The sequence below is a fragment of the Lytechinus pictus genome, chromosome 14 (assembly GCF_037042905.1).
Source record: "Lytechinus pictus isolate F3 Inbred chromosome 14, Lp3.0, whole genome shotgun sequence".
NCBI lineage: Eukaryota > Metazoa > Echinodermata > Echinoidea > Temnopleuroida > Toxopneustidae > Lytechinus > Lytechinus pictus.
The window spans coordinates 14,719,913-15,008,270 of record NC_087258.1 but is presented as its reverse complement, the minus strand read 5'-3'; the positions used below and the strand labels follow the sequence as shown (position 1 = coordinate 15,008,270).

The following is a 288,358-nucleotide window of genomic DNA, read 5'->3' as shown; positions in this document are numbered from 1 at the left end:
CGGAAATTATAAAAGGTTAGAAGTAGAGGATCGTAAAGTTTGTGTCGCTGGGGTTGTTTATGAATCAAAGATTGATTGTAACTAGGAGAAAATTAAACTGACAATATGAAAGAGCAGAAGGAGGATTTTGAAGACTTTGCGTTCCGTCAGGGACAACCAGTGTCCAAGAGAGTTTTCAAGATAGGAGTGATGTGACTGCGCTAGCTATATATAAAGTTACGATGCTTGCAGCGGCATTAATTGTAACTCCTGCAGTTTTCCAATTTGAGAATCTGGTAGGTTGTATAGCAGGTCATTACCAAAATCAATTCGCGAAGAAATAAGTGAAAGTATACCAGTTTTTCTGTTTCTGAGCGAGTGAGATATTTTCTAATAAACCCAATGTTGCGCAATTGATAGCGAACTGGGGCCCGTTTCATAAAGGACTTGCAACTGATGTAACTTTGCCATTACGGCAACTACCATGGAAACCTTGATTATGATTGGCTGCTGAGTCCTGTTGTCATGGTAGTTGTCATTATGGCAAAGTTAGAACAGTTGCAAGTCCTTTATGAATCGGGCCCCTGGTCTACAATGCTTGTAATCTGATTTGACATGGACTTATATGGGAGTCAAAAGCAACACCAAGATTGCGACATGATTTCGACAGGGGAATGTTGTTGCCTGAGATGGAAATGGAACGAATGTCTAATTGGTTGAGTTGAGAATTTGAGGCAAAGAGCAAAAACTCACACTTACTATGCTTCAAAAGGAATGAGTTTGACTTCAACCAAGAGTCAATGTCCATTAATGCACTTTCACAGATTATGAACGTTTTTGTGGCACTAGTTTGATTTGGTAAAACTGAAGAAAAAAAAACCGTCTGAATATGATAATGAACAGAATAATGTTGAAAAACCTCTTCTTGCAACCCTGTTAAATGAATACAGGGAGAACAAAGTGGGGCCTCTAACAGAGCCCTGGGTGACACCGCAGACCAATTACTTAGAAGAGAAGGTAACGCCGTCGAGAATGACCGACTGTGAATGGAAGCAATACGATTTCAGCCATTGAAGAGCCTTGCCTTGAAAACTAACCAATAATCAGAGTATTTTAGAAGTGAAATGTGGTCTACGGTGTCAAATGCGGCCGACAGATATAATTATTCATTTCCAAGGCAAGATTTACAAAAACATGAATATAAAGAAATCGAACACCATGCAGCCAGTGCCTCAATTTCACCTAAGTGGACACATTATAAGGCTAAACCCTTATCAGAAAAATTTACGTCATGTGCTGACGCTGGTAATGGCGTAATACATGGTGTGTACGGCTGGTTTACCCCACCCCCCCCCCCCTACCCCGTCGCATAAGAATGTCCGGTTCCCTCAGTCATGTATCAAAATATCAATGAATGATCACTTCAAGTTTCCACCAGTCCAAGTAACACCTATGCATTAACTTTCGCTATGTGAAACTTTCTTGGATAACTAAGGACATCCCGCGTATCGGAGTAGATCTTCTTCGGGAGTCCATTTCCGTTTGCAAGCTTCATGATCGCACGTTGTTCGCGTTCGTTGCTGACGTACAGGTCGCCATTGAAGAATTGGACGTCGGTGATCTTGTAGGGGGATGAAAGATCGACCAATTCGATCGCTGGTGGGTTGCCGGGACTGACTGCTCGCGTGCCGTTGATGTGCATACTGACGACCTTACCATTGCCGGGATCGCTGACCACGATACGCTCACCTATAGAAAGACAACATTAAGAGGGAGAAAGACTGTTAACGGAACGAGAAATGGTGTAAACTACATGACCTAATATATTCTAGGAGATCACTGGGCCGTCCGCCAGTTTGTTCCAGCTGGTGCCAGTTCGCGCCAACGCAAAGCGACTGTGTTGCCTAGTGTCGCTAAAAAGTGCCTAGTGGCGTGCAGTGGCTCAAACTGCATCCCAGCAGGCGCGAGGTGGCTCGTAACGGCGCCGAAAATGGAGTGGCGCGACGAAATTTTCAAACACTTCGCATTGGTGCGAACTGGCGACGGCCCAGTGGACTCCTAGCATTAAAAAGTGAACTGTTTTCTAGAAGACATTTACGACACCTGAGAGGAACAGATAAACGCCACCACACACTTTATGATTGGCATGCGACCCGATTTTGGAATAGTAAAATTTGATGCGAATATTTAGACATGAAATCTTACTGTCAGAGTTCTAAATCATTATATGAATACTTATGTTCAGATCTGTGACAATAATACCATCCTTATTAGAACAAAATTGAATTTAATATAATATAGTCGTAATATCATAGTTACAATTGGATACGATTTGAAACCAATCGGGGATTTAGGCCTACTCCAAAATAAAGGCCTGCACGTAATTAGTTCCCGGTACTACAATACTGCAAGAATCTTCAGGATTGAAGGAGGTGGTTAGTGTAGCTTGAAGAAGAAGAGAGTTCAAGTTCATTTCTGTTTCAAGTCGCAGCCGATGATGACGTCATGCTATTGGAATTGGATTTGTTCTTATGCCTAATACAAACGGAGGCTAGACTGGAATTTCGATTTTAATATTCATACGACTATTCGGAACTATGATTGTGAATATTTTATAGGTTGGAATGTTCATATCAAATGGTATTACATATAATTGAAAATGGGGTAGCAACTGATTGTGAAGTGTGCGCCGAGCTTAAGGGTACGGAAAGAAGTCGTAAACGGATCGGGCGATCAGGGAGTAGAGAAGGTGATTAGTTACATTTTCGGTTCCATGACATTTCCTCCGGCGACAATTGCTCCGCTCTAAATTCAACATACACAAATCGAATGACAACACATCTTAGACGCAGGAGAAATGTCGTGTCGCCTCATTTTCATACCTTGCACATCGACGGCTATTGCTTCGATTTCACCGAGATCGCTGTCATGATGGAGAGGGATCAAATCTTTACCAGAGAGCGATGATCGCCACACCCCAGCGAACTGAGTAAAGTACAGATATCTGGAGAGGGGGGAAGGTGAAGAGTTCGTCAGCTTTGTATTTCAGTTCGGTTTCGGTCCCTTTTCAAAGTAATCAACAGAACAATGAACATATACATGTATTTTTAGGATGATCGAGGAGAACATTATTCGTTGAGAATCAAAGGGTTAGGAATTTCTCCCGATCTAGGTAGAGTATTCTGTTTCGAATTTATTACGGACTTCAGTCCCTTCATTTTGGTCGGAGTTTTGCTCGATCTTGCTCCTGCCGCTGTCAAAATTAAAGATTTTCCAGTATTCATGGTTAGTGGTGTAATGAGTTGAAACAATGAGTGGCCAAACATGGCGTATGGGGTAAAAAGCTGCGAGCGAGCGAGCAAAAGTTTAGATCTTTTTAATGAAAAGAAAATAATTTCATGAATTTGGAATAGAGTTTGACATGTAATATCCAGAGAAAATTATACCATATTCCATCATTTTGATTTCCCTTCTTTCTTTTTTCTCTGTTTTTTCATGGTCGAGAAACTTTTCTTGTACTCCCAAGCCCCCGCCCCCCGGCCTCCTAGTCCCCATCTGTACTCAAGTGGTTATACAATGAATTGTTTTGATAATATTGTGTAAATGTACGTTTAAAAGTGTTGCTTACCCGTTCTCAGCATCAACATAAATGGCCCCTGGTTTGCTCAGTTGTTTGTGAACACGTGTCTCTCTTACTGTTGCGCCATTAAGGTTGAAGCTACTGATCAGCTCACCGCCTTTGTAAGCCACGTAAATCTCCTGATTGATTTCATCGATTGAAAGCGACGTTGGTTCTGGAAGGAAATTACCGAATTGGATGAAGTCATTAGGTTTGTAATCCCCTTTTGGTCGCAATTAGGACCCCAGTCATGATTTCGTTAAAATGAGATAAAAATAAGAGTGTTACGCCATTATAAAAAAAAAATAGTAAAAAAAAAAAATCAAAAACACACCTAACAATAAATGCAATCAATAAATCAATCTGCGACGTGACACTTATACCTCTTTTCTCTTTAATTTTATTAAATTTTTTATAATATACACAAATATCTCTACCCTGAAAAGTTGAACCATGTTAACCATTTTGGGAGCATGATACCAAAGATATTTGTAATTTCATAGAATAAGATACAAAAGAGAAAGTGGGCTTGTGGAAAGATCATGAGCACCCCACTCATTAGGAGAAATTAGCTTGTTCGCTATTATTATTAAGACCAGGAATATTTGAAAATTACTTTTTTTTCCGGAAAAAAAATGCTGACAATAAAGGATGAAAAAATCTTCATAAAGAAAAAAAGATTTAAAAAATGCAACGAAGAAACAATAAATAAATAAATAAATAAATAAACAAATAAATGAATAACTCAATCAATCAATCAATTAACTAAGAAATTCACCGAATCGCTAATGGGGTAGAACAACTTATTATGAAATGTGTCAATGGTACTTATTAATACATGTATATCATTACGGATTCACCTTTTGTTGCTTTAAAAAAAAATCAAGTTGAGAATGTTAACACAGTTTATTTAGTCCAAACACCCATCGATATACCGACTTGTTTATAATCTTTACATGTACAGTTAAGTGTCGGATTTCCATTGGGGAGTTTTAGCACCGTGACGCAGAACGGAATCAAGATCAAAGAGAAACCAAGAAGTCTTTGTCGAAAATTGTTGGTGAATCAAAAGAGCTATTTCGTCCAGGGGCCCGTTTCATAAAGGACTTGCAACTGTTGCAAATTTGCCATTATGGCAACTACCATGGAAAAATTGATTCTGATTGGCTGCTGAGCTATGTTACCATGGCAGTTGCCATTATGGCAAAGTTACAAAAGTTGCAAGTCCTTTATGAAATGGACCCCTAGGCCCCGTCTTACAAAGAGTTATGATTGATCAAATCAATCGCAACTATGGACGGCCAGCAACGTCAACATCTAACATGCATGCATGTTTGTTCAACATATTTTCTATGATGTGTATTCATACATTCATCGTTCTCTTGAAGATTCAGTGTGATTCTCTCTGTTTACTAAGGAGATTGCGCAAATTTCCTGTAGAAAAAATGACGACACTGATGGATTTCCATAAAGTTATAATTGATTGGATCGATCGTAACTCTTTGTAAGACGGGCCCTGGTCTCTTGACAACGACATATTTGCAAGTTCTCGTCAGCTCCGAGACTTAGGACGAGACAAAGACCTCCCATCTGTTATTTGTCATTAATCAGGCATTTTCAATCATTTTACTTGTAAAAAATGAAGTGCTAATTTAGCACTTACAGTGCTTGTATAGTGACTGCACTACGAGTGGTGATTTTCTAGTTTAAATTTGAACTAGAAAATCAGCACTCGTAATGCAGTCACTATACAAGCACTGTAAGTGCTAAATTAGCACTTCATTTTTTACAGTGTACTGTGTTCCTGAATCTGTTCTGCGTCGTGATGCGAAAACTACCTATTGACACTATAGATGCGCCGGTGCTAACTTAAACACCTTTCATATGACTTGACGCAGAATTTCAAACAGATCTAAAAAATCTCTCTAGATCGAAAAGACGGTGGGGGCGATGAGGACAGTAAAACATCTATGAATATTAATTTGCACATGCTTAGTATTAACTTTATGCGAAATGAGCATGCGCAGATCATTATTTCGTTATTTGAGTTTACTGCCCTCTTTGTCTTCCATCGTATTTTCGGAAAGGTGTTGAATTAAACACCTTGTTCATACCTGTGTGAGATTTACTCGACACCTGTCTGACACCAGACCCGTCGGCGTTAGATTCGTAGATGTGACCGTCGTGTTTCTTGGCATAGTAAAGCTTCTGGTTCGCTTCGCTGAAGAGCACATCCCAAACCTCGATGTCCTCACGTACCAATGAACTGAAGCGATATCGACCCATCGTGGCAGCCAAGATCTCCTTATGGCCCGTGTCAGCGATGAATATCATATCAACACTCGGCGTTGGCGTTGTTGCTGTAACATCGATATGGCAGGGATAAATATTACAACTTCTATATATACTCTAATATTTTTTTTACAATGATTACTGGTGCTGAAAGATAATTTTTTCCAAGGATGATTAATATTTCAATTAATGTAATCTACTATGTTAAACGATATCGGTTGTTATTGTAATGTGGAAATCAAATCAAATAAAATCACATGTTTTTGCGTTGCATAAGGGGTGTTACAACCGATAATGTCGCAGCGACGCATAATGTCGCAATTGCGACATTATGCGTTGATTGTGACATTATGCGTTGGATGATTTTGGCATAATGTCACAGTCAATTAACGCATAATGTCGTAGCTTAAATTACTAACGCATAACGTCGCAAGTCTTTACGCATAATGTCGCATCTCTAATCGATATAAAATATGTTTTCACTCAGTAATTTGTCCAAGTTCTGTCATCTGAACGTTTTAGTAAGTGTGTTTGGTGGGACAGGCGCGAAAGCAGGGGGGGGGGCATTATTGAATTCATTATGATGAAAAGTGGTCACTTTTTAAAGAATTAATATTTTATCGTTGTTCATGACCGTGCATTTTAGAAAGAAATTATATTTCTTATTGTAACTCGGAATGTACCTTATTACAATAATTTTATAAGCGATAGGCCCTATACCAATTCCCCCGTGGAAGAGGGGAGCACATGCTAAATTAAGAACACGTTGGTAATAGCGTGAGGGGCAGAATTAATGTCCATCCCCGGAAAAAGTGAAAACCTTTCTTTCTTACTGTAGAGTATCACGAAATTCAATAAAATGTGCACGAAATCATTGAATATCACTTAAGATTCGTTTTCACACCCCCTCCTCACAGAATAAAATATGCGTATGTATATAAAAGAAAATAACCGGGCATTATAATGTTTTACATGCATTGATAACCTATTTTCGTTTCTCTTCCAAATAACGAGAGCCCCCGAGCAGTGGCGGCACCATGATTTTAAAACTGGTGGGCGCTGGATCCAACTTGTGGGACCCTGCTGGAGTCCAGGGGCAGAGCACGCATACATACCTGTTTCTTATACAGTATATACAGCGGAATTTCGCAAAAAGGGGGTGGGGCGCAGAATGTTTTCCCGATCGGCCGCCGCAAGCCATTTCTTGCTGTTGGTTTATAAGGGGAGCAGTCCCAACTAAAGACTGACGTCTTAAGTACACTTAATTAGCTTTATTCTTACAAACAAGATAGGCTATCTCACATTGCCTAAATAGATAATGAGAGCGCGAAGCGCGAGCTCAACTTTTTGGATATTTGATGCATTTAGACCAAAGCAATGAACATTCTGAGCAGTTTCTGGCAGTATAAGATATGCGAGCGAGAAACGCGCGCTAAATTTTTAAAATATTGATGGCACATTCCGAGTAACTAACAATACAAAATATAATTTCTTTATTAAAATGTCATGAACAACAAAGAAATTTAATTAAATTTGGATTTAATTTTCAGTTAGATGACATTACTCTCTTGTAAAATAAGTTAAATTGCACGTATAGCGATATGCACAGATGATTGGTGGTATGCGTATACTTGCGTTTCACTAGTCCACACATTAAATTTTTCAAAGTCCACCCCCTTCTCCTGACAATGAATTCGATACTAACCCCCTCCCCTGCATCCGCACCTGCCCCACCAAACACGCTATTAAAAAACGTTCAGATGGCAGAGCTTGCACAAATCAATCAGTGAAAAAATATTTTATGTCTTATATTTAACTCGAGTCCTAAAGCGAATACCGCTGCGACATTCTGCGTTAAGATTTGCGACGTTATGCGTTAGATGACAAGCTACGACATTATGCGTTGACTGCGACATTGTGCGTTGGACGCTCATGGCATAATGTCGCAATCTGCGACATTATGCGTTGGTGCGACATTATCGGTTGTAACAAGGGGCATGCACCTAATTATGTAGTACAGACAATAAAAACAAAACATGTTTTTAAAAGAAGAAATATAAACCCCTCAAAAAGTTTGGAAATCATAAGAATCATATATATATTATGTATATCATAATTATGTACAATTGTGAAACGGAAATCAATAAATCAAATAAAATAAAATCATTGAATAAAAAAAGAATAGAAAATAAAATATCTAACTTGTTGTAGATGTACAATTTATCTCCGTTGTCATGAGAACCAAAACAGTGAATATCGCACAAGAAAATAGGGCGCAAAAGGATGCCATGGTGCTGGTTTTGAACAAAGATTGAATAGAGAACTCCACTCGACCTGATCAATAAAAATGCTATTAATGAACATGTCGTTACTTTGAGGTGCCTTTTATAAGATTTCTAATAAGACTGTACAGCTATCATTTTATTGTTAACAAGTATCCAGCCTCGACGGTCAGAGAAGTGTCACATTCATTTTCGCAGCATAGTGCACAGCCCTTTCTTTTCCTTCCTAGTATTTACTACGCTGAATCCAAGCACGTACACACAGAGAAGGCCAAGGTTATATTGGACCGTGTGGATTATCCGTGGCAGGTGGAACGTTCTTTCTCCTTCCCGCGCAGTAAAATAATATTGTTCTAGAGATCGTCTGTTCATTATTCGTAAGAAGGTCGCCTGCTAGTTTCTTGGCTTCCATAAATTAAAAGTTGAATTGAGATCGCATTCACTATTCAAATATTATTTGGCATCTTAATGTTTTACTTTGGCACGTTTATTACAAAGTACAAAGTGAATCATTGGCCTATGACATAAAGTTGTCAACAAGACTTTTATGAACACGGGGATATTGTGACTTTACTACATTCTACCTTCATTACCCTAGACATTAAGCTTGCTATAATATCAAATGAACAGTTTCTATCAGCCAATGACAATGAATTATTTCGGTAGATTGAAATTGTTATTGCAATTAAAAACGGACCAAATATGTTTAAGATGTCATGTCAACGGGGTTGGGCGGCGCCAGGGTTTTTCCTTGAAGGGAGTGCAGGAAAATCCGCCCCTGCATAGAAAAAAAAATGAAAATTTCCCAAACCGCTCGATTGCTACGCTGACTCGCGGACTAAATAAAAGCTTAAACATATTTTTCATCAATCAGAAATCCCTTCAAAATGTTTTGTTCAACATGAATACACAGGTACTTCAGAAAGAAACGTTATAAGTTGTTGAAAATATTTGATTGCACCCAAATGCCAATTTTGTTATAAGTTGCCTCATTTGGCATTACCCCCCCCCCTTCACCCCAAACGAAAATACGTTCCGCCGCCTCGGTCATGCCTGTCAGTTGAAAATCCATTTTTTTTTTATTCTTGCAGGACAAAATTTTATTTCATGTAACAAAATAAATAAGTGGGAATATGTCATCAACTTGCTCACCGAAATAATGCAAGACTTTAAAATGTCATAACCTGTTTATTCTATGTCCGATTTTGATGAAAATAATGTTCAGTATTTTGATCGTCTGATTTTGTTTTATCTGTTCAAATCATTATCATCGTAAGCCTCGTGTGTCTCTAATTGTTACACCTCTGTTAATACAATTTTTCAAGTAGCATAATAATGCATCAGCAACTGAAATTCACAGAAATTAATCTAATCTATTTTATTTTCCATTTGCTGTTGTATATACACAAATAAAACAATGCTAAGAAAACTTAAAGGACAAATCTTTATAATCAATTTAGACGGAGTTTCAAGACATGACGGATTATAATGTAGTGAGAGTGGATCGGAGTGGATTTAGACTGAAGGGTATGAGTTGATTGTTTCCTTTTCTCTTGATTTTTCGCCTAGGCATGCAGGAAGGGGCAATCAGTCACCTACGTATGCGTCTGCTTCCAGGGGGCATTGGCAAAATATATACGTAATATTGGGGAGAGCGGAAACGTGTGACTCTACTTTAAAAATGCATTGTCATCATGCCAAGTTATTGTAAATATTGTGATTTTTGATGATTTCTAATATAAACTGTCCTTCATGCACTTGCACAGTAGATATAATTATTTTGGCTATTGTCCAGGGCTGTCGCGCTTTCAAACTTTGCTTTTGTGACAACCCTAGCAACCATCTTATTTATTGTGTAAGAGAAAATACCACTTACATTGTATATTTATGTATGAAACATTTGATGACTTACATGCAAAGATTTTTGGTCAGTATCTTAATGTTATATTTTAGATATGTATTTTTTTTTGTCTAGATTTTGTTTATGAAAAATGTTACAAAAACCACTAAATGCAATATGAAAATGAAAAAAATGCAAATACAAGCGCATCATAGATACGTTTAATAAAGACTTACAATACTAATGATGGTGATGATGATAATCATTATCACCATCATCATCATCACCACCTACATTATCCTAATCATCATGTTCATCATCATCATCATCATCACCCTCATTATCACCATTATCATCATCACTACCATCACCACCACTACCACCACCCATCATCATCATCATTGTCATCAACATCATCATCATTACCATCATTACCAACACCATCACCACCACCACCATGATCATCACCATCATAATAATCATCATCACCATCATCTATATATTCGTAAATTTAAATATGAAAATCAGTCGCATATTAGCTTAGCCACTCAAAAAAAATCAAGACAACAATCAAATCAATTAGCTTGAATCACTTGTATTAAAATATATTCTCAACGATCATCATATAATTACAATTTATCATACTCTGCAAAAAAACAAGAGATTAAAAAGTTGTTATACTTTCCCCAACAATATCGTACATGCCTTCTTTACAGCTTCCCACCTTTTCTTAAAAAAATGAAGACATATCTACATGAACATGTACATAGGGGTCATATGCTCATGCAGCCCGTTTGATGGAACAAACTTCCAAATTCGCTGAAAACAATACATTCAGTTGACAAAATAAAAACGGCCCTTAAAACCTTCCTATTCAAATTGTACCTCAACTTAACTTAGTGAACTCACGAACTCATCTTCTTCTTTCCTTTACCTTTCCGAAGCGCATAGAGACATGTTTATTAGGTGTTATGCGCTATACAAAAAACTGACCATTAAAGTATTACATGTATTATCATTATCATTGTTATACAGGAAATGCCATAGCAACTAGGTATGGAGAAATCTGAGCTATCTTCAGTAACACTGAGATCAATTTAAATCACTAGCAAATCTACATTAGTAACATAAAATCTGAATTCAAAAGGTGTGAATTTACATGTATATGAATATGACTCTCTGACTGATTAGAATCATCTGTGAAGATATGTTTTAATTTCTGATCAGAGATTCTTACTTTTCACTAGATTTCAAACTAACAATAATTAAAATGTTATGAATTCTGGCATTTCATGTGCATGGTAATTTGATGGTCACAACAGACAGAGTTTCGATGCCAAGTTTCCTCTTTATAATGCGCTATTAGTGAACATCTTGAAAGAGTTGTGGTCAAGAAAGTCAAGTTTATCCATGAAATATTATATCTCCACTTTAATATCACTTTATTTAAGAAAAACAAATTAAGATCACAAAATCACCACATTTGAAAAACCTTTCGAAGAACTGAATGCTGGTTTCTATAAACATCACAAAGGCAAATTGGAAGATCTGAGTATAATTAACGACATACATGTACAGCATAAAATATGTACTAGAGTACTGCAATTATCGAATTTCAGGAAAACATGCTTCTCCAATTTTATTTTATATATTTTTACAAATGTAATGTAACATAACATTGACCAAATATTACACACTACATGAAAAAAATGAACATAACCAGACTCCAAAGAAAAAAACTACATATAAAATATTGCTTCACCACTGAAAGTACTACAAACAGATGAAATAAATCTATATAGATGCAACATGTTGTGAACTGTTGTAAATTACAAGGAAATAAAACATACATATATCTTTTTACGCTTTGTGTCTTTGAGACGCTAATGATGGTTACAGTTGAGTACATCATACAACTTTATATCAGCAGTGGTGGGGTGGGGACTGGGCGAGGAAAATGAATTCCAAAGACAATAAAGACTATTTGACCATGGGGAGGGGGACTATTAAAACCAAATGACAATTGGGCTGGATTTTAAGGGCAGATGATACTAATAAGTGAAATGGGGCAACCTACATTGGTTCTCAAAACTTCTATATCAATCAGCCCCATTCATTACTGCATGTTAATGATTCAAAAGCTCAAGTACTTAATAAATATAACATAATATACATTTACAAACTTCTATAGACAAAATATATATAGAAAAAATTAGCAAGATAACTCATTCCTTTATCCCTTAAGAATAAAAAAAAATCAAAATCTTTCCAACATAATATATATCTCCCTAAATACTCCCTTTCACTCACCTAAAGGCATCCTTAAGGTATATTTTGCTTCATATTAATGAAATGTAATAATGGTGTAATTCGTACAGTGAATGGTCCTTGCTGGATGCTGAAAGCGAAACTGTTTCAATATATGGAAAATAATAATGCATTCAGCACCCATATTTTCATTTGGGCTCGAGTGGTCTGAGCATATGAAATAAATTGGATGGTCTGATATCTACAGAAGCTTTAAAGTGCCATGGACTTGTAGAGATGATAAGCTAATTTATCTCGCCAAGCCGACTTCTGAAAAGTTCTATCTCACTGGGCGAAATAACATGTCTTGCCAAGTTGACATGCACCTTTTAGAACATGTAGGCCTATGTCATCTTTACAAGTCAATGGCTCTTTAAAGCTTCCATAGATATAAGAAATAAATTATTAACCTAAGCCAAACCAGGGCTACATAACACAAAGTTTTGCAATGAATTGCAAATATGAAAGAACCGCACTGAATGGCTCCCGGTCAGTATTTCAAACAAAGTGCGCATGCAACAATAATCCTGATTGGTCATTGGTATTTAGTGATTGGTTGCAAACCTTTATGTAACAGAGCCCAGGTGTGACGTGCGACTAAAGCTTATGGGATTTTCAAAGTAAGGTGAACAGAAATATCAACAAATTGGGAAGTTTTAATCTTAAATTGCACTAAATGAACAATGTATGTGATTGTATTAAACATGTATAGATCACTGATTAAATACAGAAATCTGCTGAGTTTTTCATATAGCTGTGAATAAGTTGCAAATTACTTTACACATGACTGATGGGTGACAGGATATTTGCTCCTGCAACATTTGTTCTGGTGGGTGTTTCATAAAACTGGTCCTAAGTTAAAAGCAACTATAAGAACGACTGGTGATCCATATTGAATTGGCAATGGTTTAGTCTGTAAGAAAGGTTCACCAGTCGTTCTTAAAGTCAAAGGGGAGGTTAGAAGTCAAAGTTGCTTGTCTAGCTTAGCTTTAAGCTGACCAGGCTCCCTTTGGGGATGACAACCCTAGACCCTAGCTTGCATCTGTATGGGCTGTGAAGGGGGAAACCCTGTTTCAGTCCCAGGAACAAGTGGCTTCATCCCCTGGCTATATTTGGTTTGGGTTGACTGCCCATTCCATGTAATTACTATTGTCACATTATTTAATTATGGTTTATTATGTGGCAGTCATGGACCACTTTTCATCAGTTTATGATGGCAACATCAGGCCAAAAGAACAATCTAAAAAAAAAAAGTCGCTCTTAACTTACGAACAGCTGATTAGAGTTAGAAGTGTAATCGATTTTTTGGTTCAGAACAATGTAAAGAAAAGGATTAGGGTTACTTAGTTTTTAAAGGAGAATGAAACTCTTGGAGCAAGTTAGCTTTTGTGAAAGCAGAAAAATCAAAGAATAAGAACAACAAAAGTTTGAGTAAAATAGGACTAGCAATAGAAGAGTTATGAGCATTTGAATGTCGAGATCACTAATGCTATGGAGATCCTCCCATTGGCAACGCAACCAAGATCTATGATATCACAGATGAACAACTCTCCCCTTTTGGACACTGAAAATATACCCCAAAACATCTCTTTTTGCTCATTCTAATCATATGACAAACGATTCATCAATGATATAATGTTGTGAAACCTCTGTACTTGTCCTCTCATAAAGAGAACACCTCACCTTGTGATAGATTCTATAAAAGTGAGAATATAAGTGAAATAAGTACTTAAGCAATGAGGGAGTTGTACGTGTGTGACATCACAGATCTTGGTCGCATTGCCAACAGGAGGATCTACATGGCATTAGTGATCTCAATATTCAAATGCTCATAACTTTCTTATTATTCATTCAATCTTCCTCAAACTTTCAACAATATGTTTCTTTGATTTTTCTCTTTGATATGGATTCAGCTGGTTTCAAGGGTTTCATTCTCCTTTAAAGTTAGGTTTTATGTTTGGCTTAAGGACGTTCCACAGTTAAAGTGAAATCCATGTCATTTTACCCAAACTTTGCACATAGATACTTTAGAACCTTAATATTCGAAATATGCAAAAATTAACATAGGTCCATGTGCTTGATTTTTTGCTATAGAGCTTTAAAGTTCACTCAAATTGATGTTCTTAAGAATTGCGCATTCAAAATAATTTGGCATTTTTAGACCGCCCAAGATTACTACATTTGAGTTTAAACCTCTATTACTCAGTCAAAATACATGAAAAAGTAATCAAATTTCGCAAGAGAGTTAATAATTGTATTATTAGAATGGAGAATCTATGTATAGTGCTATTTGTTTGCAATTTTAAATTTAACAGCACTGTCAGTTCTTAAAAATGGCGTAAAATATAACAAAATCCCAATCTAAAAAATGTGAGATTTCAATAACAAACTACAAACGTACAATAAATGCTGCACTTAATTCAAAATCCATGTCATTTTCACCAAAATTTGCAGAGTTGTAGAGGAAGGTATACCTAAGATGTACAAACATTAAAAAATAGGGGTTCATGTGCTTGTTTTTAAATTATCTACATTTTTATTAGAGCAAATGTGCTTTTTAATACACCAAAAATGCGCCGAATGATTTGTGTCTGTGTGAAGAAAAAATCAAACCCACTCTACCATTTATTCAAACTCGGGGTAATATTAGTGATTCTTGCCAGCACTGCAGAGTAAAGTATTTTGAAATTGTAGAGATTTTTTTTTTAATGGTCCATGGAATAATTCCATTTTTAGCTTCATGAAATAACGCATCGGATCTGCAGTTAAAGTGCAGAAGATGAGAAAAATCAGCTCATACCCGCAGCTAATTAATCACCTGTTCATACATTGTGACATCAGCGCGCAGAGTGTAAACTATGCGCAGATCATAATGCGCACAAACATAACTGTGGAACGTCCTTAATGTGCAGATTTTCCATCGGAGCAATTGCCGTGGGAGCAAATGTCATGGAACCAACTGGAGACCATTTCTTGTGCTCAATAATATATCCCCTAAGAAGCTGACTTAAAACCTAAAAACATGGGCCAGTCATACATAAAGTCATGCGTAACTTGACAAACAGTTTTATAAATCACAAATCTGTTTCACATTCCTTAAATATACTATATGCACATTTATATTACGGTAATCAATACCAGTTCCTTTTAATGGATTTTGAGATCAATCTATTATATGCCTTCAAAATTGGCATCAGAATTTTTGGAAACTCGCAATCCTAGAAACAGTATTATATAAGACCTTCTGTACAATAAATAAATACTTTTCGACATCTTCTCCCAGAAAGCAGTACGAGAAATCATTCATTTTCACCAATCATATTTGTCAACACAGAGCAACCAATGGCTCATGTATAAAGTGTTAAAAATGAACCTTTTCGGCCAGAATACACAAAGATGGGTTAACTTTAATGAATATGTATATTTTAAGGTATCATACATCACTGTGCTTGGTATAATACAAGCATGTACATGAAATCGACCAATTGGCTATGGACATCAAATGTTTCCTACATGAAGTATGTGGAAACTATCTAATTATGCAGTCAGCAAGTTAAAAGGTCCACTAATGAAGTAAGCCTTTGACAAGAGGTGCCAAATTTATAATTACTTTTGATGTTTTTTTAGCCACATTTCATTCAAACTCTAAAATACCAGAGTTATCCAGAAAATTTCATCTTTCTTAAGCATTTTTTTTTCTAATTTGACATTCAATAAATAGTACATAAAATGTCTGCGTCTCGATGCTTGTCTGTGCTCCTGGGAATAAAAATAAACTCTTGCAAATTGAGTTTGGCTATATTTTTTTAATCGCAAGTATATGTTCATTCTTGGACCTTTCAAACAGTAAATATATGTGCTGAGCCAAAAGCAATTACATCCTGGTATAGATGACAGGGTGCTGCGTAACAAGTAACTGATGCCATGGAATCTTTTTAATCCATGAAATAGAAGCTAGTCCACCCTTTTTATTACATATCTAAGGCCCTCTGTGTAAAGATGAATCTCCTTTTGCCATTTTTAAATCTCCTTTCGCCATTTTTAATTTGGGAAATCTGGGTAAATATGCGCTGATTAATGATTCTTAACAAAATATATTGGCACAATAAAACATACATCAAGAATTCAAACAGCAACATTGAGATACTGATGTATAATTCATGACGAGTCTTTCTCTATCAGTTCTAAGAAATTCAAAATTTGATATAAACATGGGATAATATTAACCCACATTTGAAAATCATGGACTTGGTGTTACATGTACAAGAAAAAGCAATCTGGAAAACATGAAGATCTTAACAAAACAGACAGAGGCAAGGGCGTCTTTGCAGATGAATTATCATTTGGCCTACGAGTGGGTTAAGCCACAGCGGTCTTAAACAATCTGAAATGGCTGCACAGTAATCTTTTAAGCCCTAACAATCTGCTTATAGAGGCTCAGGTACAACTGGCAATGTTGCAGCATTGCCTTACATCACAACAAAGCGATATTTACATCCTGGATCAACGTCTGAAATCACATTCCAAAAAATGCGACAGAGCCTTCTGTTATTGCTATGTTAGCGCTAATACCTTGGTCACATTTGCTCTACGGCCGACGTACGGCGAGTCGAAAACAGCCGTTTTAACATTTTTATGTACGAGCTATACATATAGGTGATTTGTATAAAAATGAATAAAACGGCTGTTTTCGACTCGCCGTACGTCGGCCGTAGAGCAAATGCAGCCGGTGCTGGCTGTTTAGCATTCTAAGAATGAGCCCACCTGCAACCAGACCAAGTGGATACGTATCTCTTTGCATGCCATTATATTTTCTGGGTTACCTTTATACTGCATACTAGCATTCCTCAGCAAATCTCTTCTTGGTTGATATCTCTGTAGGACTTGGTTTCCCAGAAGGATTTAACAGTCACACCAAAGAAACTGACTCCAAATCGACCACTGTTATGCCATTGGTAATAATGCAATATATTTGGTGGGCCTGGGGCAGGTTTCGCTGTGTGACCGAGGCATGACGCTCTGTGTGTGTGTGTGAGATACAGATCATTTTGTTGCTTGTTGAACTTGTGACCCAGCAACCTTCAGGATATCCCCACCTGTTATCAAGTAAGAATAGAAAGCATGATAGTCAAATCTGCTTTATTAGCACCTGTATAGAATTAGAAAGTCCTTCTGTCCATATCATCATTTGGAAAGAAAAAGGGCCCCATGGCCGATATTATCAAAAAAATATTGTTATTCATTTTTTACATTTTTTGATAGAGTACTGAAAGCCCTTTCTAGTGATAATTTCAAAATGACCCAAATTCCCCATATTTTGATAGAAATTCACAATCATTGCAAACTCTTCACATTCCGGTGTGCAAAGTGCAATTTACTTTACTTCAAAGCCCGAGCCAAGGTCATATCCCATGCTTTATAAACAGAAATTGCCCAGTTCACACAGGGAGATGAGGGGGTGGATTCTACAAATTCAAGTCATTTTTACGTAGGGCTCATTTGCTGAATCCTGACACTGAATAAAATATCAGCTGAAGTAGACCTGCCTCGTGAAAGTTAATCATTCAGGATCTCATCTTCAACTGGTTAAAAGGGTTTACTTCCACTTGGTCTACACGCAGTTGGTCTACATTTCAGATAGCCTAATACCACATGGGCTTAACCCATTTGGTGATATTCTGGTAGCCATGGTTTAGTAAACCTGGATTTACTTAAACCACACTTTTTATGGAGTGCCAGTTGTCAACTCATTAACCAATTAGAAATCATTCTTATCCTGCTACAAAAAGTTGTCAAAAGTCATGAAAGAGAAAGAATGGGAAAACATAAAAATATAATGAATTCTAATGAATTGATTGGTACATTCTAATTGCCACAAAGAAGGAAGGAGAATTATGAAGCCAGCATTCCATAGAAGTGCGGTTTCAAATTCTAGTTTAGACTAGGGTTGAACCTAGGTTTAAATATCAAAATACTATCTATTTGTTTCAATTGATTGATTGGTGGGGATTTTTTACCTGATTGCTAAGAAAGCATGAATGCTTGTAAGCAAGCAACCGGAGGACCGACGGCTTAAGGCCTTCTCCGAAGGACCTGGTAATGAAGATTAATGCCTTACCAAAGGGCACTAGCGCTCCAAGTGGGAATCGAACCCGGATCACCGGAATACGAATCCCCGCTCTACCAACTGAGCTATCGCGCCTACAGTCAAACCTGCTTTAGTAGCACCTGTATAGAAAGTCCTTCTGTCCATATCGTCCATATCAAGTCAATATGGTCTACTTGTCATTTAGTCTACACTGCACTTGATCTCATACCCGCTTAGTCCAATTGCCATTTAGTCTGATGCCAAGTTGGTCTCATTTCCACTTCATCCACTCTACTTAATATTTTGCACTTCGTCACATGAGAATATGATTCATAAACATTTCATCTAATCATATAAGATTTATACTTCGGTCACATTTGCTCTACGGCGGCCGTACGGCGAGTCGAAAACAGCCATTTTATTCATTTTTATACAAACCACCTATATGTAGCTCGTCCATAAAATGTTAAAACGGCTGTTTTCGACTCGCCGTACGGCCGCCGTAGAGCAACTGTGACCAAGGTATAAGTGGTGTTCAGCAAAGTGGATATTAGATGAAATGGGTATTGATTCACTGGAAACGATTAATCAGACCTAATGATTAATAAAAAAAACTGGTAATAGACTAGGATTAGACCAAGTGGGATGAGACCAAATGGAAAGTAGACAATTCTGGGCCCCGTCTTACAAAGAGTTGCGATTGACCCGATCAACCTTAGCTATGGATGGCCAGCGACATCAACATCTAATGAAATGTATGTTAGTTCAAAATATTTTCTAGATATGATGTACATTCATTAATTCATTGTTTTCCCGACAATTTGGTGTGTTCGCCTTTGATTACAAAGGACATTTTGCAAATTTCCTGTAGAAAAAATTATGACAGGGTGACACTGATGAATTTCCATAGAGTTACGATTTATTGGATCAATCGTACTGCTTTGTAAGATAGGGCCCTGGTGTTCACCAAGTAGTATTTTAGAATTTAAAATATGCCTCTACATTAGTCTTACCTACATCGCTGGTTACTTTCTCAAAGTTACTAAGTGCTTGGTTGGAGTTTCTGTTCAGGTACTCTTCCTCAGCAGGAGTCAACTAAACAGACAAATTCATAATAAAATCTAAGTGTTACACCAAAGTATGCAATAAATGAGGGAGACGGGCAATTTCACCCTCATGACAGCCCAAATCGCCCTTAAAATTCATTTCAAGAATCGCCCCAAGATCTGCCACAAACATTACTCAAGAATTTTGAGGAAAATCAATATTCTGCATATAGCAGAATGATACTGCTCAATGCGTAGAGTAAAAAAAAAAAAAGATAAGAGAGATAGCCCCCAAAATTCAACAAATGACCTGATGTGATGAAAATATAGCCCCTAAAAATAACCCCCAAAAATAGAAAGTGACCAATGGCAATATACAACATTGTCCACACTTTGAACAGATGAAACATGTTCCTGACCGACCCTTGTTCTCCAGGGGGTTGTTTCACAAAGACCCAAGTGTGATTTAGTCGCACTTCAATTCCCAGATGAGAGCAGTATAAAAGGGATCACCACACTGGTCAAACCATGCGAAGAGGGCGTGCTATACTGCGTATAAATAAGATATAACATACCATGTGCACTTTGACGTTTCAAGTGAGGTGTCCCAACTGCAAAAGTGAATTTCACATAAACTTGAATGCACTTTATTGCATTATTTAAAGGACAAGTCCACCCCAAAAATTCAACAAGCATAACACTGAAAATTTCATAAAAATCGGATATGAAATAAGAAAGTTATGACATTTTAAAGTTTCGCTTGATTTCACAAAACAGTTATATGCGCATCCTGGTCAGTATGCAAATGAAGAGAGTGATGACGTCATCCACTCACAATTTCTTTTGTATTTCATTATATGAAATACTCTAATTTTCTCCTTATTTCCTAAGAAACAAAAAATGAAATATTTTATAATTTAAATGATAAAAAAACAAAAGAAATAGTGAGTGATGGACATCATTGACTCTCTCATTTGCATGTCACTGAGTTGTGCATATAACTGTTTTGTGAAAAATAAGCAAAACTTTAAAATGTCATAACTTTCTTGTTTTACATCCGATTTTGTTGAAATTTTCAGGGTCATGATTGTTTTATTTCTCTCTTTTGATTCAAATAAACATTTTTCTGGGATGGACTTGACCTTTAAGAAAGTTTTATCATTAGTTGTATTACCTTTTCTCCAAGCTTCTTTACTGCTGTGAGGATCTCCACTGCTTGTTGTGTGTAATCAGGGGTTGAAATTCTACCGACTTTTTCATCCTCTTTAAGCTAAAGGTCAAACATTTTGGAAAAAGTAAATGTGAATAAAAATACTTGTAAAATTATAACATCTTAATGTACTGAAAACATGATTCAGATTCAGATTTTTTTCCAACAGAAATGACATAGATATTGATACAAATCATTTTCATACATTTATAACAAATATTTACGATACAAATCATTGTCATTATAATTACATTCAACAACACCAATGATAATTAACACATAAAGATATATACAAAATACGGTGCATTTTGTAGACAAATTATAATACATAATTTAAATAGAAAAAAGGTATCTCTGGAAATGGGAGATTCACTAAAAACTACCCAATTATCAATTTTTGCCCCTCCTCAGTTTTCAAGTAACCTTGAATTTTCTGTAATAACCCCATTGTTGCCACCTGGCTCCAACGCAAAATCAATGTTATTGTCTTTCAGACATCTTTCACATGAGCTGAAGAAGCTCATGTGAATCGGATGTGAAACTGTTTTCCGTTTCAATAAAAGTAAGCCCAGATGAATTGATTTACTTTCTTTTCGTACTTTGAATTTCTTCCTGGATGAATCAAAATGTACAGAACTATATTTATAGAACTATATTTATAGAACTATATGATTTTTTCAAGAAAATCCATACTTTTTAATTTTTTCTTTAAAAAATGTAAAAAATACCCCAAAATTGGTCTGGTTGGCAGTTCTGTTTCTGTGTGTGCCTTTGTGACCGACTTACCTGTGCTAATCTCTGCCTGAGGTTTCCTGGCTGTTTCTTGGCGAATAATCTAATGATCTCAGGTGTCTTGAAGGCCTCACTGATGGCTGCTTGGATAGCCTACAAAACAATAAAAATATCATTAAAATTTCACAAGATTTCTTTATCAATGGTACATACATATCAAAACAAGGCATAAGCGATGTTGTGTCTCACCCACTTGTGAAAATGACCAAAAATATCGCGATTTGCAAGGCCAGCAACAGAATTGTATCAAAAGTTCATAGTGAAATAACTGGGATGGAATAATATTTGTCATAAGAGTCTTGCATGTAAACTTTAATGTTGACCTCAAAATGCCTTTGACCTTGTGACATCCGAACACAATAACATGCAGGTCTCCTAAGTACAGCTACAACCCAAGTTTGATTTGAAAGTGAATTACCGTTGCGGAGTTATGTGTCATAAGACAGTTTTGCATGTAAACTTTAATGTTGACCTAAAAATGACATTTTACCTTACCATGTGACCTGCGACTAAAACATATCATGCAGGTCTCCCAAGTACATCTACAACCCAAGTTTGGGTGAAAAGTGACTTTCGGTTGCAGAGTTATGTTTCATAAGAGTCTCAGTCTTGCATGCAAACTTTAACATTGACCTGAAAATGACCTTTGACCTTTACACCTGACCTCTTACTGCAGTATAACATGCAGGCCCCCTAAGTACATCTACCATCCAAGTTTGGTTAAAAAGTGACTTACTTTTGCGGAGGGACAGACGGACGACATTTGGATCTCTAGGTCTCGCCTTCAAGTAGGCGAGACAATAAAGTGGATGAGCATGCCACCCCCCCTCCCCCACAAAAAGAAAAGAAAAGAAAAAGAGCTGACTTTTAGAGAGGAAAGAAATGCATCTTATTGTTTTGTGTTGTATCATCTAAGCCAGGGAAGTGAAAAGCAAACTGAATCAGCGTGACCTACAGCTACAGGTCTCTTCTCTCGATGACTGCACAAATTGCAGTAGGATTGCTACACCAGGGCCGAGGGCCCTGTTGCATGAAAGAATACCATTATGGTAACTTTGCCATGCAATGGTAACTTGCATGGAATCCTTGATTTTGATAGGCTATTGATCAGCGTTACCATGGTAGTTACCGTTGGATGAAAAAGTTACCATTATAGTTACTTTTATTATGGGGCCCAGGGTTTCCACTTATCTTATACGAATAGTGCAATGAAGGAGGGGGAATACATGGAGGGTTCAATTTTCTCCCCCGAAAAACTCAAAGGAACTAGTCTGCTGGGCAAACCCTTTACTCGAGTTAAGGGTCTAAATGTGCAGCCTACTCATGCCTTGTGTACTGAAGGCTCTTTTTTGTATGTGCTAGTCTTTGCGTGGAGGCACACTTGTTGATCAAAGTTCCAATCAGGGTCTGTGCCTGCAGACTACAAAGGAGTCCTGGAAATCTCCATTTCACTGCAGCTTATCCAATGTGGCAGATTTAGGCAGTAGGTTGTGAAAGGTAGCCCCCAATTAAACAAATTACCTGATGCAATGGGTTCATAAGATGCTGAAGTGGTGACTCTTCACTGCACAGGACCTCCATTTAATATCCTATCTGAGGGATCATAGACACAAACTTCATGGGAGGGGGCTTTATTTGGAATGGGGCAATTGCCCAGTAGGTTTTGGTTTATCTCTCTGAATATTATGAAACATTAAACTGTTGGAATTGTTCCAAGATGGTATGAACATGCAGTAGTCATGTCATGGATGTGTTACTCTTTACTTTCATATATTACCTTCTATTTAATATATATATATATATATTTTTTTTTTTTGCATTTATGGGTACGCATTAACCCATGAATAGCTCATTTAACATTTTCTCAGAGCCCTTGTAGGCAGAGATTGTACATGTATTCATGCATGATCGACCTTGGACTTGGGGGAGTTCAAACCTGTACATAATATTAATAATGTCAGTATGTGCAGTGATGGGGAGGCGGTATCCGAGTACTGATCCCAGGGGGGGGGGGGGGGGCCAGTCAAATATATTGCTGTACACACGCATGACCAGGTAATTTCCAAACACCCCCTAAACAAGTTTTTCTCTGTGTGCAAAATAACCCCCTAAACAAGTTTTTCGCGGGGTTTATTTACACATTTTGGCCCCTAAACAAGTTATCGCCAAAATATGACCTCAGGGAAAAAGCTTGGGAAAAAAAACATACCCTAAACACGTTTGGCTAGTCTTTAAACAAAAAAAAGCTTTGGGGGAAAAAACATTGACCATAGACCAGTCTTTCAAAACCACCCTTTTTCTTGAAAATCTGTTTTTTTGATACCCTTAACAAGTCCACGCGCGGACCGCGTCCAAAACTGAAAAAACACCCCTTTAAACGTGTTTTTTTGGTCATGTGTGTGTACAGCAATATATTTGACTGCCCCCCCCCCCCCTGGGATCAGTACTCGCCTACAATGTACTTCTCCATCAATCTAATTTCCCTTATTGAGCCATAGACAGCAAGACAATACAGACATGCACTCGTGTATGATTTACGTGTATGATTTACACTTGTACTTGGGGGAGTTCTATTCTGCATGGCGATACTGGGAGTGATAAGGATATCAAGAACAGGAAATGTCCTGTTCTCAAACAATGCAGAATTCCCATTAAAAGTTAATCTCTTATCTGGCCATTGACACTGCTTACAATGCAAACAATACAAGTGTCCTTGTACTTGAAGGAATTCCAATCTACACATTGTCATTACTGGCAGTGATAAAGGGGGGGGGGGTTCAGGAAGACTCGGGATAAAGGTAGATAAAAAAACAGGAAATTCCCAGGCCTCATGACATTACGCATAGCAGGGCCCCGTCTTACAAAGAGTTATGATTGTAACTATGGACGGTTAGCAACGTCAACATCTATTATGCATGTTTGATCAAAATATTCTCTAGCTATGATGTATATTCATGCATTCATTGCTTTCTTGACAATTCACTGCGCTTCTCTTTGCATACAGAGGACATTGTGCAAGTTTTTCGTAGAAAAAATTATGTCACTAATGGATTTCCATAGAGTTACGGTTGATCGGATCGATCGTAACTCTTTGTTAGACGGGGCCCAGGTGTTCATGGGTCTGACTTCTTAGATTATGACTGCATTGATTATTGTGTATGATCAATGGTAAAATAAACCCTCTGATCAATCACTAGGTTTCATGTAACTGGGCCCAGAAGAGCAATTTAACAAACGTTGTACAAGGACCCTCTAACATATACATGAAAATTCAATGAATCTTCACATGAAAAGTAATGATTTTCCATTTTTGATTTACACAGCGTTTCCACTCTTCCCAAAATTTAGGAAATTTTGACTCTTTCCAGAAAAGGTCCGGGAAATGAAAATATTCCAGGAAATCCAAAAATTACAATTAACAACAATTAATCGTAGCAACTTTTAATATTCATGTTATATTTAAAGAATTGCTTACCTCGATACGTAGCTCACATTTCATAATTTTGTTCCTACTTTTAAAGAGGGCGTGAACAAAAAATTCCTTGATTTTGGTCACTTGGAGTTGGACCAAATTTAGGCTCACTGTATTATTGCCAGATTTTTGTTAGAAATCAAACGTGAAAATTCCAGAAAATGTCTCTTCGGTCTATTCAGTTTCAGGAATTTTGTTTTGGATCTGAGGAAACACTGGAATTACCAGTAAACAGAAAATCACTATCCCTCCTGAATGGCAAAACTAAAATGGGAAGTGTTGAGATATTAATATTTACCAGTTGCATAGAGTTGAGGTCATCTACCAAGCTCATATTGCCGCTTCCTAATTTCTCTAATGATTTACTGAATTCTTCAAGCTGTTCCATAGTCTCTTGCTTGGTTTCTTCATACTCATCTTCATCCAGATCATCCCTTTAAAAAAAAAAACAGAAGTACAAAAGTAAAATTATTCAGTTTGTGCATCATGTTAAAGCAGATACAAACCAATAGCGCCATCTCGAGTCCTTAACTACTCATACCTGGTGGGTGTTTCATAAAGCTGTTCGTATAAGAGCGACTTTAAGAACGACTGGTGATCCTTTCTTGTGGTAAATGGAATATTCATTGGCGATGGTTTAGCACATAAGAAAGGATCACCAGTCGTTCTTAAAGTCGCTCTTAACTTACGAACAGCTTTATGAAACGGCCCCCTGACCAGTTTCCTGACCCATAATGCTATTGTAGTCTAGTAATATAGACCCACTTGAATGATAACATACTAATTAACTACTCAATACATTTATACCGCAATAATTATGTTACCATAAGTAGCATTAAATTACTTTTCCTCTCAAAACATTTTAGTTTCTCTACACAAATACATTTATGGGTCAATTTATTCTCTGCAGTATGAGTAGAAATCTAAAAACGTATATTTTAAGAGTACGTATTTATAACACACAGTCAATGAGAGACCACACACAGTTCACTCCCCCTTTAATATCTATTAATGTCTGTGCTTTCTAAGGGATCTTGGTTATTATTACCATAGCTTTAGCCTAACAGCACACAAGTATTTCAAGGAATTGATTCCTGCCAGGCACCCATTTACATGTACCTCACCTGGGTCGAGTGCAGCGGAAAGTGGACAAATTCATTGCTGAAGGAAATTACCCCATGGCTGGGGTTTGAACCCGCAACCCTCTGTTTCAAAGTTCCGAGACTAATCCAGTTGGACATAATGCTCCAAAATGAATATCAAAATTTGTAGTGGTACTGGTGAATTTCTCAAAGATCACATCAGGCTCTGAAGTCTTTCATATCTTTTTAAATTCATGATCTAATTCATTTTTCTAAACAATAAACAAAAAGTTGAATAAAACTTTAACAGACTAACAGGAAAAAAGATTACTAGGTCAGTTCAGGCGATACAAAAATCATTATTGGGCAATATTGTATTACCTCCCACAAAAAAGTAATAAAATTTATTCATTTTAAAAATGTGTAGTTTCTGTACTTATCTAGATATCCCTGTCAATGTATGTAGAGCTCTGCCCATCTCTCTATCTCTTGCAGTAATGAATATGACTAATTTTTTAAAAATTATTTGGCAACTTTTTCAAAGAGTATAAATTCATTACAATTAGTATAATAACATGTAACACATAAAAAGTATGACTCTACTTAAGTCACACTTAATAGCACCATCCCGCACAAGATAACTGAACTGACCAATGCAGTGATGCAAATGCAACCCGAAATGTATGCGATTTAAGTCAGATAATTTTTGTGAAATGCCCCCCTCTCCCAACAAAATATTAATGTAAATAATTTTGAAGACATACTTAGATTCTTCCAGATCACCAAGCTGTAGCACCAGCCTATCCAACTGCTCTTCCAAATTCTGTTTCAATGCCTCCGTCTCAGAGCGCCCTCTAGAAGCCATTCTCCTGGCAATTACTAGTGATACAGTTTACTCCCACGATGAACCAAGTTCTCCAACTGCTCAGAGTCCGAGTCAAAGCTTCCTGGAGGACGTCAGTGGAAGAAAATAAAGACGTGTACCATTTACACGAACACAGGCCTCATTATTATCTATTCCCCTAACAGTTTGATATTATATGTAAAAAGAAAATAAAGACGTGTACCATTTACACGAACACAGGCCTCATTATTATCTATTCCCCTAACAGTTTGATATTATATGTAAAAAAAAAGAAGTTTATTGATCAGTAAGTGCCTCAGTCTCAGAAGATGGTTCGTGTGCGCTACACTACACTGACTAGATGATCGAGTCCATAATAATTGAAAAAATCAGTTATCGTAAAATCAGATTCAGTTGAACCATAACTTGTGGCTGCTGTCAGCCCATCGTTAGCATTAAATCTGACATACTTGCGTTAAAATAGAAAAACTGTAGATCTACTAGTCTTTGTTTCTTTCTAAATGAATACAAAAAATAAGGCTTAAGGTAAGCCTAGGCTAGCCCTAAACTTAAAGGACAAGTCCACCCCAACAAAAAGTTGATAAAAAGAGAAAAATCCAACAAGCATAACACTGAAAATTTCATCAAAATCGGAAGTAAAATAAGAAAGTTCTGATATTTTCAAGTTTTGCTTAATTTCACAAAACAGTTATATGAACATCCTGGCTGGTATGCAAATGAGGAGACTATGACGTCATCCACTCACTATTTCTTTTGTATTTTATTATATGAAATATTCTAACTTTCTTCTCATTGTCAAGTGATACAACGATTAATTCCTCTCTGAACATGTGGAATTAACATTGTTTAATACTATATGGTTCAGTCAAGTTGGTCCTTATTGGCAAATCTATAAAAAATGAAATATTGTAATTTTTCAAACAATAAAAAACAAAAGAAATAGTGAGTGATGGACATGATCAACTGACTCACCTAATCACTGTTTTGTGAAAAATAAGCGAAACTTTAAAATGTCATAACTTTCTTATTTTACATCCGATTTTGATGAAATTTTCAGCACTATGCTAGTTTGATTTTTCTTTATTTATTCAAGTCAGCATTTTCCTGGGGTGGACTTGACCTTTAAAGTTAATCTAGAGAGTCATTGATCGGGCTTGGCCTTGACTGAGCATGAGGCTTTAGTTTTGAGCATGATGCCTGGCCAAGGGCAAGACTTCAAACTCTGAGTCTTGCCTGGGGCAAAGACTCTGTTACTTAATATAGTGGAGACTCGCGGGCGTAATTTTGTGATAATTTTAAAAATAAAATTGAAAACACCTTCAAGCACGGCCAGGGCAAGGCCAAGGCAAGCAAGCCCCACTTGTTCACTGCTACCATCCTGCCTGTGTGGGGAATCTAAATGTAGATGTAGGCCTAGATCTATTGAGTATAATAGTAGTAGGCCTACAAGTACAACACACATTTTAAAAATTCATTAAAATGTCTTTTTTGTATTAAAAAATACTAATTTCCATACAGTTGCAATCTATTTTTCATTAGTAATGTGGGATCATTTTTGTATTCACTGGTGCGCTCAAAAACTTGAGTTTTGGGCATATCTTTGTGCAGGCCTACTGTTGGTGGAAAGTAAAATTTCAAGAAAACTTTCATTTTTCAATCTCTATTTTCAATTCAGAAAAAATAATTACAAGACTTCAATTCACTTAACTCCTTATTAAATTTTATTTGCAATGGAAACTGGCAGTGTCAAAAATTCAAGCATTTGTTATATCATAACCTTGCTCATTGAATGAGTGGCAAGTCCAGTGCTTCCACTTTTCAATACGAAACTTCCTAGAATTTAGACTAGAATTCTAGATCTAGATCTACTCTGAAAGTGAAAGTTCCTGGAATTTTACAAAATATCCCGGAAATTTTACAGATGTTGCATGTTGTCCAGTCTCCCTTAAGGTGTTATACTTTTCTTCTATACACAAAAATGATGATTTGATGGATAGGGCCCTCTGCCGTTATGAGCCAAACATTTTGAGGGGGCGAAAACCAAAATACGACGTATCAAGCAAAAGAATTGCGAGCGAGCGAGTAGACAGGAATAACCGTCGTTTCTGTGGATTTATTCAACAATTTCTGACATTTTACTATAGTATCATCCCCATTTATTGGTGAGTGAGCCAACGCAGTTCAGCGGAACAACCAAAATACAGAGACTGAAGTCTGAAGCTTTTGGTCTAGCGAGCGAGCAACAATTTTGAAATTTTCATTACAATTTAAATTAAACAAAGTCAAAGATCCAATTTTGAGATAGATTTTTGACATAGTTTATTAAGAAAATAATATAATTCCTGGAAATTACAACTTTCTGGAATTCACTTCCCGAAATGATCTTGGAAAATAGCAAAACTTCCCGGATATTCCTGGAATTCGGGAAGAGTGGAAGCGCTGGGCGGGCAAGTCCGACATTGAAATGAGCTGAGTGGGATCAGCGCAGCCGGCAACAGGGTGAGGCAGGGACACCGCCCCGTCCGTTCCTTCGCCTTGTCGGTGCCTCGTTGAGTGTTCTCCCGCTCCCGCGCCCATTCGCTATAAACGAAGTCTGAGAAACATTGAAGGCCTTGCCCTGCCCTGAAGTAGGGCCTCGCCAAGGCACAAGTATTTTGTAAAACGTATCACTTTTGGTGTCAAACACATTCAATCAAGTTCAATTATTGTATCTACCATCCTTAGGGGGTTAAAATCCTTGTATATTTACCTTGAAATTGACAGTTTCCGCAGTTAGCTCGATGCACTGCACTTAAATTATGGTGTCTCTGAGTATTCAAATAAGATCACGTACAGTATATTCCTTAGATTGTCCAAAATTCCTTGAATTGATGTTTTGAGCCACTGAGTATCTATTTTGTGTATGTGACACAACAATTTTGAGGGGCCAAACTTGTAGGGGGCAAATTTCGATTAATTAGTGAGCAAGCGAAAATTTTGACATATTCCTCATTTATGAAAGGCTAATTTTGTGACAGATTTTGAGAATACATTAATAAAATAACATTCGATTTCACGTTTCTCTTTTTCTTCCCTTCCCCCTTTTTTTCTTGGTGATGGATCCGATCAAGCTTTTGCCCGGGGGGGGGGGGGGAGAGAATCACATTTTCCCAACTATCCCCCAAATATATTCACGCTCCTTTGGAAGCGCAGCAGCATAGAGACGTTATTCATTATGTGTTATGCGCTATACAAGAACTGACTATTATTATTGTCATTATTAACTACTGAGTATAGGCGTTCAAAAAGCAACATGAGCAAAGAGCTGCGACCGGGGACCGGATACATACAAAGTACTTTTCACCCAAAAAAAGTAATGCCAGCTGAAATTTATGGATTCATGCATTTTATCTGAATCAGTCTTTTACATTCTCAGCATTTTTTGTAATGAACCAAATAATCAATGAGAGAGCGGAGTGCAAGCTTAAGATAGGACTACTGCACGACCTGGAGAAGGAATTTTAAAGAATGTTTGCAACTGCAGAGACTCAGACGTGTGTGTGAATTTGAGTTTTTTCAGACGCACTAGCGTACCTACGGGGGGGGGGGGCAGGGGGGGGGGCACTCTGCCCCCCCTGACGAGCCACAACCCATACAAAATACATATCACTGCCCCCCCCCTGACGAACTTGAAAGACCTTTTATGCCCCCTGACGAGCTTGAAGACCTTTATTGCCTCCTGACGAGCTTGAAGACCTTTTTTTTTTTTTTTTTTTTTTGCTTGTCAATTTTTTTTCTGGTACAATAACCTTTATTTTGGATTGAAGACCTTTTTTTTTTTTTTTTTTTTTTTGCTTGTCAATTTTTTTGGCGGCCGATTTTGCCCCCCCTGTGGAAAATCCTAGGTACGCCACTGGTCAGACGTGTATCAATCAGATATGAAGATGATATATTCTCGTCAATCAAATAATGCGAGCACAGTTACAAAGCTGGAGCTGGGTCCATTGCTATAATGCCTCAGTCACATTTTCCCTACGGCGGCCGTATGGCGAGTCGAAAACAGCCGTTTTAACATTTTTTTTTTTATACCGGCTACATTATACATCTACTTTAGGTAGTTTGAATAAAATGTTTTCGACTCACCGTCACGGCCGTCGTAGGGGAAATGTAACCAGTGGCGTAGCTAGGACTTTGTCTTGCTTTTTCCGGGGGGGGGGGGGGCAACTTTTTTTTCTGTGCGTGTCACAAGGGCCAATCCGACTTTCGGGGTGGGCCCGAAATTATCTTCACCTATATATTTTCCCGATCGGTCACTTCTTAGCTTTATTCTTTTAAAACAACATAATATGAAACAATATTATAAGCCCTATATAAAAAGTGCAAGCGCGACATGTGAGCGATTTTTTTTTTTTATAAACTTTCATGTATTTCGTCCTGAAAATTTAACATTCTGGGCAATGTCTGTGATCCTGAATAAGATGCGTGTAACTAGATAATTACTGCGAACGCCAAGCGCGAGCAGAAATTTTTAATAAATGTTCTGGCATGATCGAAAAGGGACCTGTTAAGGACTGTTTAATTATAGTTACACACGAAGAAGGTACATATTACAATTATGGGAGCGCGAAGCGCAAGCTAAACATTTTTGACATTCCGACCTTAAAAAAATGGTAATTCTAAGCACTTTTTGTAATGTGAAATTGGATAGGTGTGTAACTAAACAATTGATGCGAGTGGAAGAACTTGAGATTTTCGACCTAAAAACGGGACAGTCTATTGAACTATTCATATTTTGTTAATCATGAATGGGATATGGTTAATTGGGTATCATTTATAATGCGAGCGTGAAGCGCGAACAGAAAATTATTGATAAAAGTTCTGATCTGATACTGGATAATTCAAACACATTTTAAATAAAGAACATAATGCAGCAACATACATGTATGTATATATATAGTAACATAAAAGATTTGGGTTTTTTTTGCAAGTCTTCCCCTCACATTATTTTATTCACTCGTCTTCTCCTCAGTTATTTTCCTCTTCTTTTTTTCTTCTGTCTTTCCCCTTCTTTTTCTTTTCTTCTTTCTCCCTTCTTTTTTTTCTGCTAATTTTTTTTTCAGGGGGGGGGGGGGGCACACCAAATCTCAGTCTCAGGGGGGAGGGCCCCCAGGCCCCCCCCCCCCGTAGCTACGCCACTGAATGTGCCAGAAATTATCCATAAAGACATATCTCTATGAGGTAAACCAATCATTGCATGTATGGCGATTTTTTTTTAATGTGCTTTTTTTTTTCTGGTGTCAGAAAATTAATTCCTTAGAATCCCCCCAAACAAGGAAATCTCAGTAACTGATGAATTCAATCAGATAATTCGAGGGCAAAGCGCAGGCTGGATTTTTTTGAAATTCTGACCTGAACGTGAAAATCAAAAACTTAATTATATTATTTAGGATGGGTATCCGATCAAACAATTAATGCGAGCAAGAAGCGCGAGCTGATTTTTTTTCTATAAATTATTTCAGACATGAAAATTGGACGTTATAAGCTTTTTTTTTTGCAACCATGAACAAGATCTTTGATGTGTATATGCGAGCGCAAAGCGCGAGCTGAAATCCTTAATATTCTGACCTGAAAAAAAAAAGATATGATATTCCGACCTGAAAACTGGATATTCATTCGTTTAAAAAAAAAAGAACAAGATGATTATGAATATTCAGTATCTCAATTACCAATTACTGCTAGCGCGAAGCGCGAGCTGAATTTTATACCTAGGTGTAAACCCCAACTGCATTCTCAATCATAGCACAAGCTTATTCTTGGTTTAATTTTGACCAGAAAACTGGATATGAATTTGGTAAAGTCCTTGATCGAAAGTGATGGACATTCTAAGCTTTCTGAGCACTCTTTATAATCATGAACAATATAGGCCTATAGGGCCTAAATGCGATCGCGAAGCGTGAGCTGAAATTATTGATATACAAGTTGAGGGACTTGAAGGACTATCACCGGGGACTATCACGATGTTTTTTCGATGGCTTTATTGTAATGGATTCGCTGTGACGTAAACTATACTGACCTACACTTAATATCCAAATTCGAGCGAGCAAAGCGAGCGAGCCTTAATTGAAAAAGTTGCATTAGTCGTTTAAAATCATGAATTGCAAAGGATGACAAGTGTTAATTATCAATAACTTAAACTTTAGAAGGAAAGAAAAAGAAATATATAAAAAGCATAAAAGGATTAAATAGTTGAGATTTGTTCAATGAAAACTCATTTGCTCACTGGTTAATGGTGAGACAAGAATGAAAAAAGAAAAGAAAAAGAATCATGATCGATTCATCGGGAAGGGTGCCATATGGAATTATCATATAGGCCATCACAGGCCACAATATAGAATTACAAAAACGTGGAAATAGCAAAATGATTTATTTGAAAAGGAAAGATTTTGAATAATGTTTAAGATTAGGCCTATATTGAGAGATGATACAACATTCCAACAACATTGAAATATTATTTTATTACATCAATTGTTATGTTAATTAATGTGATTTAAAGTCCCCTATGAATGGATAAAATCGTAAAGATGAGTGTTTCATTAACGGAATTGATTGCAGTAACTAATCATACACTAAAGAACACGACAGACCTAAATACTTTTGTACAAAGTGTTCCCCGCTTCCATGAAGATACCATGGTATGCCCCCCCCCATATTCACGTAAGTGTATTCAAAGGATGTTTTGATTCGTTTATGATCAGAGTTAAGATCATAATTATTCGGATTTTTTTAGAATGCAAAATTAAAATTAGGCAAATTTCAAGCACTTTTGCTTCCTTTAAACATGATTCCACACGTAATATTAAAAATTTGATGATTTAAAAAAATGTGTGTGTGGGGGGGGGGGGGTGGGGTATCCCCCGGGATTCACGTCAGCGGGTTGTGATTTGATGAATAGTCTCTGTAAAATTAAACATTGTATAAAATAGATGTGCATCAAACTGTTTTAATTAATCAAGATTTAAAAAGTCATAACTTTCTGATTTCAAATCCGATTTCTACTTAAATGAAATTTCAACATTTCACTTGTTTTCAAATCAATATTTTTGTTAGTTGGAAAAGTGAACTTACCTTACAAGCTTTTTCCCCGTTTATCCGCATCAAGAACTGGTATACTTGTGTACGGGGAAGGGGGTCGTGGAGTGGGGGGGGGGGGGTTAATTAGGGGAGTCCCCGGATTTTTTTAAAGAGATGGTCACCCCCTGAAATCATGAAGAATATAAATCATTTGGGTATGTTAAAACCAGGAGTGGACCCAGGATTTTCCAAAAAGGGGGGCACATTTTCTCGAGGAAAATTGGACAAGCAAAAAAAAAAAATGTTCTCAGCCAAAATCTGAGGTCATTTCGTCTGCGAAAAATATTGACAAGAAAAAAAAAACTTCCTTACAATTTTAATGTGTTTTTTATTCTTATATCGATATAAGGGTACTTTTGGTGCGATAGTTTATAAGGGGTCCGGGCCCCATGCATGCCCCCCTAGGTTCTAGCTATTTAGTTTAGCCAGAAGATACTCAAGGCCCTCACCACTGAACTTGAAATACCATTTTCAGTATTTCCAGTTCAGTGGCCCTCACCTACCACTGATCAGTGCCCTCACCCCGTTTTCAGACCAATAATAATAATAATAATTTACGGCTGAATACAAAGCTAACATGCGAATACGTTGAAGGAATTTTGATCTGCGATTTTATTTTAATTCTAAATAATGAACTTGACTGCGTAAAACAACCGAAAAATCTTAGTTCTTTGAACATTATTCAACATATTTGTAATCTGAGTGTGGCGAGTGCCCTGTAATTAAGAAATCGGCTGTTTTGAGTATTCGTTTTTGATGAAATCTGACGTTTGAAAGGGACCGTTATTCCCGTCGCAAGGGACGCCGCGCACGGATCGGATTTTCTAGCGGCAAAGAAGTACCGGTATCGAAAGCTCAACTCGAAATCGCCCACAGCTCTGGCCGAGGCCAGCCAGTGAGTGCTGGATAGCGTTACAGAATGGCAAGTGCAAAGAAGATGCATTGGTCAGATTGGAAAGATTTGTATTTGAAGCATTCAAACTATGTTAACCCACCGGGTGAGAGGAGAGATGAGATAGACTCCAATCCAACTGTTCCCTACTGTCTTCAGCTGCAAGCTGTGGAAGGAATTCATTTGGTAAGAATCTAAGATTAATTTAAGAAAATGAGTTGACAAATGTCAAAAGTAACGTAAAGTCTCACTCACACAACATGCGAGGTTAGTCTAAACTCTAAAGTCTAAAGAAGTAAAAAAGTTAAAATTTTTCAAATGTCTGACCTCTCTCATTCTCTGGCTCTGCTGGCTGGAGCCTTGAGGTCTTCGTGATGATATTTTTTAATATTTTGACATATACTTTAAATCACGAAGCCTTGAGTTGAAACCTTCCCCAAATTTATTACTATTACAGGCTAAGCCTAAGGCCTAAGCGTAGACTTGAGTAGTCTTGAGGACGCAATGATGATGACTTAAAATAATGAAATATACTTCTTCATCATTGACGTCTTGGCACTCTTCCCTTAGTCGCAGAAGAGAATGGCCAAAAGAAAGATGGATTTCCCTTGCCTTGGAAATCCATCTTATGAAACAAAAATCACTTGAATTTTATGAATTTTTACACCTTTATACGGCTATGCCTAATGCGTAGGAAGGTTTTAAAAATTATAATATAAAAACGTGAAAAATTAAGGTTTCTTACCTAACTGATGCCGAGTAGACCCCTCGATCCACATGTAAACAACGAAAGTACAATAGCGTCGACCCTTGAGCCGCTTGTGTATGACGTACTTCCGGCTAGCGATGCCGTTCTGATGAATAATTTATAGAAAAAAAAAATTATTTTTCGCAAATGTTAAAATTTATCACGTAATTATAAATAATAATTATAAATATAATACTAATAATTATTTATAATCACGTAATCAGGGTTGGCACGTTTTAAACGGTGTGTTTTAAAACATGTTTTAAAACGCGTTTTAAAACACCCGTTTTTTTTACAAAAAAAACATGTTTTAAAACACCGCATAGGCTTGTGTGTTGTAAATTCATGGATGTGATTTTAGATTAATTTTTTTAATACTTTTATTTTTGAAGTGGTGTATTATTTTCTTCTAACTAATTAAAACTGTTACTCAACACCACTCTTTTCTCCTCTTTCTCTTTCCCCCTTTCTTCTCCCTTTCCCCATTGCTTTGTCATGTTCTTTTCCTCCCTGTTCAATTGTGCACATCATTCCATATGAAGAATATGCTCATTTTAACAAATAGAGTCTATATCTGAGTGTTGTGCTCACTTTATGGACAGGGAAAGAAACACTATTTAAAATAAGCTCAAATACATGTAGACTACATGTAATAGTAGTACTTGAATGAAATGGAAGTGTTGCACAAGCATACACAAACAAAATCGACTGTAAAACTGACATTGTACTCTTGTGGTACACACGAAAGCAGGTGAAACTTTGCGCTTCATAAAGATGAAGAAAAATAATTTAAAGAGAATATTAAAGATAGTCAGCTAGCAAACCTTAACCCTAACAATCCAAGGGGACCTTAACTGGGCGATTTAAGACCAAGATATACTGGGGGGGGGGGGTCAATTTGACCCCCCCCAGATCTCGGCCGCTGATTGCACGATCGCCGCAAAAATTTGCATGCACGTAGAGCCAGATGTAAACTACAAGACTGTATAGTAAATTTTTCTAAAAATTGATTGTTTATATATTTTTTTTAATTAATTATGCAAATATTGCAAATATGAAATTTGCCCTAAATTTGTTTTTTATGTATGTTTTTGCCTTTAACTCAATTTATGTAGCTAGTAGAATGCTAATTTTTGGTGAGAGTATCAATTATTACATTTCTAACAAATATCTAAAAAAAAAATTGAAAAATATAATTAATTTCTTATATATTTTTATTGTTTTTGGAACTCTTATGTATTTCTATGTTTTTTCAAACCTTTGTTTTTTCAAAACTTTGTTTTGTATTGTTTTTTCCAATGAACTTAGTTTGGGACCCTTTTGCGATCATAAATAGCATAAAATAAATCCATCTAATGAAACAAAAGTAAAAATAATCATATATTTATGATTTTTGGTTGAAAAACATGATTGGCATTGGCTTTGTTAACGGAATCACATTTTGGAGCAATTTTGGGTCTGACATGCACCTACAACATGTTGCGTAATTTCGAAACTGCGTACCCGGGCGAATTTGGTCTCAAAAGATGCACAAGACTTGTAAGCAAAAAGTCAGCGAGCGGCGCAGTCAAAACATTTCGCGCGACAGCATAGTGATGAATTTGTCGAGGGGGGGGGAGGTCAAATTGGCCCCCCCGCCCATTTTAATAAGGGTTAATGACTCCCTCAAAAGTTTCTGTGATAAATCCATAAACACGACAGGGTCACATCATAATCATTCAAGACTATTTTGGGGATGCATGTATGGGTATGCGGTTATGATATTACACAACAAGTGCATGTCAGACCGAGAATTGCTCAAAAACGTGATTCATGTGTAAAGCCAATTGTGAATTCTTGCCAAAATTTGTATCCGATTCATTATTTGTACATTTTGTTAATGATTGGAAAATTATTGCCAATAATTTCCATTAAAAAAACAATTGAAAAAAGTATTGAAAAAAAAAAATTGTAGGTACATGTACATAAGAAATAACAAAAAAAAAACAGTATAAAAACAAATTTTAAAAACATTTTATACTGATTATTTTCCTAATATTCATTTGATCAAAACTCTTCAATTAAAAAAAAACAAGGCAAACGCCAAGCATTGTCTCGCCTGCATATTGCAGTCATGAAGAGACTGCATTTCAAAACTATGCTATATGACTTAGATGGACCTCTGTTACGAGTTTGGCGATCCCACCTCGAAGCTATAGAAAGTTATTGTGTGTACAACACAGCACAGTGCCAGTCATTGAAAGTTCATTGACCTTTGACCTTAATCAAATTCAACTCACATTTGAACTTGACCTGCACCTTCAAAAGATGGACCTCTTGTATGAATTTGACAATCCTACCTCGAAGGTATAGAAAGTTATTGTGTGTACAGCACAGTGCCAGTCATGGAAAGTTCATTGACCTTTGACTTTATTTAAATTGGGCTAACATTTGAACTTGACCTGCACCTTCAAGAGATGGACCTCTGTTATGAATTTGGCGATCTCACCTCGAAGCTATAGAAAGTTATTGGGTGTACAACACAATTGTTGACGACGACGCCGGAAATAGTGATACCTATGTCTCGCTCCGCTATGCAGACGAGACAAAAAGCAGTTCAAGGGCTATATTTCTAGATTTAACCGAAATAAAGCATATTGAAGCCCCATAGATCATGTCATTTTCTTCCATTGTGCAAATTCTTCTCCCCTCCTCCCTAGATTGACAAGACTCAAAATACCCGGAGACTACATGTATACATGTATGTACGTGTATGAGGAATAAACTTATAAAATGTCAACTTACTTATGTGTTCTTTTTTTTTTAGGCATTCAATTTCCATTGTTTAGAAATTTGGGGCAAAATATGAACTTTTAAAATAAAAATTCAGTATAAAAAATTGTAGTCATCTCTTACTTACCCCAAAAATGCATTTAAAACATAAATCAGACTATAAAGTTTAATTGATTTATGGAAAATTGCATCATTCGATGAAAAAAAACGTTTTAAAACGATTTAAAACGTTTTAAAACAATAAAAAACGTTTTATTTTTTTTTTTTTATAAAAAACGTTTTTTATGACGTAATAAATTTTAGTATTTGTGAAATAATCATTTTTATCTAGTTATAATTATTTATAATCAAGTTTCAAATTTTATTGTTAAATAATTTTTATCTATAAAATTGTTTTTCAAGACGGCATTTTGTAATATCGCTTATCGAAGCTACGTCATAACGAAGTGGTTCAAGGGTCAAGCCTATTGTATTCGTGGTGTTTATGAATGGATCGAGGGATCTACATGTACACGAGAATGGTCTGGTGAGAAACCTCTCATTTTTCATATTTATACCAACATTTTTTTGCACCTTCATACGCATTAGGCGTATGAAGGTATATAGATAAATAAAATGCAACAAATTTATGTGATTTGTAGGTTTAACGATGGATTTCCTAGGGAAATCCATCCGTGTTTATATGTCTCGCTTAGCCTGTATGGGGAAGGGTTTCAAGGCTTTGTGATGCACTAAGTACTGTAAGTACATGTATGTCAAAATATAAAAAAATATCATCACAAAGTCCTCAAGGCTAGAGCCAGCAGGATCGAGTGCGTGTAATTGGCCAAGGCTGTTGACCATAGACATATTTTTTTCAATAAATTTATCCAATAAAATGTTGAGTTTAATCGTTCACATCACCATTTCAAGGCACATGAACTGATGAACATGAATGATAGATATGCACTTTGGGGGGGGATTTAATACCAAAACTAAAGTCGAGCTTTTAGTGTACTGTATGATCGGGTGTCCTAACTTCGCGCACTTTTCAAAAATATTCATCAGGCTTAAATTTGTTCACAAAATATTCATAATATATACAAAACCAAGTCAAGAAATAGTTACCACATTGACGGCAAGATCGTAAACTATAAAATCATGGACGAAAATGTAAAGTAGGTCAAGGGGATTCGCCGGTATCGCGATCTCAAAATTCTATTCCGATCGGCGAATGCGCGCTGTGCTGGAAAAGCGTTCAGAAAAAGTGTGACCTAACTTCGCGGACCAAAGTTTTTGTGGACATTTAAACAAAAGCTCAAGCTCAAAAAGTGAAATATTTATATCAGATTGATGGCAAAATGCTATAGAATCGGTTAGTACCACATTTAACTCACATTTTTGATGATTTCTGCTTGCAAAATGGTGATATCGTGATGCTTGTTGAGAATATCAGATTTCTTCAAAACGGGCGCTAACGGTGACAAATTTGCCGATCTTTTGCCAATATTTTCATGAATACTGAACTCATCCTAAAGAAACTTACACCAAAGGGTAATTTTAGGTCGCTTTTCACGTTGATGATGTCAGATTTTAAGGATATTGGCTAGTTTTTTAGATAATGACCGTCCGCGAAGTATGGGCACGCGCGAAGTTTGGACTCACTGCCATACAAATATTTTTCAAATCTAACTAAGGCACTGTTGCTGAAAAGTTTAATTAGATCTACACTACAGTATTTCCATCCAATGATAATTTTATTGATTGGCTGATGAGGTTGAGCCATGGGACATATATACAGGTGAGGTGAATGGGTACCTGGCAGGAATTTATTCCTTGAAATGCCGAGCGCCGGAGCAGTGCGTAAAAGCTGCTTGAGCTACAGCCAGGGTAATAATATCCAAGTCCTTTGGAAGCGCATAGAGACGTTATTCATTATGTGTTATGCGCTATACAAAAACTTGACTATTATGAAGTATACATGCACCATACATGTATGTAGCTTAATATCATAGGCAAAAAAAGAAAAGAAAAGAAAATATTATACAGTTATTGCCTACCTAGAGTTTGAATATAACATTTCCTCTCCCCGACAGAGTTATATTTTTCCCAAGGGATTATACTTTGCCCGAAGCGCGCAGCGCTGAGGGAAAATATTATCCCGAGGGGAAAATATAGCGTCGGAGGGGAGTTGAAATGTTATTTATTAAAACGATAGACCAGGCAATATCTGTTATATTATATAGTATATGTGGATTCGCCATCAGAAATTGCAGGCATCATCTGGCTCAAACCCGAAATTCTTGCTACAGCTCTGATCCATCTACGTCATAATAGATTAAAAAAAAAAAAATACATCAAACGCGTTCTTCATGCAATCGACGCGTTAGCATTAGCGCGTACATCAAATAAACTACCTTGTTACGCAACTTGTATGCAGCGAGTGACGTCACCTTAGTGAATATAACGCCGCAATTGAAAATACAACGCAGTATATTCCCTGAGGTGACGTCAAAACCTAGAATATAACAAATGCGATCCTCGCAGCTATGGTCACGTGATGGTGTATTGACCTATCACTGATTCGAATCTACATAACGGTTAACCTATGTAATATACACTATTGTTATAGTATTTCTTTTTATTTTATCTACATGTATTTATTCATTTTTTTTTTTTTTTGGGGGGGAGGGGCCTACTTTTCACAACCTAAGGCCTGAATCTGAAACATACATGTAATATGTACATGTATGGATTTTCCAGGGCTTTTTCATTATCCAGGGCTCTTTTTGAGCATTTTGGGGATGAAATCTCACTGAACTCTGTGTCATACAGATCAACATTTTTGTATGATGATCAATACAATCATACAAAAAATCTTTCATACAGAAAGTATGAATAGTATGAAAGATGAAATGGCCCCCTGGAGGCCGCTTCATGAAAGTTGTCAGCACTGACAAGTTGTCTTTCTCCAACAGTTACCATAGTAATAGTCAGAGGCCAGTGCCTCTCAGCCAATCAAAACCAAGGATTTCACTAAAATTGTCAGCACTGACAATTTAGTCAGTGCTGACAACTTTCATGAAACACCCACCAGGTGTATGCACTCATTTCAGTGGGATTCATGTTATACTTTGCCGCCATCTCTTGACCAGACTATGCCAGTTTCTTGATGTGTACTTGCAAGAGTAGAAGAATCTCAACATGAAGATTTCTAATCACTCTTAACTAGGTCATAAGGAAACAAAAATGTTTTGTTAAATTGTTACATTCATGAATGCAATTTTTCAAAAATTTAGGCCAGTTGTTCAGATACATGTTGGTAAACTAAACAGTAAAATTACACACACACAAACAATTATATGAAATATTTGAAGCTGCAAAGACTGTGGCTTCTGTGGCTACATGTATATTTTTTTTACTTTGACTACTCCAGCTTTAAAATGTAACACTAGGTGGTTTCAGACCTCCTCGAAGTTCGTCAGTTCCAGGTATTTTCTGATCGGGAAATTTACCCCGATCAGAAAATATTAGGTAATATTGGCAATGTGAAAACAAATTACGCGTAATCTCCCCGAAAGAAAATACCCACTAAATAGTAGGTACATAGTCAAAATTATGAGAATTTTCGCGAGGATTTTTCCAAGGTCGTAGGTATTTTGGCAATGTGAAAGCAATTTACAGAACTTATAGCCCAGCGTGTAGTTGGGCGCGGGCGCCTTGGGTGGCTGCTGAGCTAGTGATTTTGAATCTCGCGCCTCGATTGCTTATCAGACCATACTGCTCGTAACTTCAGGAACTTATCTCAAAGGGTATGTTTCGGGCGGTGTGAATGCAGGAATAATTAATGGGTATTTTTTTAGCCTAAAAAAGTTCTTGTAATTTAACAGGGATTCTTGTGATCGAGGCGATTTGAAACCACCTACTTTGGTGTTCTATTTTTGTGGGTATGAAAAAAGAAGAAGGGTTGGTCAGTTAATTACAGTTTTCTTTGGCCTAACCAATAGAGACCTGTGGGCTGTGGTGGTATTCTGGAACACCATCATAAATTGTCATAAATTTTGTCATTTCTCTCCAGAATGTGACACTGCTATGATTGTCACAAATCTGTATTATGAACATTGTCTTTACCCTGTCATATCTGTCTAAGTTCCCTTCTATCTCTTCGAAGGCAAGCCAATCAAAATGACCGTTAGTTCTGAGTCGGAGCCCTTCTTACCAAAAGGAAGGCCCGGCGGCACTTGGGGCGTATTCTCAATACAGTAGCTGGCATCGCACGACTGCTTTTATATTGATGCGCTTGATTAGAAAGGGAGATTATCAGATAGGGAGCTGATAAGGATCTTTTGCTTGTATGTATATTGGGATTAAGCACATTTAAACTAAAACCGCATATTTACATGTATGTGCGCGCTTGAGAAGAGACAAAATTTATGACAATGTTATGACAAAATTTATGACGCCCACCAGAATACCAATTTCATCTCTGAGAAAAGAAAAAATATAGAGAAAAGACAATGTTCAGAATACTGCCCTGGTCACAATTATTATATTTCATGTCCCACTTTTACACCTTGTATTAATTGACACGCTATTTCAACACAATTCCCATAATTTATGAACAAAAATAGTATTGGATTCTGATGTATTCTCAGTTTGATTCAGTAACTAAAAAAGTTGTGTATTTTATAAAACAAACAATGGTGCCATACCTGTAAAGGTAGTATCCAACACTTTTTATCCTAATCCTACCTTTTTTATTTTGCATTGTATTGTTTATTGATTTAAAAATTCACCTGTGACTCCATTATCTTTATGATTATGATGAACATAATAAACATTGTATATAGAATAAAATAAAAGGCACACACAAGTAAAAAAAAAAGCCTACATGTAGATTTAAATATTTGTTAAAATTAAGCGTCCAACCACCTACTCTTAATGTTTTTTGTACCAAATGAGAAAAGTAAAATGAATTTTGTCTGACCTCATCTATTTTCTGTCTTTAATTTTTCAAGTTGCAATTGCTGAACTTACACTTCATGTAGAAACCACTAAATTTTACTCATAAAAATTGTGACATTTCTTTCAGTAATCAGGGGATGCACTAGATTGAACATGAAAAAAATTATACAATATAACAAAACAAAAAAAAATAGAAAAACAAAATATACTGCATGAGAGTAGTTCTCCCAGTTTCTTATAAAACAACAATATGATAATTTTAATAGCTTCTTGTTGGTGAGGCATGGCTCTCTCCTTGGAATACATACATGTAGCTTTATATATCAATATCATTCTTAATTCATCCACTCTACCAGCCCTCTGGCGCCCTATCAATCGAAGCAAGAGCTTTGGCCTGAGTGAAAGCAATCAAACCACAGACCATCTATGTCGCCGTCGCTCTGTTGATTATGACAAAAGCAATTGTGCGCTTCTTTGCCTCCCTCAGAATGCGGACAAGACCGATGTCAAGTTGCATCTCTCTAGCCTTCATTGTTCAAGGATGTTTTCTTGCATTCAATGTGTTCTTTATTCACCTCTGTGCCCATGCATGTGACATAATTTGCATAGATGCGGTCTCAGTTTGCTATGACAATGCAACTGCAAGTGTTCTATCCTCTCTACATACATGTACATGTAGCGCTATATTTTCTGTACTTGGGAGAGATTTTGTTGACATTTTTGGCAGAGTTTATTTCATGACACTTAATTTGAACAAATCTTCTGGTGGAAATAACTTGGATTGATTACTTTTGCTTGTTCTTGTGTCAATTTCAATCTCTGTGTGGATCCTTTAAAGTTTGTATTCCTTCAATGTTAAGGATAGGATTTGTGATCGAAAATCTCTTTGTTTTGTATTCACTTTGATGCTCATCTTGTGGTTTGTTGGAGATGTCTCGGTTAGATTGCATATTATTGGGTTTCATTTCACCTCATCTGTTTATGAAATTGTGTATAAGACTCAATATGAGTCCATGGATTTGAAGTATGTTGCATTAGTTTTTCTTTTCTCTACATCTAAACTACAGTTTTTACAATCGGTCATTGCAGTGGGTTTTTTTTACAGGCTTTCATTAGAAAATTAAAATCTCAACGATATGCAGTCCTGCTGTACTGAATACACGAACAGACTGACTGAGGGCTGAAATATTTCAGTAATATGAACAATCTTGAAATTGTCATCTTTATATTATTGTGGTATAATGCTTCATTTTTTTCTTACTTTCTTTACAATATTTTCTAGCTACAGGTGTTTTTTATGGATTACCATGATTGATACATGTATTCTTTGTTTACAGAACTTCCAAGATGCTTCTGAGGACCGTTTCATAAAGCTGCTCCTAATTAAAGTTAAGAGTGACTTTAAGAACGACTGGTGATCCTTTCTTGTAGTAAATCAGGTATTCACCATTAAATGTTCATTGGTGATTATTCAGAACGTGAAAAAGGTTCACCAGTCGTTCTTTAAGTTGCGTTTTGAAACGCCCACAGTCAACATTCATTTCCATTTTCACTGATCCCGTGTACTGAAGTTGACTTTAAAAGTTTGAGGGCAGAAGAATTTCTTTCAATATTGCTTTTTTATTTGGGAAATCCGTCCGTGGCCCAGGCAGAGAAGGCTCAGATACATGAAGAATGAAACGGTTTTGGGGAAATTCTCTGCTACTGTACAGTATTGCTCATTGTCAATAGTCTCATAGACCCCATTCTCACTATACTGTCCTAAAACTACATGTAGTTAAGTGGAAACTAATAATGTGTAATGAGAACCGTCGAAGCCGTCTTGGAAGCGATCTTCCAAACTGGTTCAGAAAACCACCTTGCGATGTAGTTTTGAAGATTGCTTTGCCTCGTTGAACTGATTTTAGCTTACATAGTGAGGACACAACCGTTATTCGGGAAGCGACCTTCGCATATATCGAGCGCGCTACTCCACACACTATATGTGGAATTCCTACGCTGCGGTTTCAAATTTCGCATGAAACATGTCACCCCACTGAGAGTGTTCCCATAGCCACAAGACCGCTTTAATACGTGAATTGGTTTTGAAAACCACTTTCGGGTGATCAAATGGGAACGCTAGCAAGGCGATCTTCCAAAAGTGGTTTCCTGAACCGATTTCCAGTAAACTAGTCTTAGAAAGTATAATGAGAACGGTGTCATACACACATGACTTAAAGTCCCTATTAAATTTTTTTTTTTTAATGGCAGTGCTCTCTGCTCTTTGCACCTTCCAAACACTTTGATTCAAAATGTAATTGAGGGTTATAAATTTGGATAATGATTTTCCACCATTAAAGATGTCATTTCCTTCCTTTGCAGTCAGCTTTGTGTGTTACTTTTAGGCATGTTTGCTGTCGCCATGCAATCCAGCTAGAGCTTAGTACTGCCTGTTTGAACTTGAAAATATTTTGTTTGATTTGCTTGATATTCAAGCATCCCTGTGTACACAGGAAACCTCGGATCTCAGGGAAGAAATATTCAGCTTGTCACTAATTATTACATGTACATGTACATGTAGATTCCAGTTTGAAACTGTGAATGTCTGATGCAAGGAGTTTTGGAGTTGGCATCAGCATCACTTGGTCTATTTTTCTAATGTTTGATTGGTATCGGATTTATCAAAATACTGCAATTGGTTTTCACTTTCAATTTACTATGATTTTGAGGATCTAAGTGCTTCACTAGATCTGTTGCAGAATAATCACAAACTTTCTCTTTTTTCCTTGTCCCATTTTGATCTCTTTTCATTATTTTGATCTTTGCATTATAAGCATCAATTTGATTGGTAAGAATGGCATTGAATTTGCTATATGTACTTGGATTCTTTTTACTATTCACATTTGTTGATTTCTACTCATCAAATTCAATTTTTGTACTGTATGTGCTGCAGCAATGGATAAGGTTCAGAGAGGTTTTTCAATTGTGCATTGGATAATTTTATTCCTTTTAGATGACCAAGGATTGTTATTAACCTGGATTTTTTCGACCTGGTGTGCTTTTTTGAAATGAGGAAATATCTGCCATGGGTGACCCCAGTTGGTGTCAAATTTGCCAGAAGAAAGGGTGACTGATGGAGTATCAAAAGTTTTTTGGAGATTGTATGGGTTCATTTTGAATCATTAATTGATGATGTTTTCTGTTTGAAATGAAACAGCTCATTATAAAAACCCTAGAGACCTCTACAATATCCTAAGCGATGTGATATGCAGCTCTATTGTTATTGCCAAATAATGTAGAGACAGTATACCCAGTTGTTGTGTGTCCGGACAGGTTGTGTGTCCGGACAATCAATTTTAGAAAGTCATTTGGAAAAATTTACAAGGGAAGTTTTATCAATTTTTAGTACAAAATGTCAGGAAATATTATAGAGAACAAAATAGAAGATGATTACAATTATTGATTTCGTATTTTTAGTGTAATCCAAAGACAAAAAAGAAGGCTTCAAAAATATAAAGTGTCCGGACACCCGACCCCCCATCCTATGCTTTAAATCTTGCTTGCAGACTTTGAAGAAATCTTAATCTGTTTGGTTGACATCTTGGAATTTCTCCTCTTTTTTTTGACATAGTGAGTGGCAAATTGAGACTTCTCTTTTTTCAATTTTGTTTTTATTTTGTTGATGATATGTTTGTCTGTGCATCTTTTCAAAATGGGTTCCAACAAGATTTCTGACAAAACCAGAAAAGTATGAAATCTTTGATTTGAAAAATCTCTGTTACACTTGTCACTATAATTATCAAATTGAATTTACATTGAACTTTCCAAGTCAAAGTTTTTGGCATACTTTAATCAGTGGTTTTGGATAGTTTTACATAAGAAGTAGGCCTAATATTTATATCAGTCCCAATTTCCAATTGGAAATTTTAATTGTTGCCAATTAAGATACTTTAAAACACAAGTAATTATTTTACATGCATGATATGACATCTGTGACAGTAAAGAATGTTTTTCTTGTATTCTAGTTCCGAAAAAATGTAAATGATGCAAAAGGATTTCGCTTACAGTGTATAAAAGACTACCACAGTTATATATATGTAATACATATCATATAAAGTGCCACCTACCTTTCTGTATAACATCCATTTGAAAATTTTTAAGAAAAATAGAGAAATAATTTGGAGGCAAATGAATCTTTTGCATCAACATTCCTCTACACTGTTGCTGTACTAGGATAATCAACTCACTTCGTCATGTGGAAGGCCATAAGAGAATGTTTGGTAAAATTTCTGGTGCTTTAATTGTATGACATCCTTGATATGATGAAGCATTTCCTTTTCTACCAGTGGCACAACTCTTATTGATTTTGGTTGTGCGTGGCATGGCCAAGTTCTCAATAACTTCATTTGTAAACAAGTCCTGCCATTGCATTTTGGTTACCATGACAACCAGGGAAACAGCAAGAAGATGCGTGTTCCGAGCATTTTTCCCCAATGAGGCGTGTAATGCAGGGAATCTGTTTTTCCTTTGGAGAGCGGGGGCGCATCGTGGTCTGGTATTGATCGGCGGTACAAGATAACCCTGAGGGAGTAATCAAACTGCTATCACTTGAGCTAGAGAGTCCGAATGACTTTCGTAAAGCTTGTTTTATTGTCATCTTTCTGAAAAGAGAGTGGAATTTTCCCTCGTTTTTCTCAAATGATTTTCTCTTTCTCATCTTTTGCTTTGAAGATTGGGATATTCGCTCCTGGATTTTGTTGTAAGGAAAATACACTTTGTACAAGTTTTGTATTAACTTCAATCTAAATAAATCATCAAGGATCTGTTAAAGGTGATCTACACTTACCCTTTTCCTGCTTCTTGTGTTTCTTCAACTGTCAACTCTGGAGAGGAGGCTGTCGGAACTGGATGGAGGCCAGAGACTTTCATAGACTGAAAATAAATTGTTGCTTACTTTTATAGTCTAAAGAAAGGCAGTAGTAGACAAGAGATATCTTCTATGATCTACATGTACATCAGTCTGGTCTACATGTACACAGTTTAAATGTAGGAAATGCAGTGAGGTTGTTTGGTACTACATGTAAGTCTGATCTACATACCTTTGAACATGTGGGATAACGAACAGTCTGGATTTTCATTTGTCTGCAATGCACATTACATGTACTTGATGTACATGATGATAGATTAGCTTTAGAAACACACATCAGATTCCAAGACTACAGGAATATTGATTAGAGTGCATATCAGGATTTTTCATTAGTTCGCTTCTGAAGTCCTCAGTTCATGAAATTCCTTCAGGCATAGTAGAGAAGCCTTTTTGTTGCGTTGATATGGTCGGAGAAGGAGCCAAGAGTTTTATTACATTTATGTTTTTCAATATTACAGTGTCGGTAGTACTCATTGGGTGCTTTTACACTTGCCCAATCACCAAAAATACATGTACAGGCACCTTTTATTTGGCCAGTATGAACGCAAAGTAATATTTCCAGTATAAAATACGCACAAATTGATTGCTGCTTTTCAAAATTATTAGAAATTTTGTCAAGATTTGTTTAAGGACATGGCAAACTTGGAAGTATTTGAGGTGTGAAAGAAAATTAATTAATAGAACTTGTGATAGAAAGTAGGAAGAATGCGTAACACTCTAAAGTGAGTCTTGTTGTAGGCAAATACATCTAAGTAGAACTTTATGTGGTTCAGAGAGAGTGTGAATGCACTTATATATTGAGGTCCGACCAAGTTCCATAGATATTTTTGTTATTTGGCAAGTGTGAAATGTCAGTGTATGCCTGTCGACAACATTTGCATTTTTTTTTTTACACGTGTTCGTTAATGGTTTTCCCAGACTTCTTGTGCATGCACTGAACAGCTGGTTTAGTATGCATTTAGAGATATTTATAGATGTCAATAAACTTTATGGGTACAGTATCTTGCCTAAAATGCCACCTTGCCATTAGTTTTATTGCTTGAAGTGAAGAGTACTGCATTGTACATGTAGATGTAGGCCACGTCTCAAGAAACTAAAAGGATCTGCCTCTTGCAGTCAGTCTTGTGTTCAGTTTCTGGCTTTAAGAGAAATAATTTGTGCTAACAGATCTAATTTTAAGATGTTCTTGATGTAATTTCGAGAATGTTTTGTCTTTGCATTGAATATAGAGCTGGAAAGTACATTAATTGGTATCTGAACTTTTGGTTCTTGCCAAAGTTCTGTTTCTCCTCTTTTGCAAGTTTGTTTTGATAGTTTGCACTTCGTAGGATGAGGGATATATCATATCTATGTTGTGCGATTATAGACCTCTTGTGAGGTTGTGAACTCCATTGAAATGAGACCTTGCTACCATTGTCTTTAGGAGTGGGTCATCTGTTCATATCTACTGAAGATCAGGCCAAAGTGCTCAGTCTCTTTGAGTAATGTCTTTACCCCCGCTATGTGAACAATGAAAGATCATGAAAGTGAAGAAGAATCTTTACACGAGACTGGAATCCATCCAGGTCAGACCACAAAGCACAAGGAATCTTCAACATGGACACCCAGTACTCTGATTCCCTCACAACCTCCGCAGTTACTGCTCACACCAGAATCCACCCTTGCCTTGTGGCAAACTACCCCAAATGTCTGGATCGACAAGAGCAAGACGATTACCCAATCGAGCCACCGTTATCCGCAGCGTGCAACAAGTTTCAGTCAATTTTCAAGCCTTCCGCGTCACTTCCGTCTGTCCGAAGCAGCGCCCCACACCCAGTACCAGCAGACTTGGGATGAGATAGAAAGTATTAAGCAGGAGCTGTGTGTAAAGCGGGTGATTCCTGCGGATTATCGTAGAACAGCTGTTCGTTACCATGGTGATGAGACGGTGGACCGTAAGAACTGGGTCCCATTTATCATCTTGGTTCATTCAGTGGATAATGTAGCCCACGATGTCGAAGCTCAGGTACAAAGTTTTTTTAAACTGGAACAGACCTCCAGGGAGGTCAGTCACAGTGCTGTTCCTGCTAGAATCCCATGTGCTTTATCGTTAGTCTTCATACATAATTCCTTTTCTTTTATCACCTTAAGAAATTCCTTTTCTTTTATCATTTTAAGAAATAGTGAAATTTCGAAGAAAAATCAATTGATCTGTGTTGAAAAACATGAATGTTTCAAAATACGTTTACATGGAATTATGTTCACTGTAGAAATATTTTAGAATGATGATAAAGAGAATCAAAAGTCCTAATACATGATGTACAGGGGCCGATTGCACAAAAGGGTCTTTCCAAGGACCGTCTTTCGTGTCGCCCATCTTTTATGATGCGCTGTAAGCGGGGTGTTTCTGAAATTTATGATAAACAAATAAAATTTGTAAGCTTGCTTTTAAATCAAATTTTATACAATTTCATGAGATATCACATCATTTTGTAAACAAAAATATTCTGTTTATTTTAACGGACAAATAAAATATATTTGCAGATAATTTATTTGAAATGCGTTTCACATGGCGTATCATAAAAGATGGGCGACACGAAAGACGGTCCTTGGAAAGACCCTTTCGTGCAATCGGCCCCAGGTACTTGTAAATTCTACAGATCATAATACATTAAAGACTCTACATGTTAAATCCTGGTGGGAGGTTCATAAAGCTGTTTGTAACTTACGAGCTACACTGTACTTTACGATCGGCTGGTGACCCTTCCTTAAAGGTCAAGTCCACCCCACAAAAATGTTAATTTGAATAAATAGACAAAAATCAAACCAGCAAAATGCTGAAAATTTCATCAAAATCGGATGTAAAATAAGAAAGTTATGACATTTTAAAGTTTTGCTTATTTTTCACAAAACAGTGATATGCACAACTCAAATGAGACAGTCGATGATGTCCCTCACTCACTATTTCTTTTGTTTTTTATTGTTTGAATTATACAATATTTCATTTTTTATAGATTTGACAATAAGGACCAATTTGACTGAATCATATAGTATAAAACAATGCTCATTCCACATGTTCAGGGAGGAAGTAATCGTTGTTTCACTTGACAAGGAGGAGAAAAATAGGATATTCCCTATTTTATACAATAAAATACAAAAGAAATAGTGAGTGGATGACGTCATCAGTCTCCTCATTTGCATACCCAACAGGATGTGCATATAACTGTTTTGTGAAATTGAGCAAAACTTTAAAATGTCTTAACTTTCTTATTTTACATCCAATTATGATGAAATTTTCAGTGTTATGTTTGTTGGATTTTTCTCTTTTTATTTAAATCAACTTTTTGTTGGGGTGGACTTGTCCTTTAAACACCTTATCAACACCTTTGGAAATCTGGTAGCACAAGAATGAATCCCCAGTTGTTTGTAAAATCGATCGTAGCTTAAAAACAGATTTTTATGAAACATCCACCAGGATTTTTTGAGTTTGTAAAGACTTGAGCTATACTCACACATGTAGCACTTAACTTAGTAAGTACTGTATATATTTTACTTTAACAAAGCTCATTTATGGACAAATAATAAGATATTTATTATCAGATTGTTCCAATTCCATTATGAAAGTTGATCTTGACCGCAGTGCATGCCAGGAGATGGGCAGTAATTGCTAGATTCAAGGCTGTTTCATGCAGCTCTGGTTTTGTCACAAAATTGTAGGTTAATTGGATATAGATCGAGAATCAGATACAAATAGAGGGTACTCCACAAGCACTATAAAAAGAAAAATGACAGATAAATTAGAAAATGAAACAAGTGGGATGATTTTAAGCTACAATGTACAGTGTGATGAGAATATTTTCTTTTGAATATGATGTACATGTTCAGCACGTACTGTTTAATGAACCTTGTAGTACTTTAAACAACCATGCATAATTCATTGAAGATTAAATATAAAAATGAAACTGTGTACAATGTAGTTTAAAATTTAATACTACATTACACTACAAATCGGATGCATCCGAGAATAAATCAATGAATGGTACGCCAGGCTGCTTAATGTGACATGAGAGTTGGAATTTTTTTTTACATTTTTAAACACTTGTTTTAATTTTTGAATTCTTAAACACTTGTTTTCATTTTTGAATTTTTAAACTCTTGTTTACTGTAAGGTTCAAAGAGTAAATATGTAATTGTATAAAACTGCGTATACTTAAATTAATTCTGGATTGAAAACTTGTACAGGTACATATTTATTGTTTTAATGAATTCATCAAAATAATCATCATTTCTTTTCTCTGGTTTGTTTACTTTTTAACAGGAAAAAGCCAAGAAGCAGACCCAATACCAGCTACGGTTCAGTCTTTTTGACGTCACTTTCAAACGGTTCTTTGGTCGAACCCTAGTTGGACCAAAGAAGGTTTGCAAACAAAGCGCAAGCCATGCTCCAAGACTGCAGTACAATTTAGTGAGTATCTAAACATTATTTGAAAAAAGTAAACCCTTCCCATGTGCTCAAAGATCGTCATCTTTTTAGCCCCAGACCTCCTCATTTAATTTTTAAAGAACAATTTCGATTCTCAGGGATGACAATATCCAGACCAAACTAAAATAACACTGTATTTTTCTTTTTAGTTTACTTCTCGAGAATGAGATGAATGCAATATTCCAAGATATAACCTTTGTTCGCAGCTTATGTACAATCACTTTGTGTCAAAGGTCTTTCAAAATAGAAGACGAAAACCTTACCAGAGAGAATGCTACATGTATATCATCAAAGGTAAAACTCAATGTCACACAAAGAATCAACCTATCAAAAAATTACTAGTGGCCACTACCGGTAATCATTTGTAATTGATTGTGAGATGATATTCCAATGCAATTCAATCTGTGAAGCCTTTTCAAAAAGTTTTATACAGGCTTTAGATTACATGGAGTTAAATCATGTGATTAAATAGAGTGTTATTTACTCAATCTCTTTCCTCATCTAAAATGTATGTAATGGACTTGTATTTAAATGCAATCAACTAATGAAAAAAGGTTACCGGTAATTTAATGCAATAATGGAGATTAACATGCTCTTCGACATGCATGTGGTCATTTTCATCAAGCTAAATGAATTCAACCAAAGTCAAGTTGATGGCCGTTTCCATGACAACATACAACAAAGCAAGTCCAAAGATCCCATTGATAAATGTGTCAACAAATGAGGGGAAACAGCACGTTTGCATTATATTTTGATGATGTACAGTGTATATTTGTGCTACAGCACGGATGAAGGTGTACATGTGTAAAGGCATTTTTATTGATCTAGTAATGAATATGGGTGTGCATTTATGCAGCTTAATGGAGAAATAAAACAAATTTCTTGAGTGCAGCAAACTTTGCACAGTATATGTATATTTTTTTTATCTTAGAGGTTGTACATGCACACACACACACACATAATTTGATTGTTTAAAAGAGTGCTTTATTCTGGAATCCTGTAAAAAATAAGTTGTATTTATTATTGCATAGTACATGTAGTAGCAGCAGCAGCAGCAAAATGGAGCAGCAGTAGTATATTTAGGAGTGCAGATGGGGGGGGGGGGGCACTAGCCAGTCAACAGTGTAAAGAAAATGTTATTTATGAACCAGAATCAGAATAAATTTGTATTGTTTGTATTATTAACCCTGCACATTATGATATCATTCCCCCGGGGTATTATTTTTATGGGGGTGTGCCTCACTAAACTCTGAAATGGGGTCTATTAAAGGAACTGACTATAAGGGTAAAGTACGGGTCTTGGGAACTAGATATACATGTATACCGCGGTGTGTGAAAAACAGGGTCTACGGAATGGAATTGCGGCACTGTAGGTGCGGTGCACCATAGCGCTGTGAATGCGCTAGCCATGCATGGACCGGCTACTTGTTAGGCCTTTTTGTAGGGAGTTGCGAAGCAATATGTGCATCTCTTGCAGGTGGTGCTCGCGCTTGACAACTTTGGCAGGGCTGGGGAACTGAGATGTATCATAACGCGTCTTGCGAGCAGGGCTGTGCGGCTTCTGAACTGAACTTTTGTCATTCGGAGTATCTAGAGAACTGAAAATCAGGTCTGAAAACAGGGGGTCATCAGAGCGGCACATATCCCTACCACCAATATATGTGAGTCCCCCCCCCCTGGATCATGCCCTTCTGAATCTTATTTTTGGGTGGTAATTTGATTCTGTAGTACACGTACATAGATAGAATAATCTATTTTAAGAATGCTGACAATTTTGGGAGTTTGCAGCATTTAAAATCATGAGTGCAATTCTCAGTAGTGTGAGTGTTATGTAGTATAATTTATCATGGTTCTGAACTTGCTCTTAACCATTTTTGGACTTTTTCCCAGGGAGTTGAGAAAATGCATGCATTTTTTTTTTTTTTTTGCGGGCATGCAAGGATCCGATGACTGGGATACGTCTTTCAAATGTACATGATGTACATATTAAAGCGCTCTGTAAAGTATATAAAATGGAATACATGTATCATTGACTTTTGTTCTATTTTTTTTCCAGCCTGTTTACTTTCACACGTCATTAGCTGACCCTAACATTGTTTTGATTGTTGAGATCATTGCACTCATCAACGATGCTAAGACAGGCCCTCGTCAGATGTCATGTGGCTGGTGTGTGCTCAGGCTGTTCCAACAAGGTATCTGTTGTAATCATGGTGATACATTATTGCACCTATTTTGGTTCTGTGTCATTTACTCTCGGACAATTGCTCCACTCTAAATTCCACTCACTAATCAAATGGCCAACTTCAACCCTTGGTTTAACACTTTACCCGACCTAAATTATCTAACATCAAACCCTATTGCACTCCTTACCCTACATCTTAAACGGAATTAAGCCCGGAGCGATTTTCACAAGAGCAAATGCTGTGTCACCCTTATTTTAGTACAGCATGTTTCTGTTTTTGTTCCAAATGTTTGAATTGTCATCTCAATGAAAAATTGTTCTTGAATGCCATGGGCTTTAATAATTGCAACATTTTAACTTGTGGGCCATTGATGATATCTCATGCGTTCAATAAATTGTACTCGGGCCTGAATATCTGAATGCCTTACTACTTATGAGTCTTACCTGAAGACCTTTCTGTTCCCCACTCTAACATCATTGCAAGAATGACATAATATTGTAGCACTAGCTAGTGCAGTAGGATTTAAACTGAATGATGATTCTAAGCACTGTTTGAAGACATTGAAATTTGTGAAACATTTCCTGTTTTTGAGCAAGAGTCAACAGAGGCGTATAACGATGCTATGCAAGAACTTCATCATTGGGTGGAAACGGATGCAAGTGCTGCATTGGGATTTGAACCCAAGCCCTTATGGTTCAAATTACAATATCCAGAGAGTTACCCACTGATCCACATCTCATGCTCTTCTTTCCATCATTGTAATGCACAACACCAGTGCAACAAACAAGCCTACATGTATTTGATGTCATATTGATGATATTTCTTTCAGCATACAGTTGTATTGATTATTGGATGTAATTTCCAATTGCTTGGAGCCAAAATGCATCTGTCTGCATTTTAAAATCATTTCCACATACACTTCCTCACCTGATACTGTTGTTAAAACATTTAACTTGTACATGTAGGTCTAATGATTAAAAAAATAAAATTGATATTTACAGGCTTTTTTTTCTTTTTTTTTAAAATTCATGATAGTAATACAGTCAGTTTGCACTTGTTACTTTGCACAATGAAATTTTGTTTCTTTTACACATTTTCTGTGCTTCTATGTAGAAATTAGCTTTTTCATTTTAACATGGTTTGTAATAATAAGTCATATATTAATATTTCATTCAATGTACGTGTATTTTGATTGACCTACTGTATGAACTTTGAATAGCATGTCACAATAGATACATGGTGCCTTAAATCAAAATAGGACATATCTTTTTTTATTGTTGACCCATACAATTTATTCAAACATTTGATCTCTTTTAATAGGTGATATGCCAGACACGTCTCAAGCAACACCGGCCCCTGTGAGGAGGGTGGATGTCTACCATGGTTCCCCTAGAGCTCTTCTATACCTAGAAGATGATGATATTGAAGGTAAGAACCGAATATATGTCGCAATCAAATGATAGAAGATAAAACCTTTTAATATTTATCTGTAATCTTGTAGAATGTTCGAAGTTTGTGGTTATTTCCTGTATTTTGAGGATGCAGAGAAGAGAATCATCAAATGTTCAAAGGATAAAATTATATTAAGTAGATTCTCCATCAGAAGTCTTTCGTAAAATACTCATCAATAATGATTACTCTGGCTTTAGCAGACAAGCTGTTATAATATGCCCTGTGTCTAAAAGGCACCTACATGTAACAAGCAATACAAATCCTATAGTATATCATAATTAAATTCGTTGAGAAAAATGAAAAAAAAATGACTTGAGCAAGATGGTAGCGTATAGGCGGTTGCTTCGTAGTACCACCACATTTTGCTTACGTTTCGCATAACAGCATCATACTTGTAAAAGCAAAGACAATTTGGCTGCAGCCTTGGCCTAGATGATCAAATTTCCACCTTGTGTTCCAATCAGGTAACCCAAACATCACCTTCGTGTCCGACTGCCAGCTGTGTTTTACCATCAAGACCCACCGCTACCTGGAGAAGATCTTCCATCTACTACCAGAGAACATCCTAGCTCTAGGAACTGACATCATTCCTGGTGTGACCATTGTGGATGCTAACTCGGGTAAGGATGTGCAGACTTGCCAATTAGTAGGATTTTTCAAAGGGAAAGTGACACTAAAGAGGATTTTATCCCCAAGAAATGGGATTTTTGAAACTTGGAAGAATTATTTTTTTATTTAATGTTTTTTTTTATTTCCCTCCAATAGGGCATATATTTGCATAAACATTTTAACAATGATATAAATAACACAATACAAAGCATATCATACATGTACACACATATTGTAATTTTGAACAAAGTATAGGCCTACAGGGCGTTTCAAACAAAAGGCAACCGATCCCTAGAGTGGCCATGCCCTACACCCATTTGTTCTGCCGCCGACACATGCAACAGCAAAAACAAATGTGAAAAAGACCATACCTACTTTTGAGAAAATTAAACAATATGTAAGAAAATGTTACAAAAATGAGAGGCAAATTAGTATTATGGAAAACAAAACACATAAATTTGATAAAAAATTGGTAAATTTCGAAAGAATACTTGTCATTTTGTAATAAGATTTCCGGACCTTAATATGTATTTCTGTTTAATGTAAACATATTTTCATGATGAATATACAGTGTGTTTCAGGTGAGAGGTGATCAATTATTGCTGGAGGGGCCGTGTTTGGTGCTCATTTGTTTTTGCTGAAACGTGTAAGAATGATGATTTTTGGTATGTTTTTCAAAATATTTAAGAAAAATTTGATTTTAGGCTAGAAAATAGGACAAAATGAAATACATGTAAAGAACAGGATTTTTTCCCATCTTAGATTACATGTAGCAGCTCTGGCTTTGTAATCATGAGTGAGTTTTTTTGTGTGTGGTCTGATTGTGTGGTTTGGCTTTTTGGTAACCGGCCTGCCTACTTTGGATCATGTTGGAATTGAAGGAGGAATAAATTAAAAAATAACTGCTAAGAAATTGGAAATCAGCAGCTGTCAGAACTCTTTTTTTTTTAAATGTTGCTCAAAATTGGAAAAGGTTTTGAGCTAACAATGTTGAAGTTCTCTTGAACAAAGAATGAGCTTTCAAAATCACTTGGGGTTATGACTTTTGCTTGTTATCCGGCTTCTGCCCAAACTTATGAATTAAATCCATCTGAGGGCAAAGGTAAAAATCGAAGTCACTTTATCCAGTAATAGTGGTGTTACTTGCTGGTCCAGGTGGGTGTTTCATAAAGCTGTTCGTAAGATACGAATGGCTTTGCGCACGACTGGTAACCCTTTCTCCCCGGGGGGGCCAGTCAAATATATTGCTGTACACACGCGTTTAAAGGGGTGTTTTTTCAGTTTTGGACGCGGTCCGCGCGTGGACTCGTTAAGGGTATCAAAAACACCGATTTTAAAGAAAAGGGGTGGTCTTGAAAAACTGGTCAATGGTCAATCGCGGGGTCAAACGTATTTGGGTATGTTTTTTCCCCAAAGCTTTTTTTTTTAAGACTAGCCAAATGTGTTTAGGGTATGTGTTTTTTTTTCCAAGCTTTTTCCCCGAGGTCATATTTTGGCGACAACTTGTTTAGGGGCCAAAATGTGTAAATAAGGCCCGCGAAAAACTTGTTTAGGGGGTTATTTTGCACACAGAGAAAAACTCGTTTAGGGGGTGTTTGGAAATTCCTTGGTCACGCGTGTGTACAGCAATATATTTGACTGGCCCCCCCGGGCCTTTCTCATGCCAAGTGATATATCCCTATATATTTTTTATTTTTATTTTTTAATCTTTTTCCCCTCCACAGGGATTTTATTGGCAATAAAAAATCAATAGGTACAGAGCACAATGAATAATACAATCACTGATATAAACAATGAACTGACAAGTATAACAAAATAATTTTACATGTTGAAGTCAAACAATAAAAAGATTTTTCAACCGAAACCATCTTTTGTCAAATCTGCGTTGTTTGAAATTAACTTGGGCAATGTATTTCTCATTTTGATAATAATTGATTATTGAGGATTTAATGATACTGAAAAGAGGGATTGTATTGTTTATTTTACAATCATACACAGTTTTTCTTACTATAATAAAAATACAATTAAGTGCACAATTGTTTTTTCCAATAAATCCGAGTATTTTATTTTCATCTGAAAAGGGTAGAGTCTCACTGGTTTTGGTCCTAATCCTAATCCTATATAATTGAGTCAGGACCCAAATCATGTTCCAGACGTTCGTAAAGTTGTGCGGTAACTTTACAAACAGCTTTTTGAAACGCCCACCTACATGTAGACATGAATAGATCAATTTGATATATCACCGTTAGTAAAATTCCAATAACATAAATAATATTAATTTGTCTGTAAAGGCCAAGTAGTCTGTCCAAATCAATGATTATAGTCATGTTTGGATAGACCATAGGGTGATGATTCAATTATTTTAATTCCAAGAAAGGATATACCTTATTTTGAATAGAATATCATACAAATTTGTTGGGTTTCATTAAAACCAAGAAGCCTTTTCTGCTCAGATTGATTTTTTGTGCTAATTTCAAATGTATTCTTATTTTTTGTTGATCTTGTTTCCCTTTATTGTGTTATTTTTTGCTAATTTCAAATGTATTATTTTTTTGTTCTTGTTTCCATTTATCTTGATATTTTTGCTTATTTCAAATGTATTCTTATTTCTTTTATCTTGTTTCTCTTTATCTTGATATTGTTGCTAATTTCAAATGTATTCTTATTTTTTGTTGATCTTGTTTCCATTTATCTTGATATTTTTGCTTATTTTAATGTATTTTTATTTTTTGTTAATCATGTTTCCATTTATCTTGATATTTTTGCTAATTTCAAATGTATTCTTATTTTTTGATGACTTGTTTCCCTTTATCTTGATATTTTATGAAGGAGGGGACAGTTTGAGAAAACCAAAGCCATTGAAGAAAGTATCCTGCTCCATTGACAAGGTTCAAGTCACGCTCCATCCTAACGTAGAGAAGTTTGAGGATGAACTTTGTAAACTCATCAACTCTGATAGGACTCTACGGGTAAGATCTTTCAAACATGTAATGGTGCTTGCATTTAACTCCACAAGCAATTAATTTGGAGCCATTTTGATATTTGTTTTGCATCTTATCAGGGCTGTGGTTTTTATCTCATCCAGCCTGTAGAGCCAGATGAGCTTGTGCTGTTGCATGGTGTTTGTTGCCTGTCGTCCGTCATCTGTCCAAAATTAAAGAATTCCTTTTTCTTTGTCATTTCATGTCTGATTTCAATCCTGTTTGCTTTATATGATACAAAACTTCAGACAGAATTTTGAAACTCACTAAATATGTTAATTCATGTCTTTGTTTCAAAATTCACAAAAAAATGCTTCTTCTTTATTTGTTGACCGATTTTGATTTTGTTTTGTTCATCTGGTATAGATACAGGAAGTTTGTTAAACTTTTACACAGAATTGTGAAAATTTGACTAGAAAATTACCTGAATTAATTCATGCAAAGTTTATCCAAATATCCCCAAAATGCTTCTTCTCCTTTGTTTGTTGATCAAATTTGCACATACATGATAGCACGAGTGTGAACTTTTTTTTATATATGGTTAGCTACATTATTATTAATGTTGTCAATTGCTCAGAAAAAGCGTATGACAGTAATCATGCTTTTTACATCTCCTTTGTTTTTTTTATTTTTTATTTATTTATTTTTATTTTTTATTTTTTTATTTCAAATCAAGTACTTTTTTTTTATTTTTTTTTATTTGTATGTTCTCATTTACATCGTCACTGTATATTGAACAAAAATAAAAAACAACAGCATGATATACATTATAATTCAACATAAAAATTGACAACATTATATAAATATAGCAAGAAAAATGTTTAGATACATGTTCAATAGTAAGCAAACATAATGCCTAAATTGACTTTTCAATCTCCTTTGTTATTCAACTCATATTTTTATCCCAATAACATTTAACACATGTTGTTTTCCCATAACATCAACCTGGTATTTCTATTCATACACATATAGGAAGAAGTCACATCTGATAAAGGGGTCGTTCAAGTGGCTGAGAGGAGATTACATGTTGGTATCCACAATGGCTGGGGGTACGTTGACTCCCCTCAGATTATGATGCTGGATGCTGATACGCTGAACAGAGGGGGCTCCAGGGGGAGTAAGAGAATGGGAAAGAAGGGCATCTCTGGCTCCAGGTAAGAAATACATGTACAACCTGTATATACTGTGTGATAAAGACTAGGAGCTGCATAACTGTATTATGATGATGATGATGCAGCTGATGATGATAATGATGGTGGTGATGATAATGATGGTGATGGAAATGATGAGGATGATAATGATGATGGTGATGATGATGATGATGATGCAAGATTTGTTGGGCAGAGTGGCTCCAGGGGAGTAAGAGAATGGGGAAGAGGGGCATCTCTGATTTGCTTTTGAGAAATACAAAATGATGACGACCAGGAATGGAAGAAGAATAATGGATGACAATGACGACAATAATGATAATAATGCAAATGATAATGACAACAATATGGTGATTACATAATAAGTGCATCTCATTCTCATTTTGTATTTTCACTACCAGGGAGAGTCTACAAGGCACGTCTGTATTGCATGTAAAGGGTAGTATCAAACTATCGGAGGTGGTCAAGGATCCTCTCTTTAGCTTAGTCTTTATGATGGAATACATCGTCACGATACCTAACTCTATGAGTGACAAGAAGGTAGGTTACCTTCAGTCAATCATGTGGTGATGGTGGTTTATTTTCAATTGGTCAAATGCCAATTTGTCCATTTACCAACTTGTCTACTATCATTTGGTCTACCATCAGTTCGTCAATTATCCACATGGTCTTATTGCAATTTCGTCCACTCACCATTTCGTCTAATAACCAGTTAGGTCCAATAGGTCCATTTGGTCTATAAATAGGACTTAGTGTTAATTGGGCGAAATGAATGAAAATATAATGGATATTAGACCAACTGGTTATGAGACGAGATTAGACAAAGTGATGATTGATGGACGGAATGGCCTTAGACTAGGTCAGCAAGAGAGTTGCATTAATTGTCAGATTTAACAAGAAAATGTCATTGTATATATTTTATCTTCCTTTATTTTAACCAAACCATGAGAAGATTTATGTGTATTCATTTGTGTAGTTTGTGAGTTTTGGCTCTATACAATATTTTTATGCACAGCACTTAAATCCACACCAAATATATGAGCAGAAAGAGAAGATATGTGCTTTTATCTTGCCCATCATCACTTTTGCTGATTTGAAAATATCAGCAACAATAGTTCATTTCTTGAAGACAACAGTGTTTGAAGTTTAAAAATCGTGATTAGCCCATGCAAATTTGCATTTTTCAAAACATAATGCATGTTAAACTTAAAATTCATTTTAGCTGTTAACTTTCTTAGTCTAAATAAAATATCAGGCCAGGTGCATATCCAGCATCAGATCCTACAAAGCATTTCATTGGCCCAATTGTTTGGGGACAATAGTGACTCTAATATGCTTGTGCATACATTTCTTTGTCATACCTGATACTGGATATGCTAGTACTGGCAGTACACTGAAAATGCTGGTGTTTCAAATAGAAAAAAATTAAGTCCACTTCAAACACATCTCCTTTTTTGAATACATACATGTACTGGCCATAAATTTATACATTTATTTATGCATGTTCATAAGTTTCATTGGCATATATTTGTATTGCAGCTGAATTCAAGCATGAATCGTCACCAAACCCGTAACATCGCAGTCCGCTGGGCTGCATGGTGCCCCAAGTTCCAGGACTCCTTGTCTGAGGTCAACCTGACGTTCACCGGGGGTCCGGTACCAAACCCAGATGGGATCCTGTTCTATAAGTGCGATGATCCGTCTAGCGATGAGATGAACAAGATGGTGGCTGGAAAACTCAAATTTGTCTTCAAGATTAAGGTAAGTGAGAAATAATTTTTTAGGTGCTTTTTCTTTTATTTGCTCAACAAATATTAATGCGGTAAATACAGTAGGCATTATACATTGACCTCATTGCACCGCCATCTTAGAGGCTGAAGCCATTGCCTTGCATGCGTATGTGATCTGCAGCTGGCGCATCTCTGACAACTTAGTTTATACGTAATCCCATATCCTCTGACGGAGGGCGCTATGAGATTATGATGTCATATGCACAGGTCTGTTATTATTATTGTGCTGTATGCACGATATTGAATTTCCAAGTATTCTTGAATACATGTATTGCTTTTGGCAGATCTTGGTGCAACCCCAAAGAAGATGGTAGCCCCAAACCTTTCCTCTTAGGGGCGATTGTGACCCTCATGTATTGCCTTCTTCAAAAATGTCTTGATCTAAAGACATGTGTTATTAAAGACAGTGGTTGTGTGTCATATGTCTTGGTTCCTGGATGGTAATGTCTTGGTCTGTTGTCTCAAAGGAAACTTTCTTACCTGAATATCTTGGAGGCCAAGACATTGAAGAAGAATACTCCTTCAGCAGCTCCAAAGATAACCAGAGATGAAAACCTGGGACCTGTTGCATAAAACTTTGCCATAGAAAACTTTCAAATTTTTGCCAGAGTTTTTTAATGTGTATTAAAGTTTCAATGGCATGATTTTGTTTGCCAGAGTTTTTGCTTATTTGCCAGTTTTTTTGTTTTTTTTTTGGCAAAAGTTTTATGAAACGGGTCCCTGATGTATAAGTGTGAGGTGCCACAATGACGTTATTTTAATTTAAAAAAAAATATATTCATTGAAAGTAATGTTGTAACCCGCAAGTGAAAACCCGAACCGTACCGTCCCGTATAATCCAATAATTTGCAAGCGGGACCCGCTGACCCGTCGGGTTTTAACCCGCAAGTCAATTTATCTTTGAAAAATGAAAAATGTTATTTCTGCAATCCCCACACTATACAGGCTCAAATCAGGAAAATATATGCCAACTACTAACCTAGCCTAGAGTGAATTTACTTACAATTTGCAAATTCGCCTTTTATTCCGGAGAGAAAATGTTTTTTTTTGTGACTTTGTACCACGAAATGGGTCCGCTCTGATCTCGAAATTGAAAGCATTACGCAATTAACTCCTCTGATTGGAGCCGCAGCTCAGCGCGCGCTAGCTAGCCCAGGCTGCCCAGCAAAGATCGGCAATATTGTTTTTCAGTCAAGGTCGGTCGACACGGCGACTCACAACAATCATAATTACAATATTCAATTCTATGGGACCTCGTCTGTAAAGTAATCAAGTTGAAATAAATACCAGGATAATGATACAGTCAATTTTTTCTTCTTGTATATCTCCATATTATTTCCTTCTGTTTTTGTATTTCTTCCAATTCTTTGTAAACTAATACAAACGTTTACGAGGGCGCCCATGAACTTACGTAAACAGCTTGTGTTACTAGTGCTTAGCTAGCTTAGCTAGGCTTTTATTTATTTTTTATCTCTCTCGATCGATCGGTCAAGAGAGAGGTATTTGCAAGAAACTTGCAATCCATTGCAATCAAATTTTACATCTTCAGAAATCTTAAAGACTATCAATCAATTGTATATCGGAAAAATTAAGAGATCTGGGCATTCAGGGTGCGGGGGCTTCAGTTTTCATCAGAAAATGTATGAAATAACGAAAAGGAGGGTTAGTTAGCCACTAGACTAGACCAGCTTAGCATGTCTTTAAAAAAATTACAAAAAAAGGCAGCTAACACTCTGACCTGACGGCACGCTCTATCAGGTCATGACCTAATTTGGTAATCCAATAAGCAAACAACTGTCTCACTGCCGTGCACCGCAAATCCCTCAAGCTCAAACAGCGAGCGTTGCCGTGGAAACGGGCTCGACTCGCCCCACTCCAAGTCATAAAGCAATCCTTTCTCTACCACGTGGCCTATCACTCGCTCCTTGCCAGACATGATTACGCAATGTATTCTGGCTTCTGTCTACATTCTCCGAACACATCCCCTCCCCTCTCTCTCTCTCCCCCTCTCCCAGTCGTAAAACATTCCTTTCTCTGACTGCGCTGCACTGGCGCTCCTTTGAAAGAGCAACTCGATGTATTATGTCGAACTGTCTCAGTCCTGTTCACTGTTCACAAGACAAAAATACGCCGGCATTTTTTAAAAGGAAATATCTACGTCTCTAAAAGAATCCGCCACGTAAGAAGCACATGATCCTTACTCAATTTTCATTGTTAATGTTTTTATTATGCGTCGTTACTTCTCCCTTTTTTTCGTATGACGGTCTGCGGGTTTGAGAATGAACTCGGCCCGGCCCGCAACCCGCGAACGGGGGCATACCGGCAGGTTAACCCGTACCGCAACGGGTGCGGGTTACAACATTAATTGAAAGTGAGTGTGCACCATGCAAGTAACTGCAAAGAGTTCAATTTTGATGAGTTGATCTTAATGCTTTACTTCAATCTGTCAGTGTTGGGTGTTTTGAGACGAGCGATTGTGCGCCTCATGTCTCATCATGGTTATGGCAAATTCTTACCACAAGTGTCTACGGGGGTATTGCAAGAAAATATTTGCAATCAATAATTGCAAATTTCAGGTGGAAATTTACAATTGATACGTAGATCAATTTTAACCATTGTAAATCAATTTATATTTGTTGATGCAAGAAGCAGACCGTCAATCAATTGCAAATGTGCAATGAAATACATGAATTTCAATTGATTTGGGGACTTGAAAGTGACTTGCGATCAATTGCAAGTTTCTTGCAACACCCCATATACATGTATGTCTGGGGGGGATGTTTCACAAAGATTTATGTATGACTTAGAGTCGCACTTAAATGCCTAGTTGCGTGTGTTATGAAAGGCATGACTGCATTGGTCAGATCATGCCTAGAGGAGGCGCACTGCTGTGAATCGATCAGTAAGATTGCGCGTGGCATATCATGTACGCTTCAGCACTTTCCTGCGACTCTGTCATACTTAAATCTTTGTGAAACACTCCCCCCCCCCATCTCTCTCTGGGAGTTATTGTCTCTGTCTCATCCAAGGCTGTCTGGAATCCAACACTGACACTTATGATGGTAACAATAGTATTTCACAGATTTATATATTTAAAAAAATCTCAATTACAGAAAGAAGAGTCACGGCGCCCTCTTAGTCCACAGTCTACATCAGTGCCGTCGGAGGCTCCCAGGTTACATAGGCCATCGGTAAGTTCACAGTTCAGTACACCCCATGCCAAGCGGTGACACGACATTGCTCCTGCGACAATAGCTCCAGGCTTAATTTCGTCTATTAGATGTAGGGTTAGGATAGGGTTGCAATAGGGTTTTATGTTAGGTTTAGGTTAGGGTAACATGTAGTATTACACCCAGGGTAGAAGTTGCTGATTCGATTAGTGCGTGGAATTTATAGTGGAGCAATTGTCGCCAGAGCTAATGTCATGGAACCATGCCATGTATTATTGCATTACCATTTCAGTTAATGTACTTGACTCAAACTGGTCTGCTTCCTCACAAATTTCCATACTTATCCCTGAGACTTTTTTTTGGGGGGGGGTGGAGGGAGGATGAATGAATAATTCAGGGGTGATTCTTGCTCTCTGATTTTTGACAGAAGTAGATTTTCATTTGCCTTATAAAGTATAAGAAAAAAATAGAAATTATATATATGTGTATATAGAATAGTACATTTTGTTATTGGTTTTAATTCATTTCAAATTTAATGTAAATGAAATTATTTCACTTTATGACCCAAGAATTCTCCAAAAGCAATTGCATTTAATTACATTTCTACCAACAATTATGTCATAATGATATACATGTACAATGTTATTATGGATAGTTTTGTGTACATGTATATTGTATTAATTTTTGCTGTGCCAGCCCATTTTAAAAAATAAAGGAGTGCTGAGAAAGCATTAAAACAAAATAAACATAAATGTATAGGTGAAAAAATGAACACAAATAAAGCGATAACGTATTTGCTTTTCATTATATTTCCCATGCACTGCTTATACATTTTTCCCTTCTTAATATTTTTGTCCTCCATAGTTGGATACCGAGGTAATGTATCACATGATAAACAAATGTTATTAGCACTGTTTTAATCAACTCTCACTGTAGCATACTATATGTAGTGTGTATACATGTTTGATATGTGAAAGTGACCAGGGTCCCGTCTTACAAAGAGTTGTGATTGATCCGATCAACCACAACTATGGAAAGATAGCAGCGTCAACATCTCAAATACATATTTATTCAAAATATTGTCTAGATATGCATGTAATGTATGTTCATACATTCATCGTTTTCTTGAAAATTATTAAGTGGACTTCTCTTTGCTTACAAAGGACATTGTGCAAATTTCCTGTACAAAAAATTATGCAATTGATGGATTTTAGTATCATTGAGGTTGATTGGATCAATTGTAACTCTCGTAAGACGGGGCTCTCATCTAGTTTTTCATTTGGGGTCCATTTCATAAAGAGCATACAATCATGGAAACTACCTTCTCATGGGTCAGCAGCCAATTGCTGGTGGGCTGATAAAACCTTGTATCTCAAAATTAATAAAATTTGAGGTCAGCTTATAAAAGGCGGTATTTTAAAATTATAGCAATGGTGGCAGTCTCATATTGCCTGAAAACAGTCTCCTGATACCCGTGAAGAACTCTTTTGAGGCAAAAGAAAGTTGCTACCCATGTTATACACCTAACTCTAAAATCTAGCTGATTCTGAGCTGTCATCAAAATATTTATCAGCCCACTAGCGCAATATCCATGTTTCCATGGTAGCTGCTATAACTTTAAACATCCATGTTTTCAAAGTTATAATTGGTAGTCTTAATAATGAAGTGGGTCCCTAGACCCTGTTTCTTGAATCTTGTTATCATTGCTCGGCCGAGAGGCAATTCATCGAGATTAGAAATGCACTATTTGTCAGTGATAAGAAGTTTTCTGAAATGGGGCCCAGATTTTCTGTGAAACCAGGCACTTGGTTTTGGGAATGAATCAAAATTAATGAAAATCTAGACATCACTTCCTTTGTAAAGGCACTCATAACTTTATACAAAAAGCTTTATGAAACTCCCACCATATTCAGGAAGAATGAATGAATCTATAATTTAGTGCTCACTTTTTATCATTAATTAAAAATATCTTTAAAACCAAAATATTCCCACTGATAAATGGCTGGTTTGATACTTTATCTATGTATAAATTGTGCAATCGATGTAAGCACTCTCCCTTTAAACTCATCTTGTTCTTCTATAAAACAGGTATAACCACCTCTCTCTCTCTCTTTCTTTTTCCCTCTCTGTTATACAGTGCGTATCAAAAAAAAGTTTACACTTTGAAAAGCCCTGGGAATTAAAATATATACAACATGTGGATAATTTTTTCACATATAATCTTGGGTTTGGGTCTCATCTACATGTATCTAATGAAATTAAAAGTTTTGACAGAATGTTACATTTGAGTAAGCACTGTCCATTTTTGTAAAGCTCGCAGAAATCTGTTTGCGTAGAAATGCTCATTTTCACGCTGTGTAAAGGGGAAAGGGCGAAATCAAACTTACCCTGCGAAACATTTCTCATCCATTTCCCTTGCACTTTTAGTCAATTGAAATAAAACGGATACATTCAAGCATTTTGTAACAATTTTGCCACTCAAATTGAAATTTCAACACTTAGTAAGCACAACCTTTACCCTTTTTTTGTGCCAGCTGGATCTGAGGACATAACTGAATCTGAACAAAAGTTTATATCAGACATCTCCAGCATTTTTTCACTAAGTTTGTATCATTCAAAGTGGGTTTACATTTCATTTTTTCATATAATACTTGTTTCTCCACACTTTTCCCAAGCTTGACAATGATTAACAAAATGAAAATGAAGCCTTAGCCATTTCATGTAAATCACAGCTCAGTGTAAAGCAAATATCGTCACGATGGCCTCGGTGTGCGGGGGAGTGGGGTGGGGCGCAATGCACTCTTCGAAGTGTTTTGGGCAAGGAAACAGCTTAAAAAGATATCATCAAATCAATTTTACTAGCTAAATTCCATGTGTTCTTCATGATTAAGGTCTACTTTTATTCACATAACTATTTCAAAGTTCTGCGCAAATCATTTTTCACTAACTTTTCAAAAGTAAGTGGTGCTCGCTCAAGCGGAAATATTTTTCGACAGTTATATCGTCATTTGATTAAATGGATCTGTTACAACGTTAAAATGTGGAAAAATCTTCAGGATATTACAAATATATAATTTTACAGGATTTTTTCTAAGTGTAAACTTTTTTTTTATACGCACTGTATATGTTGTTTAATAATAGCATCTCTCTAAGTTGTGTGGTACCTACAATATCTCTTCTCTAAGTGCCATGTCAACTGACTGGTGGTGATGTAGATCTCTTGTGTTTTATAATGGAATTAATATCTGTCTAAATTTTTCCCACTGAAACATTTTCAGTGTTGTTTCTTGTTCATAGTTGATGTTTGCAGCAAATTGAAGGTCGTCATGCCTCCTCTTGTAATTTATTTGTCTTTGCTATCATTCTGGGATGCATATGTGTTAACTGATAATATGTGATTTAAATAACCACTGAATAATATCGTGATTAAGTGTCTTTACCTTCAATGATATCAATCCCATGGAGTTTATTTAACCATGTTTCTAATTTTCTGCTGGAAGTAAGAAGGACTTATGTCATACTCTGCACTGCACAAGGAGCTAATATCAAGTTATTCCCCTTTTCATATTAAATTTTATTCTATTTTCTTTGCATTGCAACAGTAGATTTTTTTTCTTTTATTGTCCAAAGTGAAATTACATGTACATGGTTATTAAGGAAGAAATAATGACAGCAGTGCACTGCACACTCTGCAGGTTGGGTACGGGCATTATTTTATTTATTTTGATTTCTTTTAGTTAGATATAAGAGATTCAGCAGTATTTTGTACCTTTTTTATAAAAATATGTATAATAATACTACAAGATTCAGTGACAATGAAGATACATGTATGATCACAAAGGTGAGGCAGTGTTTCCTTCACAATAATACTGTGGAATTTTAATCAAATGGGGAGGGGGTCAAGAGTTATCAAATGCTGTTTAATAATTTTGCATATTTGCTGTAGTCTCAACTGTTTGTTTATGGTAACTCCCTTAGGAACTCGACAGGACATCGTTTTGCTGGTAAACACCGAGCTGGTATACAGGTGTATAACCAATTACCTACATGTATTGGATACCCATTTAGAAAAAAAATATTTATCACTTAAAATCATGGATTACTAGAAAATGGTAATTACAATTATTATTATAATCACCATCATCATAATGGTGATATCCCTCTATCAATAGACCTTGGTACACAGTGTCTCAAAGCACTTTGCAGATATACATGTATGCTACATTGATATATATATGACTGAAATGTGAAGCGCAGTGACTTTGCTACTTGTACATATGCCAAATATGTTTGTCTGTGTGTTTGTTTCTAAAGGACTTGAGACCCAACTCCAGAGGGCAGTATCCGTCCATGCAATCGCTGCCGTCCCAGACGAGTGGAACAGAAGCCTCTATGATGAATGAACTACCCCCATCGGTAATGGGTAAACCGCCCATACCAAGGTCGCCCAGGTATGTTAACCCCTTACATGCCAACCAATGTCTGATCAAAAATTAAATTGAACTTTGAAGAAGTAAAGAATTGAATTGATACATCGTCGGCAGTCATCAGAACCGTTGTATCACACATACGACGGTGCAAACCCATTTTAGATGAAAATCGACTTCAAAGTTTACTATGATTTTCACACTTGGTTCCCCAGCCTTACAACATATTCATTGCTAGAAAAATACATGGTTGGAAAGACCAGTTGCTTGACATTGGTGTCTTTATTTTTACACAAAACCAAGGATGAGAGGAAATATCGCAAAAGAGCTACATGCTTGTAATTTCGGTTTCAGCGGTTTAGATTTCCCCTTTGCAGAAACGCGAAAAGGGATACAACAACCCTGACCAAGATTTCAAATTTTCCTGACAAATTAGGGAAGGTCATTTTACTTGAAAGTAAACAATTTATCAAACTAGGTGGTTTCTCTTCATGTATGTAGGAAGAGTTTTTAAATAACATATTCTGTGCCCTCACAACCTGTTTATAACTTATTTCTGACCAATGGTTTCAAAACAAATGATATAAGTTTGTTCGCCACATCATCATTGTGGCTGAAGCTCTAATAGCGCTCATGCTAACATTCAGCCTATTAACCATGTCTGAAATCTTACTACAGATTTGATGTAAAGCTCAGATAAATATATGAATGATGATTGCATTATAGTCATTGCATTTCTCAATTTTGAAATTCACCTTGCCATTTGCAGAGCTGCCAAGTAGTACTCATTTTCCGTATTCAGTGCTGAAAAACCAGAAGAATACTGCTGGTTTCATGCAAAATACTGATTTCTAAAGTTCCAGTTTTATTTGTTGTCCCATGGTACATGTATTTCTTTGAAAGTTCTGATTTCCTTACCAAAATACCAATTTTCAGCTTTTATAATACTGAAATATTCTTGTTCAGGTTGGCAGTTCTGCATTTGATGTCCTAACTACTCTTTTTCTGCTTGTGCACACATACGGAATAAAATCCTCAAATTTGCTTATTTTTCTTCCTGTACATGTACATGTATAAAAAGTTTGATTTTGAAGAAACTCTGCGTCTTTGTTATCATTATTATTCAAACTTTTTTTTTCATACATTTAGGTTGCCAGTTGGAGCCAGCCATTCCAATTTCAACCATCTCCAGCCGCACTCCACTGCCCCAGACCGAGGCCCAGGGACCCAGCAGTACCTCATGCCTCAGATGTATGCCACCGGTCCCTCCACCCAGCCCTACATGGGTCCCCCTGGTATGAGGGGGCAGTACCCACCCATCCAGGCCCAGCCCATGACGGCGAGGGCGCCCTTTGAGATCATGCACATGGAGGTGCGTTCTTTTAGAATTTACTATTAGTGAAAGGGGTACTCAAGGCTGTGAATCATTATCTAAATCAGAGTAAAATTCACCGAGCAAAATGTTGAAATTTTAATCAAAATCTGATTACAAATAACAAAGTTATTGATTTCAATTTAAGTAATATTTCGAGAAAACAGTTTTATGCACACCATCATGAATATAAAAAAAAAAAATAAGTTGCAGCAATGAATACCTTATGCATTAAATCAGTTGTCAATCTAATTTTCATCATCCTCAGTGACAGGTCCCAGCAGGTGAGCCAACAGATGAAATTTGATATTCACCTCTATACAATTCTAGTCACATGATACCAGTTGACCAATCAATAATCATTATCTATATAGACCATGCAATATAACAAAATATAACCTCTTCTATGTTATGTAATATTGATAGGCCCTGATCGGTAAGCCAATACATGTAGATAAGATTCCATTCACCCCTGTACAGTTCTAATGATAATAATAATGATAATACTCAATTTTTAATTTGCGCAAATTACAGTTCAGACTCTTAGCATTCTAGTTACATGTACATATTATCAGTTGACCAATCAATAATTAGTATAGATCATGCAATATAACAAAATGTAACCTCTTTGTTGTGTTATAATATTGATAGGCCCAGGCTGGTGAGCCAGCTGATGAGATTCCATTCACTCCTGTACACGCACCTGTCATCACGACTGGTCCAGTGCAGCAAGGGTAAGTCTTGGATCTTAAATAAAACACCAAATTTTTGCTCCTAAATTAGTGAGAAGCAAGTGTGGCCTAACAATGTCACATATTAAGTAAGATGTAACTATTATCATATCGTACCTTCGGGGCCATTTTATGAAGCTGTTTGTAAGTTACGTATAACTTTACACACGACTGGTGACCCTTTATTGTGGGAAATGACGTACACCAAACATCATAGGTGTTGATTCAACTCACAAGAAAGGATCACCGGTCGTTCATAAAGTTGCTCATTACTTACAAACAGCTTCATGAAACAACCTCTCCTGTGCTCTATATTGTAACGTGCATCCTCAGTCTCCTGACTAATTACGGCTTCCGGATTTTACACAATGAATATCTAAAGAGAGAATGATCTTGATGTTATGCATTGATGACGGGCTTCATGCTTTTGCCTTAATCTTTGATGTAAAAATGGTTAAACCACGATTAACCCTTCCTTAGATGTTGATTTGTAATAAATTCAAAACAGATTTGGATGTTGCTACGCAATGTCGGAGACCTTCTTTCTTTAATGACTAGTGGGAAGTTGGAGGTGGTGTTTGTGGCCTTTAGGTATGCTCTTACAAAAATAAAATAAGAAATAAAATCATGGGGTTGTGATTTTCTTCATACAATCTATACAAAAAAAAAGAATGTTCAAATTTGTAATAATTTTGAATATGTGTTTTATCCCGTTTGGTTTATCAATGAAAAAATGTCTTTCTTCTTTAGGGGGTCAGGTCTAACCCGCGCAGCCTACGCCAGACTCTTTCAGGCAGGCTTCCAAGAGATCACGGACAGACGAGGGGAAGCTCCGGAGGTTGTGGATCCCAATGACCACACCCGTCTTAATCCACAACGGGAGATTAACGATCCTCTGCAGAGCAATGAGATTGTTATTCAATTTCTAGCCATGTCTAGGTTAGTAGAGTGAATAGTTATTGACTCTCTTGGTTTGTGTGTACTTTATGACTAGGTAGACAATGCAAGGGCTTCTTTCAAATATGGGCTTTGATTTTTCGTTGTATATTTTGTATTTTGTGATGATACAGAATCCTGTCCTTTGAGGTGAACCAGAAGTCCATGCCGAAGACTGTCTTCTTCACATTCCAGTTCTACAGGTATCCACCGGTTACAACGGAAAGGTATATTGAACTTCAATTGTTTTATAATCATGGAAATATTTTGTAGTTGTTACACAACAAAAAGCTGTAACCCTCCCCCTCCAAAATACTGTAACTTTCAAATGGGAATAAACAGAATGTGTCAAGAGTGGAAGTTAAGCAACCAAAAGCTGTAACTCCTATTTTCAAAATACCAGATTGTTTAATTAAACAGTTTTTAATAATGTAATTTGAGACGGATGTTCCTGTGCACATTGACTAACGTCAGTTTTAATTTTTTTTTTTTGACCTTTCAAATCATGCATGAGTGAGCGTGTGTTATATGCGAAGTTGTTAATTTTGTCATTTCTTGCCGGATTACGAGATAGAAGTGTGCTCTTAATCATGCTTTGAATGAAAGGATGATTATATCATTTTATAAATTTTTTACTTAGTTCATCATTCATTCAAGGCAGTATTTCATTGGGCGATGTGTGTACTCTGTGAAACAGAGACCAAATTTCCTTGTTTTCCCCTTTTTCCATTTATTCTTATTTTTCATTATCTAAAAAAATTCCTTGTTTTTCTTATTTTTCCTATTATCTGCACAAGAAAATATGTGAAGGAACTTTGAGTTTGGGTGGTCTCTTATAGGATCAAACATGTGCTGACAAAAGAATACTTGGGGGGGGGTATGTTTCACAAAGATTGAAGTGTGACTTAGAGTCACTTTAATTTCAATCGCGTAAAGTATATAAAGCATCATTGCATTGGTGAGGTCATGTGCACGGACGCACACTCCCATTTGATTATCAATCAGATTACGCATTGAATAATAAGTGCGTGTTGGTGTTTAATCCATGGCGTACTGTTACGCCTCCATGTTAATACATATATATATTTTCATTGTTTTTAGATTATTACTTGGTGAAATCGAAGGGAAGTTGTCGGCTGATCCCCAGAGCCTGCCTTTCATCTTGAAGAGGTTGAAGAAAGATGGGGAAGAACCAGATGATGGACCTCCAGGGTGGATGGTAAGAAGGAGAGGAGGAGGATAGTGATGATGATGATGATGATGGTTATGGAATGGGAAAATTGCTGCTGTTGGCTGTGGTTGTGGTGTTGGTGATGATAGTGGCGAATGTTGTGGTGATGGTTTTGATGCTTTTGTTGTTGTTATTGATGATGGGTTTATGACAATGATAATGATAGGAAATATAATTGGGATGATGTTGATTCTGATGGTGATATTTATAATGATGATAATGATGGTTTCGTTGATGATGATATTATGGTGATAATAATGATGATGATTATTCTGATATGGATATTAATGAAAAAGACGATGAATGATGGTGATGATTATGATAATGATGCTGATGTTGATGATGGTGGTGATAAAAATGATGATGGTAATAAGGAATTTAAAAAAATATTCTGTTTTGAAATGATTATCATTTTGATGTAAAAAAAAATGGTGATGACAACTATTACATCCATTCTCTCTTTCTTCCATAATCCACGTCAGGTCCGGTACAACGTCGATCCGTCTTTCTTGAAGCCCGGGGAAGCAAGACTTTTTCTCCATTACCTTGAGAAACAGACATTCCACATAGATGTTTGGGATGGTGACTCTCTTCTTCTCCTTGGATCATTGGCTGTTGATCTCAAGGTAATAATAATAAATAATAATGAACTTTTTTTTGTAGTACATATTAAAATGAATAAAGTCTCATTGCACTCAGAAGTAAAAAGAAAATTGGAAAATGAAATATGACAATACCTGAGGTAAGTTATCATTTACATGTAGTGTGATGGTTAGAGCATTGGACTCTTAATAAGGTTGTGAGTTTGAATCCCCACTCTGCCATTGTCTCCACTTTGATAAAAAGGCCCGAGAGTAATATCTGTCGTCTATAAGGTCAGCCACTGTGACTGATTAACCTAGACATAAAATTTTTCCTAGGTAATTGGTTATATACCAGCTTGGTGTTGACCAGTAAAACGCTGTCCTGCGAGTTCCTACAAGAGTTAAAGAACAGAAATGATAAACATTTTGCCTTGCTTTGTGGTTTCAGTCCTCATTCTCATTTGTACATGTATCTTATTATTTTCTAGCATCTTCTTCGTGGTGGCAGAGAAGCGGTCCAAGTGACTCATGAAGTGGATATCTTGACAACAGAGCATAGTGATGAAGACTACGTACTCACTGGGGATATTGTAAGTATTCATTCTTTTATATCAATAGTCATGACACCATTTGCAGAAGTTTTGAAGATCGTGGTTCAAAATTGAATGCTGTATTTTTTTGTAGTTTACTCCCATATCACTATTCAATTGCTTTTATCATAATTATCAAAACATTTGATCGGCAAGTTTTATGCTGATGCAGTTTTGGTTAGGCTTTGGATGTGAATTTTGCTGTATTTTTTATTCATTTTAGGGCTTGAATTTTTTCTCGTTTCTGTGGAATTCTGTAAATTCCTTGTTTTTTTCTTAATACTATGAAGACTGATTTTAGATGATTAATGAACTTCAGTGATATTCAACTGCTCGTCTATTAGATTATATTTAAAAAGAAAATGATCTCTGATATTTCAATATTTTGTAACTTGTCATCATTTTTGTTTGCTCGCAATCCACTATCAGATCTAGATTTATTTTACACATGAAACAATTTCTTTTCTTAATAATCAAGTATCATTTCACTTCTCTCTTTTTTTTAAAAATATGAACAGCAACGAGGGGGAAGCATCCGACCTGTGGGATCAAGGAACGTCACCAGAGGGCGCCTTCACCTACGACTCGCTAACGTAGGTCAGGAGGTCGATGCGAAGGTCATCAAGGCCACGACCTTGCCTCTACAGGATACAAAGGTCATCGTGCAGGAGGACGGAAGTGGGGCGTTCCTTGGGGGCAGTCTTCATGCAGGCACTAAGCAGACAAGTGAGTTGTTCTGGCTGGAGAAGGAAATTATTCACAGTTGTCTGTGTATTTCTAGGCCCCGTCTTACAAAGAGTTATGATTGATCCGATCAATCACAACTATGGACGGCCAGCAACGTCGACATGTATTATGCATGTTTCTTCAAAATATTTTCTAGCTGTGATGTATATTCATGCATTCATTGTTTTCTTGAAAATTCACTGCGCTTCTCTTTGCATACAAAGGACATTGTGACAATTTTCCACACAAAAAAAATTATGACACTGATGGATTTCCATAGAGTAACGATTGATGGGATCAATTGTAAGTCTTTGTAAGACGGGGCCCAGGAGTTTGGTACTGTAGTAGGCATATTCATTTCAAACCCGTTAAGTCAAACTTGTATATAAAGGGGCTGGCAACTTTCACACATTGAGCATGCAACTTTTGTATTTGGCCCTTTTCTGCTCAAATGATTTGTTTGAGTTTGTATTTCTATTCATCTCACTCATCTGTAGTCTGCAGTAATATTTAGGAGTCTTACCCAATTGATAGAGATAGTGCAGTGATTTGATGTGGAGTTATCTAAAGCTGTGTGCGATTTGGAGTTATCTAAAGCTGTGTGTGCTATGAACGCCTAGCTTAGCCGGGTAATATAGGAGCGCCTTGAGCACCTAACAAGGTGGATATGTGCGCAATATAAATACCCTACATGTATATTATTATTATTATCAAATTTGTTTTGTGTTTTAAAATCATTTAAGTCACATTAAATTGATATGTAAAATAGTTGATAAAAAATATAATTGGTCCTTTTCTACTAAAATAATTTGTTTGAGTTTGTATTTCTATTTATCTCACTCATCTGTAGTCTGCAGTAATAATTAGGGGTCTTTTCCAATTGATAGTCAGAGATAGTGCAGTGATTTTATATGGGGTTAACAGATTTGTTTTGTGTTTTAAAATTATTCAAGTCATATTAAATTGATATATAAAATATCTGATTGAAAATTCTATGTACTATGATTGAAGCTTCATCAATGTATAGAATTGTCTAAATAAATTCTAGATATGGCACTTTTCCATTTCTGCCTATTATAAGTAGATGGAAACTTTTTTTAGTTTTTGATATTCAATGTTATTTTTCAATATTGAAAATAAAGATGAAATCAATTGCAACTACATTTCTTCAATATGAAAGTGCATTAATTTAGATATGAAAACATCAATTTGTATTATATGATAAATGAATATCATTTTAACAGATGCAAGCCTAGCTAGCCTGAAGCAGAAGCGTAGTTACCTAGCATCTCACATGGCGGAAGCAGACCAGGAACTAGCGACGGCGCTCTTCTCTCGTCGTGACAAGACTACGGTAGCCTTGAAGGAATCTAATAGGGAAGGAGACCACATGAAGCAACGTAAGCTTGCTCGTATGGAGGCTCTACGACAGGCCCATGGAAGAGAGAATAATGGACTAACTAATACCTTAGTGGTGCGTATTTAAGATGTAATTTCCTAATACTGTTTAAGATTGTTCCCAGACGTACATGTAATAATTGCATCTGATTGTTACACGTATGTAAAAATAGACTTACACACAAATGATGATGTCACGTGTGTACTTGTCATAACTACTTAGTGCTCTGGTTAACCGCTGTCAGGAAATGCTGAGTTATAGTTGAAATAAAAGATTTGCAACGCATAATTAAAATGAAGTCCTATGAAATGTTAATTATTTTATGAATCTCTTGTCAAAACATATGTCATCATTTGTATTGCATAATGTACCTATATGTGAAGTTTTTATCGATGGGCTGTTGTGTATTTGTTCAATTTCATTTAATTCACTTGTTGCTTCATCTATCATTCTTTTTATTTTCCAGATGAAAAAGGAAGAAAAGACTCAGAGGATAAGAGATTTGAAGACAATAGAGTTATACAGGTAAGAATATTTGAGGAGATGTCCAAGAGGTGATTTTACATTATTATTTGCAGTAGGTCGCATACAGGTTTTTTTGTTGGTCTTTTTAGTTGCTTTGTATGTTATCGTGATATAAAGAGTTTGGGTTTTTAATAGTGTTAGTGTGGGAAAAATTGTAATTCATATAAGAATTATTTTAGAAGAAAATGTTTGTCCTTTCAATTATTGACATGCAAAAAATGGCTTGATTGCATCTTTGATACACATGTATACCTGTACATGTAAGTCAATGATTTACATGTACATGTATGTTCTATATACTGCAATCGGCACTTACAGATATGATTCTTAATCTGTTCATATTTTGATTTCTGTATCATTCCATATTGTATGACTACATAAGATTTTAGAGACTTCTACAGAGAATTTCAAAAGCAGTAAAAAAGAGTAACCAACTTTTACTGTATGTCCAACCCCTATTTTCACAGTCTTGTTATTTCTTCACACTCATTTTACTGCGTTTTTGATATAAATGCTTTAGTAAATTTAGCGAAACTTTAAATTGACATTAAATGTCAGTATTATGTTTGCATGGTTTCTCAAATCAACTTGTCAGATGGACATAGCTTTTGAACTTACCTCCTTATTGTTGTGGTTGTTGTTACTACATGTAAATACTCCAGCTACAGCTACGAAACTGATTTCATCATCATTTTTGTTATTATTCATATCTCCTCTCCAGGGAAAGATCGAAGAAGGAAGGGATCATGAACATGTTACAGTCCGTCATCACAACGGAACACACCATCAACCCGGCCTTCGGTAGAGCAGAATTCTTCGAGTTTGTTCTGAAGAACCCGTACAATGCTGCTCATACCATCTCTATACAGTGGGAACACTCAAATCTTAGGTGAGTTGAAAGCCTATTTTAAGTTATGGAAAATCTTCCAAAAGTGCCTTTTTTTATGTAACTTTGCAGTTTTTGGATATGCTATTATTTTCATTAGATTCTGAGAGAATTCTTACCGTTTTTCCTTATCAATTTTAGTAATTTCATCATATCAACTTTATTTAATATTGTTTATTTAGTTATTTTCATTATATTCTTATTTTATTGATTGATTAATGATTGATTTAGCCATTTGTTTATTTTTATTTTTTTTTCAATTTGTGATTGAGTGATTGATTGATTTATTTATTTTCATTTATTTATTAATGCATGCTCACAATATCATAATATATAAAAGAACAACACAGAAGTAAATTATAAACATACTAAGATGCTGCAACATAAACTTAATTTTTGATTGGCTGTGAAACTCCATTACACTAATTCTATATAAATTTGATGTCACGCTGGGTTTTTTTTCTTCTCATAAATCATCCAGTTGTCAAGTAGGTCTTTATATCCCTAGGCTAGGGGCAGTGATATATATTTGTTTTTCATGGCTCCATGACATTTGGCAATTGCTCCGTATGGAAATGTACAAATAAAGCCAAATACAAGACAGAGCTTTAAATTTTCCTTTAATCTGTATCCAAATCTTCACATGATTCTGAACTAAAGACCCTATCACAAATACATACCTTACCCAGACCTGCCAACCAGTACGTTTTTGACGTATTTAGTACGTTTTTGCACCCAAAATACGGCAGTACGTTTTTTTCTTTAAAAAATACATTTTTGCAAAAAAAAATTGTAATTTATTGAGGAAAATCATCTCTATACATGTATGTCTCTATTTCAGAAAACTTTAATACACAAATATGGTTATTAGATCAATGTAACTTTGGGTAACTTTTTTTTTTCAATCATTTTGTTAAAACCAGGGTGAGATATACACCACATGTACATATACACATGTTTAAATTTTTTTGTCATCTGCAAGAGCAGTGCGCACTTTAGCTTGCATGCAGCTTGAGCGCCGCGATGAGCGAGTGCGCCACGCATTTTATTATGAAATACACTTTTTTGGGGAAAAATACATTTTTTTTAATCACAGAATACAATTTTTCATCCTCAAAGGTTGGCAGGTCTGCTTACCTTGTATCATCAGAGGGGCAGCTCTTGTAAGACAAACTGTCTTGTTAGCCTTTTCGTATCATGACCTGCTTCAGTAGAAATATGAAATATCCACTGTTATTGCTTCATCTCTTCAGTGTGGTTACGAACCCTAACGAGTGGCGTCACTTCAAGACATTCTATGAGATATACAACACTCCGGTAGAAGAGGGTCTGTTTGATATCAGTCAGGGAGGATCTTCGACGGGGAAGGGTGACGTCCCGGGAGTCAAGGTGTTCCTTAGACCAAAGGAGGAGGTCAATATACCTTTCAAGTTTCAGACTTTCGAGGCTGATGAGTCCATCACTTCAAACGTGAGTTTGGGGTTTAATAGTAGGGAAGATGGAGGGCGATATTGAATTGAATTTATTTATTACCAAATATCACTGTCAGGTACAATTACAAGGAATGGTACATCACATATAAACAAAACATTTGGTAATTGGAGCTAACATAATAGCAAGATACTATTAAATTGAGGTTACCCCCACGTTACATCCTCACAATGTAACGTGGTTAGCTCCACGTTACATTGTGAGGATGCATTAAGTGGCGAATGATAATGTTGATGATGATTATGATATTGATGATGATGATGGTTAGATGATGATGTTTTTGATGTTGGTGGTGAGGATGCGATGATGAGGTTGAGATGGTGATGGTAATGGTGATGATGATGAGATTGATGGTGATGATGATGGTTAGATGATGATGTTGTTGATGTTGGTGGTGAGGATGCGATGATGAGGTGGTGATGGTGATGATGATGAGATTGATGGTGATGATGATGATGATGATGATGATGATGATGATGGTGATGATGATGATGATGATAATGATGGTGATGATGATGATGATGATGAGGTTGAGATGGTGATGATGATGGTGATGATGATGAGATTGATGGTGATGATGATGATGATGATGAGATTGATGATGAGATTGATGGTGATGATGGTGATGATGATGATGATGTTGGTGATGATGATGAGATTGATGGTGATGATGATGATGAGATGATGGTGATGATGATGAGATTGATGATGATGATGATGGTGATGATGATGATGATGATATTGAGGATGATGATGGTGATGGTGATGATGATGATGATGATGAGATTGATGATGATGATGATGGTGATGATGGTGATGATGATGATGATGAGATTGATGGTGATGATGATGGTGATGGTGATGATGATGATGGTGATGATGATGGTGGTGATGATGAGATTGATGGTGATGATGATGATATATATATTCTTATAGTGGTGGTGATTGTGGCGATGATGATGATGGTGATGATTTTGATGATTACAATGATGATGACATTGATTTTTATGATAATGGTGGTATTGATAGTGATGTTATGGTAATAGGAGTTGAGCTGTCTCGAGATACTGTGATGATGATGATGATGCTATAATGAATCTTGATGACGACAATGATGATGTTTATACTAATAAAGATACTCAGCAGTGAAGGATGCCAATTTCATTAAGAGTGATTGGGCAATGTTGATGAAAGTCACTTTATTGGAATTGTCTACTTTCATTTGGTCTATTGGCATTCCATCCATCAACATTTGGTCTAACAACCATTTGGTCCAATCATCAGTTCGTCTAATCACCATTTCGTCTATGACCATTTCGTCTCATAACCAGTTGGTCTAATGTCCATTTCCTTTTCATATATTTTGCACAATTAACACTTCCAATTAGACCAAATGGTATATAGACTAAGTTGCTATTAGACCATCTGGATATTAGACAAAATGGTGATTGGATGAAATAGCAATTAGACCATGTGGATAGTGGATGAACTGATGGTAGACCAAATGATAGTAGACGAGTTGGCAATTGGACAAATTGGCATTAGACAAATTAGAAATAATCAGAAAGAAAGTATCACATTATGTTTTTGCCTTCTCACAGACACCATACGTTGGTCCGAGATCTCAGTTCCAGCTACGAGGGAAGGATAACAAAATAAACTCATCTATGGAATCACAGCTCATTAAAGTAAGTGATTGTTAACCCGGGCCTCGTCTTACAAATAGTTACGATTGATCCAATCAATCACAACTATGGAAAGCCAGCAACATCAACATAAAAAATGTTTTTTTATGATGTATATTCATATATTCATATTTTTCTTGAAAATTCAGTGTGCTTCTCTTTGTTTACAAAAGACATTGTGCATATTTCCTGAAGAAAAAATTGTGAACTTGATGGATTTCCATTTACTTGAGGTTGATCGGATCAATCATGATTTTTTGTAAGAAGGGGCTCTGGTGTTTCCTTCATAAGCACTTGAATCACATCCAAGATGGATGTGTAGGAGATTGACGTTAAAGCAAGACTCCACTGACTTTTCCCCAGACTCCATCCTAGGTTTGATTCAATATTTCCTCTTTTTTTGGCCACGTCGAGAAAAGAAGTCCAAAAGTATAAGTACGTTCAATATCAATGATTCTTTAATTTATTTGGTGATTTTCCATTGGCACGAAATTCATTTTTATGTGTATAACAATGAAACTTTTTTTCTTGGCGTTGCCAGAATATGATCCCAACTCATATGCCCATATTTATGTAATTGGTCTAACATCAACTGAAATTTCAAAAAAATAAAATGTTGTAAGTCCAGAAAGAAGGTAGTATTTTGCCTTTTCATGGTAGTTTAAAAGCAAATCAAAATATTTTTATGTTAATTTGGATAATAATCCGCATTTTATTGATAGAAGGATGTAAAATGTGAATTTCAAGCAAGTTTTGGCAAAGGATTTTTATCCTGATGGTTATGCATAAAACATCTGTTTTCGAAAAACAGATCAAAATTATTCATACTGAAAGTAATGACTCAGGCCTACTTAATGATATTACACTCTTCAATTTCAGTATCATATTCAAATATTTGTCTTAATGGTTATTTCTTTCAGGTGTACTTCAAAACTCAAGACAATAAGTCTATAGCCGTGCTATCCCTCAACGTAGACCCCCAACCTCACGTCATCGATCAAACATTCAGACTACAGCAGCCGGAACATTCCTTTCTCAGGAAGTCTATCCGTCTTCCAATGTTTAACCCAACCTCAGGTATTTTTGTTTATCCAATTGCCAATTTGGGATTTACATTGTCTTAGTGATGTCGATTTCCAAACAGCAATATTTTCTTCTTTGTATTATCCTTGTCCAATTTCGTCTTGTATATTCAGTGAAAAACTATGTATCGTTTTGTCATATGGCTCTGCATTGATGTATGGAATAAGAATGAAGCTCTAAAAATGCGGGTAAAAAACATTTAATGTTTCCAGTTCAAGGTAGGATCACTTAGTTAAATGAATGTATTCTGAAATTCTGTGTACGAAGAAATATGTTAATATAGGATGTAAAATAGAATACAATACAGATCAAACAAAATCAAACTACAAAAGAAGAAATGCTAGAATTAAATGGGTGAAATTGATAGAGACAGTGATTTTCCGTGTCAAAAAATGATATTTTCCGTTTCTGAAAATCTGTAATTCTGTTTCAACTTGATCTAAAAATTGAAATTCCGTTTTGTCACTGAAAATGTACATGTACACAGCAAAAACCTGAATTCTGTTTTGCAAAGGTGAATTCCATGAACTTTTACATGAAAAGTATGAGAACCAAACGGAATTTCCGTTTTATTTATCGGTAAAACAGAAAATTACTGTCCCTAAATTGATTAAGCATTTGAAGGCACTGGAACACTTAATAATATTTAATTAGGCTCAGTTACAGTAAAGTTGTGAACACTTGCAAAACATACATTCTCCAATCAATTTGACTGTTGCTTGCAAATTTTGCTCAAATATCTGACCACTAACCAATTACAAGTGTTGGTACATATTTCATTGGTGAGCAAAACTTTGTGTTACTGAGCACAGATATGCTGGAAATTATTTTATTCATGCACATATGAAAACCAATGTCCTTAACACAGAATGTTTTCTGTTCAGACAGATTTTTTTCTGATAAATTTATTTCATGTTTACATTATGTTATGTTTATTTCCTGTTTACATTACACTAGCCTGAATTCCTAACAATGACAGTAATATGTTGCGTTCTATTTTCCCCTTTCTCTTGTAATACATGTAGGTGCTACATCTGTAACCAGTATCTACGTAAAATGCAGTGATTCAAATGTTATATGTGATACCAAAAATACGGTAAGTTTCGGAAGTCCAAGTTCTTGCATGTATGTGAATGATAATAAATATGAATTCAAAGGCACCAGATCCATTTTAATCTAAATGCTTTAGGTGAAAAGAGAGAAACAAAACAACATCATTTTATACATATGCAAAGTTGTACAAATAAATCTTCAGATTTACTTTAATCTGGATCTGTCTCGGGAGGGAATTCCAGAGTTAGGTCCCAGCATGAACAAAAGCTCTTTCCCCCCATTTAGTATTGCAATTTGATTATGTTAAATATTAGTTACGTTGTATAACTTTTGAACCATGTACCCAAGCATTGATTTTGAAATTATTTCTGAAAGACCAACTTCATGAAGCATCATGCCAACTCCTAATGATCAAGAACTTCTCAAGTTACAGATTTATCGTGAAAAAGTTATGTTAGGGGCTGATACCCCCCCCCCCTTCCCCTCCCTCCCTCGGTTACATAAAGTTACATGTAAACCTGTAGATGGTTTGTTTGCTTCAAATTCTGTCAATGATCACTTTAAAACGGGTAACGATGCATGTTTTGATTTTTGTTTTTACGTTTTTCCCAACATAGCGTCCGGGAGAACCCTATGAAATCTTCATGAAAGCAGCTTGTGGTGCTTCGCCTTCTATCAGAAAGTTCTATCTTCTAATCTACTCGTAAGTAAACATGCTTTGTGTTCGGTCGCTCATAATTGCTATTAGAAGAATATTTGCGCACCCTTGAATTTATGGTGCTGCAACGAACAATCCTAATCTTCAGTCCCCTAAATCATATACCCAATGCTACATGTCATATCTGTTGTCCACAAATTGATGGTACTCAATATTGCTCAGTTTTATTGCTTCACTATAGATCTTGTGCATGTGACGTCATAATATAAAAGCGCCCTCCCTCAGAGGATATAGGAATACGCATAAACAGAGTTGTCAGCAATGCGCCAGCTGCAGATCACCATCACATGCAAGGCAATGGCTTCAGCCTCTAAGATGGCGGCACCATGATGTCAATGCATAAGGTCTATACACAGTATAACCCATGTAAATAAATGTAATAAATCTATCCAATATTTTGATCTTATCATTTTAGGAGCCAGTACTTGGCAAGACCTCTGCAGACGTGGGAGTTCTACATCCACACTCTACAGCGGGTAGATGTGACGTGTGTAGAAGGACAGACGGCACATATTACACTGGTGCTAAAGGGTGCTAGCTCTACAAGACATGTGCAGTGCTTTACCTCACATCCTGATGAAATTAAGGTATGTCGTGGGAGAGAGGACTTATACAGTCCGACCTCTCTTATCCGGACATGTTGGGACCATCACCAATCCAGATAAGGGATTTATCCGGATCTGGGAGACCCCATATTAAATACACGCAGCTGCCTCCCCAATGATAGCTACACGTAATCTTTTGTAGTGGGCGTACACAGACAGTATTTCACTGCTGTAAGTGCAAATTATAGGCGTTTTTTAAAGGAAATGAAATCGTTTGGTTGCCAAAACTCTTGGATAATTTACCTGCTGAAATGATTGAGGAATACATAGAGCATACACGTACCTCGAAAGAAAGAGAATGACTCGATGAAACTAAGTTTGAAAATTGGTTTATCGCAAAGTCAGCCATTATTATACTGAATGTAGGCTCAAACATGATAGATGGCGCTGTCCGTAATGCGAGACGAGGCCTGATTGAGACGTGTTGTTTTTTTCCCCCTGAAATGAAAAAAAAGGATCTGTAAATGAGTGCGCTGTGCCTAGATTTACTGGAAAATTATCCTGTCTAAGTTCTTTCGGTGATTTGGATAAGATATTTTTATAAAAGATAATGTGGTTGTAGATAGACTATGTTGGAAAATGTATGTAATCAAAGTGAGTTTGCGTAGGAATTTTGACTGAAAAAAAAAATTCTTGGCAAGTGTGTGTCCGGATAATAGAAAGATCCGGATAAGGGGAGGCCGGATAAGAGAGGTCGGACTGTACCAGCTTTTGAAATGGGGAAAATAAGTACATACATTTACAAAAGGAGTTAGTGAGGGCATTCAAATTTATTTTAATTTCATAATTTATATCACTTTTATGTATTTCCACTTTAGGTTGCCCCTGGTGATCCTTTCATGCTGCTCTCGAACTCGGTCCATGAACTCAACCTGGGAGTGCGCCCTCGTGTGAAAGGAAACAAGTTCATGTTCATCAATGTTGTTGGTATCCTTTCCAATGGGGCGTTGACCTTTGGAAGAAAGAAAAATAGTCAATTATTATTTAAAAAATATATTTTCCTTGTTTGCTTTGATTTATCATGTGGATGCTTGGAGTTAATGACATGATTTTGTTTGTTCCAGGGTATAAAGTTGTTTGAAATAGTAATGTGTTCATCATCCTTGAGAATTTACATGTATTGCCATTGTTTATGGTTCTTGTTGGCTGAAAATGATTTATTTGTTTAATGAAAGTGTCTATGAAACAATGTTTGATCATGTTTTGAAAGCACTAGTAACATTTCCAACTTTCTGATGAAAGGAGGTGCTGAGTGATCTAGGTGCCAGACTACACACCTTTATTTATTATTTTTTTTACGTGAAATCCTTTTGCCCAAAAACATTCTCATTCTGTTTTTTACTGCAGTAATGATGAAGCTATCATGCAAACTCACCTTGAAAATCATTTTCGATTTCTTTACTATGCAAGAGCTTGTAACACCGACCGGGGCGTCTCGGACTTCGGTTGGGACTAAGCCACCCTTGGCCACTTTTCAGATTTTGTTTCAGAGGGGAATATCATGCATGGTCTGGGGTATGATTCCCAGCAAGGCACTTATGCCCTCAAGCAGTACAAGGAACTTCATCTACATAGTTCTTACATTGTACTGCAAATAAACTTTAATGAAATACCTACGTATAGTCGACAATGATAAAGAGTTAATTGATTGTCTGGCAGTCTCAGACCAAGGTGTGGTTCCCTGCCTGAAATCCCATGCATTCCTGAGTCTTCTCTTACAAAGAGCTATGATTGATCCAATCAACCTCAACTATGGAAATCCAACAATGGCACGATTTTCCAACAAGATATTGATACAATGTCCCTTTGTAAATAAAGGGCAACGCACTGAATTATCAAGACAACGATGCGCATATGAATATATATCATATTCAGAAAACTTTTTTTTTTTTGAGTGAGCTTGACCTTTAAACAGTGCCTCTTACACAATCTGTTGCAGATTCAGAAGAATTGTCTGCCATTTGCTCTAAGCTAACAGCAATCCGTTCCAGGAGCATATCCTGCTTCTTGAGCAAATCATTGCGCCGAGAGTCAAGGATCACCAGCTGTTGTGATGCACTTAGATTGGGGAGTTTTGATATTTCCTGTGGTAGCAGTTGGCGTGTTGATGACTCAATTTGATTTTATTCATATATACACATTCAAAAAAGTGGAGTGGGCTTGACCTTTAAACAATGCCTTTAATTTACACAAATCTATTGCAGATTCAGAAGAATTGTCTGCCATTTGCTCTAAGCTAACAGCAATCCGTTCCAGGAGCATATCCTGCTTCTTGAGCAAATCATTGCGCCGAGAGTCAAGGATCACCAGCTGTTGTGATGCACTTAGATTGGGGAGTTTTGATATTTCCTGTGGTAGCAGTTGGCGTGTTGATGACTCAATTTTATTCTATTCATATATACACATTATTGTCAACATTACATAACATTTGCATTGGTATATCATTCATATATATATATACATGAGTGGATCATCATAAGTTTTAAGAGCTTGAGAGCGATGTCCAAAAAAGAAAAGTGCATACATAAATTTTACCATGGCTAAAAGATTACAATCAATGATGTGAACATCAAATTAAAGGAGAGCTAGAGAGAAAGAGTGAGGGATGATGAGAAACAGAGGCAAAGAGAGAGAGAGAACTGAATAAAGAGAGAAACATGAAGAGACGACTAACAATATATAAAGTACAAGACATCATGTTCTGAAGATGAAGACTCGGCTTGGGGCTTGTTAATTGTTTTTGGCTTGTTGATGGCTTGGGGCTTATTGATTGTAGTGGGCTTGTTGTCGTCTTCATTTTGCTTGGTGTTTGGTGGTTTGAGGTCATGCTCCAAAGAATGTTGAAAGCTGAGCTCTCCTCTGGGCTTGTTGTTTTCTTCATTTGGCTTGGTGTTTGCATTTGGTTTGATGTCATGCCCCAAAGAATGTTGAAAGCTGAGCTGTCTTCTGGGCTTGTTGTCATCTTCATTTTGCTTGGTGTTTGCATTTGGTTTGATGTCATGCCCCAAAGAATGTTGAAAGCTGAGCTGTCCTCCTCTGTGCTCTGAAAGGGTAGATTTACAAAATAACAATTTGGTGTAATGCCCTCGGCTGTCTTACCTCCATTATACCATCATCTGATGATGTTCGTCCTTCGCTAGGGAAGACGACCACAACTTCGAAAATTCTTGTGGGTTCGAAGATGGCTAAATAAACCAATCTTCGCCCGAAAAAGCCTGTTGCAGTGTAGGCAAGCAAAACGCAGCAGTGGGGCAGGCACAGCGATGGTGCTTGCTTTGTCTTTTCGAATTTGGCGTTTTTGTTCTTGCTTGTCCACACGTCTTGACTCGTAGTCTGACACACCAGCCCTAACCATGGTGCGCCAGGCAGAACGGTCCTCAGCTAGTTCCTCCCAGGTGTCAGGATTTATGCCACAGCGCTTCAGGGAATCATCTATGCGCAGCAACAATGTCAACTTTTTTGACATTGAACTATAAGACATTTTTTTTTCTTTTTTAAATTGATCCTTGAATGTGAAATTGAGTTATCCAAGGCCACCAAGTATCATGAAAGTTTATATCTTGTTTAACTGGCCTCAGTGCCCTACTTTTACCCTTGTTAATTGATAAACGGGCCATAACTACAACCATTCCCTATTAAGCCCTCTTTCCCAATTGTTGTTTTTTTATTATTTTTTTTTACAATAGAGGTGGGCTATAAATGGGTGATACATGTACATGTACAATTCAAAACCAAGTTGTGCATACCTCATTTGCAGCAGATTGTTAACCTGATCAATATGACACTACTTTTAAGAAAATCAGTTGAATAATTGGACAGTGTGCCCCCCAAAAAAATAAATTTGAGGGGGAATGGCCTAAAAGTGCTGAGTCATCATCGGTTGATAACAGAAAAAGTCGTAATTTTCTAATTTGAACGCATGTCGAGCTGATTCTGGTGTCTATTTCTATGTTTACTAGCTTGATAAAAATCCATTGGCTTTGTCAAAAATGCTTCGAATATTCTAACGAGAATTGCATTACTTTGAACAAAAATAAGTCATCTCACTTACTTGAGATGAGCTAAATCCGGCCTCCTTAGGGCTCAGTACCCCATCCTTTGCCTCTTGGGCTACGGCCTCCAGGACCATTTCATGAAGTGTGTCCACTGCATGTTCTTCTCCTCCTACATAATGATGAGAAAATAATATATACATGTACACATATATGGTATAAAAACACAACTTGTTGGGCTTGTTGTCATCTTCATTTTGCTTGGTGTTTGCATTTGGTTTGATGTCATGCCCCAAAGAATGTTGAAAGCTGAATTGTCCTCCTCTGTGCTCTGAAAGGGTAGAATTACAAAATATCAATTTGGTGTAATGCCCTCGGCTGTCTTACCTCCATTATGCCATCATCTGATGCTGTTTATCCTTCGCTAGCGAAGACGACCACAACTTCTAAAATTCCTGTGGGTTCGAAGATGGCTAAATAAACCAATCTTCGCCCGAAAAAGTATGTTGCAGTGTAGGCAAGCAAAACGCAGCAGTGGGGCAGGCACAGCGATAGTGCTTGCTCTGTCTTTCCGACACTGGCGTTTTTGTTCTTGCTTGTCCACATGTCTTGACTCGTAGCCCGACACACCAGCCCTAAGTCATCTTATTTCCTTGGGATGAGCTAAATCCGGCCTCCTTAGGGCCCAGTACCCCATCCTTTGCCTCTCGGGCTATGGCCTCCAGGACCATTTTATGAAGTGGGTCCACCGCATGTTCTTCTCCTCCTACATAATAATAAGAAAATAATAGATACACTCGGTGAAACATTGTGACAGAACTTCTGCCTTATTTGGCAAACTGAAAATCCATAGTCACAGCAAGCATATATTTACCCGTTTTCATTCTTACAGCTTTATAACGCAGTGCTGCCATTTTCAAAGTACTCCATTTTCTCTGTATTTTGCTAGAGGGTCGTATGAACCCATGCAGGCGAAGGAGCTCCGCCGCCTTCTCCAAGGTTTTTTGACGAAGTTCTTGAACCTGAAAATTCTGTTGTCACAACAAGCATATATTTACCTGTTTTCATTCTTGCAGCTTTATAACGCAGTGCTGCCATTTTCAACATACTCCATTTTCTCTGTATTTTGCTAGAGGATCGTATGAACCAATGCATGCGGAGGAGCTCCGCCGCCTTCTCCAAGGTTTTTTGACAAAGTTCTTGAACCTGAAAACAGTGTTAACTTTTCCAATATAAGTTTGTTGTGTGGTTCATTTAATCATCAGTTTTATGCAAATGTTGCACATTTAAAGTTCGGTTCTAAATGAGAGTGGCTCTTGACTGCATCTGAAATGTACGTCTCCTTCATTGTCAGATCAATATCTAATGATCTTTTGAATATCCATGCACAAATTAGAGAAAGATGATCTGTTCAAACATTCAAGTTGTCAAAGATTTTATCGTTTGGAAACAAAGTACGATAGCAAGGTTTTGTCCTCATGTTATGCAGGTATTGCATCATATTCGGTCTTTCGGGACTGTCAGACGCCGGAACTCTTGGCTAGCACTGTCAGCGTTGTGCGGCTAATAGCAGCCGGAGAGTATCAGAGCAATCATTGCTCAAATTGATGACGATAACAATTAGCGTAAGAGATCTATATGATACTTTTATACTTAGGAATTGCATCAGAACGTGAGATGTACCTAATATCCATCATATCTAGCATGGAAAATTTGCATACCTTATACCAAAATGTGTCTTTATTCCGTCTGATTTTGAAGCAGCTTGGATGAATACGAAGCAGGAAACCTTTTTGCTAAAACTTTTCGCGGGCCTGGAAAAAGTAAAAACTTTTGCCAAGATTACGTCATCGGGCTCCTTCATTACTATTCAGTTTACGTCATGATGGTTAAATCGCATCATAACTTGACATAGCTTAAAACCAAAATACATACAATATTTTTATGCAACAGAATTTATGTCAACAACATAAAGCTGTGTATGATTTTATGTCATGATCGAGATTTATTTCATCATGACATAAATTTGTATGCAACAGGACCCTGGTGCATTATGTCATACTGATTATGGAGGGTGGGGTGCGGGATGATGTCGCAGTTTATTCCTTAACACTACTCACTTGTGTTCAGACATAGAGTACCATGTCTTGGTTAGATCTTGGTTGGTGTCTGTGATATGCAGGGCGCCGTACATCACAAAGTCATTCGAGCTTCAGCTACCGGTAGGAGGAGGCAAAGGATCAAATAAGGTTAGAGGGGTTTTCATGGGGATGATGATGATGGTGATGATGATGGTGGTGATGATGATGATGATGATGATGGATGATGATGATGATGGTGATGATGATGATGTGGGGGAGGTGGGGGATGTGCAAGATTATGATGATAAGATTAGCAGGAAAAGGATGATGGTAGGTGATGGGGGTGGTGATGATGATCATGAAGATGATGGTGGTGTTGGTGATGATGATGTTGATGATGATGATGATGGTGATGATGATGATGATGATGATGATGGTGATGATGATGGTGTTGGTGGTGATGATGATGATGGTGGTGATGATGATGATGATTTTGGTGATGGTGATGGTGATGATGATGATGGTGGTGATGATGGTGATGATGATTATGATGGATGATCATGAGGATGGTGGTGGTTGTGGTGGTAGTGGTGGTTATGATGATGATGATGATGAGTGATGAGTGATGATGATGATGGTGGTTATGATGATGATTTTGGTGATGGTTATGGTGGTGATGATGATAGTGATGATGGTGTTGTTGGTATTGATGGTGGTGGCAGTGGTAATGCATGCGGTGCAAGTGCCAATGGATTTGGGTTGTGATGATGCAGACAGTAGTGGGGTTGACAATGATGATGGCGAGGAGGATGACAATGATGATGATGTTGTTGATGAGGAAGGGAGTGATTGTGGTGATGTTGATGCTGCTTTTGCGGATGGTGGTGGTAGTGGTGATTTTGATATAGATGATTTTTAGACGTGTTACACATCATATGTGTCTGTTCAGAGAAAACTAAGAACTTGTATCTAAGCAATGGATACTGTCTTGCTTTAAAACGAAATGATATAAATCTGACGTATCCAACCCTCCCACTTCTTTCCGACCTACAGCGTATCAGCTACACCAACCGTTATCCCCAGAGGAGAGTCTTTTTCATCAGATGCAATAGAGATGACTTACTCCAGTTCAAGGAAACACGAATAGAGGTACATCTGAATACACTGTTCAATCTAGTATATTAGGGTGGATGATACAAAATTTATGCAATAACTAAGGCCTTTTTAAAGTTATTATTTACTGTACAATGTTTCATTTTTACTCAAATAATTTTTACACATTTTGGTAATTTACTAGTTTATGTTAATTGTTGTCTTTTTATTTACTCTTGTTTTTTATCATGTTTATCACATACAAACATCCTATAGAAATATTATAATAACAATAATATTAATGATGATAATAGTAATAGATGGGATTTGTAATGTCCAAAATCTATTTTGCAAAGTGCCAAGGCGAACTGAATAATTATTGTAATCAATGAAAAATATGTGAATAAGTGTTTATTTGATAATTTATAATATATCAACAGAACCTAGTTTTGAGTTACAATTATTTAGGTTTGAAATAATTCAAAGTTTTTTTCTTTTTTTTGTCTACAGATTGGTGGAGGAGATGCCTACCCGCTTGGACTTCGCTTTGCACCTTGCCATCAACCTGGTACAGCAGAGATCCTCATCTTCATTAATAATGAGGATGACAAGAATGAAGAGACATTCCAGGTCACTGCTATTTATTCATGACACTCTTGTCGACCTCTGACCTCTGCTGAACTTTGACCTTAGCCTACCTGCTTAGACTTCGTTTTGCACCTTGTCAGCAACGTGGTACTGCGGAGAAGCTCATCTTCATCAGCAATGAGGATGATAAGAATGAAGAGACTTTGCAGGTCACTGCTATTTATTCATGACACCCTGTCATCCTCTGACCTCTGCTGAACTTTGACCTTAGCCTACCTGCTTGGACTTCATTTTGCACCTTGTCAAGTAACATGGTACTGCAGATATGCTCATCATCTTCATCAACAATGAGGATTTATTCATGACACCCTGTCATCCTCTGACCTCTGCTGAACTTTGACCTTTGCCTACCTGCTTGGACTTTTGCTCTAACTTTGCCATCAACCTGGCACCGCAAAGATCCTGATCTTCATCAACAATGAGGATGACCAGAATGAAGAGACTTCGCAGGTCGCTGCTATCTTGTTGACCTCTGACCTCTGTTGAACTTTGACCTTAGCCTACCTGCTTGGACTTCGTTTTGCACCTTGTCAGTAACGTGGTACTGCGGAGATGCTCATCATCTTCATCAACAATGAGGATGACAAGAATCAAGAGACATTCCAGGATCATGGCCTCCACCTACCACCCCCCCCCTTGTCCATTAGTTGATAGGCCAGGTGCTATCCCATAGCATTGTGTATTGCATTCCCTGCTAATTTATCATTTTTGTGCACCTAAAAGAAAATAAAAATATTACTACTTTACCAAATTCAAATCACCTTGATTTTTACTGGCCTACGTCATTCTGGTCTGCTTCTTTTCAGGTACTTTTTTTTAATACTTCAAATGCATTTATTATATGCAGTATGAAATTACATTATACAACTAACATTATCACCTTGTGAATACAATGTACATGTACCAAAAATAAAAGTATTTATAATCATTCCACATTTTGATTGCACATTTGAGAAAAGGCTCAAGTATACTCTAGCACATGTTCAGTGTATGCCAGCTAAGTAAATTTTATGATTAATAGTAACTCATTAGAAAGCTTGAAATTTTCCTTCCATGGCATGAAATATTCTGATCAGGGGAGATCAGCTTCAATATGTATTCTGGTCTCAAAAAATGAAACAGTTTTGATACATGATTTCATTCAATTCAAGATTTGTATGTACTCTACAACCTGTACATGACTTTTTGACATTGTTATGATATCAATGTTTCTAACAATAAAAAAATTATCATCACTGAATATAATGCAGTACATTGCATGCAGAAAGGTTTGAAAGGGAAAATGCAATAAAAATATTTCCTCTTCAAATTATTTTATTTTGAAGTATTGTTATCACAACGAAAACAAAGGTCAACATTCCAATGCGTTGTGCACTGGTTGTTTCTGATGCTACCTTGATACTGGCAAAGACCAAAGGCTCTGTTGTAATTGTTGCTATTGTCACGGAAATGAGGAAGTATGATACATTGATGGTTTGTTAATAAGAGTAAATGCCATTTTAAAAGTGACGTCACATTGTGTGAATGTGGGAATAAAATGAAAAGAAAACATTGATCATGTTCACTAGACTGTGTCTGTGTCTGTTTTGTTCTATTTGAAATGATTTTGTAAATGATGATTTAATTAAAACTCTTCTGCATTTTCACAATTTTCTCTATATATAATGACAAATGACAAAGAATGAATTATATGTAAAGACACTAGCGTACCTAAGGGGGGGGGGGGCAGGGGGGTAGACTGCCCACCTGACGAGTCACAACTCATGCAGGGGACGTATCCCTGCCCCCCCCCCCTGACGAGTCACAACTGATACAGGGGACGTGCCCCCCTTTTTTCTTTTTTCTGGTATATAAATATCCTCCAAAAAATTTGCCCCCTTCTGGGAAATCCTAGGTACGCCAGTGTGTAAAGAGCAATAAAAAGTGGCCCAGAAAAAGAATAAAAAATGTCGATCGATCGTTCAATCAATTGATAGAGAGAGAGAAAGAAATGGTAGAAATAGAGAGGGAGGGAGAGAAAGGGATTGAACAAAAAACATGCAGATAGACTGGCAAAAGTGTCCTCTCTGTTTGTAAATAAATTTCCTTTCCTAATATTCTTTAGCTGTCCTCTGCGCTCATATATTCTTCTCCTCCTCCCCCACCTCCTCCTGCTCCTCCTTTTCCTTCTCCTTCTCCCTTTTCTTCTTATTTAAATAATTATTTCCTTTGGGGGATTCTCCTGTAAATCTCAATTGTGGGGAGCTAGTGCATCTGCAGGAGTCAGCCTCAAATTACACATTTTCGCAACTACTACACAGACGCTTCCTGGAACCTTGAGAATCCATTGTCAAAAGTCCTTCATGACGAAGGAGTCCTTGTCGAAAATCGGTGAATCAAAACAGCAGTGTCGTCCTGGACTAATTACATATTTAAAAATTTCGACAAAGACCTCTCTAAGCTGTTCAATGTGATTTGACGGGCATTTTCTATGGATTTACTGTGTTGTAAAATTCGTCACCTTTGAAATTTCGAAAACTCGCTAATGTTTTCTAAACAGGGTAGAGGCCTGCTATATGAGCATGTATCATTGGCTTGTGATTCTTTACGTTTACAAAGGGATGTTGTGTACATTTCATTAAATAATTATGACATTGATGGATATCCACATGGCCTGGATTTTCAATATGACAGTCAATGCTCTCGCGCCGTACATGTACCAGACTCATTACTTTAGCTAGCAACGTGGAATATTATCATTCAGACTCAAGAGCAACATAACATTGATACAAAACACATTCGGTACCAAAAGCGAACAAAGATTTATGTTGAATAGAATGTTTGCTCAGTGCACCACATGCAATGCGATTTGACTGAGAGCGCATTTGAGAGAAAAGGCGGGCATTCGGGAACAAAGGACCGCGGGATTGTTTCTTTTTTTTTTTTTTTTTTTTTTTTGGGGGGGGTCTCTAATTTTTGTTAAAGGATTGCAATGCACATACGAGTATGATTCTAGTTCCTGTCTAAGTAATGTGATTTCTCCCCTCCCCCAGTAAATTGCAAATTCGTCGACTGCCAACTCGTCCACTCACCGCATGGTCTACTTTCATTTAGTCTAATGCCATTCCGTCCATCAACTTTTCGTCTCAGAACCATTTGGTCCAATAACCTTTTGGTCCAATCATCACTTCGTCTAATCACCAGTTCGTCTATGACCTTTCTTCTCATAACCAGTTGATCTAACCCTAATCCATTTCATTTTCGTTCATTTTGCACAAATCACACTTAGTCCAATTAGGCCAAATGGCATATGGACTAAATGGCTCTTGGACCAACTGGTTATTAGACGAAATGGTGAGTGGATGAATTGGCAATTAGACCACATGGATAATGGACGAACTGATAGTAAACCAAAATGATAGACGAGTTGGCAATTGGACGAATTGGCATTAGACGAATTTGAAATAACCCCTCCCCTTTGCCCCCCCCTCTCTTTCTCTCTCTCTCTCTCTGAGCGTGTTCAATGTTCCTCTCCCGTCTCCATCTCACCTCTCTTTGTTTCTGTCTTGATCCCCGCACTGGTGATCTCTCTTTCCTCCGACCCCCCCCCCCCCCCGACCCCTCCCTCCATCTCTCTCATGTTATCCCTCTTTAGCTCTCGGTATTGTAATAAATACATCGCTTACATAGCCGCATGACATTATGAACAAGTTGATTTAATTTGCCCTGTCTTGTCCATGGAGTGGAATCTCGATTCGAACACAGGGAAACGCGCATCAATTTTACACTCAAAAAGTGAGTCAAGTTTGCTGGTTACTGATTTACGAATTTTATTATCCGATGCATTTCAAAGTAAAATGGTTGAGGCACATAAAACATTTAATAAAATTGTTAGGCATCGAACGTGCTGGATTGTGAGGTACATGGCACCTTTACATGTAGCCTGGACGTATGTAACATGGAAAATAGGATGATAAAATGAAGCCCTGTCAAGGCTGAAAATAATTACGATATGAAGTGCAGATGAGGTAAAGTAACACAGACAAACCTAAGATATGACAATGAAATTTATGACATTTTCAAGTTTTGCATTATTTTATGATCAGTGATACAATTCTACGCATTTCTTCATTCAGGAATATTGATTGATTGATTGATTGATTTTATTTGTCAGGTAACTATGAACAAGTACAAGAAAATATGAACAGAAGTGTATACCTTGACAGGATTGCCCATGAAAGCCGAGATGGCTTATGCAATGAACAAAGATGATAATCACCTCAACACTTGTTCTTTTGTATTTTACTATAATGAAATTATATTGTCCAATTTTATCCACCAAGAATAAACGAAACTAGTGATTTCATGTGTAAGATCATGGAGCTCTATGGTAAAATAATAAGTATATACTGCAACTTATTTTGTTACGAGGGATCGAGGCACATCATACACACATCTATGTAAATATGAAATAATGTTTAATGTATAAATGACATAAGAAAAGTACAAATGGGGACATGGCATCATTAGCCCACCTTCTACATATTCGAGGCGGCATGCATTGTACAAAAAAAAAACACTACAAGGGGTATTGTTTTTGCCAAGTATTACTAAACTTTTAAATTCAATTACTTTTTTACTTCAATTTTATGAAATTTTCAGCGTTTTGTTCTGAATTTTACTGAATTTATTTCGATATAGTCATTTCAGTCTGGAGTACACCTTTAAAAAGTTATAATCGATTAGGCGTATTGATTGCATCTCATCTGCATACCTATCTTACGCCCTCGATCTCTCCCCACTATCTCTCCCTCTCTCTCTCTTTCTGTCCCTAAACTCTCTTTCCTTCTGCGGAGTAACTTTAAATAATAATATTTTAAAAAAATGGGGGGGGGGGTGTTCACTGTAAAAAATAGAAAATAAAATTTTAACCAGCACACTACAAAAACTCCGGTGTTGATTTAACACCAGCCCGGAATCTGTATGTCCACACCAGAGAAGTATTGAAACAACACCAGTTTGGAATCAAACCGATGCTGTTTTGATACCAATTGGTGGTGTATAAACACATATCTGGTGTTAGACTAATACCAAAACCGGTGTTGTTTAACACTTCTCTGATGTGGACATATATAGATTCCGGGCTGGTGTTAAATCAACACCAGAGTTTTTGCAGTGCACGGGGGTAATTATGTGTCCAACCAAAACCGGGGCAGTATTTTACCCAATGCGGGAATTATATTGTCCAGTAAGATTTAAAAAAAAATATGCAGCGAATTACTTTAGAATGTGCAAAATTTTCATTCCACTAGATAAATAAAAATGCCCAATGTTAGTTGGACACATAATTACCCTCATGGAGCATTTTTACACAATATTTTTTTAGAGTGGCGTTTGCCTGGGCTCAACTTCCAGTCGAACCCCCCCCCCCCCAAAAAAAAAAAAAAAAGAAGAGGCAAATGCAAATGAACCAACCACAAATCCGTAATTAACGTCAACAAATTCATGCGTGTTTCAGCGTCAGCATATCAGGGAACAGTTTCGCAATCACTACGCAGGCGTTTTCTGGAACGTTGAGAATCTATTGTAAAAATCCCCGGCATGGCAAAGCAGCCATAGTCGAAAATCGGTGAATCAAAAACAGCAGCGTCGTCCTTGACTCTTGACAAACGATTAATTTGCAATTTTTCGTCAGCTTCGAAGCTTAATTAAGACAATCTACCGGTTCACTAAATTTTCGACAAAGACCTCTAAGCTGTCGATTGTGATTTGACGAGCATTTTCAAAACATTTACTATACATATTTTGTAGAATCCGTCCCAGTTGAAATTGCGAAGACTCGCTATTATGTCAAGTTCCACGGTCCGGGCCATGAGGCGGGCTGAGGCCCGGTTAGTAAAACTTGTTAAAATAACATTAAAAATGCAATTAACAGTCTAATAAAACTACTGAAATCATGCGATCTGATTGGCTGATAGTGAACTTGTCATAGAGCTTGTGCACTTGCTATAATTTTTTTTTATAAAACGGGGCCCATGCATGCGCGATTTGAATTTACCCTTTTACTGAAAAATGACCACCCCCCCCCCTTGGTTTATTAAGCTTATTGTTATCGGAAATGTGTATTCTGTTTTGATTATTTCTGCAATTCCTAAGGATTATTATTTTAATCGTTATTGATTAGAAAAAGATTGTTCTCTCACTTGTCTTTCAATAAGCAGTGCCTTTTCAAAAGTATTATTATCTTGCCCTTCTGGTCCGAATACGAAATGACACCATCATTTTTCACTACCTCGGTTTCCATTATAACTTGTCAACAACTGAGCCCAATGAGGTTATAGGCATCATGAATACAATAGATTCGCTGAGAGAGCGACCGGATAGCGACCCACAACACGTATATTAATATCGAAATCCATTATCAAAGAGCGGGCAAAAAATAATGATAATAAATGGGGGTTGAGTTGCGGAGCTGGAATCACACGACAAAGGGCACTAAGATGGAATTGTTATAAACGGAACGACACGCGTTCGAATTACAATTGAAAGCCGGGCGCCATGCGATAGGGATTTGAAGTGACAGAATCATTAACGTTTCCATCTAAGCTAGTTTAATTCTTTAACGCTCTTGTTGCAACTGTCCTTGTTTTCGTCGTCGTCTAGATTTATTTCGTTGTTGAACCACAACCAAGAAAATGTACCAGGAAGTGGTCGTTTTATATTACGCTTAGGAATACTTCCTTCGCCCCAATGCAAGTCGATGATGAGCTTTGGGTTTTCACGGCACTGTGAGGTTTTTTTTTAATAACCATCGAATACAGCTAGCTAGCAGACGGCTACAGGCGACGAACAAAAGGCGCGCGGTCTCATATTTTCATCTTGGCGGACGCCTGGAGGGGCTGAACGTGTTTCTGACGAGCCTCCAAGAACATTTTGACTTATTCAATTCCATGAGAAGGACTCCATGCCGGAACATCACTCGTAAGTAAGCTCTTCTAATTTTCTTTTTATTCTGTAGTGTAAAGTCATGATATTGAAATGTATTCGTTATGGAGGTTCATAATCTGTAATCCATGTTTTTAGTGGGGGAAATGTGCAGTGTTCCATATATTTATTGATTAGAATTTCGCTGTTATATGACCTCAAATTACTATATGTTTTTGTTCATAAAAAAAAATAGGTGATGTGCTTTCATGTAGATGCACCTGACAATGGGATATTTTGTAAATTCATTTCAAATTCATGATTGTACCATTACTATCAGACTATATGCTGTAATTATTGAATTACCGGTAGACGCTATTATGTTTTTCTTTTCTTTCTATACGAGAATGCATGCATGCATGCAGGCAAATTCTTGCAATAAAGTTTCTGAATTTGTGATTTTCAATTGTTTTAAATTACGCCTATTTGAAATTGATTTCCTTATTTTCAATATGTAGCTAAATGCTACCCAAACCCAGCAAAGTTATTGATCCATAAAATATGAACCAGGAAAATGATTCACATTCCAGTGATCATGGTGACAGGCAAATAATAAATTAATAGTTTAATAAAAAAAAAAATTACGTTCCCAAATTCTATTGATGCTATTTTGACAGGAGGGGATCATCTTTTAATCACATTGATTATGAATGGTTTGAAACATAACTTGTTCCGTTGACGACATAAATTTCATATTTCAAACACGACTTTTGAACGTAGGCACTTTATTCGTCATAGTTGGAATTAGAAAACTTTGCACTGCACTCGTGGACACTCTTTCCCAAATTATGTCGTATTTTAATTCACGATGGGCCTTAAACAATATAACGAGAAAAAGGTAATTTTATTTTGTGGCAAATCCACAGCCTATACTTTATATAGGCCTATCTTTTCGTAGTATAAAGTCTTTTTCAAATGCTGTAGTCCCATCTCATCGCTTCAAAAGCATGGTAAATTTAATCTGAACAAAATCAATTTATCTTATTCGTCCTTGGCAGCTGTCGAGTCTATTGAGTTATATGGTAATTTCATAGTTCATCGTGCGCAAAATAGTGTATTCGCATTATGCCTGTATACACCATCATGCATTTTATGAGTAAATGAGATGTATACCTCGTGTGGAAGATCGAGTTATGATATTAAACTTCTTTCCCCTTTTTCAATAACCCCACCTTCTTCTAGCTCCTGACCCCCCCCCCCATCCCATCTTTCCAAACACTTTTCTTTGTAGGGTGTCACGGGATTGCCTATAGCCGATAAGTTTCCATTCTTGGTTATGATTATTAATACTAATGATAATAATTACGATACTGATAATCAAAATAATAATGATAACTTTTTTTATTCGGAGAGAGTTAGGGGTTGAAAAGGGTCGGGGAACTTTAAAGAGATTGTTTGGTTGGCTATAATGTTTGATGTTGGCCCTCTATGGTGTTCCAAGTGGCAACTACTAGCCATTAATGATGTATCTTTTGTTTTTGTATAGCATGTTATAATAATGCATGCAGTAAATATTTAAAGCGCACCATCTTTCAGAAAGATTCTACCCTTGGTGCAAGGAAAAGACATGACGTCACGAAAAGTGATATAATTCTTTTAAAAAAGACATTCAATGACAACAATCTAATATATACAGTACAGACATATTGTATATCACCCATTTTTATCTATTGTGGTTTTCACTCGGCCGTAAATAAATAATCATGATTCATCGTCTCATCGATATATTCTGCGTCATAAAATGTGACCTCGATTTCCTTTTACACTAAATCAATAAACAGATATTGTCAAACGTGTAGATTATGATTATAGGGAAATATGTATGTTGAGCAATATCACTGATTCAATTCACACTTGATCTCATTTTTTTTTTTGGATTGGAGGGGAGAGACTCAAACTTGATTGGAATATGTGAAGCCCCCCCCCCCACACTCACACAAGAACTAAGTTTCAGTTTTTGTTTGCGAGAGAATTGAACGATCTAGCGAGAAAATATTTTCATAAGAGAAAACCTTAGCATTCTGTACACGTTATGCAATCGGATAAACGTGTAATGTGATTTTTGATGGACCTCCTCCGAAGAAAAGAATCTATTGCATGTTTCCGATTCAGTGTACCAGTCGAGCGAGAAAACTGGATATTTTCAAATGAAATTAGTATTGTGACATAGGTAGGCCTACACTTATTTTCAATTTATAAAATGCACGACGGAATAAAATAATAGACAGAGCTTGTGAGCATTCTCCTAGTTAAGCAACAAGTCTTAAACCGAAATTTTAGAGAGGTGTTTTTAGTTTTCGGGGAGATGGGCAAGCTTTTTGCATTTCTGCTCACCACCCCCCCCCCCTCTCTCTCTCTCACTCTCATATATTTTGTTGATGCGTACTGAATGCAAGTCTAGCATTGGTTTCGCGTTTTAATAGTATATTGTAAGACGATTAAAATGATCATTGGTCAGAATAGTTAATCTCTTGGTATGTGTCCGGTCGCAACTAGAATGTTGGTAATTAATAACCGATAATTTCGGTGATTTTGATATTTTTGTTTTTAAATCAAGAATGTCAGATATATGATTACTCCGTTTTTCATGGGGACGTGCGCCCCTCCCCTTCGCCTGGCAGATCCTCGCCCCCCTTAATTCAAACTCATGGATGCGGGAAGAAACTGAACAGACTTGTAAATGTAATATAGTCCCAGGTCCTGGTGTATTACGTTCACACTGTTAAACACTGTATTAAACTCAGCGTGAAATCATATTCACATTATCAAATTCGAGCATGTTTTTTGTTAAGGGTGCGAATTCCAATTGCAAATTTTGAGTAAAAAAATCAAATGGTACGATGAGGTTACATCACTGCATGCTGTCGTGTGAATAAAACTACACACTAGAAAAATTCGACTGCTTTGAAATCATGACGTACAGATGGGGGTTGGGAGCCTCCCCCCGAAAGTTTCTCAACATAGAAAAAAATAGAAAAATAAAAGAAAAGGAAAAAGGGCGACATAACTTTATTTGAATGTTATGTCATAATCTTTACCAAGATTCGATGACTGTAATAAAAAAGGTCGGAAACTGATTGATTGATTGATTGACTGACTGACTGACTGACTGACTGACTGACTGACTGACTGACTGACTGACTAACTAACCAACTGACTAAAGGCCACTGCATACCTTGCGACTGCATGGTCGACGATCCAATTTTGGAACAAGTCTCATTTTCCTTATTTTCTGAAAATGTGAATGCAATTAACTTTTAGAATACTAATACCGAAATCTTATATGATCGCAACCCTATATTCTGGAGTAAATTTCAAATTCGTTTAAAATCGTTGGCTGTCGCACGATTGCTGTGACATCATTGCGATTAGATATTTGATTCACACTTATTCTATCAAGAATGGTAGTATTGCCATGAATCTGATTGGGTGTAATTTATGATTATCTAGAAATTTGCAGACTTAATTATTCCATCTAGAGATTCGGCACAAATGACACGACGCTTTAGTCCAAATGAATCGGGTCTCAGACCAATCGCAAGGTGTGCGATGGCCTTGATTGACTAACTGAATAAATGAATAATGTATTATGATGAATGAATGATAGGCCAAATGAACGAATGAATTTATACAGGTGAAGGGATACCAAAGGGGAGCAGTCCCCATGAGTGCAACCAACGTCATGGAAAACATTTTAAATGTGAATTAAAAGAGGGTATGGTACGCTGAAAGGTCGCGATATTGTTAAAAACCTTTTTGTGAGTCATGTAAGAGTAAACAATTATTATATTCTACAATACCCTTTATTTGAAATCATCCAGTTTGATCCGTTGATGTATGCAGTCTTTATGCACAGACCTTTGGTGTTCCCAATTCCCATAGTGCATAATGCAGAGTCTGAAGTAGTGAGACTAGATTTGTGGCTGCCTTGACAAAGACAGAGAATGTCTCGTCTTCACTTTAGGACATGCTATAGTTGATAAAAAAGTGTCAAATTTGAGTCTGTGCTTGAAGACTATTATAGATGGGCATAGTAACGTAGTCTGTTTTGGATTATTGAATATATCACGATCATCATTATCATTGACAGTTATTCATTTTTTCTCCCACCCTCTTCCTTTCATACGTTTACATGTCGCAGTCATACCAATGAAAATGAGTCCAAACAGATCGATGATATGTCATTGCAAATAACGTAACAATTTTGATCAATCTGGTTTCGATATTGTTGATGTGACTGTTGCAAACATGATGGATGAAGAATGCATCGAATCATGGCTTGACTGATGCAGTCCCACCAACGACCCGACTACGTAAAAAAACCATATATATCATTGGATCATGGCCGCACGCAGATTTTTTTTTGCCCAGGGGAGAAGGATCGACGCATAAATACTTTCGAAGAGAAATTCAAAAGCGAGGGGGCGAAGAGCCCGAGTTTGTCCATGGGGCTATTTTTTATTTTCTAAAGTGGAATTGAAAGATTTCGTGAACATTTTGGGTGAATTTTTGACAATTTTCAGTTAAAAATTGTTAGTAGGCCCTATTCACATTTCTGGGGGTGGGGTAATAACTGCTCCCCCTTCCTAACCGCTGCGTATGGTCATGCATTGGATAGGACATTCTATTTGGTCCGTCTTGAGTCGGTTTCGCTGGTATAACTGGGACGTTAAAAGGCGGTTCCATGACATTTTCTCCGGCGACAAACACTCCGATAGGAAATATGCTCGTTAAGCCAAACATAAATTCTAACCTCCAAAACTAAATGAACACTAATTCTTATCGTTACATTATTCTGAACCAAAGACTCTGTTACAATCCTAACTCTAACCCTATATTCCGTTTGAGATATTAAGACCGGAGCAAATTAATGTCACAGGAGCAACTATCGTGTCACTGAAAAAAGAAGTGCCTATATTACTTCATAGTGCACATAAGGGGCATAACCAGAGGTTTTTTTTCGTTTCTATAGGGGAGGGGAGGGGGGGGGGTGAGGGGGCAAGCCAAATAGGTTCACAATTAACCCAGACACCTCTAGCCTACTTTCTTCATTCTTCTTCCCCCTTCTTCCCTGCTTTTTATAAAAAAATCCAAATATTTGAATATCATAGGGGTGTGTCTTGTAACGCCACCCTGCATGTGTACATTAAAAACTGGTAATTCATTGAACAATTGTTATAACCATTCATTATTATTACTGTTATTATTATTTACTACTACAACTACTACTACTACTACTACTACTACTACTACTACTACTACTACTACTACTACTACTACTATACTACTACTACTACTACTACTACTACTACTACTACTACTACTACTACTACTACTACTACTACTATACTACTACTACTACTACTACTACTACTACTACTACTACTACTACTACTACTACTACATGTACTACTACTACTGTATTACTTGCTTAGCGACACCTAAGCCTGTATGAGTGACGAAAAGCGATCTGAATCACTTTGACCCACAGGTCTCTCCTCCCGATCAGTGTGCAATTTACGATCAATTATGTTCATTACTATTTATTTATTTATTTATTTATTATTCATTCATTCATTAATTTATTCATTCATTTATTTATCGATTTATTTGTTTGTATATTCATTCATTTATTCAGTCAGTCATTCTTGTTTTAAACTTATTAACTGATCAATTAATTAATTATCTATATTTTAATTATTTATCAATTTTATATTATATCTATTTATTCATTTATTTATCTTTACATAGCTATTTGTTCATTTGTCTTTTTACTTATTTATCTATCTATTCATCTAATATTCATTGATTCATTCTTTAATTCAGATGAGTACATAAAAGCCTGTTCTATTCGAATACATTCAAACTAATGCATCGACACGAGAAATGGTGTACTTTTGCATTATACTCTATCGACTGGAATTTGGTTTCATTTGAATTACATAAATCATCGTGGACAGAGATGGAGGGTGGCTGTTTGATTATCTCCATCTATTTAATTATAAAATAATCACAGGTGCAACAAAGATCATGCAGTTAAATCAAATTTATAGTCCACTGTCATACTACTGTACTAAAGAGAAGAATTTAGTACTATCCACGAACTGGCGTATATGACAACAGATAATCCTATTAATCAACTAAACATCCCCCTCAGTTTTCATTTCATTATTTTGATATGGAAGGAGGTCGCAGTCTCGTTAATTATAGAAACGTGCTTTTAATTTGACACGACTCGACGCACACAGAGATCAACATAATTGTTAATTCATAAGTCATTCCGGTTTATTGTCGGGGCAAAGGATGGAAGCCCGGAGCCCGGCCCGGAGTGCTTTTAATTTCGTATTTGAGCTTGGTCGTGAAGTCGCGCTATAGTCATGAACCATGATAATTAATTTGATTAATGATATACTGGCGATCTATGTATTGCGGGTACAGGCCTATTCATGATTTGATAAGCCAATATCCTTATAGACATTGGACATGGATAAGCATTCGATTTAGGTGCGTTTTGGTTTTGCGATAGGATTAAAAAAATATCAATGTTATTTATGAAAATGTGATGACCAATCGTTTATAAATTTTGCGTTTTTAGACGCCACATAATGTTGTTCATCGTATGATGTGGAATTGAGGGATTAACTGTGTATCTCAAATTCCGAAATCAAATACATGTAGGCCCAAACGTTCGGTTTCTTTCTCTGCCATAGGTCTTTAAAGATATCTTACCCCCCTCATCATTCTTGTATCATAATAATATGTAATTATGCAAATTTCAAGAAGAATTACTTAAATTTTATGTTTCATTCTGGAAATTACAAATTAAATTTGTTGTATTTTTCATTTCGTGTAGAACATAAGAAACTTAAGGAAGAAAGGAAACACAAAAAGTTGAAAAATGATTCATCAAAATTGGGAGTAGCCGAACCGCCGAACCGAACGGTAGTTCGCCGAACATGGCACTTCCGAACCGAACAGAACCGAACCGAACACTAAGACTCGGTTCGGAAGTTCGGCAAAAAAAAAAAAAAACGGCTTTCAGCTAATAAATTTATAAGTTTACACCCTTTCTAATCATTATATTTGCGCATTCTCTATTTAATCTTCTTTGCAATTGTATTATGGAAGTATGCGCTTATTTTGCGGTTACTAGATTTTGTTTTCATTTTCATGTTGACATTGTGGTTTTTACGGCCCTGATTAAGAAAGGAGATCCGATGAATGATGTTGCGCGAGCTTGCGCTATAATCATTTTACTGGCTTTCATCATCTCTCGCTCTGTGGCCGAATCGCCGAAGCATGGTAAAGAAAACCAAAACTGTATGTGTCACATGTGTTCATTGGTTAAATCTAATTATCTAAAATATTGTTGTTTTTAGGTGGCGAACAAGATTCTTGTTTGAAAATCTTCAAAGTATTTTGAATGAACGAGCTCAATAAACTGAAAGTGAAAGATGAAGTACCATTAATATTACGAATTACGATACGATGTGATTAAGATCGTAACTCGTGTATTGTTGCGGCGGAGAATAAAGATCTGATTGAGGTGATTGACATTATTATTGAGGTGTCGGCTCGCTACTGTCTAGTTTTCATGATTTTAGAGAGAAGTAAAGAGTTTTGAAAACGAGAGATCCAGTGAAAGTGGGAAATAAAGTGAGTGACTGTTAGAGATGGAAAGGAGAGACGCAAAACAAATAATATAGAAATGAGATGAGGTGAAGTTATCTTTTTTATTATTAACAATCAGATGAAAATAAAAATCAAACACTCATGAATGATTACGGTAAAGCATATAGCAAGATCCCCTTCCCCTCGTTGACAAGTTGAATGAAGATAAAGCCATGCGGAAACATTCATCTCTTGGGGGAAAATGACCCCCAATCTTTACTCTTTTTTTCCTTTCTTATCAACTTCTCAAATTAACCATAAACAATGCGATGATCACTCTACTCCCCCTGTCCCATTGCAGTCGTAAAACTTTGCATCCCACTTGGTCTGTATGTTCATGGTCGAATGAAATCTGACCAATGAAATCATAGAAATCTCGGGAATTGCTCTTCAATCAGTGAGCTGAGTTTCGCGAGCAGACAAAGCACGTGGCTGCATGTACCGATACGACAATCAGCGACATGCGATTGGTGGTTTAGTTCACCCATCGAGCCAATTAGCGAAAGGCGCATTACATAAGCACGCTTTCTTCGACACGCCCCTGGCCCTACTATGCCTACAGTTCAGTGCACTGGCGCTGGCATGGCCGCCTCGTATGTGATGCCAATCACGTTTGGCCGGACTGTACTAGTATATATAAATATTCATGAGCTCAGAGTCCCGCTACAAGGCCGGGGACTGCATGCGCTGGAGTGCGAGCGTAGTTAATTTGGCAAGTATCCAAAGTGTGGTCCAGGTATGGACGACTAGGAAGAGTCGCCATTTTAGAACTGTGAGTTACCCAATAAATATGTCATCAGATAATCAAATTCGAGATAACAGTTGATTCGTTGAGCGCTATAACTTTCATAGTCTCATGTCAACAAGATAGAGATAAAATGGTTTGATGTGACAGAGGTACACGCGAGCACATGCAGTCAATCAAGTACAAATTGTCTACCGGTACGCTACGTATACCTGAATGAACTATAGCTTTATCAGTCTATCATTACCGAACCCCGAACCGAACCAATGTTCGGCAAATTTCTGCCGAACCTTGCCGAACCGAACCGAACCCGAACATGTACTCTATATGCAAAATGTCAACGATTGGATCACATTAATTTCAAACATTTAATGTTAAAGTACTCCATACAAACACATGCCTCTATAAAGATTCGTGTCATTTTTTCCCGAATGATGTCATAAAAGCTAAGAAGATGGTGCGCGGTAGCGTTCTCACGCATAAGAAGAATTCTCTGAGCAATCGCCATCACGAATCGGAAGCTCCCTCATATAATAAGCCTGCATATCTTTCATAACTTTTCATCTCTGTTGTATGTTCACAGAAAATTCTGTCATCACTCTACGTTGGCAACAATATGTGACTTAACACCAAAAGCCAAGCTGTCACTTTCTCAAGTAGAACCACCGGTTTCATTCGTACCACCTCCGAAAATACAATCAACCATCGAATCGACACCAAGGGACATGTCAAGTGACCACTCACCTTGCTGTTTCCCTGTCGCTGATTGGCTAGACTATACATTCAGCGTACTGAGCATGCGCATCGGCGGATACAAAGAACTCGGGGACGAGTCGCCGCAACACCGCACGCTCAACATCCGTTTCCACGACGACGACCGTGAGTGGGTGGAACGGTATCTTCGGCCGGTGGTCCAGGAGCAGTTGCCATTCTTCAACGCGGTCACGTACGGCGACAAGACGTTGCACCGGGACGCCTTCGTCTTCGATCACTTCAAAGACGACCTCGAAGTGAGCTTCAAGACCGTGTTCGTCGTGAGCAAGTCATCTCTGGACGATGCCGACTTCGTATCCATGGTGCGGCAATCGTTTCATCACACCAACCGCGTCAAAATGAAGAAGGTACTTCTGCTTTTCATTGACCCTCCTGAAGTATTGGCCCTTCCGTACGGCGTCAAGTATTACGTGGACAAACATATGCCGTACCTGGTTTGGCAAGAGAGTGGAAGGAAAAGGGAATATTTTTGGAAAAAGTTTGTCAAGTGCATATCGATAAATAAGAGATTGGTGTCTCCTCTCCCTGAGAGGTGCTACCTTCATTCCCCATGGCGCCAGTAGGTCAAGCCCGAAGACTGAGAGAATAACCTTTCCCATTATGGACCCGAGACAATCAGGACAATGGCCCGTATTCTGGAGTCCACACTCTTGAAACAAATTAGTCAAATTGACTAGATCAGAAGTCAGATCAGCTGGATGTAAGTGATATGTCTATTCACATTTCTGACGTATTATAGTATACAAATATACAATGACACTCGAGGATCTGGCTAAAACTATTCGCATCGAAGGAACATCACATAGTACTATTCTCCCGAGGGCCATCGGCCCGAGGGAGAATAGTACTAACTTTGTGAAGTTCCTGAGTGCGAATAGTTTTAGCCTGTTCCGAGAATGGGTCATTGTATATTTGTTTTATATCCCTTCCACTCATACCATTTTACAGTGAAACGATTTTTAATAAGTCGATATAGAACAATCGTTGAGAAAATAATAAGTCTTGCCGTATGGATCGTCTGTTCAGCGAGCGCACCTGGTTAGTGCAGCTCGCCGAAAGTTTCCCGTGGCATGCAGTAGAGAGTACCGTTGGGCTGAGCAGCGCTCTGCTCGCATCGCGTCGCACAGCTCGCGAATCGAGTAGGGGGCGGGGTCAAAAAACGTATAGTTCACCTTTTCCCTAGGGAAAAAATGGACTATGCGTGACGTCAGCAAGGAAAATGAACTATTTCATGGCAAACGTTTTTCGTAGTAAAACTATTCTTTTTCTCCTTGTGTACACTCTCAATACAACAATCTTAAGTAAGGGATATAATAAGAAATAACTATGTTGTAGTAAAATACGACTATGTAGAAAATAGTCAAATATGACTAGAATAACAGTTGCACAGAGCTGACCCGATTAATAGTCATTTTGACTGATTTGTTTTGAGATTTCAGTCAAATTTAGTCCTTGACCCAGCTGCATGTGCTAAAGTTACCATGGTTACAAGATGCCGAAATGTCAAATTTATGTGTTTTTTCTTTCGTTCACTCCATGGTGAGAAAAATGTAACTATATTCTAAGACAATTATTATGACAATAATTATGAATGATTAAGGTGTCAAGCGAACACTGGCAAACCGAACCTTTAAGTTTGTGCTTATACCTTTAAAGAGATTTGTTTGGAAAATGTAAAGCAGGTAAGGGCGGTGGATTGATTTTGAAAGTGGGGGGGGGGGGGGGGCGCTGGACATGCATAAAATCACAATTCGATTGTCCTCTTAACATTTTTACACGTTTGCTGAATGAGTGGGGTTAGGTCCTCCTGCGACCGACCCCCCATGTTCCGCGGCCCCTGTATAGTTAATCCACCACTAATTAAGACCATGCAGAGTTTAAAATAACCCAAATTCACAATACGAGCCTATAATGTTCCGTTGTTTCCTCTTTGAGCGATTCAATAGTCAGTTAGTTGGGCTTATTTGATTTTCGAGAATGGAAAAAAATGAAGAATACTCAGTTCCAAGTTCACTAAACAACATTCGAGAATGGATATAGGCCTATTGCGTCGCTCTTCATTTTAATATGTATAATGTAATATGCCATCCACAAAAACCGCGCGTTTTTTTTTAATAGATTAGTTTGCCTATCTTGCCAAAATACTGTGCACATTTCATGTCTAAAATTAACATTGTCGGATTTATCCTTTTTAATGGGATTTAGACGAGCACATTAAAATAAATAGTGAAAAGTTATATTTTTATAACTGTTCATAAATTCAGTCATTATTTAATGTTACCACTATTTTTAAGACAAGACATTATGCAGATAAGTAAATGTAAATCATTTTTGATGGCGCAGAATAATGACCACATTTGGCAAATGTGCAATTTTGAAGTGATATACGTTAAAATTACAGTATTTTAACATGCAATCTATTTTATTTGAAAAAAAATACAGATGTCAGGGTGAGGGGAGGAAATTCAAATATTAATGAAAGATGTCATTTTTATTAATAAATATTCTAGTTGAAGAAGGAGAGGAAGAAGAAGTGAGAGTTATGCGGAAGAGAAGAGGAAGATAACAAAATTTTCATCGGGGTGAACTTCCCCTTAAAGGAAATTGTGTCAGTATAGTGGATACAAAATTATCACTGCCTGCACGTTGTATTTGAGCATCATTTTCATGAGTTGATTTTTATGGAAGACCATGTAAATGTCTTTAATGCTACTTCGTTAATTTGCTATGCACTGTGCTCATGTGGTATAATACCAATGAAACAGTTTCTGTTTCAAAGCAAAATCATGCAGAACTATATGTATTCATTCACCTTGTATCTATTAATGTAGATCAATGCGACTTTGTATTCTAATGAAAAATAAACTTGAATGCTTTTTAACATTGTATTTCATTGCATTTTTATTCAGGTATGTAAAGGGAGGCAATATAATTTCAATAATTCATTTTTTATGTGGAATTTTGATGACGTAAACGATTGGATGCATTTCCACTCAATGAAAACAGATCTTCTCGGCTCGATCCATTTCGGGTCTACTATCAGATGGTCTAATTATAATTCTCATTTGGAACAACACCATCCCACCATCAGTTGCACTAATATATACCTGAACACTCATTATTGACCCGTATTCAGAAGTCAGGGGAGTGTTTCATCAACATTTACATCCGACAAGTTGTCAGATCTGACATCTTTCTCTGATGTTGATTGGCTGAGAGGTACTGTTACTATGGTAACTGTCGGATAAAATGGGACTTGTCGGATAAAACGTCCGACAAGTCCTTTCATGAAACGCCCCCCCAGGTTTACTTAGACCGTGGTCTAACTCTGTGCAAAAACTATGGAAAGCCAAATTTGTCAAAATTGTCCTTATTTCTTATGTTTACTGTGCTCTTTCTTAACTTAAAGGGATGGTCCAGGCTGGAAATATTTATATCTCAACAAATAGAGTAAATTTCAAAAAGCAAAATGCTGAAAATTTGATCAAAATCGGATGACAAATAGCAAAGTTATTGAACTTAAAAATTTGCATTACTCCGTCTTATTCATTAGGTGGACTGATGATGTCATATTCCCACTTATTCTTTTGTATTTTATTATATTATGATATTAGGTTTATTCAAATTGTTTCTACCAAGAACTAAAACAATTGGATTGACAACTGATTAAGTGCATTGGTTATTTATTGCCGCAACTTGTTTCATCATAATGTAGACACATCACTTACCATTTACACATGTATGAAAAAATGAAACATTTATGATTTCATGTAATAACATAAGAAAAAGGAAAGTGGGGATGTGACATCATCAGCCCACCTAATGAATATTCATGACGACGTGCATATCATACTGTTTTCACAAAATATTGATGAACTTTAATATTCAATAACTTTGTTATTGGTTATCCTATTTTGATGAAATTTTCAGCATTTTGCTTTGTAAATGTTACTCTAATTAGATATAAATATTTTCAGCCCGGACCATCCCTTTAATTGTGAATGGTGAAGAAAGCTATCTTATTCTATCTTCCGAAACACTTAGGAATGATTTGAGCGATAAATGAACTGATACATTGAAGTTCTATACTGTTAGATATTTATGCAAATATTGGCTATCCATAATTAGACCACAACTTTAAACCAGAGTTTAAATTAAACCCGGCTTCAGAATAGGGGCCAATAGGTATTACTGAGCCCATGTGTTCTGATTTCCACTTATTATTTTTGCACTTTTGTCAAATGAAATCTGGTCCATAGACAGTTCATCTAATTAAAATGAATTCATAGATTTATTTATTTTCCGTCTATAAAAAGTGCAAACAAACATTACAAAGTCGAATAAACTCCTCAAAAAGTTAGGAAATCTGACTTTGATCGTTAATTCCTCCTCAGTTTTAGTAAATATCAATGTGTAATTAATATCAATGAATAGACCCTGCATGATATGATAATGGTTCACATGGAGGTGCAGTGCCTTGAAATGTGGGGCAAGGTCAAAATTCAAAAGTAGCAAAATGACACAATATTGAAAGTGACTGTTCTTTTTTCCGTGGTGATTAGTGAGATTCTCAGCGGTTTCTTTTGTTTTCATGCACCTTAACATCAACATTAACATGGAATCAAACACACCTCTGCACAAGCAAACACATACAAACAAACAAGCATGCATGGGCATTTCAAACCATGTTATCTCACATAACCATCACTACATAAACCACAACAAAACATCAGAAATGAAGAAGCAGGGGCTTGATTTGAATGGATTTTCATCTCTATTGACACAGACAAAAGAATCATGTTCTTTATTGACCTTCATGACCATTTCTGCTTTTGCAGCTTTTCAATTCAGACCTCATCCAACACGTTTGAATCCTGCTCTTTTCGTGATGGCATGATCATAACAAACATGGTATCATTTTAAAGACAATTAAATGATCTTTTGAACGATATCAAATATGCATTGTGTAAAATTGGGAGTTGGGAGAAATTAATGGCCAAACTCAGATTTCCAAACTTTTTTTGCTCGTTTTGCAGCTTTTCAATTCAGACCTCATCCAACACTTTTGAACCCTGCTCTTTCCGTGATGGCACGATCATAACAAGCGTGGTATCATTTTTAAGAGAATTAAATGATCTTAATTGAATGATGTCAAATATGCATTGTGTAAAATTGGGAGAAGGGAGAAATTAATGGCCAAACTCAGATTTCCAAACTTTTTATGAGGGTTTATTTACAAAATTTTTAATAAAAAATTTGGCAGAAATGTGACCAAAATTACGTAAATTCTTAAATGAAAAACTTTGTTTATTTCTTTGTCTTTGTTTGTGTTTTTTATACAAAATATCACCTTCTTTTGTAAAGAAACTCTTTTTGTTCGTTTGTTTTTGGCTTTTTTGCTTGTCAAACCCCTGTAAAAAATTATTCCTAGGGCCCTAAATAGTAGAATTTTTTAACCCCCGTTACATAATTATTATTTACAATGTTAAAGGGATGTTTAAATCAAGTGGGTATTAAAAGACGAAATGGTAATCTGACTAAATGGCGATTAAACCATATTGATAGTAGAAAAATTCATGTGGCAGACAAAATCTGGATTGAGTCAACGCAACGAAGGGAGAGAAAGAGTTGGTTCTCAAGGGGTTCCCAATCGATGATCAGCGGTTCACCAGTTTGCCACAGAGCTCTAGTCGTGTTGGTCAACAACTGCATATTCAGCCAAATTTGAGAACATGAAAAACGGAGATTTGTCCAATAGTGTTTTGTGGCACACGGATTGTTATCATGAATCCAAACTTACTGTTGAATTAGAACAAGCAGAAGGGGGGAGAGAGAGAGAGGGAGGAGGAGGGGGGGGGGGGACTGGTAGGAGGATGTTGGAGGGAGGGGGAGAGAGATTGGGAGAGCGGGGATGAAGGGAGTAGAGAGAAAGAGAGTGAGAGAGGGGAGATGTAGTGAGAATATATGTGTGTGTGTGTGAGAGAGAGAAAGAAAGGGGGGAGGGAGAGAGAAAGAAAGGGGGAAGGAGAGAGATAACTAAATAACTGAAACGAGAGAGCAGAGCGAGATAATCGAATAATCGTGTACAGCTTACCTCAGGAACATTAATACTGGCGTATTGTAGTTTTTTTTCGGGGGGGGGGGGGGTGCATGGGCTGTATATCCCAAAATTTTGCACCAAACCTTCAGATTGTAGTTTTCTGTATAATCATGCATCATAGGATTCAATAAATTAATTATAGTTTATTTTTACCTGCTAACGTGAACATCAGGTAACAATTACTTGATTTTAATCACCCATGGCATTTCCTCAAAATACTATCAAGAGGTGGCGCTATGATGAAAAGGAACCGCCGACGAGACTAAATATGTTTATCTCAACCCCTCAAAAAAAGTTTGGAAATCTGAGTTTGGCAATTAATTTCTCCTAACTCCCAATTTTACACAATGCATATTTGATATCATTCAAAAGATCATTTAATTCTCTTTAAAACGATACCATGCTTGTTATGATCATGCCATCAAGTAAAGGGCAGGATTCAAAAGTGTTCGATGAGGCCTGAATTGAAAAGCTGCAAAACGAGCAGAAATAGCCATGAAGGTCAATAAAGAACATGATTCTTTTGTCTGTGTCAATAGAGATGAAAATCCATTCAAATCAAGCCCCTGCTTCCTCATTTTTGATGTTTTGTTGTGGTTTATGTAGTGATGGTTATGTGAGATAACATGGTTTGAGTCGTGGTTTGAAATGCATGTTTGTTTGTTTTGTGTTTGCTTGTGCAGAGGTGTGTGTTGACACGGAAAAAAGAACAGTGACTTTCAATATTGTGTCATTTTGCAACTTTTGAATTTTGACCTTGCCCCACATTTAAAGGCACTGCACCTCCATGTGAACCATAATCATATGATATAGGGTATCATTTTTAAGAGAACTAACTGATCTATTCATTGGTATCAATCACACATTAATATTCACTAAAACCGAGGAAGAATAATCAATTAAAATCAAATTTCCAATTTTTTTTTGAGGAGTTCATAATTAGCTAACTGCTCGAGGTACAAAAAAAAAAAAACACCGACGTTGTCGGCTAGAAGTAAAAAAAACAAAAACATAAATTATATAAAGGGGTACTCCGGGCTGAAAATAATATGATTTGAAAAAATAAAGAAAAATCATACAAACAAAACACTCAACAATTTGATCAAAATTGGACGAGGAATAACAATGTTATGGCATTATTTTGAAAAATGTGAACACATTGAAAACAAGTAGTAGGAACATAAATACTTTAGGATCTACATGATGATTTGAGGTAAACTCTTTTATGTATATCCTGAGACAAATCATGCCGGAAATCATAAATTTATCACCCTGACAAATTGCCATTATTCGACAGTTTATAGTAAGTCAGACACATGGGCTTGTTAACCAATCACAGCCAAGGAAAGTTGTCTGATCTGCCACTGTCTGACGAATGATGATGAAATGTCGTGCCACTGAGAATCAATTATGGGGGGGGGGGGGGGTATGTGACTCAAAGTTGACGAATGGTTGACGAATGTGGGTGTGACAGAGGCTCGTCAAAAATCTGCCATATCATTGGCCAGAGCGTGTTTTTATGTGGCCTACTTCAAATACTTGCATATTAATATTATTCTATTCGTTTATTAGTTTAGCGATTTAGAACAACAGTTACTTTAATATCTATATTAATTCATATTCATTTTATATAAATCTAGTTTCCAAACAGCAAAAATAAAGACGTAACGACCCTTTACAAATTTCCATTCAACACAGAATTTGTATAAAGGAGACCTTAAAACTGTAACAAACTAGATTGAGACTAGTGTAAACGCAGTGTTACATGATATGTACGACGGCTTTATGCAGGCTTGCAGCATTATGTAAAACTATGGAGGTACGACACGGTTGTGGTCGCCTGTAAGTGAACTTCACTATTTTAGAGCATGGATTACATAAGTTTGATTTGATTTTGAGCAGTTTTTTCATCGACAGGAACATCAACTTCATTTGCAATAAAGTTGTCTTCCACTGAGTTGATTTCTTTGATTTTCCAGACGCCATAAAAGGCATAAACGATGCCTTCGAACGCGGTCGAATTTTTCTTGGGCGGGATCGCAACGTGCGGAGCGGGTCTGTTTACCAACCCGCTAGAAGTGGTCAAAACACGCATGCAGTTGCAGGGTGAATTGAAGGCTCGCGGGACGTACCACCGCCATTATCGGAACGTTTTCCATGCATTTTATACGATTGCTCGTGTAGATGGACTGCTATCTCTGCAGAAAGGACTCGTCCCTGCTCTCTGGTATCAACTTTTTATGAATGGAGCAAGGTTAGGGACATACCAATGCCTTGTAAATATGGGGCTAACAAAGAATTCGAAAGGGGAGTTGAGCTATCCGAGAGCTGTGGCTGCCGGGGCGTTTGCCGGATGTTGTGGAGCTTTTGTTGGTAGTCCTTTTTATCTTGTAAGTTGCGGAGGTAAAATAATTAATGATAATGTAATAAAGATAAGGGAAGAGGAAGGTCAAATATTTTGGAAAGAATCAGCCATAACTCATTATATAATTACGTATTGGATCATTAGTAAATAAGATGCTACTTTTTATTTTGCTTTAAAAAGGTTTTGTTTCCTATTCGTCATTAATCTTAGATCTACATGTATGTACTGGTACGTTCAAATTCAAATCAAAGGTAAGTCATTTGATTGATAGCAAATTTGTTGGTTTGTATTCAACTTTCTTGCCATGCCACATTATGCTTCATTTGCATTTGAACATGAGTTTCTTGCAACACAGTTAGAATCTGAGTGTGACTTAGAACTTTGATAAAAAACTTCATTTATGTTGCATTTCTTTAATAGTTTATTTCCCGAAACTGATCTACGTGTAGTAGTACTAGTACTGTGAAAATGCATCATAAATGGTCGTTTGTTTTTGATAGGTAAAAACACATCTTCAAGCTCAGTCTCATGAGGCCATTGCAGTCGGCCATCAGCATACCCACCACGGCATGACACATGGACTGCGTCTTATATACACCGATCGAGGGTTCTTTGGGTTATGGAGGGGCGTGTCAGCAGCCATCGCTAGGGTGACAGTAGGATCAGCGGCCCAGCTCTCGACGTTCAGTGCAACCAAAGAATTGGTTAGAGATAGCAAGGTAAATTGACAGGAATCCCTACAATACAGTTTGAAAAATATTATGTTTTTGGAGAGCCATATTTTCATAGGAATTGAAATCGGATGATAATAATCTTGAACCAAAACACTGTTAGGAAAAAAAAAATCATTTTTATTTTTTACCTATCCCATAACTTATATTCTTATTGACTCAAATTAAATCATTTATTTTCTTTCTGTAAAAAGACATTGAAATTTAAAATAACATATATTGTCATTAAAGGTTTAGGGAAGTCATAAAAAGCATCTGGCTTGTCCGAGATGGCATTAAACCAGATAGATAACAATGTAAGCTACAGATATTTGTGATTTATGTCTCATCCCGTTTTGAAGATTAATAAACTGCCTTATGAAATTGCTGTATAAATGAAACACTTGACAATATACGATGCTATGTGTTTCGGCAGTTGAACACCTACTCTTGGTACAGTATGTATAATGAGAGTTCAATTGCTATTTTTCTTTTTCAGTTTTTCCGAGATGGCAGCATCCTCATACCGATCACCTCCAGTATGATCAGTGGTGTTGTCGTCGTGTGTTGCATGACGCCTTTCGATGTGATAAGCACCCGTCTGTACAACCAAGGATTGGATGGGAATGGGCGTGGCCTTTACTACCGAGGATTCCTGGACTGTTTCTGGAAGGTGTTGATGAAAGAAGGACCATTGGGTTTTTACAAGGGCTGGTCTGCATCGTGGTTTAGGCTAGCGCCTCACACAGTTCTTAGTCTAGTCTTTTGGGACCAGACTAGAATGTTGTACCAGCATTTTCAGGAGTCATTGGAGAGCTGATGAATAAGGTTCGATTTAGATTAGAGACATCATATAGTTCAAAGTCAAGGTTTAATTATGCTGGAAGCAGTTCACACAAAGCTTGGGATGTATGACTGATTTTCACAAGTTGCTGTATTGGTCATTATGTGTAGTTGTTCATTTTTAATCCATCTTACAATCGATCACAAATACTGTGTGACAGGGCGTAAAGGAGAACATTTCACCAAAAGCTATAACCAATGTTAAAGACCCTATCAACCAATAAATATCACTTTTTTGAATTTGTCTTTAATTTGATTTTAGCTGTTGGTCAAATCACCCCTACTGCCCCATGTTATAAAGAGTTGTGAAGGATTAAAATCAGTTTCAAATGTTGAAAGGAAAGCAAGGAATGCTCTAATTTGGGAGCCAAAATGCTTATGTAGTACCTGGTCATTGTGGCATGCATGCATAATCCAAACCAGCATACATGGAAGTATTACATATTGATGCAAGAGTTTGAGCCCCGGCTCAAGTCTTGGACGATTGGTCAAGTTGGATTTGGAGCATAATATTTAACATACATGTACATATTCTGTTGGTAAATTGCCAATTCGTCCACTGCCTACTCGTCCACTTACCACATGGATATGGTTTACCACCTTCATTTAGTCTAATGCCACTCCATCCATCAAGACTGTGTCTAACAACCATTTGGTCCAATAGCTATTTGGCCCAATCGTCACTTCGTCTAATCACCATTTCGCCAATTACCATTTCGTCTATTACCGTTTCGTCTAATAACCAGTTGGTCTAATACCCATTTTTTCATTTTGCACAATGAACACTTTAGTTTAATTAGACCAAATAGTATTTGGACTAAATGGCTATTGGACCAACAGGTCATTTGATGGAATGGCATTAGACTAAGGTGAAGATACATGTACTTACATTTGTTGGACTCATTGTTTGGTTGACAAATAAGATTAACCAGAATAGCAAATTGAGGTTTTGGGTGAATTTCCTTGGGACCAGGATAAATATTATCCAGGTATGAAAAGGATCTGCTGGCTGTTTGGTAAAAGATTTAATGGTAGTTATACTTTACAAAGTGCAATAAACGTGATTAATCAACTTCCAAGAGTGTTCTCCAATCTGAATGGGGTCTTGTGATATCCATTATAGCATTGAATATTATTTTACTTAACCAGCAGAATGCAGACCCTACATTTCATATGTTGCATTTGTTATGGACATCTACCACATTATCAAGTGTGTATGATAGGGTGACCTAAAGCTACGCACTGTATTTACAGATGATAAGAACTATGGCAATCATAATATTTGAACGGGTTGTCTTACCCTAATTTGAAGACTATTTCGGGGGCTAATTTACCCAGCCCCCGTGTAATTTATTTCCCCTGGCCTGAATACACTTGCTAATGAGCAATATTTTCCAAACAATGCATCATGTTTATGTTCAAAGCCAAAACTACATCTTGGTTGATATAATTGTGTTCATTCATTTCATCACTTAATCTCAATGAAGTCTTTTATTATAATTTGAATTTGGTGCTTTTATGGATATAGTTATTTATCAAATGTTCACGTACAGTACCTGTAACTTTAGGTTTTAGTTTCCTGCTTGGGATCATGTCTATGTAGCCCTGTGTTATATTGAAATACTAGTATACCCTTAAGGCTTATATTCAATTAGTTACCTATTCTGATTCAGGTCAAATGTTATACTTGTGACATAATAAAGTAGTGAAGACAAAAAAAAGAAGATTATATATTAATAATGAAAACAAAAATATTGTTGGTACGTACAAGAAGTTTTGGGAAGATGAATATTGGAGATGAAGCATTTTTAACTTGAGAATAGTTTTTATCTTCAAAATCTGGAAATAAGCACTGAGAAGGAGCATGTTGAATCATAAAACAAATGCACAAGATAAAGTTTATCTTTCTGAGGGCTATTTCAAAATTCTGCCGACATGCACAAAACTACACGTAAATAATTGGTTTTGAAATTTTGATGTATTGTACATCACTTGTGATCATGGACATGTATGTTTGTTCTTGCCAGTATGAGAAATATAATTGTTTTGTACGTTTTACATTATATTGTTGTTTACATAATTGGAATGGTATTATATTGCTTTGGGAACTTACTGGTGTGCATACTATTTTATAAGAGGAAGAGTAGTATCTGTTTCTTGCAGGTGTTGAAAAAACCCGATAGTAATCATGATAATAATCCACTTTTATATAGTGCTTAATAAATCGGAACGATGTTTCTAGGCGCTTTACAGATATATTATTACCCCGGTCATCGGATCCTGGCATGCCCACATACAACTAATGTTTTTTCTCCACTCCCTGGGGAGCATTTTAACAAGAGTTCCAAGACTCAGTTGCTAGGCATACTACACAAGCTTCCACATCCTACGGGATACCCATTTAACACCTGGGTGGAGAGTGGCAGAGTGTGGATTGATGCCTTGCCAAAGGACGCTAGGCCATGGTGGGATTCGAAACCACGACCCTCTGATCACAAGGCGAGAGTAGGAACCGCTGCCCCACAACTCTTCCTGTTGAGGCACGATCTGATACGTCTCTGTTGAATAATAGTGATAAAGATATGTCATTGTCTAAATACCTTCATTTGAATTGGCCGAGGGCATGTTTCTGTAAATTATTGAAATCTATGCCTTGAAAAGTACCAAAAACTTGCATGTACCGAGATAGCAAACTGTCCTTATCATTTTGATGAGGGGGGGGGGGGTGTCAAAGTGCCTAAAAATGATGGCATGAAGGGTTTTTTTAATACAGCACAGTTCTCTCTCTTTACTTTCTTTTTAAAATTTCTCTTCTCTCTTTTTTAAAAATTTTTGCTCCCATTTATAGATTACTTGAAAAAACATAGGGAGAGAGTCGCCCCTGCCCCCCCCCCCACTCCCCGTGATGCTATCCGAGGCATACAAGACATACTGTTTATATTAAGTTCTGGCTTTGAGTGTATCATGTGATATTCTAAATTATTTTGTGCGAACAAATTGAATTTCCATTTGTACCCTATTGCAATTGGACAATAAAAATATCTGAATCTGATTAGTAAATTTTAGTGACATACATGTACATCAAACTAATCACAATTCAATCCAACTCAAAGTTCAGTTATCACTTGTGATCAGTTAAAGCATGTCCTATTGTTTGGCACGAAATTCGGGTAATAATGTCACTCGGATCATTCTCTCAGGAAGCCAGTGCCAAAGAACATTGATATTTTCCAGAATGACAGTTATTGTGACTTTTAGGGGCTTCGAATTATATACATGTACATACATGCATTTCATCTCGTCACGTTGCGTCAGGCGACTGCAGTGTGCAATGTTATTTTTTTAAGTGTAAAGATTTGAACTCTTGTTTGCTGGAGTTGAATTTATTTGTATAAGGAACTAATTGACTTTGCATGGTAACTGCAGTACATGAACAGTGGTGGATCTACGGGGGGGGGGGGGGGCGGGGTTCGGTTTGGGAGTTTACCCCCCTCCCGTGCTGCGAAGTAAAAAAAAAAGTAATGTACAAAAAGTAATATACATTTTGGAACCAACACCAAATTACCTTCATTTTATAGTGATTTTTTTTGCTTGTAAAATTGTTAATCAGTCCAACCCCCTCCTTGGAAAAAAGCTAGATCCACCCGTGATGAATATAGATTACTCGTCTCATTTGTATTACATATATGTTGCAGATTTTTTAATGTAACACTAGAAATTCAATAATTGCATGCATTGCATCTTCCTCGAAAAGTACTTGTATACATATGGGGGTGGGGTCGGATGACTAAGGACCCTCCCCCCAAAAAAAAAGAAACAACAAACAAACTTTTCACTACCAAGAATAAAATTTAAAAAAGAAAGAAATGGAAAGGGAAATAGAGAATCATTATACTATTTTTATGAATATTATATCAAAATCTATCAAATAATAGTTTGCTTGCTCGCTTCGCTCACTGGCATCTTTTTAGAGCTTTTGTTCCAACTGCCATATCTGGCCCCTCAAAACTTTTGGCTCATCACACGGCTACTAGTTGGTACGCATGTATATTTCTTATTTTAAGTAGAATCGTTGTTGGCAAATGATTATATTAGATGAAAATGCAACTGGTGTGTTTAACTCATAGAAATACATTTTTAAGCAATGTACTGTCAGGAGGTTAGGAGATCTCGCGAAATCTTCGTGGATTTAAAAAAATTTATTCCATCCAATGAACTTAAGCACATTGCGAGTTTATTCAGGAATGTATCTGTTTCTGATATCTGAAATTTTATTATTTTGTCTGTTTGAATAATTTTGTATTCAAACCAGATAAAGGTATTGTACTGCAAGTAATTTTGTGCTAGAAATAATGTTTTCATTGGTAACATATTTTAAACAATTTTTTTAAATAAATTCGGCTTTGGCCTGCCAAACGATATAGGAGCCTAATTATTGAATAAAGCAATACACGTTATACGATGTTAGATTGTATATAAATTAAAATGTAAATGTTGGTACAGAGAATACTTATATCGGTCCTGTGGAATATATAATTATAAATATAATATTGTGAAAAGTTTTCTTTATATATCGTGATGTATTTTATGAGGTATGTTAATTTTAAGGAATGAGCATTGTGAGATGGGTGGGGGGGGGGGGGCGAAGAGAGAGAGAGAGAAACTTGAGATTGGAAGAATGATGCGATAGGGATAAGAAGGGATGGAGGGGGGGGGGGCTTGAAGATCTAGAAGGATAAAAAATGAGTTGCAAAGACATGCGAAAAGAAGGATAGATATAATGAAATACGGGGCGTTGTGTAGAAATAGTGATAATTGGAGGAGTGAAAAAGGTAGAGCGGGGAGTTGAAAAAAAATCCCCCTTTTGAGAAGAGTACTATCGTAAACCCCAAATATAACAGCATGTGCATGGGATCAAGGGTGGCGGAAAGAAATTCTGGATTTTTTTTTTTTTTTTTTTTTGGGGGGGGACAAAAAGGACATTTATATTCTTACCATCAGATTTAGAATACGGCTCAAAATAGCTGTGTGTTTCTTGGTATATAGGTTAAGGGATGGTCCAGGCTGGACATATTTATATCTCCATAAATATAGTAAAATTCACAAAGCAAAATGCTGAAAATTTGATCAAACTCGGACAACAAATAACGAAGTTATTGAATTTTAAAGATTTGCATTATTATATGATGTCATAACCCCACTTGTTCTTTTGTATTTTATTATATAAAATTAGGTTTATTAAAATTGTTCTGCTAAGAACTAAAACAATCGGATTGACAACTGATTAAGTGCATTAGTTATTTATTGCCGCAACTTATTCATCATAAATCATAATGGAGACACATCATTTACACATGTATGAAAAACTGAAACATTTATTATTTCATGTAATAACATAAGAAAATGAAAAATGGGGATGTGACATCATCAGCCCACCAAATGAATATTCATGACGATGTGCATATAACTCTTCACAAAATATTGATAAAATTTAAAATTCAATAACTTTGTTATTTGTTTTGATGAAATTTTCGGCATTTTGCTTTGTGAATTTTACTCTATTTAATTAGATATAAATATTTTCAGCCTGGACAATCCCTTTAAGCAGAACACTTTAAAAGGATATTCTGATTATTTTATAGAAAATATATAGGCCTACATGTTAACTACATATTCCGCGTGAGAGCGTAGCGAGCAGTGGATTTTATTTTTTTTTTAAATAATGTTGAAGTAGAAAAACTTGGTGTGTGGTCCAATCTGACGCTAATTACAATTCAGAATCTTTTGTAGTGAGCTAAAAAATATATAAATGCTTCTTGAAATTATTTTGTTTGTTGAAGAAAATGAGATCGTCGGAAATCCCCCCTCCAACTTTTAAATAGCTTAAAGGGAACACATACATAAGGTCATGTAACAATGGAAAGGGTGAAGAGGGGGCATCAGTATTGCCTCACTGAAGGTTCTATTAGGTTAGGGGGCCAAATGCCCTAATAAAGCATAACCGTGATAACATTGGGAAAATGCAAGTTTAAAGGGTATTTCAACGCAACAACATTGCGTAAAATTTACAAATGATATGGAATCATTTTACCCAGCAAGCATACATTTTCCCAAAAATTGGGTAAACTGTTTTTACAGGGGCCGCGGAAACCGTGTACAAAAACGTAAAAATGACCATAGGATTGTGATTTTTTGCATGGTCAGCCCCTCCCAACTTTTGGCTCAGCCCCCCACACTTTGAAATCCGTTACGCGGCCCCTGTTTTAGAGTGTTCTAGCCTGTTCGACAAGTAGGTCCATGGCTAGGAGGACTTTATTTGCATTCTTTTATCTTAGGGGGCGGGGTCATGACAATACACGGCACCGTCGGCACGTTGTCACGTTTTGCTGTAAATCATTGCTAGCTGCTCTAAGCTCTTAGTCTATAATGTCCTCTAACTAACTGTCATCAGAGCATCGAAATGGTGAGAAGCGAATTAAGAAAGAATCTGGTAGACTAACAATGATATATTGGATTTCATAGATACATTCTACAACTTCTGAATCAGTCAAAGTTCAAATTGAATGTTGTATACAGATGGGTCAATGTATCAAAGGGAAATAAAGAGTGACAGCGGACTCTGATCAGCTGTTTGCTTTGTGCTAGTGTATAGGAAGGCATACATGTATTGTGACCGGTACAGGAATATATTTCAACATCATCGTGTACCTGTAGGTAGCCTATTTATTATTTTGTTTTATATGAGTTTGCAGATTACCCACATTATAATAATAATATAAATGCATTTATGTATAGCGCAAAAACTGTCTCTATATATTCTATTTTGCTGCAAGAGCTCCCTGATGATGTACATACTGTTAGAATAGATAGGTTTTTAATCTGATTTGAAATTATGTAAAGTTGTCGAGTTCCTATATGTCAAGGGGAAGTTTGTTCCATTTAGTCGTGGGGCTGATATGAGAAATCTCCTAGTGTAGGTTTAGTCTTGTGTGAGGCCAGAGGGTACTTGCAGTGTGAGTGTATCTTGTGTGCTACGAAAGTGATGGTCATGAGATCCGCATTTTGATTTTTAAGAGATCTGAGCTATACAGTAACCTGGGGCCTGAACATTGAGAACTATGTGATTCTTTACCGGACAGGTAACCAGTGTAAATCTGGTTGTGTCATTTGGAAATGGTATGATTTCATTTAGGGCTAATCTTTAGTACGCAGTCGAATGAAGTTTACAGTGCAAATTAGTCCTCTATAATCCCGTCGATCAGGATTTTCACTTTGTGTTATAACTCCTAATTCCCTGGTTATAGGTTCGATGTGCCGGAATTCGCGAATGGTTGCTCTACTGACGGGTTGGTTCTTTTATATCAAGTATATTCTGAAGCAATAATCGGCAAAATGAAGGAACAATAATATTGCCAGTGGTACAAAGAATGCAAAATGTATATTGTTTGAAAATTACCACACAACCCATGAACCCAGCTTTAGTTTATCATGTTGTCTTTAACTTAGGCCTACTCACCAAATCATATTTTTGCCTCTCAGCCAATCAAATCCAAGGAAAGTTGTCTAATCTGACAACTTGTTAGATGACTTGTTAGATAGCAGAAAATATTTAATATTCAGACCCTAAAACTGATAGTTTTACAAATCACTTTAACAGAATAAATTTGTAAATCAAACAAAATAATGAAAGTTCGATTTCCGAGCTGAAATATGATTTTGTATATTGACTTAGAAACTTTGATATTTTTAGCTCCTGATTGAGCAAGATATGTAAATAACCTAATAGGCAATGCGAGCGCGAAGCGCGAGCGAAAATGTTACATATAGTGACATGTTTTCTTTCCAATACCTCCCCTCATCTTATTTTTTCACTCGTCTTACTCCTCTCATTTTCTTCTTCATTTTTTTTCTTCTTTTTTCTCCTATCTTTTCCCTTCTTTTTTTCTTTCTTTCCCCTTTTTCTTTATTTTTGCTCCGGCAAAAGGTGTGGCCCGGGCCCCTCGGGCCCCCTGGATCCGCCTATGGCATGACTCGGACTCGGACTGACTGGAATCGGACACATCACTGGCTAAAACCCTCATGCATGAAAACCTCGATCTTTACAAGAAATTATTATACACACCTAGAACCATGTTTGGATACATACGACCTAAGCTGGATTTATCATAACCTATACGCTTAAGAAAATTATGCTTCATATTCGATTAAGGATCGAATATAAACGTCTCGTATTAACATTCAAAATATGTATACATCAGGAGCTGTGGAACGGTTTTTTGAAAGTGGAGGGGCTGAGCCGAAAGTGGGGAAGGGGGGGGGGGTGCTGACCATGCGAAAATCATAATATGATGGTAAGTTTTACGTTTATGTATACGGCTTTGGGAAAAAAATGCGGGGGCTGAAGCCCCCGCAGCCCCCCGTTTCCGCGGCCCCAGTACATGGTGTTGCCCCTGTTATCTTCAAGAACTTGTCCAAATTCATAAAAGCAAACGTAATCTCCGTTCTGGTTCACAAAGTCTTCTCTCTGAAATTACTGTCAAGACCAAATCATATGGGGATCGGGCTTTCCAGAAACCTGCATCGGCACAATGGAATTCTCTACCCCCAAAGAAATATTATTTTTATTATAAAAAAATTCGGTTATGTCATATTCTATTAAATACCCACCTCTTTCCGAATGTTCAATTAAGGTACAATGTTAAATATTCTATGATTGTGATAATGCATATGTACTTTTACTTAATTCTTTGTCTACGAACCACATTTCCCGCTTTTCCACACGCATAGAGACCTATACGTTGTATGCGTCTTTTAGCTTAACCAAAGCCCTTTGCTGAAAACCTTGCACTTAACTGAAACCCCATGACTACATTAAACAAACTGCTTAGTAAAACCTAATGTATAAACAAACATTATGCGTAACAAAAACCTCATGCTAAAAACCTGTTGCTTCAAAACCTTATGCTAAAAAATCCTATGATAAACATAACTTTATGCGTTAAAAAAAACACATGGCTTAAAAACCTTATACTTGACCAAAGCCTTATGCTAAAAAACCTTATACTTGACCAAAAACCTATGCTAGAAACATTATTATTGACCAAAACATTGGACAAAAATCTTAAACTTGACCATAAACTAATACTCAAAAAGCTTTTACTTAACCAAAATCAATAAAGCTAAAAAGCGCCTTATGCTTGACAAAACCTTAAACTTAACCAAAATCTTAAGCTAAAAATACCTTATGCTTTAAAACCTTATACTTAACCATAACCTTATGCTAAAAATACCTTATTCTTAAAAACCTTACACCTAAACAAAACCTTATGCTTAAAAAACCTTATGCTTAACCAAAACCCTTAGCTAAAAACCTTACCCTTGACAAAAAATTGTCTAAAACCTTATGCTTGACGAAAACCTTATGCTGAACAACCTTATACTTTACAAGACCTTACGCTTAAAAACCTTGGGCGGTATTCTGAAAGCTCAATCAGCAGTCAATTAGCGCTCAATTAGCATTTTGGTATTCTGAAAAGTCACGAGCACTTTTCAAAAATCAATTTGTAAATCACACAAAATAATTAAAGTTCGATTTCCGAGATGAAATATGTTTTGTATATTGACTTCCAAACTTGATATTTAAACTCCATATTGAACAAGATATGAAAATCACATAACAGGCAATGCAAGCGCGAAGCGCTAGCGAAAATTTTATATAGTGACATGAACGATACTTTTCATTTGTCCAATTCTTCCCCTCATCTTATTTTATTCTCTCGTCTTCTTCCTTTTCGTTTTTCTCCTCTTTCTTCCCTCCTTTTTCTTTTTTGTTCTTTCCCTTTTTTTGCTCGGCAAATAGGGGGGGGGGGGGGGGGCGGGCCCCTCGGCCTCCCCCCACCTGGACCCGCCTATGTACCGGTACCCAATCACCTAATGCATGGGTTGTGTGAAGGAAATTACGACATGACTTGGATGATTTGAACCCACGACTCCCTTTTTCAAATTCCGGAATTTAATCCACGAGGCCACATCGTCTTGAATCTTGATTCTTAGATTATAAATACAGTTTTAGGTTCCTAGACAGAGTTATAAATAAAATCGTCTGAACTTGATTATTTGGTTTCAAGGTTTAGAAATAGGCCAAAAAGAGATGATAGACATTTAACCAACTCTTGTGTCATTATGTCATTATTGTATAATGTATAACCCCCTTTTATTGTATCGAGTTAAATGTATGAAACTCGGAAACGTAAAGAAAACATTGTTTATAATATCTTTATCAACAGATCTGATACTGCCAGTGGGAACCTTGGAAGAATGAAGGACGAATCCACAGACAGTTGACAGAGTGATCTAAACAGCCTGACATGCCTGTCGATGTGATTGAGTTTGGCCTTGGGGGCGCTGCAGCTGCCTGTGCAGTTCTTTTCACAAACCCTTTAGAAGTCGTCAAGACTAGGTTCCAACTGCAGGGAGAGTTGAAGGCATGGGGAACCTACCAGCGTCACTACAGGAATGTCTTCCATGCCTTCTACACCATCGGTCGGTATGATGGTCTCCTGGCCTTACAGGCTGGGTTGCCTCCAGCTATCATCTATCAAATCTTGCAAAATGGGACTCGCCTTGGCACTTACCAGATATTTACAGACATGGGACTAACGAAGAACAAGACGGGGCAGGCGAGTTTACCCAAGACGATGTTGGCCGCAGGAGTTGCGGGTTATTTGGGAGCTTTTGTCAGCAGTCCAATGTATCTTGTGAGTACATATTTATTTTACGGGAAGTCATAATGACCCACCATAATTCAGCTTATCATTTCGTATAAGAAAATATTTTTGTCTTATACAAGATGAAGCTTTCTCTGTGACTCTGTGCATTCCATTCACTGACCATGCAGTATAGGCCTTTCAGGGGACCGTTTCATAAAGGACTTTCAACTGCTGTAACTTTGCCATAATGGGAACTACCATGGTAACAGGGCTCAGCAGCCAATCAAAATCAAGGTTTTCATGGTAGTTGCCATAATGGCAAAGTTACAACAGTTGCAAGTCCTTTATAAAACGGGCCCCCTGGTGATGGCCTACTGAGTAGCAGACACTAGCATTATTTCCAATCCCAAAATTTATGCTAATGGAAAAGTGGTTTCTTACACTTTACGTGATATGAACTAAGATCATATCAATCTAATATACATTTTCCCTCCAATTCTTGGTGAATTAGTCACAATGTGCATTCCAGTTATGACATTTTTTTCAAGGTGAAGATAAAATAAATTTGGACCAGGGATCGGCTTATCTTGTCATCTTATTCGGAATGATACTGATGGGAGGGTCTATTGGTTTTGATATTCTGAAAAAAGAACATATTCAAATTTGGGATTAACTAGCAAGTCGCACCCGTGATTAAAAAAAATATATATACAGAGAGCCGTGTTGATTTCAGCACATACTGTCAAAGATCTCTTATTTGATTCCTGATACGTAAGCTTCTGTCTCCTCAGTAATGAGCCCAGATGCCCCTACTGATATTGCACGTTCATTGTAATCATCATCATCATCATGATCATAATCATGATTATCGTCATCCTCGTCATCATGATTATCACCATCATTATTAATTGATTATCATCATAATCATGATCATCGTCATCATCTTAACCATCATCAACATCATTATCATCATCTTCATCATTGAAACCGCCGTTCTCAAGGTCCTCGTCTTCATTTTCATAAAAAAACATCAACACCATAACCATCTTTATGAGTATAATCACCATCAGTATTGCCCACCATTGTGATAACAAATTGTCCAAAGTATCACAACCCTTTCAGTATTTACCAATATCATTTTCAGTGTCAAAAGCAATTTATCTCCAGGGGCCCGTAATACAAAACTTAGCAATGATCGTGAAACATTTTTCTACGATTGTTTCCATTTTCCGTTGACTACAATGTACGATCAATCGTAAAATCACGCATACGATCAATCGCTAACCTTTGTATTACGGGACCCTGCATGATGCCAGAATGTCGGGCTTGCGCGTTTGCGCATTTTGTGCTTCTTGAGCACGGAACGGTGTCATATTTTTAAATTTATACACAGAGTTCAGTATAGTTTTAAATGTATATCAAATCATACAGATAAAGACTCAAATGCAATCCCAGTCTCACGAAGTCATAGCCGTAGGTCACCAGCACACTCACAGTGGTTGGCTGCAAGGCTTGAAGAAGATCTACGTAGAGGGCAGCGTCAAGGGTTTATGGAGAGGTGTCAGTGCGCAGACCATGAGGAACGGAATCGGTTCAGCAGCACAACTTCCCGCCTTTTCTCACACCAAAGATTTCATCACAAAGACAGAGGTATTCCTTTCTTGGTCATATTTGACTCTGATTGTTGTAACGTTGTAAAAAGTATAGGCCAACATGAACTCAGTCATGTGCTCTTACATAATTCATTTTGTTTGCCACCATGGAAGCATAGGCTAGTTGAAAGGGGGAAAGTCCAAAGAGCACACGTGCATTTTAAACTTAAGGACTGACACCCTAGAAACTTAGTAATCCAGGAAGAAGGCTAATTGTCCAAAGGGTGATCATCCAGATTATTGGGTTGGTTGTCTTCCATGGTCGCTTCATCCACCATAAGAAACACTTCTTCTTCTTCCTCCGCTGATCCCGGAGATCTACTATTAAATCCTCGTTTTGCATATAGTAAGGATTTGTAGAAATCGGATCATCATCTTCTTTATCATGTTTGAAATCGGCAGTAAAACGCTTTCATCAGTTTATTCAAACATCTGTTTTTTTTTTCTTTTCACTTACAGATGTTTCGCCCTGGAAGCTATTTTATCCCGATCATCTCCAGCATGGTGGCTGGTGCCGCCAACGTCGTTGTCATGACGCCATTAGACGTCATCAGTACCCGGATGTACAATCAAGGCATAGACGAAAGAGGGAAAGGGCTCTATTACCGAGGCATATGGGACTGTGCATCAAAGGTGTGGAGGAAAGAGGGTCTAATAGGATTCTACAAGGGATGGTCTGCCTCCTGGTTTCGTCTGGCACCCCAAACTGTTCTTAGTCTTTCATTCTGGGATTTAGGACGAAAACTCTACTATCGAAATGTCAACAAAAACTGAGTTAATTATAAAAAAGAAACGTGCGTCATTGATACGAAATGATTTTCCTGTGAAACATTCCAATGGCATAACTCAATATACAAGATCTGTTCGAATATAGAAACCAATTGACAAAGAAAACAAAACGTCTCTTATAGTGATTTCTTGATTTTACGGGAAGCAGGCAATGTTGATGATCTTTGTCAGCATTGACTAGTATAATCCTGATTCTTGAATCCTGAAAACTAGCAATGTCCCGTTGTCAATATCTTCAAAAGTGAATCCTCGATTTAATAGTGAGTTTTCGCAACTGCTATGCAGATGCTTTCTGGAACGTAGAGAATCTATTTTTAAAAGCCCTTCATGACAAAGCAGCCTTTGTCGAAAATCGGGGAATCAAAGCCGCAGTATCGTCCGTGACTCTGGACACACGACATATTTGCAATTTTTCGTCAGCTCCGAAACTTAGGGCCTTTTCACACGTGAATCTTGAATCATCATTGTAATGATGATTGCAGGCGTTCGTGATTCTAATCATGTTCTAGTTTGGTTTCACACGTGCTAAAAATTCGTCATTAGCCTTATTTTTCACTGGAATCATCATTCAAATTACGATTTCTTTTTACCGCATGAAAGGGCGGTTTGACGATCTGCTGTTCTGGTTCACCTACTTTCGACAAAGACCTCTCAGCTGTTCATTGTCATCTGACCTGCAGGTTCAATACATTTGCTATGTTCTAGATTTCGTCCCCGTTGCAATTGTGAAATCTCACTAATAACAGATCTAGAACGCATGTTTCGTGTCGATAATTTTTTCGACCATCGTGCAACGCTTTTTAACCATTGATTGTGAAACAGTTCAGCACCATCCTGAAGACTTGTACATGGGATTAATCCCTTTCTTTTACGCCGATCGACTGTCAGAATGAGATAGCTAGTCAGAGTGACGAAATCAGTCATCTCAACCGCGTCAACAGATAGATCTACAACCTGGATAAACAACCTGAATCAGGATCTAAATGGTCTTCCGAGAGGAAGCAAACTATGGTGACATTTTTATGATGCGTTCCGAAATGCGCCTGATCCTCATTTGCATCCAACTGCCAACGGCTGTATCACATTGACGCCATCTTGTGGCAATGAAGAAATGGCGTCGCCAAGAGGGGCCCAGCACAACAAGTGGCCGTTTGATGGATAAATCTGAAACTCCTTTTCGTTTACTCTTTTATGATATTATCAAGTTGAATTTATCAGGGCAATATATTACATGTGTGCTGATTTTTTTCCTTTTTTGTGTGTATGTGTTATGAACAACCTATTGAACTGAACCCGGGTTTGTTTCAAACTCTGATTGTGGTTTAACTAAAAAAAAAAAAAAAAACTACGGAAAGCCAAAGGTGACACAAAATATAGTATCGAAATTCAAATTTTCACAACTTATCATACTTCTTTAATACACTTGAATCATTCATAACTGGTCTAGGAAAGATAACTATAGTATTTTTCTTCACCATAAAATCATGAGGAAAGTATTTAAAATCGTAAACATGAAAAAAGATGGCGTCGCCAATGAAAAACATTCAATGAATACATGAATTGAAAAAGATAATGTATACATTTTTGTCTTTCCATAAATTAGATCATGGCCTATATACGGTTCACTGGATGTAATCGCCCCCTCTATGTATTTTGTGTTTCAATAAAATAAAATTCTTTTTGATCATTAAAAGTAGTTCATGACCTTGTCAATGCTGAAAAAATAACCGCTTATGTCGCAGTCCACTACAGAATGTAATAATCGACGACGATGTCGATGATGGTGTTAGTGATAAAGGTGATGGTGATGGTCATCGATTTAAATGTAAAAAAAGGAAAGTAAGGAAGAACAGTGGATGTAAATTATGTTTTGAACCACAATGTAATGACTGGCCCCCGCCTCAAAGTGTGTGTGCCTGTGTGTGCATGTGTGTGTTTGTTGAGTATGAGCAGTTATGTGTGCGTGCAAGCCGGGGGGGGGGGGGGGTGTCGTCATCTCTCTCTCTCTCCCTGTCTTCATGGTTTGACAGTTTGTGCATTCCAAAGAATTTTCATTTGTTTAATAGTTATTCGACCTCAATGATTGTATATATCGTTTGATATACTCCAAGCTTTAGATAGTACCACAATGATCATGGTGTACTGCGAGCCAAGATTTGGGGTGGAGGGTGTATGTTAACAAGAATGTTATTGATATTCAGGTTTTATTTTTAATTGAGTGTAACCAAACAATCTCATTGCCCCCCTCTCTTGATCATTTGAAAAGTGGAAACATTAGAAGTCAAAAATAAATAATAAAAAACCACTGAAAAGACCCTGGATTTCCAAGTTCTTATGAGTGAAGCAATTGGCCTATCCACACAGAGACACACCTCACTCACACACATAAATATATAGATTAAATAAATATATGTATATACATTTATATTTGCTAAATAAAACAAGTAAAGCAAAACGAACATTCTATAATTTGCTTTATTTGTTATTATTTAGCAAATAGATACTGAAGAAGGCTTTTGCGACACATGCCAGTACTCTGCTTTATTCCTGACCATCATTTGCTCTTCACATATAATATACATTATACAAAGATGGTCAAAGCGATCGGTACAAATAACCACACCTTTCTCCCCCCCCCCCCTCTCTCTCTCTCTCTCTCTCTCTCACACACACACACACACACAGACACCTTTTTCTTCACCTTCTTCCCTCTTTCTAATTCCTCTTTCTTTTCATTCATGCCATCTCTCCCTTCATGTGCTCCCTTTCTCTCTCTCATACCCCCTCTCCTTTAGAAATCGGGTAGTCTCGATGCCCTCTCTGTCACGTTGTCCAACTATTCAAATCTCCTTTTTATTCTATTATAAAAAAAGAAAAAAAAATAAAGTTTGTTTGTTAAAGAAATTAGAAAGTCAAAAAGGGGCCTAAGCTTTCGATCCTAGCAGAATCTTCGTCGGAGGCAAAAAAAAATAATAGATGGCTCAACGATAACTACATACTACAATTAATAACTGCCAATCTATATTTCACAAACTTTCAATTTCAAACTAACGTTTGTTACTAAGTTGATGAAGATCTGTACGGTAGCTTTAAGTTGCCATCGACCTGTCGGGGTGGCGAGATACGTTTTCTCGCCAAGTCGACTTGTAAAATGTAAATGAAATGTTGATTTGTGACGTCATGTACGAGTAGCTACCCCATAGTTATCTTATATAAAATGGATAAACTTTATTTTTGAAATGGTTCATGATGACTTTTTTTTTCTTTCAGGAGCGGGTCTGAAATAATTTGTCTTTTGACATAATGAAGGTACAATAAAAAAACATTTTCAAGTTTTTAATAAAATGGCATTTCATTCATTTTTTGTACTATATGATATAATGGGGAAGCTGCTCGCATAAGACGTCAACAAATAATAATAATGATAACAAATCTACAAACTTTTTAAATGTTGATCAATTTTCCTCGAAACATTCACCAATAGTTTATATTTTTTCCTAATTTAAAAATAAACTTCATGTCAGCGTGAACTTCTTTCTTTGAAGCTCACGTTTAACGCGTAACCGCAATAATATATAAACAAATGATTTTAATTGTTAGCTCTACCCGATGACAAACTTTGTCCAAGACTTCATTCAGAAAAAAATTACTGTACGCTGATGATCAGGGCCCCGTCTTACAAAGAGTTGCGATTGATTCAATCAATCGCAACTATGGAAAGCCAGCAAAGTCAACATCTAAAATGCATGTTTATTTAAAAAAGTAGATATGAATGTATATTCATAATTTATTGATTTCTTGACAATTTGGCGTGTTCTCCTTTGTTTACAAAGGACATTTTGCAAATTTCCTTTAGAAAAGATTATGATACTGATGGATTTCAATAGAGTTACGATTGATTGGGTCAATCGCAACTCTTTGTAAGACGGAGCCCGGGTCTTTCGCCTTGATTTCTCGCATTCTGGTAATCTGATTTACACTTTATATTACCTTCAGGCTACGCCTACAAAAAAAAAAAAAAATTCTGGTACGATTTTATAATGGTGCGACTGGTACTAAAGTCTGTCAGTTTTATTGACTAAAACAAACAAGTGAGTTTCGAACGAGGGACCTGTTGCTTGGTAATTTATGACACCCTCATTTTTCCAGCCGAAGCTTCTTGCAATCTCATAAGTTTTTACCATTATCAATCGCTCAGTTACTGAGTTAGCACTACTCTATCCTTCCAACTCAATATCTTGCCACAAGATGAGACTATTATTGTAGGCCCATGATGCAAACTAAACGGTTCAACCACTCGCCACCGAGACGCCATCTCAGATCTATATCCATTCGGTCGCTTCGCTGTTTCCAAAATGAGATCACGTCGGCCTGCAAAGATTCATAGCGTTCGATGGTATATAAATTTAGAAAGAAAGAAACGAACAAACGAAAACAAAGAAGAAATCCATCCTGCGTCAAAAACCTCTTTAGGCCTTAGTAAATGGTCGAACAGATATTGGATGTACAAACTAGTAATTCGTTTCGACTCTGTTGTTATAACGCCTGTAATAGTTGACAGAAACATCACACCGAATATGAACATCAAGTTTTAGCATCTCTAAAGAATAGATGAGGTATATGTAATCATGAACGCCTGTTCTCATATCACAACGTCTTTGCTTGGTTACGACGTAATTGAGACATATGCCTCTCCCCTAGGTAACGGTAGTAGCCATTTTGCATCATATTCCAGAAAGAAAGACTCAGGATGGTTTGTGGCGCGAACCGGAACCAGGAGGCGGACCAACCCTTGTAGAACCCTACTGGACCCTCCCTTCGCCAGATCTTCAAAGCACAGTCCCAGAAGCCCCGGTAATACACCCCCTTTCCCGCTCCCTTGTCCACTCCTTGGTTGTACAGGCGGATACTTATGACGTCAAAGGGTGTCACAAAGACTACGATGGCGGCGCTCGCCACCATGCTCGAGGTGATGGGGATGTAGCGACTGCTAGGCACAAAGATCTTTAAAAGAAAATATGGTAAACGGTGAATTATTAAGTATATTGCATAACAAAAAAGTAAGAACAAAGCTCAACAACCACAAAACAAGATCATTCGGCATGTTAGGAAGCGGGGGATTATTATCCTTATCGGGTTAGTTTTCCTGTGATATATTTGTTGTCGTAGTCATCCTAGGTATACATTTTCCCGCATGGAAGTCAATGCTCATAGTCTAGTCACTTTCTGAAGCCTGGTCTTCGTCAGTCTAGACCAGTAGCTACAGGTCCAGACTGATTAGGAGTAGTTGCCCAGAAAATATTTCAATGAGGATTGTTCAGGGGTATAGCTGTCATTAATGAGTCCTTTAGATGGTAAAACAATCCTACATGTAGTTTGGAGTAGATGTCCCCAGTCCGTGATTGATGTCCCACTCATTCGTAAAGACTGAATCAAAACAATTCCTCTATAGCTAAAAAAAAATAAGCAGTTATTGATCCTACCTCTTTTTCAGTGATAAAATCACTCGTTAAAGCAAAAGCTGTCAGCTGCGATGCCGAACCTATAACATTTCGTACAGTCTGAGCGTGGACCCCTCTCCATAAGCCCTTGACGCCGCCCTCTACGTAGATCTTCTTCAAGCCTTGCAGCCAACCACTGTGAGTGTGCTGGTGACCTACTGCAATGACTTCATTAGACTGGGATTGAAGATGTGTCTTAATCTGGTTGGACAAAATATTTTTGTTTTAATACTGCACGTACTACAAAGACGATTTATGTAGCATTTTCATGATTTTGTAATTCAGGTTGGGAAGAATTGTGATTTGCATTCGATGCAGTTGCTCTGGCATCGAATCTTTGACCCGGAAAGATAAAGGTTTACTCGATTGTGTATATGGTATAAAACATCCTGGTATAAAAAATGTATAAATGTGTACTATTTAATCAGGTCTCACTAATAACCATTCCCTGATCTAAGGATTTAAGTCATCTACTTTTTCATGCATTCCTTTATTATGTTACTATGTTCTTACTTTAATCATTTATTCTCGGACCCAGAACAGCTTCCCACCAAATTTGGACTGTGGACGTTTTCCATCAGGCGCCACTGAGACAGTATAAAAACAAGTTAAAATGTAAAAACAACTAATCATTTTTTTTCTTTAAATAACGTCCATGCTTCAAGTGTCTTGCATTTTGCATGTTTAGGAAAAAGGGTTATCCTCAATATGCCATGCATTTTCAGTTTTATCTTGCTACAAAGGTCCTTAATCGTCTGTAAATTTATTTGACAATTGTCTTACTTCTCGTGTTTTTAATACTCATTACAGGCCTACATACAATATAATATAAATCTTGTCAAAGTATCTTGATACCTTCGGAGCCTTACATTCCATTTTGTCAGTGGTTTCCTCCAAAGAAATCAAATTCAACGACTTCAGAAGCAATTATGACGGCAACTGTTCGGGAACCCCTTGCTTCATGAAACATTTCTCTTATTCAAACTGCTTAATACTACAGCCACACCAACGAAACCGACTCCACGACGACCGTCATTGGAAAACGATAGGTCATTGGAAATAATGTAATAGCATCGGTCGGTCTGGAGTCGGTTTCGTTGGTGTAACTGTAGCCTAACTCACAAGGAACAAAGGACTGCTGATCAGTGCCCCTACATAACCACCGACTCCTGCTGCACAGATTGTCCTTGGAAGACTCGTTTCACCGGCCTTATTCCTCGTTAGCCCCATATCCACTAAAATCTGGTAGGTTCCGAGTCTTGTGCCATTCTGAATCGCAGTATACACAAGAGCTGGGGCCAACCCAGCTTGCAGGGCAAGGAGACCGTCATATCGACCGATGGTGTAGAAGGCATGGAAGACATTCCTGTAGTGACGTTGATAGGTTCCCCACGCCTTCAACTCTCCCTGCAGTTGGAACCTAGTCTTGACTACTTCTAACGGGTTTGTGAAAAGAACTGCACAGGCAGCTGCAGTGCCCCCGAGACAAAACTCCACCACATCAATAGGCATTCTTGTCTTTATAGGGGTTGGACCTTACAAGCGACTAGTAAGATCTTGAAAACAGGCAGCAGATAGAATATATAATTTTTTAAGTTTCATAACTTCAATCACAAGCAATGTAAAAAGAGCTCAAGCATGGTGTTGAATAACACTTAAGGGTGCAAACTGCATGTTTATCTTTTATAAAGGAGGGTTTTTTTTTCTGAAGGTCAATGCTCTTGCAAAACGTATTTTTAGTAGATATAGGCCGTCATTCCTTGACTTTGAACTTTCCGGTATCATTGAATTATGCTTATGTCATGCAGTCATGTGTGCCAGGAAAGATTTTGTTCTTTCTTCTTGTATATACGACCAACACAATGAAGGACATTTCAACACTTACGGACCTAAAATCAAAGAGACCTGGGGGCCGTTTCATAAAGCTGTTCTTAAGTTAAGAGCGACTTTAAGAACGACTGGTGAACCCTTATACGCGCTAAGCAATCGCCAATTCAATACCATTTACCACAAGAAAGGATCACCAGTCGTTCTTAAAGTCGCTCTTAACTTACGAACAGCTTTATGAAACACCCGCCTGTATTATTATATTATGATAGCCCTACACACTTAAAATGTTGGGTAACATACTGTCCACTGTTTTGGGTAATGTATATTGGTATATTCTGGGCAATTATTATCCAATTGAGCAAATTTATTATACCAATTATTAGTTTTTATTTCCCAGTTTGGTCAGATTTTAACCAACAGTTGTGTGGACAAGGGTTGGTTAAAAGTTAGGCATTTTTGCCCAACTATTTTGAGAGTGTAAGTTCACCTTCAAGCAGTAATTGACATTGATTTGTTTGTTATAGCATTAAGGAAATCATATAACCTTCACTCTGACGATACAGTGTTTATTTTGGATATAGTCCAAACCATCCATGCTCTTTGACATAGTTTTGATATACAATGCTGCAGAGAGATCCATTTCCCGACCCCGGTCAAATTTCACTTTCCCCAAATTGTTGAATAAATGAGCAAATAAATAAACGTATGGAATTAATAATGAATAAATAGATAAATAAATAAATAAAAAGGTTAATCAAATATTCTTATGAGGAATGAATGACGAATGAATGAAATAAAAATAAACAGATAAAGAAATACATAAATATAAAAAATAAACAAATAAAACTGAATAAGAAAATAAACAAGTAAAACAGATTAATAATTAAATGAATAAAATAATCAGGTCAGGGAGGAAAAAACAATAACACATCAAAGGAAAAACAAAAGAGAAAAATAAAGTTAGAAACGAAACACTGAAATCTTTCGATATTCTAGCCCGTGTGGTAGTCTTGGGCAAGGGGGCAAGGGGCCAGTCTTACTCCCCCTTCCCAACTTTTGATCGGCGGGCAAAATAAGCAAAATTGAGAGAGAGACAATCTAGTTGAGTTCACTTTACTTTACTCTACCTACCAGTACCATCTGAAATGAAAGTAAATCGTCCTTCACGCAACTAAACAACAACAAGAATTTTTGTGCTCGGTCGCTACGCTCGCATATATAAAATAGCTAAACTATATTGGAGAAAAAAAAGGCTTATTGTTTCACTGGTAAAAATATCAAATAGGCCTATTATTGCTCGGTTGCACCCCCCCCCCCTCCAAACCAGTCAGTCCCAAGAATTTCTCTTCCTGTAACTTATATTTGGAATATACAAAAAATGCCTAAAATTTCACTGCTGAAATACATGATTTTTCTCTTCAGTACCCTTTTTATAGCCATTTAATGCACCCAAACTACCAAGCTTAAATGATGAAAACAGCATTTTCTTGCTTGGTCGCTACATTCCTTCGCATGCCGTGATTGTGGTTCAAAAGCACTGAAGTTTCACTGACAAAAGCTACAAAAATAATGAAAATAGCAAGTAATGAAGAGGCAAAACAGCAAACAAACAAAAATGCAAAAAATGATACCAACAAGCGTCTTCCTTTCCGCCCTTTCACACGGTAAAACAAATCGTAATTTGAATGATGATTTTTTTTTCATAACCATTTCATCTACATGTACCTATAATCACCCATCGGGCTCTGATGGGCGTTATAGATGTAGATGAGGGCAAAGGTCCGTAGTCACGATTTCTAACGGGGGTTCTGCATTATAAAAAGTTGGACCTTTTATAGTTTTGGATCAAGCTGTCTTTCCAATATTAGGGCCAGAAATATTTTCATCCACATTTTCCCCGATCGGCAGCTAAAATCTTATTAAAGACTTAAGTGTTTTTTTAAGTACATCCTAACTTTTATTTTGGATAATGTATCTCATAAAAGATAAACAATGCCAACACGAGCTCGAATATTTTGATATGTCATGTATTCAGACCTGAAAACTGAACAGTCTGAGAATTTATTCGGAATCATGATCAAGATGCGTATAACTAAACAAGAAGATTCTATGACTGGAGTCCCAACAGGCAACAAATTTATTCAAGCAGCTGTTCATTTCTAAAGAAGCACAAAAGAAAGAACGGCAATATTTTAAGGACCTTTTTGATGTCCGCCTTCGAAGCCGCCAGTTTCAATGAAGAAATCCGAGGGGTGAAATTTTACGAATATTCATTTGTATCAATGTTTCATGTTTCATATTAATAAACAAACTGAAATTTGAATGCATGACAAAACATCAATAACCAATCACTATTACGACGAGATATTTGCCCATATTATATCAATTAACCTTTAATTAGTGAAAAAAGAAAGAATTTGACCTTTACTGAAACCAGATTTTAACACTTTTCCGATCGTTTGCGGCGAATGAAAATTTCAAATGTGGTCGGTGGAATTTGTTATTCATTACTGTATATGCCAGATGACTGCCCGCACATGCCCAGTCGAGCAAATTTGAGTCATATTTCAGGACATATTGCATAGTTTATTTTGCATGCCTCCGAATTATGTACTACACATATAACCAGACCAAGATGCGGCGAAAAAGTAATTATCATCACAAAAGCATATTTCCCTTTTTGTATGACCTATAGCTGCGGAGTCATGCGGGAATTATTTGTCTACACAATTGCAAGAGATGTTGAGCAAAGTGCATGCCTGACATACTTTCTGCTGGCGGTTTTTAACCTTGTTCAAAGAGATTTTATTTGCTGTTACTCCATCTCATTTGAAACCTCCTTGCTCTGACAGAGAGTAGTAGGTCCATGGTTTAACACATATGACTATTACGAAGAGGGTGATTGTTTTACTATAAATGTTGCCAACGCGAAGCGTGAGCTGATTTTATTTTATTTATTATTATTATTATTATTATTTTTTTTTTTTTTGGGGGGGGCGATTTGGATCTAAAACGGGACATTTAAAGCACCTTCTAAAATCATGACCACGATGATGTAACTAAACATCAATGGAAAGCACGTTTGATATACAATGTTTAGACCCTCTGACCAGAAAATGGGACAGATCAAGGACTATTTGATGGAATTCCCGAATCATGAACAGGGTGCGTGTCTGACTGGAACCAAAAAAATCATACTCGAATAGCGAACAGAATAATTTGTACATATATTATTTTGAGGAAAGTCTTAGAAATTTGATAGCGTAATTATACCCTATTCATTCAAAAATTTTAGGCTAATATTAGAGGACCCAGTGAAAGGTTATATTCGAAACATAATCTATAATAACACAAGAGAAGCTTACAATAATAATAATATAGGGTATTTATATTGCGCACATATCCACCTTGTTAGGTGCTCAAGGCGCTCCTATATTACCCGGCTAAGCTAGGCGTTCATAGCGCACACAGCTTTTTAAGGAATTACTTCCTACCGGTACCCATTCACCTCACCTGGGTTGATCGAGTGCAGCACAGTGTGGATCAGTTTCTTGCTGAAGGAAATTACGCCATGGCTGGGATTCGAACCCACGACCCTCTGTTTCAAAGTCCGAAGACTTATCCACTGGGCCACAACGCTCCACATATGAAAACCATTCTCATGATGTACAGTCACACCTACTAAACCGATCAAAGCTATCGACGTTTTTAAGTTATATCACATGACATTATCATCGGTCAGTTTAGAGTCGGTTTGTTGGTGTGACTTATATTATAAGTTCACGAGAGGAAGCTTTGATCGTGAAAAGTAAGACTAACTTTTAAATCCAACTATATCTGTCATCACCTTTCTCAGATAGGATTTTATTTAATACAGGTCTTGCCAGCGTCGGATTACAATAAATTAAAGGAGAATGAAACCCTTGAAACCAGCTGAATCCATATCAAAGAGAAAAATCAAAGAAACATATTGTTGAAAGTTTGATGAAGATTGAATGAATAATAAGAAAGTTATGAGCATTTGAATGTCGAGATCACTAATGCCATGTAGATCCTCCCATTGGCAATGCGACCAAGATCTGTGATGTCATACACGTACAACTCCCTCATTACTTTAGTACTTTTTCACTTATATTCTCACTTTTATAGAGTCTACCACAAGGTGAGGTGTTCTCTTTATGAGAGGACAAGTACAGAGGTTTCACAACATTATATCATTGATAAATCGTTTGTCATATGATGAGAATGAGCAAAAAGAGATGTTTTGGGGTATATTTTCAGTGTCCAAAAGGGGAGAGTTGTTCATCTGTGACATCATAGATCTTGGTCGCATTGCCAACTGGGAGGATCTCCATAGCACGTGATCTCGACATTCAAATGCTCATAACTCTTCTATTGCTAGTCCTATTTTACTCAAACTTTTGTTGATCTTATTCTTTGATTTTTCTGCTTTCACATAAGTTAACTTGCTCCAAGAGTTTCATTCTCCTTTAACAATCCATATAATAGTAGGACCATTGTCGTGCACTGGGCCAAATCACGAGCACACAAATGGGCGGGAAAGTTTGAATAGCTGAGTGAGGCAGGCGAGAGTAAATTATTTTTAGACAGGACTGCATGCATGCACGGCACGTACAACAACAACAGCAACATCAGCATATTAATGCTGCGAGAATTAGTGACATGTGCTCTCCAAAAACAAGACATTCGACTGGTTTTACCTTCCTGATATTACTGCGTATGAGAAAGGGAAAGGATCAGAATCTTCAGAAAGCTGATATCAGGAAACATAGTTTGGTGGTAGCCAGGTAATTTATATAATTATCTTAATGTAAGGTGTTAAAAAATTGAAATGAAGAAACCACTTAAAATAGGTTGAAAGAAATGCACGTGTGTCGACGCATAGCACCAATGAATACATACTCATGTGTACTATATAGCATAAATACGGACCTATTGGCGTTTGCCAAAATCGATTAAAAGTATAGGGGTGATTCCCCCGGGGGGGGCACTCGACCAAAAAAGTGGTAGGGGTGTGCCGCGGGCGAGGCAAAAAACGGGGGCCTTGGAGCGGGCTTATTGTAAAAAGGAGGGTCCTCGGAACGGGCTTCGGAACTACAAATGTTTGTGAAAACGGGGGTCCTCGGAACGGATCTCCGTATCTCTGTGAGTGCGTATACATCCCTATGGAACGGGCAATCGTGCATGACGTAGCTAGCGCGGCCTCCGCCGGGTGCGCTCGCGCTTAGGCGATGGGCGAAAAGCGCTCTACGGCCGCTTTTCACCCAAATTGCAGCTCCTTATAGCAGATCAATGCGACCGGAACAGCGTAACGAAAAATATGTGAAGCTTTGGAACGGATTCCTTTCTTCTTTTTTCTCGATATAGTCCAGGATAGGCCCCATAGACAAGGGGTCGAACCTTGTTTTTTTAGATATACAATGTTTTTTTATGGTTTCTTGTCAATTCGAGGGTGCTGATTCCGAATCTGAATGATGCCACTCTTGTAACCTTGAGCATTTTCCGCAAATTGGCATAATCCAATATGGCCGCCAAAATATGCAAATTACCCATGAAAATCATAAAATTGCCAACACATTAGCTATAAAATGCATGTAGTTGTTGTGCAGAAGTGAAATACCAATTGGAAAAGCGATATTTGACAAAATATTTATTTTATTGATATTCAAAATGGCCGCCATAACCCCTGTATACTTTATTATGTAGAATATGAATGGGGAAAATATTTTTTCAAACAAGAGCACTATTATTGCATGTGATTGTGACCTGCGAGTGGACTACTGTCTGAAAACATGACTATTAACAAAACTATGTCATTTGTATACTATCTAATGTGATAAATGCTGTATTATGATATTCAAAATGGCTGTCATAGACCCCTTATACTGTGTACAATATATAAAAGGGGACAAATAATTTTCACAACCTTTGAATTTGTTTGACTTTAAAATGCCAATAACTGCGAAATATTGGTGTAACACTGTCTGACAACAAGGATTTCTAACGAAACATATCACTTCCCTTGCAATTTCGGTAATTATGCTGCATGTTGACATTCAAAATGGCTGCCATAGGCCCTATCTGTATTATGAACAAAGCGAATGAAGAAACTAATTTTCACAAGAGTAAAAACAATAAAATGAATGTAATTGTAATCTATACGAGTGAAATATTGTCTAAACACATGATTTCTGGCGAAACATATCATTTCATTTTTCATGCATGAGATAAATGCTGTATTGTAAAATTCAAAATGGCCCCTATGGGCCCTTACACTCTTACAGTATTATCTACAATGTAAATGGGGACAAATACTTTTGAAAGAATTAGGATTTGCCTGACTATGAAATCCATATAATTATGTTGTATAAGGAAAATATTGTTTGAAAACGTGATTTTTTTAATGAAATATAACATTTCCTCTCCCATAGGTGATAAATACTGTATTTTGACTTTCAAAACGGCCGCACAAGCCCCTACAAATTCTGTAACATGCGTATAGGGAAACTAATCATCACCAGAATGAGAACCAAAAACGCACGTAACTATGTGATGTATAGGTAAAATTTGGTCTTGAACATGATTTCTGACTAAATACATCACATAATGGTTGAGAAGGTAATAAAGGCCTTACTTTGAAATTCAAAATTGCTGCCATAGCCCAAAGTAATATGTACATTGTAACTGGGGACAGATAATTTTGACAAAATTTTTACTATGAAAATGGCTTAATTTTGATGTAAGTGTTAAGTATTGTCTAAACCCAATGATCTCTAACGAAATATATCATAGCCTTTGTCATAAAGGTGATGAATGCAGCCTTTTAAAAATGAAAAATGGCCGCCTTAGTCCCTTATCTTAATATGTAAAATTTGAATGGGGAAAGATAATTTCCACAAAGAAACATATTGCAGCCATTTTGAAATTTAAATATAGCATTTATCACCTAAATAACATAAGAAATGATCTATTTGGTTACAAAATCATATTTTCAGACGATATTTCACTCATACATGCAACACCATTTAGTCAAGCAAAGCCAAATTCTGTTAAAATTATATGTTCCCATTCACAAAGTACATAATAGACCTACTGTTAGGGCCTGTAGCGGCCATTTTGACTTTCAAAATACATTATTTATCACCTACCTGGCAGAATGAATGATATATCTTGTTAGGAATTATGTTTTCAGACAATATTTTACTCTTAAATCACAATTATATGCATGTTATGGTGCTGACTCATGTGAAAATTGGTTTCCCAGATCGATTGTACATAATACAGTCAATGTCTTTCGGCGGCCATTTTGAAAGTCAAAATACAATATTTAACACAAATATGAAACCCGAATAATATATTTCGTTGCAAATTACATTTGAAGACAGTATTCCACTAATTTACCACAAAAAATACGTTTTAGTGCTCACCTTGTGATTGTTTTTGTCCTCTCTCACATCGTAGATCATAATTTTAGGGCCTTTGGCGGTCATATTAAATATCAAAATACAGGGTTTATCACATACATGGCATGTTAAATAATAAATTTCGTTAACAAAAATGTTTTTAGTCAGTATTCCACTCGTTTATCTCAACAAAATGCATTTTATTGCTCACTCTTGTGATTTTTTTGTGTCACCATTCACATTGTACATAATAGTGTTAGGGCTTTTGAAGGCCATTTTGAATATCAAAATACAGGATTTATCACATAACTGACATAACAAATGATATATATCGTTAGCAATCATGTTTACAGACATTGATTCACTCATAGATCATAATTACTTGCATTTCAGTGCTCAATTTTGTAAAAATTAATTTTCCCCATTCATATTGTACAGGGGTCTATGATGGCGGCCATTTTGATATCAAGAAAATAAATATTTTGACAAAAATCATTTTTTCAGATATTATTTCACTCCGGCAGCACAATTGCATGTACTTTAAAGCCAATGTGTGGACAATTTTATGATTTTCATGGGTAATTTGAATATTTTGGCGGCCATATTGGATTTTGCCGATTTGCAGAAAATGCTCAAGGTTACACGAGTGGCATCATTCAGATTCGGAATCAGCACCCTCGAATTGACAAGAAACCATAAAAAAACATTGTATATATAAAAAAACAAGGTTCGACCCCTTCTATCCTGGACTAATAAGAAGGAAATGCTATGCCTTGGAGCGGCTTTCTTTGTTCTTTTTCTCAAAAAGACAAAAATGCTATGCCTTGGAACGGAAATTTGAGTGTAAAAATGGGGGTCCCCTCCGCGGCACATACCCACTATACATTATATACTGAGTGCCCCCCCCGGGTGATTCCATACGTGTCGTACGGGACATTTAGAGAACATTTGACAGTTTTTTGACAAGAAAAACAAAAAATATTCCAGTAACTAAAGGTGATCATCAAGTACTACCAGAGTGTTAGAAAAACCAAGACTTAACATGACTTGAATTCACATCCTGTATAATACAGATTTAAAATAGTAATGTGTCGTACGGACGCAGAAAAAGTGGCTTTTTAAAAACCTCAAGTTTGTACTCTAAAGTCTGTGAGTTGGACAGATAATTTTCATAGAAACTGAACTCAAATTGATATTCAATTACCCAAGAACAAACACATCTATGAAAGAAAGCAAAATAAACATTCATGAATAAATAAAGCAAATTACAATTTTCGAGAACATTGTGGCGTACGGGACACTCAAAATGTGTCGTACGGGACATCTCTAAATTGAAGCCAAACTTACTTACTTAAAGTCTCTTTGACTTCTTCAATCACTTTATTTGGCTGATGATAATGATAATCCTATCAAACTAAAGACATTCATTATGTTCGAAACCGCTATTGGCTGAATATTTCTGTCAGTATATCATAAACAAAATAGTGTGTCGTACAGGGGCCTGTTGCATGACGAGATGAGCGATACGTAGGAACGTCCTAGGACCATTCTTCCGAGATAGGAAGATTGGCGACAAATCAGCGCTTTCCGTTTCACGAAGGCAATTTTGTCTTCGAAGTCCGCGACATCGTTTGATATCGATAGTATCGGAAAAATGTTTAGTCTTCATCGTCACCTGAACCTTTTATTTCTGAATGACGACTTTACATAAAATCCGATATTTCAATAAAAGGAGATCAAATAATGTTTTATTTATTACTGATAGTAGAATTGATGTATGGAGCTTACTTTATGAGGTTAAAAGAGAAAAAACTTTAAAGATTCACAAACATAACTAAATAAAATCGAAATTTTCATTATTTCCCTTATTTAGAACACGGTGTCTTTTTAGAGACACCTTTTATTGATATTTCAACGAAAGAGACCCTTGTCCGACATAAAAATTGATTTAACTAAGTAATTTCGACATTTATGAGTTCAATATTCTGTATTTTTATAGAATACTTGTATATAATGATAATTTTGCAAATTATGCGTTAATATGTAATTTGTTGAGGTAAATATAGGGTTTGAATGGAGTAAACAAAATCAACAGTGTCTGATTGTATGAGACTAAAAAGGAAAATATGAGAGGCTGCGTGTGAAAAATCTAATTTATTTATTTTATTTGTCAGATATAACGCAATAAATACAAATGTGAGTGTTTAGAGTATAAACATACCTCAGTTGCATGATGAGTTTAACAGAAGAAAATGAAAATATAAAAAATTGCTGCAAACATGTCCAAGTGGATAAAGCAGTACTTTGCAATAATAATTAAAACATAGAAAAAGGTGTGAATCAATCCGCAATGGAAAAATACTTTTACAGAAATAATGCTAAATGTGACAACGATCATAAACGCTGGTCATATTTAAAGATGATCACTTAATTTATGGAAGTTTATATAAGAATATAAGGTTTAAGAAATAACATAAAAGATTTAAAATGCGCCTCTTCGTATGGACTTTCCATAATCTTTTCTTTAATGAACTTATCTTCATGTGTAATGATTGTGATGGATTCGTAAGCTATAGGCTTAATCTGTATCTTAAATTCAATATTAGCTGCAGGTTTTTTGTTTTGTTTCACTGTTTCAAATCCAACAATTAATTTTCATTGATTAAAATAAATCTCAGCAAAAAAAAATAATTATAATGAAAATAAAATAAAAATAAATAAATGAGTTAGCATGTTTAACATCTTAGTTTTGTTTGTCTTGGTTTTTTTTTGCTGAATGTTATTGAACACGTTTTTTACCTTACATAATTTCTTTTAAAGAAATTTGTTGTTTATCTTTAATGAGAAAGCATGACTGGGGTCGGCTAAAGAGATATAGTGCCGCCCATTTCAAGTATTTCAAGTTTATTTTTTTAATAGAAAAGGGGTGGGGATAAGACGGAGGGAGAATAGAAGAAAACATATTATTTAAAAAAAATATTTGGCCCTATACATTACCCCCGGGAATAATACATGTACGCCTCCGCGCACCCCGGAGAAGTTAAAACGACATCCGTTTTTGGTCGTCCTGCCGTGCAAAAAGACGACCTGAAATTGATGACAACTAATAGCTCCCATATAAAACATAACTTGGCACCATCCCAGATAAAATGCATCAGAGTGCAACAAAAAAAAATGTTTAGAGGTGATATGTCAGTGTGGCTTGCCGTAAATGCATTTTCTCTCAATGCCGACGGTGGCGGGCGGTGTGCAAAGAAGATCATGCCTACGTAGGACATGTCTGGAGGTGTCTTTCCAAGGACCATTCTTCGTATCGCCCAAATCGGCTTTGTGAAACAGTTGAGCGATATCTCGTTCTTACGTAGAATGGTTCTACGAAAGACCCTTTCATGCAACAGGCCCCAGGACACTTCTGTGTTGTACGGGACACTTCTGTGTCGTACGGGACACTTGTGTGTTGTACATGCACTTGCGTGTTGTACTGGGCAGCCTGAATAAAACAATGAACTTTTTATCAATCAGACGGGGAGCATTGCCCCTAAATTCTTCCTTATTATGCAAAGTCTTTTAATTAGTAGTCATTCAGGACAATATAATTAAGTAACCTCAATATATACAATCGGGAGAAATATGTTATCATTTTTTTTTCATGATGGGAAATGTACAAGGGTTCACAGCATTTTTATGAGCTGAAAAACGTGAGGTTTTGTGTGAAGTTATATCTTAGTGAATTAATTGATGATTTCCAATACACCATTTAAACAATGAATGAATGAAACTGTTTGTGTAAATTATGGGGCTAAATGTTATAATTTTTCATATAAAATGTATATATACATGATATATGTCACAAATGTCACTTATAATTCTACAAAAAAATTTTTCTAAAGAAATGCGGTTCTACTTTTTCAAACCTTTCTGCATTTCATGAAACCATATGGTGTGTCTTATTTTCCATATTTTTTTTTTACAACTTGAAAAAAGTAAGGAGTTTCAATACTGTATATAAAAAAATTAGTGATCATCAAGGGAAGTCCAAATAGTTGATTGATATGTAATTTTTTTTTTACATCTTATAATAATTCCATGCAAGAGGAAGTCATCTTCCAGGCTAGGGTGAATCAATTATAAAGGTTTTCTTTTCATGCTCAGTGACAAAGAAATTAACCCGCTCTGACCAGTGAAAATCACCAGTTTAGCTGAAGGGATTCTCAAAAGAATACACCTACATGACATCAATTAAAATGGTTAGAATCACCTATTTCATGTTCTATGGAGATAAAAAAGTATTTTTTTCAGTTCACTTTATGTCAAATCAATTACTTGAATTAAAATAGGCCTACTATTTACAGTTTCTGAATCAAAATCCTGCAATTAAATGCATTATATATTGTGTGTCGTACGGGACAACGTTTAATAGGCAATTATTGAAAAATGAAGGGCTGTGATTAGATCCTTATGGGATAAATCGATCACCCATGGGTCAAAGAAAGAGAAACTGATATTGTGAAATTGCATCATCAAAAATAAAATTGTAGGACAAACTTTTGCATCTTTATGTGTCGTACGGGACATTGCCAAAATAGGTTCGGAAAAATCAGGGCTGCCCCTATTATGGATCATGAAAATGTTGTAGATATCATTTGGAACCATCAATGATACATTATTCCATTGACCTGCAATATTTTCAATCTTCTCGTGCTTTGCCAATAATTGTTTCAGGCAGTGTTTGTACTTGACTGTTTAATTAGCAAAATTATTGAAAATTGAAAATTCCATTATTCTTCCCCAAAAAAACTATATCTGATTTCACTTTTGGTTAAAACTCATAATTTTCATAAAATTTAGGTATCATAGTAAAATATTACACTACTTATGACTTATTGAAAGCATGTTGAAATTTATGATATTTTTGAAGTTCTAGTGTGGAATCGCCCATTGGCGTTTGCCAAAATCAATTAAAAGTATAAGGGCAGTTAAATGCAAACTATATGCAAGTTAGAGTGAATATAAACACTCGTTCCTCGTTCATATGATGAGTGCTCCAGCGTACATAGAAAATCCTAGTTGGCGTCCGAAATGGCTGCCGTAGGATAAAAATCCACAATTCATCTATTTATTACTTAAGTGGCTTTTATTTAGTTTCCATTCAATGTTTTAAAGGGATGGTCCGGGTCAAAAATATTAGATGATTAGAGTACAATTCACAGAGCAAAATGCTGCAATTTCATCAAAATCGGATAACAAATAACGAAGTTAATGAATTTTAAAGTTTATCAATATTTTGTGAAAAATAGTTATATGCACATCTCTCCACTTTGGAGATTCCTGGAGTACAGATGGAATATAAATGTATGTAATCACAAATTCGATATCAGGAGATTTCGAGAGACATAGAGCGGGAGGTATTGATTTTTAGAAGAAAAAGAGAGATAGTAGGAGTAAACCGTCATTAATATTCATTAGGTGGGCTGTTGATGTCACAACCCCACTTTCCTTTTTCTTATATTACATGAAATCATAAATGTTTCATTATTTCATGCATTGTGTAAATGATGTGTCTCCATTATTATGAAATAAATTGCGGCAAACTAATGCACTTAATCAGTGTCAATCCAACTGTTTTAGTTCTTGGTGGACAAATTTTGAATAAACCTAATTTCATATAATAAAATACAAAAGAACAAGTGGGGATACGTTTCAAAAATTACATCAACCCATTTTTATTAGCCATTTTGAAATCAATTTTTGGAAGCCATCTTGGATTTTTAGACGTACCAGACCACTGGCTGCCCTTGTAACTTTTCCTAGTGTATTTTAACCCTTGAAACCAATGGTTTAGACACGGAAATCATATCTCCCAGGCGGATATGAAATGAATAATGTTTATTTATAGTATCAACAGCCATTTTAAACGCCATTTTTGTAGCCATGCATGGGCATCTTGGATTTATGGACCACTGATTGTTGAGGATTTGGGGTTTCAGTTTGGTACCTACGAGCCTGGAACAAGGAACTGGAGACCGTTATTTTGTTCATTGACATATATATAAGAGAAACGGTACATGACTTATATGACCGTTTGGCTTAATTTGTTTCCTGTTTTTTCCATCAGGGCAAGAATGAACCTTGTGTCGACAAAAAATTCTAAACTTAATCAGCCCAATGCGTGTATACCCTGAGCCACAATAATTGGAAGTGGGATGAACAATGTAGACCTACGTCCGAGTACACATCACACCATCCATGCAGTCTAGTCAGCGAAGAATTAACAGAGCAGCAGATGATGATCAGGAGACGATGAAGGGTCAGGTGGATAGCAGAATGTTGCTTGGAAGCCCGCTTGGAATGCATCCAGTGGTTATCTTCTGGTGAGAGAGGTCTCATGCGTACGGGTCCGCGGTTTACCTTGAGAAGGAATAAGACAATGTAAGATGTGGACGTTGGATTTCATCCTACGATGATTAGATAGTTCACCCGATGCAGTCTCATCATGGTGAGGGATGATCAAGGATCCAGTAGTTGGTGTCGGTCCACGAGTCTGAGTCAGTCCGAGGAACTAAAACGCAGGAATATTCCAGAGGATGTTAAAGGTTTTTGCAATCAGAGTGCATTTTTAAGGCCTTCTGTACGACAAATTGTACCCTGTTTTTAAGTGATATGAAATACATGAATTTGAATTTTTTTTAACAAGAATTATGTGTAAGTTATTAGACACTAAGCTGCAAGGCAATACTGAAATACATGTTTACTTCTCAAACGACCATATCTGGCATTTTAGGGCAAAAATTACTGTCTCGTTTTGTTTAGTTTTTCTCATATTTCATGACCGCGTATATCGCATGTATCATTAGCTATCATAAGACATTGTTTTACCAATCAGAATTGATTATTGAAATGCGATTGTTTAAAAAAAAGCTCATAATGCAGAAGCTGCAGGTAACTAATTATTGTGACTTTTAGCTCAATATTGGATATTTTGCTATGTCCTCTTCGGATTCGGTAGTTTTACGAGTAGTTATATACACTACTTATGATATTTATGTCTCTATGAACACTTTTACATAATATTTAATGTAACAAACTGAGAATTAATGATAAAAAACAAAACTTTTTTCAAGTGAGAAATATGAGACGCGCAGTATATACTGATTGTAAAACAACCCTTAAAGTAGGATTCAATGGAACAAAACTGATCAACCAAATCAGTTCATCTTCCTTTCATGAATGCGGCAACATTATACTCTTGAGGATCTGTGTCTATATGTGACTGGGGCTTTAAGTAACCCCAATCACATATAAATCACAACATAATGTACATTCCTTAGTGTTGTGCCCAGTGGCGTACCGTGGGTCACGGCATTGGGGGGGGGGCACCAGCAAAAATTATGAGTCACTTATAGAGCGCGCGCAGTTGCTAGGTATACTGACATAATAGGGACATTTAAAGGACAGTGTCATTAAACGGATATGTATCTCACTGATCACATAATGCGAGCGCAAACGGACATTTTAAGGACTATATTTTAGGAATGCATTAAGAGTATACATATCTCACCATAGTCATTTAATGCGAGTACAAAGCGCTTGCTGATATTGTTAGAATAATATACATCTAAACACATGAAGCACTTGTAGTCATTGTAATCATGATTAACATACGCATCTCACTAATCAAATATTGCGAGCGCGAAGCGCGAGCTGAAAATTTAGGAAAGTCAGACCTGAAGAGGGATATTTCAAGGCTTGTTTGTAGGAATTCACGTAGATCATACGTAGTTCACTAACCAAATGATGCGAGCGCGAAGCGCGAGCTGAAATTTTTGTATATATTGACCCAAAAGAGGGATAAGGACTATTTATTTTTTTAAAGGATTCCATTAAGAGTACAGATATCTCACCATAGTCATCTAATGCGAGTGCCAAGCGAATGCTGATTTTATTAGAATTACATCTAAACACATGAATCACTTTTTGTAGTCATTGTTATCATGATTATCATACGCATCGCAGAAATCAAATATTGCGAGCGCGAAGCGCGAGCTGAAAATTTAGGAAATTCAGACCTGAAGAGGGGCATTCTAAGGCCTGCTTTTAGGAACTCACGAAGACCATGCGTATTTCACTAACCAAATGATGCGAGCGCGAAGCGCAAGCTGAAATTTTTTACATTCAGATCAGAAAAAGGGACATTTTAAGGACTGATTTGAGAAAATTCATGAAGAACAGACATATCTCACCAATCCACGAATGCGAACGTAAGTACGGACAGGAAATGGTTTATATTAAGACCTTAAAATCGGGCAATCACTTTAAGTAGTCATGAAAAAAAAGTATATGTCACTACATAAAACAATAATAATTCGAAGTCTAAGAAAATATATTTGGTGTATATTGACTTGAAAACGGGAGGTTTTAGTACAAGAAGATTATATATATTGTTAAACAGACAATGCGAGCACCAGGAACAATGAAGACTAGGCCCTGTGCAAATTATGTTTCATAAAGTTATAATTTATTTATGTAATATAACATAAGATAATCATAATATAATATAACATTATAATTAACAATAATTTCTTCTTTCCCATTACCTTTCTTTCCCTTTCTCCCTCTTTTTCTCCTTTTCCCCGTTTTTTTTTTTTTTTTTGCCAGCCGATTGGGGGGGGGGGGGGGGCACGTGCCCCCCCCCATGCCCCCCCGTAGTTACGCCACTGGTTGTGCCGTTTTAACATTTTTTTTTTTTGGGGGGGGGAGGGGTGGGGGCGGATTAAGGTCTTCATTTACCATGCATTTTGACATTGGTGGTCCACAAAATGCAAAAGTATATAGCACATTTAACATATCTATGGCCCATATACCTACCCCCTCTCAGATGGGCAATTCCATAAAATATGTACGTCCGACCACCTACATGTGGGAACTTCATGAAATTTTCTGTCTCTGATTTCTTGTTCTTTTGATAGTCTGTATTGTTCTCAAAGGACCATGACTTGGTCAGTTTATGAAGTGAAGTATGACTTAAGAAAAATGGGGGTCGGACGTACAAAAAGGTTGATTATTTTATGGAATTGCCCAGATGTAAATTCATATTATAAAAAAAGAATACTCTGTAATAAGGCAAACAATTTTACAGGCCCATTTATTGAATGGGTTACATTTTGGACATTCATTTCTGGAAAGTAAGGAACAATGTATTGTATTATTGAATCCTGTTTTTATGAATGGAAAATAACAATCCTGAAAGTCCAGTTTGCCTAATTCCTGATTTGACCGTTAAAGGTTTATGTGATATGATTTGAAGGGCAAGTCCACCCCAACAAAAGAAGATTTTAATGATCAAACAGTTAATATAACATTTTTTTATCAAATAAAATTAGAAAATTATCAGTTTGAGAGAGACAAGGGGGATTATATGTAAATTAATGATAGAGTCGATAATGTCACAACTATTTCTTTTGTATTTTTCTATAGATAAAACATAGATATTTCATTTTTTGCAGATTTGGCAGTTTAGAAAGCATTTTCATTGAATAAGAATAAGTATATTGCAACAAGGATAATCCCATACATTCAAGGAAGAATCAAAACCTTGTTCCACATCATGAATTATGAAGATATTTCCGAATTTTTATGACAATGATAATAAAATACTAAAGAATTAGTTGTGTGGCGTCATCAGTTTCCCCATCTGCATATTAATATAATGACCAGAATTAAGCGAAACCTTATTTTTTTACATTCGATTATGATTATAGTGGTCACCTTGGTAAAAAGACAAGTCCACCCCAACAAAAAATTGATTTTAATAAAAAGAGAAAAATCCAACAAGCATAACACTGAAAATTTCATCAAAATCGGATGTAAAATAAGAAATTTATGACATTTTAATTTTTCGCTTAATTTCACAAAACAGTTATATGCACATCCTGGCTGGTATGCAAATGAGGAGACTATGACGTCCCCCACTCACTATTTTTTATTTATTTTATTATATGAAATATTCTAATTTTCTCCTCATTGTCAAGTGATACAACGATTAATTCCTCCCTAAGCATATGGAATTAGCATTGTTTAATACTATATGGTTCAGTCAAGTTGGTCCTTATCTATAAAAAATGAAATATTGTATAATACGAACAATAAAAACAAAATAAATAGTGAGTAATGGACATCATCGACTGACTCACCAAGTTGTGCATATCACTGTTTTGTGAAAAATTAGCGAAACTTCAAAAATGTTAATTTGATTTTTCTCTATTTATTCAAGTCAGCATTTTCCTGGGGTGGACTTGACCTTTAAGAATGCATGTGGTAAGCCTATTTCTGAAATGCACTTAAATAGTCTGAAATATTAGTTCATCTGCGAATGACATTTTGGCTAAATTTTAGAATTCGTTATTTTGTGGGTGATTCATAAAACCGTTTGTAAGTTACGACTGACTTTATGTCCGACCGGTGACCCTTTCTTGTGCTATATGATATATCCATGCACCTAAGAACTTGCTCTACCCATGCATAAAGTCATGCGCAACTTTGCGAAGAGCTTTATGAAACACCCACCCGGGCCCCGTATTACAAAGATTTGCGTTTGATTTGATCAACCTAAACTATGGAAAGCCAGCAATATCAACATATAAAATGCATATTTGTTCAAAATTGTTTTCTAGATATGATGAACATTCATATTTTTATCGGTTTCTTGACGATTGGGTATGCTCCATTTTGTTTAAAAAATGACATTGTGCAAATTTGAAGTAGGAAAATTATGACATTGATGGATTTCCATATAGTTGAGGTTGATCGGATCAATCACAACTCTTTGTAAAAAGAGACCCTGGACAGTAAATGATTGTGTTACACCTCCTTTTGGCTACTTGTATTTATTCTTGTACTTGGTTTCATATCAATCTTAACTCCTTATCACCCCCTCTCTTTATTTCTTCATTTCTTTCTTTCTCTTCCTTTTTTTTTCTTTCTATCTTTATTTTCTTTCTTTATTTCTTTCTCTATCTTTCTTTCATTCTATCTTTCTTTCCTTCTTCTCTTTCTTTCTCTATCTTTCTTTCATTCTATCTTTCTTTCTTTCTTTCTTTCTTTCCTTCTTCTCTTTCTATCTTTATTTTCTTTCTTTATTTCTTTCTCTATCTTTCTTTCATTTTATCTTTCTTTTTCTTTCTTTCCTTCTTTCCTTCTTCTCTTTCTTTCTTTCTTTATTTTTTTTCTTTCTTTCTTATCCCTCTTCTCTCCCCGTCTCTTCCCTTTTCCCTCCTTCTCTTTCCTCTCTTCTGAAGGTACTTTCACATTTGATTGTGCGATCATATTTTGTTACAATATATTTTACACAAAATAGCAATGCTCGCAACAGTCGCACAACTAATATTGAAAGCCCCTTTAATATAGATGTGTACAGTGTCCCACAGAAGAGGAAACCAGTTTATTGGGAATATTTTTTTTCAACATCGGAAAACGATCTTTCATGGACATCATGAAATCTTTTTTTTTTCATCTTATAATATCACCAAGTCCAGAGCTGCCAACCAAAATTTTGGATTAAAAAAAGACACATTCTTCATTTCTTTTTACCCTATTTTCAATCCAAAATCTTATTTCTGTTTCAAATTTTGAAAAACATACAAAAAAAACTATAATTGATACAAGCTTGAAAAATCCCATTTCAAACGGAAATATAATTATTCACTTAAAAATCCTACTACTTGGCCAGCTCTGCTAGGTTGCCAATAGTAACAAAATATGAATTTACGGGCAAAACATATTTACTGATTGTGATATCTGACTAAAACAGGTTTCCTTTTTTGTGTGACGCACTGTACATACAACCCTTGGAAATAGAGTGAGCTTCATTAAATGCTTGTTTAAATTATTAAACCTATAATCATTTCAGCAAAAGACGAACAAATATTCAAATCGTTTTCAATTCCAAAACCCACTTTGATAGATGTACAAAAAAAAATAAAAATGTTATCCAATATGTTAAGAACCTTTGGCATTGCCAATTCAAAGTGATATTTATTCTTGCTTTGTAAATGCCATGATGAAAATCGAAAAATGTTCGAACAAATCTAAAATCAAAATCTGTTCAACAAAATTATTTTCATTTGGTGAAGTTTACTCTTGAAAAATATCAAACAAGATGAAACATCCCCTTTAAAAAATAAATTTATACATTTCGTGTTGCAAAATGCATTGTTATTGGGTTACAAATATAAAACAATACTTTTGATGATTTTTCTATTTGATTATGGAAAACTTAAAGATTGACCATGATTATTTTTATTTGGCTGGATATCTAAATAGCTCATCTGCCAAAAAACAACAACCCCAAAACATAATAATGCAGTGGTGGATGCTAAATTATATAATGAAATTTTAATGAGAGGGAAACTTAACCATCACTATCGATCCATTTTGCAACATTTTTCCAAAAACAAAATTGGGAGGGGGGATGGATAATTGAGGGTTGCCCATCATCCGCAAAGGCTGTAATAAATAATCTCACCAACTCTGTGGAAATTTATACGATTTTTGTGGATTATGTGCAAACCTCAAAGGGGAGGAAATTAAACTTGACCTGCTGCAAGCCAAAACATTGTTCTTGAAAGTTCTCCAAAAGCTGAAAATTCTTGGTTTTGCATTTCACCAATTTTTTTTACGAGTCAAATTGTCCGCAATTTTGCCACTACCATGAAAATATCTGAATATAATTTTATTGTGCCCTTGCTTCTCAAACTTTAAAATAGAATTATTTGTTAAAATGAAAATTGTGCGATGATAAACATGGGCCTTCAAAATTGGGGTTACATTCTACACATTGTACAGTACCCCTGAGAAACCTAAACCTGGAGGTTTCAGGAACAATGTCACTTTGGGCTTGCAAGAAAATGTTTTGTGACATTTCTGCCGTCCGATGACAAAAGGAAGCAACTTGAGAGAATAAAATTTCAATAAATGAGTCAAATGTGTCGTGTTGTAAGGAAATAGTAACATGCTTCTGAAAGGTCTGTTCCAGAAAAGGGGGGGGGGGGTAACTCCAATCCATTTAATATCATGTTGAGCATTTAAAATATCCCAGATCAAGCAAAAAAACATGGTTGCTTCCTTTTGTCATCGGACGGCAGATTTGCTCCTGCGACAATTGCTCCTACTGAAAACGAGCACACTAATGCCACCATAAACCCTAATTGTAACCCTAACCATTTCAACAACATCCTATCAAAACCTTAACCATACAAGTTAAAAGAAATTGGTAGAGGAGCAATTGACGCAGGAGCAAGTGTCGTGCAAAAAAGAGTAGGGGAGATAACAGATTAGGGGGGGGGGGAGATAGTAGATAACAAAAAAGGGGCAGGGCAAGACGCAAATAGGTATGGAAATAAAGTACAACTGAAAAACAAGAATTTTTAATTTCTAAATGAATTTATTTTCTTATAGAATAGTTATTAAAAAAAATATATTTAAAAAAAATGACTGGCAGCCAAGAAGATTCATTCAAGTATAGAGGTTGCCATTGCAGCTGACCTCTTGATTTAATGGAGCAACCCTATCCCCCACAAAATGGCCAGCAGTCCGATCTGAGCTAGGGTCTGCAAGACAAAAATCACACAATATGTGATGCCACTACCAATTGTCCTATTTTAAGTGTACAGGGCGGGGCACTGGACACTGCCATGCATGACATCCTTAATGTAGGTGCTTTATTTACAAGTTCCATGAATACTTTGTGTAGCCAAGTGTATGTGAGACAATGCACTGATTTCCCCACCCCCCCCCCCCCCCCACCTTTTCTCTATCTTGCCATATGAATCAATCTGTTATCCTTTGTAGTCTCCTTATTCAACCTAGAACAAAATTACCTTAGTTCCTTTCATCTGCCCCCTTCCACATTACTACCCCCCCTCCCCTCTTCTTTCTACAAGTTTACCAGTTAATCCATTAATTGTGGTCTCTTCCCATACCTCCCTGTGCTATCCATCCAGGGAAGCATTTCATAAAGATTTGTGTCAGTCATTTTTGCCAACAGATGATATGAGCTATTGTAAATCACTGCATCTCATTGGTCAATGCAAATTAGTCGGTGAAAATCACTGACAAATCTCCTCATGAAATGCTCCCCAAATCTGCTAATCTTCATTTCACATCATTTCAACATTAAAACACATGACTGATATTAAAATGTTCTCAATAATTTCAGTTATACAGCATTATAATAAATGTTATATTTTTTCTTTTAATCAATAATCTATTGCATCATTTCATCATTGTATTTTTGCGTAATCATTTTATTATTATTATTATTATTATTATTTTTTTTTTTTTTTGGGGGGGGGGGGGGGGGTATTCTTTGAAATGAGCAGTAGCCTGAGCAGATGTAAAATTGAATAATTTTGCAAATAAATGCACTATTTTTCTGTACATATACAATGGTGTTTCTATGAACTTCAATGAGCACTGTATTTTTGTTAACATTTAGAAATGACCAGAAGAAAAAAAATTGTCGTTTCTTTTCTTTTCCTTTCTTTCCTTATCTTTTTGTTTATATTGTTTCCCCTTCATTTATTCACCGTCATAGAGGAACCAAATGACCTGGTATGCGTATGTATCCATCACTTCATTCCACAGAAATTTGAGAGACAAAGCTATTGCATTCAGAATGACAAGATAATGTGAATCTAGATCTAACAGGTCGAACCCTCAATATAGACTCGTCCAGAGGATATGCACCTTACATCCCACAATGCACCATCAATCACCACAATACAATACGTGTTCCCTATTAGTGAAGTGCAATGTCAAATTTCTGAGACGGCACCCCATAAAATTCCCAAAACTACTTCTGGAATGAAGGAAACACTTTCTTCATCAACAAGAAAATCAAAGGAATTTCAGAAACAGCACCAAATGAAAATTTCCAAAGCTCTTTCCAGACTAGATGTAGGAATCCAATGCTTTAGGCAGGAGGTAAATGACAACTGTTACAATTTTCTCGAAGACGAATTGCTCATTTCACAGATGGCAACAAACAGAACTTCCAAACTCATACGAAGAACCTACAAGATGAACTCTCAAAACTGGGATACTTATCAGCTGGAGTCCCCCTTTGTCCCTGACACAATTATAGATCCATGTAAATATCCTGCTTAGGCTGTTCAAGGTACAACAATCCTCTTTAATTGAATACCGCATCATGGTCAAGTTTCGAAGAATCATTCGCTCTGACCCCTTGAGGGTGATGGCACCATGTGTGATGCTGATGAGGCTCTTCAAGGAATTACAAGCATCTTCAGTAATCATCGAGGTCAGAACTCTCAGGTGTCCAAAAGTGATCCCTGTCTGGCTCCTTTCCGTATGTCACATTCTTCTACAACCACAGTAGGTAAAGCCTGACTTATATTAATTTTCAGGTCCAAATAGCAGCTCTGGTTTGTACTGAATAAAGTTTTCAAAGCACAGGACAGAGAAATTGTAAATCTGAAAGACAACCTGAACAACAGAATCAGATAAGCCAAGTTCCATCAAACCTTCCCAAATACCGCAACCCTTTTCAAATTCAGCCAAGCGAATAAATGCCATTCTCATTCACACAGGATATGACTTGAATGTTCCATGAGGGAAAACTACCAGATGATGCAATGATCAATTAACCATGGAAAGAATGGAAAATGGGGAGTTCGGAAGGTTGACAATCTGGTGGATCACTGCCCCACCACATATTAAAATTTGGATGAATTCCAGATGGCAATAAGCTTAGCTACATGTAGCAAGAACCATGCAGATCAGAGTGCTGAAATGTCTACCAAATGATACAATGATTATTATCATTCAGACCACCTGTAAGGCACCATGTATTAGTAAAACAAAGGCACAGATCCCTCATAAGATATCATCATTTTAATTTCTAAAGGATTATATTCAACTTGCAGATTTTCAAACACCAAATACAAAAATGTCACATGCGATTGAAACAATACTCCGAAAGTCAGCAGCGCTCTCTTCAAACGTAGGTGAACAGTTCCTCTCTTCTCTTCTTTGGAGTGCAAACCAGTTCTTGATCGACCTTGATCACTGCCACTAAGCCCAAAAGCCATTTTGGCTAAACTGCTCCATCAAATAAATTTGACAAACGTGCAAAACAGGCATACTACAAAATATCAATAAGGGTCAACTAGAAACGCTACAGTGGGCAAGGCTCTTGATAAGTAAATAGCACTTGCTGGCAAGATAAAAATCAAAATTTGGCATTGCACTTCTAAAAATAGATTCCAGACTAACTTGTATTGCAGTGATTAAAGGACCACTTTTTTACCTTAACACATTGTGGAAAAACCATTGAAGCACACAATCCTCATAAAAACGGGTTCAACTTTTTATCCAAAGTTGAGTATAAGTTTTTTTTTAAGTTTTTGGCAGACGAACCGATATTGAGAAGCCACCTTCATCCCAATATCATTATCATCCAACACAGGTCTGGCTAAATCTCTCGCATTCTGTGTTTACATGATGGATACACACTCGGCATTTAAAAAAAAATAGGTTTATGGTGAATGGGGATCGGACCAAACAGTTTGAAGAAGTTAAATTAGTCTGTCTGAAAAATTAATCAGTACAGTAATAGGGAGTAGATTTATTGCAAAATAATTCACACTGCTCAATCATGGCTCTACAATTAATTTTTAAAATAATGAGATCAAAGTCTGTAAATATAATTCAATTTCCTTTTGAATGAGTTTTTTGTCTTATTAGCACATTATTATATCAGTCATGGCAGATTTTATGTTGCAAGAATGTGAAACAAAGATGAATTTAGAGCAGCAGATAGTACATAAAGGTATATAAAGAAAGACTGCAATCAATGGATCAACAGATAACGCAAGTATTGTACTGTAGAGGAGGTTTGTTTTTTAAATCCCCACAATTTTTTCGAATTGCATTCATGAATTATATTGTTTTAAAATATTTTCATAGAAAGAATATCTTTCCAGAAATTGAATAGAATGTCAGGAACTTAAAAGATGCAATTGTGGCAAATGTGGATAAAAGGCCCAATATGTATAAAAATTGCTGCCCAATATTTCAAAACTAATTATTTCCCTCAATTACAATTGCTGGAAAAATGATTGCATTGTCTCACATACTATAGGCTACACAAAATATTGAAATCATCAATAAAGCACTTACATTATAGATGTTGTACACCATGCACAGTAATGTCAAGTGCCCTCCTCTGCACACTAAAAATAGATCTCTTGGAAGTGACATCACACATTATGTGATTCTGGCAGGAAGATCCTAGCTCAAACCAGACAGGAAACCATATTTGTGAGGTCTAGGGCCTACTCCATCAATGAGGTCAGCCGCTCTGGTCCTCCAACTTGAATGAATCTTCTTGGCTGCCGGTCTTGCATTTTATTTTCAAGATAGAACAATAAGATTGTGAATACAAAGCAAGTATATAGTACAATCGTACACTACATGTATAGGGCAGGTCCAAGCTATTTGATATGACATTAGGGACAGTGATTTTCAGTTTTACAAATTCATTTTTTTTCTTTCTGGAATCCTGGAACTCTGTTTTAAACTTGATCTAAAATGGAAATTCCATTTTGTCATAGAAAATGCACAAAGCAAATACATGAGTTTTGTTTTTCGAAAGTAAATTCAATGAATTTTTGCATGAAAAGTAAAGAACCAAAACAGATTTAGTGTTTTGAATTACCAGTAAACAGAATATCACTGTCCCTAGAACGTGTGACGTAAAAGACAAATCAAAGAGGCGTTTCACTAAGATTTTAAGCGTGACTAAAAATTGCTCTTAAATTTCCACTTGTGTGTGGAAAATAACAGATCACCATTATTGGTTGGATCAGAATCGGAGGATACACTGTACTGCATACTAGTACATGTGTTAATCAATGACACTCTAAATACTTTAATAGGTGTAAGCATGACATCTAGTCAGTTTTAACCATTTGTGAAATACTTCCCAAAAATGTTTTGCTAGTTTCATAATCTTTTCATTAATTTAAAATGATTTCATATTCATAAAAGCAATTTTCAAAAAATATATACTATATACTACATACAAAAACCCCACATGACTGGAACCATAAATATATATTAGTGGGACCATGCAAAGTTTGATAGAAACAGATGGTATTCTTGACTGCACACCATCAAAATTTATGCCTCTGCTATTGCCAGGTCTAGAATATATTACACACCCAACTTCTAATATTTTTAAATAATGACCTTGACCTTTGAGCCCTGACCCTGAAATTTGATTGAGATCATCCTCTCACATATGCATACATGAGTCAAAATTGTAGATATTCTCTCAAACAGTTATTTAGAATGCAAGAACAAGATATTTCAATGTATAAAATGAATCTATGTACTTTGTCCTCAAGACGTCAACATATATATTGGTTATCGCGTACCTACAATATACGTCATAATAAAGACAACGCTGGATCAGTGCGCTTACAATTACGTCACAATGGTAAAGTAATTGAAATGCGCACAAATTGCCGGTGCAGAATTGGCTTTCTGTTTACACGTAGTAAAAAAGCCGATTCTGCATCGGCTCGCGGTTCAGAACCTTCTACTTTGGTGGTGCAAATTGCCGGTTCTGAACCGCGAGCCGATTCAAGTTGCTCGCGTTTACACGCTATGAAAAAGCCGATGCTGAATCGGCTAGCGGTTCAGAACCGCGAGCCGATTCAAATGCCGATTAAGTGTAAACACGGTATAATGTGATTCAAAAATTTTGCTGGTGCCCCCCCCTCCCCAATGCCGTGACCGACGGTAGGCCACTGTGGACATATCAATGACAATTCCTTGCATATCTAAAACATGATTGCAAAAAAAATGCCAAAATATTTCAGTCATCCCCCCCACCCATCAACACGGATTTACACCAGTGGCGAGAATAAGAATTTACTGTTTATAATGATCCTATGTGACCTCAAACCTTTAAACTCATGACCCTAATATCAATTCAGATCATCGTCACTACCGTACGCATACATGTACACAAACCCAGTTTTTAAACTGAACCCATAAACGGCTCTATAGGTATCGCAGTATAAAGATATTTTCAGGTCTATCGTGACCTCTGTGAACTTTGACCTCCTGACCCCAAAATCTTCATCTCGTACAAGATCAGCAAAGTTATCAGTTGATCTCTCACACATATTTTCAATTATAGCAAGAAGAACATATGTTTGAGTGTGTGTAAATAACCTTGTGACCTTTGACATTGATAGCGCCCCCCCCCCCCTCCCTTTACAAAATGTCCAAAATCTTTGGACCCACATACCCGGGCAGTGCTATTCAGTCTAAACAGATGCGCTGACTTTGAAGATAAAAGTTAACCATTGTCGCTGCAAAGTCTTTTTTTTAAAGCGATTTTGACATATCGCATTGAGACACCCAACCCCCATCCCATCCCCACTAGTTCTACGACAAGTAGATCCAGGGTAAAAAACCAGAGATAAAACTCAATAGGGAAAAACTCTGGAAAACCTTTGGATTCACTTTTGCAGAATAGTCTGCCCATCCCCCTACCCCGACCAGTTCTATGACACGTAGATCCAGGGTGAAAAAGTGATAACACTCAATGAGACTAAAACTGTGGAAAAGCTTTGGATCCACTCATGCAGACAAGTCAACACTATATAAACACAAATACCAACTTCATTATGATAAAGTTGGTAACTATTAACCCCACAATTATCTCCTAAAACTATTATATCCCTACACTTTCAGTAGAAATGATAGCTTGGACCTGCTCCTTAGAGCTACACAAAAGTCATCGTAAATACGTATCCAAATATCAAAATGGGTTCATCAGTAGTTAATGTATAAATGCGGGCCACATATTTTCAATTATTGAAATAAAATTTGTACTGATATTAAGTCATTCAGACTGGTGAACCCCGATACCCTCCAATCACTTAACTAAGGTTTAACCATATTCTAGATATTCATGGGAGTAATGATCCACACAGCAGATAACAGGAAACATCTGAAAAAGCCCAGTTAAAATATGGCTAACACCAGACACTGAGTGTAAGTAATGACTGGTGTCAAGGGCAAATTCCTGTAAACTATTTCTATCATGAATACTAGGAACATTATCAACACAAGATGGGGTGGTATACGAAGAGTTTGGTGTCAAAGCCGTTCTTATGTTGATTACACTTCACACAAAGACCAATAACTGTTCGTCAGACATTCCCTGTAAATGGAGACTTGAAGATTGGTGTCATGTCCTTGTCTCTGGTAGACTACCTCTCTCATTTCTGCTTCGAAGATGGCTATCACCAGATAGGGGGTGGATCCATGATGTACACGGAGTGACAGGACTGCAAGTGTACAGTGAAAAGAAACAAAATATCATTTTAACACACATTTTCTTTCCTTAAAAGCATCCATCATACTCTGACACATGCATAGGCGGCGGAAGCTGAGGGGGGACGGTCCCCCCTAAATTTGTTGTTGATAACTTTTTTTTTTTGCTTGTCAACTTAGTTTCTTATGTCCCCCCACAAAAATTTTTGGTTGATAACCCTTTTTTTTGGCTCGTCAAAAAATTTTGGTTGTCCCCCCCCTAAAATTTTTGGCTTCCGCCGCCAGTGGACACATGTTCATGTAAATATTAATTTTGTATTGGAACAAATGTACTACAAGAAGATGCCTTTCCCTCTTCAGTTTGCTGTACATGTATTTACAATTTTTTGCACATGCAGCCTTGATATGAGTCAGAAAACTCTCTTCAGATATGTCATTAACTGTGCTTCCACACCAGTTTATAAGTAGATTAGGAATGGGTAGCAGTGAAGTGATTTGGTGATATTCCACAAATGATTTGAAATGACCCTTCTTCTTTATTGTACTCAAAGAAAGTTAGCGGATCTTTGTCTTTTTGCTACAAATGTGTTATGTCCATTTTAAATGCAATTAATAATGGAATTTAAAAAATATCTAGATACGTTGTGTAATATCACATTTCAGTTTTGCTTTTAAATAAATAAATTTTTGACCAAGTATAAAAATGTATCTGAAATATTAGGAACACCACACCGTGGAACTATAACAAACTCTGAAGGGGGTACTTTTTAGAATAGATTAACCCTTATTTAACTGGGAGGGGGGTCAAATTGACCCCACCTTGAAGTATTTTGTCACTTTGACCACCACGCAGATTTTTTTACGCGCCGCTTGCTGACTTTTTACTTGTAAGGCTTGCGCATCTTTTGAGACGAAATTTGAGACGACCGGGTATGTGGATCCAAAATTATGCAACATTTCGTAAGTGCATATCAGCCCGAAATTGCTCAAAAACATGATTTTTTCATAAATAAATGTACAAAGTCAATGCAAATGGTGTTTTTAACCAAAAAAACTCATGTATGATTTTATTTACTTTTGCAGATTTAAATGGATTTATTTTATACTATTTGCGATCTCATAAGTGTCCCCGACAAAGGTCATCAAAAAAATTATTTAAAAAAAATTGAAAAAAAAAATACAAAAGATTTTTAAAACAGTAAAATACATAGGAAATTTATTGTTTTATCAATTTTTGGTAGATATTTGTTGGAAATGTAAAAATTTGAATTTTCACCCAAAATTAGCGCCCTACTAGCTCAGTATCTTAAGTGCTCTAAAGGCAAAACACATACACAAAATACCACATTCAGGGCAAATTTCATTATTTGGATAATTAAAATTTTTTTAAACAATTAACAAAAATAAATTTACATAGTGTTGCAGTTTACATTTGGCTCTATGGGCGTGCAAATTTTCGTGGCCAAAGCTCAAATAGCGGCCGAGATCTGGAGGGGGGGGGGGTCAAATTGACCCCCTACTACAGTACATCCTGGTCTGAAATAGCCCAGTTAAAGTTAAAGTTTTTCCTTCAAAAATCCAAAAATGGGACCCTAGCTTTATCATATCATAATGATGATAACCTAAAGGACAGTTTATGGTGAAAATATTTGCATATAGAGAGAAATAGAATAATTGTTGCTCAAAGAGTTAAGATCAATGCAGGGTAATCAAGCTGACTGGCTGTTATGCACGAAAAAATGTATGCTTTTGACTTACATTCAACCAGTGCTTTCACAGCCTTCACCATCTCCTCAGCCTTTGGGGAAGTTGACAGGTCCTTCATATTTGGCAAGATGACAAGTTGTTTTGGAACCCATTTGTCCCTTTCCTAGCATTCTCTCCTCGTTATAATGGCTATAGAAAAAATTTAACACAAAAATCTAAGAGTATCGATGATAATACAAGTGATATATTAAACGCTTTTGTAGTATTTTGTTACTAATTAAACCATTATAGCAAGAATACCACGAAAGCCTCTTAGATCTGATGCCATTAAGACCCAACTTGTATAATTGATAGATAATCAACTGAAAGGCTGGTTATTTCCAATGCATGCACGTATTTGGGTATTTGTCCAAATTGAAAACTGAACAATGAGACCTCATAAGAGAGAGATATGACCAAAACTTCTTGGAGGGGGTCACTATAAAATACATTACTATGACAGCTGACAAGCGATTCCACAGCAGATCTCGGCTGTCGATTGCTCGATCGCCGTGAAAATTTGCATGTAAAGTACATAGAAACATTTTCAAAAAATTAAGTTTATTTTCTTATCAATTAATTATGCAAATGAGCATATGAAATTTGCCCCAAATATGTTTTTTGTGTATATTTTTGCCTTTAACTCGCTTTATAAAGCTAGTAGAATGCCAATTTTTAAAGAAAATATCAATATTCACATCTGTAACAAATATCTACAAAAACATTGCCAAAACAAAATTACTTTCTTCTGTATTTTATTGTTTTTTAAATTCTTATATATTTCTTTGCTTTTTATGTACATTGTCTGGAACCCTTTTGCGATCACAAATTGCATAAAATAAATCTATTTTAACAAAAAGAAGTAAAAATAATCACACCTTTATGATTTTTGGTTAAAAAAAACAATTTGCAGTGACTTTGAACACAGAATCACATTTTTTGAGCAATTTTTGGTCTGACATGCGCTTATAAAATATCACGTAATTTCGAAAGCGCGTACCCAGGCGTCACAAATTTGGCCTCTAAAGATACGCAAGTCTTTGAAGTAAAAACTCACAAGCAGCGCGGTAAAAAATTTCACAGGGTGGCATATAAGTGACAAAATTTATGGAGGGAGTGATATTACCACACAAGTAAGGGTTAATGCACTGCTAAAATGCCCTATGTAAATAATAATCATAAACACTGCTCAACTTACCACTGGTTCTGGTGGCACATTTACAGGTACTTTCTTGACCTTTGACCCAAGTTTGTTGAGTTCATCCTCCATCATGACGATGACTTCTTTACAATCTAGCTCTATATTCCGTCCTTCCTTTTCAGGCACTCCTACCAGATGACCCCTTTATGTTATCATGGAGAGCACTCTGCTTGCGGCAAAGAGAAAAATGAATTTAAGATAACATTCATTTCTTGGTAATAAATTTGAAAAATGAAGTCATGTCTCAAAGTGATTGTGAAATTATACTCAAAATGAACTAAGATCTGATGTAATTTGCTCTAAGTTAGAATTATCAAAATGATATAAAACAAAAATTCTTTACTTTGAGGGTCATATGCATTACACACAGATGAGCCTGTATGTATGGGACTACAGACATACTGCCGAACCAACAGGTCTGGTTAATAGTTGTTATAATGTGCAGATAAGCAATCATTTGCAATGGAAAATTTTTACAAAAAATAAAAAAATATCTCAATGATTTTTCCAGCTTTCGCGAAAATTTAATTAGCTTTTACTGCTAGAATTGAAGGGAGAATTATATATACAATACGTTTAGAGATATACCGTTTCTACTGATTTGAGGTAAAAAGTTAAATGTTGATAGACCTGAATAGTCAAATGTATGAATTGCAAGAAGTATAGTATACTAAAAATAGATAATTTATCCATTTTTGATTGTCAATATTTAAATGACATATTCCTGATTATATTTGACATTTTTATTCTGCTAAAATGGTATGGATATAAGAAAATTATTGAAATTGAATAGTTCAGATGATAATATGCAAACAAGTTCCTACATCGCATTTGGCAAGTGATGATTGCTGGGAATAACATTTAATCATGTTATTCATGTAGTATAGACCAATCCTTAGCAAGGTTCTTTATATGTAGGCCAATGTGGAATTAACAAGCATAGAAATGACGTATTGATACATGTATGTCCTGATAGATTTATTCCCCCCAATCACTTTGGTACCATTTTCTTATGGATCTTTGAATGCAAGACTAAGAGACAATCTCCAGTCGCACCAAGAATGAAACAAAGTGTGAAAAAGTAACTTGTAACTACATGAAAAGCTTTTGAGTCAAATGGTTGCTACGATCAACCCTCACCTACATGTAGTAGCCAATTCAATACTTTTTTCTTGAATTTTATCATTTTAAAAAGGCTACAGAAAGCAAAGCTATATTGTAAAAGTAGATAAATTTCACTCAAAGTAAAGAACTTTTTATTGTCACAAGAAAAATATCCAGTCACATATTACTGTTTGAGGGTCAAAGGTGATCAAATATGACTTAAGAAAATGCACAATTTTATAGTTTAAGCAGTGTATGTGTAGCCATAAAAAAAATGCAGTGCTGATAGTCTATTAGCTGTATCCTGTTCAAAATATTTTTCTCTTTAACTTTATTTCAAAAAAATTAATACAAAAATCATTAGAGGCTTTAACATAGGACATCATAAAATAATATTTTTTTTTCAATTTGATAATTTGTCCTTTATATTAAACAATTTCTTCCACCCAGCAGAATGATGAAAATTTGCCAAATTATACCCCATTTATCTGTATTTTTACAGAGCGTCCATGCTGAATTTTTGCTCTTCACAAGGTAAAGTGATTCAAATATGGTGAAAATGATCATGAAAATGAGGGAAAAAACTTTTTTTACAACCATTATGGGGTAGGGTAGATAGTGATTAACATCCTATTTTGTGTTCAACTTGATTCCTAACTTGAATAGTAACTATGTATTTTGGCCTCAAAAGATACACAAGACTTTAAAGTAAAAGGTCAGCGAGCAGCGCGGTAAAGAAATTTTGCACGGCGGCAAAGTGACAAAATTTGTTGAGGGAAGTCAAATTGACCCCCCTCCCTGAATTTAGTTTAATGCACTGCTAAAATGTCCTATGAATAATCATAAACACTAGCTCCTCAACTTACCACTGGTTCTGGTGGCATACTTCTTGGGACTTTCTTGACCTTTGACCCAAGTTTGTTGAGTTCATCCTCTATCATGACGATGACTTCTTTACAATCTAGCTCTATATTCCGTCCTTCCTTTTTCAGGCACTCCTACCAGATGACCCCTTTATGTTATCATGGATAGCACTCTGCTTGCAGCAGAGAGAAAAATGAATTTAAGATAACATTTACTTCTTGGTAATAAATTTGAAAAATGTCTCAAAGTGACTGAAATTATGCTCAAAATGAACAAAGATCTGGTGTAATTTGCTCTAAGTTAGAATTATCAAAATGATATAAAACAAAAATTCTTTACTTTGAGGGTCATATGCATTACACACAGATGAGCCTGCATGTATGGGACTACAGACATATTGCCGAACCAACAGGTCTGGTTAATATTTTTTATAATGTGCAGATAAGCAATCATTTTCAATGGATAATTTTTACAAAACATCAAAAAATATCTCACAATGATTTTCCAACTTTTCCGTAAATTTCATTAGCTTTTGCTGCTAGAATTGGAGGGAGAATTATAAATACAATACGTTTAGAGATATACTGATTTGAGGTAAAAAGTTGAATGTTGATAGACCTGAATAGTCAAATGTATGAATTGCAAGAAGTATAGTATACTAAAAATAGATAATTTATCAATTTTTTATTGTCAATATCTAAATGACATATTCCTGATTTGACTTGACAATTTTATTCTGCTAAAATGGTAGTATTATCTGGTAATTCCAGAACAAGGTTCTGTACATATTATAAATATTGGATATAGGAAAATTATTGGAATAAAATAGTTCAGATGATAATATGCAAAAAAAATTCCTACATCACAACTCGCAAGTGATGATTGCTAGGGAATAACATTTAATCATGATTACAACTGTAGTATGTAGTATAGACCAATCCTAAGTAAGGTTCTTTATGTGGAATTTTTAACAAGCATAGAAATAAAAAAATAAAATGTTGTCAATGAAATTTACCCTGCTACCTTGGAATAGCTTAATGGTGTTTCTCTTTTGTAGGCTGCACATTACAAGAGAGATCACAAAGGTGGTAGTCTGCAATCATAGTTTAATTCAGGGTGCTACATAACTTTTTAAAAGCACTTGCCCAGTCGGGCAAGTCAATTTTTAAAAAGTTGAAATATACTTATTGTAATAATTGTTATATTCTACTGTGAGAATTTCGCTTGCCCAATTCAGGCAAGTAGTTTTGGTCTTTACTTCAAAATCTGTTGTACACTATTTAACCTACAAATGGCCAGGATGGGGGATTGAATCTATGACCCCCCCCCCCCCAACATTTTTCGCAACCATTCTGGCTACATGTTAGTTCGATGACAAGGCAGAGTCACAATTGGAACAAAGCCATACTGTATACTTATATTGGAATATACCATGGAAAGTTCAATAGTTCAACTCAATTTCTAACTTGAATAGTAACTATGTACATCTCCCATGTACATTTAACACAGACAATGGATGTGATATTTTTACATTTATAATTTGTGCTTACCTTGACATGTCCTGATCGATCTGGTTGCTTTGCGTCCAAGCTTTGCAGGTGAGCTGAGTTGATGCTCAGGGGCCCATTTCATAAAGACTTACAACTATCGTAACTTTACCATTATTGTAACTTCCATGGTAATCTTGATTGTGATCGGCTGCTGAGCCTTATTATCACGGTAGTTGCCATAACAGCAATGTTACTTGTAACTCTTTATGAAACAGGCCCCTGATTTGATGTCCGGAGCTGCCGCAGTCTAGTTGTCAGGGCCATGGGTCAGTGTGATTGGTCCTGGTGGTAGGGGCTTCACAGCGACTCAGATGTGTGGGCATCAGGCTGAATTGAACAAAATTAATTACAGAATGGTTCAAATTGATTGTTTATTGCAAATCCATTCTGCTTCAATTTCAAATAAAATAATGTAGGAATTGGTACATGTATCAATAAGAGCGGGCTTTATTAAAATGGGTGTTTTTTTCATTTTGCTGAGGGAACAGTTTTTATGTGTTCCTTTTATCCTATCTCAACATGAAATAACAATATTTTGGTCTCAGGTTCGAGAAAAGATTGTGCAGTTTTACCAGTTTTACCACAGTATTTACCCCCCCCCCCCATTTATCGGTGACTCTTCTTTTATGCATGAATAGATCCACTGACCCCTAAAACATGGTAAAGACACTAAAAGCCTGTGAAAATGCCACAAATTGACAAAGTTATGGTAAAAAATGTGATTGGGGGAATGATGGCCATCTAAGATTTTGGGCCGGCACTCCTTTTTTGTCAGACCCGAGAAAAAAACAGGTGGAGCACCTCTGTGGCTCTGTCATTCTCACCTGCATCAAGCGATTTAATATTATATAGCAGCAGTGCTGACTTTGAAAACTACTATAAAATAATTATTCACAAAAAACACCATTCATATTATACAATACTACGTTCATTGACAATTGACATTTGAACTTGATCATGCGACCTAAGACATTTCAAAAACTTAACCTTAGGTTAAGATTTTGATGTTGACCCCCCAACATAGTCTTAGTTCATTGACCCTATATCCTCTGACTTTGGTCATGTGACATGGAACTCAGGCAGGATGATTGACATCTCAACTTCAGATGTCGAAGTTGAAAATTCAACAGCTCGAGAAAGAGCTAAGGGAGAAGACAGAGATGATATAGACCCTCGAGGACCGAGTGGCTGATAAAGAACGTAGATTAAAGAGGGAAAGATCAAGCTGTATGTACTACAAACAGAAAGCAGAAGGTGTAAAGGTTGCACCTTGTCAACATACATGTAGGCAAGTTAAGACAGATTCATCAAAAGACCAGATGATGAAAATGAACAGAGAGGTCGTCGAACTGCAATACAAATATGATGTCCTTCAAGAAGAGAGCCAAACTGATATTGTTCACTTATATGATGAGGAAAAGAGAGAGTTTACCACCACAGCTCAAAAATGTGTGCACAATTTGCTTTCTGAAAATGTTGCCACAAATCGAGTGAGCAATGTCATCTCTGAGGTGCTTAAACTAGCCAGAAAAACTGCCAATCGCCTTCCTAGCCAATCGACCGTGCGAGCAATGAATCTGCAAAGGCTCGTGATTTCACAGACACAAGTAGCAGAAGAATTGACAAGTAGGGAGGCAACGACCTTAGAAACTGATGAGACGTCAAAATATGGGAGAAAATATGGGGCCTATGCCATCAGAGACGAAAGTGGTAGACCCTTTCAAGTGGACTTTAGAGACCTGGCTACCAAATCCGGGAAGGACACTCTGGATGTGTTCAAACAGATTCTCTGGGATATAGACAGCCTGTATTACAGACAATCAAACAGGTCTGCATCACAAGAGCTTCTTTTCCGAATAAGGAATACCATGTCGGACCGTGCTGCGACAGAGATGAAGTTTAGCAAATTGTTGGAAACGTACAGGGCGGAGATTCTTCCTGCTGTATTTAATTGGAGGATGGGCTCATCTCGATGGAGATCTGCAGAGGGAGATGTCAAGGCTAAACAACTTTTTCTGTGGGCTGCATGGCATGGTCCATATCAGAGGTAGTGAACAAGACGGCCAGAGAAGTAGAATGCTTACACTTTGAAGGTGAGAAAAACGTCCCAATCAAGGATTCCAAATTCAAGAGGGCGTCTGAATCTGGAACATGCAGGATGATCCGGACTGTGTGCAACGTCTTCGCAAATGGCGGCGATGCCAAGACAAGTTGCCATGGAAAGTTTGTTACAACAGTACGAAATGACCTCAAAAGGCATGGCTACAGGAGCTTGCAGCTCACACCATATAGAGGAAGCAGATTTAACATCCTCTTTCACAATGCCTCTGTGGTGTTCCTGTTGCACCAGGAAATGAGGGATTTTTTGGAAAAAGATGGAGGAGCCCCTTGGGTCCTCCTTGACCTTGGCATCCCCTTTTTCATGGCTGGGTGCAAAGCCCTCGGCTTGATCTGTAAATTGATCACTACCCCACTATGGAATCTGATAAAAGATCCCAATATTCACATCTTGGATATGAATGCCAGGTACCTGGAGTTGTTGAAATTCTTAACAACTGCTGAGATACCCAAGTTCATGGAAGGAGAAGCAAGACCTTTTCCTGACGTAAACATCAAAGAAGACACACTCTACCATGCCCTCTGTTTACGATGCAGATGTTGAGGTTCATTTAAAGTCTCTTCTTCCAGCAATTGCCAAAGTAGCAACTAAACTCTACCAAGACCATGTACCTGGTGGTAGATATGAAGATGCATCTCGTGAGATAAGAAACATGTCGAGGGGTACAGCAAAGCATAACAAGTATTGCGAAACAGTGTTCGCCCTGTATGACCAGATCTTGATGACTAAGCCGCACATCTCCACAATAGCTGCTGAAGCGAGTGTGATGTTTACTCTCAACAAAACGGCTGCGTGGCTAAATGCGAAGAGTGAGGAGGAGGAGAAGAAGATCTTACAGGATTCACGTAGGAAAGTGAGGGAGGTTGCTAAGGCTTTCAAGGAGAGGCAACAGAGAATCCATGAGCTGAAAGTGAAGGAAGTAAAAGAAAAGACTGACAAGGCTGAGACAGCAAAGAAAAGGGCCCTTCAAGAGAAGGTATAAAATGCCAATGACATCATTCATTGGAGACTCCTTCAACATGAAGACCAAGTATTAACATCAAGAGAGGGACTAACCAATCCAGAAAAGCTTGAGCTCTTGAAAGCCCAATTGAGGTTCCGCAAGAACGTTTTGGATCAAAAGCCAAGCGATCAGAAATTGTACAATCTCTCCACTCAAGTTCAAGGGAAAAAAAGATGCCAGTTAAAGTTGAATTAAGAAGGGGGTGAGTTTCCATAAATATGGGTTCCACACATAATATATAGTATATATCAGTTGTTCAAACAGATAGCATGTCACAAAAATCCTCTGCCTTCTCAAAATTTTGCTTTGAAAGTTTATGAAATTAGCCACCTGTCAGAGCCAGAGAGACGAGTGTACAGAAAAATCACTCTGAGTGTGACGTCACCGGGGGGAATTTAATATAAGAGGTGTCCGGATATAATACAGAAATGCTATGCAGAGAGAGAAAGATGATTTTACTTTTTTTTTCAAAGCAACTAAAATCAAACAAATAGGAATCGTATGTACAAATCTTTACTTTCCCTGTATAAAAAACAGTATGAATAACTATCATGAACTCTTAAATCATGATGTAAGATTGCAAACAGGGAGTTATTGAATGATATTTTCACCATTTCTCATTTATTTTATCACGATGTTCCATCAAGTGAGTAGCTGGAAAGTAATTCCGGCGGCTAGCTCAGCTCTGCGCGCGCTGCACGCCTATACAATACACACAACACCCAGGCATTGAGTGTGTACAGTAGTGGTCTGGTACCGGTATGTCGACCCGCAGTTCATGACCATGCAGCGATCCTCTGGCGTCTTTTTCTTCTTTCCTTTTGTCTTTGACTCCATTTTTATATCCTCTGGATCATTTCCACTCATTCCACAGAACAATCTTGAATCAAACGTACTATTCTTCTCGGCCTTCCGAGTTGTTTTCTATATTTAATTACGCTAGAGGTCATCGTCACACATACAAACGCAATTCGCAAGTGAGTTGAAGACAGCAAGAAAGGTATGCGGTATAGTACGGTAGCTCGACAGCTAGCTGAGCCGGAGCGGGCGGCCGGTCGGCACAAAGCAATTCCGCAACCAACTGTGTTTTTTGCAAGAGCCGCGTCACACGCGGATAAATATGTCATAATATCACGTCTGCTACGTTATCGACTGGTGAGAAGATCTCGATCAAATTTAAAATATTATTCGCCTTGAAATTATTCCTTTAGGGTCTATGGTATCATTCTGAGGGAATTTACATATTAGGAATAATAGTACGGCCATAAATATACTTTTAATCATTTCCTCTGTGCAAGTTCTCCGGCTCGCAGATACAACTTCAACTGCAGTTTATTCCATTATGACTTGTTTCGCCACGGACACAGTCCCGAACGAAAACAAGGCATTAAAATCGTCTAAAATCGCTACAAAGAAGAATAGTTTTAACAATGTAGGGATATATTATTGACTATATGTCTTTGAATAATTATTATTTCCTTTCAGTATCGTTCACATAAAATCAATAGCGATAAAATGAAGTTTTGACACAATAGTAAATATGAAGGCGTACGTGCATAGTACACAAAACGGCACTGCCTTGTTTACTACACCGGGACCGAATACCCCCCAGTGACGTCACAGTCAAAGAACACCCGTCTCGGTAGGCATTGCAGGAGCGAACTCAGGGAAAATGGGTAGGGATAAATCGTTCAAATTCACTATTTTGAAAAAAGAAAATGGGGGGTCGAAAAATCACCTCTTAGTGTTTGGGGGGTTGTAAGGTTGTTATTAATGTAAATATCTCAATATTTGGAATCGTCTTCTTAATTCAACTTTAACTGTTAAAGAAATTGCCCAAAATGTAAGACAGCTGATTAGAGAAAGCTCCACAAGAGAAGCAGAAGATGTAGAGGGTCCAACAGTGCCAAAACTGGTCAGAAAAAGTGTCAAACATCGTTTTGAGACAGATGAAGGACCCAAATGGTGGTCTGGTAGAGTTGTGTCCCAAGTAAGCAACCAAAATTTTCTTTGAAATCATCGATCAGAGTTCTCCACCATTTGTCTACATTTTTGCACAACAATCTTCATCCATCATCTTGTGATAATATTTTTTTCAGTGATTGACATAATTGTGACATCAAGTTTGTTATACTTATGAATTTTGTGTGAGTCTGATTTGAGTAACTTTATATTGATTTTGATGTGATTCACTGCACTTAACATCTTTTATTTCATAGTGTCATTGCAGATTATTGTTTAAGAGGGGCTGTCACACCTGAATGTTTTAGTCAATGTAAGCTCATATAAAGAGGTTATGAAGTTTTACTAGAACGTTTTCTTAATACATCACAAGTAATTATCCATATAAAGATATTTGAATTCTTAATATTTATGTTTGTTCAACCAAAAATGGATTACTTGATAAAAATAAATGGGATTAATGGAGAAGACGGCTGGCCCCAACAGAGCACCAGCATACGCTGACTAAAATGACTATGTATGACGGCCCCCTATTTTGAAATGTCATTAATGGTTATATCATAACCGTTACATATTTCCTATGATTTTGATTGTCAATGTTACTCTAGCTGCATTTTTTTTTAATTTACATCAGTAGCATTGCAGGTTCATATTGTGATACATGATTGTGCTGTTTTCATCAAACTTTTCTTCCCTCTATATTTTTCTTATGATTTATTATTATTATATAATTTAGTTCTAGTATTTATGCTGTTGTACTTTTTTGTAATCTATATCATTTTATTTGTTTATGTTTCTATAAAGTGACATTACTGGTCCATTTTGTTTGTCAAATATGATTGTGTGTGGTATTGTGTCATTTCCATCCAACATTCTTTTATCAAGTCTGTTACTTTTATTTACTTCTTTATTCATACATTATCTTTTCCTTCCACTTGTATTTCAGGTTCAGTTTGTAAGTCAAATATGATTGTGTATGATATTTTACCATTAGCATCCAACATTCTGTGAATATAAATATCCTTTTTTATTGTGTTCTTTATGATGCAAATATGGATTTACATGAAATATTTATCTGTATATTTATGTCTACATTTTTTTTCATCTGTTATTTTAATTCACAATACTGGTTTGATATGTGTGAATTTTAATCAGTGTACTGAAGTATCATTTCCACCATTTTTTTAAATAAAAACTTACATATCGCTGATGGGGCAACAAAACACATTTTGCATCTCAAAAAACTTGTTCATAAAAATGATTTGACTTTAATGACATTGATATTGTACATTGTTGAAGCATCGTGGTGTAGTGGCTCTGACTCTCATCAGAGGGTCATATATTTGAATCCCACCATGGCCTTGTGTCCTTTGGCAAGGCATCAATCCACATTTTGCCACTCTCACCCAGATACTACTTGGGTACCGCCAGGAGACAACGGTCGTTGTGGTTAGTTTAGCAAGACAGCGCCTGGGCTGCTAACATAGCTATGAATCCAGTGACCTGGTAAAGTAATTGTGAATGGCTTAAAGAGCAGTCGTAGATTGATAAAGCACTGTATAAAAAACCAATTATTATTCCACATGCATGTTATACATTATGTATATATTTACTTGTATATATACTGTATCATGCAAGTGTTATTTCTAGAGTTGAAGGGTTTAAAATTGAAAAAGACATCACTTTCACTTGATACATCTTGTTTTTTCTACTCCACATTATGAGTAATTTTGCTACAAATTGAACATGCTAGATTTTGTCACCCCATTAACAAATATCATCCTTTACCATACCAATTTATTTTGTTCCTTAAAGGGGAAGTTTACTCTGATAAAAGGTTTTTTGTACAAAAAGAAAGAAAAATGATAAGAAATATTGCCGAAGGTAACCCTAAATAGACTGGGCTATTTCGACGCCTAAGAAGACCCCTTATGATCTTGGCCGTTGATCGCGCTATTGCGACGAAAATTGGCACGAGCGTTACCCATGGCATTATCTACAAAACTGTAAAATCAAATTCTGCGAAAAATCTCATTGCTCATTAATTATGCTAATTTATGCATAAAATCATAAGTTTGCTCTAATTAATAAGATAATGCACCTAAAATGCTAATTTTTGTTTCACATACTCTAGATAGGCATCTGATCAAATTTATTCTTCAAAATTTCAACATCACATTTATTTTCTTTATATTGTTTTCTAAATTTCTTATGTATTTCTTTGTTTTTCGACTTTTTGTTTTTTATTGTTTTTTTAATGGAAATCGTCAGGGACTTTATTTTGACCATAAAAAAGATAAAATTGATTTTAAGCAGTAAAAGGAAAAATAATGATACATTTATGAATTTTGGCTAAAAACACCATTTGCATTGGATTTGCACACAAATTCACGTTTTTGAGTAATTTTGGGTCTGCATGTACTTACGAAATGTTGTGTAATTTTGGAACCGCGTACCCGGGGGTCACAATTTTGGTCTCAAAAGTTGCGCGAGACTTGAAAGTAAAAAGTCAGCGAGTGACGCGGTCAAAAAAATTCGCGCGGCGGATTTATCGCGAAAAATGTAAAGGGGGGGGGCTGAATCAGCCCCCCCAGTCTTTTTAGGGTTAAGACAAATCCATCAAAGAATGAAATATATATTTCAGTTTTGATTATTTGATTTCTGATGTCATATGTGAGCAGCATTCCAACATAGCGAATGGTAAGAATTCAATGAAAAGTCATTTTCTAAGAAAATATGGTTTTACTGTACTGTACCTTTTGTATATCAATCGACATATCATTTCGCACCCGATCCTGATAACTAAAGAAAAATAAGTCATCAGTAACCTTAAAGGAGAATGAAACTCTTGGAGCAAGTTAGCTTTTGTGGAAGCAGAAAAATCAAAGAATAAGATCAACAAAAGTTTGAGTAAAATAGGACTAGCAATAGAAGAGTTATGAGCATTTGAATGTGGAGATCACTAATGCTATGGAGATCCTCCCATTGGCAATGCGACCAAGATCTATGATGTCACAGATGAACAACTCTCCCCTTTTGGACACTGAAAATATACCCCAAACATCTCTTTTTGCTCATTCTAATCATATGACAAACGATTTATCAATGATATAATGTTGTAAAACCTCTGTACTTGTCCTCTCATAAAGAGAACACCTCACCTTGTGATAGACTCTATAAAAGTGAGAATATAAGTGAAATAAGTACTAAAGTAATAAGGTAGTTGTACGTGTGTGACATCACAGATCTTGGTCGCATTGCCAATGGGAGGATCTACATGGCATTAGTGATCTCAATATTCAAATGCTCATAACTTTCTTATTATTCATTCAATCTTCCTCAAACTTTCAACAATATGTTTCTTTGATTTTTCTCTTTGATATGGATTCAGCTGGTTTCAAGGGTTTCATTCTCCTTTAAAAATTTAATTCATGCATTCGATATTAAACTAAAATCACACATGGCACTGGCTCATTTATGACATAACAAATCCAAAACTTAAAATTATAATAACTTTCTTAATTTTTCACACATTTTCCTCATGCGTTCACCAATATTTCTTTAATTATTTTATGTGCTATTTTTAAAACAAGCTTTTCTTCAGGGTGAACCTCCCATTTATCTCACCTTATTTTCATTAATTATGGTCACTTTCATTTCTCACACTCACAGTAATGTGTAATTCTCCAGAGAGTGAATATATCAATGTATTACTTTCATAAAGCCCCTTTTTAAAGACCCTTTTTCTTCCAATAAAAAGTATGATTTACATCTATTTCGGGTTTTCGCTGCTTTATCCAAAGGTTTTCATTTTCTCATGTCTTGCTCTATATTGTGTTCCTGTTTTTTTCCACCCCATTCCATACTTGTATTTTGTTCTTTTACTCTTTTATGCATTACAGGTAAACTTGCAGACTGAGTTAAACTTCCATATATCAAATATGTGCCAAAGTCAAAGTGATTTTGTAGACCAGGGGCCCCATAACACAAACTATAGCAATCATCTAAATTTTTAAGATTCATTTCATTGATCACAATGTCGACTTGTCGAGTCAATGAAATGTACGATCGATCGCTAGCCTTTGTGTTACTGGACCCAGGTCATTAAAAACACATATACCTCTTCAAAGTCAAATTTCTTCAGTTCAACAAATGTATTCGGTCCCAAAAGATTTGACTTCAGCAAAGTTGTATGTAGCAATCTGTACATTAACGATAAGGTTTCATTGCACAATTAAAATCTTTTATTTTGTCCCTACTTAACTAAATATTTCGTAACAAAGGTAAATCAGATTTTATATGATTATTGACCATGAACTGTAGTATCAACTTGTAGACCTAAAATGATTTGTAATACTTTCTAATTGGCTACGGCTAATCATTAAATCTTGTTCATATGTAGAATTTATGACTTGTCTCATTTCATTTCTTATTCCTTATTAAATGTACGTACCTGTTTATCCTTGGTATTTTTTAGACAGTCATGACAGTGGGCGGGGTTACCTGATTGAATATATATCTATATGTATACACACACACTTCATTTTATATGACCTAATTATCCTAATTTATTCATAAAATCATATATTCTGCTCTAGGCCTAATTCACCATATAAAACTGGTAGGTTGCTAATTTTTGCTGTAGATATTCTTCATGGCATTTCTAACAATTATTTTGCAAAAACAACTAGTACAACAACTGTTCTCTCGCATATTTTTTCATTTTTTTTATACAGTCACATATTTTAGCAATTTGGGGACCGACATGTACTACACATGTATTAAAAGTTGCGTTGTTTTCAAACCGCATACCTCTGCATTGCAAACTTGGTCTCAAAAGTTGTGCAAGACTTGGGGTAAAGTGGTCTTTGAATGACGCGGCACAATTTTTAAACATAACGTATTCATCGCCAAAAAAAGTTGAGGCATCACATTATGCGGCAGAATGAGTTTTAAAAATTTGATCTTTTATTACCCACAACAATAACGGTTGGCCGAATTTTTTTTTTTTTTTTTTTTGCATTTCTATTGCAAAGACCTTTCATTTGATGTATCATTCGCCTATATTTAGTATAATTTTAATTTTTGGGTAATATAGCTATTGAAAAAGACATCCTTTTTAACATGTTTTTTGGTCGCGCATGTAATGGTATCCACTCATCAATGTAAGTGGCCCCCCGGAACTTCACCATGTTCACTTCCCCGTTTTATCCGAACATAAACATATGGCTCAAGTCCCCTGTACAGATCGAGCTAGAACGTCGGTCTCTGTATTTGGCGAGTGGAGCCAACGTAGTTCAGCTTCCAGCCAAAATAACAAGAGACCGAAGCTTTTGGCATGTTTGGTCCACTTGTTCACTGCTACCATCCAGCCTGTAGAGAATCTACAGGTAGGACTATGGTATGCCAATGCTATATTGAGCACACACTTTAAAAAATCATAAAAATATCACTTTTCTGACCAAAATTTCCATACAGTTGCAATTTATTTTTCATTAGTAATTTGGGAATAATTTTTGTATTCACCAGAGCGCTCAAAATCTTGAATTTTGGGCATATTTTTGTGTACGCCCTCTATTGGTGGAAAGTAATACGGCAAGAAAATTTTAATTTCCAATCTCTATTTTTAATTAAGAAAAAAATAATTAAAAAAATTAAATTTACATAAGACTAGAGCCAAGTTATATGATGAATAGCTGTAATGAAAACTGACAGTGACGAAAATCAAGCATTTGTCCCATAGAAAAAGAGAAAATAAGCCAACATTGCCACCCTTATTTTGCCACGCATGGAGATGTAACTGAGAACAAGGTTATATCATAACCTAACCCAGGGAGCTCCCGCCAGCGGGCGGGAGCCCAGGGGCTTACCGTGTATTTTACCATACTTACGGGACTAGTGTGATTTATGGTCTAAATATTTCTCCAAATGAATTGTGAAAACAGAAATTATGCACTTACCACGATTATATGGATGAAGGTCTAACGAGTGGCAGTTTCCCGACATCTGGGCACAGACTGGAACCTCAAACAAGTGGAATGCCTCTGGCCGTCTCACCTGCATCACGCGATTCAATATAGCAGCAGTGCTGATTTTGAAAACTACTATAACTCGCACAAGATGTTCAGTGATACTTGGTTACTCTTATTTCCATGTTTTATGAACTAGACCAATACACTTATAGAGATATGATGGCAATTCAACAAATACCCCCAACGTGGCCAAAGTTCTTTGACCTTACATGACCTTTGACCTTGATCATGTGACCTGAAACTCGCACAGGATGTTCAGTGATACTTGATTACTATTATGTCCAAGTTTTATGAACTAGACCAACACACTTTCAAATTTATGGCTGTAATTCAACAAATACCCCAATTTGGCCAAAGTTCATTGACCCTAAATGACCTTTGACCTTGATCATGTGACCTGAAACTTGCACAGGATGTTCAGTAATACTTGATTACTATTATGTCCAAGTTTCATGAATCAGATCCATAAACTTTCAAAGTTATGATGGTAATTCAACAGATACCCCCAATTCGGCCAAAGTTCATTGACCCTAAATGACCTTTGACCTTGGTCATGTGATGTGAAACTCATGCAGGATGTTCAGTGATACTTGATTAACCTTATGTATAAGTTTCATGAACTAGGTCCATATATTTTCTAAGTTATGATGACATTTCAAAAACTTAACCTTAGGTTAAGATTTTGATGTTGATTCCCCCAACATGGTCTAAGTTCATTGACCCTAAATGACCTTTGACCTTGGTCATGTGACATGAAACTCATGCAGGATGTTCAGTAATACTTGATTAACCTTATGGCCAAGTTTCATGAACTAGGTCCATATACTTTCTAAGTTATGCTGTCATTTCAAAAACTTAACCTCAGGTTAAGATTTGGTGTTGACGCCGCCGTCGCCGCCGCCGCCGCCGCCGCCGCCGTCGCCGTCGGAAAAGCGGCGCCTATAGTCTCACTCTGCTATGCAGGTGAGACAAAAACGAAAAGTTCTCTCCTTCTACCCCCCGTCTCGATCGGCCATTTTTGTTATGAATCGTAACAAAATGGCCGATCGAGACTGGGGTAGGAGAGAACTTTTCGGGTTTTTTTAGGTTCCAGTTTGTGCCCAGATCAGATGTCAGGAAACTGCCACTTGTTAGACCTTCAATCTTCAAGGCTTCATCCATATAATCGTGGTAAGTCAGTAGAGGCACACGGCCAATATGGGAGACTGTCTCCCATGAGAGAGATTATCTCCAATAACAGAGACTTTTGTAAAGAATTTGGGTATCCAATTTCAGAGACAGTCTCTAGTTTGGGAGACCAATTTCCTTTGTTTACATTTGCTGCAAAAGGATTACCTTGGCGGCAAATAAAAATGTGATAAGCAGATTCCTCATGAAAAATGACCCCTTTTCACTGTCTACTTTAAAAATTCACCGTCTACTTTTGTTTTGATAAGGATTTTTGTTGTCATCCACACACAAAACAAATGGGCTTCTGACCTCAGCGAGACAAAATTTTGGGTGGAAAAAAATATGCTTTTGTTGGTGTTGTTTCTGATGTTCTTTTGACTTTTTGTAAAGCAAGTTTCCAATATGGGATTGGGAGATTGTCTCCCTTATTGGAGAGAGTCTCCCATATTGGCCGTGCGCCTCTACTGTAACTAAGTGCATAATTTCTATTTTCACAATTCATTTGGAGAAATAGTGGAGTACCTTTAGAATCCAATGTCATGTTATAATCGATTATGAGAGCAGTTACCTACTAATTGCTGCTGCCGGTGTGGTGCGATATCAGTTTTGTCGCCCTCTACGTTCGTGAGTGAATTAAGAGTCCCCGGCGACAAGCAGGAATCGGATCGGGAGATGGATAAAGGATGGGGGGAGGGGGCAGATGGGGGAGGGGGGATGGCCCCGTAGAGGGAGTACACGACTTGTCCAATGTGGTGGATGTAGTAGGAGAGAGTGAAGTAATGGCAGGTGATATAATAATCAGAGGACTTAAAAAGGGATGATATATATGAAGGGATCAAAGAGGGGGCGCGTGATCGAGGTCACGTGCAATGGTATATAATTATGTTGATGATGTTGTTTAAGGAATGATATACGTTGATATCTATATATGGATACAGAATACTTGGATACTATTATATTAAAACATGTATGGATATGAATACATGGATACTTGGATACTATTGGATACTTGGATACCTGGATACGCGGATACTTGGATACTATTGGATACTTGGATACTTGGATACGTGGATACTTGGATACTATTGGATACTTGGATAGGTGGATACGCGGATACGTGGATACGTGGATACTTGGATACTATTGGATACGTGGATACTTGGATACGTGAATACTTGGATACTATTGGAGACTTGGATACTTGGATACGTGGATACGCGGATACGTGGATACTATTGGATACTTGGATACGTGGATACGCGGATACGTGGATACGCGGATACTTGGATACTATTGGATACTTGGATACTTGGATACGCGGATACGTGGATACTTGGATACTATTGGAGACTTGGATACTTGGATACGCGGAATAGTGGATACGGGGATCTTAGATACCTTTGGTTACATGGATACTTGGATACGCGGCTACGGGCACATGCCTACATGAAAACTTAGATACATAGATACTTGGATAAGAATATCAAGGAGTTTTTGATACTCTGGAACATGGAAAACACATGAAGAAGTGCATGATACTAAGTGTACTTTTAGAACGAAGCATCACAGACCCTAATTACCTTATTTTCAGATAATTGACTTTTAATCTTTTTTTTTCTTGAGAGAAAAGATAGAAAAGGCTACTTTCATCGATGAATCGTTAAAAATTGGCTGCTCTCTTTATAATTATAACGAGACATATATCAATTCCCTAAGCCCATATGATTACAATTTGACCAATTAATCTTAATCCTTTTTAGGATTGATTTTATTCAATTAAGTTGATTTCAGTAAACAAAATATAAATAAACTATTTGGATTATTATAGATTTTTCAGTCAAACATGAAAGAAGGCTAATATAATAACATGTACGAATATGCAGCTTAAAGGTCAAGTCTACCCAAAAAGTTATTGATTTGAATCAATAGAGAAAGAAGAAACAAGCCAATTTCATCAAAAAACGTATGTAAAATAAGAAAGTTATGACATTTTGAAGTTTTTCGCTTATATTTCGCAAAACAATTACAATCATGTACAACTCAGTGATAAGTAATAAGACACGAGCAACAGAGAACAACAAAATAGTTAAAGGAGAATGAAACCCTTGAAACCAGCTGAATCCATATCAAAGAGAAAAACCAAAGAAACATATTGTTGAAAGTTTGAGGAAGATTGGATGAATAATAAGAAAGTTATGAGCATTTGAATATTGAGATCACTAATGCCATGTAGTTCCTCCCATTGGCAATGCGACCAAGATCTGTGATGTCACACACGTACAACTCCCTCATTACTTTAGTACTTATTTCACTTATATTCTCACTTTTATAGAGTCTATCACAAGGTGAGGTGTTCTCTTTATGAGAGGACAAGTACAGAGGTTTCACAACATTATATAATTGATGAATCGTTTGTCATATGATTAGAATGAGCAAAAAGAGATGTTTTGGGGTATATTTTCAGTGTCCAAAAGGGGAGAGTTGTTCATCTGTGACATCATAGATCTTGGTCACATTGCCAATGGGAGGATCTCCATAGCATTAGTGATCTCGACATTCAAATGCTCATAACTCTTCTATTGCTAGTCCTATTTTACTCAAACTTTTGTTGATCTTATTCTTTTATTTTTCTGCTTTCACAAAAGCTAACTTGCTCCAAGAGTTTCATTCTCCTTTAAGTAAGGGGATAATAAGAACGATATACGTTTTGGTTATATTAAAATGACCAATCAATTTCAAAACATTGGTTACAATTCGACAATTAATTTCACTCACTCCTGTTGGTAATTGCAACGAGACACATCATAGGGCCAATATCACAATCCTTTTTTTTAACAAATTAATTTCATTCCTATGTCTTGTTGCAATATTATTTCGTTATTTATAAAGCGCTAAGGAACCAATTGTACTTATCTAAACGCTTACAGATTCGGCATCGGATTTAAGCAATCATTCCCGCAGACAACGTATGCAAATCCTCTACTCCCTGAGAGTATCTTGAGCAGCCAGTCGCCAATGAGGGGCACACAGTGCAGGCCAATGAGTAATGACATGAAGCATAAATTGGATTTGATTTTAATTGGTGGGTTGTTATGTGAATGTCTCGTTCTGATGATAAATTATCTCATATGACTCGTTCTATTTATAATCATTGGCATATAATTTACTTCTTTTCAAAAATTATAGAAAGAGTGAACTTGATGAAGAGAAATAGAAGAGGAATTACAGGAGGGGGAAAATAGGATAAAAGGAGAAGACGGAGGAGGAGAATGAAGAAAAATAGGAATATGAAGTAAGGGAGTGCAATACAAAGTTTTGTGAATGATATATTGCATTATTGGCATATAATTTACTTCTTTTCAAAAATTATCTTCCTACTTATACATCCAGAAGACTATCAAGAGAGCATGGACAACTGCAATTGTAACAGAACATCGGCATGCAATGACGCCTATGATATAATATCTCATTTTAAGCATAAATTGGATTAAACTTTAATTGGTGGGTTGTAATGTGAATGTCTCGTTCTGATTATAAATACGGATAAGTATTAGTCCTATATGATTTGTTCTATATCTTAATTTTTTATCAAAAATGATTTTTTTTTAAAAATATTTTATGAATTTACATGTAGACCTAGTTAAAAATTGAATAAGTTGACCGGTTTATGAAAAGACATGACTTTCTTAGCGTTTTTTGAAATGGTGAACAGGAATGTTATATCTGACTAAACAATATTACTGATTTGAGTGCGAAGCGCGATTTAAAATATGTTATAGGGCCTATTGCAATCGGAAACTTCATATTTTAAGTACGTTTTGTACATAAATTTAGACCTAAAAACGGACATTCCTTGCTTTTTTGGGGGGGAGGGGTCTTATTGTATGCATTAAAATTTCTATAGTAATTTACGTTAAATAATGTGTTTAATTGCCAATATTTATTATCATCTACGATTATGCTGTAACGAAAAATGCATACACGACATACCTACAGTTACAACATCACCTTATTAATAAACTGGTAATTAGATACTGTCTTGCTCGAATGCAGTATACTGAAAATTTATCAAAATCGAATATAAAATAAGAAAGTTATGACATTTAAAGATACGCTTATTTTCAACAATTGGAAATTTTGAAATATGACGTGCTTGCACAACACATGTAATTCGATTTAATTATGTTAATCAAACTAAAATGTCACTTCAGAATTCCTTCAGTTCATTGATAAAGAACCACCTGTGAATGCCTTTGAGACTATCGGGCTACCGTGTAAGATTAATACCCCAAATTCTTGAAAGGAGGGATTAAGATTTAATAGTGATTACGTAATCTATTGAAGTTAATGACCGGCATGAACGTGAGACCGGCGTGAGACGAGGAAAGAAAGATGAAATAAAAAAAGAGAAAAAAATGTGAAAAAGGAATATAAGAAAAAAGAAATAAAGAAAATTCTATGAGTAAACTTTAAAAAGGCAATAATCATACAATAAAATTTTAACGAAATATTTCAAAATATTGAACGAAGAAGAAAACAAATATATCAGAAAAAAGAAAGAAAAGAGGAGGGTATACATTGGAAACGAATTATTCATATGAGAAGATAGAAATATTAATCAAGAAGTAAAACATTTTTAAGGGCGTATGAAATAATTTGATCCCTAAAGGAAACCGAACTGAGTTAGACGCCCCTGTGTCCTTTTCGAAAATGAGCTCCCCACCCATCTCCCGCAAGACAAACAAAATGTAAGTGCCATAATGTATATTGAGGTTCCATGACATTGTCTCCGGCGACAATTGCTCCGCTATAACTTCTACACACTATATAACAAATGACAACTTCTATACCCTTTATTTAAAACCCATCTTTCAGATCATTACATTAATTAAAAATTTTCAGCTCGCACTTTGAGCTTGTATTTATTCTTTAAAATAAAAAGGGAAAGGGGTAGGTCATATGACATCATTATCAATATATATTTGTCCTTTAAAACATAATTTATAAACTGATGTCTTAAAGGAAAAATATATATTAATATAATAATGAGGAAATAGGACCTAATAGATACAAGCCCAAAGCGCGAGTTGAAATTTCAAACTCCATTTGAATTTATAAACAAAATATCACATAAACAATAATTCTAACGCAAAGCGCAAGATAAAATTTAAAATGTAATGATCTGTACAGGACAACTTGAAGCTATATTTTAATACATAAATAGGGTATCATTAAACCAATTATACGAGAACAAAGTGCATGTTAAAAAATTGATCTACTTAATTTAAGGACGATACACAGTTGAAACGAAATTCATGTCATCTCCACAATATTGCATGGTGTTACTTTAATATCTGTGTATGCCGAAAATGCAATAAATAATATAGGTTAATGTGATTCATCTTTTCCCACGGGGCTTTAAAGTTGCTGTATTTTGATGTTATGGAAAGATGCATAAACAATAAATTTGTGCCTCTGTTAGACCTCACAAATAAAGCAAACGAGTTTAAATCATTTACTTTGTCAATACCGTATATAAAACAGGAGCGGATCCAGCATTCGCCAATAGGGGGGCCGAAAAATATTTTCATCAACATTTTAATTTCTCGATTGGCCGCTATAATCTGATTTTTTTTGTTGTTGGTTTTTCAGGGGGTAGTCCTTACAAAAGACTGAAGTTTTAAGTATATGTTAGTTTTTATTGTTATTTAACAAGATAAGGTATCTCATGTGGTCTTAATATATAATGGGAGCGCGAAGCGCGAGCTAAAATTCTTTGATATTTTATGTCCTTAATTAGAACTGAAGATTCTGAGCAGTTTTTATAATCATGCAAAGATAAGTATCGAACTACACAATGCGAGCGCCAAGCGCGAGCCAAAATTTTATTATAGTAACGTGAAAAGGGACTCAATTAGGACTGGTTTTAGTGATTAATGAAGAGGATACAAGTATCACCAATACCCCTTTTCCACTAGGGCCTGGACAGCGTCAGGACAACGCGCGGAATGTAATAATTGCAATCCGCGACCCTTCCGCAACCTGTCCGGACATTCCTGGGAGTGTCCGCAGGCTGTCCTAAACCCTTCCTGGTGTTCGGGAAATCAAAATTTGTCCGCATCCAAAATTTTGACTTCCTGACACCTTCGGGACCTTGTCCTAACGATGTCCTGATGATGTCCCGCCCTTCCTAAACCTTTCCGCGTCTTCCGGAAACCATCCGCGATCAGGTCAGCTTCAGGTAGCAAAGAAGAAGCCATGCGGAATGTTTCAGGAACTTGCGGATTGGAATAAGAAGGCAAGCGGACTGTTTCAGGAACGTTCGGATTGGAATAGGAAGGCAAGACGAGTGATTCAGGAATGTGTGGATCCAAAGCTAATATTTATGGAACGAGTACACAAGTAGCAAAAGGCATTTGTGGTCAGTGCGCTAGATGGGGCAACGGGATATAACAAGTAACGAAGTACGGGGTCAAGGGTCCTAATTAGTATATCACTAAACAAACCTGATGAATTAAAATTTCAAGCAGTGTTTTAAACATATTACGCGAGCGCGGAGCTTTTTTTTTTTTTTTTTTTTTTTTTTTTTTTTTTGGGGGGGGGGTTTGTTGCACCCACAAATGTAATAACGCCCACAAATGTAATAACACTTTACCCACAAATGTAATAACGCCCACAAATGTAATAACACTTTACCCACAAATGTAATAATTTCACCCACAAATGTAATAATGCACTTTACCCACAAATGTAATAATTTTTGATCGCCCACAAATGTAATAATGACTTTACCCACAAATGTAATAAATTTGAAGGGATTTTTGGCGAATCCGTTCTAAACTAAAATCCTATAGTAATGCGTTCATATAGCACAAAAGTGCAAAGTGTTTTTACCAGACGTTAATTAAACATCATAGTCCAAGTCCAAAGTCTTTTCCAGACCCGGTTGTTTCAAAATTATAATATACGTCCAAAGTCTTTTTTCCAGACCCGGTTAATTAACAAATTATAATGCAAGTCCAAAGTCTTTTTTCCAGACCCGGTTGTTAAAAAAATTATAATGCAAGTCCAAAGTCTTTTTTCCAGACCCGGTTGTTAAAAAAATTATAATATAAGTCCAGTCTTTTTTCCAGACCCGGTTGTTTAAAAGATTATAATATAAGTCCAAAGTCTTTTTCCAGACCCGGTTGTTTGTTCCAGACCCGGTTGTTTGTAATATATGTCCAAAGTCTTTTTTCCAGACCCGGTTAATTCAAAAATTATAATGCAAGTCCAATTCTTTTTTCCAGACCCGGTTGTTTCAAAAATTATAATATACGTCCAAAGTCTTTTTTCCAGACCTGGTTGTTTCAAAAATTATAATATACGTCCAGTCTTTTTTCCAGACCCGGTTAATTAAAAATCATAATGCAAGTCCAAAGTCTTTTTTCCAGACCTGGTTGTTTCAAAAATTATAATGTAAGTCCAAAGTCTTTTTTCCAGACCCGGTTAATAAAACATTATAGTACAATTCCAAAGTCTTTTTTTCCAGACCTGGTTGTTTCAAACATTAGAATATAAGTCCAAAGTCTTTTTTCCAGACCCGGTTGTTTCAATAATTATACTATATGTTTTATTAACCGGGTCTGGAAAAAAGACTTTGCACTTTTGTGCTATATGAACGCATTACTATAGGATTTTAGTTCAGAACAGATTCGCCAAAAATCCCTTCAAATGTATTACATTTGTGGGTAAAGTCATTATTACATTTGTGGGCGATCAAAAATTATTACATTTGTGGGTAAAGTGCATTATTACATTTGTGGGTGAAATTATTACATTTGTGGGTAAAGTGTTATTACATTTGTGGGCGTTATTACATTTGTGGGTAAAGTGTTATTACATTTTTGGGCGTTATTAAATTTGTGAGCGATTATTACATTTGTGGGTGTAACAGGGTTACAGACTTGAAGGAGGAATATTTCAAGCATTTTCTACTGATCCGAAAAGTGGACTTTTCAAGTATTTATGCAATAGTCAAGCTGGCAATGATGCGAGCAGATTATTTCGTTCTGTACTGAACATAAAAAGACGTTTCATGCAATGCTTGATTATGAACAAGCGTATTTTAATGTACTCGACTGAAAAAAAGGACCGTATAGGCAGCGCTTGACTTTACGAATAGGACAAATATCATAACAAAATTAATAATACAGGTAAAGATTTCAAACAGAAATTCAAGTTTATATTCCTAATGCATTTTAAGCACTTTGTTTGATCGTGAATGAGATTTTATTAATAAGAAATAATAATAAATGATAGCATGTTTATAAATATCGCTTTTCTCAGAACGGCTCAAAACGATTTACAGCATATTATTATCCCATGATTCATTTCAATCCCGCATGAAAAGTGCACAATTTCCACACCTTGGGAAGCATTCCTTGCATTCATCGCAGCCTCGAAATGGCGCTTGCAAATTCAAGCATACAATAACTTTCGCATCCAACCGGGTACCCATTTAGCACCTGGGTCGAGAGTGGCAAGGTGTGCCGGCAATACGTCTTACCAAAGGACTAACTCTCCGTTTACAAGGCGGGAGTCAGAACCACTACGCCACGACTCTTAAAAAAAAGGCCTTCCTGAAAAAGTCGTGCACAGAACATGTTTCTCATAAACATAAAATATGAGCGCGAACTTCTTTCAAACATCAAGGACGAAAAAGAAAAGACGAAAAGACCTAAGTATTTTTCGTAAAAATGAATAGCGTGCACAATCTTCTTAATTAAAGTATTAAAAGCATGAAGAGCGAAATGAACCAATAATTTTAACAAATTGACCTAGCTGAAACACTGATATCTTCCCGTCTGTAAATTTCTTCACTCTTTTTCTTCTTTTCCACTCTTCTTTGCATTTATTCCATTTTTCCTTTTTACGCAGCCAATAGGGCGTAGAGATCGCAGTCGGCCTCCTGGAATTGCCCATTTACATTTTCTTTTTTAGTCTATATTTTAATTGGTACAAGAGGAGGCAAAGGCGATTAGACACTGGATTCACAAGTTCGTCCAAAAATTAAAACTGATATTTCTAATCTTACACATTCACAATCTTGGCCAATTATTTTCTGTTCATTATCGCAATTTTTTTTCCTACTTGATTCTATTTCACCTCATTTCATTCATCTCCTTTGTTTATTCCAGGGGCCGCGGAACGGCTTTCAAAGTGGGGGGGGGGGCTGAGCCAAAAGTGGGGGGGGGGCTGAAGCCCCCCAGCCCCCCCCCCCCCCCCCGGTTCCGCGGCCCCTGTAATTCCTATTTCTTTTGTGCTGTTTGTATATCTCTTTAATACTGGGAGGGATAAGCCAGCAGCAGGGAGAGGAGGGCCGTATTAGCACGACATCCCCCCTTTGTTTTTCTTTTCCACCATATCATTTTTTAAGTTTCCCTTTCCATTTTACTTATATTTCTTCTGTTTGTACTTTTTTTAAAGGGGTAAGCAAGACCACCTCACCCCTTGGTCTGCATGTGCCTGTCAAATGCAATTTGCATCCTAGCTTCCCGTTTTCTTCCTCTTTTGTAATATATGTATTAATTTGTGGAAAAAACTATTAGAAAGTAATGTTATAAAGGGAGCCTCGACTTTGCTATTAACATATGCAGTCTTTTTAAAGTTACCTTAGATCCGAGATAATTTATTGTCATGTATAAAATGCACAAAATCTGCTTTCAAAAAGTGAATACTATTACACCGACAAACACAATTGTTTTTAGCCTACATATTTCAACAATCAAATAATGTGAGCGCAAAGCGCGAGCTGAATATTTCTTACATTCCCAGCTATATACAGGGCATTCTAAGCACCTTTTAAAATCACGAACAGGATAGGGGTATGACTATACACTTGATGTGAGCGCGAAGCGCGAGCCGAAACGAAATTCGACATCTCACGTTTTGTAAATCATGAAAAGGATGGATAAGTGGATAAATGGATAACATTCCTACATTAATAATTTGATAATCTGATCTGAAACTGGAACAAGATTTGTATCTAAATAAATATGCGTGCGTGTGTTTAGATTCAAACCTAGAATCTGGACATTCTAATTACATTCTTTATCATAATATCAATAATAAGAGCGCGATCCGCGAGCTAAAGATATTTGATTTTCCGATCCCAAAAAAAAGTTAATTTAAGCGCAATTACGAATTGGATATGGATCGTGCTTAATAAATGATGCGAGTCAAAGCGCAAGTTGATATTTTTATCAATACATATATTTCCAGTTGCGACCGGGAAATTTTAAGTACATTTTTGTTTTTGTCGAGAGATGAAACTTGTCGATATACCGTTCTGCAAAAAAAAACCGGACAATGATTATTAGGAAATAATGAAAATATTATTATCTCTCTTATTAATCTAATAAGCCCAATGAGGTCGCGAAATTAATATCAAGGTAAAAAAACTGGATATTTTGTAATCATGAAAAGGATGCATGGGTTAATATACTTTAAAGAATACTTTAAAAATAATGCGAGCGCAAATTGCAAGCCGAAAATTTTGATAAACTGTCAAGAAAGAGGAATTTAAAATAATTTGTTACAATTGATATAGGTATACATTACTCCCCAATCAAAATGCAAGTGCGCAGCTTTAGCTGATACTATTCAGAATCAGATAAGCCTAAAAAGGGATATTTTTCAAAAAAATATGGAATACACGAAGAGAATAGTTACTTGACGAATTAAATAATGCTAGTGCGCAGCGCGAGCGGAAAATGTCGATATTTAGACCATAAAATATAGTCATTTTACAGAAAACTATAAAATATATTTGTAAATCAAACAAATTGAAAACTCAGTGTCCGAGAAATATTTCATATATTTACTTCAAAACTTGATATTTTAAGCTCAATATAAGCCTATTGAGCAAGTTATGTATATCATAGATTAGGCAATGTGAGCACAAAGCGAGCGAAAATTTAAAATAGTGACATGAAATCCCCCCCCCCCCTCATCTTATTTTATTCACTCGTCTTACTCCTCTTATTTTCCCTCTTTATTTTCTATTCTCTTTTCTCTTCTTTTTCCTCTCTTTCCATTTTTTCTTGTTTGCTCATTCCAAAAAGTGGGGGGGGGGCATTTGATATCAAATTCCAAAAAGTGAGGGGAAGCGTCTCCCTGTCCCCCAGGGATTTCCACCAATGTATGCAATTTGATTTTTTTTTTTTAATAGCGTACTTTCATGACGAATTACTTCATTCTCGCCTGCTCCTAAATCGGATTTAATAAGAAAATCAATGTTTCTTTAAAAAAAACCGCACCCCAAACCCCAAATAACACCCCTAAATTCATTTTAAAAAAATATATGAACGATAATTTTCTTGGAGTATTCGCAATTTGTCCGAAAATTATTCTTATTGTCCTCGTCCTTAAATTTACCACTCGTGACGTTGTCCTAAATGTCTCCGGTTCTGTCCTAATACGATCTGCATGCTGTCCGCGCCGAACGCCGACAAATTGATTTAGATAATCTTGTCCCAGGACAGTCCCAGGAATGTCCTACGACAATACGCAGACAGTCCTGGTCGTGTCCTAGGACAAGATCATTTGCATAATCTTTTACGGAATTTGGTTGCGGACAGCATGCCGAAATGACAAAAGTAGCTTCCGCAACCCTTCCTGGTCTTGTCCGCGCCCTAGTGGAAAACCGCCTTAAAAAACAAGCTGTGTGTCTCAAACAATTAAATGTGAGCGCGAAGCACGAGCTTACTTTTTTGTATATTGACATGATAAAGGAGCATTTTGACAAATTTTGGAAAGAATTTCCAAAGAGGATAGGTATCTCACAAATCAAACAATGCGAGTGCGCAGCGCGAGCTGGAAACTTTTATATAACAATTTGTGTAAATCAAACAAAATAATGAAAGCTTGAGGCGCAAGCTAAAACATTGTGTGCAAATTGATTTCAGAACTGGATATATGAAATGTCATTTAATTCTCTTGAATGGGAATCATTACAAAGGCAATGCGAGCGCGAAGCGCGAGCCACTTCCATTCACGAGTGGATACCATGCGCGACCTTGGGGTCTCGAAAAGCACCCTAAACACGTAATTTCCATATTCTGAAAATGCGCCCCTTAACAAGTATTGGCGCGTGAAACCCTACCCTTAACAAGAATTGGTAACAAAACGATACTCTTGGCAAATGTTCCCTGAAATGAACCCCTAAACAAGTACAGGAATGTTTTATTGTTACGGGTCCTTCGGTCGTCGGCTTTACCTTATTTGGTTTAGTACGACCCCACCTTCTACACCTCGCGCAAATCGGACTCTAAATACGAAGTGTTGGGGCAAAAAGGACATCCTTTATAAAACATTTTAATTTTGTTTTATCATCCCCGCGAATTCGACCCTAAACACGTAATTTTCCTAGCGAAATAGATACCCTTTTTTCATTATTTTTGTGTTTTTGACACCCTTATCACGTTACGTACATAACGTGCCCTATCGTGAAAAAGACATCCTTTTTACGTGTTTTTTTTTTTTGGTCGCGCATGGTATCCACTCGTCAATGTAAGTGCCCCTCCCCCCCCCCCCCCCCCCCGCGGGGTTCAAACAAGGACAGAAAATGAGCTATGCCTATATTATACGAATCGCTTCATATTTATCCTCCTAAACATTCAGAATCCATGTCATATTCATCATAATCTCTAGATTTATAGAGAAAAAACAGCTAAAATATTGCTCTACAATTCTAAAAAGAAGGGTATATACATGTATATATTATTTTAATTATACGAACCAAAAGTCCAGTTTTCTGTCTTATAATTTACTGTGAAAATCACAAGAATTTGATTTAAAAAAAAATAGGTAGGCCTGTACAATTTTTTTTTAAATTAAAAAAGAAACAAAAATAGAATGGACAAGAAAGGAAGAATACAAAAGAGAAAAGAAAAATATATTTAAAAAAAAGAAGAAAAGAAAGGAGAAAAACAACGTAAAGGAAAACAAGTACAGGAATGTTTTATTGTTACGGGTCCTTCAGTCGTCGGCTTTACCTTATTTGGTTTAGTACGACCCCACCTTCTACACCTCGCGCAAATCGTGACTCTAAATACGAAGTGTTGGGGCAAAAAGGACATCCTTTATAAAACATTTTAATTTTGTTTTATCATCCCCGCGAATTCGACCCTAAACACGTAATTTTCCTAGCGAAATAGATACCCTTTTTTCATTATTTTTGTGTTTTTGACACCCTTATCACGTTACGTACATAACGTGCCCTATCGTGAAAAAGACATCCTTTTTACATGTTTTTTTTTTTTGGTCGTGCATGGTATCCACTCGTCAATGTAAGTGCCCCTCCCCCCCCCCCCCCCCCCCCCCGCGGGGTTCAAACAAGGACAGAAAATGAGCTATGCCTATATTATACGAATCGCTTCATATTTATCCTCCTAAACATTCAGAATCCATGTCATAATCTCTAGATTTATAGAGAAAAAACAGCAAAAATATTGCTCTACAATTCTAAAAAGAAGGGTATATACATGTATATATTATTTTAATTATACGAACCAAAAGTCCCGTTTTCTGTCTTATAATTTAATGTGAAAATCACAAGAATTTGATTTAAAAAAAAATAGGTAGGCCTGTACAATTTTTTTTTAAATTAAAAAAGAAACAAAAATAGAATGGACAAGAAAGGAAGAATATAAAAGAGAAAAGAAAAATATATTTAAAAAAAAGAAGAAAAGAAAGGAGAAAAACAACGTAAAGGAAAACAAGTACAGGAATGTTTTATTGTTACGGGTCCTTCGGTCGTCGGCTTTACCTTATTTGGTTTAGTACGACCCCACCTTCTACACCTCGTGCAAATCGGACTCTAAATACGAAGTGTTGGGGCAAAAAGGACATCCTTTATAAAACATTTTAATTTTGTTTTATCATCCCCGCGAATTCGACCCTAAACACGTAATTTTCCTAGCAAAATAGATACCCTTTTTTCATTATTTTTGTGTTTTTGACACCCTTATCACGTTACGTACATAACGTGCCCTATCGTGAAAAAGACATCCTTTTTACGTGTTTTTTTTTTGTCGCGCATGGTATCCACTCGTCAATGTAAGTGCCCCCCCCCCCCCCCCCCCCGGGGTTCAAACAAGGACAGAAAATGAGCTATGCCTATATTATACGAATCGCTTCATATTTATCCTCCTAAACATTCAGAATCCATGTCATATTCATCATAATCTCTAGATTTATAGAGAAAAAACAGCTAAAATATTGCTCTACAATTCTAAAAAGAAGGGTATATACATGTATATATTATTTTAATTATACGAACCAAAAGTCCAGTTTTCTGTCTTATAATTTACTGTGAAAATCACAAGAATTTGATTTAAAAAAAAAAAAAATTTTAATTAAAAAAGAAACAAAAATAGAATGGACAAGAAAGGAAGAATATAAAAGAGAAAAGAAAAATATATTTAAAAAAAAAGAAGAAAAGAAAGGAGAAAAACAACGTAAAGGAAAAGGAAAAGTGTTTAAACAAGGACAAAAAAATGAGCTATAGGCCTATGCCTGTATTGTCTTGAAAATGATTTTTTTTAAATAAGATGACTGAGACACGTAATGTACTGGGCCATGTTAAACCAACAAAATTCTACTTTTAGTTAACGACAGATCGACCGACTGAAATGTGGATGAAAATATTTTCTGATTCTCCCTTCTTTTCCCCCTTTTCGCGAAAGGTGCATGGATCCTCCCCTGTATAACATACCCCCACGACTCTCCCTCCTTCCACCCCCCCCCCCCCTTTGGCGAAAGCTGGATACTCCCCCGTATCCACAAACATTATCCCAGCTGCCCGTATCCTCGTATCCACGTATCTTCGTATCCACGTATCCATGTATCCAGTTATCAATATCAGTACGGTAGTAGTATCCACGTATCTTCGTATCCATGTATCCAGTTATCAGTACGGTAGTAGTATCCACGTATCCCAGTATCCACGTATCCATGTGTATCCACGTATCTTAGTATCCATGTATCCGCTTTTATCTCAAAAACGTAATTTCTAAAAAAGTTAACAAGTACCGGTACGTCGTATCCGTTGTTTTCTCGTTTTAAAATCTAGAGATTTTTGTAATCGATTCATGACATTGGATTCTAAAGGTAAGCCGAAATATTTAGACCATAAATCACGCTAGTCCCGTGAGTATGGTCAAATACACGGTAACTTAGCCCCTGGGCTCCCGCCCGCTGTGGTGGGAGCTCCCTGGGTTAATCATAACCTTGTTCATTGAATGAGTGGTTTGGTCTATTCGTACTAAAGTGGAGCCTGCACGAACATCACTTCGTTCGTAGGATGAGTGACTTGACCCAAGCTCAACTTGAGAAAACACACACACACACAAATCGACAGGTGGTTTCCAATTTCACAATAACGCCTCAATATCTATTCCTAGCAGTAAGTCTAGTATACTCACCTCTAAATTATCCTGGCTTAACACAAGAATTAAATTGGAAAACAACTTTCAAAATCCACTCTCAGTCTCTTGTAAAGTTGCATACCGTACCGGTATAGCTTGAATATGGCGCCGCTATTATTCTATGGTATCGGCAATTAGTCTTATTTGACAATTGCTGCCATATAGTTTTAGTCTGGTAGGGAGATAGGGTTCCCATGCACCCCATTGATATATTTTTTTAACCTACATTTTTGTAATCCTTAAGATGTCTAGTGAACGAATTTTGATGTTCCCAAAACGAAATATTGTCCCATGGGGTTCAAATCCAAGATGGCGTCCAAAATGGCCGCCATATTCATGGAATTTGGATTTTCGTACATAGATTCCGACACAAACATTCATTTGCCACAAAATGAGTGTCATATGAAAGATAAATAAATTTTCTACAAGTTGATACTATTCACTGGTGATGAAAAGATAATTTGGCTGAGATTTTCATAAGAAAAGAGCAATTTTGAGATTTTTTCCAAAAAATTGAAAATTTGCGAAATACATGATTTACCATAAATCTGATAAAAATGATGGGATTGCCTTAAAATTTTCTAGAAAACTTTCCTAATATACAATTATTAAGTGGACGAAATTCCAAATCGATATTATTTTTCTTTACAAACTTATAATGTCTCAAACTTGAAAATTAAATTTTCAGAAATTTAGCTTTTTACTGCATATCACAGACTATAGGATATACTAATTATGTATATTGTCACATTTTCAACCCAGAAAATGGAAATAGGCCTTAATAAAAAGCGAAATTAGCTATTATTTTGTTGGTAGAATTTATTACAATCCCTTTATTCTTCAATTTCAAGTCAGTTGATATAGTTTTCGAAAGACTTTTGGCCAAAATTTGTATGTTTTCGGTAAAAAAATTGCACATGCACTGTTATTGATCAGATTTATCATGAATAGCCGTAATAAATGCACAATCTCAACATTCGATATAAAAGAGGAGGTATCAACGAGAATATCGACAGGCTTCATGCCACCATAAGTTTCTTCATTTGCTTCAGATATAATGAAAAAATGCTGAATGTATTAACCGATTTTGCGCCTTTTTTTTGTAAAGAGAGGCCAAAAAGCAACCTCAGTGTGGCAGTCACACCCATGAAAACGATTGCAAAGTGATTATGGTATGTCATTCAAATAATACAATAGCTTTGATCAGCCTCTCGCATCGATTGTGTTGGTATGACTAACACACCGTAATGTACAGTATGTGCATGGTATTTAATAGAAATGTATATGATTCAGTAGGATGTAAATACAAAAAAGGCGTTCCTGTTACATCATAAAGAAATTTATTTAATAAAGTTTCTTGTAAGCAGTTATAAGATACACTAGCATTGCAGGTAATAGAGATGAAGTTCTGACACATCAATACACAACTGAAAGGAACATGTCAAAGCTACCCCACATGCACCTTATCTGTATTTTGAATCCATGGCCTGTATTCCAAAATCAGGTTTATTTTCGAACACGGTCTAACTCTTTTCTAAATCTATGAAGAGCCAAAATTTAAAAATTATGTTTATATCTTATATCTGTTATGTTTACTACTCTGTTCCTTTTTCTTTCATAATGAAGGAAAAAAACTCAATTATCATTCTCAGACAATTATGAACAATTTGGGGGTCAATATTAATGGAATTGGCTCTCCACAGTAAAAGGTCATTGGGCGAAATTCTGTCGTCAATCAAAAAGTGATCATAGTCGAAAACCATGTTAAAGTTCAGATGACCAAAGATCTGACATGGTATCTGACGATCAATAACCAAAACAAAAGAAATCACGATCAAAATCAAAAGGTCGAAAGAACTAACCGATCAGCGAAATGGACACAGCACACGATACTATCACAGATCATGATAATCATCAGTCTAAAGGCAGTCTATTCAACTTTGCATAATTTGACACAATACACACACATGGGCCAACCACAGTTGTAAATTCAGAAGGTACAGTAGCATTTGCTAACATTGACATAATATGCCCACAGAGTCGGTCAATATAAGCTCTACCTAAGAGTTGACTCAAGTGCAAGTGCTAACACTATCACGTGCCGCCAAGGCAATATAAAGTTCAAAGTGGGAATCATTAGTGAAATAAACACCAGTAAAACTTGTAGGTTATGGTGAGATTCCAATTAAATGTAAAGGTACACTAGACATAAAATGTTACAGTTTAAAATGGTCAAAACAGACATTCTATGTAGCAGATGTCAAGGTTTCAGCTACCCTAGGGTTGTAAGGTTGCATTGACCTTGGAATTTATTCACAATTCACTCTATGCACAATTATGACACACCTACACCTAACCCTAAACAAACACCTATCACAAGTGATAAGGATCTCAAACAAGCATTTCCAGAACAATTCGATGCTATTGGTAGTTTCAGAGGAAAAGCGATGCTTCATGTCAAGGACATCGCTAAACCTACCATAGACGCACCACGCAAGTGCAGCACACTTGAAGGACAAGATCAATTAGGCTGAACTGGACAAGATGGAGCAGCAATAAGTCACCAGGACGCCGATTGGAGCATGACCACTGTTGTGAAGAAAGACGGTTCTATCATAATTTGTCTTGACCCAAGGAGGTTAAACAACGCCTTGAAGAGATACCCACACCTTAGAGGAGGTCCAACTTACCTTTGAAGGAACGTACTTCTCCAACGGTTAGACACAAAAAGGCTGGTTACTGGTCAGTTCACCTGACTGAGGAATGCCAAGACCTCACCACATTCCGAACACCATCTGGAAGGTCCTGCTTCAAAAGATTACCATTTGGTTATGCAATAGCCAAGACATCTTCCAGCAGCACATGGATAGGATTGTCCAGAATGTGCCAGGCTGCATATGCATTGCCGATGACATAGCTATTGTAGGGAGAACGGAGGAGGAACACGACAAGAATCTGTACTTATTCAAGGAGACAGCAAAGCAAGAAGGCTTAGTGTTCAACAGCTCCAAGTGCACAATCAAGAAAGAAGCTTTCAACTTCTTTGGCTCCAAGTGCACTAGATCAGATATATACCCAGATCCTAGCAAGGTAGAAGCCAACACATTACTATAACCCAAGGACAAAGAGGATGTTCAGAAATGCCTAATATTGTTCAAATACCTAGCAGCATACATTCCTAATTTCTCGGAGAAGTCAGCACCACTTCGATAACTTCTTCACAAGGAAGTACCGTTCATCTGGGACGATGATCATGAACATTCCTTGAACAGCATGAAATGCGCAGTATCACCAGGTACATGTCTACAATTCTATGACCCAGAGAAAGGTAAAGGTAGATGCATCAATGAAAGATCTAGGAGCTGCGCCTACTTCAGGAAGGTAACCTGTTGCGTTTGCATCCAAAGTCTTTCCACTGCACATTCCAACTACTCAAACGTAGAGAGGGAAATCTTAGTCCTAGTGTTTGGTATCAAACGCTTCCATACATATCTGTTCGGGAAGGAATTCACAGTCATATGGTAAAAACCTCTTACAAGTGCACCACCACATCTACAGCGATCGTTTATCAAAGTCCAAGGAAATAGGTGTCAAGTCAATTACCGACCTGGAAAAGACATGATTCTTTCCGATACGTTGAGTCGACTTCCTAATCCCAAGGAAGCATGCGATGTACCGCTAGATGTCAGAGTTAAATCCATCTGCTCTGAGGTTAAAGATTCGCAGACTATGCGATCGACTTATTACTCTTCGGACAACACAAGAGGATAGAACTTCAGAGAGAAACGGCTAATGATCCAATTCTCAGATCATTATGGCAGGTAATTACTCAGGGTTGGCCTGAAACAATCCAAGAGTTACCGAAATCCATGAGGCAGCATTGGTCGTACAGAGATAACATCGGATTATCACATGGAGTTCTCTTCAAGGGAAGTCAAGTCATCGTACCGAAGTGACTGAGGAATGATATCCTTAGACAGCTTCACCTAGGACACATGGGAATCGAAAGTACCACACAACTTGCTCGTGAGACAGTGAGACAGCCCAAATCTAGCACATGAGCCTGCCAATGAGTTCCAAGATTGACTGCCTGTCTGTCAAAGTTGGCTAAGTCCTCCCCAAGAACCATAAAGCTCACATTTTGACATGATATAAGTGGATTGTTGCAAGTGGTAAATGCAATTTACAGGAGGCCTTTCCCTGATACTGATTCGTCACCACATTTTCTACTTTTGTGTTTTGGCATGGTTAATATGCTAATGTTAGTTCACCAATACAAGTCTAAATCTACCATCTTGCACCTAAAAGTGAAAATAGTAAATAGATTAATAACACAACCATACACATCTCATTGTACCAAAAAGACCTTCCCTTTATCATTTTTGGCACTTTAATGTAATTGTTTAATTTAAATCGTAAAGAATAAAGATAACCCACTCAATTAATTTCTCATACTCAGAATACCCTCAAAACATTTGAAATGTGTTTTCCTATGATGTCGAATTAACTTGGCCGATGGATGGATACCTATCAACAAAACCCTGTGGTATGTATTTAGATCAAAAAGGAAAAAAAATCCATGTATCAAGTAGTTGTTGGTAATTAACAAGTCTTTAAAAAAAAAAGTGAAATATCCATTACCTACAAGTTACATGGCGTAAATACTGTGTTGAATGAACGCCAAAAGCCCAATTAACAAAAACAACTACTAAATACATTTTGATTGATTGATTTTATTTTATTTTTGCATTTAAGATAAATATGCAACATAACATGTAGGTGATACATTTAAGTTTTACAAAACATTAAAGCAATTGTCATAATAAAGCAATGAAAAATGAATATCAACAAGAAGCAATATTCAATTAAAGAAAATAACAGTTTAAACGAAGGCAGGAGACCGCCATCGTGAGTGGTTAAGCTTGAAAATGATGGCGGCCTCATCCGGTTTGGATTGTTACTATCACTGTCATAAGTTCGCTAGTTTATTCGATCAGGAAAGTGTTCCTTTTCTGAAGAGAATATCAGCATAGATATCTAAATATTTCGACGTGCACTTCGAAAAGGCAGATACGCTAGAGGAAAGGGAATACGCATTCAATTAAAAATGAAAAGCTGAAAAAGCAGCACAAAAATAGGATTAAAATAGTTATTCAAGGACAAGTCCACCCCAACAAAAAGTTGATTTGAATAAAAAGAGAGAAATCCAACAAGCATCACACTGAAAATTTCATCAAAATCGGATGTAAAATAAAAACGTTTATATGACATTTTAAAGTTTTGCTTAAATAAAAAAAAAAGTTATATGCGCTTCCTGGTTGGTACGTAAATGAGGAAACTGATGACGTCATCAATTCAATATTTCTTGTGTATTTTAATGTATGAAATATTATAATTTTCTTCTCATTGTCAAGTGAACATGGTGAAACAACGATTAATTCCTCTCTGAACTTGTGGAATTAACATTGTTTAAAACTGTTTGCTTCAGTCAAGTTGGTCCTTATTGTCAAATCTGTAAGAAAATGAAATATTGTATAATTCAAACAATAAAAAACAACAGAATTTGTGGATAATAGACATCACCGACTGTATCATTGCATGTCACCGAGTTCTGCATATCACTGTTTTTTGTGTAAAATAAGCGAAACTTTACAATGTCATAACTTTCTTATTTTACATCCAATTTTGATGAAATTTCCAGCGATATGCTAGTTGTTTTCTCTATGTATTCAAATCTGGGGTGGCCTTGACCTATAATGAGGTGTGAATTTCTCGGCCTAGTATAATATCACAAGTTAACTATCAACTGCAATTTGAAACTTATCTGGTGTTTACTCTGAATCTATACCGAAATGAAGAGTAATTTTCAATGATATTAAACTTTTTTTAGATTCAATAAACATGAAGTAACCTGAAATCTTATAGATTCCATCACATTCCATTTACAATCTTTTAAATATTACTGTTTCCTATATCGCCCTCGTCTGTGGACTCGCGTTGGTGAGTGGTTAAAGCGCCCTTCTATCAACTAAATCTTTTATACTAGTGTTTTCTTTCAATCTACACCGAAATGAAGAGTAATTTTAAATGACATCAAACTTTTTTTAGACTGATTAAAATAAACATAAAATAACCTGAAATCTCATTATACGAATAGATTCCAAGAAATTCCATTTACAATATTTTAAATAGGTCTGTTTCCTATATCGCCCTCACCGGTGGACTCGCATTCGTGGTTGAAGCCCTTCTTTATTTTCTCATTGACGTCACTGACTTTTGGAACGGATCGCCAATAATCTACATGGGTCATGGGTAAATAAGTTTCCTTATTTTTAAATCTGAACGGTTTGGCTTCATGTTACCATCATGATAATGAAAAGTATCCCAAGTTATAAATTTTGAATAAATAGATAAATCATAAACCAAAATTAAAATGAACTGAAGAAAGTTTTTTGAATAAATAGATAAATCATAAACCAAAATGAATTGAAGAAAGTTATTTTACCAAACTAATTAGGTAGGCTATTAATTCACAAAAAGGAAGATATCAATTGTCATATTTACCCAAAAGTAATTCAGTGAATCATTCAGTTCAGGGTCCCGTAACACAATGCTTAGCAATTAATCGTACGCTTGATTTTTACGATTGATTGTACATTGTAGTCAATGCAATCAATCATAGAAAAATGTTCTACGATCATTGCTAAACTTTGTGTTACTGGCCCAATCAGATTACGTTTACATTCCAATGTCACGCTTATAACTCGTGTTTTATCAAAGGCAAATAAGAACGTTTCTTCTTATTAAAAGAACAACCCCTTTTGGGTTGGTTTACCCTTTTATTTAATGTGCTGGCCATACTTTCTTGTTTTTTACTACCCATAGGTATGAACTCTATCCCGATATATATCGGTGTTGGAGTATTGAAAGACTATCTTCCATTTACCTGGCATCCTTTCTATGATAACCATAGCGAGAATGCTATTATGAGTATCTGGTCAGCATTCTTGTGGCTTTTCATAGCTTACGTCCTTTATCGCAAGAAAATATTCCTACGGCTGTGACAGGAGAAGTTCACAGTGGCGAATGGTTTACTATAAAAATAGCAAAAATGTGATTAAAAATATTGGTGAAGGTTTGAGGAAAATCCGTTTAGATCCATTGAAAAAGTTATAAGTATTTTAAAGTTTTTTTTAATTTGTTACGTCATATAGCTTCCCCATTCGATATGTTATATAAACTTTCAGGGTGAATAGATTTCAAATTTTTTTAATGGTTCATGACAGTGACTTCACGAGGACTTATACCTTTTATCTTTCAGAAACGGATGTGAAATAATAAAGGTACAATTAAACCCATTTTCATTTTTTGAGAAAATGACATTTCATTTTTTTTTATACACGATACATGTGAAGCTGCATATGACGTCATGAAAAATAAAAGAAAAAACAGTTTTCAAATCTTTTATGGACGTTCCTCAAACCTTCACCAATATTTTTTCTATTTCTTATTTTTACAATAAAAAGTAAGAAGGTATTCTCATTAAACAAAATGTGAACGTATTTTTATTAAAAAGCATTTTCATCATGCTCATAGAGATATTTTATCATTAAAAACTATTTATGAATATGTTTTCATATAAAGAAACACTCTTTTTACTGCTGTTCTCATAAAAAAAACACTTTTAGTCAGTTTAACTATGTTCTTATTTGAGCTTTCGCTGGATTTTGAAAACTACATTTTCGGAAAAGTTATTGTATAAGGATTCAGAATAACAATGTTTCCAATTGCACCCATGACCTATATGGCCGGCATTTTGAGCAGCAGAAAAATTGATAAATGAATTTCAGTCCTCCATGTGAAGGTAAGTGGTCAATTATGAGTCAAAATAAAGAAAATTACAAAGAGATTAGGTGGGATTTTAAGTTTTCAATAAAATTGAAAATATCCATCAGTATCAAATTAAACATGGATATAATGATTAACAGGTATCATGAATTAGATTACTATGAATAAAGGTTACTGGTTCAAGGTCAAAGGTCATTTAAGATATACTAATTTGGATAAGAATGTATATTTTTCTCATAATCTTGAAATACTCCATTGCAGTAAGTTAAACTTGTAAAAGGTAGTTTTTGGATATCACAAAGGTTATAAAATGAATAGGAAGCTTTTCAGTCAAGGGAAAGGGTCATTTGAGGTCAATGAACTTCGTATTTAAGATGAATATATTTGTTCTCTTTTTGAATAATCATTCATCTTACATGAAATATATTTAGATGTTGAAGTCAGCACTGCTGCTATATTGAATTATTTAGTGCAGGTGATGCTGCCAGAGGCATTTCACTTTGTTTAAGTTAAAAACAGTTGGCCCCCAAATAACGTTGGAGTTTCTAGTGACCTAAAATTTCATTCATCAATTATTTTGATAACTTTTTAAAATGAAATATGTCCTTCCACTTTGAAAGTTACAATGACACTTTAAAACCTCACTTTGGTTAAGATTTTAATGTTGATACCACGAACATGGTCAAACTTCATTGACCCTAAATGAACGTTGGCCTTGATCATGTGACAGCCTGAAAATCATGGAAAATGACCAGTAATACTTCATTACTCATATCATGTTGTATTATCAACATTTTAATCTTAACCAAGAATTATATTTTTGAAATGTCATCACAATATAAGGACATATTTGATAAATATTACATATAATAGTTTTAGAGTATCACCAAATCCAATTGAATTTCTGGTCACTTAGGGTACTTAGCGAAGATCGATGGTCATTTGGGGTCAATAAATTGTTGTCAATTTATACTAAGTTATATACTGACAGATCGCCTGCAGTACACAATGCAATTTACATGTAGCAGCAGTACTGACTTTGCAAATGACTACCGTACTTATAAGATGAATATTTTTATTTTCTTTTATGAAAAGGGAAACCCGTTTATTTGATAATAAAGTTTATTGACTTCAAATTACCTTTGACCTTTACTTAAAAACATGCTTTTCAATTCATATCATGTGTGATATCCAATACCAATCTCATACAAGTTTCATTTATTGTTATTAAGTATTTTTGCACGTAATTAAACAAAATATACATTTTTATCCATGCAAGTTAACTGATCTGAAATGACCTTTGACCTTGTAATTGTAACCTGAATTATACTCATCTAATTTCCGATATCTTTTAACCATTATATGCATTTTTATCCTGATTGATAATTTCAAAAATATGTCTACAAGATAAAATCCTAACCTTTTTCTAAAAACATGTCAATTGAGTTGACCCACAATTGGCCTTTGACCTTTGCCTATAGTAACCCGAAAGTCATTCATTGATTTGCTTATTTGATGACTATTGTATGAAAGTTAAATCTTATCCTTGGTTAAGTTTTGTTTTGGTTAGTGAAACCACAACATGGTCAAATTGCATTAACCCTAATGACAGTTGACCTAATCATGTTACCTGAAACTCATTCAAAATGGTCATTGATACTTAATTACCCAAATCCTATAGGTTATGGTGAGTTTTCAAACACTTAACAAGAATTGGTTAAGATTTCAAGTTAATACCCCGGCCAACATGACCTAATCATTTTACCTGAACTTGACACATGATAAATGATTAGCAAAATCATAAATGAAACACTGGTTTAACATTTCTCTTACTGAAATGTATGTTCAGGTCACTTAATTTTCAACACTTAATTTGACCTTTTCATGCCAGTTCGAGTCTGGAAATGATATGTAGAAAAAGACAAAAAATATCATAAAAATTATTTTCTCTCCTGGATAAATTTTATTATTTTTATACCAATGGATTCCTTGACCTCAGGAATGGTGGTTTAGGTGTCAAAATCAAGATTCTAGGTTACGTAGAAGCCGAGATATTATCGAAAAACCTGTTTTTGGCGGCCATTTTGAAAAATCAAAGATGGCGGCCATATGGGTCGCGGGTGCAAATGGAAACAATGTTATTCTGAATCCTTATACAATTACCTTTCCAAAAATGTATAATTTTTAATTTTTCCCCGAAAAATCCGGCGAAATTACATAGCGAAACTGACTATACAGGTACTTATACTATACACGAAACTTATGTGCTCGTATTAAAAAAATCCCTTATAGAGGTGTTTTCATTAAAAAAAAACTGTTTAGATTCTCATTGTATTGTTATATGTACAATCTGTATAAGTCAGTTATTTTATGACCACAGTATTCTGTTCGACGTAGGTGACGTTCGACTGGGATGACGTTATTAGCATATATTTGCATATTTCGGTCTGACAATTAAATGCTGCTTCGACCATGTTGACTCATGGAATATTAACTTGGGAAGACTCTGCCTGTTATGACGATAACGATCAACTTAATCACTTTGTAGAGTCCATGTAAGCATCTAATATTTTATCAACAATGTACATAGTAAGTGATTATTGGATGCTCAATAAAGCAGTTGATGTTGTTGTTATCGTTGTTTTTTAAGATAGTAAATGACATTTCCATCTGTTAGATGATTTAAGTGAGCCGACGTTAGAGGGCGTAGTTGCTCGTCCTCTCTTGCTGCCTTCAGGCCGCACACTAAAAATTATTTCTCCATTGGATCATTGTGTTAAAAATGAGAATTGATAAAATAAATCAATACATATGTGTTAATAAGGACACACTATTCATACCCTTGTCATTAACAGCTCGTCGAAAGTGTTCAGTTTTTTCTAGGAATATGAAAATGCTTTAAAAATATATAAAGAAAATTGCCACTCAGTCAGACTAAGCTGAGAGCGGCAACCCCTGTAATCTTCTTTAATAGATGTCATAGAAAATATAAATTTGTTCATTGTTTAGCTTGTAAACAATTTTGTTACTCTATTGTATTATCTTTCTTAATTTGTTTATGAAAAAAATCAATAGATAAAATGAAAAAGAGGTGAAAAGATCATGGTGGATAAGAACCATGAAGATTTAAAAGATATGTTTAAAAGAAAGAAAGGAATAATTATTTTGTAGAATCTGTATAAATGAGATTTTCTCTATTAAACTAGGAGAAAGCATAAACTTTCATTGTGTCATATCCATTGTTCCTACTGATTTTTTTTTTTTTTAAAAGATGAAAATGGTCGGTGATCCCTTCATATTAGTGGATCGATTGTTATATAGCGAGCTCAGCAATGTCATCAGATGAATGATTTCTTTTCCAGTTCCTCAAATATAATATCAAAAGTGCTCAATTTTTTCCATTCAATATGTGTTTCATGAAATTATCGATATGTACCTAGGGATATGTGATATGAACATAGAAGAGTTGCAAATGCAAATTTTTTCGATCAAATTTAATTAAATGAAAATTACTTTTTATTCAATGTCATGAAAACAGCTTGTTAATTTGTTTGATTTATCTTGTGATTTTTTTTATTATAATGATCAATAAAGATTGAAAGAAAAGCTATAAAAGTTTATTGTAACGATTGTATGCTATCAGGTTATATTGTAATATATATATGTGTGTGTGTGCGTGTGTGTGGGAGGGTGAGTTTATGTAAAAACATGTAAAAACAATCGGCCTCGTGGACCCTCTGGTCTCTTAAGAAAACCAGCCAAAAGTAAATTCCTTTTAGTGGAGCGTTGTGACCCAGTGGATTGGTCTCTGGACTTTTAAACAGGGGGTCATGGGTTCAAATCCCAGCCATGTGGTTATCTCCTTCGACAAGACATTGATCCTTTTTCTGCTACACTCAACCCAGGTGAGGTAAATGGGTACCGGCAGAGAGCAATTCCTCAAAAAAGCTGTGAGCAGAGCACCGAAATCGGTAGCCCAATAGCCGGAGTACCTAAGCGCCTTGAGCACTTAACAAAGTGGATGTGTGCACTATTACATATGTTCAAATAGGTCCTATATTACTTTTAATTTCTTCTCGTGAAGGTTATGGCATTTTGATCTAGCTCGTTTTTCGATTCGTCATATCGTTTTACCATGTTTACCTCGGTCAGGTGCAAGTTTCTAGTGGCATGCAGGTTTCACATAGAGTCATCCTAAATCAAAGTAGGAAAAATCCCAAACCGCATGAACTCAGGTTTTAATCTGGACCTGAATTTTTTGTACCATTATCTCGCATCTCGATCGAGAAAACATTAAAGGGATGCTTCAGGCTGAAGATATTAATATATCAATAAGTAGAGTAAAATTCCCAAAGCAAAATGCTAAAAATTTGATCAAAATCGGATAACAATTAAAAAAGTTATTGAATTTTAAAGATTTGCATTATTCCGGTGAAAAAAAAATCTAGGCATGTCTTCATGAATATTCATTAGGTGGGCCGACGAGGTCATATCCCCACTTGTTCTTTTGTATTTTAGTATATGAAATTAGGTTTATTCAAATATTTTCTACCAAGAACTAAAACAATTGGATTTACAACTGATTAAGTGCATTAGTTATTTATTGCTGTAACTTATTTCATCATTATGGAGACACATCATTTACACATTAATGAAAAAATGAAACAATTATGATCTCATGTAATAACATAAGAAAAAGGAAAGTGGGTATGTGATATCCTCAGAACACCTACTGAATATTCATGAAGACATGCCTAGAACTGTTTCACCGGAATTAATGCAAATCTTTAAAATTCAATAACTTCGTTATTTGTTATCCGATTTTAATGAAATTTTCAGCATTTTGCTCTGTGAATTTTACTCTTATTTATTTGGATATAAATATCTTCAGCTCGGAGTATCCCTTTAAGAATTATATCCTTAACTAAAAATATAATTATATCCATATTATACATGAGCCAGAAGGAAGAAGAACAGGAACACTAATATTGAATAGTAAGTCTCAGTGACGTAATAAGTCAAATTTTGTGAGGGAGCCAGATATTGCGTATGTAGCAAAACTTCTAAAAAGATGCGAGCGCGTGAAGCGAACGTACACAATTTTACCTTAACATTCAAGGTTCAAAATTGTGATAGATTTCAATGGCATGATTATTCAGAAAATAATATCATATTTTACACTTTACCTTTTAACTCTCTTCTTGTTCCTTTTCTTGATCGAATATTATTATTATTTTTTAAATTATTTATATTTATTTAGTCAGTTATTCATTCATTCATTCATTCATTTTTTTTAATTTTTTTTTGAGGGGGGGGGGGTGGGAGTCCATGGCCCCCTAGTATCCGCATGCATGCCTATGCTAGTGGTGTTCATTACACCTGTAAAACGCCGGTGTTTATTTAACACCAGCCTGCCATCTATGGGTCCACACCAGAGGGGTATTGAAACAACACCGGTTTGGAGTTAGGCTAACACCAATTTGGCATTTAAGCAACACCAATTAGTTTTAAACCAATATCGGTTTGATATACTGGTGTTGTTTCAACACTTCTCTAGTGTAGAACCGATATAGATACCGGGCTGGTGTTAAATGATAACCGGCGTTTTTGCAGTGTAATGAACACCACTAGCATAGGCATGCATGCGGATACTAGGGGGCCATGGACTCCCACCTGATAAGAACCTTTTAATCACTGTTTATCTATATGACAATTTAAGAAAAAAAAATCCGTTAACGTCTTTTTTAACCAATCAAACATCAAGCTTACACCTCCAAACTCATTTCTGTGATGCATGTCCATGTGTCTTTAACAGACAAATTAGCAAATCATATGGTTTGAAAATTCTAAATTTGATTTGATTTCATTTTATTCATATATATATATATATATATATATATATATATATATATATATATATATATATATATATATATATATATGAATAAACTGTTGGAACTAAGTACAATGCATTACCACTTTGCCTCATTAATATATATATGTATATATATATATATACATCATTTTCGACATAAAATAAAATTTATACTGGTATAATCATTCATATTATTATATAAATGAGTGGAGCATCATATTAAGCTCTATGAGCTTGAGAACGATGTTCCAAGAAAAATACATAGATACATAAAACATTGGCTAAAAGAATACATTCAATGATGCGAACATCAAATAAGAGGTCAGAGAAGAGCAAGAGAGATAGAGTGAGGGGTGTAGAGTTGGAGAGAGAGAGAGAGAGAAAGTTGAAAGAAAGAGAGAAACATGAAGAGAGTACTAACAATATTATGATATACAAGATATCATGTTTTGAGGACATAATACTCCTAAAATATGATTTTTTCCATTTTATATTTTCAACCATAAAAAAGACTCTGCATTTTCCTGTTGGAAGTTGATTAAAATCTTGCAAAAAAGTTCACTTGAATCTTCCTTCCGTGAAATTCAAAATTTTTTTTTTTAGAAAGGCTCATATTCCCTCATTCCTCTGTGAATGCATGTATTCCCACTCTACAGACCATCTCTCGTTTACGTTCGAATAAATTTCTTGTAGAATAGTAAAAAAAAAAACCCAGCTTTCTAACCCCTGGAAGATCGCGTTGAAATATTTGTTTTGTAATATACTGAATGTCAAAATATTGTGTTTTCCTTCAACGGAAAGTACAAAGACACTCAACCTGGATTTGAACTAAATAGGCACCATCAAGGTCGGGGAGGGGATTCTATGTCACAGCCGATGATGACGTAATTTCCACTGTCCCGGATCCAGTGGGGGGGGGGGGGGGGCACAGCAGACCGCCCCCCCCCCCTTTGAGAAGCAAAATTAAAATTTGTAATGTAAAGATGCCGTTTAATCAGAAGTGAGAGCCTCTTTTGAAAGTGAAGACCTTTTTTTTCTTTTTTTTTTGCTTCTCAATTTTTTTCGGGGACGAAATATCCTTAATTTTTGGGTAAAAACCTTTTTTATCGGAAAAATGTGCCCCCTCCCTTTATAAAGTCCTGGATCTGCCCCTGGTTATTACGATCTGCAATTGAATTTGTTTTTATTCCTACAGGGAGGCTCCAAATTGACTGAAATTTTGATTTTGACATGTTATGATATTCATCCCACTTTTCGGAAATTTGATCGTTCACATTGTATAGGTTGACATGTTTACATAAGATGCTCTTATGATTTATTTGGAAATCAGATCGCAACGGGTTTGTATAGTGCGCACTTATTAAATACTAAAAATGAAATGTTAACTGTCACAATAGTAACCAATGCCATTAATTTATTCGATTGGAGGTTTGGAATATATCCTGATAAATATTTTCATCTCCTGAAAGACGCTCCGACGCCTTTGACAGCATTGAAAAGGGGCTATAACTGCTTGTGGGCCCGAGATGGGGAAACGGAAATAAGACTTCTCCTCATTGAACTTGATATGACCTGGCGAAAGAAAAGTTCCTTCACCTCTTGATATCTCGCGTTGAAAAACAGCATCGACCTTATTTACGCGTACCGAATATTTTTACACAATCGTGAATATTTATGTAGGCTTGACATATGCTGTTGAATATCATAATATAAGTAAGATCTGAAGTTTGCTGGAATAATTTTGCTATCAAGTTATTAACCGGGGCAATGTCTATATAAATAATATTATTTATTCAATTAAAATATATTAATTCAGGCACAAAAGATCAGCAAAAAGCTGTTTTTTATCAATACTCTGATAGATTTAGCGATATTATTTATTTGTAATAAAATGATTTTTTTTCTCAGTCATATCTTTCCATCGATGTGTATTCAAACGTCGATGTCTCACTTCCGAATGCGATAGTTACTCTGTTCCCAGATCTGATTCCTTTAACATGTTAAAGACGGGTTGCGCATTTTTTTAAAGGTAAGGTCGACATCAATATGTCAAGAGGATTATTGAAATTATAACTTACAGTTTCTTTGTGACATTCTTACTTTTAACAGCAGCAACGGATAGTATTGATAGTTAATGAACATTTTCTGAACATCATATTTTCATAAGATATGTGGATAAAAATGTGGTCATAATTATGACACTCCTTTTGTGAACAAAAAAATGAAATCGCCTTGTCCGAAATAAACCCGCGGTTATTTTATCATGTGCGCTTGACTTAGCAAGCACGTGGACATCATGACTGCATGAGGGACTTGCACGGCCCCCCACCCTCCGGGATTAAATCAGATGCGAAATGATTTCAATTAGAATTACAACAGAAAATTAATGAAAGTATTTACACTTCTTGTAAAGAGAGGGAGACTGAAAATAAGAAAAAGGTCTGGCAAATTGTATAAATAGGCAGAATCTAGGGTGAACCTAAGCAGAGATCTTGTTTTCTCTTTCGAAAACGTTGCTCGAATCGGTGGAAAAATATACCAAAAACTATCACTGCATAATCTAATTATATCAAAAAAGAAAGAGGCCTTATATCTAATATCTCCCATCAACATTCGCTGCGGAAATTAGTGATCTTACACTTGCAGCGACAATGATTTTACAACATACATTATTGATCTATTGTATGTTGACATGGTTGCTAGTTGACTTCTGTCTGGCAGCGATCACCCCTCACCAGCGTCATCATCATCATCGTCGTCATCATGGAAATCATACCACGGCATCAGGGACAGATGTGGTGACTGGAACTGTTTTAGCGTCGTCGATGATATCGGGTACTGATAAAGATGTTGATGTTGTCGAGTACGGTATTGGAGGAACAAGCCCGTCTTCGACGTCGACATCAACGGAATCCCGTGGATCTACACACGCTGGATCGACGATAGGCACTGAGGACAAGATGGCGGATGATTGGTAAGTTTATGTCGCAGGAGATTTAAAATCAAGTTTCTATTTAAATGGCGTATCTCGGGCTTATGTGTTAACAGGGGCTGTGGAACGGGGAAACGGTTAAAGGGGGGGGGGGGGGGAGGCTGACCATACAAATGAATCACAATCAGATGGCCATTTTTGTCTCGCCTGCATAGCAGAGCGAGACTATAGGCGCCGCTTTTCCGACGGCGGCGGCGGCGGCGTCAACATCAAATCTTAACCTAAGGTTAAGTTTTTGAAATGACATAACTTAAAATGTATATAGACCTAGTCCATGAAAATTAGAAATAAGGTTAATCAACTATTAGTAAAAATCCTGCCTGAGTTTCAGGTCACATGACCAAGGTCAAAGGTCATTCAGGGTCAATGAACTTAGACCATGTTGGGAGAATTATTTTCAAAATCTTAACCGAAGGTTAAGTTTTTGAAATGACATCATGACTTAACAATTATAGGGACCTAGTTCGTGAAACTTGGGCATAAGGTTAATCAAGTATTAGTGAACATCCTGCTAGAGCTTCAGGTCACATGACCAAGGTCAAAGGTTATTTAGGGTCAATGAACTTTGGTCAAGTTGGGGGTATTTGTTAAATTACTATCATAACTTTGAAAATTTATGGATCTAGTTCATGAAACTTGGACATAAGGTTAATCAAGTATTAGTGAACATCCTGCGTGAGTTTCAGGTCACATAATCAAGAACAAAGGTCATTTAAGGTCAATGAACTTTGGCCGAATCGGGGGTATTTGTTGAATTACCATCATAACTTTGAAAATTTATGGATCTAGTTCATAAAACTTGGACATTAGGTTAATCAAGTACCACTGAATATCCTGTGCGAGTTTCAGGTCACATGACCATGGTCAATGGTCATTTAAGGTCAATGAACTTTGGCCGTGTTTGGGTATTTGTTAAATTACCATCCTTACTCTGAAAGTTTATGGATCTAGTTCATAAAACTTGGACATAAGAGTAATCAAGTATCACTGAACATCCTGTACGGGTTTCAAATCACATGACCATGGTCAAAGGTCATTTAAGGTCAATGAACTTTGGCCGTGTTGGGGGTATTTGTTGAATTACCATCCTAACTCTGAGAGTTTATGGATCTAGTTCATAAAACTTGGGATATAAGAGTAATCACTGAACATCCCCTGTGAGTTTCAGGTCACAAAACCAAGGTCAAAGGTCAGTTAAGGTCGATAAACTTAGGCCATGTTGGGGTAATTGTTGAATTGCCATCATAACTTTGAAAGTTTATGGATAAAGTGAATGAAATGTGGACATGGGTGTAGTTGACAAGTCTTTAATCACCGTTCAAATGTCATTTATGGTCAATGAACGTGGTATTATGTCATCATATGAATGGTGTTTTTGTGAATGATTATTTTGCAGTAGTTTTCAAAGTTAGCACTGCTGCTATATTAAATCGCGTAATGCAGGCGAGATTGCCAGAGGCGTTCCACTTGTTACGTTTTTGTACATGGTTTTGGGAAATATGGGTATAGCCCCCCCCCCCCCCCCCCCCCCGTAATCCCGGTCCCTGATTATTGCCTGCAACCCATGCAAGGCTAATTGGTTTTTGGTATATCTGGATAGAATTTATAGAACTTAATGAACATGTATATTGCTCAGTCAATCAATTCTCAGTACCTGGTGAATAAGGTATACCAGGGGGCCGTTTCATAAAGCTGTTCGTAAGTTAAGAGCGACTTTAAGAACGACTGGTGATCCTTTCTTACGCGCTAAACCATTGCCATTTGCCAATGGTGTATACCATTTACTAAAAGAAAGGATCACCAGTCGTTCTTAAGGTCGCTCTTATCTTACGAACAGCTTTATGAAACACCCACCTGATTCCTTTTTCCTGGTGCCTCTATTGATTGTAGAATAATTAATGCGACAAACCGTAGTTTATGTAACATAACATTATATCATCTTGAATAACGCAGTATGGATTTTATGATTTTATGTCTTCTTTTTGCACGACCAAAAAATGATTTTATTTTCTATATGGTTTCTTATCGGTAATTCTATTTCATTAAAGGGGTACTTCAGGCTGAAAATAATATATGATTTGATCAGATAAAGTATAAAAAAAATTCAACCTAAAATCATGACATTTCGTCCACGAGAATTTTTGACAAGCCCAAAAAAGGTCTTCACTTTCAAAAGGTGGACACGCTTCTGTTTTAACGTCATTTTTACATTACATATTTTAATTGTGCCTCTCAAGGGGGGGGGGGGGGGGGGCTGTGCCCCCCTGGATCCGCCAGTGATTATGATGTAATAACATAAGAAAAAGGGAAGTTGGGACATGTCATCACCAGCCCACCTTACGCATATTTATTCTTTAGTCTCTATCTATTTAGATAAAAAGTGCCCGGAATACCCATATTTTTATTGTCATTAATAAATAATGTAGGCCTAGTTCGTTAATTTTACACGACCCCTTTGTAAACCAGCCTGGCAGCTAAATAGGGCTTTTACTGCGAATGAATGAATCAAACAATCAATTATAGTTATGACTTAGAGATGACAGACCTATATACGTTTTCTGGTCAAGATAATCTATTTCTGTTTCTGGAAACTCCTGTAGGAACTCGGCAGAACAGCTTTTGCTGGTAAACGCCAAGCTCGTATATAACCAATTACCTAGGAAACATGTTACGTCAGGTTAATCAGTCATAGTGGCTGACGTTATAGACGACAGACATTACTCTCGGGTCTTTTTATCAAAGTGAAGACAATGGCAGAGTGGGGATTCGAACTCACAACCTTGCGATTATGAGTCATATGCTCTAACCACTGAACCACACGACCCGTCATGTATTTTGACAAATCTATTTCGTTTGCATTCACCTGAATGTTTACGTTCTGATCTTATACAATAATAGGATGTTACACACGACAGAGAATGGTGAGGTTGTCTTGGTTACTGACGAACATCAAGCTAATGTAATCTTGAATCCAGCTAGTCGTATTCAACTTGGCACAGTCACATTCACTTCAACAGGAGCAATTAAAGGAGAAAAGGTATGGATATATACATTTGAAAGATCTTTGTATATCCCGATATGCATTCCTATTTTAAATAGTGGAATTGAGAATATTTTGGAACAATAAGAAATGGCCACTTTATTTAAGTTCATGATAAATCCACCAGGTCTGAGCCTTCTTCCAGCTCTTTTTTTATAAAGGGGAAGGTGATGGGAAAACTCACTAGATATAATACATATTTTACAATATTTTTTCTTCTTCAAATCGTCAATCTCTCATCATGACTAAACAAATGAAAAAGGGCAAAGCGCTCGAACGATTAATAGTTAAAGGTGAATTAATAATAATAATAATATGTCCATTTATATAGCGCAGTTACTATGTGCATATACTCAACTGCGCTTTGATACTTGGTATCATATTATTACCCCGGCCGTAGCTGAGCCGCCATATTAATAGGCGCTCAAGCGTTCAAGGAATAAATCCTACCGGGTACCCATTCACCTCACCTGGGTCGAGTGCAGCACAATGTGGATACATTTCTTGCCGAAGGAAATTACGCCATGGCTGGGATTCGAACACACGACCCTCTGTTTCAAAGTCCGGAGACTAATCCACTTGGCCACAACGCTCCACAAACTACGTGTATAAATGAAAACCTGCTCAGACGCTCCAAATTGTGTCTCATTAGCATCTGACTAACTTACCTTCTCTTTGTTACCTTACATTTTCAAACGAAGATATTGTGTTCAGGGTATGGATGACCATCCATGGCCACATCTAATTATTAACAGGTTGAGTTGAATTCGTGTAAAAAATAATTAAGTCATTCAGTAATGTCGTGGTCTATTTTTCCTTGTCTTATTTCTCTTATTTAAAACCTTGAATGAATTTCCAATCAAAATAGATAAGTCAAAGTAATCAGTTACAGCATAGAGAAAATAATCTAGGTATATTTGTGATTTACGATACCGCATTGTCATGGTAATCATCTTCTTTTTCCAGGGAGAAGCAGGTCGTCAAGGATTCGAAGGTAGGAGAGGAGCTAGAGGAATACCAGGACCTCCAGTAAGTATAGAGTTTATTTGTATCATCATTATCGTCGTCATCATCATCATCATCCTCACCATCAAATCATCAAAACCACCCCCGCATCATCCTCATCATCGTCGTTGTCATCATCATTACCGTCATCACCATCAACATCATACAACATCACCGCCACAATCATTCTCCTCATCATCATCTTCATATCATCATCATCATCATCTTCACCACCACCACCACCACCTTCACAATATTCACACTCATCACCGTCGTCATCATCATCATCATCATTTTTTCATTTTTCTTGTAAGATTATTGATTTCGAAATGTTCATTAAACATTATGGGAGGGGGATATCAGCACGCAGATTCTAATCACAATACTCATGAATCATGTTAATTATAATTTCAAAGGGTATTTAGTTATTGCAGAAAGTTATTATTAAGCTATTACTTAATGGTCATAATGATGGCCATGATACAAATTAGTTTGTATGCACAGTTTCCTATTTTATGATTTATTATATTCTCCATCTTTCATATCTCTTGTGTATGTATCACAAACCATTCGAATTTAATTACTTTGTATAGCTAGCATTTATCGATCGATTGAAATATCTTGAATCATTATCAACGTCATCAACATCATCATCTCATCATTATCATCATCAACAACATCATCATCACCACCACCACCAACATCACAATCATCATCGTCATCATCATCATCATCATCATCACCAACATCATCACCAACATCATCATCATCATCATCATCACCAACATCATCACCATCATCATCGTCATCATCATTGACCATCAACATCGTCATGACCAATTACTGCCACCACTGATGGTCATCATCTTGATCGTTATCATTATCACGCTTTACACTTAATAAATATTGTCATGATTTTATTCATTACTAATGCCATTATCTTTACACTTTTTTATCATTAACTTGATCATTTATCATAATCATTACTTATTATCGTCATTATTAGTGAGAAATTTTAGTTACTAGTATGTCAAGCTCTCTATAGTTCATTCTTTGTTTCTACGGGTAATTAACGTGCACATTAGGAAGGGGTTGTGGGAGTGGGATTGCGGCGCCAATAATGATATTTACGGATAATTTCACAAACCAAAGCCTCATATTCTTCAACATTTTATAAAATTACATTTACTTTCTTCTCCCTCAGAAGATGACGTTTACTAGACGTTTTTATTTCAGAACGAGGTGTCTTACCGCCCCCCAAACATGTTTTACACATTCAATCATAATAACAGGTATATGATCTGTTAAAAGGTAATCAATGATATCTGACCTGATTTGAAGTTCGAAACGGTTTATCATTCCTATGATATTCTCTTTTTCCACATCAAGGGAATGAAAGGGGAGCCAGGCGATCAGATCACGTTCAATGGACCTCTGCACGTCAACTTTGCTACTACCGCGGATATATGTGAGCAGCCGGACACGGGTCGGGTCCGGATAGATGAAATAGGTAGGATTGATATCCGAATGGCCTACATTTTACAAATAAATATTGCAATTGCTTTGGTAGTAGAGATGAAAATAATTGACGATGTGCAGCATCAAATGCTATAACAGTCCATTTGATGTATAGCACAGCGTGTAAAATGAAACTACAGGATGATTGTGAGATAAATAATTGATTTTTTTTTCAAGGATGAGATAATCAGAAAAGGATTCCAGTATTTGACTAAATTGTGAAAAAAACTATCATAACCAAATTTATTATTGGCAGTATCTTGGAGAATGGGAGCACAAAGTGCTTCTACCTTCTAACCTTGGGAGGGGGACAAGGTTGTATTAGCTCCATTCAAATTTTTGACGCTTGTGACTTCTCTGGTTGTTCACTATATCTATTTTTTCCCTTCTTTAGAAAAATACTTCTCTTTACCCCCCCCCTTACTGCTTTTTGAAGTGACACTCATATGCCCCCTCCCCCTCAGAAAAAAAGAAAATAATGCCCTTTTATGATTACCCTATTGGTAATGATGAAATCTTTGCCACTGGGAGTGTATTTTCTTCTAGTTCATTAAATTGCAGATCCCCGACCTTTCAGTTTTATATCAACGATCCATTCTTATTTTCAGGTGAGTCTCTGGAGATCTGCACCGGCCGGGGTTGGAGGAATCTAGGCATAGGAAACAAACCTAGATTACTACGCCGAAGCTGCATGGAACTTCTTCTTATTGATGGTATCGTTGAAGACGGGATCTACTGGATCAATCCCTCATACGGGTGAGAATCTTGTTCAGGCTGGAATCCCATTCCTGACACCCAAATTAAGCATCTAAATGATTTTTGATTAAACAATGGCCCTAAAATCCGTACGTTTTATGTCAGACCTACGTCCATCTTACGTAACAATTACTGTTGCAACAATTGAGATGGTCGTACGTGCAATTCAAGGTTTTCTCAAGTAATTCGAAAGAAGATTTTACTCAACAGTTTTACAATTAATTATGGACCTACGTCTTACGAGAGTCCCTTACGAACATCCTGCAACGCTAAGAGTCGTTCGTAAGAGCGCCATATGAACCTCCGTTCGTAAGATGTTCTTACGATCATCGTAAGAATGTTAGGATTCTAGAATTGTCTCTCGACCCTCCAAAATTTGCGATCATCTTAGGAATGTAAGGCTTCCAGAATCGTCATTCGACCCTACAACATTTCGAGTGAATTTTCATACCTCACCCTGACACCACAAACGCTAAGTCCTGATTCCATTCTTGACATCTAAAACTTAAATTCTCGCTTGGCATTATAAGATGTAAGTGACGAAAGATGTGGGTCTGATAGATAACCTCGTAACATTTTTTCATATCTTAGGAAAGATACCCAGCATGCCGTGCGTGTCTACTGCGACATGTGGACAGCCGGTGGTGGCTGGTCGCTGGTGGCGAAGGTCACAGACAGTTTCCGGTGGATCTGTCCCGAGCTGGACGGAGCAGACTGCGAGAGATCTTCGGTTGATCCGGGTAGGGCTAACCTCTTTCACCGGGTTCATGAGAGGGATTTGGTTGATCTAACCGTTGGGACCGGATCAGATACTGGTGTGCATGTTGACAACTCGGTTTCCCGGTATATATTCAAAACAGGTAGGCAAATAAGAATCATACCATGCAGTTTGTAGTTGACCAGTTTGATATCATGTACCGATTCACCAGTCAATTCTTAGCTGGGAGGGAGGGGTTCCATTTTTTGTTTTCTTCTTGCGTTTTTCATCGAAGAATAGGGAACCAAATGGGGAGCTGCCCCCATTTACTGCCCCCACCCCATTTATGAAATCAGGGAACCGCGTATGAATGACACCTTTCCAATGATCGTTCTCGAATCTTTTCCCCGTTAGCCTTGTTCCATCTTACGTCGTTAGTCGATCCTCTAAAATGTCTTTTGAAACCCTGATGAATGTAACTACTGTCCATAAAGTTTTTATCAAACCAATTTGCCGACGATATTTCCTGTAATCATGGTCTTCCGAGATATTCGGGGTTCTTTTGATGCACAAAGCACCTTCTATAGTGAAATTCCTGACATCTTTTTCAATGCTTTTGATATTTTATGAAGATTTTTTTTATGGAATGCTATTCTTCAGAACTTTTTGAAAAATTCTGTGATAGATTTTAACATGATTTTAAGAAAAAGAGACTACATTCTTTCTTTTTCCCTCTTTTTTGGGGGTCGTGATTATTGTTATTATCATTTGTTTTTTTTTTCATTTTTTTTTTTTTTTTTGGGGGGGGGGGTCCATGCTCCCAAGTACCTCCCCCCATCTACACGCCAGTGATCTTGTGCATTGGATCGTTTTCTTATCTACCCTTGATGACAGAGACTAACCTATAAAAAATTATCTGTTTTGGTGCCAAAAAAACATTACAATTGCGACCCATCATCGTTTTATTCTATCTTTTAATAAAAAAAAAAATAGGACGGAAGCAGATCCGGTTCTCCTTCGTAAGCGACGCATCGGTCGGGAACGGTTGGAACTTTTCCGAAGATGGATACGCCTCGTTCCGGCAAGACGTCGAGCATGTGATATTCAAAGATGGCACGTGGGCCCTGTATAGCAGAGAGAATCTTAGCTACTCGTGGAATATTATTACCCATCAGAGGACTCAGTTTTCTTTCACCGGTGACGTCATATGCTGGGGCAACAGGGTCGTTACGCCTTACAGGTAGGCCTTTCAGATATCATTGTTTTATCTACATATCTATCAATCACGAAATAAATTTCGGATCAATTGGTTGGGAACAGGAATAGATTGTGACAGAGTTTACAGGGGGTATTTTTGTTCAGAAAATTGTAACAAGTAAAAGAAAAAGATCTACACTCCCATGTGTGGTGATTTATGTCAGGAAATATTTGACAAGACAAAAAATAAATACTTTACAATTGCATCTGCACGACATTTTTCTCCAACAAAGTAAAAATATTTCAATGGCTTTCAAAGGGAGAGGGCGGCGGATGGCGGATTTTTCCTATACCTGAAACCGCCACTGGTTGTTGATGTACCCGATTTAGGATTTAGTTTTCGCCCCCCCCCCCAAGCCAAAAAGGAATCAAGTGTATTTAAAAAATTTAATAAAATTTCTCTAGATGGCGCTATACATGTATAGTTTTGATAATCCACGGAATTGAGCAAAATGCAATACCAATTTGCGAGAGTGAATATTACTCGCATGCTGCTACAGAACATGCTGTAGGTCTACTGGAAACAGATTTCTGCTTCACTGAAGAATTACATTTCAAGTGCGTATTTGTTCCCTGAAGTATTATACGTTTTTCACAAAGGGAACTTTGGTAACCATCCCTTTCCCCACATTTTCTATAACATTTAAACAAAGATAACATCAAAAGGACACTCTTTACAATTGCTCTAAAAATATTAAGGTAGAGGATTATGAATCCTAAGGAGAGTTAGAAATATCAGATGATGAAAAAAAATATCATTTTCAATATGTAAACTCACGGACTTGACCATTTTTGTGAAATGAGTTCTTTGTGGTTAGTAAAAAGCTTTGTGGGCCTTTTTTGACTTGGTTTTAAAAAGAGAGAGAGAAAAAACGAAATTATCACTCGCAATAGAAAATCTGGCGTTGGGATATTTTTTCGTCTTTGATCGGGCTAGTTAAATTCAAAATGAATGTCCTTGTTGAATTTTCACATCGTAAATTTTGAATGCAGTTTTATGGAAGATAAATAGATAATCATGATTATTAAGCTCCAATAAAACTTAGCAATTATTGTCTCAACTTCTTTCTTTTGCAGATACCACGAAGGTGGTCTACACATGGGCATCCCATCATCAAGCCTCCCATGTCAACTGGACATTGACCCGGAAGCAGTCATGCTCAAGAGCATTTACGCAGCTATGGGTGAAAATGGAAACTCGCAGTGGGTGGATCGGCAGCGCAGTTACCTTGGCGACGGGTCGATGGCCGCCGCCAATGAGAGAGTTGCGATCTGGGTTAGATAGTAACGTGTGCAAAAATGAGGAACGTTGTCGGATGCAAGCATGGGAAGATTTTAACTGACTTTCTACTGATTGTAGCCTGATTGGCTCAAAGCGTAATGCTCCTGATCACTAATGCAAACTTTGGAGAATCAAGCGGTTTGAAAGGAAAACATTTAAATCGAGGATGGTGATCATTACATGCTAAATCATTCACATTAAAAATACGTTCAAGTGCATGGGAGCTTAACGTTCGGAGAAAATTTGGGGGGGGGGGATTTCAGCCCGCCACTGCCTGAAGCTTGGACTACAACTATGATGAATGGACATTATTTGCAACGTTATTTTTGTTAATTGATGTTCGCTCAGGGGCTAGACTCATTTGATGTTCTGAATGTTTAGATGTTGCTTCTTCTATTTAATGCATTTTTCTCAGTTGAGATTATTATGGCTAGTTGCAATTTAGGACCTCTGTGCGTTTATTTTCATTTTTATTACAGTCTCCACAATGTGATGCTAATTTTCTCAAAATTAGCCTTGTGGACATAAAAGGTTTTGGCGATTATCAATAGCTTCAAAAATAAATAATTGTAAATACACACTTATGACAATCATCATTTAGTAAAATGTAGAATCTTCCTAATTTTTGTCTTCTGCTAATATCGGCGATATTGTACAAATTGACCAGGTTTTTCTATTCCACTTAACTTTTGTATTCATAGTGAAAATTTGACAACTTTAATATTTGATAGTAAATTTGTGTATGACAACATGAACATTGACTTTAAGTTTATCATTTTTTATTGGAGTGCATGATTACTAACACAGTAAAACCCTATAGGCCCTATACAACGCTGTTTGCTATATGAACCTTAGAGTAGTTGTTTAAGAGTTAGAACAACCATGCTTAATTTTCGATAATTAAGGGAAAAAAATCTCTGAATAAGTGGGCTTGTGTGGAGACAGCAAAATCAAAGAAGAAGAACAAAGAAAGTTTTTAGAAAAATCGGACAAATAATGAGAAAGTTATGAGTATTTGAATAATGCGATCACTAATACTATCGGGATCCTCGCATTGCCTATGTGAACAACTTTCCCTTTGATGGACTATTAAATACCCCCAAAATGTCTCTTTTTGTTCTTTCTTATGGTGATACAAACAATTATCTATTATGTATTCTTTGAAAATCTGTATTACATGCCCTCATATACATGATCTACTGATAAATGTGATAAAAGAGGCAGTTCAAGTGAAATATATACTAAAGTAATGGAAAAGTTGCTCACAATTGGCATCACACATCTTTATCGCATTGCCAAATAGAGGATATCCATAGCATTAGTGGTCGCAATATTCAAATGCTCAAAACTTTTTCATTATTTGTCCGATTTTTTCTCAAACTTTCGTTGATCGGTTTTTTTATTTTTCTGTTTTCACACAAGCTTTCTTGTTCCAAAGGTTTCATTTTCCGTTAAATATAAAAAAACCCGACTTTGTTTAAGATTTTAAACACTCGTTTAAACCACTTAAACATCTACTGTAAGGTTCATATACAGTAAACAGAGTTGTACAAAAAATATACTGTGTAGAGATCAAGTCAATCCCAACAAAACTTGAATTAAACAAAAATAGAAAAATTAAACAAGCATATCCTAATGCTGAAAATGTCATCAAATCGAATAAAAAAACAGACAGTTATGACATTTGAAAAATTCGCTTATCATTAACAAAACAGCGCAACGAAACGATATACATGCGAGAGTCTATGTCACTCACTCACCATTTCTTTTGCATTTTATTGTACGAATTATACAATATTATATACTCTTTTTCCGATTTGACAATAAAGAAACTCTTAGTCGAATCACTAAAGGTTAAAACAATGGTAATTCCACATTTGAAATTAAGCGATAATTTAAAGTTTCATAATTTTCTTACTTTACACCCGATTCGGATTGATTTTAAAGGTCAAGTCCACCTCAGATAAAGTTGATTTAATTCAATAGAGAAAAATCAGACAAGAATAATGCTGAAAATTTCATCAAAATCGGATGTAAAATAAGAAAGTTATGACATTTTAAAGTTTTGCTTATTTTTCACAAAATAGTTATATGCACAATTTAGTCACATAAAAATGAGACAATCGATGATGTCTGTCACTCACTATTACTTTTGTTTTTCATTGTTTGAATTATACAATATTTCATTTTTTTCAGATTTGACAATTCAAGGACCAACTTGACTGAACCATTAAATGTTAAACAATGGTAATTCCACATGTTCAGGGAGAAATAAAACTTTGTTTCACAGGACAATCACGAGAAAACTAGAATATATCATATTTCATATAATAAAATACAAAAAAATTGTGAGTGAGTTATGTCATCAGTTCCCTCATTTGCATATCGACCGGGATGTGCATATAACTGTTTTGTGAAATTAATTGAAACCTAAAAATTTCATAATTTTCTTTTTTTTACATCCGATTTTGATGAAATTTTCAGTTTTTTGTTTCCTTTTATTCAAATAAACTTTTTGCTGGGATGGACTTGTCCTTTAAGCTTATTTCATTTGTCACTTTTTTCAAATTATCATGTTTATGTTTGCATGTCTGGTCTTGACCGATAAGTATCTATTCTGACACAACTCGTTCCTGGCTCCCCATCCATCTCTTCCATTAAGTTTTCAATTTCATAATATTCGTGAATTCTTTGCTTTTGAAACAACAACTCTAAATGGTTGACTCGTCACTCTTTGAACAAAATGCGCATGTAACATCGATTTTAACTGGCCATTGTAATGGATCATCAATTTCACCAGGAAAGGTAAAACTGAATCGAATTATAGAACTTACTTTCATGTTTCAAATATATCACAAGATGGACATTTAGCGGAAATAGATTGTTCATAAAATGTCTCCAAAGCAGTCTTCGGATTTGCTGAACATGATTTAATTAGGTTTAGCGCCATCTGCGAGTAATCCAATCGAATACAAATTTCTGGATTGCGCATGTCGATAAATTCAATTCAATTAAAAAAAAAACAGAAAGGACAACAGCAGACCGAAATTGCATCACTGGTAGGTCCATGCTCTGTAACTTCTAAGAATGGGGGGGGGGAATCAGGTAGGTTTTTTATTTTTTTTGGAAAAAAAAAGAAAAAAAATGGCAGTACAATCAGCAATCCAAACGCGTAAAATGAATGTAACAATGGACAATTTTTATTCAAATAACTGTTAAAGTGTCTTGTAATTCAATGGAGGGAATACGTAAGATTAGTCCAATCATGTGTATGAACATTTTCAAAGTATGAAATCTGGCTCTATATCGAAATTCATGCAGACAGGGGCGAAATTTTCATAGTGGGTACTGGTTGTGAAAAAAAAATACGAGCAAAGAAAAAAAACCACACACACATAGTTTTCACTCCAAAATAAAGGTGATTTTTATCAGATAAAAAGTTGACGAGCCAAAAACTAAAAAGAGTTTCATTTCAAAATAAAGCTGATTTTGGCCAGAAAAAGTTGACAAGCAAAAAAAATGTTTTCGCTCTAAATTCAGGATAACGTACGCATGCAGCACCCCACTGGGACCATTCTTCCTCACGATTCCGATCAAGTGATACAATTCAAGTCATTATCTGTGACGTTGCAAACACGTGAGCAATTTGAACTTAGGTTAGGTTATTATTAGCCCAGTCGTCTTGTACTTTGGTTTGTGTGAAAAGTGGGATGCTTATTCTGCATTGAGATTAATCCACTGATAAGAGTAAAACATAATTCAGTAATTACCGAGAAGGGTACAATGTTTCAAAGGCAAGTAATCGGGTTGAAAACAACATAAATAAATTTTTCTTTATCTCTCACTTTTTGGGAGCTAACTTTGAATAATTATATATTTTTAATGATAGGATATGTACACCCTACTTGCATATACCAAGATGTTTGCTAATCCGAAATAAAAGTAAAACCACCATGGCGTTAAAAATAATTTATGCCTCCCAAACCCAGAACTAATTATTGCAAACGCACATTTTCTTTAGGGGGACTAAGTTGTTTAACAGTATCCCAGATAATATTCGTAATTGTATGACCTTAAATTCTTTTAGATCATTTGAGACCTTGAGTTTTTTTTCTCTCCTTTCCTATTTTTTCTACCTTTTCTTTTCTTTCTTCCGGCCTTTCCCTCTTTTGTCTTTTATTTTCTGTTCTCATTTTCCGCTCCCTATGACTCTCTTTTTACTTGGTCCCCATGGAAGACCAGCCGCACAAATAATTGGTGCAGCTGAATATGGGTTATCCAACCGTCTTTTGTCTTAAGTTTGATCTTTTTTTTCTTTCAACTTCTTTAACATGTTTCAATCATTAATTTTTCTTTTCTTTTTTTAATCAATGTTTAGAATTTATTTCATTATGTATGTACTGTATATGTTATTCCTTGTATGTCTTTACATGTATATATATTTATGTATTTTTTTATGACGGAAATAAAAACAAACACACAATCCAAACATAAATGTGGCGTTATCATAATTAAAACATGAAACGAAAACACAAGCTGACTAGCATACAAATAGGGGCATGGACCCACCAAGAGATTCATGAGCAAGAAGGAAAAAGGTAAAGAGAAGGGGAAAGAAAAAGGTGAGATATGTCACGATTTTCTTAATATTGGGACAAAATATATCACAAAAAAAGTTATTTGTATTCAAAAGTTAAAACAAGAAGATTTTTTCTCGCTTCGTTACCTCGCAATATTCAAAGACTTTGCCGCTTACGCCATGTCTAGCTCCCTCAAATCTTTTGTTTTATTGCGCCACTGGATAGGTTTATTCAGCGTTGGTCCTCACCCTCTTATACTTATTATTAAAAAAACATGTATTCAGTTGCAATAAATGTAATATTCAAATGGAGAAATAAATCTCAATTTCTTATGGTTGTAATAATTCATGTTATCTGAATGTCGTCATTTGTATTTTGTTCTTATACATTTTGACATTATCTGAAATGATAGAATTAAATAGGACGCAGTTTCATTATAATCATCACCTTTTAAATGACAGAAAGATATATTTAAACTTCTATAATGACTCTCGTTATAAAGTCGCCTTTGAATTCGTCAGATGAATAAGTCCGTCAGGGCAAAAACACAATACTCTACTAATGACTTCGTAAAAAATAGTTTAAGAATGAAAGCAAACAAGTCATGTTTGTTTTGCATGTACAAAGATAATTTTGAAAATTCACTTCGTTTGGGAAAATAAAATATCAAGTTTAGTGGGGTAAACAAACTGATAATTTCGTCGTTAAAGTGTATGTAAACATGGTACAGTCTGTCATTTTATAAACGTGGGCAAACTAATTATTGGATAGTTAAAGCGTTTTGATCATTAAAGCATCAACCATTTCGTTGAATGAGAATACAACCTTGTTTATTTTTTAATAAAATAAATATATAACAAGGAGGAAAATTTAGCTTGATCAGAAATTATGAAATAATGTCGGTTTAAAAATTAGATCACTAAGACTGTAAAATTGGCGACTTTGTGATGAATAGATTATGATAAGAGGTATTAATAACAACACTATAAGTCGTGTACTTAATCCTAACTTCATATGATAAAATACAAAAGGAATATGGAGTGGGTGACGTCATATGTTTGACGAGCTTAGAAAAACTTAAAACTGCCTGAACTTTATCATTTTACATCCGATTTTTTTGTAATGGACTTGTTCTTTAAAGGACAAGTCCACCCCAACAAAAATTTGATTTTGATAAAAAGAGGAAAATCCAAGAAGCACAATACTAAAAAAATTATCAAAATCGGATGTAAAATAAGAAAGTTATGACATTTTAAAGTTTTGCTTAATTTCACAAAAGAGTTATATGAACATCCTGGTCGGTATGCAAATGATGGGATTGATGACATCTCCAACTCACTATTTCTTTTTTTTATTACAAGAAATTTGAAATATATTAGTTTTCTCCTCATTGTCATGTGAAATAGAGCTTTATTCCTCCATGAACAATTGAAATTGATATTGTTTAACATTTTGTGGTTCAGAATTCAAACAATAAAAAACAAAAGAAATAGTGAGTGAGGGACATCATCTACTCTCTCATTTCATATAACTGAGATGTAGTTTAAAGTGCCATAACTTTCCTTTTTTACATCCGATTTTGATAAAATTTTCAGTGAGTGCTTGTTCGATTTTTCTCTATTGATTCAAAGCAACATTTTTTTCTGGGTAGGACTTGACCTCTATAGGACTTACGTTTACAACCTGTAGACAGGAAACTTATCTGAGATTTCATATCTGACCATCAAAGAGTATGTTGACCGGCTCATTTTGAAAATAAAGCAACACGTATGGACAAAAGTCTCGTGACGAGATCTCATTCGTCTTCTGACCCAATGAAATAGCTCCATACAGGGGCAGCGGAATGGTTTTCAAAGTGGGGGGGGGGGGGGGGGGGCTGACCATGCAAAAAATCACAATCATATGGCAATTTTTGCACACGCATTTGGAAAAAAGTGGGGGGCTGAAGCCCCCACCCCCTGCTGTATTTTTCCCCGAGTCAAATGGTTCCAACAGTAATTCAGTAAAGTGGCATTTCTCCCTCATTTTGACAAGGGAAGTTCAGTAAATTCCCTTCCAAGAATCAATGATAGATGGCGAATCTGACCATGCATACATTTTTTTGTCAATCGGCATTATCTATTTTTTTAGGGTTGTGTAACTTGGAATCTGCTGGGTGTTTCTTAAAACTGTTCGTAAGTTAAGAACGATTTTAAGAACGACTGGTGAACCTTTCATACCTGCTAGATATATAATCACCAATGGCCATTAATGATGAATATAATTTACCACAAGAACTTACGAACAGCTTTATGAACCGGCCTCTCCGGTCATAGTTATTTTTCTTACCATACGGATACTCAGACTGTTGCAAAAAGATACATTTTTGGTGTGTACTGGATCAACGAAAGATAGAATTAAAGGTTAATAGGTATATATTCTTAAATCCCGCAAACATACCAATAATACAGAAATTAACTAGGGTATAGCAAACACAGATTGTAGTAAATGAAATTTGGTCGGCAGTTCATAAGTCCAATTATATTCGGTAAACAATAGATACAGTTTTATTTTCATTTGGCTAAGAGTTACTAATTTTGTTTCGCAAATATTAGACAACATGATCTAAATATCGATATTGCTATGGAATTTGTCCTATTCTAATTTTGTTCGGTCATCAGTCATGATAATAAATATTTGTGTTAATATAATTTAGGGCAATTAAGAGTTACAAATCTTGTTTCGCAAATATTAGACAACACGATACTATTTCGATTTTTATGGATTGTTCAAGATAGCGTTTTACTTTTATTTACTCAAATATATATATATATTTATCGTATGTTTTACTTTTATTTACTCAAATATATATATATATTTATCGTATGTTTCTATTTTTTTAAAACAAGTTCACACCTAGTTACCAATGATGCATATAGCATTTCCATTTATTTGAAAGCAGGATAAAAGAGCATTGTATAGATTAAATGCCATGCTCACTGGCATAGCTGCCGCGGTCGGGGATCGAACCCCGGACTTTTTCATTTATAGCCAGGCGCCTTAGACCACTCGACCACGGCACCTCCACTTCTATCAAAATTGTAACCGATTTTAAGGACTGCAGAAAACGCCCCTCCCATACGTGGAGTTGACTCACACGAAGTAATCACAATGTACGCGGTGAAATCAAACAAAAACGATTCCTTTATAATGTTTTTTTTTTACCTCACTGCTCGAATAAAGTTCAACACCAATAAAGATCTTGGAATGATGCCCTATAAAATATTGACGTATTTTTTTGGTATCACAACCTGTCTCATCAGTGGCGTAAAAATGAGAAACAAAATTTGAGGGGGTCGAGATGTGGCGTATCGGGCAAAATTTGCGAGCGAACAGAGCGAGAGAGCACAAAAGAATTGACATTTTTGTGACCAAAAAAAAATTGTGATAGATTTTGACATAATAATAATTCAGAAAATGATATCATATTATTTTTACCCCTTCTCTCTTTTCTCTCTATTTTTCTTAGTCATGATTTTTGGGAGGGGGGGGGGGGGGGCAAGCCCCCTATCAGTACGCCACTGTGTCACTATGGTTTGACGTCACAAAGCACTTTTCTTTGCCGACGACGTCCTCCTTACGAAAGCGTCTGGCGCGTATATTCTGGAGAGATTGAAGAGCGCCATCATATTCAACAACAACAAAATTTAATCTCTCTAAATAATTATGGAACTTCAAAACACGAGTATAATCATTAATGATAGTTAGTTATCAGTGTTTGTTATTGAAAGTTGCAATTTCATAATAAAATATTACACGTAACTTGATTAAATATCTCGAGTACATGTACCTGTACATGTGTAACACCTATATCAGGAGGGCTTTGCCACAACAGTGTTTATAGCAAACTTTCATGGCCCCGAGAAGCGGGGGTGCTGGGGGTGTTGAAGCACCCCCAAGATTTTCCAGGAGGGGGGGGGGGGTGCTGTGTGTGCTATTCTCCATAGGCAGCACCCCTGGAAGTCTGGTAGGTGTGATAAAAATGGAGAAAATTTAACGTAACTAAAATGACCAACATTTTGTAGTGAACCCTTCCTTTTGTTTTGTTAGTCAAATTCACATCAGCACCTCCTGTTAAATTTATATCAACGCACATAAAAAAACAAAAAAACAAAAACGTTTCCATGCAGAGCCCCAGTTTCCGTGCTATTTTCGCTTTCCTGCTGTCATTGCTCATATAACCTCGCCCCAAAATGAATGTAAGTAAAAATTCCCAAGTGTTTCCACTGAAACACAGTGGGTTAAGGGACTACTTAAAAAGAATCAATCAAAGTGCATGTTTACTGGATGGTACAAACAGGGGCGACGGCAAAGAGGGAAGGGGGAAGGGAGGTACATCCACTCCTTTTTGATTTCTTAATAATAGAAAAAAGAGGAAGCGTGGAGAAAACAAAAGGAAAAGATAAAAAAGGAGAAAGAAGAGTACCAAAGAGAGATATCTATAGGCTGTGTATCTTTATATTACACTTGTTTTTTTTTTCAATCATTAACATGACGACATGCATCTTTATAGGTTGCCACTTGCCACCCCCTCCCCCTACCATCAAGATACCTTGACTCCACCCGATACACACCTGTTCTTATCTGCTCCCTACCATTCTCCACTGTCATGACTGTAATCTAATATACATGATGTTAATAAAAAGCAATCATTGTTGCAAACGTTCAGTAGTTATAATCTCACAACTGTATATAAAAGAAATTCAGATGGCTTGAAAAAGGAACTGCGGTGGGAAAAATAATTTCGCGTCCGGCGGGGGGGGGGGGGCAGAAAAAACCAAAGCTGGTGTTGGTGGTAGTTCTATTTAGTTTTCTTTTTACAAACAAGGTTAGCTTTCTTATGAAGGCCAAATAAAAAAAATGCGTCAGCGAAGCGCGAGCAGATTTTTTTCAATGTACAGATATGAAAAGGGACATTGCATTAACTACAGTTTTTAGCGTTTCGGTAAAGTCTTGCCCTCTAACGTGCAGTTCCTGATAATGGAGTTGGCACTTGACCACTCAGTAAGTATATATGATCACCAGCACTGTAGTGGGATATCGACTGCTATAAAATTGTTTTACCCCCTCCCACATTGGCTGCTTCACTTGGGGCATAGACCGACCGAACAGAACATGATTAACCCTGGGGGGGGGGGGAGTATTGCAATGTAGATCTGATATGATCTTCGAATTCAGCAACTTCGAATTCTTAATTTTAAACGCACCAGGTCAACTTTATCAATCAAATACACGATTCGATTTATAACCTGAATTAAATCACTAACATTATGAACATGAAGTAACGTTACTGGAAATATACTGCATGTTCTCCAATGCAAATGTTGTCTTTAAGATACATCATAAAAACTGAATCTGACATATTGACAGGAGGGCAGTTATTAAATCTATTTGATAATCAAAATATTTTATGAAGAAGTTTCGACAACTTCTCAATTTCATATTCTTTGCATATTGGTAACTTTGACATGACACAGACCTGGTAATTGTGAAATCAGATAAGGTTGACTTTATGTACGCGGTGAACTTTTCTCCGTTGACACGCTTGATACCCGCTGGGGACGTTACCATGGCAATTATATATTGATCTATGAACTTCCGTCAAATTCAACCGATCTACATTTTGCGCAGTGGCATAATATGTGGATATGTGTGTTAGGGAGGAAGAAACTGCAATATGGTGATGATATAATGATGCTGCTGCTGCTGCTGGTGATGATGGTGATAATAATGATGATGGTGAAGATGATGATGATAATAATAATAATGATAAAAATCATACTATTCCTATTATGATTATTATCAACAATAATCATAATAACGAATTACCATAACAGTAATGATAACGACAATGATACCATCAACATGATCAATGATAACTGTCATGACAATAATGAAAAAGGATCCTTATAGTTATGATGCCAAACAATAATGGTGATGATGATGTTGGTGATAACGACGACGACGACGACGATGATGATAGACTTATCAGGATTCAAATATACAAAGGAAGACCTGAAATACGTGACGACATACAATTGACGTGCCCGTCACCCCTGAGATTGAGTATCCCCCCGTGCAGGTTGAAGGGTAAATATGAAAGTTGATATGTAGGTCCTTTGGGCGATTGATATGAGATCTTACAGTGACCTTGACAGGTGGGGAATCTGCTTTGTTTTTCAAGAAGGGAATTATTTCGATACAAGAGTCAATTTTCGCTGTGTAATTCCCTTTTTATCTGGTATAGCTCGAACAACACAAATACAGAAGAAATCGGTAAATTTCTTTTTTTTTAATTCGAAACTTTATTTCTGCCCTATTTTCGAAATGCATGGATGATGCGGAAATTACATTGTCCTATACATACATTCCTCATTATTAAAGACTGTTTCAGAAGTAATTTTTGCAACCACTACGTAGACGCTTTCTGGAACGTTAAGAATCTATTGTCAAAAGCCCTTTATGACAAAGGAACCTTGATTGAAAATCGGTGAATCAAATACCAGTGTCGTCCTGGAAAAAAATGACATATGTGGAATGTTTCTTCAGCCCCGAATCAGCTGTTCACCAATTTCCGACAAAGACCTCAAAGCTGTTCATTGTTACTTGACGGGCAATTTTAATAGATTTTCTATGTTGCAGAATCCGTCCCCATTGCAGTTGCAAGTCCATTTCTTCACCTTCAACCACCCCCCTCTCTTTCTTTCTCTCTTCATCCCCTCTCTCTTTCTTCCTTCCACTCTCTCCCTCTCTTCCCCCTTTCTCACTCTCTTCTCTCTTTCCCTGAAGCTTAACGTGTATTATGAGACCGCAATAGGCAATCATGGTAATTAAGGCAATTTTTTTAAATTTACAAATAATACAGAAATTTGAGAATATATAAAATAAATATTCCGAAAATTCTTTTTGCCCAATTTATTAATCGTGGACCCGGCAGCCGCTGTACAGCGCCAGATCGACGTTGCTCTATCCCTCAAAACGTTGAACGCCAAACAAGTTACAGAAACTCCCATCTTTTAAAGGTCAAGTCCACCCCAGAAAAAATTTGATTTGAATCAATAGAGAAAAATCAAGCAAGCATAACGTATAAAATTTCATCAAAATCGGATGTAAAACAAGAAAGCTATGACATTTTAAAGTTTCGCTTATTTTTCACCAACCAGTTATCATGCACAATTCAGTGACATGCAAACGAGAGAGTCGATGGTGTCCATCACTCACTATTCTTTCGCTTTTTATTGTTTGAATTATACAATATTTCACTTTTTACAGACTTGACATTATTTATCAAATAGATATTTTCACAATTTTAAACCATGAAATATGCACCAAAATTGGATTTCTAGAGTGGATGATGTTTGAGTTATGTCATTTTCTGTAAAGGTTTTCTGTAATCCAAGGAGGATTTATGAGGACTTTTAGTATGTCATTCTAGAGGGGTCCGACCACTTGACCGAAGGTCTGCGAGACCGAGGGCCCGCGAGACCGAGGGCCCGCGAGACCGAGGGTCCGCGAGACCGAGGGTCCGCGGGCTGTCACCATTCTAGACATATTCATGGAATTTTCCTGAACAAGGAAAATCAGCTTGTTACCTGGAATTTTCTTTCTTAAGCCTATTTTGGCCTAATACTCTTGGCCTAGAACAGTTGCTGGTCTAAAATACAAGGTGGAGTATTGGTTTTGATGGACATTAATTGTTTATATGATGTTTGGACAGGAAGAATGTGGAGCGTTGTGGCCCAGTGGATTAGTCTTCTGACTTTGAAACAGAGGGTCGTGGGTTCGAATCCCAGCCACGGCGTAATTTCCTTCAGCAAGAAATTTATCCACACTGTGCTGCACTCGACCCAGGTGAGGTGAATGTGTACCCGGTAGGAAGAAATTCCTTGAATGCTTTGAGCGCCTAGGCAGCCCAGCTAAAGCCGGGGTAATAATAATAGCAGGGCCCACTGGGAGAACATTTTTCGGAACTGAAGTGGCTTCCCTGGGTAAATATACCTATATTATTATTATCATTATTATTATTATTAAGAATTTCCTTGCATATTTTACATGGCAAATCAAAGAAGATTGTAATTGAACTTCTTTCTTCACTATTCCCTCAAACTTTGAGTCGCCTATCGTACATTTCATCGTAATATTTCACAACCTTGTCAGAGCACCTGATGACGTCAGGAGGTAGTTCGTCACGTGACGGCATCCTTTTGGGCGGGAGGAAACACGTGCTTTTCACAGCAGTCCCGTAGAAATGAACCAAATCCATTATAAGCCTGTCACCAGGAGCCACCATCTTGGTAAATGCCTCGGTTGAGCCGTCCCATGTTAATAAACTGTCGTTGTACGGCAGGCTTACGGCATGACAGTAACCTGAGAGAACCCCACGAGGGTTTGATAGCAGATCGTCAGCGTCGATGACGATCGGATTGCGATCGATATTTGTATCTTGGAGATACCTCCAGAAATCGTAGAGTTCCTTGACGAAGTGACCAGATGGCAAGAATCGGTCATCGCGCTCGATATCGAACTTCTTTTCGTCAGCTGCGTCACCTGTCAACAGGAATGAATGATGATAATGATAATAAAAAAATAATTATGATTTCTGGAATCCCTCTTTTTATTTATTTGGTAGCATTTATCGGCCTCTGTCGCTATATCTGTCGGAGAAAGACAACTTGTCAGTAATGACCTGCTTCGTCTTAATCATATTTCTTTTTTCAATTCAAATTAATTTCTTACTAAGCCGTTACCTAAAATTGAATTTCTTGAATTTTTACAAAATATCATTTTTTTTATGGAGGAGTATAAATATTATATATAAAAAAATTTGTTAACAGAAGAAGGCGTAATTCCCTAAAATTAGGAGCTTGTGGTGTGATACGCCTGTAACACAAATACATGTATTGCAAATTCAATACTAGAAAGGAAGTAGGGCCAGGACAGGGCTGATATAGCTGAAAGAATGTTTATTTTCTATAGAATGGTTCTTTTTCTATTATAGGCCTGTACAAAATTGGCTATTCTTCTGATGGGCCAAGAAGCAGATTCCTGAAATCTCAGTCACACTACCCGTTACCTCAACTTCACACTATCCGGCCCACCGTTCCCACGACTTCTATAACTCACCGTAGTACGCCGATGGAACAATGTTTAAGTCGTTGGAACAAGTTCTATCACGTTGTGTCAAAGGGACGAGTTTGTTAGATAAGGGAACGAGTAATAAGTCTAGGTAACGCCTATAAAAAAAATCGAAAGGACGAGTTTGTATACAGGAGCCGTAGGAACGAAATATGAAGTAAAAGCAAATGTCATGTCACCTTCGGCAGGGCTCAGTATGGGTGTGTGGGCTGATGAGGGTGTGTGTGTGTGAGGGAGGGTGTGTGGGTGTGTGTGTGTGTAATTGAGCTTTTCCAGATGGGAAGGAATCGATCAGATATGAATATTTATGTTTGAGACCGACTTTTAAAGTCAACATCCGAAAGACGTGACCAGGGCTCGAACCTCAAACCTCCGCATCAATTTGGAACTTCCCCAACGTAGCTTGGATTACAGGCGCATGCCACCGAACTGCGAACATAAGTAGCCTACCTTCAAAAAGTCCAAGACCAGAGAAATGGTTGTATACCATCTTACGATAAGACAGTAAAGCACGGTATGGGTGTCTTATAAGAAAGGTGTGTCGATACCCATTCGGTAGGTATTCCCTATACCCCTCTGTCATAGCCATTCCCATATCTTTTGCAAAAACGTGTTTAGCGGTAGAATCTTCAAGGAGATGCTTTATTGATCCATATCTGCAAAAGAAAAATAAAGAAACAACAACATTTCTTTGGAAAGAAAGGAAAAAGTGTAAATGTCAGAATTCCCATTTTCATTCATATTGATGGCATGTTCCCAAGTGATGGTCATTGACTAACTTAAATATTTAACGCTGGTTTTGATTCGTCAAGCCTTCCCACACTCTTAAAAATGTTGGGCAAAAAGGACCAAATTTTTAACCATCACTGAGCAACATACTGTCCACACAACTATTGGTTAAAATCTGTCCAAATTGGGTAATAAAAACTAATAATTGGGTAACAAATTTGCTCAATTGGATAATAATTGCCCAGAATATAAATATTTTTAACCAACATACATTACCCAACACGTACAGTGGACAGTATGTTGCCCAACATTTGCCCAACTGCACTGATAATAACGAACATGCAAATATATAATCTTCAACGTAATACAAAGAAATCGTTGGCAACAAAACTTACGGGAGTCGATCAGCTTCAAATGGGGTGTTTGCCAAGATGTCTATCATCCCTTTGACCTTCTGGAAGATCTCTTCGTTTCCTAGGTACTCCATCGGGATGTCAAGTTGGGTTTGGTACTTGTATTCCACCCCTGCGGCTCTAGCGTAGCTGTATAATTCGAACCATACCTCACAATCCTCAACGAAGCTTAGGCATTTCGCCACAGCAGTCGAGATGGCACGTGGTGCGCACCAAAGGATCGTCCTGCTAGTATCGTCACATTTTGTAGAACACATTTCAAAGTTTCCTTGCAGTTGCTTATCGTTGATCGTTGACTCAGGCCCGTCTTATGGTTGTGTTCTGTCATTCTGTGGATTGTTTCAAAATGGCATATGTATGGGGCGTACGTTGCAATTAAGAAACTCACGTTGCAACGTACGTTACCTTACATCTTTAGGTTTATATTAGGGAATTTTGCAACCACTACGCATACGCTTTCTGGAACGTAGAGAATCTATTGTCAAAAGCCCATCATGACAAAGAAGTCTTTGTCGAAAATCGGTGAATCAAAACAGCAGTGTTGTCCGTGACTCTGGACAAACGACATATTTGATTTTTTTGCCAGCTCCGAATCTTAGAACGATCAGCTATCCATGCAGTTCACCACTTTTCGACAAAGACCTCCCAGGTTTTCATTATAATTTGACTTGCATTTTCAATGCCTTTGCTGTGTGCTAGAATTGATTCTGCGTAGTGGAGTGAAAACACGCTAATTGCAAATCAAGCGCGAAGACCGACAAGCCAGAAATTATGGAGTTTCCTCAGCGATGTACACATGTACGCAGGACTCAAGAACAGAGCATGTTTTTAGTCTAATGGTCGTCATGACAAAGAAGCATTTGTCAAAATTTGTGAATCAAACGAACATTTTAGTCTTAGATTCTGGACAAACGACACATTTGCAAGGTTTTGTCAGCTCTGAAATTATAGGACGAAACTGTTTTCCGGTTCAGCAATATTTTTGACGGCATTTTACAATATATTTTCTCTGATCGCGAATTCTCCGTACGCCGCTGTGCAAAATCTCTTTGTAGAGTAGCTATTGAACGCAATTCAATTACACATTTGTTTTCAATCTCATCTCTTTGGTTTGATTTCGAGTTTAACCGTAAGTTTCACGCAACGCCCCATTTTTTTCTGATATTTGAAAACTATAATGTTTTGTCGATTCGTACATAAGGGCACCAATGCTCACTCATGGACTGCTTGAAAAACAGGCGGGCGCACAGGGATAGACTGGTATAGGCAGTGCCAAATTCGGGACTATGGAGGGGGGGGGGGCACGGAATGGGCGTGTCCTTTAATAGGGTTTGGTAAAGAGCGGGTGTGCTTTATTGACGCGACTACATCAGAATCACAAATCGTTCTTATAATATTTTGCCAATTTAATCATTTTGATGGCATTTAGGGTTAAATTAAAGATCTAATGAATAAGATATTAATTAAATTTGATTATTTTCTTTCTGGAAAATTGGGGGATGCTAGTACAGGCAAGCCCTCTCTGAAAATAAAAATGTGGTGTGTGAAGGATATCACCCCCCCCCCTGGATTACGCCCCAAGTCGGTCGAATCCAAAATCCTATCATCATACCTGCTTCTGACGTCACAATTCTGATAGAAACAACATTCCAATCTTACAAAGATATTATACGATGCACTATTATGCACATGATAAAAATGAGGCCGAAAATGAAAATAATTGATATATATACTTACCAGTATAAGAGCTCCGATTAAAATTCAATATCATCTACGCTTAACGGAAAATGAATTATCCTATTATTTACAGCACATATTCGGCAACGTACACGACGTACATACGAACATGTTTTCAAGCATGGTTTCACCATGGAGCTATAATAGCTACATGATTTCACGTACAGATATGAATTGAGTCTCATGTTTGATCAGTGTATTTTCATATCGGGAGACGCGGTCACGTGACACAATATGCCTACGTAAGTATAATGCGGATCTGAAGGGGAAGTCTTTTCGCCAAAAAAAAGAGAGAAGGAAGAGAAAAAAGTAGAAGAAAAGAAACATAAAAGGTACAACAAGAGAATAAAAAGAAGGATAAGAAATGTGAAAAAAGTTATTAAAGGGGAAAAATCACAAATAGAAAAAGGTTTAAAAAAATAAAATAAAATAGCGTTCCGCGCTCGTTTTTCTTGCTAATAAGGATTACCTGGCGCTTCAAACATTCAATTTTCAAGACAATATTTGTATGCGTCGATAAATGTATGAACTTATTTGTATTGTATTTTCGATATTTGATATTGTTATTATATATTGATGTATCGAACAGTAATATTATAATACATTGTGATTGTAATGTATAAATGTAATTATTATATGTTCTTAAATTGTAATTTAACCTGCCGGCTAACTTAAAGGACAGGTACACCCCAACTGAAAAGCTGATTTGAATAAAAAGAGAAAATTCAAACGAGCATAACACTGCAAATGTCATCAAAATCGGATGTGAAATAAAAAAGTTATAATATTTTTAAGTTTCGCTTAATTTTACAAAACAGTTTTATGCACATCCTGTTCGGTATGCAAATGAGGGTACCAATGACATGACCCACTCACTATTTCTTTTGTATTTTGTTAAATGAAATATGATTTTTTTTTCTTCTCGTCATTGTCATGTGAAACGAAGTTTCATTCCTCCCTGAACATGTGGAATTCCATTATTTTAACGTCTTGTGGTTCGGGCAAGGAGGTGCTAATTGTAGTCGTAAGAATTGAAATATTATATAATTCAAACAATAAAAAACAAAAGAAATAATGAGTGAGTGACATCATCGACTCTCTCATTTGCATATCACTGAGTTGAGCATAGTACCGTTTTGTGAAGAATAAGCGAAACTTTAAAATGTCATAATTTTTCTTATTTTACATCCGATTTTGATGAAGTTTTCAGCGTTATTCATGTTTGATTTTATCTATTTATTTAAATCAACTGTTTTCTGGGGTGGACTTGATCTTTGATAGGTTGCCGGGCCTGATTCTTTGACATGATCTTTAATAAAGACATGATAATGTACTACTACTAAAATAAATAGATTTCATCTACTAGTTATTTTGTTTAGTGGCAGACTCATCCTCGTAATAAGTTCATAAGTTCATTTTATTTGTCTTTCAACTTTGAGTTTGAATACATGACAAACATACAAGTGTGTATGAAACAATAAGCAGAGTACATGATAGAACATACAGGTATACATAAAACAGAGTATGCAGAAAACATTGTTTTTAAATACATTATACAGCTTAAAACAGAAAAGAAATAATTTTAAAGGAAGACGATGAGACCTAAGTGAAGCAATGCTTGTAAATTAAGGTTCCTCATTACGAATTCAAAGAATATTGGATAAACAACACAGAAATGGCAATATAATATAATATGCTAACTAAAGAGAGAGGCGGGAGAGAAGAGGGACACAATTATGTACAAAAGGGACAAAAAAGGGGACATGAGGACAGAGACCAGCCAGGCCCGGGAAAGGGGGGGGGGGGATGAAACGTATTGATAATTTAGCATTAACTGATAAATAACACACGAAAAATAGGCTTTACGAATCACTTCCATAGTTACTCAGTAAATAAGATTTCAATTTTCGTTTAAACACTGTAGAACTGACAGCATGTGTAATGTCAGGGTCAAGTGCATTCCAAAAGGGTCCAGTGCAAACTAGAGTGCCCAAAGTGAACTTTGTTCTTGCACGAGATATATGGAGAGTGGAAGATTGTCTAGTATTGTAATTGTGTACTTGACTATTTTTCTTAAATATTAGTGCCAGGGCTGAAGGGAGACTTCCTGAATCAAAATCATACATAAGAGATCCTAGCTGCATAAAGTAAATATCTTCCACTTTCAAAAAGTGATTGTCATGAAATAAAACATTTGTATGGGCACGATAACTGACATTACATATACTTCTAATAGCTCTCTTCTGAACAATGATTATTTTTACAATTGCTTTTTTAGTGAGTTGCCCCAGGCAAGCACACCGTAGTTTAAGTAAGGAACAATTAATGAGGAATATAATATAAATACAATTTCTTTAGGGAAAACTGACCTCAACTTGTATATAACACCAGTATTTTTTGACAACAGTTTGCAGAGATGATTTACATGAAGTTTCCAGTTCAATTTCTCATCAATAAATAACCCAATAAATTTAGTTGAGGTTACTCTTTCAAGACAGACATTATTAAACATTACATTGCCAGGCAACTTTTTTAAGGAATTGCTAAAAAGCATATCATTTGTCTTTTGAAAATTAAGTGATAATTTATTGGCTTGAACCCACAAGATAACATTCTTATACACTAAAAACATCAGCAAAGAAAATAAAGGATAATTTGTTTGATGAATTTTGAAAATCATTTATATACAGTATGAATAAGAGAGGTCCTAGAAGAGACCCCTGAGGTACACCACATGTAACAGTTTGCACGCTGGAATTAATTTTATTCAAAGATACAAATTGTCTCCTGTCAGTGAGATAACTCCTAAACCACTCAAGGGCAACACCTCTCACTCCATAATGGGATATCTTATGTAGCAAAATTTTATGATCAACTGTATCAAAAGCCTTGGAAAAATCTAAGAATGTACCAATTGTGCTCAAGTAATTATCCAAGGCAGTGGCAACCTTATCAACAAAGTGCAACATGGCATGTGTAGTTGTATGCTTCTCGCGAAACCCAAATTGAAAATTCGAAAAGATATTTGACTTTTTAAAGAAATGTATGACCCTTGCATATATGAGTTTTTCAAGGATTTTTGAAAAAGATGTCAACAAAGAAATTGGACGATAATTGGTCAACAATTCGGGGTTGCCTTTCTTAAAAATTGGCACAACTTTTGCAATTTTCATGCTTCTAGGCACAATGCCATTTGACATTGAAAGATTAAAGATGTGAGTAAGAGGTGTCAAGATTCCTACAATAACATGTTTAATAAGTTCATTTTTAATATTATTACAGCCTGGGCTCTTTTTACTTTTGAGAGATCTAACCACATCAGTCAACTCTTCCTCACTTGTAGGCAAAAAAAAAAGACTTTCTAAAGTAGGCTCAGACAAGAAGTCAACACAGGTTTTTTGACAGGGTGGAATAGCCGCCTGTAAATTTGGACCAATATTACAAAAAATAATTGTTGAACTCTTCTACAATAACACTGTTATCATCCACAACTTGATCATTTATGATTACCTGTTTTATCTTTGAAACCTTAAGTGGCGCTTTAAAAACATTTCTGATCACTTTCAAGGTATCCTTATTATTATCAAAAGTCGCTTGGAATTGAGCACAGTAAACTTGCTTTTTAGCATTACGCAGTGTAGCAGTTAAAGTATTTCTATAAGCTGAATATTTCCTATACAAAAATGCTGACTTTGTTTTTTTATACTGGTAATACATCTTATTTTTTTATTAATTGAGTTTAACAAAGATTTGGTAATCCACGGCATACGTGGAACTCTAAATCGACTCTTATTTCTACAATTAATCACAGGTACGTTCTCGTCATATAGAACCATTAATTTTTTCATGAAATTATCAAAGGCACTCTCAACACTTTGGTTTGAGAGTATGTCACTCCAATCAGACGAAGTTAACGCTTCTCTGAGCCGAGCAATATTTTCAGAATTGCTTTGGCGAGTATGGGTGTTGTTAATATTTGGATCCTTATATTGTCCTAAAGCTAGTTTAGTAAAATCAGGAAAGTGGTCAGATAAGTCAGAAATTACTACTCCATAAGACGGAGCTGGTTGCGAATTACTAAAAATATTATCAATAAGTGTGGAAGATGTATCAGTCACTCTGGTAGGCTTTGTGATTAAGGGTAACAATGAAAAAGACATTAACAGATTCAAGAAGTCATCAACGTGAACATTATCATTGCAGTGTAATAGATTTTAATATGTTAAAATCCCCCATCAAAAATAATGGTATATGAGAAAGCAAAGCTTTTTTCAATATATTTTGCATGTCATCTATAAAACTTGTGAAATGTCCATGGGGAGGTCTGTAGATTTCTCCTAGAACAACATTTCTTTTATTAGGAAGCAAAATTTCTATAAATACAGCTTCCAAATGATCGGTCTTTAAATTAAGATCATGACAAACCTGATAATCTAACTCAGAAGGGACATATTTTGCAACACCACCACCTCTTTTATTTTTCCTATTATTACAAATTATATCATAACCTGGAAAAGAAAAGAGATTCATATCATTTTCACTAGAAAACCAAGTCTCAGAGACGCCAATAGGGACAAGCCCTGGGTTGATATTACTACTGAATGCTAATACATTATCAAAGTTCTTACACAAGCTGCGAATATTCATATGAAGGAGAGTTAGGTCAGTGCTCATTCTGGTATTACAAACTAATTCCAAAAACTGTTTTTCTGTGCAATAGTTACAATCGGGGACAGCATTACGCATGTTACCATTTATACTACAGCGATTAACTTAAAAAAATTACAAATATCGTCTTCAAACTGAGCCATTGTAAAACAAAAAGGAAGTTGAATTAGCATGAGACGTGCAACATGATACAGGTAGGACTGGCTGGCTATCACATAAACATACATGAAAAGTGTAAATGCATGCATGTCCTCGATGTACAGGTAGAGGGTGAGAAATAAAGGAAGGAGGAAGGAGAAACAGGAAATATGTACAATGATGCACAAGGCAACATATTTACAGATAGGCAAGGTGTATAGAAGTGTCATGAAGAAGAAAAAAACAACAACAACAAAATAGTAAAAAGTTCGGTTCGTAACAGGTAGAGTGGAATATTAAAGCTAGAAGCTTTAATAAACAAAAACAAAAAAAATCCTATGCTACAAGATTGAGTTATCCTCTGGGATCTGGATGGGAAAAAGGTTAAAGTTACTGTTAAACAATTGGAGACCAGCGACAGAACACAGTCAGAAAAGTAATAAATAGTGTCACCTACAGTCTACCTGTGACAAGGTGAAAAGGGGCTTTTTCACAGTCACACCATCTCTGGTGGTCTTCAGGGCAGCCATGATCCTACCATCGACAGACCACGCCGCTTCAACCTTCGGATGGGCAACTAGCTTCATCAGGACTTGATGGTTCAACTTCGTCAGGTCATCTTGAATGACGTTCCCGCTGCCCTTGAGGTGACGCTTGCTCTTCATGATCTCTGCTTTTTTCCTGTACGAACAGAATTTGACTAGTAAGGGCCTCGGTTTGCGTCTGTGGTTAGTATCATCATCATTGACTGGTCGAGGTTTTCCAGATCGGTGAGATCGATCAATATCGGACTTTGTCAGGGCGCGATTTAACTTTTCGGACACCACTTTGATGACAAGGTCATCCGTATTCTCGTCCGAACTCTCTGGAATGCCAAAAACCCTGACAGAATTCCGTCTACCATACTGTTCAAGATCATTGGTGCTTTTCTCCATCAGCTTCACCCTTTCTTCCATCATGTCGAGGGAGCGTTTTAGGGCTTTAACATCAGCTTCAGCCCCCCACTTAAAAAAAAAACCGTGTACAAAAACGTAAAAATTACCATAGGATTGTGATTTTTTTCCATGGTCAGCCCCCCCCCCCACTTTTGGCTCAGCCCCCCCACTCTGAAAACCGTTCCGCGGCCCCTGTTATAAATGATAATAAAAACTAAACTATCACTCTTACTCTTATGTCAATTATTGGGACATCACGATCGTTAAATTTTGCTGCATCTGCATATAACTTAATTCTTATCTTCGTCAATATTATACGATGGTTTGGAAACCATATATTTTGTTATTTCCGTTTTACCAAACGACTTTTGAACATTGTGTATCATTGTACACTCCTCCAAATAATGATCCCTTTCATATATACATATCTCCCATGCCCTGATATGATTTTGCTTTTCATTCATATTTTCCTCATCAAGTTCCGATTTAATCATGTCAAATGCTACCAATAAGTATACAATATATATTGTTTCTAATATTTAAACACATATTTTTCTTCCTGGTTTTATATATTTGTCGCACGTATCAATTTACTTTTTTCACTCATTACAAAAATGGTTACAAATCCATAAGCGCGTTTATTGTAACCTGTGTAAAACATTTCTCTTAATTTCAGATATCATATTGTATTTTTCAAGCATTATTCATTACCAATCATATTTTTATTCATCCATTATTTGTTATTGATTATTGATATCATATTGGTCCTTTACACATGTTACACTTTCTTTTTTACTTTGAACAAAAATGACCTATGATTTTTTTTTACCTATACACGATTTCAATTCAGTTCAATTGAATTTTGTTTATACCGTTGCAGATCTTACTTTTTTAATGTAGTAAACTTCAAAATGTATTTAAACAGAAAATAAGTCCCCTCTCCATCTCCCCCACTATATGTCTGTCTTATACTCCCTGATGGCTCCCTTTTTACATTTATACCCCCCCCCCTCTCTCTCTCTCTCTCTCTCTCTCTCACACACACACACACACACACACGGTCTATCGAGCCTATTCCTGAAAATCTGTTCGGAAGTTATGCGAATGACTGGTGACCCTTTCTTAGGAACTAAATCAAAACCAATGAAAATCTGATGTGTATCACTTACCACAGGAAAAGACCACCAGTCTTTCGTAAAGCCGCTCGTAACTTACGATGCGGTTTTTGTACACTTATTTGTAAACACTTTTCAATGTAATCAATCGTAAAAAAATGCAAACGGATAACCGCATAACTTTGTGTTACATTTTTTTAATAATTCAATTATAGTTTACAAGGTTTATAGATACATCCAGGAAACACAATCATGAATACAATTAAATCATGTCAATGAGGATATATTCACATTCTTACTTTACTTCTCAATATACTAGTATATATATATATATATAACGAAAAGGTACGCAAAGAGTGTGTAATATAGCGTATTCTGATTAAAGAAATTTAAGTAAAAAAAAACAGTAATATTCATCGATGATTCGAAGTCCAAGTGGCGGATCCGGGGGGGGGGGGCATATCCAACCCGTGCCCCCCCTTTTGAGAGTCCAATTATGAAAAAAAAATGTAAATATGCCGTATTTACCCTAGTGTGTCCCCCTTATTGAAAGTGAGGATTTTTTGTTTTTTGTTTTTCTGCTTGTGAAATTTTCATTTAGAAAATGTGCCCCCCCCCTTTAGAAAATCCTGGATCCACCCCTGTCGAAGTCAATAATATTACATCACAATTCCACTCTCTTTGATTGTCAGAAAGATTTTCTTTTCTTTTAATAGCAATATATTGTTCTTCTGTGTAAGAAGAAAGTGCCATTCTTCCGTAGGCTTAATGTGGATGTTTTTAAAGCATGTAATAAGAAATCACTATTTTTTTATTTGAGTGATTAACTTGTAATCGAGCATTATAATTGAATCATCCGATCATATACAAACATAAATAATCAGAAATAATAATCATGTTAATGCATGGCAATGTCGACTTTCCAATTTACATGCTGTCAAGCATTGAGTTTAAATACGTTAAGACTCTGCCTCTGTCTTTATCAGTTTATATAGAAACAAAGTACGGAAAACGGAAATCTACAAAATAATTCGAATCGGACCGAAGAAATCTTTTACATTTTTGGTCCTTTTTATTATTTGAATATTTATCTACATGTATATATTTATTTACTTATTTATTTATTTCATTGATAAATATTTCTGTTTTTATCTTTTACATTTAGTTATATTATATTTATTTTTATTCTTCAAATCTTTTTATCAATTCATAATAGTTATTTACGGATTCATTCATCTATTTATTTTTATTTCTTTTTAGGGGTGGGGTTTAGATATAATATACATCATGCTCGAGTTTGTGACTGCAAGAGCTATTTGAATAAATAGAGAAAAATCCAACGAGCTTAACACTGAAAGTTTCATCAAAATCGGATGTAAAATAAGAAAGTTATGACATTTTCAAGTTTCGCTTAATTTAACATAATTAGTTATATGCACATCCTGGTCAGTATGCAAATGAGGAAACTGATGACATCACTCACTCACTTTTTATTTTGCATTTTATTATTTGAAATATGAAATATTATAATTTTCTCCCCATTCTCCTTTGAAACAAAGTTTAATTTCTCACTGAACATGTGGAGGTACCATTGCTTAACATTATATGGTTCAGTCAAGTTGGTCCTTATTGTGAAATCTGTTAAAATTGATATATTGTATAATTCAAACAATAAAAAACAAAAGAAATGGTGAGTGAGGGACATCATCGATTCTCTCGTATGCATGTGACTAAATTGTGCATATAACTTTTTTGTGAAAAATAAGCGAAATTTCCAAATGTCATAAGTTTCTTATTTTACATCCGATTTTGATGGAATGTTCAGCATTATGTTTGTCTGATTTTTCTCTTTTGATTCAAAACAACTTTTTTCTGAGGTGGACTTGACCTTTAAGTCACCCTTGTTCTTTTTTTATCGTACACCCACAACAAACTATGTTGTCCTATCCGAAGTAGAGTTAGAAATTGTGATAGTCAATTCCATTTAAAGCACTATCAAAATATTTTTGATGGAATGACCATGGAGCTAACACAGAATGACCAAAGTATGACAGCCTTTAAAAAAATGCAAATTCCATTCATGACTTGAGTGGGCGGTACTTTAATTATGCACAGTTTAAAGAAAGGCCTGACCATTACAAAAAAGTGATGAGAGAAAGTAGCCTGGTCTCATATATAAATTCAGAAAAAAGGAGGGCTAATGATTTTACTCAATAAGTCCTTCATAATTACGTACACTCTTAAAACAAATCAGTCAAACTTACCAGACTAGTAGTCAGCTGGGTGCAGCTGATTGTCTAGTCACATTTCTGACATTCTAGTCAGAAATAACTCTGTTCTAATACGACTAGAATAACAGTTGCACCCAGCTGACCCTATTAACTAGTCATTTTTGACTGACTTGTTTTTAGAGTGTACGTAATACGAAAGAAAAGTAATTGTTCTAATAGTGAACCTCCGAGGCCTTGGACATTAACAGTAGTTGTTAAACCAATAATCTCATCTAAACTTTCAATCTAGCTTCATACATTTCATCAAAATAGGACATGACCTTATCAGAGCATCTAATGACGTCAGCCGTTAGTTGATCACGTGATACAGATTTACTTGGAGGCAGAAAGCAGCTGCTTTTCATGGCCGTTCCGTAGAAATGCACCAGATCCATCAGTAGACCATCTCCGCAAGCTTTCATCTTCTTGAAAGCTTCTACCGATGCGTCCCATTTGAGTAAACTATCGTTATAAGGCAACCCCACGGCCGCGCAGTAAGCTGAAAGCGTCTCAGCTGGTCTGGTCAGTAGATCATCACCGTCAATGATGATAGGGTTGGGATCAGTCCCGGAGTCTTGGAGATACTTCCAGAAGTCGTATAATTCCTTTACGAAGCATCCAGGAGGAAAGAAGCGATCATGTCGCTCAACATCATACGTTTTTTCGTCCGCTGCTTCACCTACCAATTAAAATATACAAAGTAAGATTTTAAAGCAGATACGAGCCAGCAGGTTTAATAGCATCACCTTACCCAAATCTAGCTACTTCCGTGACCCATAATGCAACTTCTTGAGCAGTGTAGCATACCAGTGGCATAAACGACCAAGAAAAAAAAAGAGAAAAGGGTAAAATATGATATTATTTTTTTAACATTGTGTCAAAATCTATCACAAAATTTGATTGAATTTTGTAATAAAAATGCCAACACTTGAATTTTGCTGGTTCGCTGTGCTTGCTCTCAACTTTTTATTCTAAATAAGTTTTGCCCGATACGCCATATCTAGCCCCTTCAATTTTGGGGAGCTCATGACGCCACTATGCTGAATTCTACTTCCAATTGACCTCTTACGTGCCTCAAACTCTGTATCTATAACTTTGTCGATATGTGTAATATGGGGGGGGGGTGATTTCATCTTTTGACCGTTTTACCCCACCCCCTAAAATATCATTGTCTACGTTTTGATGAAATCCTTCCTTTTGGACAAGCTCAAATGGGGGGAGGGGTAAAGAACGCCGGACCCAAAGAGTTTCACGACCAAGAAAAACAAGGGTGAAAGAAATGAAAGGAAATGAAAAACAATGAACTAGAATTTGATATAATTTTATGAATAAATGTGAAAATTTATCAAAGATTTTTTTTCAATTATTTCAAAGGCTAAAGAAATCTTGCTCGCTTTTTTAGAATTTTTGCCTCACACGTTAAGTCTGGTCCCCTCAAGATTCTTGGCCCATTGATTTCAATCGTTGCCTTTCGCTACTGAGTAAAAAAACTCACCTTCGAGCAATCCTAATTCAGAAAACTGTTTAAACATTGACTTCCGGTACGAGTGGATGGATCTGAAAGGATTCCTGATGAGTAATGTATGCCGATAACCCTTGGGTAGAAACTGATGATACCCATCAGGAACTGCAAAAGCCATATCCTTGACAAACACGTGTTTAGCAGTAGAGGCTTCAAGACGACGCTTTACCGAGCCGTATCTGTAAATGGTAAGAAATTACAAGGTTAATCTATGATAATTGATGTAGCGTTATTATTGTTAATGTTGAAATTGAATGTTAAGTTTAACTCAAGTCACTCCTCTGTATTCGAGACAAGGACAAAGATCTCAAAGCCAATACGCATCAGCCTCGGGCGGATCCAGGATTTTGAAAAAAAAGGGATGCACATTTTCCCGAGGTAAATTTGAGAAGCAAAAAAATTAAATGAAATGAGATATATATATAATGAGAATTTCAAAAGGGGGCACACTAGTGTAAGAACAGCATATTTACATTAAAATATTGATTATGGCTCTCAAAATGGGGGGGGGGGGAGGGAAAGGCAGGATGTGACCCCCACCTCCCCCCCCCCCCCCCCGCTCATGGATCAGCCACTGGAACCAGTAGCCTTGTATAGGCACCATCTCAAATGTATATATATATGTATATATATTCTTCTTCGGCAGTCGAAGGAGACTTTTCCGAAGTCTTCTTCGGCATATAAGTAATAAAATTATTCAAATAACCATTATTGGTTTCGTAAAATGCCGTAAATATAAAATCGTAGATAGGATTAGTAGAATAAATATGATTTTGTTTTAGATTAAAAAGAAATTCTTACGGCAGGCGATCAGCTTCATTCTTAGTTTGAGATAACACATCAAGCATCTCTTTGGCCTTCTGGAAGATTTCCTCATTTCCCTCATACTCCGTTGGAATAACAAGTTTGGTTTGCAGCTCGTACTCCACTCGTGTCACATAGCTGTAGGTGTAGGGTTCGAACCACACTTCGGTGTCCTCGATGTTGCTCAGACACTTGGCAAAAGCAGTGGAGATTGCCCGCGGTACGCACCAAAGAATGGTCTTACTTCCATCTCTACTATGGCCATTTTCGGTAGAAGCCATCGTGATGAAAAACTTTCAATTATGATAAAAAGTAACACATGGAAGATTATTTTAGTGCGCGAATAGCCGACCAGATGATTTCAATCTCTCCTGACAAAGTATGTCAAGTTGACTCTTGATGATAACTTAATGCAATATAATCTGGACCATGTTAACTCGAAGGCATTGGTAAAAGTCCTGAAAAACCAGCTCTTGAGCCATATACTATGCATTCACCTTGTAATTCAAAGTCGTTTGTGACATTAAAGTTCCAAATCTGTATCCGTCAAAAGATGTGCACTAAGTTTCAACATGGAAAAATAACAATTTGATTGTTCCTTTCACTTTTTTCGGGAACGATATTGATGCCACGTGTCAGAATGAATCCTTATTTTTGAAAAAAATTTCAGTCCAGTCCACTGTTTAAGGAGAATTATAAAGAGATGAATTTCTATTACTCGATGAAGCTACTGGTTCACGGGGAAAATGGCCTGCTGCTATAAGCCGGTGACTTTATATATAAGCCAATATTGTAGTTTGGCTGGGTGCCTTGTAATTTGACCCATCGGCCTACATTATGTGGTTGACTAAAGGTTACAGAAATCAAAAGATATGGTATGTATGTGTTGTATGGGGCTATTATATGGTTTATGGTATGCTATAAAGTAATGTATCATCGTGAAAAGGAGGTGGCCATAAGAGGCTGACTCAATATGACACATATACAAGTGTTTACTTTGCTGCCGTTAATGTTTTTTCCATTTTCGTGAAACAATCTTTACCCTTTAGAGAGGGACTCACGATATTGAATTTTGTCAACTTAACCTTGAATGATTGAATGTTTTCTTCAGCTGTTCTTAAGCTATTCAAGACTTTTGTCATATATTACGTCATGAACTGCGAAAATAATCGTGAGTAAAATAAATATTCAAAAAATGAACAATAAATCAAAACGTTGGGTTTCACAGGACTCAGTCATTGACCCTCTTTTTTTCTAATTGTGTATATATACACAATTACTCCTATCAAAAATCTAAAAATATGCCTCACTTTTCTTCTATATTTCAATTGCAATACACCTATCACTTATATTCATATCATTGCTAGTCAACAAATAATGTCTTTCAGATCAGTTTCAAATCAACAAATTATTTCTTTAACTAGGAAATAAATCATAGTATATATATTTGTTTAATTCTAGTATCTTTTCTTTTAATTGTATTAAAAAAATACGTCTCATTCATGTGCTTTATCCCCTCTGTCACTATGACATGACCGACTGGTTTCTAACTTAAATGACCACATTAAAATTTATAATACCACTTTCAAGAAGTATTGTGACATTACAAAAATAAAGTGTACATTGCCAATTCATCTACTGCCAACTCGTCCACTCACCACATGGTCTACTTACGTTTAGTCTAATATGCCAATCCGTCCATCAAAATTTCGTCTAACAACCATTGGGTCCATTAACCATTGGGTCCAATCATCACTTCGTCTAATCACCATTTGGTCTATGATTGTCTCGTCTCATAACCAGTTGATGTAATATGCATTTCATTTTCACTCATTTTGCACAATTTTAGACCAAATAGTATATGGACTAATTTGCTATTGGACCAACTGGTTATTAGACGGAATGGAATAGGACTGAATGAAAGTAGATCATGTGGTGAGTGGACGAACTGATGGTAGACCAAATGATAGTAGACGGGTTGGCAATTGGACGAATTGACATTAGACGAATCGGAAATAAACCAAGTAAGTTATTACCAATGATATTTTGTATTGATATGATTTTACCTCATGACATTCCATGCCAAGTTTTCGTCTTTTTCATCTTTTCCAAACACATCTCCCTCTCTCCTTTTAAATAAAAAACTACTTTCGTCATTGTTTCAATGATTAATCTTGAATCTAATTTGCTTTTCAACAAATGAATTTGAAGGGGAATATACATGCATGGTGTACGAATATACATTGCCATGTTTGTCGGATTAGCTATCTGCCCTTCCGAGAGGTTGGAGTGTAGGACAAACAAGATTCGTGGTCAATGCCGCTTGGATCTTCTTGATCGTGAATGAGGTCATTGCAACCACTCGGTCGATATACCCACAGGGACAAAATGTAGGTCAAATTCTCAACTCTCCAATGACAACTAGAGGTAGTAGGTCCATGATAATATTGTCAATACAGACCAGGGTAAACATGGTAAACTTCTGCTTTTATGGCTCAAGACTCATTTCCAGGGTGCTTATAGGTTTATAGGGCTGTTCTAATATTGAAAAAAACAAAAACAGAATGGAACAATATCAACTGGTGGGGCCTATGAAATAAATCAAATTTAAACAAATTCAGCAATCAACTGCGCTGATTTTTGTATGTCTTGTATTTCTGAGGGTAGATTTGGAATTGCTGATCACATCGTCTATATTCTTACTAAGGAGTCATTAAAGCAAAATATTGGTTTATTGTTGTTGCTTCTGTTGTTGTTTCATGACCACTCGTTTAGATTGTTTGGTTGATCATTAAACTTCAAATGATGAGGGGGGGGGGGCGTTAATTATGATGACGTCAGTACCGAGGGTAGGCTGCGGGCGTCAGCCTCCCCCTCTCACCCCACTTTTTCAGTAAACCTGCATATACGAAAGCTTGAAAATGACCACCAAATTGTGATTCAACACCTTCTAGTCGTTCTGCGACCAATGGTATCAGTCTCTTTGATATAATATTCTACTTTTATGTTATACTTAATACGTTCACTGATGGTATGTTTTAATGGTGACACGACATTTGCTCCTGCGACAATTAGTCCGGTCTTAATATATCAGAGGGCATAAGGTTAGAGTTAGAGTGTTATAATATTTTTTGTTCAGAATAATGTAAAAATAAGGATTATGGTTATTTAGATTTGGGGGTTAGGTTTTATGTTCTGCTTAATGTGCAGATTTCCCATTTGAGCAATTGTCGCCAAAGAAAATGTCAAGAAACCATTTTAATTTCCTGGAAAAATGAAGAATCATGCCTTGCAATAAGAAATTATGCCAACGTCAATTAACTACGTCATAAGATTGAAAGACAAAATAATCAGACTTACATGTATGTCTCGTTTCGGTTCAAACGTTCATTTATAAGCATTCAATCATTCGGTGTATACATTTTATTAGTATAATGATTCTCTTTAATTTTGATCACCAGCAAGCTGAAAAGTATCACTTCATGATTTACAACAAATTACATAAATACAATCATTGGACAGTATATTGTAGATTAAATCCAAGCACAAGATTGCAAATGCAGGGAACATGATATTGAATAAATCGGAAATACTGATTGAATAAAATTTGACTTTTGAATATAATATAAGCACCCATGCAACACAAACATACACCCACCCACACTCTCATTCACACCACTACACACATCCAAGTTCACACACTCACGCATATGCACCCTCACACACACACACACTCACGCACCCTCACACTCACCCACGCACCAATATGCACACACACACAAAACAATGAGGGAGTGCATGTAACACATTCGATATTTCATTTGTATTTTATTTCTTGTTATGTCAAATATTTCCCTTTTCTGAGTTGTGTTAGTGAGGAATTCTCCATTATTGACAACACATTGAATAATCATGAATTCGAGTGCTGTTTTCATAATATTCTATAAGGAATCAAACTAATCGTTGTTTTCATGGAGGAAAATTTAAAATACATCAGCTGCATGCAAGCAATGGTGTGCGTTATTTTTGTTCATAACACACAAAAGCTTACAAAACAACTATATGTACAATGTTCGTATATCCTATTCTTTCGTGTCTTTAGAATTCCACACTAGATTTAATTCTCTCATTATTTACAGTTTCAAGCTGAATCCAATTAAATTAGAAAAGTCTTTGAAAATAAAAAATTGAAATTGATTGATTGATTGAGTGCTTCCATTCATTTCATTTTCTTTATTTGTCCGTAAAAACGGATAATTGTATAACTTGACAATTCTCGCAACAAAAATAAAATTCACAGAATAACATAACAACAATGAACATACCGGTAACATATTAAACAGGAACATGAACGTAATCATGGTGATTGTACAGAGTTATAAAATACATGTATTGTATACATGAATTAAAATCGATGACTTTGCTGGCACAGTTATTGAGCATTTATTTATTTATTCAGTTATTTATTCATTCATTTATTTGTTGATTATATATTTTTTTTACATTACACAATATGACAAAAAATTAACTATTTCAACAATTAAACGACGTTTCCCATTTGACTAATTATGTGAGACTCCTATACGCTAAATGGAATAGGTGCCTAGGAGAAATGCCTAGCAATTAACGACAAATGTGAGAGTTATTCTAAGCCATGCACTTTGATCGAATCATGATCATAATTATCAACCCTTTGATTACCCAATTTAGATTTTCATTGTTTTCCTATTACACACTAAGAAATAGGAGTTCAAATTTGAATCATAAGGGTTGGTACAATATCAACACCCCAAGAGGTGCTAATTAGTGCAATTTTGCTCTATTGTGCACCTTTAAGGGTGCAATGAGCTTTATTAAGCACCCTATATAGGATGCAGAAATGAACCATGTAATAAGGGTTCAAATTTGGATCTTTTTTAATGTCAAGTCTAGTATTATGCACCTAAAAAGGTTCAAATTTGCACATTTTAGGGAGCACATAAGCATCTCTTGGTGCAATATAAAAATAAAAGGTGCATTTTTGCACCTTCATTTAGGGTTAAAAATTCAAAAAATTTCTTAGTGCGTACAACTTTTCTATTCGTTGTACATTTCAGCCACTTTTGTTTCTCATTTTCTCCTGTCGCAACAATTCATTCCTTCACCAAAGTTAAATGATCATTTAAGTACACGTAGATGCTGAGAATACATAAAATGAATGATAAGAGAATGGTTAAGTGAAATAATGTATACAAAATTGATCATTGTGGTACTCAATACTTTATCTCTTCAGCAATTAAAAAATAGAACGAGTAATGATTCAAATATGGAACCTTGTGGAACTCCATAACAAGGCATTGGACATTAACATCGGTGGTTATAAGGCCAATAATCTCATCTAAACTTTCAATCGAGCTTCGTACATTTCATCAAAATAGGCCATCACTTTTTCAGAGCACCTAATGACGTCAGCCGGTAGTTGATCACGTGGTACAGGTTTACTTGGAGGAAGAAAGCAACTACTTTTCATGGCAGTTCCGTAGAAATTCACAACATCCATGAGAACATTGTCGCCGGAAGCTTTCATCTTCTTGAAGGCTTCTACCGATGCATCCCATTGGAGTAAACTATCGTTATAAGGTAACCCCACGGCAGCGCAGTAAGCTAAAAGCATCTCAGCTGGTTTGGTCAGTAGATCATCACCGTCAATGATGATAGGATTAGGATCAATCCCAGAGTCTTGGAGATACTTCCAGAGGTCGTAGACTTCCTTTACGAAGTATCCTGGTGCAAAATAACGATCATGGCGCTCGAGATCATACGTACTTTCATCGGCTGCATCACCTAGTAATCCAAATGAAACAAGATCATGAATTTTACAATATTTTACGATATTAGCTCCTAAATTAATCGTTTAACTTAACAGAAACCTATTCATATGCCAAGCCAAGATGTGCATATTTCGTTTTAATTAGGTTTAAGCAAGTATTTAGGTTAAATAAAGTGGATAAATCAAATTAGGGGAAAAGTGTTACAATGTCCCCAGTCTCCCTACAATCTTTGATGATAGAATAAAAATATAGGGTTTACAATACTTTATTCTTTTAGTGTCCGAAAAAGGGGTCCGAACATAGGACCCCGACCCCGACTCAATTACACTTTTCGTAAGCCCTATCCCCCCACACACACCACATGTCTAAATTGCCAAGGAGATCAATTCCTTGAACCTCACCTTCTAGCAATCCTAAATCTGAAAACTGTTTAAATATTGACTTCCGGTACGAGTAGATGGATCGAAGAGGATTCCTGATGAGAAATGTATGCCGATAACCCTTGGGCAGAAACTGACGATATCCATCAGGAACTCCAAACGCCATATTCTTGACAAACACGTGTTTAGCAGAAGAGGCTTCAAGACGAAACTTTACTGATCCGTATCTGTGATTGATGGTAATTAAAAATGTAAATGTTAATGTAAATATACATATAAGATATATATATATATATATATATATATTATATGTATATTTACATTAACATTTACATTTTTTACAATGTTTACATTAACATTTACATTTTTTTTTTGTCACGTCATGGGCACTGACGAAGAGTGTGACTTTACCTTTCATTATTGAGAGCTATGCTCCTTTTAAAATCTACGATTTTTTTTCCACGGCATTTACTAAACCTTTTGTGATTAGTATATGTATAAATATATATATATGTATATATATATATATATATATATACCTTGATTTAAGCTACGCCTACCATTGTTCTCTTCATCCATTTCTTTCACACAATATTTAAATAAAAGAGTTGCCAAAGCTGTAGTACATGTATAACTTCACACACATATATATATATATATATATATATATATATATATAAATATATGTATATATTATATGTACTTCGGGAATTCTATCCTTGTATAGAGTGCTCGATGTCCTTCACAGGAAGAGCTTTGAATAATAAATACAAGTTCACACGTTTGACTGGAGGTTCATTAAATTTAATTGCAACTCTGAGTTTCACGCGACCTATGTTAGGTGCGATCTTCAGGCAACTGAAAAAACTTTTCTATACCATTGAACAATGCATGTCGCGCAAAGCGCGTTACACCAAGTGCGTACATAGTGGGCGCAGGAAACTAGGTAACCAGCGCGCGCTGAGGTTTTTTTTATAATTTGAATGTTTTTCAAATGTTTTTCAAATAATCGATACTCCGCGATGGGTGGTTGATCGATTAATCGATAATTAGAGGAGATGCCATAGAATTGAAAATAATGAAAATGAAAATTATGCCTATAAAGGCTGCATCTCTAGTATTGGTGATGTCACTGGATTATACGATGTGCGTGCATGGTGATTACGGAAGATCGTCTTTGAAATTGCATAACTTGAACTTGTTTTGGTGGCGGCATTTCGAAACGAGTTCTGGGCGTTTGTTCAGCAGTGACTGCTTATCAGCGTTCATAATGAGAAGTTATTGCACATGCACCTACGATTACTAAAAGGGACACTCCAGGCCAAAAATAAAGGAAAATTCACCTTGCGAAATGGCAAATTTCATCCAAATGTGATAACAAATAACGAACTTATTGAATGTTAAAGTATATCAGTATTATTAGAAAACATTATGCACGTCTTTATGAATATTCATAAGGGGGGGGGCTGATGATATCACTTTCCCTCTTTCTCTCTTTTTATGTTATTGTAAATATTTTGTTATTATGTCTCCCCTATAATAAAATAAGTTGCCGCAATAAATATCTTATGCATTAAAACATTGTTGTCAAACCAATTTGTTTACTTCTTGGGGAATATAACTGAATGAGCCTAATTTCATGTTATGAAATACAGATGAGCAAGTGTGGATATCGCATCGACAATTTGCTCATTGAATATTCTTGAAGATATGCTTAGGCATGTTAGAACTCTATCTCCGAAATGATTTAACTCTTTAAATGACATAAATTCGTTATTACGTGTACGATTTTAATGAAATTTTCAGTGTTTGTCTGATTTTTCTTTGTCTGTTGGAATAATTTTTAGCCTGGAGTACCCCTTTGAAATCAGGAGATGATCTAGCTCTTTGCAAAGGTTCTTCGGAGGGGGAGGGGGTGACCTGGTTTAACCCAATGACTCCCATTGGATGACTCCTAACCCCAAATCGATTATTTAGTTTTCACATATTTAGTGAAAGTTAAATGACAAAAACAAGAAAATCATATCGCAGTCAGACCGTATAGTGCGACAGGCTTGAGCTTGCCAATGCGGTAGACAAGGTGTTCATTAAAAACCAACCAGTGCCATTTTTTGTGGGGGGAGTATCATTTAGAATGAATTAAAAGGAATTTAAGGTACTCACGGCAAACGATCAGCTTCTGTTTTTGATTGAAGAATCAAATCCACCATCTCTTTAACCTTCTGGAAGGTTTCCTCATTTCCCTCATACTCCTTCGGGATAACAAGTTTGGTGTGCAGCTCATACTCGACTCTTGCCATGTAGGTGTAGGTGTAGGGTTCGAACCACACTTCGCTGCCCTCGATGTAGCTCAGACACTTCGCGAAAGCCGTAGAGATTGCCCGCGGCAAACACCAGAGAATGGTCCTACTTCCGCCGCCATTTCCGAAAGGAGAAGACATGGTTATCGAAAAATAATGACTTCAAATTGTGTTCCTGTGTTTCCTTTTGTGCGTAAATCTGTGCAAAAAGAGTTCAAGTTTACTAGATGTGTGGTAGGCAAATAACAACTATGTTATTTGAGATCAAATTAATGCACACATTCAAGTGTCTAAAGTCCAGCGGCGTAACAGGGGTCGGTGGCCAGATAGCAAAAGTTTTCCCGGTCATATAATGGTATGAACAGGCGTAATGGTGTAATGAGGCGACGATTTTGAGAGGGCCAGATATTGCGAATCGGGCAAAATTTATCTTTTTTTTAAATGCGAGCGAGCGAAATTTTGACATTATCAAAGGGGAATCCAACCCAAAACTTGTTTTTATATGGAAAGAAAAATCAGACAAGTTGATAGGTGAAAGTTTGAACAATATTGGACAAACAACAAGAAAGTTATGATTTTTTAAAAGTTGTAAATATTGGTAATCACTATACCCATGGAGACTTCAAATTGGCCGCATATGGGATGTAAGGCAAGGACTACTCTTCCATGTACTCCAATACATATTATGGCTAAAATGTCATTTTTCCAAAAAGTTTTATTTCAAATTATATTTTTCTTTCATGAGGACATAAAACAATATACTACCTGGGTTATATTTAGATTACTACCCCAGGGGAATGGGTACTTAGGAAAAAACCACAAATCCCTGATAATAAAGTACATGGTCTATGAGAAAGTTGTCCTTGCCCCTTGTCATAATTTACTTACCCAGTTGCCAATTTGAAATCTACATAGTATTAGTGATCTCAATTTCAAAGCAGCTATAACTTTCTTATTGCTTGTCCAATTTCTTTCAAACTTTCACCATTCCGTTTAATTTATTTTTCTCCTTCCCAACACAACATTTAATGGCCAAGGCAGGATTCCCCTTTAATACAAAAATCAAATTTTGTGATAGATTTTGACATGATATCCAGAGAATAGTATATTTCATTCTTCTCTCTTTCCATTCCTTTGTATGTGGACTGTACCCCACTGTGAACAAAATTCTTTGCGGCAGTAGCGTGAAGATTAAAAAAACGAGGGGCAAAGTATGGCGCATGTGCTAAAAAACTGCTTAATATAAGTCCCGAGCGAGCGAAGCGAGCGAGAAAAAAATCACCTTTTCATGAGAATCTAACTTTGAGATATTTTTTGACATTGTATTCATTAAATAAAATAATATCCTTCACTTTTTCTTTGCTTTTTTTTCCTCCTTTTTTTTTCTCTTGGTTGATTGATTGATTGATTCATTTATTTCCACACTTCATAAAAAGAACAATACAGAGTAAAGATGGTATTACAAAATACAGTACAATATATTCCGATGCATAAAGAGAACATACACTACACAAAACAATATACCAAAATATGAACAATACTTAAATCAGACAAGAAGAGAAACAGTATATGTAAATGTGGGGGGTCATTTAAAAAGTTAAAAACTTATAACATAATCCCAATTTTGTCAATAAAAGTTTGAGTTTTGCAGAGAAAGACTAGAAGAAAAAAAAATGTAATTGAGGTAACTTAGTCTAGGAAATTAAAGTTTTTGTAGAAGAAATGTTTTAAGTTTATATTTAAATACATTAAGGGATAGAGAACTTTTGACATCTTCAAGGAGACTGTTCCAGAATACAGGACCATTATGAATTATTGACTTTCGGGATAAGGATAATTTCCCACATGATACGCGGTAATCAGATTTTTTTTCGAGTATCATAATTGTGAATATCAGAATTTTTACAAAATAAAGAATCAAAATTTATTGGAAGTAATTTCTTATAGTATAAATACATAAAGATACCAAGATTGTAACTATATAATTCATACACAGGAAATATTTTAAACTTAAGAAAGAGTGGAGCAGTGTGAGCTCTGAAACCAGAATAAGATATCATTCTGATTACTCTATTTTGTAAAACTAAAGTTCTATCTAATAAATATTTATTTGAAGACCCCCAAACAATAATTCCATAATTGAGATATGACAAAATTAAAGTGTTATAAAGCATTAAGAGAATATTTTGTGGGACAAATTCACGTAATCTATTTAAAACACCTATATTTCTAGAAATGAGGGAGTTTATTTTGTCAACATGACTTTTCCATTTTAAATTATCATCAATGTGAATTCCAAGAAATTTTACACTCTCCACCCTTTCTACTTCAGTATCATTAATATATAATTTAACAGATTTTGTATCTACATTGTTTCTACTGATGATCATAAAAATTTGTTTTCTGAATATTCAAAGCTAAATTATTAACAGAGAACCATTCCTGTACTTTATTAAGTTCAATATTCATATTTTGTTGTAAATAACCTATGTCACTGTGGCTAAAAAATATATTTGTGTCGTCAGCAAAAAGAACAAATTTTAACAAATTAGAACAGAGATGAAGATCATTAACATATATAAGGAAAAGAAGAGGACCGATGATTGAACCCTGCGGTACGCCTATGACATGAATTATAAAGAACACATTGCTTTCTATTACTTAAATAATTGTGTATTGATTTAAGGGAAATACCTCGTATTCCATAAAAAGATAATTTACTAAGCAATATGTCATGTGTTTTTCAGTACTTTTTTATTCTTCATAAGCACTTGTCGCGATCGATAGCTCGTGAACTTCACAAGAATAGAACGTTTGGGGCCATGGCCCAACCCTCCCATACTCATATACGGCAATGCAATGCGGTTGGGGTCTTGATATATCAAAGCCATTTAAACCTCGCAGATTGCCGCTATTTTTAATCAAATCGCGGGTATATACATGATAAAGCTTTTACACAACACATTTATTCAACCCAGTTGCGTAATGAACCAAATATTTTGAGGGGGCGAAACATAGCAATGTGGGAAAATTTGTAACAAGTCGCCAGCGAGCAAAGCGAGCTGCCAAAAAATGCCTATTGAAATGAAATTCTAATTATGTGATATATTTTTCCATTATATTCAGCAAATAACACATTTCATTGTTTAGAGCCCCTACTGCGTGGGGTCTGGGGCAAAGCCCCGGTAGCTTATTTGCATAAAAATTAGCAAGCTTATAGCACAATGCTGTATGCAGTCCATCTTTCTTCCCGCTCTTTACTTTCAATCCTCGGCAGCCCGGTCGAGTTATTATTTCTTTTTTCTTGTTACATTTCTTTGTTTTCCAATTTATCTTTTGACTAATTCCATTCTACCTTCGTTTCCCGCTATTGTTTGCCACTTTGTCATCTTTTGATTTATTTCCCATCATGCTATTGCATTGCATATATAGGCCTATTTCGGAATGATTTATTCTTTCTCAAATGTTCTTCTTTCGTTCCTTTTCCTGCTTATAATTTCTTCCTTTTTTATAAAAAAAAATCCTCGTTTTCATTTGACTTTTCCCTTTCCCTTTCCTTTTCCTCCTTTCCTTTTCCCCTTTCCTTCCCCTTTCCCATTCTTTCTCCCTCCCTTTTCTCTTTTTCCCGTTTTCTTTAATTTTCCCGGTAAAATCCGCCAGGGGGGGGGGGCGCTTGCCCCCCTGCCCCCCACCTGTTACACCACTGCTAAAGTCCACAGACTAACTAAGGTCTTTTACATGAATGTATGATGAAAAGTCTTCCGTATAAATATGTGAATAAGTTTGGATATTTGTCCACAGCTAACTCGGGTACTGTAAGTTATTTCAGGCACAGTGTGTATCGGTGTGTATCGCAGAATAATGCCTACTTTAAATGTGTTACTAAAAAGCCGCGATAGTCCAGAGAGTTGGCTCGTCTTTTTTTTTGTATAAGTTATCAAGATCTGAACGAGGACTCTGCACATTACAATCAATGCTTCTTTTAAAGGGTTGGCCTCCTTGTCACTTGTGAAAGACAGGAAGAAATTGGGTTTATTTCCAATTCGTCTAATGCCAATCCGTCCAAATGTCACTCGTCTACTCTCGTTTGGTCTACCATCAGTTCGTCCACTCACCACATGATCTACTTTTATTTAGTCTAATGCCATTTCTTCCAATAACCAGTTGGTCCAATAGCCATTTACCAGTACTGCCATTTACACCATTTACCATTTGGTCTAACTGGACTTAAAGTGTTAATTGGGCGAAATGAATGAAAAATAAATGGGTATTAGTCCAACTAGTTATTAGACGAAATGGTCAAAGACGAACGGGTGATTAGACGAAGTGATGATTGGACCAATTGGTTATTGTACCAAATGGTTGTTGGACGAAATGTTGATATACGGAATGGCATTATACTAAATGAAGGTAGACCATGAGGTGAGTGGACGAGTTGGCAATGGATAAATTGGCAATTTACTAGACATGCTAGATATTGCACGTAACCACGGGCGTAAAACCCGAGGAGATTGGGAATACATCCCCACACTTTTCAGAGGGGGTGGCATGTACAATCACCCCTTCCCCATTTTTCAAGGCAGAAACGATATTTTTTAATCATCAAAATGATTACTACTACTGTTAATGCGAAAGTGCTTAATTTTGCCCAATTTTGAATTCTAAAAATGCAAAGTTTTTTAGTCGCGCGGTCGCTCCGCTATCGCGCTCAATAAATAATCTTACAATATTTTGGAAATGACAAATCCCTACGTTTAGCATATTGCAAATGTTATATCCCCTGCATCATGAGTGTATGGTTATGATACGTCTATTTTATATGAACTGTATCATATCATATAAAATATGGTTATTTTTTATCATCAATCAATGATATTTAAAGGACATGATATCAATGTCTTTTATATATGGTTATAAGTTTGATCATAAACCAATCAAAATGATCCTATGAATACACGGGCATGAATGTGGATAAGGGGGACGGGTATCTATCCTAGCATATTTATGGAAGCGGGGCCCGATTTTGTACAAAAATATAGGTATACTCTATACTTGGAGTTAAGTGTATGATGAGTCTGTGATGACTTTGCCCAAATCAATGAAACACTGAGGTTAGGACAGCAACATTTCCCACACTATATAGGAGAGTTTAGAGCACATTATTTCCATAACAATCTTATACATATTCAAATATGATTTTTGTTCCAAATTTTGAATGATGCAGCACCTCCAAATATAACGTTAAAGATTATTCAAAATATTTCCTTTCTGCAATGATCTTTCTTTTAATTTGCATTATTGTGCCTTTTCTACCTTTTTGGAATTTTATATTGTGGTCTGTCATGACCTTTAGCACCCTTAATCCCGATAATAATGATTCACTTTTTTCATTCTCATCCCACCTTTAACCAATGAGCAAATGAGTTTCCATTGAACAAAATATGGACTGTTTAATACTTATTTGCCCTTTATTTTTATTTTCCTTTTCTTCTGTAGTCTGATTTATTAATAATTTACCTTTATCATTCTTTTAATAATATGCTGCATATCATTTTAAACCACTAAAGCAACTTTTCAAAGCTCGCCCAGTAATATCACTTGCTGTATTTCTCCCATAATTACACACCCCTTAAAAGACGATTTTGGTCATCATTCTGTTTTCTAACTATTGGAAATTTGCTCGTTCTGCTCGCTTGCCAATTGACATTTACTGTAATTCATTTCTTTACATATTAACAAATCTATTACAAAATAGCTATCGAACAAATTCATGATAGGCATTTAAATGAAAGATGGTACAATATAATGTACACATTTACAGTATCTACATAGTTACTTATACATTGATGTGATAATTACACACAACTTGAAAGAGGTTTTTGGAAATCATTTTGTCTTCCAACTCATTTTCCTGAAAATTTGCTCGCTCGATTCGCTTGCTCGCATATTCATACTGTACATGGTCATATACCCCTTCTTCTTCTGTTGGTTTGAGTGGCGATTAGTCACATTTGACTATTGGCGCCCCAATATAAATAGCCCTTGTTGTGGGGGTGTCCCCAAATTTAAAATTTTCAAATCAATATATTGCTATCACCCCCCCCCCACTGCTTGGACTGGATTTACGCCAGTGCACGTATACTTATAGGCCAATGCCTTTAAAGGTCAAGTCCATCCCAGAAAAATGTTGATTTCAATCAACAGAGAAAAATCAAACTAGCATAACGCTAAAAATTTCATCAAAATTGGATGCAAAATAAGAAACTTGTGACATTTTATAATTTCGCTTATCTTTTTCACATACTCATTATTTCTTTTGTTTTTTATTGTTTAAATCATACAATATTTCATTTTTACAGATTTGACAATAAGGACCAACTTGACTGAAACATATAGTATTAAACAATACTAATTCCAGATGTTCAGGGAGGAATTAATCATTGTTTCACTTGAAAATGAGAAGAAAATTCAAATAATCCGTATTTCATATAATACAATGCAAAATAAATAGTGAGTGGATGATGTCAACAGTCTCCTCATTTGCATACTGACCACGATGTGCATATAACTGTTTTGTGAATTAAGTGAAATTTCAAAATGTCATAACTTTCTTATTTTACATCCGATTTTGATGAAATTTTCAGTGTTGTGATTGTTGGATTGTTCTTTTTTTATTCAAATCAACTTTTTGTTGGGGTGGATTTGTCCTTTAAGAGCAAATCTTCAGAATGATGATTTATAAAGTACGATCAGTCGAGATTCACCCCGCATGAACTTGGATGTCAGATTGTGCGACCTGACGAATCCCAAACGACGGAAAGGCTTTAGCAGCCACAAACTCCGTCCATGCCCCCCCCCCCCAAAAAAAAGGGGGGCGGAGGTAATTATCATACAGTTTGTGGACTTTTCATTATCATACTGTGGAGAAATAAAACAAAGAGACCGCAGAGATTCACAAATTTTCGTATTTCAAAATCATTCGTCTTTAACGTCTGAATTTCATATATGTGTTTTCAATTGTTTGTACTATTAATAATGAGTAAAATAGTGTGAAATGAAATTTATTGATAAGGTCATAAAGAGGAAATATATTCATAAACTTGTGCATGGTTTTACAAATTATTTAGGTATATCTAGCAAATATACACCGTTTTCAGTAACTCACTATTTTGGGGTCCGCACCAGGCCTGCACTAAAATGGTTTGCACCACAAGCGTTCTGTAACTGTAGCAGATTCGCGCTACTTTTTTACGCTACTGTTGTAGAATGTTATTTGAAACATTTGCGTGGATTGGATACTTATTCAGCACAACATTTTCCTAAGCTTCTTCATTAGGCCTTCATGTAAATTCCAGTCTTTCACAAAGTCATGGGTTTTCGAGCACCTCTTTTTTATATCTAGGTTGTATAGGCCTAGTCAGAATGATTGTGACTTGTTATACAAACAAACAAATCATTATCAGTGTCAATTCCACCTCAGGTCATTGTAAGAGGCCAAGGTCCGCCTCATATTGATAACGCCAAGGACTTCTCTGCTAACCCATTGATGTGGCGGATTCCGGGAGGGGGAGGGGCACATCCGACCCTGCCCCCCTTTAAAGAGGGTGGATAGTTTTGGTAAATTCCTCGAAATCGGCCTGTCACCATTCTAATTAATTTGCATATAATATGAATGGGTATGCCCTTAAACAGTCATGATGTAAATGATATGAAATGAAATGGTGTTTTTCATGATAAATTATGCTCTTTTATGTGTGAATTAATTCGTCCGGGATACCCGGGATTTGAAACGCACAGACACCACAGTGCGCATCACCGCTGCTGCCGTGCGTGTGCTACGCGAGAACGATAATGTAGTCCGCTACACAATTGAGTTGTCAGTCAGTTTTACAAAGCTCGTTGATACATTGCGTTTTCCTTATTTTCTTGCATCACATTACAGTGAACGACAGAGCAGAATTTAGATCTAAAAACCTCGATCGCATATCGATATTACTATTAGAATCAGTATATACGTTCCTCACATGCACAACATATGCAACACCATCTGTTTTCCTACCTTCCTTGCAGCTTGCTCTTGCCTTGGCTGGGGCTTGCATTCGATAAACAAACCCGATCGTCCCCATTTCAAAAAAAAAAAAAAGAAGAAGTTGACCACGATGTGATACGCTGTTGCACATAAATATGCTCTCTCACTGCCGATATAACACGGGAACAATTTATAAATCTCAATTCAGAATGAATACAACTAGCACAGAATTGGAAGAAAAAAAACCTTCTTTTGGGTTCTTCTCTGACTTCCCGCGTTTTAGTCTCGGCTCATAATTGTTTCAGATCGATTGATAAAAACGTTTTCTTCTATGATACTGATGAACCAAGAGAAAAAAGGGAAATAAAACCAACAGAAAGAAACCCTTACAAAGGAAATTCCAAGATTATGCATCATGTTTATGTTTTGGAAATGCACTGATTTCTCACTAAAATGATATATAAACCGTCTTTGGGTAAACTGTGTCTGAATTTATAGACTAGTACAGTATGCTCCTTGGCAATGTGTATTGGTAGTACAGTAGGCCTGGATACGTGTGTGTGTGTGTGTGTGTGTGTGCGAGGCAGGGATGTGTGTATTTGTGTTGAAGAATCACTGCAGGTTACGTAAGGACCAAAGAGGTCAAAAACACATTTGCCCTGCACCATGCTCATGCATGGCCAATGGACATAGTTCAGTCAACTGGTTTGTATGTGCTCTTTTCTCGTGTTCTGTCAGCTCAGGGCATGGACCTATGGACAAGAACTCATCTCCTGCCCAGAGATAATCGAGCTCTAACTAAACCTCAGCATGTCAGTGTCAAATTTTGGAAAACTGGCAATCCTATGGAAATAGTAATGAACTTGTAATTAATTATTGGATAAAGTTCTGTAAATAATGACATTCAGTTTGAAAGTATAGTGTAACGTCGATATACTTAGGGCCTCGATCGTCATATTTTTCTCCATATTTCAATTTCCCCCTTTCTCTTTATAACTGGCAATGGGGGGGGGGCACTGACGCCATATTATGGGTCACCAAATGTTATACTGTTATGAATATCTGTCTCACTTCTCAGATCTCTATTCATACATTCAGTGATCGATGTGCGCAGATTTTACCTTCTTATCAGTGGCGTACCTAGGATTTTCCACAGGGGGGGGGGGGCAAAGCCGTCCGCCAAAAAATTTGACAAGCAAAAAAAAGGTCTTCAATCACAAAAAAAAAGATATCGTACCAGAAAAAAATTGACAAGCAAAAAAAAAATGGGGAGGGGGGGGGCTTCAAGCTCGTCAGGGGGGGGGGGGGGGGCAGGGATACGTCCTTTGTAGGTGGGTCGTCAGGGGGGGGGGGGCAGAATGTCCCCCGGCCGTAGGTACGCTAGTGCTATATACTTTAGACTCGAATGAGATATATGATTTTTATAACGTGTTTTTTGGGGGCGGGGTCATATTCATGTGGAAAAATATGGCAAACTGTCACTTGATCTGCTACAACCGTCCAAATATATGTTTTGTATCCACATAAAGGAAGCACAGCGATCGATTGAACGAAGTCCAATGGAGTCGGTGGAGTCCATCCCAAGGTTTATTTGAATAACAAGAAAAATCCAAGTACTGAACATTTCATCAAAATCGGATGAAATTTTTTTTTATGATTATGATTTTATGATCATAATAATCGGATGTAAGATTTTTATATGATCATAATTTCACAGAACAGTAATTTATACGCACATCCTGTTCTGTATATGACTGATGACGACATACACTTCTTTTTGTATATGAAATATGACTATCTAATTTCCTCCTCATTGAAATGTGACAAAAGTGTTATTTGTTCCTGAATATGTGGAATAACCGTTGTGGATTTTAATGGTTGCAGTCAAGTTGGTCCTTATTTTCAAATCTCTAAGATTATATAATTTAAACAATTTCATTTCATTCATTTCACATCCGGTTTTGGTGAAATTTTCAAAATCATGCTTGTTAGATTTTTTTCTATTAATTGATTCAAATCAACACTTTCTGGGGTGGACGGGACCTTTAAACATTGAACCATGTGCGCGGTGCAAAAATTGCAGTGACAATGATTTAATTATAAGCACTGATTTTCAAGTCATTTATAAGCAAGAAGAAACTGAGAACGAGAAGGAAAAATGCAAGAGAGAAATTAGTAGATAAAGAAAGAAAGAACTGAAGAAAGGGGGGGGGGCTAGATCGCGTCGTTGGGAATTTGTTCTGACAATGATGGAGCCTTCAAAACTTTATTGCAACTTTCCGTTGAACTTGACAAACAAGTCATGCACATAGGCCCTATACGTACGTCCCTCATTATAAAATTGATAAATATCCGGATATTGTAAATCGGACTGTCTTCACAACATAACATTTTATAAGAACCGTTTTACTATAAATTGGGAGCTTGCCTGACACATTCTTTCCAATTTGATATGGACTGAAAATTGCATCAACTATACTGATAAATCGATTGCTAAGAAACAAAAGTTGTTCATGCACCTATACCCTGGCAAAATGGCAATGGGTACATGCTCAGTTTCAAGTTTCCAATTTGCACCTTTCTGATGAGTATGAGCAGAAATACAATTTAGTAAAGAACTACATAGCTCCTTTGTAGAGGCATCTTTACAAATAATATATCGGATACAGACACGGATCCAGCCTTCGCTGATCGGGGGCGGATAATATATGTTTCTGCCATATTTTCCCCGATCGGCAGTTCGAAGTTGATTTGTGTATGTTTATTTGAAGGGGTATAGTCCTAACAGTGCACCTCTCTACCTTTATTCTTAAAAATCAGCAAGAATATATAATAATCTCATAAGCCTTATCTGAATAGTTCGAGCGCGAAGCGCGAACGAATTTTGTTTTTAAAATTGTATGTGTTTTGTCCTAAAATTAGATCATTCTAGGCAATGTTTGTGGTCCTGAACACATGGTGTATGCAAATAATTACTGGAAGAGTGAGTAGATTTTTTTTTGTCAAGGACTTCTTGCAGTTAGCAATGAATGCGTTACATGTTTCAACAATAAAATGGTGCGAGCGCAATGTTTTTTACCTAAAGAAGGGAAATTCTAAGCTTTTTTGTAAACGTGAACAGGATAGGTATATCACTGAACAATGATGCGAGAGCGAAGCGCGAGCGTATAGGTAGACCTGGAAAATAATATAGGTATATAGGCCTACCTATAAACCAATCAAATTTTACACAGCGCAAGTAGAAGATACTAAAAGCGGCCAGTTAGGCCCCCCCCCCCCTATTGGCGGCGAAAAGGGAAGCTAAGTAAAGAAAAAGAAGAGGGAGGGAATGAAAAGATGAGGTAGGGAAGAAAATGATAAAAGAAGGAAGAAAGTATAATAAAACTGGGGAAGGGATAGATAATAAAAAAAGAAATATTAATATAAACAAAAACAAAAATGCTCACGCTTCGCACTCGCATTGACTTGAGCGACATAACAATCTGTTCAACATGTTCAAGAGGATATCAAATGCCCTAAAATATTCATTTTTCAAGTCTAGTCAATAAGTACAAATTATTATGCTCACGATTTGAATATTAATTCTCTTCTTTTTATTCAGCGATACACATACTCTTCATGATTACAAGAAAAGTTTTAAATTCAAATTACAAAAATAACAGCTCGCGCTTTGCGTTCACAAATTGCGTTCAATATCCGCTTCACAATGTTCCTATATAGTGCTTGAAGGTAGCTGAAGGTTGAAAGGTAATTAATCCTTATATATAATAACAAAAATATTGCAGTAACTTTTCGTTGAGAATGAAATAAAGGAAGCGAAGCGAGGAATGCCGACGGGAATAGAAATATAGCACCACAGAGTAGAAAAAAATAGCTTGAGTTAGAATCTGTGACAACAATGGCAATATAATTATACAAAACACACACAACACAATATTTTCCTTCCAAAAACATATCTTGCACTTAATTTCTATCATTTTTCATAATACCATATTCATGAATTCCCATATACATCAAAAAATTAAGATATACCAAGGAGATATCACCTCTAACTTTTACTCCCTATACTCCCCTTTCCCCCATTTTTCTCTAAAATAATACGAGTCCGGCTCCATCACTACCCTCCAGGAATTGCTCAGAGTTCGGGGGAGGGGGGGGGGTGGTGAGTGTCGATCCAGGGTGATAGGGATACATTAACATGATAAACTTCCCTTACTTCGAACGACATAATATTTTATGAATTATAATGACAAGTATGATCATGATTCTGGTAGCATCTAAACTCGCGCTAGCATTGCTGATATAATCCTTATAACACTCAGTCTTGGTCTACCCCCATCCTGGTGCATTGGACCCCCCCCCCCCATTGAAGAGAAAAGAATAGTAAAAGAGTAGGGTGAAACATGACATGACAAGTATCACGTCAAAATATACTGAACACAAAGTTACATTTTTGTATTGAATTCAAAGGGTAAAAAAAATTGCTCGCTCGATCGCAGCTTTTCTAGTAATAATTTTATCCTTTTGTGCAATTCTGTCCCCCATACAAATTTTAGACTGGTTATGGAACTGACCACCCCCCCCCTCAAAAAAAAATAATCATAATCATAATGATAAATAATAGGCCTAAATGTAAAAAAAGAAATACTCCCGCATCAGGGACCAAACTTAATTGTGTCAGTTATCCAACCCCGTGAAGACCGACACTGGACACCCATACATACACGGCGGTGAAAGCGAAAATGGGGGGGGGGGGTATGCCCCCAAATTCTTTGGCTAGGATTTAGCATTAAATATGATATAATGCTGGGGTGGTACCTCCGAAACCTTGCCGAAATTCAGCAATAAAAAATTAGCAAGCTATTCCAGACTTCATGGCACATACGTCATCACATTTATTCCTCCCGTTCTTTTTTTTTTTTTATAATCCTGAAACGTCGTTCCGGATGTGTTTTTATGGGCCCAATTCCACTTTTCCTTAATCCCTTCTCTTCATTTTTCAATTCAGCTTCATCGCTATCACATAGGCCGATCTAGGGGGCGAAGTACCCGGGTCCCCCTATAGTGGCGGAAAAAACGAAAAAAGTAAAATGAAGAAAACGAAAAAAGTAAAATTCTAAAAAAGGAAAAGGGAAAAAAGAGGAGACAAAAAGAATGGGGGATAGAGGAGAAAGGCAAGTAAATAAAATAAGGTGAGGGGAAGGCTTGGAAAAAAAAGAATCTTTCATAACTATTTAAGTTTTTCGCTCGCGCTCGCATGTTTGATGTCGAGATACAAATCTTCCTCAATAGACCGATATGGTATATACATACATATATATATATATATATATATATGTGTGTGTGTGTGTGTGTGATATACAAAACCTATTTCAGCTCGGACATCGAGCTGTTATTATTTTGTTTGATTTACATTTTCTTTCAATGTGCAGCCGTAATCCGTTTTATGGTCTCATTATCAATGCAGCTCACGCTACGCGCTAGCTAGCATTATTTGTCAAGTACCCATTCTCTAGTTCTCATATATTCCATAAATTCTCAAAATATTCCTGTTCATGACTAATTGTCAAAACCTATCAGCTAGCGATGCGCACTTGCATTTTGATTGGTGCGAAATTTAACTCTATAACAAACTATTCAAAATCCCTTTTCATGACAATTTATCAAAATTTTCGGTTCGTGATTTGTGCTTGCATTGATTGTTAAAGATGTATCATGCAACCAATGCCTTCTATTCATTAATACAAAAATGCTAAGAATATCCAGTTTTCCGAACTTGATATCAACTAATTTCTCGCTCTCATCGGGCTTATCAGAGTAGTAAATAAGATAACAATTTTATGAATTCCCAACAATTACATTGTCCTTTTTTCAGAATGTCGACAAGTTTCATCTCGTGATTAGGGAGACTAATAGGAAGATAATTACCATTTTCATATGATGACAAAATGTCCTTAGAATATCAGCTCGCGCTTCGCGCTCGAATCTTAAGTGCGATCCAACTCCAATTTACAATTTTCATTTTCATTGTTTGAAACTAGTGCTTATATTGACGTTTTTAGATCAAAATATCCAAAATTTTCTGCTCGCACTTATAGATGTAGGAAGATACCTAATTATACCCATCTTCACGAATTACAAAATACGAATACTAGTCATGCTAGTATAGTGTCTCGTTTTTAGCTCTAAATCTCATTTTTTTCCCCCATCGCGCTTAGCGCTCGTATTGTTTAGTTATATACCTATCCAGTTCAGGATTACAAAAAATGCTTAGAATGTCAATTTTCTTGGTTTGAATCAGTAGGATTTTCCACAGGGGGGGGGGCAAAACCCTCCGCCAAAAAATTTGACAAGCAAAAAAAAAAAAAAAAAAAAAAAGTCTTCAAGCTCGTCAGGGGGCAATAAAGGTCTTCAAATCTGTCGGGGGGGAGGGGGGCAAATAAGGTCTTTCAAGCTCGTCACTGAGTGGGGGGGGCAGGGATACGTCTTCTGCATGGGTTGTGGCTCGTCAGGGGGGCAGACTGCCCCCCCCCCGTAGGTACGCTAGTGGTTTGAATGTCAAAAATGATCGGCTCGCACTTCGCACTCACATTATTCGATTGTTGAAATAGGCCTACGTATATCGTCATGGCTATACTGCAATCAGAACAGGTCCTTTTCTATCAGGCTCGCGCTTCACGTTCATGTTCGCAGTAATTATTAGTTGTACGAATCTTGCTCAGGATCAAAAACATTACTCAGAACGTTTTTTTTTTACAGGAAAAATATGACATTTCCAAAAAATTTTAGCTCTCAATTTATACGCTCGTACTTTTGAACAGGACTTATAGGAATATACATTTATGTTGTTTTATAAGAATAAAGCTGACTGTTACAGGGGCCGCGGAACGGTTTGCAAAGTCGGGGGGGGGGGCTGACCACGCAAAAAATCACAATCCTATGGTAATTTTTACGTTTTTGTACACGGTTTTGGAAAAAAAGTGCCCAGCCCCCCCCCCCCCCCTCCCGCTTATAGCGGTCGATCGTGGAAAATATGGATGAAAAAATCCCCCCCCCCATTATTGGCGAAAGCTGGATCCGCCCCTGCTATCATATTAGCTCGTTCCATTCTAACTTCCTGTTTCCTTATGCCTCATTTCCTCCCCATTCCCGAGATAAATTCCCGTTCCATTTTCCAATCTCTTATGTATATATATTTTTAATCCCCATCATTTATTAGTATTTCGCGATTGTTCTTTCTCACTAGTAGGCCGACATCAGTCTCTTCCTTTTCCTTCCCTTTCTTCTCTCCATGTTCTTTCTTTTCCTTTTCTTGTTTTCTTCTTCCTTTTGTTTACTTTTCCCTTTCTTTCTTTTCTCCCTTATTCTTCCCATTTGACGTGAAAAACATGACCACAATCATCGTACACCATAAAGATAATGTCGTACCCGCAAAAATGTGTATGTGAATGTTTTGCTCAGCGAGCGTGGCCAATGTCGGTCGCAGTGTAGTGCAATGTATCCCGTGGTTCAACCAATCTTGCATCTTGTCGCACGAGAAAATTTGTAGCCAAAATTTTTACAGAAACATCTCCAATACGTTTTCATGAACATACGTTTACATGAACGTAAAAACAAACTTAAGTAACATGTGAACTACAGGTTGGAGGGACATCATAAGGGTAAGTTAGTCCACATATTTTTATATTATTATCCCGGTTTATTCTCCAACTAATCTATTTACAATGTTACCGTTGCCTGTACTGTGCTCCTCGCCGAACTCGCTGGGGGAGAAACTCGACGGATACCATGCTATAACAACGACTGGCGAGCGTATACACGGAATTAGCAGACTACGCTCGCAGGGATATTTCGGGTTGGGAAAAAGTGGAATGGCCAACGATCGGCGAACAGGGGGGAAAATCAGTCGTGGACGATAGTGGGCGCTATGTGAGTGCCCGTAAATTCAGCCAAATGCTGTTTAAATTCAGCGAGGAAAATGATTTCATTTCTCAGTGTTTATTTAAAATTTTAATATTTCCAAGAAGAAATTTCATCAATTTCTCATTGAACTATTATCAGCAATTGTTATTCAATGGAAAAGATCCATTCAAGTGGATTTTTTGTATCCTTTACCAACACTATCCACGAGCTTTAAGCGTCATAGTCATTATTTTTTATGTAAATATTTCGTTCATATACAAGTGTGATCCCCACTTTTGAAAGACATAGGATTTTTTATGGGAATATGTCGTTTGAACACAAGTGGAGACCTTTTTTCTTTCTTTCTTTTTGCTTCTCAAAGTTGATGCGGGACAAAATATCCTTCATTTTCAACTGAAGACCTTTTTCTTGCTTTTCAATTAAAAAAGAAGAAAATATGCCACCCCCCCCTTAAAAATATCCTGGATATCCAGGATGTCCTGGATGTGTTGGATGTATCGGGTAAGTAACGGCTGATTAGACAGAGATATTTAAAATATGATGAATTGGTTATTTCCGAACACTTTCAAAAGAAAAAAAACAATTGGCAATACATAATCATATCATCATCCTGACTGATTGATTGATTGATTGTTTGATTGATTGATTGATTGATTGACTGATTGAATGATTGATTGATTGATTGACTGATTGAATGATTGATTGGTTGATTGACTGATTGAATGATTGATTGAGTTAGTGATTGATTTATTGGTTGATTGACTGACTGACATATAGATTGATCGATTGGTTGTTTGGTTGATTGGTTGGTTGATTGATTAAGTGATTGATTGATTGATTGATTGATTGATTGATTGATTGATTGATTGATTGATTGATTGATTGTTTGATTGATTGATTGACTGATTGATTGTTTGATTGTTTGATTGTTTGATTTATTGATTGACTGTTTGATTGACTGATTGAGTGATTGATTGATTGATTGATTGATTGATTGACTGATTGATCGATTGTTTGATTGACTGATTGATTGATTGACTGATTGATTGAGTAAGTGACTGATTTATTGATTGACTGATTGATTGATTGATTGTTTGATTGATTGATTGTTTGATTGACTGACTGATTGATTGACTGATTGATTGATTGATTGTTTGATTGACTGATTGATTGATTTATTGATTGATTGACTGATTGATTGATTGATTAATTGATTAATTGATTGATTGATTGTTGACTGATTGATTTATTGATTGATTGATTGATTGATTGACTGATTGATTGATTGATTGACTGACTGACTGATTGATTGATTGATTGACTGATTGATTGGGTTTGTGCCTTCACGTTGGGTTATAGCGTCGGGTCGGGCAATTGCGTATATCCGACCATGGACCCACTAGCTAATAGGTCTATAATCCGACCATTCGAGAAAAGGGACCCCTAAATTCTCAGAACGTCTCGTCCAGTTTCCCGACCATTCGAGAATTTTGCAATAGTTTTCACAAAACATCGTATAAATTGGACCCGACCTTTCGGCAATTTCTTTTGTATTCCATTATACGACAAAATATTTTGATTTTCTCCGCATTGTCATTCGAGACAGTATTTTATTCCTCCCTGAGCATGTGGAATTATCATTGTATTTCTTTTTCAGTAAAGTCGGTCCTTATTGTCAAATCTGTATAAAAAAAATAGAAAAGAAATATTGTACAATTCAAACAATAAAAAAAAACTCAAAAGAATCAGTGAATGAGGACCATCATCGACTGTCATTTGCATATCATTGAGGTGTGCACTTAATTTTTTTGAGATTTCAAAAATATGCGAAATTTAAAATGTCTTAACAATTTCTTATGTTACATTCGATTTTGATGAAAATTGGGTGGACTTGACCTTTATACCTCAATCATATTGCTCTACGGAGGCCGTACGGCGAGTCGGAAACAGCCGTTTTCATCATTTTATTCAAACCACATATGTAGCTGGTACAAAAAATTTTAAAATGGCTGTTTTTGACTCGCTGTACGGCTGCCGTAGAGCAAATGTGACTGAGGTAGTAATCATAATTACAACTTCCCCCACCGTTTTTCATTGTCGCCATCCTTAATATTTGAATCATCACCATCGTCATTAACTTCTTAACTATCATCATCATCGTCATTAACTTCTTAACTATCATCATCGTCGTCGTCGTGTTCATCATCATCTTCTTTGAAGTTCATCAACTCCATTACCATCATCTTTATCATCATCTTCATCTCATGTGCCTGCTTATCACCATTGCCATCATCATCGTCGTCGTCGTCATCATCAGCATTATCGTCGGCATTATCAAAACATCAACATCCAACATCATCGCTGCATGTACGTCAGTAATACCACCAAATTGGACATTTAAACTACATACACGGAAAATGTCGATGATTATTTTTTTTCTTATCACAAGGTGTTTTATTTATATATTTCATCTGGTTATTCAAGTAGTACAGAAAAACACACAAAGTACTAGCCAGGGGTCCGTTTTAATAGGTTGTCATAGCAAATTTGCAATAACAGTTTAAAGCTACTGAAATCATTTGATTTTATTGGGTGATAGAAAATTTGTTATAAAAGATTAAGAATTTTTTTTATTATAAAAAAGTCATCGTTATGAGACTGAACCCTGGTCCTGAAATGAATTCAAGTCAACAAACTATCACTACAAAACAAAATTATTGCGTAATAATGAAACTGATGCGAGGAAATTATAGTGGTTAAAAACAAGAAATAAAATATTAAGTGACGACTCACAATGATATCACAGTCACATTATCGGAAATTGACTTCTGGCCAATCAAAAATATTGCGTTACTTTTAATGACGTACCACCTGGCAGTCGGGACAGTGCTGAAGGTGGTTTCTTTGGTATCACTCTTACATTACGCAGTCACATTTTCCGTGATACGTATATAGAGTAACGAATCGATGACGTCGGCGGGACATCTCCCGCCGAAAGCCCATTTTCGCTTAAGATGTGTTTTTTCCTGCTTGAAATTATCTTTCTCCCGCCCAAACACATTTTTCAACTAAACTGGAATCAAATGTTCATATCCAAGCCGATATTCAAGTTAAAACTTAAGTAGAGCGTGAATGAAGGGTGAATGATATCATTTTTTTAATATGATGTCAAAATCTATCACAAAGTTGGATTTTTAAAGTTTGCTCGCTCGCAACTTTTTATTATTTTTACGCGATACGCCATATCGAGCCCCCTCAAAATTTTTGGCTCATTACGCCACTGCCCACTGGTGCCATCATATATATAAAAAAAATAGCATGAGATAGCATGAGAGAGCATTTAGAACCCTAAAGCTTCCTGTGCCCTTTTTGTGGAGTGTTGTGGCCCAGTGGATTAGTCTCTGGACTTTGAGAAACAGAGGGTCGTGGGTTCAAATCCCAGCCATGGCGTAGTTTCCTTCAGCAAGGAATTCATCCACATAATGCTGCACTCAACCCAGGTGAGGTGAATGGGCAACTAGCAGGAATTTATTCCTTGCCTGTGCGCTGTAATCTGAGTAATTACGGCTGCCAAGCTACGTACAGCTGGGGTAATAATATCCAAAGCCCAAAGTCCTTTGGAAGCGCATAGAGACATGAAAGCGTAGGTTTCTCATTAGAGAAAATGGCTGCTATCTGAACTTGATCGCTTGCAACCTTTTTTTCAGACGAGCGAAAGTCATTTGCAAATAAAAATGTGTACAAACGATCGTCTATTTAGAACCGGCCCGCCATGACACCATGGCAACTGACGTCGCACGTCGGTACTCTGTTTGACGCGTTTCTTCGCTGCTCATGCGCAAAGATAAAAGATCTTTCGCGTTTAAAAGCGCGTCTTGCTAAATAAAAGCGAGACGATGGTTTCTAATATTTAATAATTAACAAAGTATCAATAAAGAAAGAAAGAAGGGAGTCAATCAAGAATTAAGAATGAAACAGGAGACAAACAGATAAAAACAGATACAAATAGGTAATATGGGTAGCTTTTGATTTGAGACGCATTTTCTGTGAGTGGCAGAAATCTGTAGCCGCCTAGTATATCATGAGAAATAACAGGACGCCCGAAAAGTGTAAGTTTTCTCACGCATGCCAAAGCACAATATTTTTTTACCAAATTATCGCGTAACCATGGTAACAGGAGATGCATCACAAATCGAAAATCTTACCTTTTTTCTGAAAAATACTGAAAGAATATATGACTGATAGGGAGAAGGATAAGGCTACTCAAACGAGCAGATGAATAATAATAATAATAACGTTTTATTTACCCAGGGTAGCCACTTAAATCATAAGGCTGCTCTTCCAGCATGTCCAGCGGGCCCTTCATAACATAATATGTTATTATTACCCTTCTCTTGTCTAAATGCTGAGCGCCAAGCAAGAAGGCAGAAGGTTCCATTTTATAAACGACTCGACCGAGGATCGAACCCACGACCTCCCGTTCATGAGGTGGACGCTCTACCACTGAGCAAACATGCCCGGTTAATGAAGATGAGGACAAAATAAAAGACTGAAGAAAATAATTATAAATTCATGATAGTGTTAAGTAATGGCAAACACGACACGAGGTGATGCATTATGAATAAAATATTTTAAATGCAGCATCCAGTAATGGCATAAATTAGTATGGTCTAAAACCATATTTATGGTATGGTAACTCCTGTAGGAACTCGGCAGGACAGCATTTTGCTGGTAAACGCCAAGCTGGTATATAACAAATTACCAAGGAAACATTTTTACGTCTAGGTTAATCAGTCATAATGGCTGACCTTATAGACGACAGATATTACTCTCGGGCCTTTTTATCAAAGTGGAGACAATGGCAGAGTGGGGATTTGAACTCACAACCTTGTGATTGTGAGTCCAATACTCTAACCACTGGACCACACGACCCGTGTGAAATTCCATTTAATTATAGACCAGGCATATATGGCTGGCTCTCACTATGCTTCAGGGGCTCGTTTCATAATACTTTAATTTGTTATAATAACAAATTTGCAAAAAAACGTTTAAAGCTACTGAAATCATCCAATCTCATTGGCCAATCTGATCATTGCGTGTGTGGTCCTAAGTAAAACACGCGATAAAATCTGGTCTTAGTCTGATGGGGTCAATTTTTTTTCTAATTAATAAACACTAAATTGCTGTGATTTTTACTTATTTAATGCATACGCTAAGTGAGAGATCGTTGGACTATCTTCGATTTCAGACAAAGTTCATTGCACGAAATACATGTTACGCTTGAACGAATGATAAAGTACCTAACTGCACCCCAAAGTAATATTTTTTAATGTCCAATTTTCCCATTCTGGTGACAGGCGTTAGACTGCATAAGCCTTACATATTCACCGCTGACTGCATCAGTTATTAGAATCTACCCATCTCCTTTGCATTGATTAAAAGGATGTCTAAATCAATATGATTGATTCGATTTCAAGTTCCAATCAATATGTGGAAAAAAAATTCCATAATTTCAGCTATTCGAAGAATTATACTTTAAGGCGCGCTTCATACATTTCTTTGAAATATTTCGTGACTTCGTCAGAACCTTTGATGACGTCAGCGGGTAGTTGATCACGTGGTGGTTTATTCCTTGGAGGCAGAAAGCAGCTACTTTTCATGGCCGTTCCATAAAAAGTAACGATGTCCATCAGAAGATTGTCGCCACAAGCTTTCATCTTCTTGAAAGCTTCTACCGATGCATCCCATTGGAGTAAACTATCGTTATAGGGTAACCCCACGGCAGCGCAGTAAGCTGAAAGCGTCTCAGCTGGTTTGGTCAGTAGATCATCACCGTCAATGATGATAGGGTCAATCCCAGAGGCTTGGAGATACTTCCAGAGGTCGTAGAGATCCTTCATGTACCATCCTTGAGAGTTTGCAATGAAATCGTCATCACGCTGTAAGTCAAATGTCTTCTCATTCGCAGCTTCTCCTAATAAATTGAAATAAACAAATGACAAGACACCATGAAATGTGTAGGTCTAATCAAATCGGATACATCTTTCATCCAGATATTCTGGTTTCTAAGCTTCAGTATAATTTCAAAGACCACGCACCCATTCGATTAAGACCACTGATCTGTTACAAGATCAAGACCCGGTGTGGGTGTTTCATGAAAAAACAAACAAGACACCATGAAATATAGAAGGTTTAAATCGGATACCATTTTCACCCAAACCCTAGCTCATAGACAGAATGGCTTTCAAGCTTCAGTATAATTTCAAAGAGCACCCTTTCGGTTAAGACCACTGATCTGTATAAGATAAAGACCCGGGTGTTGTTTCATAAAGCTGTTCGTAAGTTAAGAACAACTTTAGGAACGACTGGTGAACCTTTCTAACGCGCTAAACCATTGCCAATTGACATTTTTGTGTATACCATTTACCACAAGAAAGGATCACCAGTCATTCTTAAAGTCACTCTTAACCTACGAACAGCTTTATGAAACACCCACCCGGTGACCCATGGACTCAATGGCAAGACATCATGAAATACGTAGGTATCACTAAGATAACTTCAGTTTTCACCGAGACCCTATCTTCTAGGCAAAACGGCTCCCAAGCTTCGGTGTCGTTTCAAAGATGAAAAAAAATGAAAATGAAAATCCATAATTTATTGTTCGAAATAGACATGAAATTAAATACTGCGAAAATTTGCTTTGCCCAATTGATCGTGGGCCCGGCAGCCGCTGTGCAGCGCCAGATCGACGAGGCTCTATCCCTTTAATCGTTGAACGCCAAACAGGGTAGCTGCAACTCCCATCTTTTAACATGTTTAACGTCACCCATCACCCATTCGGTCAAGACATCATCTATTCAAGGCAAGTCACCAGCAGACAGCACTTGATAACCACAATTTGTTCAGTTAATACCCCTGTTAGAGGAACCATGGAGCTCCATGGAGGACCGTTGTATTTCCCAAACCCAAACACAGAGATCAGGTTATACTTCCAAATG

The 288,358-nt window shown here is 36.3% G+C and overlaps 10 protein-coding genes and 2 long non-coding RNA genes across 20 annotated transcripts in view; 4 read left to right on the top strand and 8 right to left on the bottom strand.

Moving 5' to 3' along the window:
• Positions 1–1,429: 1,429 nt before the first annotated feature.
• On the bottom strand, positions 1,430–8,219 carry LOC129276191 (low-density lipoprotein receptor-like). The gene is made up of 5 exons (XM_054912607.2): positions 8,093–8,219; positions 5,713–5,958; positions 3,608–3,773; positions 2,862–2,983; positions 1,430–1,728 (listed from the first exon to the last, which is right to left on the bottom strand). Exons 1-5 carry the CDS (start codon positions 8,178–8,180, stop codon positions 1,430–1,432), a joined length of 921 nt encoding a protein of 306 aa, XP_054768582.2. The 5' UTR covers positions 8,181–8,219.
• Positions 8,220–17,038: 8,819 nt separating this feature from the next.
• On the bottom strand, positions 17,039–29,706 carry LOC129275809 (protein LZIC-like). Its single transcript, XM_064109277.1, has 7 exons — positions 29,624–29,706; positions 26,774–26,956; positions 25,226–25,361; positions 21,450–21,548; positions 20,628–20,723; positions 19,421–19,502; positions 17,039–17,415 (listed from the first exon to the last, which is right to left on the bottom strand). Exons 2-7 carry the CDS (start codon positions 26,872–26,874, stop codon positions 17,363–17,365), a joined length of 567 nt encoding a protein of 188 aa, XP_063965347.1. The 5' UTR covers positions 26,875–26,956; positions 29,624–29,706; the 3' UTR covers positions 17,039–17,362.
• A 19,808-nt stretch (positions 29,707–49,514) lies between these two features.
• LOC129275803 (nephrocystin-4-like) lies at positions 49,515–95,451 on the top strand. Of its 2 annotated transcripts, XM_064109371.1 has the most exons (33): positions 49,515–50,251; positions 52,544–52,690; positions 54,765–54,900; positions 56,212–56,319; positions 56,808–56,963; positions 59,782–59,921; positions 60,906–61,087; positions 61,483–61,621; positions 62,621–62,842; positions 65,985–66,062; positions 66,906–66,917; positions 70,356–70,492; positions 71,618–71,840; positions 72,492–72,574; positions 73,322–73,510; positions 73,642–73,734; positions 74,609–74,726; positions 75,221–75,364; positions 75,811–75,912; positions 76,431–76,638; positions 77,883–78,112; positions 78,504–78,562; positions 79,284–79,451; positions 80,702–80,918; positions 82,541–82,627; positions 83,545–83,701; positions 84,733–84,803; positions 85,378–85,463; positions 85,894–86,065; positions 86,902–87,010; positions 92,206–92,324; positions 93,210–93,305; positions 93,759–95,451. In XM_064109371.1, exons 1-33 carry the CDS (start codon positions 49,757–49,759, stop codon positions 93,897–93,899), a joined length of 4,824 nt encoding a protein of 1,607 aa, XP_063965441.1. In that variant the 5' UTR covers positions 49,515–49,756; the 3' UTR covers positions 93,900–95,451. The 2 variants fall into 2 exon arrangements, with proteins under 2 accessions (XP_063965441.1, XP_063965442.1); XM_064109372.1 differs by lacking the exon at positions 66,906–66,917.
• Positions 95,452–100,355: 4,904 nt separating this feature from the next.
• On the top strand, positions 100,356–134,869 carry LOC129276198 (solute carrier family 25 member 35-like). Of its 5 annotated transcripts, none has more exons than XM_064109328.1 (4): positions 100,373–100,856; positions 130,354–130,824; positions 132,208–132,426; positions 132,888–134,869. In XM_064109328.1, exons 2-4 carry the CDS (start codon positions 130,435–130,437, stop codon positions 133,200–133,202), a joined length of 924 nt encoding a protein of 307 aa, XP_063965398.1. In that variant the 5' UTR covers positions 100,373–100,856; positions 130,354–130,434; the 3' UTR covers positions 133,203–134,869. The 5 variants fall into 5 exon arrangements, with proteins under 5 accessions (XP_054768583.2, XP_063965398.1, XP_063965396.1 ...); XM_064109326.1 differs by lacking the exon at positions 100,373–100,856 and adding an exon at positions 126,334–126,530; XM_064109325.1 differs by lacking the exon at positions 100,373–100,856 and adding an exon at positions 126,408–126,777.
• LOC129276199 (solute carrier family 25 member 35-like) lies at positions 117,945–123,920 on the top strand. The gene is made up of 3 exons (XM_054912615.2): positions 117,945–118,539; positions 119,015–119,233; positions 119,724–123,920. The coding sequence occupies exons 1-3, from the start codon at positions 118,150–118,152 to the stop codon at positions 120,042–120,044; spliced, it is 930 nt and encodes a 309-aa protein (XP_054768590.2). The 5' UTR covers positions 117,945–118,149; the 3' UTR covers positions 120,045–123,920.
• Positions 134,870–136,043: 1,174 nt separating the features above from the next.
• LOC129276197 (solute carrier family 25 member 35-like) lies at positions 136,044–140,388 on the bottom strand. The gene is made up of 3 exons (XM_054912613.2): positions 139,841–140,388; positions 138,701–138,919; positions 136,044–138,221 (listed from the first exon to the last, which is right to left on the bottom strand). Exons 1-3 carry the CDS (start codon positions 140,228–140,230, stop codon positions 137,865–137,867), a joined length of 966 nt encoding a protein of 321 aa, XP_054768588.2. The 5' UTR covers positions 140,231–140,388; the 3' UTR covers positions 136,044–137,864.
• Positions 140,389–144,937: 4,549 nt separating this feature from the next.
• LOC135156621 (uncharacterized) lies at positions 144,938–159,912 on the top strand. The gene is made up of 2 exons (XR_010295669.1): positions 144,938–145,356; positions 154,088–159,912. It is a non-coding gene; the product is annotated as an uncharacterized LOC135156621 (long non-coding RNA).
• A 2,408-nt stretch (positions 159,913–162,320) lies between these two features.
• On the bottom strand, positions 162,321–175,130 carry LOC135156620 (uncharacterized). The gene is made up of 5 exons (XR_010295668.1): positions 174,808–175,130; positions 173,260–173,429; positions 171,287–171,455; positions 170,101–170,238; positions 162,321–168,356 (listed from the first exon to the last, which is right to left on the bottom strand). It is a non-coding gene; the product is annotated as an uncharacterized LOC135156620 (long non-coding RNA).
• A 66,423-nt stretch (positions 175,131–241,553) lies between these two features.
• LOC129276200 (uncharacterized) lies at positions 241,554–244,009 on the bottom strand. The gene is made up of 3 exons (XM_054912616.2): positions 243,712–244,009; positions 243,038–243,243; positions 241,554–241,999 (listed from the first exon to the last, which is right to left on the bottom strand). Exons 1-3 carry the CDS (start codon positions 243,984–243,986, stop codon positions 241,554–241,556), a joined length of 927 nt encoding a protein of 308 aa, XP_054768591.2. The 5' UTR covers positions 243,987–244,009.
• A 9,503-nt stretch (positions 244,010–253,512) lies between these two features.
• Positions 253,513–257,792, bottom strand: LOC129276201 (uncharacterized). Its single transcript, XM_054912617.2, has 3 exons — positions 256,916–257,792; positions 256,088–256,293; positions 253,513–255,271 (listed from the first exon to the last, which is right to left on the bottom strand). The coding sequence occupies exons 1-3, from the start codon at positions 257,197–257,199 to the stop codon at positions 254,826–254,828; spliced, it is 936 nt and encodes a 311-aa protein (XP_054768592.2). The 5' UTR covers positions 257,200–257,792; the 3' UTR covers positions 253,513–254,825.
• Positions 257,793–260,287: 2,495 nt separating this feature from the next.
• On the bottom strand, positions 260,288–272,842 carry LOC129276202 (uncharacterized). Of its 3 annotated transcripts, none has more exons than XR_010295721.1 (4): positions 265,272–265,755; positions 263,130–263,335; positions 261,427–262,741; positions 260,288–261,149 (listed from the first exon to the last, which is right to left on the bottom strand). XR_010295721.1 is itself a non-coding variant. In XM_064109577.1 (4 exons), exons 2-4 carry the CDS (start codon positions 265,547–265,549, stop codon positions 262,296–262,298), a joined length of 930 nt encoding a protein of 309 aa, XP_063965647.1. In that variant the 5' UTR covers positions 265,550–265,607; positions 272,574–272,842; the 3' UTR covers positions 260,288–262,295. The 3 variants fall into 3 exon arrangements, 2 of the variants coding, with proteins under 2 accessions (XP_063965647.1, XP_054768593.2); XM_064109577.1 differs by adding an exon at positions 272,574–272,842 and having other exon boundaries at positions 260,288–262,741; positions 265,272–265,607; XM_054912618.2 differs by having other exon boundaries at positions 260,288–262,741; positions 265,272–265,767.
• Positions 272,843–283,810: 10,968 nt separating this feature from the next.
• LOC129276203 (uncharacterized) overlaps positions 283,811–288,358 on the bottom strand; it is a 10,679-nt gene continuing 6,131 nt past the window's right edge. The window contains exon 4 of one of the 2 annotated variants that reach the window (XM_054912619.2): positions 283,811–287,334. In XM_054912619.2, coding sequence (XP_054768594.2) covers positions 286,889–287,334 — 446 coding nt within the window. In that variant the 3' untranslated portion in view covers positions 283,811–286,888. The remainder of the gene's footprint in view (positions 287,335–288,358) is intronic. The other variant, XM_064109674.1, reaches the window with a different exon arrangement.

Bases quoted from the DNA above. Each gene is read 5' to 3' on its own strand.
- LOC129276197 (XM_054912613.2), bottom strand. From the start codon at position 140,230: ATGCCTATTGATGTGGTGGAGTTTTGTCTCGGGGGCACTGCAGCTGCC. The intron at 138,920-139,840 runs GTGAGTTAGGCT...TTGTCCAACCAG, and splicing joins TCAGCAGTCCTTTGTTCCTT to ATTAAGACACATCTTCAATC. The intron at 138,222-138,700 runs GTAGGATCAATA...TTTCTTTTAAAG, and splicing joins ATTTTATCACTGAAAAAGAG to ATCTTTGTGCCTAGCAGTCG.
- LOC129276199 (XM_054912615.2), top strand. From the start codon at position 118,150: ATGCCTTCGAACGCGGTCGAATTTTTCTTGGGCGGGATCGCAACGTGC. The intron at 118,540-119,014 runs GTAAGTTGCGGA...TGTTTTTGATAG, and splicing joins TTGGTAGTCCTTTTTATCTT to GTAAAAACACATCTTCAAGC. The intron at 119,234-119,723 runs GTAAATTGACAG...TTTCTTTTTCAG, and splicing joins AATTGGTTAGAGATAGCAAG to TTTTTCCGAGATGGCAGCAT.
- LOC129276200 (XM_054912616.2), bottom strand. From the start codon at position 243,986: ATGTGTTCTACAAAATGTGACGATACTAGCAGGACGATCCTTTGGTGC. The intron at 243,244-243,711 runs GTAAGTTTTGTT...TTTCTTTTGCAG, and splicing joins TTTGAAGCTGATCGACTCCC to ATATGGATCAATAAAGCATC. The intron at 242,000-243,037 runs GTAGGCTACTTA...TCCTGTTGACAG, and splicing joins TGGTCTTGGACTTTTTGAAG to GTGACGCAGCTGACGAAAAG.
- LOC129276201 (XM_054912617.2), bottom strand. From the start codon at position 257,199: ATGGCTTCTACCGAAAATGGCCATAGTAGAGATGGAAGTAAGACCATT. The intron at 256,294-256,915 runs GTAAGAATTTCT...TACCATTTACAG, and splicing joins AATGAAGCTGATCGCCTGCC to ATACGGCTCGGTAAAGCGTC. The intron at 255,272-256,087 runs GTGAGTTTTTTT...TTTAATTGGTAG, and splicing joins TGAATTAGGATTGCTCGAAG to GTGAAGCAGCGGACGAAAAA.
- LOC129275803 (XM_064109371.1), top strand. From the start codon at position 49,757: ATGAAAGATCATGAAAGTGAAGAAGAATCTTTACACGAGACTGGAATC. The intron at 79,452-80,701 runs GTGAGTTGAAAG...TCATCTCTTCAG, and splicing joins TGGGAACACTCAAATCTTAG to TGTGGTTACGAACCCTAACG. The intron at 87,011-92,205 runs GTATCCTTTCCA...ACTTGTGTTCAG, and splicing joins CATGTTCATCAATGTTGTTG to ACATAGAGTACCATGTCTTG.
- LOC129276198 (XM_064109328.1), top strand. From the start codon at position 130,435: ATGCCTGTCGATGTGATTGAGTTTGGCCTTGGGGGCGCTGCAGCTGCC. The intron at 130,825-132,207 runs GTGAGTACATAT...CAAATCATACAG, and splicing joins TCAGCAGTCCAATGTATCTT to ATAAAGACTCAAATGCAATC. The intron at 132,427-132,887 runs GTATTCCTTTCT...TTTCACTTACAG, and splicing joins ATTTCATCACAAAGACAGAG to ATGTTTCGCCCTGGAAGCTA.
- LOC129276202 (XM_064109577.1), bottom strand. From the start codon at position 265,549: ATGTCTTCTCCTTTCGGAAATGGCGGCGGAAGTAGGACCATTCTCTGG. The intron at 263,336-265,271 runs GTGAGTACCTTA...CATCAATCACAG, and splicing joins ACAGAAGCTGATCGTTTGCC to ATACGGATCAGTAAAGTTTC. The intron at 262,742-263,129 runs GTGAGGTTCAAG...TTGGATTACTAG, and splicing joins AGATTTAGGATTGCTAGAAG to GTGATGCAGCCGATGAAAGT.
- LOC129276191 (XM_054912607.2), bottom strand. From the start codon at position 8,180: ATGGCATCCTTTTGCGCCCTATTTTCTTGTGCGATATTCACTGTTTTG. The intron at 3,774-5,712 runs GTATGAACAAGG...ATTTCCTTCCAG, and splicing joins GTCGAGTAAATCTCACACAG to AACCAACGTCGCTTTCAATC. The intron at 2,984-3,607 runs GTAAGCAACACT...CCCCCTCTCCAG, and splicing joins TATGTTGATGCTGAGAACGG to ATATCTGTACTTTACTCAGT.
- LOC129275809 (XM_064109277.1), bottom strand. From the start codon at position 26,874: ATGGCTTCTAGAGGGCGCTCTGAGACGGAGGCATTGAAACAGAATTTG. The intron at 21,549-25,225 runs GTAAATATTAAT...ATTGTTTTGTAG, and splicing joins ACCTCAACTCTATGCAACTG to GCTATCCAAGCAGCCATCAG. The intron at 17,416-19,420 runs GTAAGACTAATG...ACTTGATAACAG, and splicing joins GAAAGTAACCAGCGATGTAG to GTGGGGATATCCTGAAGGTT.